Genomic DNA, 288,358 nt, shown 5'->3' with positions numbered 1-288,358 from the left:
CTTTGGAAAAAGACAAAAGAATGAAAGCAGAACAAGAATCTCAGTCCAGCCAAAACCAACTTAACTACCTGAATAATGAGGTTGAGGATCTGAGAACCAGACTGCAGAAGAAGAATCAGCTTCTCACTTTGGAGAAAGAGAAGAGAATCAAAGCTGAAAAAGAATCTGAAAATGCCTGGAAAAGGTTTGTAGATGAAGACCGGGAACGGAAGAAAGAATGCTATCTCAGAAAGCTTTATGAACAGGAGCTGAAGAAATTAAAGAACAATGAGGAACTGGGTCAATCACCTGAGGAAGCAAACTCAGAAGCTCAGAGTGATCTCATACAGGTAGAAGCCAAGATGGGAAACCCTGACGAGCTGGAAAATTTAAAGACACGGTTGGAAAAAGAGATCCGAGCCAACCAAGACCTGAAATCCAAATTGAAGTCTCAGGAGGAGACGATACAAAATCTGGAGTGGAAGGTGGCAGAATTTACTGTCCAGTTCAGGATGGTATCTGGCATCAACAACCCTCAGATCCCTGATCAGGTATCTGAACCAGGCTGTCCCTCAAAGGAAGCAGAGTTCAAACCAGAACTGCTCGCAGAACCATCTGTGGACTCAGAATCTCAAGTCCCAGAACCACAAGCAGATTCAAAACCACAGGCGGTTTCTGAACAAGAGGACCTCCTGTTACAGGAAGTCTCACAGCCTGCACCACAGCCAGACCCAGAATCCAGGTCAAATCAACAAGGTCAGTCATCATCTCAGGTCTCAAGAACAGGAGTGGACTTCCAGCCACAGGAAGACTCTAGACCAGAGGAGGACTCAACATCAGATGTGCACTTCAGAAGGCCAAAATCCTCTTCTCGGTGGAGATGTCTTAAATCGGAAACACCAGAACATCTCCACCAATACAAAGGCCAAAACCAGTTCAATAAAACTGATAAACGTCCTCCAACACTGGTTTCAGGAGAGTCTTCCACACCAAGAAGAATCTCAGGACCAGAGGAGACCAGAGCAGAGACCCTGCCAGAATGGAGGCGCTGTAAAAAACAGATCAGTCCGGCACATCAACGCCAACACAAAAACCTAAAGAAAAAATATTAAATCTGGAGTGAAGTCATCTTCTGTTTCAGCAGAGGATTCCAGATTATATTCACAGTTAATTTTTAATTAACCGTTATTAGTTTATTCAATGCATTTTATTCATTAGTTTCAGTTATTAGTTTTATCCTTTTAATTTAATGAATTATATGCATTATTTTTACTTATTAGTTTTTTCTTTAATTAATATTATGCATTATTTTACTTATTAGTTTTTTCTTTTTTATTTAATGCATTTTATTCATTAGTTTTAGTTTATATTTTTTAATTTAATTTAATTTTCTCCAAATGGAGAAAACAAAAACAAAACAAAAACAAAAAAATCAATAAAATCTAAAGAAAAAATAAATTAGAAATGTATTATGTTTTATTGTTTCTCTATATAATTTTGTATTTTAAAATATATTATTTGGACTTCTTCATGAATAACAGTATCATGACAATTAATGACATAAATGTTCTTATTTTCCATTTTGGTCCCTGTAGCTTTCTAAGGAAACTACAGACTTTTATCAGGTTTTACTCCTTTTCTTAATCGACACGATAAATATCACATAATGAAAATATTGTTGAATATGTTAGGGAGTGTTTAATTCTAATTTAGTTACTTTTAATGTCCAAGGACTTTTAAAAAGGACATTTAATATTAAATAAAAACTACTAATGGAAAAACATTATTCATTGGGCACCACAGAAAAATCACAGAAACTAAAAACTAGATGTTCATTCTCGAGGGTGAATGTTTGCCAACTGCCATAACAACAATAAGGTAACAAAAAGTTGCCATGGTAAAAGTATTTATATAGCGCTCTAATGTACCTGGAATGATACCCAAAGGACTTTACATTATACATCACATTCACTTGTTCACACACACATTCACACACTGATGGTGGAAGCTGCCATGCAAGGCGCTAACCACGACTCATCAGGAGTAATCTGGGGTTTGGTGTCTTGCTCAGAGACACCTCAACATGAGCTTGACAGGCAGAGGGTCAAACCCTCAGGCAACAAGACGACCACTCTTCACAAGAAGCAGCGGAGTGGAATTGTAATAAAGTCCACTGCTGTCCCGACAGCGCGCACAAGCGGGCACGAGTGCAGCCGAGCGAAGCTGAGCGCTCCCGACAGCACCCGAGCGGACACGAGCTCAGCCGAACGAGCAGCGGCGGGAATAAGCGCCGCGGAGAAGACAAAGCCCCTTACTTTCATGCTTTCGCCTTCGCCCTCGAACGACGTTTGTCCCTCCACCTGCTGTTCACCCTCGTCCACAAACTGTTTCCTTGTGTGTGAGTGCGTGCATGAAGAGATAGTAAGTTCTATGTAATTTCCCTGATGTTTTGAATGGTGTTATGCTGCGTGCCTGTTATTTCATGTTATGCTGCGTGCCTGTTATTTCATATAGGTCATGTTAGCTAATATGCCGCCCGTCGTGCCGCGGTGCGTCTTTCTGTTCATGTTTTGAGTTTACCAGCGGGTTGTTCTGGTCTAATGGTGCTAATATGACCATAGCTCTCTGCATAGTGAAGGTTTATGGTTGCATAAGCAGTACAATATCTGATTTATGGTCTGTAACGATGTGCTCCTATGCTGATTGGTGTATGTGTTTTTTGTATATTCCAGACCACTTTGCACACTCTACCTAAAGACCTCAAGCCTAATAGCTGCTACGTCAGCGGGCCTGCCGCATTGTTGTGCTGTATGTAATAACCCTTCATTAAACTGTTCGACCACATCCCGCCTCATGTCCTTAGTGTCCTAACCGACACCCCAGGGCGAGTATCCTCCAATCCATCCTGAACCAAGTTTCCTGTCAACTCCTAATTAACAGGAATATTTAATGTGGCTTGTTGCTCGGACACGGAACCTGCAGCCCGGTCGGTCAGCTGGTGTATTAGACCTGATCAGTGAAGAGAAGGGAGATGATTGCTTAACTACGTGACACAAACATTTCAGAGGGCGGGTGAAGCTCTTACAGCTTGTGTGTGTCCACAGGATGATGCCACAATCTGTTTCAGTCACAGATAGTTTCCTAAATCGTTTTTATTGCCGGAAATATTATTCACCATTCACTCTGATCATTAAATGTGTATCAAGCTAGTAAGTCTATCCTAAATCGTTTTTATAATGTTATCCATCCTTCACTCTGTATCAAGTATGTAAGTAAGGTAATCAAGACAGAAAGACAGGCGACGACATATTTAAAATTAAATGCAACGTTGCCGTTGATCGTGACGTTTGAAGGACGGAGATTTAACTGCGACAGATGTGTATACGGAGAATATCACACACTAGGATTTCTTAAAGTTGTGTATATGGAGGGTATCCAATGCTAGGATCTATCACAGATGTGTATCTTCGGCATATCCTATACTAGGATTTGCCATAGATGTGTATACGGAGGGTATCCTATAATAGGATCTGTTACACACCGATCTTTCCATATGTCCCCAGAAACAGTCAGGATATGCCGCGGATCTCTCTGGATCTTAGGTCTTTTTGTCCAGTTATCTACCATAGGAAATTTGTCATTTTTAAAGAACCACATTTTTATTTCTTTAGGTTTTGAAATAAAGAAAAACAAATCTTTTGCAGAAGGAGGAAAAAAAAACTTTATTATGTGGGATGAAGAAAAATAGTTTAAAAACAAAATTACTGCTACTTTTAGTGTCGTGATGTTGTGGAAAGTCAATGCAATTTTTCCATGAAAAAAACTCACAAAAAAACACAGAAAACTTGTTAAAACCCTGCATTTGTTATTATATATATATTTAAAACAATAGTTAGCTCTTTAGCATGTTTAGGCATGTATTAAGAGCCACAGTGAAAGGTCCAGAGAGACACTTGCTGCTCTGGAGCCGCAGGTTGAACACCCCTATAAAAGAAGAGCAAAGTCTTCACATAGATTCACTAATCTCTCCACTTATTGATGTACTTCATGTACTCTTACAAGATAACTATATGATGCAAACTCATAAAAAGTAGTTTGATGTTTCTCACTTATCTAAAACCTTGATATTTACTTCAGGAAATTGGACAAAGTTTCTTTTTTCTTACACTGAGATGAGGGACGCACCGATACTGATACCAGTATAGTATCAGTCTGATAATATGATACAATGTGCATGTACTTGTACTCATAAAAGTGTTCAAATACTACACAACCCAATACCAATGTGAAAACCAGGACTGCCAACATTAACATGTTAATACAAACAGATTCATTATTAATATTCATCATGTGGTTACGGCGGTGAACAAAAACCACTTTAACCTCCTTATTTGAGAAGATGGTGACAGTTTTCTAGTCTTACATGTGGAGGAAGCAGCAGGATGGCCCGTGTGATCATCACACCAGCCTCTCTGACATCCTGGTCCACACTCCTTACCAGTAAAAACTAATGGGATCTATTAGTACTCATGTCGGTACTCCATATTAGCCAGTACTTAAATGTCTTCCCTAGCGAAGATGGCTGGTTGTTGCAGTGTGTGTTCTGGGACTGGAAGGCCTTGAAAAAAGTTTTAAGTTATAATTGGGTCTAAAAGAGTCTCAGTGAGTTTATTTAATATAATGTGCCTGTAAAATAACCGATTTTAGGATAAAGTAAGTAAAAACCATAAGACACGATTAATAACCTTCCGCGCTCTGTTCCTGTCCGCGTATTCCTCTCTAAACCAGACCAAGAAGGCTTTTTGTTGGAAAAAAGATTCTAAGTTTTGCTTAGATTCATCATTTTTGCTGTGATTCTTCGAGTAATGATTTTTACCTTCAACAAAAAATCACCTGAATGTGATACAGAGCTGATCTGTCCTGTGCTGCGTTTGAGGACCAGTTTTTAACAGTTATTTAAAGTTTCCAGTGATTGGACAACAGAGCCAGCGAAGCTGCATCTCACCTGACGCACCCGACCGCGCTGATGTGTAAATCTGATCAGGTCTGTTTCTGTTTAAGCCTACTTAAGCTACTGTGAATGTTTTTATTTCTTTACTTTGTTTTATTTAAGCCTTCTTTTCTACGCATCTTTTCATTAGAAAAATGAGTTTACTATTTAAAATTTTATCAAACCTTTGAATGAACAACTTAAAAAAGTCTGAACATTATGACACTTTAGATTCACTAATCTCTAGTTCTTGATGCACTTGTAATGGCAAACGTTTCTACTCGCTCTCCTTCAGTCGGTGTACCTATCCTATGAGCCTAATCTTTCCTTGCATCCGATTGGCTGCATGGTGTGTCAGTTAAAATAAAGTCCCCCCGCTGTGGTAGGTCAGCTCTACACCGGTCCCTTCTATCTGTAGACCCCCAACCACCATGAGCTCTGACGACTGGGAGCAGTGTTTCTTCCTTCTCCGTGTCATGACTTGAACATCACACACCATGTTTTCCTCTTCATGTGCTTCCAGACTGTTGGTCACGTATTCACATCTTAATGCAGATGTGGCTCCAAATGAGGGTACAAGAGAAAATAGAGAAAAACTGCTTTTGTATAATTTAATAATAGTGTCACAAATATTTCAGTAAAATATAAAGAGAAGCTTAAAAACTAAAGTTTAAGGTACATATTCTCTGGATTGGAACGCCTTCACTGTTTCTTTCATGTCCACTTTGTTGCAGCATTGATTTATTTCTGAGGACAGCCTCCTTTCCTCCAAGCGGTTCCTTTTCATATCATCAAGTCTTTCTCATTTTGTATTTTAGAAATGGCCATTTGATGGAATCGTTGCAGAGACTCTGAATTTTCAATTTCAATGATCGTTTCTTTTATGTGTTTACAATCCTCTTCAACTTTCAGTCGGCAGGAGTTAAATTTCCAGTAATTTTTGTGTTTTCTACCATTGCTGGCAGAGCCGAGTTTCCTTTCTACAATGCAGAGATCGGTTAGTGGAGCTTTGGAAATGGTCATTTCCGGACCCAGTTCTCTTCTCCCCTCTGTACAGAACTTTACCCTCCTCACTGATGGTCTCATGGTCACCCCCTCCCCTCTGTATGTAACCTTGGTATCATAATGGACTCCACGCTCTCATATCAAAGATACATTTCACTAAAGCCTCGTTTCCACCAACGGGTGCAGCTAGGGACGGTTAGGGTGCGGATATGATCTGTAAACTGTAATCTCGGTGCGTTTCCACAGTTCGCCACAGCCATAGATGCCTCAGCTACATAACATGACGCCTTCCTCAAAGTAGAACCTAAACATGACTCAGAAACAAAGGAGGAGGATGGAGGTCATCCAACAGTTTGTGTTCTTTCATCTTGCTTCGTATCGCGGTTTCAAATGGAGATTTAATCAACAAAAAGAAAATCTGCTGCCGGGTTGGATGTTAAGGTACTTTCAGCTTTCGTGTTTAGAAACACAAAAAATGCGGTGCTTTAAACATCCTTCTTCCACCTTCATAACACCGCCTGCCTACGTCCACTCCACCCCTCAGCCAACACCAACCTTCTCGTACTTATCACCTGCACTAAGCACCGGACCTTGGAGGACCAAGTCTTTGCCGCGGCTGCCATGTCACAAATCTGTAACTGTGTGATGCTATTATGTCAAAATGGAGCAAAATCTTTGAGGAATGTTTCCACCATCTGGTTCAGGGCTCCAGACGGCGACCAAATGGTCGCATTTTTGAGTGAATATTTAATCCACTCGCACAATGGTGACCGATACATTTGCCAGTATTTTTCTTGTAGTAGTTATAGTTGAAATTATTTTGTCGCTAACAAACTTCTGCTCCCCTCTTCAGCCCAGAAGATCACAGTAATAACAAATTAGCTGCTGGTTTGCCGACTCAAACTAACATCCAGGGGCGTCGCCTGGCCTGGGCATTCCCGGCTCTAGCCCTGAACATTTCACATCAAGCCCCGAATGTTTTTTTATCACATAAGGAATAAGTTTACATTCTCTCAGCCACCTTATGACATTAAAGAAGATTGTAGTTTTGTAATTTCCTGGCTTATGTGAATGCAACACAGGTACAATATGACCACTCACAGAGAAATTTTATGGAAGCGGGAATCCTCCGTGTTGGCTAACAACCCAGCGTTTTATCCCTAATCTGAACTCTGGTGTTATTTCGAGCGTCATTATTAGCGGTCAACAATGGACATCAGAGGGTTTTTTTATTTAAAGAAGAGAGACAACTCTTCAGTTGTGGTTGCTGCCGATGGGCTGCAAGACTGTGGGCCAACACACGAAACAGGTAAACCACAAATAATTTAAACCCTGTATGTCTTAAATTAAATGAACATTAGGCAAATCATTCATGACAGTACTTGATACTTTGAAGGTTAAGCTAGCTGTACTAAACCGTTAGCCCTGCCCTTTTCTGTTCTACACATTTGCATTAAATCCAGTGAAGTCTGCGTATTTCGCTGGTGTACCCGCTGCTGAGTGTGTCTGTGTGTGTGTGTGTGTGTGCGCGCGTGCATGCGTTTGTGTTGTAGATAGAAATGGCTCTTCCATTAGTGTTAGATGTTTGGTTTCTAGATGCTGTTTTAGTTTAAATATAGATAGATAAAGAACAGCTTTATTATAAATTTATTTACTATGTTTTTGTTCACCTCCAGGTCACTGGTTAGTCAGTAGTTAAAGAGTTTAGAGTGTTTTACATTTTATGTTGCTCACAATACATTTCTATTTGGAATAAAAACCAGTCTTTCATGGTCTCACCTTTGTGTGGGTGTGTACTTTATGTATTAATGAGGCTGGTGGTTCTTGTATGTGTGTGTTGCTCCAGGACAGGCGTGTTCGAGACTGGGAAGTAAAAATCAGAGTATACCACTAGTTTAAACTCGGCTATACTACTGAAAAAGTAGTAATGGTAAAGATAGAAAATAGCAAGTGAAAGAAGGAAAAAAGGGAAATGATGGAAGGAAAACAAGTGATGAAGCCTGTAGGGAAAGAAGGAAGAGACAGATGAGATGATAGAGAGGTACAGCAAATACTACAGCATGATCTTTATTCTGAAGATTGCAAGTGACTGAAAACAGTTCACGTTCATCCTTTTGTTGCAGAAGATGTGCACTAAAGAGCAAGTTGTGGAGATAAACAGCAGATGTCTAGAAAAGTAAAAGTTTAATACTGATTTTAGAGATCTTGTTTACATTGTCACGTTTAAGATTGAAAATAAATACATATCGAAGCGCATATTGTAGTATTTGGCTTTAAACAAGGTGACACAATGCTCAAGAAAGCTTAAATAAAAAAACGTTTTTACTGTGTTGGTTTACTGAGATTTCTTTATGAGGGTGTGGGCTCAGCCCCTAATGTTCCCAGGTCCAGGAAATGCCCCTGGCTTAGTAGCTTTAACGTAGCTGTCAGCTTAGCAGAAACAATGAACACAGAAATTAACGTCTGCTTACGAACTAAACAGTCTTATTTAACCCACTCTGACAGGCATAGTGACTGAACAACAACAAATAATGCTTTCAACATAAAAACACCATGTGCAACAAACTTACTGTGGCTCAAGCACGCATACACTGTTTCTCTGTTGCCTGCTCTGTGTGGAATGACAATGCACATTAACGAAATGGCTGAAAGATCTCCAAAGGACCCAAAACGTGCTTAGCTGTCCTTGATAATGCCTGTCTTAAATTAATCACAACACTGCCCTCTAGCAGGAATTCAGAACAGCCGCCCCCATAATAGCAGGGCTATTATGCAATCTAATGAATTCCCCAATGCAGAAAATGTCCATCAGTTATCCTTCGCAGGGATGTTTGGGAGTGGCACCAGACGGGCCACTGGGCGATGGTACATCCGACCATTGACGTCAACCTCTGCTGACCTGACACATCCATCAGAACTGGTGATGACTCTGGCAATCTTTCCCACCGGCCACGAAGCCCTAGGGAACTGGGGGTCAACGATCACTGTTCCCTGCTTCAGGTTGTTCGTTGGTTGTTGCCATTTGTGGCGGACTTGAAGGTTCGGTAGATATACACGGATGAACTGCGACCAAAAGTGGTCTGCCATCATTTGGCTATGTTGCTAAGGGCTCTTGGTGATGGTTGATGGGGTATATGACACTTGTGGTAAGGATGCATCCCTCCGCCCCATCAATAACATATTTGGAGTCACGGGGTCCGGGTCAGCTGCATCAGCAGACACATAACCCAATGGCTTTGCATTGAGCATGCCTTCCACCTCCACCAGTAGTGTGAGGAGTACTTCCTCTTGAAGAGCCTCTGTTCCAATGACCACCTGAAGGGCAGACTTTATGGAACGTATTTCCCTCTCCCACAATCCCCCAAAGTGTGGTGCTCCAATAGGGTTGAACTTAAAGGTGATTTGGTGATTAGCCAAAGCTTCCCGTAACTGAGGCTCCATTGCTGAAAGGTCTCCTTAAACTCTCGCTCAGCACCCCGAAAATTTGTTCCTTGGTCAGACAAGATTTCAGATGGGGTCCCCCGACGAGCAATGAATCGCCTTAGAGCCAGCAAGAAAGCATCAGCATCGAGGCTGCTGATTAGGTCAAGATGGCGACATCTGGTTGTCAAACACTTGAAAATGAGCCCCCAGTGTTTCTCATGGCGTCGCCCAACCTTCACTATGTAGGGCCCAAAGCAATCTACTCCTGTGGAGAAAAGGGGGGGTTCATAAAGACGCAGGCGCGCCGGTGGTAGGTCTGCCATAAGAGGCACTGATGGTTTACCTCTCCATCGCTGACAATCAACACATGTCCTCTGGTGCTGCTTGATGCCCACGCAGAACCCAATACTGCCTTCGCAACTCAGCGAACACCCTCTCTGGACCAGGGTGTAACAGCCTTGCATCAAATGCTTTAATGAGAAGGTGAGTCACATGATGTTTGTTGTCAAGGATGATGGGATGAACATGCGCGTCTGTGAGATGACTGAGGTGACGTAAATGCCCTCCGACCCTTAGAAGACCTGTATTTGTGTCCATTTCTGGGGTCAACATCCTAAGTCTGCTGTGAGGTGATAGTGGTTTGCCTGCCTTGAGATCCGTCACTTCTTCTGGGAAACTGTCAGCTTGACAGGTCTGCAGGAGATGTAGCTCAGCATCTCTTAGCTCGTACGTTGGGGCATAATCATCCGAGGCTGTCTTACCATTTAAAGCCTGATGCATGGCTTTCACCAGGGCAGACCAATCAGTAAACTGAGTAACATCCAGTAATTGACTGGAGGGAGTCTGCTGTGTTAAACCACAGAAGGTGGTCTTCTTGAGCTGATCGGTAGCCTGTGGTACTTGGGAGCTTGGTGGATGTGGCCATTGATGTGCTGAGCTGGAAAGGAATGATGGTCCTTGTAACCAGCGGTTGGGAGCTTTGAGTTCAGCTAGGGTCAGACCCCGTGTGATGTCATTCCCTGGGTTGTTAGCAGAATCAACATACCGCCAAGCACTGGGTTCTGTTAAGTCCTGAATCTCAGCGACTTTCGTACCAACGAAGACTTTGAACCGACAAGAGTCAGATGTCAGCCAAGACAGAACTGTAGTTGAGTCTGACCAAAGACTGATGGTCTTGAGGGGCAAGGTGAGCTCTTTCTGCAGGAGCGAAGCTAGTTGGGCACCTGATAATGCTGCGGAAAGCTCAAGTCGTGGCATTGACAGCTGGCGTTTAGGTGCAACTCGTGAGCGAGCCATCCCAAAGGTCACGTGAATGTGGTTTGTACTTTGTGCCAGTACTCTGGGGGGATGTTACGGCCCTGCTTGTCCGAGACAGCTGAGGCCGTTTGTGTGGTGATTGGGGGCGGAAGAGCGCTGCCCTGAGTGGCTAAGGCCAGCGCCTTTGTCCCAGCCCCTGTGTGACTGGCACCCCTCTGGACCAGTCAGGCTGCAGCCTACGGCGAAGCTCAGGCTGAAAAGGCTTCAGCCGAGGCAGGTCTAGAGGGGGAGAAACCAGAATGGCTCCGGCCTCTCTCCCCCTCATGTTGTGCACCGGGTGTGTGTGTGTCACAACCACCTCCTTTTCTACAATGGGTGCCTTAAGTGTTTAGTTGAGTTAAGTTTACTTTGTGTTTGTGTTAGAGCTGGGCTAGGTTAGCGTTTTATTGTGTTGTGACGACGGTCACTTTAGTTTATGGGCCTGTTGCTTTTGTTAGGTTTTAGTTTCCTCACCGAGTTGCGGTTGTGTCTGTGTGTGCACTCGGTGAGTGTTTGGTATAGCTTTTGGTTTGTTTCTTTCTGCAGGTCTGCTAACCCCACCTCATCTTTTGTTTTACAGGTTGTCCATCACTTATCACGGGAGTTGTAAATAAATGTGCTTTTATTTTGAAATACCAGCTGTCCACGCCGTGTTTCTTTGTTATGCCCGTCCCTACCCCTTAAGTCGGGTCGTAACAAGTGGGGGCTCGTCCGGGAGATTTGCTTCTTTTGTCATCATGAAGGATCTCCTGGGGTTTTACGCGGTGTGGAGAATATTAGCCATTTGTTTTTCGTTCTTGTGTGCGTGTTGGGAACTGTTATTTTGAAGGGGCTTCCGGTGGGCAGCTTCCGGTGGAGCGTGGTGCTGATGGGTGAGTTTACTCCATGCTGCTGACGGGCATTCGGAGCTGCTGAGGCCACGACTCCAGTGGGAGCGTGTGTGTGTGTGTGTGTGTAAAGGTAATTGGTGACCTGAACTTTAAGCCGCAGCTGTGTAGGGCGCTCTGGCCTAGGGGCGACCCTTCGTGAGGCGGAGGACGTACCTCTCAATGGTTGAGAGGGTGACGCGGGTTGAGTGCCTGTAGTCCTCCCCTGAGACGCCGCTACTGACTGACACCCTGGTGGGGGTGTGGACGGTGCGGATGTGTGAAGGCTGCGCGTGTTCAGGCGCTCTTTTATTTATGCCTTTTTAGCTGCTCCGTGGTGTATTGTGAGCCTGTCATTTAAAGCATGGCGGGGGTGAACTCGCCGTCGGCCCCCTTTCGGTTGTGGTGGCCGAAAGGGTTCGCTTGTGTGTGGTGTGAGTGATTTGTTTCCCTCACCTTCGGAGGAAGAGGCAAGACTGGGTGTCTTGTCTCCCCTCATATGTAGTGTGGTGGTGTTGTGTTTTGTGTGACAGCTGTGCGGATGGGTAGCCTTTTGTTAGTTGGACTATTCGAGCGGAAGTAGCGGGATGGGTCCTGCCGGATTGTTGTCCCTAGTCAGGGACGGTAGATTAGTCCCAGAAGGTTAGGCGTACCTCCGTGTTCTCAGTGGGGAACGTTTTGGGGCACAGGCTGAGTTAAAAGCAGCACTACCACTTGTGTTCGTTTGTGTGTTTTGTGTTTTCTTTGGTTGTGTCTTGTCTTGTTTGATGCCAAAATCCTTGTGAGAGGATTTTGACACTTTAGGAGGGGTGTGTTACGGCCCTGCTTGTCCGAGACAGCTGAGGCCGTTTGTGTGGTGATTGGGGGCGGAAGAGCGCTGCCCTGAGTGGCTAAGGCCAGCGCCTTTGTCCCCGCCCCGGTGTGACTGGCACCCCTCTGGACCAGTCAGGCTGCAGCCTACGGCGAAGCTCAGGCTGAAAAGGCTGCAGCCGAGGCAGGTCTAGAGGGGGAGAAACCAGAATGGCTCCGGCCTCTCTCCCCCTTTGGTTTGTTTCTTTCTGCAGGTCCGCTAACCCCAGCTCATCTTTTGTTTTACAGGTTGTCCATCACTTATCACGGGAATTGTAAATAAATGTGCTTTTATTTTGAAATACCAGCTGTTCACGCCGTGTTTCTTTGTTACGCCCGTCCCTACCCCTCAAGTCGGGTCGTAACAAGGGAATTTAAAGACTTTTAACTCATTTTGACAAAGTTCTAAGACTTATAACTTACAATGTAAGTCATTCATGATGCAAGAAGAGAACATTTAGAAACATAACACATGGCAAACTAAAGGCTGAGCTGAAACGTACGGTTTTACTAAAACTAAAATATGAAAAGAAAGAGAAAAAAGTCACTGAGATTAAAAAAATACAAAAAAAAATAAAATAAAATAAAATATAAAAAAATGCTAGTTAATTAAATTATACAATTTGGGATTTTTTTCCCCAAATTTAAAAAGTTAGGAAATGTTTCTGTATTTAAGAAAATAGAATTCCCCTTCATATATTGTCATTTTCCATTTATTTCATCAGATATTTCTCTACATGAGTCTTTCCAACATGATCAAACAGGCTTTTCTCTGTTTCTGATTAAAGCAGCGATATGTAACTTTCTGACCTTAAAATATGTTTCTGACTCATTTTGATGACACAGTGACTTTTATTCCTGGAGCCATCGTTGCCCTGCAGTGTCCTGAGACCAAGAAACTGAACGTCACAATGTTTTTTAAATCATTACAGCTGAGTTTTGCTTTACACTACACATCACACGCTTGCAACTAGATATCAACACACCAGTTCTTTTGAACACTGTGACGGGTTTATCAAAGAAATGCAAGAGGACATTATCAGAGGAAACGAGGAAGAGAAAGACAGAGACAGAGCGAGAGATTAGAGTCAACATCAAACTGGCTTTTACTGGCTGGAGAGATCTCAGAGAAGAGAAAGGATGCAACACAGAAGAACTAATTAATCGCAGTTAGGGGCAACCTCACTGAGAAAATCTGCTCAAAGTTCAATAGTTCAGCTTTAAAATCAGAAATAATGTAGAGTGAAGTCCTGCAGGGGGAGCTCCAGGACCACTGCATCGATGATAGAGAAGAATCAAAGGTATTAAGATCACAGCACACACACACCTGCAGCTGTATAATACATCTGTAACACAGCCTGAGAGTGGAACAGAACATGGACGTCTTATAACAAGGCCTGCTCACATCGTCTGACTTTCTGTTCTGGACGTCAGATCATTAAAAGCTTCAGTTTTAGCTAAAATAAAATGATGTTAACCAACCAAACAAACCAATAAAGGATCAATACAGAAACAATGAAAAAAATTAATGAGTTTTTCTTTATCAGGATAATTGTTTATTATCTGGTTGTTGTTGTAGTTTATGATTTTGATTAGTTTTTTTTTTCTTATACATAATCTAAACACATGATCAGGTGTTAGAAATGACAGGAAACTGTTTTATTTATTTTGCTAATCTTGCATATATGAAAAAACTAAAATAGTCAAATTTCTGTCACATGATTATTGTGTCACATAAAAAAAATGATCCTCCAGTTTTTCAGCTGTGTTTACTTCAGTTCATCATCACATGTAACAAATGTGACCTTCTGATTGGTCCACATGATCAGAGAACATCACACCCCGCACTGACACACCTTCCTGCATCTCTTCATCTCTGTGGAACTACACTGATAGATAACTGAGTCTCTAATCAGTTTAAGAACATGACTGCTATCAGACATGGTCTCCTCAGCTTGTTGGTGTTTGTACTCTGGATGAAAGGTAAACATCTGGAACATCAGCAGAATAAATATAACGATTAGAAGAAAAAAAAACAAAAAAAAAACTGCTCTGTTCTGCCTCATCTGCCTGCATTTGGGTCCTCACCTCTGCCTACATATGACATAATACAACTGTAACACAGTCTGGCAGTGAACCAGAACATGGACATCATCATCATCATCATCATCATCATCATCATCATCATACCACACCTGCTCACATCATGGGAGTTTCTGTTGTGAATGTCAGATCATTAAAAGCTTAATGATCTTTTTATTATTTGGCTTTTGGAATAGAGCATGTTTATAATTGTTGCCTTTTGTTCATATAGTCATAAAAAAATCTAGACAATAGGGCAGATATTTGGATTGAAGTGAACAGTTCAGATTTTTGTGGAAAAAATCAGTCACATTTTGTTTGATTCTTGTCTTTATTTTATTTTATTTTTTTTATATATTTCACATAAAAAATGATCCTCTAGTTTTACAGCTGTGTTTACTTCAGTTCATCATCACATGTAACAAATGTGACCTTCTGATTGGTCCACATGATCAGAGAACATCACACCCCACACTGACACACCTTCCTGCATCTCTTCATCTCTGTGGAACTACACTGATAGATAACTGAGTTTTTAATTAGTTTTAGAACATGACTGCTATCAGACATGGTCTCCTCAGCTTGTTGGTGTTTGTACTCTGGATGAAAGGTAAACATCTGGAACATCAGCAGATTGATTTCAGTGATTAGAAGATGAAAACATCTGTGAAACGATAAACTATGAAAATATTAACTGATGGTAACTTTGACTGTTGTCCACACAGGTCTGACTGATGGAAGTGATGTTAACCAGACCCCCATACTGTGGAGGAAGAAGGGTGAAGATGCAACAATACTCTGTAACCACACGAAGGGTGTTGGCTATAACCAGATGTACTGGTACAGACAGCTACCAGGAAAAACTATGGAACTAATTGTTTTCACATCTACAGCAAAAAATAATCAGGACTTTGGTGATTTCAGTGAAGAGAAATTCTCAGCCACCAAGACTGAAGTTGAGAGAGGAACATTCACAGTAAAGAAGCTGGAGCCTGAAGACAGCGGAGTGTATTTCTGTTCTGTGAGTCAACACAGTGATGCAGGTGGTTTAAAGAGCTGCGCAAAAACCCAACAGCTGGTCTTACAGTGAATTAAAGATGTTAATGTCTCTAATTATCTGTAGGTGGAGCTCTGGTTCTGGAAACTTTATCATTAGATTTGTTGAATGTTCTGTGACATCATCAGATATAACAACATGCACATGTCACTTTATCGTAGAGCCCATTGTTTTATTAGCTTCTATATCAAATCATGTCCTCATTTTTTTTTATCATTAGCATTTCTGATTGTGTTTGTAAAGTTTCCACTGCTGTACTGTGTTCTGTAATTGACTGGTGCAAAAAATCTTGTGGAGAAATATTTTTAGTTCCAAAAACGGTATATTTTGGGTTGTGATGAAGTTCATCTGACCTAAAGGGGTGAGTTTGTTCTGATGCACTGTAAATGTGATCTCAGTGGGAGTGACTTTAGTTGTGAAAACAATGTGGACTTTGAGTATTTCTACAGGCTAAAATCTCCAGACTGAAGCTGAAGATCTTCCACTATGAAGAATAATGGAGGAGGTGACATCAGTGTGTGTTTCATGATGCAGATATTTGACATGTTAAACGTAAACATGACTCAGTCTGCAATGTATCTGGTATATCCATGTCACATCAAGTATGTAGTTAATGTAAGTAGAGACTTACTTCTATGTAAATATAAATCAGAGGATGAGAACAAGCAGATGTTTCCTGAAATGATCCCAGTTTCTGTCTCCTCCTCTCTGAGCTGAACTCATAACTAATGTTCTTCCTGTCAGTCACTGCAGAGACGAAGACCAAGATAAAGACATGATCAGAAACCTCAGCAGGATCGCTCTTCTGCTTCTCTGCTTCTCCTGTAGGTTTGAGAACAAACTGAACTCATTAAACTAAATGAAAATTTCTCTTTTCTTAATGTATTTTTGTCTCACATGACAGATGTTTCGCTGAGCAACAAAGTCCATCAGGATCCACCATCATTATTAGGAAGTCCTCAGGGTTCTGCAACAATCAGCTGCAGCCATTCAATCGCTTCTTTCACCACAACATTGTGGTACCAGAAGCTGATGAATGACTCTGCTCTTAAACTGATTGGATACATCGTGTTATCCAGCCCAACCCTTCAGGATGAATTCAACAAACATTTCAGTCTGAGTGGAGACGGTTCAAAGAAATCTGAGCTTCATGTGCAGAAACTCGACACATAAGACAGCAGCATTTATTACTGTGCAGCTAGCAGCCACAGTGACTCAGTTACTGTCTCATCTGTACAAAAACCCTCTGATAATCCAACACTGAAGAAAAACACACCTGCATGTAACAAATCAGCAGAGATCTCAGCTTTAAAACCTCTTCCTGTGTTAACCCACACAGCAGGATGCTGTACACATCCACTGATGAAATGTGATGCCCCGTGATGCTGATCCCTCCTCCTCCTTTACATCCAGGCAGCTCTGTTCAGTTTTCATCATAGTTTTGTTTTCTTCTGCACTGGGATCATGATCCAACTCTTTGTTCTCTCAGCAGTTCTGCCGCTCTGTTTAACAGGTAACATTAAGCAAAACACAAGAGATCCTCCACAGTTCAGTTTAGTCTCAGCTTTCAAACTGTCTCTCTTTTCATTTGCAGAACTCTCTAAAAACAGCGTTTATCAGACTCCCATCGCTGTGATCGAAGATCCTGGAGAAGAGATCCAGATAAACTGCAGCCATTCAAACACCAATTTTAATATGATCCAGTGGTACAAACAGTCTCCTGGGAAAACTGATATGGTTCTGGTTGGTTATGCTCGCTATGACTCTAAAGTCGTTGAAGATCCATTCAAAAGCTCCTTTAATGTGACTGGTCATGGCAGCAGTCTGTCATCTCTGGTTATTCCGAAGCTGAGACAGTCTGTGGACAGCGGTGTGTATTTCTGTGCTTCCAGTGATGGAAAAACCCTCCAGCTAGAACAAAAACCTTCTCTGCTGCAGACAGTAACAGTTATTCACCTGCTGATAACGAGAGAAACAACAAATAAACCACATAAGAGAGACAGATGCATTCTGATTTCATCCTTTAGGGGGCAGTGTTTCTCAACACATCCTTTAATGTCAATCATTCCTTTTAAGCCACATTAGCTGGAAAAGGAGACAATGTGATGCAGAATGAATAAGATGCAAGTTTAAACTGATAAAATGATGGAGGTCTAATTTATAGTTTCATGTTTTTAATTATTTAATAAATATTATTATGAATCATGATTATAAAGCAGCATTTATACAGCATCAACTTTTTTGTGGGTGATATTATGTGCCTGTTTAATTAATGAAGAGTTTGTAGAAGTTATAAATTCTGATTTAAACAAACTTAAACAGCTATTAATGCTGAAAAAACTTGATTAAAGCCATACAATGCAAGATCCTCCACAAATAGCACTACGTAACTTTCTGACCTTAAAAGTTCCTGACTTGTTTGGAGACACAGTGACCTTCATCATGCACGTTCCTGGAGCCATCGCTGCAGAGTAGCATCCTGAGGCCAAGAAACCACACTTCACAAGTTTTGCCTCCGGGAAGTTACAGCTGTGTTTAGCTGTAAGCACGACAGCAACTGGATATCAACATGCTGGCCGTTTTAAACGTGCAACATGGCTGATTCAGCAAAGAAAAGGGGGAGGATGTTATCACAGGGAGAGGGGAAAAGAAAGAGAAAATGGGACAGAGCATGGGATAACAAAAGAGTCAACACAGGACTGACTTTTACTGGCTGGAAAGAACTCAGAGAAGACACAGGATGCAAGATGGATGCCGAATCAGCCGTCTTCCTGGGGTGCCACAGTGTGAGAATTTGTCAAAGTTCCTAGTGTTTCTTTAAGTAAACAATTACTGCTGAAAAATAATGTCATTAGCAGTTTGTTTTTACACATGTGCGTTACTTTTAGGGCTGGTATCACCACTAACTTCCTGATTCAATTCAATTCACAAAAACCTGATTTGATTGGATTTTAATTAAATCTGATTCAATATTGATTCATTTACAGATGTTTATGTAACAACACCATGAATATTAAAGACATTCTCAGATAACTATTCTTTTAAAAACACTGAGCCATTTACATGACCATAAAAACCAGATACCTAAGAGTAATCAGATTACTGTAATAATCCTACATGACGTGTCTACATGCAATTCTAAAATGCGATATTTTAAAGATCATTGTCTACATTTACTGGTCCATTATCAGATTAGATGTCCAATAATCAATTAATAATTTTCTAAAATCCAGTCCTTGTGAGCTACTGTCCTGCAGGTTTTAGATGTGTCCTACTACAACACACCTCTGCACAAGCCAGTTAATGACCCAGTGATTTGAGTCAAGTATGTTGCATCAGGGTAGAATTCAAAACCTGCAGAACAGTAGCTCACGAGGACCGGAGTTGGAGATGCCTGATCTAGACCCTTTACTTAAAAATAAAAAAGTCTCAATTTTGGAGAACCTGGTCCTCAGGTGCTACTGTCCTACAAGTTTTGGGTGCTTCCCTGCTCCAACTCACCTAACCTCATAAACCTGCAGGACTGAGGCCCTCAAGACCAGAATCTGATATCCCTGATTTTGATCATTTTGGTTCTGCATAACTTTGTGCAAACATCCTCTAGTTATTTATGGTCATTGTCAATCTAATGTTAGGTAAAGCCTGTGGTTCTCCTTGCTGGAACAAAGGATTACTGACAGGATTATTCTACCATCTAAACTCAAACTGTACCACTTCAACTTTCTATTTCCTTGCCCCAAATACTAAAACTTGACTAATATTAACCCTGTAAAATGATATTATTGCATTTATGTACATGATTTAACACAAAATAAACCAGGGAAAGAAACGTAAATTATAATCTTTATTTGGTTTGAAAAGAGCTTTTAATCTTATATTTCTTTGATCAGAGGACAGAGTATTCTTCCTGAACCAGTGGTGTGTAGCAGCAGATTGGCTTTAATGTGTAAAAGGAGGAGGAATAAAGTCACAAGCCACCTTAAAAGGTCGTGTATGTTTCTTGTTTCTTCAGAGACAGAAATATGCAGCATACCTGCATGTACTGTTATGGAAACACATTTTCAGTTGCAATCATGTTGAATTCAGCAAGAAAACTCAACATCATACTCATCTTCATCTGTATAACCTTAAATATTGTGCTGATTTCAGGTAATTTTATCATCTTTGTTCATTTAAGAGGTGCATTTACAGTTATTTTGCAGATTGTGAAACCAGAAAGAACAAATATGTCTTAAACTATTATTAACTTCTCTGTCATGTTTTATTTAGGCTCTTCACACCCGGTCTGACTTCATGCAGCTTTATATTGTTTCATCTCGTATGTTGAAATCTCCTCAACAGGATCTTCTCTCAGTGACCACGTCCACCAGACTCCAGCTGATCTGCACTGCAGCCCTGGAGGAACAGCCATCATCAACTGTTCACACACTAGTGATACTTATGATCGAATCCTCTGGTACAAACAATCAACAAGCCAGATGCAGTTCCTGGGATACTGTAATGAAGTTTAAGGATATCCAGAGTCTGGATTGAATGTGCAGATAAATGGGAGTGCAAACAAAAACAAGACGTGTACTTTAATAGTTGAGAAACTGAGTCTGAGCAGCAGTGGAGTTTATTTCTGTGCTGCTAGATACCACAGTGCTTCATATCTCTGCTCCTCAGTACAAAAACCTCCTCATCACTGTTTCCATCTTATTCTAACATCACACAGCTGCTTAAACTTGTATGACTTCCTTTCACAAGGTGGCAGTAAATCTTTATACATCTTCTCTGAGGATTATCTTAAACTCCTCCCACATAATAATGTTATAAGACTAAAGTTTACTCAGTGAGCAGTTTTCATATCATCAGAATATCTTCTGATACACTGAGAATATTTTTTCTACCGTTAACAAAACAGTTAAGTCAGTATGATTCTTCTATCTCTGAGTATTTATTTGAACAGTTTTCTGCTGTCAGGTAATGATATGAACTTTTAAGCTCTGTTATTTCAGCTGTAGGTGGACTCTGGTTTCCTTTAATTTATGCAGTTTCTTTATTTTTTATTTACAGGATCTTCTGTTAGTGACCAAGTCCATCAGACTCCAGCTGATCTGCACTGCAGCCCTGGAGGAACAGCCATCTTCAACTGTTCACACACTATTGATGATTATGATAAAATCCTTTGGTACAAACAATCAAACAGCCAGATGGAATTACTGGGATACATGATTATAATTTATGAAAATTTAGAGGAAGGTGTGAATGTGACGATAGATGGAGAACAAAGACAAGATTTGCACTTTAATAGTAAAAGAACTGAGTCTGAGCAGCAGTGGAGTTTATTTCTGTGCTGCTAGATACCACAGTGCTTCATGTCTCTGCTCCTCAGTACAAAACTTCCTCATCACTGTTCTTCATCTCCAACAGCTCAGTACACCTGTTAGATGTTCTTTGAAAAGATGAATTAGTATATGACAAATCTAATAAAGAGTTTGGTTTCTGCTGTGATCACGCCCACTTACAGAGCACATGTTCATTTTCCTGACAGGAGGCTTTAAGAACAAGCGAGATCAGATCATCTGCTGACACACTGAGAATATGCTGCACAGTCACAGAGAAATTATCACTGAACAAAACAACAAGAACAGCATGAACTTCATACTATTAATATTTGCTTTCAACACTGTGCTGGTTTCAGGTAAAAACATTGTTATTGCAAGTTTTAAGAAACACCTTAAACTACTCTGATAATTTAATGAATAATATTACTGTTTTTCTTCTCTTTAATACAGGATCCTCTCTCAGTGACCTCGTCCACCAGACTCCACAATATATTCATGCAAACCTAGCAGGAAAAGCTAAAATCAAATGTTCTCACAGTATCCAGAGCTACAACGTTATCCTCTGGTATAAACAATCAGAAAACAGACAGCTACAACTCCTGGGATACATGTATTTAACAAACAACAATACTGAAGCTGGAGTGAAAGTGGAGATGGAGGGAAATGCAGATAGAGACCAGATCTGCACTTTAACTGTTAAAGACCTCAGTCTGAACAGCAGTGCAGTGTACTTCTGTGCAGCCAGTTACCACAGTGCAACATTTCATTAATCCTCCGTACAAAAACCTCTTCACTGTTTATTATCTCTGTCACAGCTGACATCCTCCTGCAGCTGTAGCAGCTATTTCTTCCCAAGAATTTTTCATTTATAGGAAGTTCCCTCTGAATTATGCCAAAAGGTATAATAAGAAATGAAGAAAAAATGTTCAGGTTCCTACATTTTTCAGATATTCAGAGAACATTGGAGTGTGAGCAGGTTGGCCTAAGAGCGGCTGGAAAACAGTGAGGCGAGGACCATAGAATCCAATCCAAAAGGTTTTATTCATCAATCACAGGTTTAAACAGGAACTCACTTCTTCTTTTGTTGTGGGGTAGTTCAGTCACCATCAGCAGCCGCGTACTCTCTCTGTCTCTCATTCACCCCACAAACAGCAAATCAACCTCATTTATTCTCTGCTGCTGATTGGGCTGTACCATCCCCCCAACAGGTGCATCCTCAATTACAACATACATTTCTCTATTAAAATTACTTCTACAAAAGCTAAAAGTATTTACACACTATATACTTAATATTGCCATCATAAAGTTAAACCAAAACCCCAATATACAAATAAACTCTATAATCTTCCTGCCACATGGTCTCTCCCAAATCATCAAAAGATATCCAGGCCACCTGCAAGCCATTGGTCACCCTGGAGAGGCCATGCGCCAGGGAAGTAAAAAGCCATTACTCCATTAAATTACCTATGGACTTCAACTGTACACACAATGTTCTGCTTATCCCTGCTAACAGCTGTCTTTGCAGGTATCTGTAAAACAAACCACATATCAGCATTTAATAAAAAGTTCAACCTTTGTGCATGAGTGTAATTCTTTTAAAGTGCCAAACTGTCAATTAACGTGCAAATGTACATGAAAACCAATTAGTGTGCTATACAGTCTATTTACAATGTCCCAGGCAACGTAACGAACCTCAGCTTTGTTACAGAGAGAAATAAAATGATGTATTTAACAAGTAATTTTGCGTTGAATCTAGAGAAACTTGTGCAGGTCCAACATTTAAACCTGCTAACTTTATACAACCTTCTTGCAATTTTCTCTGTTGTCTGGAATAAAAAAGAACCAAATTACAACCCCAAATGTCATGTAAAGAATTTTAATTCTGAGAGAACGTAGAGTTTTTAGAGACTCAGATATTTACAGAATGTTTTAGTTCATGACTTTGTACAAACATCCTCTAAACATTTATGGCTGTCAGTCTAATGTTGGGAGAGCTGCAGGCTAACATTAGCCTTTGGTTCTCCTTACAGAGTAGTAAGAATCACTGTCAGGATTATTCTGCCATCTAAATAAAAACTGTATCACTTCAACTTTGTGTTAAAACCAAATTATAATGTTATTCACCAAAAAGATTGTAGATGACCAAGTTTGCCCCAAATAATACTAAAACTTGATCAATATTAAACCTGTAAAAATATATTATATTGCAACTGTATACATGGTGTGACACAAAATAAACTAGGGAAAGAAATATAAATTTATATATTTATTTAGTTTGCAAAGAGCTTTAAATCTTATATTTCTTTGATCAGAGGGCAGAGTATTCTTCCTGAAGCAGTGGTGTGTAGCAGCAGATTGGCTTTATTGTGTAAAAGGAGGAGGAATAAAGTCACAAGCCACCTTAAAAGGTCGTGTGTGTTTCCTGTTTCTTCAGAGACAGAAATATGCAGCATACCTGCATGTACTGTTATGGAAACACATTTTCATCTTCAATCATGTTAAATTCAGCAAGAAAACTCAACATCATACTCATCTTCATCTGTATAACCTTAAATATTGTGCTGATTTCAGGTAATTTTATCATCTTTGTTCATTTAAAATGTGCATTTACAGTTATTTTGCAGAACAAATTTGTCTTAAACTATTATTAACTTCTCTGTCATGTTTTATTTTATCTCTTCACACCCGGTCTGACTTCATGCAGCTTTATATTGTTTCATCTCGTATGTTGAAATCTCCTCAACAGGATCTTCTCTCAGTGACCACGTCCACCAGACTCCAGCTGATCTGCACTGCACCCCTGGAGGAACAGCCATCATCAACTGTTCACACACTATTGATGATTATGATAAAATCCTTTGGTACAAACAATCAACAAGCAAGATGCAGTTCCTGGGATACTCTGATGCAGTTTATGGATATCCAGAGTCTGGATTGAATGTGAAGATAAATGGGAGTGCAAACAAAAACAAGACGTGTACTTTAATAGTTGAGAAACTCAGTCTGAGCAGCAGTGGAGTTTATTTCTGTGCTGCTAGATACCACAGTGCTTCATATCTCTGCTCCTCAGTACAAAAACCTCCTCATCACTGTTTCCATCTTATTCTAACATCACACAGCTGCTTAAACTTGTATGACTTCCTTTCACAAGGTGGCAGTAAATCTTTATACATCTTCTCTGAGGATTATCTTAAACTCCTCCCACATAATAATGTTATAAGACTAAAGTTTACTCAGTGAGCAGTTTTCATATCATCAGAATATCTTTTGATACACTGAGAATATTTTTCCATCGTTAACAAAACAGTTAAGTCAGTATGATTCTTCTATCTCTGAGCATTTATTTGAACAGTTTTCTGCTGTCAGGTAATGATGTGAACTTTTAAAACCATTTTTATTAACATCTGTTGTGACTATAGCCAGTATTGTACAACTCTGTTATTTCAGCTGTAAGTGGACTCAATTATGCTTTCATTTATCCAATTTCTGTTCTTCATCTCCAACAGCTCAGTACACCTGTTAGATGTTCTTTGAAAAGATGAATTAGTACATGACAAATCTAATAAAGAGTTTGGTTTCTGCTGTGATCACGCCCACTTACAGAGCACATGTTCATTTTCCTGACAGGAGGCTTTAAGAACAAGAGAGATCAGATCATCTGCTGACACACTGAGAATATGCTGCACAGTCACAGAGAAATTATCACTGAACAAAACAACAAGAACAGCATGAACTTCATACTATTAATATTTGCTTTCAACACTGTGCTGGTTTCTGGTAAAAACATTGTTATTACAAGTTTAAAAAAAAACACTTTAAACTACTCTGATAATTTAATGAATAATATTGTTGTTTTTCTTCTCTTTAATACAGGATCCTCTCTCAGTGACCTCATCCACCAGACTCCTCAACATATTCATGCAAACCTAGCAGGAAAAGCTAAAATCACCTGTTCTCACGGTATCCAGAGCTACGAAGTTATCCTCTGGTATAAACAATCAGAAAACAGACAGCTACAACTCCTGGGATACATGTATAAGAAAAACAACAATACTGAAGCTGGAGTGAACGTGGAGATGGAGGGAAATGCAGATAGAGACCAGATCTGCACTCTAACTGTTAAAGACCTCAGTCTAGACAGCAGTGCAGTGTACTTCTGTGCAGCCAGTTACCACAGTGCAACATTTCATTAATCCTCCGTACAAAAACCTCTTCACTGTTTATTATCTCTGTCACAGCTGACATCCTCCTGCAGCTGTAGCAGCTATTTCTTGCATGATTTTTGTCTATTGGAATTTTCTTTGTGAATTCTGACTTATTAAAGGCATATTAAAGAAAAAACTGGAACATATGTGAAGGATACATGCTGTAAATGTTTTTTTGAGGTTTTATACATTATGAGACATTCAAACAGTTTTCTGTTTTCAGGCAATGACATGAACATTTGATACAGTTTTTATTAACACCTTTACACAATACAGGTCTGACTTCAGCCAATATTATAAACTCTGTTTTTTCAGCTGTTAGCAGGTTCTTCTCTCCGTGAACAAGTAGGGCCTTTTTTACAATAAGACTCCAGCTGACATCTACAAGACATCAGGAGGAACAGCCCAGATCTGCTGTTCACACAATATCACTGACTATAACTAAATCCCCTGATACAAGCAGTCAGGACAACAGCTGCTCCTTCTGGGACATGTGTGCTATGAAGATCCTTTTCCAGAGCCTGAACTAGATGTGAACATGGATGGAAATACAAATAAAAAGCAGAACTGCACATTTAAAACCTCCAACAGCAGTGTGGTTTTCACACAGCTCCCCATTTGATGTATCTTCAGTGCAAAAACTTTTCTCCACCTGCATCACTACAGCTCAAAGCCCTTCACACCTGGAAAAAATCTTTCCTTTAAATATATATTTTGACTTTCAGCGATTCAGTAAATAAATACATTTAAATATGCAATGTGTAATACATACAGAAATGAAGACAACTTATAAACACTTTATTCCACAAATATTTCTGTAAAGTTGCAGCAATAGTGGCAATCAGTTGCTGTAGCTGTGCTGATGGGTTGTTACAGTAAACATCCCTCGACAATGACTTGAATGAAGCTTTGCTGGACTGGTTTCTACTGTCATGATGAGTAAGTATTTCTGTGTGAAACTAGTTAACATGCGTCTCAGTTGGAGGGTCACTAATTCAGGATCATTAATTAACTTTACACATATACCTTTGGACTGTTTGAAGAAGCCGAAGTATGCAAACAGAATTCCCACTTGTACATGGAGAACATTACAAACATAAAAAGCCCCAGTTGAGATTTAAACTAGGAACTTTCTTGCTGAGGTGACAGTGTTGAGCACCACATCATTGTGCAGCCACAGATCAACAAGCACAGCTAAATACAGAAGTAAACGTGTGATGGAGGATGATTGGTTGTAATGTTTAGAGGAAGAGGAGGAATGACTCAACCTGCCTTGAAAGGTTTTATTTCTCTGATGGGAGGGATTACACCAATACAGAAAATATTCACAGTATGAGCCGTTCTCATATTAAATTAATTCAGTGAACTCAACATCATGATCATTTTCTTCTACATAACCTTTAATATTTTACTGGTTTCAGGTAAAGAAAAAAGAAAAATAAAAGCTGCAGAGATCAGCTGTTATCAAAGGATTCAAACTTTTATTGCTCTCAATAATTTAATGCATAACTTATTTCTTCTATTTGCAATCATTTAACAGGTGGTGAGCAAGTCCAGCAGACTCCTCGTGAAATATTCTGCAAACTTGGAGACAAACCCAAAATCAGCTGTTTGCACAATGTTCAGTTCTACGATCGAATCTTCTGGTACAGAAAATCAAGACTTTTGCTTTAGGAAATTTCAGGGGATTCAAAAGGTTTTGATAAAGTTGTAATTTGTTAAAATGATGCATGAATAAACAAGCCTGATTTACAAGTGCTCATCAGTGGCAAGATCAAAGTTATAAGTTAAAAAAACAAAACAAAACAAAATAAAATAACTATTGGAAAATAGTCAAGAGATTAAAAAGCAAACAAAATGAATTAAATTCAGATTATTTTATTCTGAGCTTTCTCATATTTCATATTTTTTATTTATTTCAAATGTAAGATTAGGACATTTTAAAATAAATTTAAATAATTTTCCTCTGTTAAAAATTGTTTTTATTTAAATATTTCTCGACATGAAATCTGATTTTCATGTCGTTTTTAACGTCATGATCAAACTTCCTGATTAGAATGAGAGATAATGAGTGAAGTCCTGCAGGGAGGCAAGACCACTGCATCAAAGACAGAGAATCAAAGCAAGTATTAAACTCACACCACACACACCTCTGCAGCTGTATAATACTGTCCTGGTTTGGTTTTGGTTTGTCATGTTTAGTTCTGTTATGATCTTGGTTTATAGTTTGTGTGGTTTTCATGTTTTATGTCCTGTCATGATCAGGCTTTGTTATGTTTTAGTTTTGTCTTGATTTTTGGTTTATAGTTCTGGTTTTATCACGTTTTGTCCTGTTTTCCCTCTTGTGCTGTGGTTTCTGTTTCTGGCTCAGTAGTTGAGCTGGTCTGATTACGCATTCATACTCCCTCTGTGTATATGTACCCCATTGTTACGGCTACTGCCAATTGCTGGCAGCTGCAGCTCGTTGCTGCCATTAATTGCCTGTGTGGAGGCTCGGTTTGGAGTGGCTGGAGCCGGCACACCTCAATCTCCTCCCCTCTGACTGGTTAACCATCGGACCAATCAAGCTGCAGCTTGGAAGAAGCTTGTGCTGAAAAGGCTGCAGCAGAAGCCAGTCAGGGGGGGGGGCCAGAATGGCTCAGGCCGCTTTCCCTCCCATGCTGTGCACTGGGTGTGTGTTGTGGTGTTCAATTGTGATTAGTTTTGTGTTGGGCTAGGTTAGCGTGTTGTGTTGTGACGACAGTCACTTTAGTTTATGGATCTGCTGCTTTTCATTTGGTTTTAGGTGTCACCCCGAGTTGCGGCTATGTTTTGGGTTGCACTCGGTGGATTTAGGGAGATGTTTGGTTTGTTTCTTTCAGCAGGTCCGCTAACCCCAGCACTTGTTTACTTTGTGTATTTTCCGTTACAGGTTTCATTCACTGTTCACAAGTTTTAATAAAATGTGCTTATTTTAAATTAACCATCTGTCCTCAACGTTTTTATTCTTTGTTACACCCTTCCTCATACCCCTGAAAGGTGGGTCGTAACACCCATGGTTTTCAGTTGTTCCTGTCGTATCCTCATGGTTCATCCCTGTAATAGCTGGTTTTCCCTGGTTCCTAAGATTTGGAAATAAACCTGTTAACTGCACCGTTCTGCCTCATCTGCCTGCGTTTGGGTCCTCACCTCTGCCTACATATGACATAATACAACTGTAACACAGTCTGGCAGTGAACCAGAACATGGACATCATCATCATCAATCATCATCATACCACACCTGCTCACATCATCGGAGTTTCTGTTGTGAATGTCAGATCATTAAAAGCTTAATAATCTTTTTATTATTTGGCTCTAGACCTGGAGACTTTATCATCAGATTAGTTGAATATTTACTACTTTCTATGATCATGGTGCCGTTCACATCATTTTACAGATAGTGACAACATGCACACGTCACTTATTAGCTTCTGCATATGTAATAATGTTGTTTGTCTCAGGGCCCATGCAGATAGCAGCAAATTCTAACATGAAACTACAGACTACCTTACCTTACACGTCTCCATGGCAACATGCACAGCCTGCTAAGTCTGTGGCTGACCACGCTACATTAGGATTCACCATCTTGTTTTTGTGTGTGTGTTGCTGGTTCTTACTAAACATCTTTTAACTATCTGCCTCACACAGCTCTTTCTTTTCTTGCTGAATGTGCATTTCTTAGTGGGGCATCTTTGCACTGAGGAATAGAATATTATGACTTATAACAGAAAATGAATGAATGAAATGTAAACACACAAACATTGTGTGGCTCGGCCACTAACGATGTAATTTCATTCATGCACTGACGAGCACATGCCTGCCAAAATCAGAAAAGTAAGAAAAACAGCATATCATAGCTTCTGCCCTCATTTGGCTCTTATGTAAACATGCCTTCATCTTGCAAAACACATGAAACAACATACACTTAATTTGTTTTAACCACTTACTGATTTTCTGACTTGAATTTATTTGGTGATTCTAAAATATAGCCTGATGACAACTGCTCTCTGCAGGTCGTAATCCACCAGTGTGTTAGATCAGGCCCTACAGCTTTCCCATGGCTACGCAGCGGCTCCAGCCCCTTTACCCCCTGCCCCCTCCACACGCCGGTTTTGTCCTTATTTTCATTATTGTTTTTTCTGATTGTCTTTTCGAATACTTTTCATTGCTGTACCGAGTTCTGTGTTTGTGGCCCATGCCAGGTTGTTGGACATATGCAGGTCCAGGTATTTGACTGTGGTCACCAGCTGATAAGCCGTGTGATCTGTTTTTATGCATTCATGCAGTAGAAAAAAAAAGTTATGAAATCTCCAGATCTTTTACTGCTGTGTTTCTGAGATTTGCTGTCTTGCTTTTAACACTTAATTAAAATCTAATGTTATTTAGATGTTAACCCTAATCTGCTTTTCTATTGTCTAACAAATCACTGTGGGGATTTGATTCCAGACTCCATTTATTTATTCAAAGGTTTTGGAGAGTCAGTATATTTATTGTATATTATTGTAGTGACTTATCAGCATTCAGCGCTTTCTCCCAGACTGCAAGATAATGAACGTAATGGTAATGATATGAACTTTTAAAACAGTTTTTATTAACATCTGTTCCCAATACTGTTGTGACATCAGCCAGTATTGTACAACTCTGTTAGTGGACTCTACGTTATGCTTTCATTCATCCAGTTTCTTTATATTTGCTTTACAGGATCTTCTCAAATGTAACTTAAACTAAATTCATTTCAGATGAAAGACAATTAAATTAACACAACAGGACTGATTAAGGGCAGGGACAAAGGGATGGCCCCTCATATTACTTTTGTTGAAATAATCAGTTCATTATTTCCTAAAGTTTGGACCCTTTTAAGTTCTCATTTACACGTCCCACCTTTCTAGACCTGCTCCTGGAGCTGAGAGTCCATAAAATAAATATACAAACATAATCCAGGACACAGACTGATGAAGAGGAACAGAACAAGAACAGGTACACAAGGAGGGCTGAATGATCAGCAGAATTCACTTGAAGTAAACAAACACTGGAGGCAGAACTAACAGAATCAGGTCTAATTTAAACCCTGATCATGTAATCCAGAAGACATGGTAACACTAAACACAAAATCAAGGAGCATAAAACTGAAAACATATTACAAGAAGCTGGAAACCATCACTGATTCATGTTTGATGTGTTGTTGGGAGTTGTTAAAAGTTTTAAATGATTTTAAAATGTTAAAGATTGACAAAAAAAAAAAAAAGGGGTTTTGTTAATGTCGTAGGGGTCTTCAACACTTACTGTATGTGTTTTTTTTTTCCTCTCATAAGGAGGCAGCATGTCTTTACTGAGACAGCAGTGTGTGGCTGCTGCTAACATGATTTCATGTTCAGAGAGGGAGTGTGCAGTTTGACACCACCCACTCTAAAAAGTTTCCTCTTTCACTGACAGATGAGTTTTGCCAAAGAGCAAAAGAGACAGTTAAAGTTATAGGTTCAACACCATGATGCTCTTTTTGTTTATAATCTTTGATTTTTTTCTCCTATCAGGTAAAATCTTTATGAAGGAAATTATGCTATTTTGCTTCATGTGATGGAAAATTTGTTTTATTATCTCTGCGTTTTCTATCTTGGTCATTTGTCTGACCCTCAGTGGTTGTTTTAAGTCTCTCTGATGTACTGATAGCTCATCCAGCTTCACCTGACTTCCTTAAACTGATGTCTTTCCTGCCTCATGTCTCCATTTCTAAGACTTTTCTAAATGATTTTACATATGTGTTTTTAGCAGGTTCTTCTTCAAGAAAACAAGTCGACCAGACTCCACTCCTCATCCTCAAAAACCCTGGAGAATCTGCCACAATCAGCTGTTCACACAGGATCCAGAGCTACGACCGGATCCTCTGGTACAAACAAATAGAAAATGGACAGCTACAGCTCCTGGGATACGTGTATACAGACAAATGGACTCCTGAAGCAGGAGTGAAGGTAAAGGTGGATGGGGATGCACGTGAAGGCCGGACCTGCACATTAACAACTGAAGAACTCGTGTCAAACAGCAGTGCAGTTTATTTCTGTGCTGCTAGTTACCACAGTGCTTCATGTCTATGCTTCTTAATACAAAACCTCCGATGAAAAATTTCTTTCATCTTAGTTTAGCAGCTCACAGCTCCCTGCACCTGTATCACCAAACCCAATGAATGTTGGCCTTGTTTCTAATCCAGAATCAGATATTATATGAGATTTATTATGTGCAGCTACAGAACATTTACTGTTACTGCAGCATCTTATCACACATTCATCCAAACCTCAAGTATTTTTGTTGTTTCTGCCTCTCACTAAACAGGATTCAATGTTGATTTAACTCATCACCTATTTTTATATCTGTTGAATCTTTGTTGTTTTTTAAGACTTAGTTTCTAAACAAACTAAAAATCATATTCCTGTAGGTTCATATAAAAGAATAACCTGAACTCCCACATCACTTCATCACTTTCTAGGAAACTGATCTGTGGAACTTAATAAAGTAATTTCCATCAGTTACCAAATAATGATGCAGCATCTTCAGTCAGCACAGAACTACAGATACCCTGAAAGGACAAAAAGCTTAATTTGCTTTAGGAAATTTCAGGAGTTTCAAAAGGTTTTGATAAAGTTGTAACTTGTTAAAATGATGCATGAATAAACAAGCCTGATTAACTATTTACAACTGTTCATCAGTGGCAAAATCAAAGATATAAGTAAACAAAGTAAAAACATAAACTCAAAGAGACAAAACAAAGCAAACAAAATTAATTGAATTTAGGATTTTTCATTCAAGATTTATCTTTAATATTTTTTTTATTCCAAATGTAAGATTAACATATTTTCAAATAAATTGAAATAATTTCTCTCTGTAAAACACTTCTCATTTTCATGTATTTAAATATTTCTCTCCACTTCAGAAGCATTGCTCAAATCAACCCAGTTACATTGTCTGAAGATTAAAAAAATCTCTCCACTGTTTTCAGGTCCACCAATAACTGTGTTAAATACTGTAACAGTGCAATTAATAAATTCTTAAATCTAGACCCTTTTGTTTAAAATAAGAAAAAATGTCTCAGTTATATGTGCAACACTTTTCCTGGTCTGTGACTTTGTCTGCTCCCCCATTAAACAAAATTTAAGAGACCCGCCTCTGTAGGACATGTGCAGAAATTGGAGTTTTAAGATCCTCATTTAGAGCAGGAATCTCAAAACCTGGTTAGATCATGTTTTGGTTCTGCATAACTTTGTGCAAACATCCTCTAGTTATTTATGGTCATTGTTAATCTAATGTTAGGTAAAGCCTGTGGTTCTCCTTGCTGGAACAAAGGATTACTGACAGGATTATTCTACCATCTAAACTCAAACTGTACCACTTCAACTTTCTATTTCATGCAGTTTGCCCCAAACACTAAAACTTGATCAATTTTAACCGTGCAAAGTTATATATACTGTAATATATTGTAATTTTGAACATGATATGATACAAAATAAACTAGCGAAAGAAATATAAATGTTAATCTTTCTTTAGTTTGCAAAAAACTTTTAATCTTATATTTCTTTGATCAGAGGGCAGAGTATTCTTCCTGAACCAGTGGTGTGTAGCAGCAGATTGGCTTTAATGTGTAAAAGGAGGAGGAATAAAGTCACAAGCCACCTTAAAACATTGTGTGTGTTTCCTGTTTCTTCAGAGACAGAAATATGCAGCATACCTGCATGTACTGTTATGGAAACACATTTTCAGCTGCAATCATGTTGAATTCAGAAAGAAAACTCAACATCATACTCATCTTCATCTGTATAACCTTAAATATTGTGCTGATTTCAGGTAATTTTATCATCTTTGTTCATTTAAAAGGTGCATTTACAGTTATTTTGCAGATTGTGAAACCAGAAAGAACAAATTTGTCTTAAACTATTATTAACTTCTCTGTCATGTTTTATTTAGGCTCTTCACACCCGGTCTGACTTCATGCAGCTTTATATTGTTTCATCTCGTATGTTGAAATCTCCTCAACAGGATCTTCTCTTAGTGACCACGTCCACCAGACTCCAGCTGATCTGCACTGCAGCCCTGGAGGAACAGCCATCATCAACTGTTCACACACTAGTGATACTTATGATCGAATCCTCTGGTACAAACAATCAACAAGCCAGATGCAGTTCCTGGGATACTGTAATGAAGTTTAAGGATATCCAGAGTCTGGATTGAATGTGCAGATAAATGGGAGTGCAAACAAAAACAAGACGTGTACTTTAATAGTTGAGAAACTGAGTCTGAGCAGCAGTGGAGTTTATTTCTGTGCTGCTGGATACCACAGTGCTTCATATCTCTGCTCCTCAGTACAAAAACCTCCTCATCACTGTTTCCATCTTATTCTAACATCACACAGCTGCTTAAACTTGTATGACTTCCTTTCACAAGGTGGCAGTAAATCTTTATACATCTTCTCTGAGGATTATCTTAAACTCCTCCCACATAATAATGTTATAAGACTAAAGTTTACTCAGTGAGCAGTTTTCATATCATCAGAATATCTTCTGATACACTGAGAATATTTTTTCTACCGTTAACAAAACAGTTAAGTCAGTATGATTCTTCTATCTCTGAGTATTTATTTGAACAGTTTTCTGCTGTCAGGTAATGATATGAACTTTTAAGCTCTGTTATTTCAGCTGTAGGTGGACTCTGGTTTCCTTTAATTTATGCAGTTTCTTTATTTTTTATTTACAGGATCTTCTGTTAGTGACCAAGTCCATCAGACTCCAGCTGATCTGCACTGCAGCCCTGGAGGAACAGCCATCTTCAACTGTTCACACACTATTGATGATTATGATAAAATCCTTTGGTACAAACAATCAAACAGCCAGATGGAATTACTGGGATACATGATTATAATTTATGAAAATTTAGAGGAAGGTGTGAATGTGACGATAGATGGAGAACAAAGACAAGATTTGCACTTTAATAGTAAAAGAACTGAGTCTGAGCAGCAGTGGAGTTTATTTCTGTGCTGCTAGATACCACAGTGCTTCATGTCTCTGCTCCTCAGTACAAAACTTCCTCATCACTGTTCTTCATCTCCAACAGCTCAGTACACCTGTTAGATGTTCTTTGAAAAGATGAATTAGTATATGACAAATCTAATAAAGAGTTTGGTTTCTGCTGTGATCACGCCCACTTACAGAGCACATGTTCATTTTCCTGACAGGAGGCTTTAAGAACAAGCGAGATCAGATCATCTGCTGACACACTGAGAATATGCTGCACAGTCACAGAGAAATTATCACTGAACAAAACAACAAGAACAGCATGAACTTCATACTATTAATATTTGCTTTCAACACTGTGCTGGTTTCAGGTAAAAACATTGTTATTGCAAGTTTTAAGAAACACCTTAAACTACTCTGATAATTTAATGAATAATATTACTGTTTTTCTTCTCTTTAATACAGGATCCTCTCTCAGTGACCTCGTCCACCAGACTCCACAATATATTCATGCAAACCTAGCAGGAAAAGCTAAAATCAAATGTTCTCACAGTATCCAGAGCTACAACGTTATCCTCTGGTATAAACAATCAGAAAACAGACAGCTACAACTCCTGGGATACATGTATTTAACAAACAACAATACTGAAGCTGGAGTGAAAGTGGAGATGGAGGGAAATGCAGATAGAGACCAGATCTGCACTTTAACTGTTAAAGACCTCAGTCTGAACAGCAGTGCAGTGTACTTCTGTGCAGCCAGTTACCACAGTGCAACATTTCATTAATCCTCCGTACAAAAACCTCTTCACTGTTTATTATCTCTGTCACAGCTGACATCCTCCTGCAGCTGTAGCAGCTATTTCTTCCCAAGAATTTTTCATTTATAGGAAGTTCCCTCTGAATTATGCCAAAAGGTATAATAAGAAATGAAGAAAAAATGTTCAGGTTCCTACATTTTTCAGATATTCAGAGAACATTGGAGTGTGAGCAGGTTGGCCTAAGAGCGGCTGGAAAACAGTGAGGCGAGGACCATAGAATCCAATCCAAAAGGTTTTATTCATCAATCACAGGTTTAAACAGGAACTCACTTCTTCTTTTGTTGTGGGGTAGTTCAGTCACCATCAGCAGCCGCGTACTCTCTCTGTCTCTCATTCACCCCACAAACAGCAAATCAACCTCATTTATTCTCTGCTGCTGATTGGGCTGTACCATCCCCCCAACAGGTGCATCCTCAATTACAACATACATTTCTCTATTAAAATTACTTCTACAAAAGCTAAAAGTATTTACACACTATATACTTAATATTGCCATCATAAAGTTAAACCAAAACCCCAATATACAAATAAACTCTATAATCTTCCTGCCACATGGTCTCTCCCAAATCATCAAAAGATATCCAGGCCACCTGCAAGCCATTGGTCACCCTGGAGAGGCCATGCGCCAGGGAAGTAAAAAGCCATTACTCCATTAAATTACCTATGGACTTCAACTGTACACACAATGTTCTGCTTATCCCTGCTAACAGCTGTCTTTGCAGGTATCTGTAAAACAAACCACATATCAGCATTTAATAAAAAGTTCAACCTTTGTGCATGAGTGTAATTCTTTTAAAGTGCCAAACTGTCAATTAACGTGCAAATGTACATGAAAACCAATTAGTGTGCTATACAGTCTATTTACAATGTCCCAGGCAACGTAACGAACCTCAGCTTTGTTACAGAGAGAAATAAAATGATGTATTTAACAAGTAATTTTGCGTTGAATCTAGAGAAACTTGTGCAGGTCCAACATTTAAACCTGCTAACTTTATACAACCTTCTTGCAATTTTCTCTGTTGTCTGGAATAAAAAAGAACCAAATTACAACCCCAAATGTCATGTAAAGAATTTTAATTCTGAGAGAACGTAGAGTTTTTAGAGACTCAGATATTTACAGAATGTTTTAGTTCATGACTTTGTACAAACATCCTCTAAACATTTATGGCTGTCAGTCTAATGTTGGGAGAGCTGCAGGCTAACATTAGCCTTTGGTTCTCCTTACAGAGTAGTAAGAATCACTGTCAGGATTATTCTGCCATCTAAATAAAAACTGTATCACTTCAACTTTGTGTTAAAACCAAATTATAATGTTATTCACCAAAAAGATTGTAGATGACCAAGTTTGCCCCAAATAATACTAAAACTTGATCAATATTAAACCTGTAAAAATATATTATATTGCAACTGTATACATGGTGTGACACAAAATAAACTAGGGAAAGAAATATAAATTTATATATTTATTTAGTTTGCAAAGAGCTTTAAATCTTATATTTCTTTGATCAGAGGGCAGAGTATTCTTCCTGAAGCAGTGGTGTGTAGCAGCAGATTGGCTTTATTGTGTAAAAGGAGGAGGAATAAAGTCACAAGCCACCTTAAAAGGTCGTGTGTGTTTCCTGTTTCTTCAGAGACAGAAATATGCAGCATACCTGCATGTACTGTTATGGAAACACATTTTCATCTTCAATCATGTTAAATTCAGCAAGAAAACTCAACATCATACTCATCTTCATCTGTATAACCTTAAATATTGTGCTGATTTCAGGTAATTTTATCATCTTTGTTCATTTAAAATGTGCATTTACAGTTATTTTGCAGAACAAATTTGTCTTAAACTATTATTAACTTCTCTGTCATGTTTTATTTTATCTCTTCACACCCGGTCTGACTTCATGCAGCTTTATATTGTTTCATCTCGTATGTTGAAATCTCCTCAACAGGATCTTCTCTCAGTGACCACGTCCACCAGACTCCAGCTGATCTGCACTGCACCCCTGGAGGAACAGCCATCATCAACTGTTCACACACTATTGATGATTATGATAAAATCCTTTGGTACAAACAATCAACAAGCAAGATGCAGTTCCTGGGATACTCTGATGCAGTTTATGGATATCCAGAGTCTGGATTGAATGTGAAGATAAATGGGAGTGCAAACAAAAACAAGACGTGTACTTTAATAGTTGAGAAACTCAGTCTGAGCAGCAGTGGAGTTTATTTCTGTGCTGCTAGATACCACAGTGCTTCATATCTCTGCTCCTCAGTACAAAAACCTCCTCATCACTGTTTCCATCTTATTCTAACATCACACAGCTGCTTAAACTTGTATGACTTCCTTTCACAAGGTGGCAGTAAATCTTTATACATCTTCTCTGAGGATTATCTTAAACTCCTCCCACATAATAATGTTATAAGACTAAAGTTTACTCAGTGAGCAGTTTTCATATCATCAGAATATCTTCTGATACACTGAGAATATTTTTTCTACCGTTAACAAAACAGTTAAGTCAGTATGATTCTTCTATCTCTGAGTATTTATTTGAACAGTTTTCTGCTGTCAGGTAATGATATGAACTTTTAAGCTCTGTTATTTCAGCTGTAGGTGGACTCTGGTTTCCTTTAATTTATGCAGTTTCTTTATTTTTTATTTACAGGATCTTCTGTTAGTGACCAAGTCCATCAGACTCCAGCTGATCTGCACTGCAGCCCTGGAGGAACAGCCATCTTCAACTGTTCACACACTATTGATGATTATGATAAAATCCTTTGGTACAAACAATCAAACAGCCAGATGGAATTACTGGGATACATGATTATAATTTATGAAAATTTAGAGGAAGGTGTGAATGTGACGATAGATGGAGAACAAAGACAAGATTTGCACTTTAATAGTAAAAGAACTGAGTCTGAGCAGCAGTGGAGTTTATTTCTGTGCTGCTAGATACCACAGTGCTTCATGTCTCTGCTCCTCAGTACAAAACTTCCTCATCACTGTTCTTCATCTCCAACAGCTCAGTACACCTGTTAGATGTTCTTTGAAAAGATGAATTAGTATATGACAAATCTAATAAAGAGTTTGGTTTCTGCTGTGATCACGCCCACTTACAGAGCACATGTTCATTTTCCTGACAGGAGGCTTTAAGAACAAGCGAGATCAGATCATCTGCTGACACACTGAGAATATGCTGCACAGTCACAGAGAAATTATCACTGAACAAAACAACAAGAACAGCATGAACTTCATACTATTAATATTTGCTTTCAACACTGTGCTGGTTTCAGGTAAAAACATTGTTATTGCAAGTTTTAAGAAACACCTTAAACTACTCTGATAATTTAATGAATAATATTACTGTTTTTCTTCTCTTTAATACAGGATCCTCTCTCAGTGACCTCGTCCACCAGACTCCACAATATATTCATGCAAACCTAGCAGGAAAAGCTAAAATCAAATGTTCTCACAGTATCCAGAGCTACAACGTTATCCTCTGGTATAAACAATCAGAAAACAGACAGCTACAACTCCTGGGATACATGTATTTAACAAACAACAATACTGAAGCTGGAGTGAAAGTGGAGATGGAGGGAAATGCAGATAGAGACCAGATCTGCACTTTAACTGTTAAAGACCTCAGTCTGAACAGCAGTGCAGTGTACTTCTGTGCAGCCAGTTACCACAGTGCAACATTTCATTAATCCTCCGTACAAAAACCTCTTCACTGTTTATTATCTCTGTCACAGCTGACATCCTCCTGCAGCTGTAGCAGCTATTTCTTCCCAAGAATTTTTCATTTATAGGAAGTTCCCTCTGAATTATGCCAAAAGGTATAATAAGAAATGAAGAAAAAATGTTCAGGTTCCTACATTTTTCAGATATTCAGAGAACATTGGAGTGTGAGCAGGTTGGCCTAAGAGCGGCTGGAAAACAGTGAGGCGAGGACCATAGAATCCAATCCAAAAGGTTTTATTCATCAATCACAGGTTTAAACAGGAACTCACTTCTTCTTTTGTTGTGGGGTAGTTCAGTCACCATCAGCAGCCGCGTACTCTCTCTGTCTCTCATTCACCCCACAAACAGCAAATCAACCTCATTTATTCTCTGCTGCTGATTGGGCTGTACCATCCCCCCAACAGGTGCATCCTCAATTACAACATACATTTCTCTATTAAAATTACTTCTACAAAAGCTAAAAGTATTTACACACTATATACTTAATATTGCCATCATAAAGTTAAACCAAAACCCCAATATACAAATAAACTCTATAATCTTCCTGCCACATGGTCTCTCCCAAATCATCAAAAGATATCCAGGCCACCTGCAAGCCATTGGTCACCCTGGAGAGGCCATGCGCCAGGGAAGTAAAAAGCCATTACTCCATTAAATTACCTATGGACTTCAACTGTACACACAATGTTCTGCTTATCCCTGCTAACAGCTGTCTTTGCAGGTATCTGTAAAACAAACCACATATCAGCATTTAATAAAAAGTTCAACCTTTGTGCATGAGTGTAATTCTTTTAAAGTGCCAAACTGTCAATTAACGTGCAAATGTACATGAAAACCAATTAGTGTGCTATACAGTCTATTTACAATGTCCCAGGCAACGTAACGAACCTCAGCTTTGTTACAGAGAGAAATAAAATGATGTATTTAACAAGTAATTTTGCGTTGAATCTAGAGAAACTTGTGCAGGTCCAACATTTAAACCTGCTAACTTTATACAACCTTCTTGCAATTTTCTCTGTTGTCTGGAATAAAAAAGAACCAAATTACAACCCCAAATGTCATGTAAAGAATTTTAATTCTGAGAGAACGTAGAGTTTTTAGAGACTCAGATATTTACAGAATGTTTTAGTTCATGACTTTGTACAAACATCCTCTAAACATTTATGGCTGTCAGTCTAATGTTGGGAGAGCTGCAGGCTAACATTAGCCTTTGGTTCTCCTTACAGAGTAGTAAGAATCACTGTCAGGATTATTCTGCCATCTAAATAAAAACTGTATCACTTCAACTTTGTGTTAAAACCAAATTATAATGTTATTCACCAAAAAGATTGTAGATGACCAAGTTTGCCCCAAATAATACTAAAACTTGATCAATATTAAACCTGTAAAAATATATTATATTGCAACTGTATACATGGTGTGACACAAAATAAACTAGGGAAAGAAATATAAATTTATATATTTATTTAGTTTGCAAAGAGCTTTAAATCTTATATTTCTTTGATCAGAGGGCAGAGTATTCTTCCTGAAGCAGTGGTGTGTAGCAGCAGATTGGCTTTATTGTGTAAAAGGAGGAGGAATAAAGTCACAAGCCACCTTAAAAGGTCGTGTGTGTTTCCTGTTTCTTCAGAGACAGAAATATGCAGCATACCTGCATGTACTGTTATGGAAACACATTTTCATCTTCAATCATGTTAAATTCAGCAAGAAAACTCAACATCATACTCATCTTCATCTGTATAACCTTAAATATTGTGCTGATTTCAGGTAATTTTATCATCTTTGTTCATTTAAAATGTGCATTTACAGTTATTTTGCAGAACAAATTTGTCTTAAACTATTATTAACTTCTCTGTCATGTTTTATTTTATCTCTTCACACCCGGTCTGACTTCATGCAGCTTTATATTGTTTCATCTCGTATGTTGAAATCTCCTCAACAGGATCTTCTCTCAGTGACCACGTCCACCAGACTCCAGCTGATCTGCACTGCACCCCTGGAGGAACAGCCATCATCAACTGTTCACACACTATTGATGATTATGATAAAATCCTTTGGTACAAACAATCAACAAGCAAGATGCAGTTCCTGGGATACTCTGATGCAGTTTATGGATATCCAGAGTCTGGATTGAATGTGAAGATAAATGGGAGTGCAAACAAAAACAAGACGTGTACTTTAATAGTTGAGAAACTCAGTCTGAGCAGCAGTGGAGTTTATTTCTGTGCTGCTAGATACCACAGTGCTTCATATCTCTGCTCCTCAGTACAAAAACCTCCTCATCACTGTTTCCATCTTATTCTAACATCACACAGCTGCTTAAACTTGTATGACTTCCTTTCACAAGGTGGCAGTAAATCTTTATACATCTTCTCTGAGGATTATCTTAAACTCCTCCCACATAATAATGTTATAAGACTAAAGTTTACTCAGTGAGCAGTTTTCATATCATCAGAATATCTTTTGATACACTGAGAATATTTTTCCATCGTTAACAAAACAGTTAAGTCAGTATGATTCTTCTATCTCTGAGCATTTATTTGAACAGTTTTCTGCTGTCAGGTAATGATGTGAACTTTTAAAACCATTTTTATTAACATCTGTTGTGACTATAGCCAGTATTGTACAACTCTGTTATTTCAGCTGTAAGTGGACTCAATTATGCTTTCATTTATCCAATTTCTGTTCTTCATCTCCAACAGCTCAGTACACCTGTTAGATGTTCTTTGAAAAGATGAATTAGTACATGACAAATCTAATAAAGAGTTTGGTTTCTGCTGTGATCACGCCCACTTACAGAGCACATGTTCATTTTCCTGACAGGAGGCTTTAAGAACAAGAGAGATCAGATCATCTGCTGACACACTGAGAATATGCTGCACAGTCACAGAGAAATTATCACTGAACAAAACAACAAGAACAGCATGAACTTCATACTATTAATATTTGCTTTCAACACTGTGCTGGTTTCTGGTAAAAACATTGTTATTACAAGTTTAAAAAAAAACACTTTAAACTACTCTGATAATTTAATGAATAATATTGTTGTTTTTCTTCTCTTTAATACAGGATCCTCTCTCAGTGACCTCATCCACCAGACTCCTCAACATATTCATGCAAACCTAGCAGGAAAAGCTAAAATCACCTGTTCTCACGGTATCCAGAGCTACGAAGTTATCCTCTGGTATAAACAATCAGAAAACAGACAGCTACAACTCCTGGGATACATGTATAAGAAAAACAACAATACTGAAGCTGGAGTGAACGTGGAGATGGAGGGAAATGCAGATAGAGACCAGATCTGCACTCTAACTGTTAAAGACCTCAGTCTAGACAGCAGTGCAGTGTACTTCTGTGCAGCCAGTTACCACAGTGCAACATTTCATTAATCCTCCGTACAAAAACCTCTTCACTGTTTATTATCTCTGTCACAGCTGACATCCTCCTGCAGCTGTAGCAGCTATTTCTTGCATGATTTTTGTCTATTGGAATTTTCTTTGTGAATTCTGACTTATTAAAGGCATATTAAAGAAAAAACTGGAACATATGTGAAGGATACATGCTGTAAATGTTTTTTTGAGGTTTTATACATTATGAGACATTCAAACAGTTTTCTGTTTTCAGGCAATGACATGAACATTTGATACAGTTTTTATTAACACCTTTACACAATACAGGTCTGACTTCAGCCAATATTATAAACTCTGTTTTTTCAGCTGTTAGCAGGTTCTTCTCTCCGTGAACAAGTAGGGCCTTTTTTACAATAAGACTCCAGCTGACATCTACAAGACATCAGGAGGAACAGCCCAGATCTGCTGTTCACACAATATCACTGACTATAACTAAATCCCCTGGTACAAGCAGTCAGGACAACAGCTGCTCCTTCTGGGACATGTGTGCTATGAAGATCCTTTTCCAGAGCCTGAACTAGATGTGAACATGGATGGAAATACAAATAAAAAGCAGAACTGCACATTTAAAACCTCCAACAGCAGTGTGGTTTTCACACAGCTCCCCATTTGATGTATCTTCAGTGCAAAAACTTTTCTCCACACACCTGCATCACTACAGCTCAAAGCCCTTCACACCTGGAAAAAATCTTTCCTTTAAATATATATTTTGACTTTCAGCGATTCAGTAAATAAATACATTTAAATATGCAATGTGTAATACATACAGAAATGAAGACAACTTATAAACACTTTATTCCACAAATATTTCTGTAAAGTTGCAGCAATAGTGGCAATCAGTTGCTGTAGCTGTGCTGATGGGTTGTTACAGTAAACATCCCTCGACAATGACTTGAATGAAGCTTTGCTGGACTGGTTTCTACTGTCATGATGAGTAAGTATTTCTGTGTGAAACTAGTTAACATGCGTCTCAGTTGGAGGGTCACTAATTCAGGATCATTAATTAACTTTACACATATACCTTTGGACTGTTTGAAGAAGCCGAAGTATGCAAACAGAATTCCCACTTGTACATGGAGAACATTACAAACATAAAAAGCCCCAGTTGAGATTTAAACTAGGAACTTTCTTGCTGAGGTGACAGTGTTGAGCACCACATCATTGTGCAGCCACAGATCAACAAGCACAGCTAAATACAGAAGTAAACGTGTGATGGAGGATGATTGGTTGTAATGTTTAGAGGAAGAGGAGGAATGACTCAACCTGCCTTGAAAGGTTTTATTTCTCTGATGGGAGGGATTACACCAATACAGAAAATATTCACAGTATGAGCCGTTCTCATATTAAATTAATTCAGTGAACTCAACATCATGATCATTTTCTTCTACATAACCTTTAATATTTTACTGGTTTCAGGTAAAGAAAAAAGAAAAATAAAAGCTGCAGAGATCAGCTGTTATCAAAGGATTCAAACTTTTATTGCTCTCAATAATTTAATGCATAACTTATTTCTTCTATTTGCAATCATTTAACAGGTGGTGAGCAAGTCCAGCAGACTCCTCGTGAAATATTCTGCAAACTTGAAGACAAACCCAAAATCAGCTGTTTGCACAATGTTCAGTTCTACGATCGAATCTTCTGGTACAGAAAATCAAGACTTTTGCTTTAGGAAATTTCAGGGGATTCAAAAGGTTTTGATAAAGTTGTAATTTGTTAAAATGATGCATGAATAAACAAGCCTGATTTACAAGTGCTCATCAGTGGCAAGATCAAAGTTATAAGTTAAAAAAACAAAACAAAACAAAATAAAATAACTATTGGAAAATAGTCAAGAGATTAAAAAGCAAACAAAATGAATTAAATTCAGATTATTTTATTCTGAGCTTTCTCATATTTCATATTTTTTATTTATTTCAAATGTAAGATTAGGACATTTTAAAATAAATTTAAATAATTTTCCTCTGTTAAATTTTGTTTTTATTTAAATATTTCTCGACATGAAATCTGATTTTCATGTCGTTTTTAACGTCATGATCAAACTTCCTGATTAGAATGAGAGATAATGAGTGAAGTCCTGCAGGGAGGCAAGACCACTGCATCAAAGACAGAGAATCAAAGCAAGTATTAAACTCACACCACACACACCTCTGCAGCTGTATAATACTGTCCTGGTTTGGTTTTGGTTTGTCATGTTTAGTTCTGTTATGATCTTGGTTTATAGTTTGTGTGGTTTTCATGTTTTATGTCCTGTCATGATCAGGCTTTGTTATGTTTTAGTTTTGTCTTGATTTTTGGTTTATAGTTCTGGTTTTATCACGTTTTGTCCTGTTTTCCCTCTTGTGCTCTGTGGTTTCTGTTTCTGGCTCAGTAGTTGAGCTGGTCTGATTACGCATTCATACTCCCTCTGTGTATATGTACCCCATTGTTACGGCTACTGCCAATTGCTGGCAGCTGCAGCTCGTTGCTGCCATTAATTGCCTGTGTGGAGGCTCGGTTTGGAGTGGCTGGAGCCGGCACACCTCAATCTCCTCCCCTCTGACTGGTTAACCATCGGACCAATCAAGCTGCAGCTTGGAAGAAGCTTGTGCTGAAAAGGCTGCAGCAGAAGCCAGTCAGGGGGGGGGGGCAGAATGGCTCAGGCCGCTTTCCCTCCCATGCTGTGCACTGGGTGTGTGTTGTGGTGTTCAATTGTGATTAGTTTTGTGTTGGGCTAGGTTAGCGTGTTGTGTTGTGACGACAGTCACTTTAGTTTATGGATCTGCTGCTTTTCATTTGGTTTTAGGTGTCACCCCGAGTTGCGGCTATGTTTTGGGTTGCACTCGGTGGATTTAGGGAGATGTTTGGTTTGTTTCTTTCAGCAGGTCCGCTAACCCCAGCACTTGTTTACTTTGTGTATTTTCCGTTACAGGTTTCATTCACTGTTCACAAGTTTTAATAAAATGTGCTTATTTTAAATTAACCATCTGTCCTCAACGTTTTTATTCTTTGTTACACCCTTCCTCATACCCCTGAAAGGTGGGTCGTAACACCCATGGTTTTCAGTTGTTCCTGTCGTATCCTCATGGTTCATCCCTGTAATAGCTGGTTTTCCCTGGTTCCTAAGATTTGGAAATAAACCTGTTAACTGCACCGTTCTGCCTCATCTGCCTGCGTTTGGGTCCTCACCTCTGCCTACATATGACATAATACAACTGTAACACAGTCTGGCAGTGAACCAGAACATGGACATCATCATCATCAATCATCATCATACCACACCTGCTCACATCATCGGAGTTTCTGTTGTGAATGTCAGATCATTAAAAGCTTAATAATCTTTTTATTATTTGGCTCTAGACCTGGAGACTTTATCATCAGATTAGTTGAATATTTACTACTTTCTATGATCATGGTGCCGTTCACATCATTTTACAGATAGTGACAACATGCACACGTCACTTATTAGCTTCTGCATATGTAATAATGTTGTTTGTCTCAGGGCCCATGCAGATAGCAGCAAATTCTAACATGAAACTACAGACTACCTTACCTTACACGTCTCCATGGCAACATGCACAGCCTGCTAAGTCTGTGGCTGACCACGCTACATTAGGATTCACCATCTTGTTTTTGTGTGTGTGTTGCTGGTTCTTACTAAACATCTTTTAACTATCTGCTTCATGCAGCTCTTTCTTTTCTTGCTGAATGTGTATTTCTTAGTGGGGCATCTTTGCACTGAGGAATAGAATATTATGACTTATAACAGAAAATGAATGAATGAAATGTAAACACACAAACATTGTGTGGCTCGGCCACTAACGATGTAATTTCATTCATGCACTGACGAGCACATGCCTGCCAAAATCAGAAAAGTAAGAAAAACAGCATATCATAACTTCTGCCCTCATTTGGCTCTTATGTAAACATGCCTTCATCTTGCAAAACACATGAAACAACATACACTTAATTTGTTTTAACCACTTACTGATTTTCTGACTTGAATTTATTTGGTGATTCTAAAATATAGCCTGATGACAACTGCTCTCTGCAGGTCGTAATCCACCAGTGTGTTAGATCAGGCCCTACAGCTTTCCCATGGCTACGCAGCGGCTCCAGCCCCTTTACCCCCCGCCCCCTCCACACGCCGGTTTTGTCCTTATTTTCATTATTGTTTTTTCTGATTGTCTTTTCGAATACTTTTCATTGCTGTACCGAGTTCTGTGTTTGTGGCCCATGCCAGGTTGTTGGACATATGCAGGTCCAGGTATTTGACTGTGGTCACCAGCTGATAAGCCGTGTGATCTGTTTTTATGCATTCATGCAGTAGAAAAAAAAAGTTATGAAATCTCCAGATCTTTTACTGCTGTGTTTCTGAGATTTGCTGTCTTGCTTTTAACACTTAATTAAAATCTAATGTTATTTAGATGTTAACCCTAATCTGCTTTTCTATTGTCTAACAAATCACTGTGGGGATTTAATTCCAGACTCCATTTATTTATTCAAAGGTTTTGGAGAGTCAGTATATTTATTGTATATTATTGTAGTGACTTATCAGCATTCAGCGCTTTCTCCCAGACTGCAAGATAATGAACGTAATGGTAATGATATGAACTTTTAAAACAGTTTTTATTAACATCTGTTCCCAATACTGTTGTGACATCAGCCAGTATTGTACAACTCTGTTAGTGGACTCTACGTTATGCTTTCATTCATCCAGTTTCTTTATATTTGCTTTACAGGATCTTCTCAAATGTAACTTAAACTAAATTCATTTCAGATGAAAGACAATTAAATTAACACAACAGGACTGATTAAGGGCAGGGACAAAGGGATGGCCCCTCATATTACTTTTGTTGAAATAATCAGTTCATTATTTCCTAAAGTTTGGACCCTTTTAAGTTCTCATTTACACGTCCCACCTTTCTAGACCTGCTCCTGGAGCTGAGAGTCCATAAAATAAATATACAAACATAATCCAGGACACAGACTGATGAAGAGGAACAGAACAAGAACAGGTACACAAGGAGGGCTGAATGATCAGCAGAATTCACTTGAAGTAAACAAACACTGGAGGCAGAACTAACAGAATCAGGTCTAATTTAAACCCTGATCATGTAATCCAGAAGACATGGTAACACTAAACACAAAATCAAGGAGCATAAAACTGAAAACATATTACAAGAAGCTGGAAACCATCACTGATTCATGTTTGATGTGTTGTTGGGAGTTGTTAAAAGTTTTAAATGATTTTAAAATGTTAAAGATTGACAAAAAAAAAAAAAGGGGTTTTGTTAATGTCGTAGGGGTCTTCAACACTTACTGTATGTGTTTTTTTTTTCCTCTCATAAGGAGGCAGCATGTCTTTACTGAGACAGCAGTGTGTGGCTGCTGCTAACATGATTTCATGTTCAGAGAGGGAGTGTGCAGTTTGACACCACCCACTCTAAAAAGTTTCCTCTTTCACTGACAGATGAGTTTTGCCAAAGAGCAAAAGAGACAGTTAAAGTTATAGGTTCAACACCATGATGCTCTTTTTGTTTATAATCTTTGATTTTTTTCTCCTATCAGGTAAAATCTTTATGAAGGAAATTATGCTATTTTGCTTCATGTGATGGAAAATTTGTTTTATTATCTCTGCGTTTTCTATCTTGGTCATTTGTCTGACCCTCAGTGGTTGTTTTAAGTCTCTCTGATGTACTGATAGCTCATCCAGCTTCACCTGACTTCCTTAAACTGATGTCTTTCCTGCCTCATGTCTCCATTTCTAAGACTTTTCTAAATGATTTTACATATGTGTTTTTAGCAGGTTCTTCTTCAAGAAAACAAGTCGACCAGACTCCACTCCTCATCCTCAAAAACCCTGGAGAATCTGCCACAATCAGCTGTTCACACAGGATCCAGAGCTACGACCGGATCCTCTGGTACAAACAAATAGAAAATGGACAGCTACAGCTCCTGGGATACGTGTATACAGACAAATGGACTCCTGAAGCAGGAGTGAAGGTAAAGGTGGATGGGGATGCACGTGAAGGCCAGACCTGCACATTAACAACTGAAGAACTCGTGTCAAACAGCAGTGCAGTTTATTTCTGTGCTGCTAGTTACCACAGTGCTTCATGTCTATGCTTCTTAATACAAAACCTCCGATGAAAAATTTCTTTCATCTTAGTTTAGCAGCTCACAGCTCCCTGCACCTGTATCACCAAACCCAATGAATGTTGGCCTTGTTTCTAATCCAGAATCAGATATTATATGAGATTTATTATGTGCAGCTACAGAACATTTACTGTTACTGCAGCATCTTATCACACATTCATCCAAACCTCAAGTATTTTTGTTGTTTCTGCCTCTCACTAAACAGGATTCAATGTTGATTTAACTCATCACCTATTTTTATATCTGTTGAATCTTTGTTGTTTTTTAAGACTTAGTTTCTAAACAAACTAAAAATCATATTCCTGTAGGTTCATATAAAAGAATAACCTGAACTCCCACATCACTTCATCACTTTCTAGGAAACTGATCTGTGGAACTTAATAAAGTAATTTCCATCAGTTACCAAATAATGATGCAGCATCTTCAGTCAGCACAGAACTACAGATACCCTGAAAGGACAAAAAGCTTAATTTGCTTTAGGAAATTTCAGGAGTTTCAAAAGGTTTTGATAAAGTTGTAACTTGTTAAAATGATGCATGAATAAACAAGCCTGATTAACTATTTACAACTGTTCATCAGTGGCAAAATCAAAGATATAAGTAAACAAAGTAAAAACATAAACTCAAAGAGACAAAACAAAGCAAACAAAATTAATTGAATTTAGGATTTTTCATTCAAGATTTATCTTTAATATTTTTTTTATTCCAAATGTAAGATTAACATATTTTCAAATAAATTGAAATAATTTCTCTCTGTAAAACACTTCTCATTTTCATGTATTTAAATATTTCTCTCCACTTCAGAAGCATTGCTCAAATCAACCCAGTTACATTGTCTGAAGATTAAAAAAATCTCTCCACTGTTTTCAGGTCCACCAATAACTGTGTTAAATACTGTAACAGTGCAATTAATAAATTCTTAAATCTAGACCCTTTTGTTTAAAATAAGAAAAAATGTCTCAGTTATATGTGCAACACTTTTCCTGGTCTGTGACTTTGTCTGCTCCCCCATTAAACAAAATTTAAGAGACCCGCCTCTGTAGGACATGTGCAGAAATTGGAGTTTTAAGATCCTCATTTAGAGCAGGAATCTCAAAACCTGGTTAGATCATGTTTTGGTTCTGCATAACTTTGTGCAAACATCCTCTAGTCATTTATGGTCATTGTCAATCTAATGTTAGGTAAAGCCTGTGGTTCTCCTTGCTGGAACAAAGGATTACTGACAGGATTATTCTACCATCTAAACTCAAACTGTACCACTTCAACTTTCTATTTCATGCAGTTTGCCCCAAACACTAAAACTTGATCAATTTTAACCGTGCAAAGTTATATATACTGTAATATATTGTAATTTTGAACATGATATGATACAAAATAAACTAGCGAAAGAAATATAAATGTTAATCTTTCTTTAGTTTGCAAAAAACTTTTAATCTTATATTTCTTTGATCAGAGGGCAGAGTATTCTTCCTGAACCAGTGGTGTGTAGCAGCAGATTGGCTTTAATGTGTAAAAGGAGGAGGAATAAAGTCACAAGCCACCTTAAAACATTGTGTGTGTTTCCTGTTTCTTCAGAGACAGAAATATGCAGCATACCTGCATGTACTGTTATGGAAACACATTTTCAGCTGCAATCATGTTGAATTCAGAAAGAAAACTCAACATCATACTCATCTTCATCTGTATAACCTTAAATATTGTGCTGATTTCAGGTAATTTTATCATCTTTGTTCATTTAAAAGGTGCATTTACAGTTATTTTGCAGATTGTGAAACCAGAAAGAACAAATTTGTCTTAAACTATTATTAACTTCTCTGTCATGTTTTATTTAGGCTCTTCACACCCGGTCTGACTTCATGCAGCTTTATATTGTTTCATCTCGTATGTTGAAATCTCCTCAACAGGATCTTCTCTCAGTGACCACGTCCACCAGACTCCAGCTGATCTGCACTGCAGCCCTGGAGGAACAGCCATCATCAACTGTTCACACACTAGTGATACTTATGATCGAATCCTCTGGTACAAACAATCAACAAGACAGATGCAGTTCCTAGGATACTCTGATGAAGTTCAAGGATATCCAGAGTCTGGACTGAATGTGAAGATAAATGGGAGTGCAAATAAAGACAAGACGTGTACTTTAATAGTTGAGAAACTCAGTCTGAGCAGCAGTGGAGTTTATTTCTGTGCTGCTAGATACCACAGTGCTTCATATCTCTGCTCCTCAGTACAAAAACCTCCTCATCACTGTTTCCATCTTATTCTAACATCACACAGCTGCTTAAACTTGTATGACTTTCTTTCACAAGGTGGCAGTAAATCTTTATACATCTTCTCTGAGGATTATCTTAAACTCCTCCCACATAATGATGTTATAAGACTAAAGTTTACTCAGTGAGCAGTTTTCATATCATCAGAATATCTTCTGATACACTGAGAATATTTTTCTATCGTTAACAAAACAGTTAAGTCAGTATGATTCTTCTATGTCTGAGTATTTATTTGAACAGTTTTCTGCTGTCAGGTAATGATATGAACTTTTAAGCTCTGTTATTTCAGCTGTACATGGACTCTGGTTTCCTTTAATTTATGCAGTTTCTTTATTTTTTATTTACAGGATCTTCTCTTAGTGACCAAGTCCATCAGACTCCAGCTGATCTGCACTGCAGCCCTGGAGGAACAGCCTTCATCAACTGTTCACACACTATTGATGGTTATGATAAAATCCTTTGGTACAAACAATCAACAAGCAAGATACAGTTCCTGGGATACTCTGATGCAGTTTATGGATATCCAGAGTCTGGACTGAATGTGCAGATAAATGGGAGTGCAAATAAAGACAAGACGTGTACTTTAATAGTTGAGAAACTCAGTCTGAGCAGCAGTGGAGTTTATTTCTGTGCTGCTAGATACCACAGTGCTTCATATCTCTGCTCCTCAGTACAAAAACTTCCTCATCACTGTTCTTCATCTCCAACAGCTCAGTGCACCTGTTTGACGGCCTTTGAAAAGATGAATTAGTACATGACAAATCTAATAAAGAGTTTGGTTTCTGCTGTGATCACGCCCACTTACAGAGCACATGTTCATTTTCCTGACAGGAGGCTTTAAGAACAAGAGAGATCAAATCAACTTCATTCTACAGAAAGGAAAGAAAGAGTCAAGGAGCAGGGACTGCAAAGCTTTTTAACATCAATCAGTATAATTCTGGACAGATGTTTAATTTTTTGTTTTAAGTGTGTTTCCTCGAAGAGACTTTAGCTTTGTTACCTGTCAGAGATGTTCACAGCTACAATTCGGATTTACTAATAATTTCTAGATGTTTTTTACTTCAATAAATTCTGCTGCAAAAATAAAATGAGTAAATTATTAATAAGTCACATGATGAACTATCACTCAGTTCAATTAAACTAGATTGAAGATCATTTATATTTACTTTAACAATGAATGATCGTGGAAGGTCAATGAAAAGAAAAGAAACGAAAAGAAAAGAAAAGATACATAGACAGGCTTATGTTGGGACACTGAAAACAAACTTTAAATAAAATAAACGATTTTTGGATAACTTGGCTTAGCTGTTTATGTGTGACTTACGTCACACTTTGTATTGTTAGCTAAGATTGTGCTAACACTAATCATTTTACTGGACTTACATATCTGCATATAAGTATACGATCAGCTGTCAAAATACAGAAGAACAAAGGTTTTATTGAGGACACTGTGACAAAAAATAATACTTACTTGGATTTCCTGGAAACTGTCTTATTTTGATTATTTTTTTAATTATTATTTTTTTTCTATCAGGCTCCTGCTTGGCCAGCATGTCTTCAGAGGCAGGGCTAGATCCCTGCTTTTTTGCTCCTGACAGAGTTTCAATCATTGGGTGTGTAGACAGATTATTTTTCTCACTTTTAATAGAAAGGTTGGGCCAAAAAGCTTAAATTTAGCAAAATACCGACATTCATATGGACTTAGATGAACAAGAACAGCTAAATACAGATGTAGACGTCTGGTGGAAGTTGATTGGTTTGAATGTTTGGAGGAAGAAGAGGAAGAGGAGGTAGAACGGGTCAACCCGCCTTAAAAGGTTTAGTTTCTCTGATGAGAGGGTTTACTTCGATACAGAGAATATTCAACTATTTTGATGTTAAATTCATTCATTTAACTCGACATCATGATAATTTTATTCTACTTAAACTTTCTTATTTGGCTGGTTTCAGGTAATAAAGTTTTATTTCTTTTAAAGGTTTTGTTAGTTGTTTTGCAAAAGAGAAAAAAAAGATGTGCTGTAGAGATTTTATTCTTTATGTGGTCTAATCTTTTTTTTGTTCACAAGTTTTTTAGTGGGTTTCTGATTATTTTTCTCTGTGCAATCCTTTCACAGGTGGTGACCAAGTCCAGCAGACTCCTCCTGAAATGTTCTGCAAAACTGAAGAAAAACCCAAAATCAGCTGTTTACATAATATCCAGGACTACACTAGAATCTTCTGGTACAGACAATCAAAGGACAACGAGATGCAGCTCCTGGGATACATGAATGTAGATGATGGACACCCAGAGACTGGAGTGAAGGTTAAAATAGAGGGGAGAGCAACTGAAGGCCAGACCTGCACATTAACATTTAATGAACTTGAACTCAGCAGCAGTGGAGTTTATTTCTGTGCTGCTAGTTACCACAGTGCTTCATGTCTCTGTTTCTTAATACAAAAACCTCCAATGAAAAATTTCTTTCATCTTAGTTTAGCAGCTCACAGCTCCCTGCACCTGTATCACCAAACCCAGCGAATGTTGGCCTTGTTTCTAATCCAGAATCAGATATTATATAAGATTTATTCTGTGCAGCTACAGAACATTTACTGTTACTGCAGCATCTTATCACACATTCATCCAAACCTCAAGTATTTTTGTTGTTTCTGTCTCTCACTAAACAGGATTCAATGTTGATTTAACTCATCACCTATTTTTATATCTGTTGAATCTTTGTTGTTTTTTAAGACTTAGTTTCTAAACAAACTAAAAATCATATTCCTGTAGGTTCATATAAAAGAATAACCTGAACTCTAACATCACTTCATCACTTTCTAGGAAACTGATCTGTGGAACTTTATAAAGTAATTTCCATCAGTTACCAAATAATGATGCAGCATCTTCAGTCAGCACAGAACTACAGATACCCTGAAAGGACAAAAAGCTTAATTTGCTTTAGGAAATTTCAGGAGTTTCAAAAGGTTTTGATAAAGTTGTAACTTGTTAAAATGATGCATGAATAAACAAGCCTGATTAGCTATTTACAACTGTTCATCAGTGGCAAAATCAAAGATATAAGTAAACAAAGTTAAAAACATAAACTCAAAGAAACAAAACAAAGCAAACAAAATTAATTAAATTAAAGATTTTTCATTCAAGATTTGTCTTTAATATTTTTTTTATTCCAAATGTAAGATTAACATATTTTCAAATAAATTGAAATAATTTCTCTCTGTAAAACACTTCTCATTTTCATGTATTTAAATGTTTCTCTCCACTTCAGAAGCATTGCTCAAATCAATCCAGTTACATTGTCTGAAGATTTAAAAAATCTCTCCACTGTTTTCAGGTCCACCAATAACTGTGTTAAATACTATAACAGTGCAATTAATAATTTCTTAAATCTAGACCCTTTTGTTTAAAATAAGAAAAAATGTCTTAGTTATATGTGCAACACTTTTCCTGGTCTGTGACTTTGTCTGCTCCCCCATTAAACAAAATTTAAGAGACCCGTCTCTGTAGGACATGTGCAGAAATTGGAGTTTTAAGATCCTCATTTAGAGCAGGAATCTCAAACCTGGTTAGATCATGCTTTGGTTCTGTATAACTTTGTGCAAACATCCTCTAGTTATTTATGGTCATTGTCAATCTAATGTTAGGTAAAGCCTGTGGTTCTCCTTGCTGGAACAAAGGATTACTGACAGGATTATTCTACCATCTAAACTCAAACTGTACCACTTCAACTTTCTATTTCATGCAGTTTGCCCCAAATACTAAAACTTGAATAAGACTGAACCTGCAAAGTTATATTATATTGTAATTTTGAACATGATATGATACAAAATAAACTAGCGAAATAAATATAAATGTTAATCTTTCTTTAGTTTGCAAAAAACATTTAACCTTATATTTCTTTGATCAGAGGGCAGTGTTTTCTTCCTGAACCAGTGGTGTGTAGCAGCAGATTGGCTTTAATGTGTAAAAAGGAGGAGGAATAAACTCACAAGCCACCTTAAAACATTGTGTGTGTTTCCTGTTTCTTCAGAGACAGAAATATGCAGCATACCTGCATGTACTGTTATGGAAACACATTTTCAGCTGCAATCATGTTGAATTCAGAAAGAAAACTCAACATCATACTCATCTTCATCTGTATAACCTTAAATATTGTGCTGATTTCAGGTAATTTTATCATCTTTGTTCATTTAAAAGGTGTATTTACAGTTATTTTGCAGATTGTGAAACCAGAAAGAACAAATATGTCTTAAACTATTATTAACTTCTCTGTCATGTTTTATTTAGGCTCTTCACACCCGGTCTGACTTCATGCAGCTTTATATTGTTTCATCTCGTATGTTGAAATCTCCTCAACAGGATCTTCTCTCAGTGACCACGTCCACCAGACTCCAGCTGATCTGCACTGCAGCCCTGGAGGAACAGCCATCATCAACTGTTCACACACTAGTTATACTTATGATACAATCCTCTGGTACAAACAATCAACAAGCCAGATGCAGTTCCTGGGATACTGTAATGAAGTTCAAGGATATCCAGAGTCTGGATTGAATGTGAAGATAAATGGGAGTGCAAATAAAGACAAGACGTGTACTTTAATAGTTGAGAAACTCAGTCTGAGCAGCAGTGGAGTTTATTTCTGTGCTGCTAGATACCACAGTGCTTCATATCTCTGCTCCTCAGTACAAAAACCTCCTCATCACTGTTTCCATCTTATTCTAACATCACACAGCTGCTTAAACTTGTATGACTTCCTTTCACAAGGTGGCAGTAAATCTTTATACATCTTCTCTGAGGATTATCTTAAACTCCTCCCACATAATAATGTTATAAGACTAAAGTTTACTCAGTGAGCAGTTTTCATATCATCAGACATAAATAAAATATTTTTCTACCGTTAACAAAACAGTTAAGTCAGTATGATTCTTCTATCTCTGAGCATTTATTTAAACAGTTTTCTGCTGTCAGGTAATGATATGAACTTTTAAAACTGTTTTTATTAACATATCTTCACAATACTGTTGTGACATCAGCCAGTATTGTACAACTCTGTTAGTGGACTCTACGTTATGCTTTCATTCATCCAGTTTTTTTATATTTGCTTTACAGGAGCTTCTCAAATGTAACTTAAACTAAATTAATTTCAGATGAAAACAAACAATTAAAATAACACAACAGGACTGATTAAGGGCAGGGACAAAGGGATGGCCCCTCATATTACTTTTGTTGAAATAATCAGTTCTTTATTTCCCAAAGTTTGGACCCTTTTTAAGTTCTCATTTACACATCCCACCTTTCTAGACCTGCTCCTGGAGCTGAGAGTCCATAAAATAAATATACAAACATAATCCAGGACACAGACTGATGAAGAGGAACAGAACAAGAACAGGTACACAAGGAGGGCTGAATGATCAGCAGAATTCACTTGACGTAAACAAACACTGGAGGCAGAACTAACAGAAACAGGTCTAATTTAAACCCTGATCATGTAATCCAGAAGACATGGTAACACTAAACACAAAATCAAGGAGCATAAAACTGAAAACATATTACAAGAAGCTGGAAACCATCACTGATTCATGTTTGATGTGTTGTTGGGAGTTGTTAAAAGTTTTAAATGATTTTAAAATGTTAAAGATTGGCAAAAAACTGTATGTGTTGTTTTTTTCCTCTCATAAGGAGGCAGCATGTCTTTACTGAGGCAGCAGTGTGTGGCTGCTGCTAACATGATTTCATGCTCAGAGAGGGAGTGTGCAGTTTGACACCACCCACTCTAAAAAGTTTCCTCTTTCACTGACAGATGAGTTTTGCCAAAGAGCAAAAAAGACGGTTAAAGTTATAGGTTCAACACCATGATGCTCTTTTTGTTTATAATCTTTGATTTTTTTCTCCTATCAGGTAAAATCTTTATGAAGGAAATTATGCTATTTTGCTTCATGTGATGGAAAATGTGTTTGATTATCTCTGCGTTTTCTATTTTGGTCATTTGTCTGACCCTCAGTGGTTGTTTTAAGTCTCTCTGATGTACTGATAGCTCATCCAGCTTCACCTGACTTGCTTAAACTGATGTCTTTCCCTCCTCATGTCTTCATTTCTAAGACTTTTCTAAATGATTTTACATATGTGTTTTTAGCAGGTTCTTCTTCAGGCAAACAAGTTGACCAGACTCCACTCCACATCCTCAAAAACCCTGGAGAATCTGCCACAATCAACTGTTCACACAGGATCCAGAGCTACGACCGGATCCTCTGGTACAAACAAATAGAAAATGGACAACTACAGTTCCTGGGATACGTGTATACAGACATGTGGACTCCTGAAGCAGGAGTGAAGGTGAAGGTGGACGGGGATGCACGTGAAGGCCGGACCTGCACATTAACAACTGAAGAACTCATGTCAAACAGCAGTGCAGTTTATTTCTGTGCTGCTAGTTACCACAGTGCTGCATATCTCAGCTCCTCTGTACATAAACCTCACAGGCCCTCCCACCTGACTTCACTCACTCTAATCAACAGTGTTTTTTTCTCTACTAGGGGAGGATCCTTCTGTGAAGCAACACACCATTTAACCTCTTGGCATCACTTCATGTGAAACGGTACCACAATGACGACTAAAGTTTTCATCAAACTCCTACTTTCTTCTCTGTGGATTCAAGGTGGACTAAGAAATACTTTTATTTATGATGAAATTAGCAGAAATGTAGAAGTTTTAGAAATTAACCTCCTGAGCCCATGTAATGAAATATTTTTCTGTCAGCTTGGTACCTCTTCTATGCAGACTCTGCATTTAAACGTTATGCCATAAAAAGATAGTGTTAAGGATATAGAGCAGAAAGTGGTGAAATCTTTTAAAATGTTAATATAATAACTTTTTAAATGTATGTCTAGTTCGCGGCCAGGATGTCACCCAGTTCCCTTCCATCAGCTGGAATCGTCAGTCCACATCTGCAGAGATGAACTGCAGCCACAACAAGGATCATTCTCATTCCCAGATGTACTGGTACCGGCAGCGTCCAGGAGAGACCATGACCCTCATCGTGTACACAGCTTCGGGATTAAGTCCAGAATACGGAGGGAGCTCCCAAACCAAATATTCAGCCATCAAAGACAGCTTTGAAAAGGGGGCTCTTTCTGTCAAAGACCTGCAGCCTGATGACAGCGGTGTGTATTTCTGTGCTGTCAGCAAACACAGTGATGTGAGGACTGGAAACAGCTGAACAAAAACTGGTTGCAGATCAAGTGACTGAATTAATAACAGCATCAGAAGTGTTACATCTCTCCAGTAGGTGGCACTGAGGTTTAAGAAATCCTCAAGCTTTAACATCTTGACAAGCACTGAATGTTGAATGTGATGCAGCTGGTGGAGATTAGATACAAGGACACTAACAGAAAACAGGTAAAAAGTTTCCCAAAAGTTTTGCAACTGTTGCACAGCAGGTAAAAACTTTTTATAACAGTTCGATTAAATGTAACATACTTAGATTTATAGCCAGTTATTTTTCTCTCTACTTAAGGTGTAACTCTGGGTCTTGATGTCCATCAGTCTCCTTCTGTTGTCAAATATTCTGGTGACAAAGTCCAGATTTTCTGCAGCCACAGTGGAAATGACTTCAGGGTGATGCTCTGGTACCAGCGGTCACCTGGAAACACAGATATGAAACTCAGTGAATATTTGCACTACAAAGAACTAAACCCAGAGTAAGCATATAAAAATGATTTTGATATGACTGGAAATTTAAGCGTGAATACAGCAAAGAACATCTCTCTTATAATCAAACAAGATCACAGTGCAGTTTATTACTGTGCAGTGAGAAAAGCACGATGACATAAAACATCTGAACTTTACAAAAACTCAACATTTCATCATTACTGGTTTTCAGACCGGCTCCTGAGCAGTTGTTCTTGTGGTTGGATTTTGCTTTAATGCCTCATATCAGAATTAATGCATGAAACTTTTTCTGTCTGTTCCAGTTAATTTCCTCTGTATTTGTTTGTTTATATAACCAGGTAAACAACAAAAATAAATCAAGTCCTCCTCTTGTAATGAATCATCAGTAATAGCAGACCACTAAGTCTTATGAGATTTAACATATAGAGCAAAGAGATATAAACATATAGACTGTGCAGGATCAGTAACATCAGTTTGTGGTGATTACTGTTATGTTAGTTGTCCATAAACACATAAACCTTTCATTAGATTGCACTATAAATAGACTACCATGAACTTTTCAGAGAGAAAACTCCTCCCTGAAAGCCTCATGTTTCTTCTTCATCACGTTCTTTTCCATTTCAAACCTCAGTCCTCTGAGATGAACTAGAAGTCAGATGATCTCCATGCAGCATCTGCAGAACTTTGCACATTGCTTCATATAACATCTTAAATCTGTTTAGATTTATATTTTCTTTGTTGTTAAAAGACAAAATGATCCACTTTCTAATTTTCTGTTTGCTGCCAGGTAATCATTTGAAGAAATGTCAATTCCTTTGACTGTGGAAATGTTTAACATGAATAACTTAAATCTTTTCTTTATCCCAGGTATTTATCAGGGCCTTGAGGTTCATCAGTCTCCTACTGAACGCATCACTACACGTGATGACACTGTGCAGATTTTCTGCAGCCATAGTAAAACTGATTACAGGGTGATGCTCTGGTACCAGCGGTCACCTGGAGACACAGCTATGAAACTCATCGGACATTTGCACTACAAAGAACCCAAACTAGAGGAAGCATATAAAAATGATTTTGAAGTGAATGGAGATTTGGGTGGAGATACAGCAAAGAACGTCTCTCTTACAATCAAAGCTGCCAAACAAGATCAGACTGCAGTTTATTACTGTGCAGCAAGTGAAGCACAATGACAGAAAACCCCTCTGAACTTTACAAAAACTGTCTTCATCTTTAGACGTCTTGGAAGTGAAATGAAATAAGCTTCTCACTGACACCTGCTGCTGTGGTTGTGTTGTGGTTGATTCTTATTTATAATAAAAATGTGTGAAAGCAGAGCATCTTAATGTAGATTCATATGAATGTCTACACAAGCTGTCATCACCTAAATACTTCATGTCTTCTCTGAGTGTAGAAAAACTCCTGGTGTCCAGGGCTTTGTGTTGTAAACAAATCAGCTCTCAGCCAGACGCTCTTACAGTCATGTGACTTCAACATCATTTCCTCATGTCTCTGCTGAGTGCTTCATATGCTGTGACGTCTTTACTCTTTCCATATTAGAATTTTGTAACAAACAGAGCTAAATCTGCTTTAGACACAGAGCCAAAATGATTATATTTCTCATTTTTCTTCACCTTACAGGTAAGATAAACCTTCCTCTTGTTTGACAAGTTTCTCTTTTCTTCAGTCATTAAACCAAAGCTGAGATTTGTCTGTTTTTGCAGGATTTTCTCTGCAGATTCAGATCTATCAGTCTCCCACTGATGTCCTCAGAAAGACAAATGAAGATGCTGAGCTCTTCTGCACACACGGGCAGGCAGACTACGGAGTGATGCTGTGGTACCAGCAAACACCTGGAAACACAGCTCTGAAACTCATTGGATATGGATATAGACAGTTCTATAGTGACAGCGTGGAAATGCCATTTAGAAAACATTTTAGGTTAGCTGGAGATTTGAATGGAAAAAAGATATATGGTTCACTTTCTTTAATGGGACTAAATGCGTCTGAACATACAGGGACTTACTTCTGTGCAGCCAGAGAAGCACACTACATCAAACAGCCGTACTCTCCGAACAAAAACCTCCTCCTACGGCCTCTTATATCTTGACTCTGAATGTAGGTTAAAGAGTAACCTCCCCTCCTCTCACTCACCACCGCAGATGTGTGGGAGACACCATGTTTGTGGTATTACTTTACTTACCAGCCTTGTTTATCACCAAAGATCTTAACAATCATGTTTTCAGCTGTTTGACACCTTTTCCTGAATGTTGCAACGATTTTTTTTATATTATCAGATATCAGAATCAGCTGTTTGGCATTAACGGGGAAGATTTGGTAAGTTTTTCATGGGCCCAACTCACAAACTTTTCACCACAAAAACTGAAATAAAAACACAACACAACAATATAAGATTTATTATCAAGAAACACTGATTTCCTCATTTTTTGTGTGAGATCAATAAAGTATTCATTTAAGTTAAAATGGTCGACGGCATTTAGACAGAAGATGATTTTAAAAGCAGTTAGAGAGCATGGAGTCATGTATGGGATGGTTTGTTAACTGTTTTATCAAATTATGAGCAGGGATTTATTTAAAGAAGTCAATTATTACAGACTGACAGCATTTGACTGCTATTTATAGAGTGTGGATAAATAATGATTGCTCTCTATTAGTTGTAAAGGAGAAATGTGATTTTCTTCTATGTGTGGAGAGGGATGCTAACCAGGAATCATGTAATCTGATTGTAATTACAGCACAGTGCAGCACGGCAGGTTTAGGGTTAATCTGATTCAGCCGTTAGGTGGAGGCACAGCGCGCTGTAAGCAGCTTTTATCATGAGGATGTGGTGATGAATCAACCCAACATCACACACTTCCACTATAAGTCTGATTCTCAACCGGTTTTTTTCCACATCAGCGTCTGACAATGTCTTCATCTGAGCAAAGCTTTGTGTTTCTCTTCATCTGGTTTCATTGTAAGTTGTCAAATTCTCTGTTTTTAACTACTTATATGACCTGCTTAGCGTTCATGGCAGGAGTGAATATTTACCTGTCTGTCATTTTCAAATCTGTTCTCTCCACAGATCAAGTAAGCAGCATCACATTTCAGCAATCTGCTCCCCAGATAGTGAATGAAAAGACTGAGATCCACATTATGTGCAGTCATGATGATAGTAGTCGTACACTGATGCTCTGGTATCAGCAAAGAAAAGATCTGGCTATGGTCCTCATTGGGTATGTGTATGGAAATGGCAAGCCGAGCTACGAGGGTCAGTCTGAAGAGCAGTTCCAGCTGAGTAGTACAGGCATGACTGCAGGAGAACTGATGGTTCGCAGCACAAATCTGTCACACTCTGCTGTTTATTTCTGCGCTGCCAGCACACAGTGATGTGGTTTTTATCAGTCCCTGACTAAAAACCTGTTTTCAGTATCAAAACAGAGCTGCATCTCAGCAGCAAAGCTGGAACTCCACTGTTGTACGTGTCCCATCTGCTCCATTTCTTCTGGTTTTACTTTAAAACTATTGATTTTACAGCACAATTATTATGAAAATTATTATTATGGTCATTTTCATTGATAGTAGGTAACAAAACTTTTGAGCCGCCCTTTCATTATTTATATTTTTCTTTTAAAGAACCAGAGGGGTATTGCACGAAACCAAGATAAGCGATTAAGCCGGGATATGTTGGTTATCCTGGCTGAATTTAGCCCTAAGTCGGTTGCATGAAAGCAGCTCAAACTGATCCCGGCCAAGTTACTGTGGTGATTTATCCGCTGCAGCTAGCCTGCTCCAGACCAGGCTAACTGCTCAGGCTAAGATTAATCCTAGCGAGTCACCTGCATGTCCAACGTCAATTCTGTGAGGAATTAATGTGTTTTACAGCATGTCCATGGTCTTCCTAAGTATGGCGCGTCATTTTAATCATCCAGTATTAAAATATTACATATACAGTCACTGTACATTTAATCCAAATCTGTTCGTAATCGCAACAGCCTTTTTATATGGATTCGAGTTGTAGTATTATTATTCTATTCTATTCTACAGTCATTTAGCAGACGCTTTTATCCAAAGCGACTTACATTTGAGAGTAAGAACAACACAAGCATGAATTCAAACAAGATGGGACGTCATAATTAAGTGTTAGTCAGACCGCTTTGAGTCCAGTTAGACCCAGGTGCTGTCGTGTAGTGCTAGTGCAGTGCATATAATTTTTTTTTTTTTTTTACTCATTTTATTTAAATACAGGATCACGATTTCATCACACAATATCAACTTGGTCATAAGTGCATGATTTCATCAGGCCAAGTGTTATATTGCTATGCTAATGAAGACTGCTCGTCAAATTGCTGTCAGAGGTTTTATAAATATGTGTTTTATTGCAGTAATTGAGATTACAAAACACAGCGGATGAGGTTACAAAGGTGTATTCAAAGAAATCCGTGACGAGGGCAATGTAGAATATTCAGGTCCAACTCCCCTTCACCTGTTCCCTCTTCATAATGGCTTGCCCTTTTTGGATGAGGATGTGCTGGACGAGGAAGCCCGCATCCTCAGAAGAGCATTCAGACGTGAACGAGTCTTCAGGGACAGGTCAGAGCAATTTAGAGGCAAAGTGGCCTGGCTCAGTGCATGACTCTAGAGTCTTTCGGGCTAGTCCAATTTATGAGAGACTTTCACAAGGTAGCCCACACATTTGTACTGTAAGCACCTTGGACATTGTGTGTGTAACTCTGTTTTCTAAATTATATTTTGTATTATCAGGTGAATTCTCGGGTGTGCTGCTGGGAGATAAAGGATACGCCTGTGAGTCATTCCTCTTGACTCCCCTTGCAGATCCTCAAACCCCACCACAGCAGGCCTACAACCATGCACACACCAAGACAAGGGCTCGAATCGAGATGACCTTCGGCCTTCTGAAATCTTGGTTTCAGTGCCTGCACCACCTGAGGATTTCCCCGGACAGAGCCTGTGATGTTATTGCTGCATGCGTAGTGCTGCATAACATTGCAGGCCTAAGAAAGGAGAGACCCCCCGCCCGAGTGGCTGTTGATGTTGACTGGGAAAATGCTCCCATCTTCCCGGACAACATTAATGGCAGACTTGTCAGGGAGCAATATATTGCAGGTTTCTTCACTTGATTTTTGGATTTAGCCCCTTTATTTAATAAAAGAGCTTTTCCTGTGTGAGCATTTTGTTTAGCACTGGTGGTTCTTTGAAATTCTTTTACATTCATGAAAAGAGGACGGACACCAATGTTTTAGTTCTTTTTTTTTTTATTAAGCAGTCATTTGTCTTGGTTGCTTGGATCCTACGACAGCAAAAGTAACAAGGATTAAAACACTGTATTGCAGATATGGTTACTGTGTGCATTGAAACACTCACTTCTCTTTCTAGTTTCTGGATTTCCAGGTCCAGTTTTCTGAGTGTCCGGCGTTTAATCTCTAGATCCAGCTCTATTTCTTGGAGCTTTCTCTTTTTGAGTCTGATTTTAACATCTGCCAGCTCTATCTGTCTCTCCAGGTGCTTTGCATAAAGTGTTCTGACAGTTTGTGAAGTCTGTAAAGGAAATGTCAGTTAGCACAGCAGGATTTGTGCATAACATAGATGTACTTTAGCCAATACTCACAATGTTACCAGGCCGCTTAGGAGACTGTGCAGCATCCGGGTCCTGTTACACATTTTCTATTAGCACCACATCACTGACTTCATATCCTTCATGGAATAAATAAGCAGGCCAATCCCATAAAACTGACATGCCTCAAACCTTCTGGACTCCGCTGACACAGTCTCCTCATCTGCAGACGTGCATTCTGCAGCTGCAGATGTGCCTTCCCCCTGCCGTATACATGTAGCGAGCGGACTTGGATTAAGATTTCACAGAACATACCAAGCCTGTGATTTGGAGACACTGTACTAACCGGATCATCTTCTGGTGGCTCCAAAAGCGTAATTGTGTTCCCAGACACTGCAAGGTTATCCAAAGTCAGACACTATATTATATTTGATTGTGTTCCATGTGCAGTAGAATTGCAGTACTTTGTGTACCTTGTATGAAGTGGACAGTTTCTGTGGCTGGGACAGAGTCAGTTATTGTCCCTCCCTGGATCCCCTCCATCACTGGCCTCCCTTTATTTAAATGGAGGCCAGTTCCTCTGCTGGAGTCACATCCTGGCTTGGTGGGCCGCCCCCTGTGCCAGTTCTATAGGCCTTGTTTTTAACTGCTACAATCATACAGACATTGAACATGTCAGCAGACACCTCATCTATTCACCTCATTTGTTCACGGTTATCTACTTTGGAGTCACTTACCAGCCTGCAAAATGTTCTTATATTTAATTTTTTCTTGCTGCCAGGTCCTTTTATGGCCAGACAGGTTTGTTCTTTATGAAGGACAGAAAGATAAAATAAAAACGTTACATGAGGAAAATAGATTAAATGACACATTGTGGATAATTGTTTGCACCTAATCATACTCTACATTTCCTGAGTAACATGCACCTGCTTGTCCCTCTTAAAGTATACAACAGTTAGTGGATTTGAAAAGTAACTCCTTTAATTGTAGCCTACTTATGACAGTTCCAGTGGAGCCCTGTTTATTAATTGTACAGTTTTTGACCACTTACGCATTGAGCCGGTCGGCTATTGTCTGCCAGGCTCTCTCGCGTTCTTTAGTTATGGCATTGGTATTGCCTTTTTCCTCATAATATCCTTAACTTCGTCAGAGAACTTCGTCAGGAGCTGTTGTTCAGCGGCCGTGACGTAGGACGCGCGACTTTTATCCATTTCCCCATCGGTGATTCTGTGAGCGATCGCGAGGTCTGCTTCAGTATGTCGTGCACACGCACTTATCCCAACTATCTTCACCTGGCTTAACCTAGCCGCACCTTCTCATCCTGGCTCAGCAAACGTGCAACCAATTAAGCCAGGATAGGCCGCGCAAGCTAGGTCAAGCTGGGCTTGCTTAATTATCCTGAGGGGTATTGCACGAAACCAGAATAAAGAAATCCAGGATGATTAAGCAAGCCCAGCTTGACCTAGCTTGCGCGGCCTATCCTGGCTTAATTGGTTGCACGTTTGCTGAGCCAGGATGAGAAGGTGCGGCTAGGTTAAGCCAGGTGAAGATAGCTGGGATAAGTGCGTGTGCACGGCATACTGAAGCAGACCTCGCGATCGCTCACAGAATCACCGATGGGGAAATGGATAAAAGTCGCGCGTCCTACGTCACGGCCGCTGAACAACAGCTCCTGACGGAGTTCTCTGACGAAGTTAAGGATATTATAAGGAAAAAAGGCAATACCAATGCCATAATCAAAGAACGCGAGAAAGCCTGGCAGACAATAGCCGACCGGCTCAATGCGTAAGTAGCCAAAAACTGTACAATTAATAAACAGGGCTCCACTGGAACTGTCATAATTAGGCTACAATTAAAGGAGTTACTTTTCAAATCCACTAACTGTTGTATACTTTAAGAGTGACAAGCAGGTGCATGTTACTCAGGAAATGTAGAGTATGATTAGGTGCAAACAATTATCCACAATGTGTCATTTAATCTATTTTCCTCATGTTACGTTTTTATCTATTTTATCTTTCTGTCCTTCATAAAGGACAAACCTGTCTGGCCATAAAAGGACCTGGCAGCAAGTAAAAATTAAATATAAGAATATTTTGCAGACTGGTAAGTGACTCCAAAGTAGATAACAGTGAACAAATGAGGTGAATAAATGAGGTGTTTGCTGACATGTTCAATGTCTGTATGATTGTAGCAGTTAAAAAAAAGGCCTATAGAACTGGCACAGGGGGCGGCCCACCAAGCCAGGATGTGACTCCAGCAGAGGAACTGGCACTCCATTTAAATAAAGGGAGGCCAGTGATGGAGGGGATCCAGGGAGGGACAATAACTGACTCTGTCCCAGCCACAGAAACTGTCCGCTTCATACAAGGTACACAAAGTACTGCAATTCTACTGCACATGGAACACAATCAAATATAATATAGTGTCTGACTTTGGATAACATTGCAGTGTCTGGGAACACAATTACGCTTTTGGAGCCACCAGAAGATGATCCGGTTAGTACAGTGTCTCGAAATCACAGGCTTGGTATGTTCTGTGAAATCTTAATCCAAGTTCTCTCGCTACATGTATACGGCAGGGGGAAGGCACATCTGCAGCTGCAGAATGCACGTCTGCAGATGAGGAGACTCTGTCAGTGGAGTCCAGAAGGTTTGAGGCATGTCAGTTTTATGGGATTGGCCTGCTTATTTATTCCATGAAGGATATGAAGTCAGTGATGTGGTACTAATAGAAAATGTGTAACAGGACCCGGATGCTGCACAGTCTCCTAAGCGGCCTGGTAACATTGTGAGTATTGGCTAAAGTAAATCTACATTATGCACAAATCCTGCTGTGCTAATTGACATTTCTTTTACAGACTTCACAAACTGTCAGATCGCTTTATTCAGGGCACCTGGAGAGACAGATAGAGCTGGCAGATGTTAAAATCAGACTCAAAAAGAGAAAGCTCCAAGAAATAGAGCTGGATCTTGAGATTAAACGCCGGACACTCAGAAAACTGGACCTGGAAATCCAGAAACTAGAAAGAGAAGTGAGTGTTTCAATGCACACAGTAACCATATCTGCAATACAGTGTTTTAATCCTTGTTACTTTTGCTGTCGTAGGATCCAAGCAACCAAGACAAATGACTGCTTAATAAAAAAAAAAAAAAAGAACTAGAACATTGGTGTCCGTCCTCTTTTCATGAATGTAAAAGAATTTCAAAGAACCACCAGTGCTAAACAAAATGCTCACACAGGAAAAGATCTTTTATTAAATAAAGGGGCTAAATCCAAAAATTAAGTAAAGAAACTTGCTATATATTGCTCCCTGACAAGTCTGCCATTAATGTTGTCCGGGAAGATGGGAGCATTTTCCCAGTCAACATCAACAGCCACTCGGGCGGGGGGGTCTCTCCTTTCTTAGGCCTGCAATGTTATGCAGCACTACGCATGCAGCAATAACATCACAGGCTCTGTCCGGGGAAATCCTCAGGTGGTGCAGGCACTGAAACCGAGATTTCAGAAGGCCGAAGGTCATCTCGATTTGAGCCCTTGTCTTGGTGTGTGCATGGTTGTAGGCCTGCTGTGGTGGGGTTTGGGGATCTGCAAGGGGAGTCAAGAGGAATGACTCACAGGCGTATCCTTTATCTCCCAGCAGCACACCAGAGAATTCACCTGATAATACAAAATATAATTTAGAAAACAGAGTTACACACACAATGTCCAAGGTGCTTACAGTACAAATGTGTGGGCTACCTTGTGAAAGTCTCTCATAAATTGGACTAGCCCGAAAGACTCTAGAGTCATGCACTGAGCCAGGCCACTTTGCCTCTAAATTGCTCACAAGGTAGTCAGCATCACAGATCATCTGAAATATTTAGTGTAGCCTATTAAGGTCATTAAATGCACAGAACAGATTCATGTAGGTTACAACCACAAATCACTCTTACCTGAACATTGATGCTGTGGAAGGATTTCCTGTTAATGTAATCTCCCTCATGTTCACCTGAGGGGCGTCTGATTTTTATGTGTGTGCAATCCACTGCCCCAATGATGTTAGGGAAAGCTGTAACAAAAAATAGTGAGTATCCAACTGTGACAGATATACTTAGAAACTAATGGGTGCACATTAAAATTGAGGTTACCTGCAATCTTGTAAAACTCCTCCTTGATGTAGAGGGGTCTTCTGTGGCCAGGGAAGGTGATGAATATATTGCTGAATGATTTCAGCGCCAGACAAACGCATCTGATTGTCCGGCAAATGGTTCCTTTATTGAGGTTCTCTGCATCCCCAACAGAATAAAGGAAGCTCCCACTCGCAAGCCACCTCAATGTGACACAGATCATCTGTGGTACAGTGAGGGCATGGCTTCGCGCTGTCTGGTGCTGTATTTTTGGACTCAGCAGCCTACATAAATATCTTAGTCCATCACCCGAAAATCTGTATCTTTCAATTAAATAGTCATCTCCAAAGGCCAGGGGATCTGACCTGTCCCTGAAGACTCTTTCCCGTCTGAATGCTCTTCTGAGGATGCGGGCTTCCTCGTCCAGCACATCCTCCAAAAAAGGGCAAGCCATTATGAAGAGGGAACAGGTGAAGGGGAGTTGGACCTATATATTCTACATTGTCCTCGTCACAGATTAAACTGAAAACACCTTTGAAACCTCATCAGCTGTGTTTTGTAATCTCAATTACTGCAATAAAACACATATTTATAAAACCTCTGACAGCCATTTGACTAGCAGTCTTCATTAGCATAGCAATATAACACTTGGCCTGATGAAATCATGCACTTATGACCAAGTTGATATTGTGTGATGAAATCGTGATCCTGTATTTAAATAAAATGAGTAAAAAAAAAAAAAAAAAAAAAATATATATATATATATAAATATATATATATATATATATATATATATATATATATATATATATATATATATAGCACTACACAACAGCACCTGGGTCTAACTGGACTCAAAGCGGTCTGACTAACACTTAATTATGACGTCCCATCTTGTTTGAATTCATGCTTGTGTTGTTCTTACTCTCAAATGTAAGTCACTTTGGATAAAAGCGTCTGCTAAATGACTGTAGAATAGAATAGAATAATAATACTACAACTCGAATCCATATAAAAAGGCTGTTGCGATTACGAACAGATTTCGATTAAATGTACAGTGACTGTATATGTAATATTTTAATACTGGATGATTAAAATGACGCGCCATACTTAGGAAGACCATGGACATGCTGTAAAACACATTAATTCCTCATAGAATTGACGTTGGACATGCAGGTGACTCGCTAGGATTAATCTTAGCCTGAGCAGTAAGCCTGGTCTGGAGCAGGCTAGCTGCAGCGGATAAATCACCACAGTAACTTGGCCGGGATTAGTTTAAGCTGCTTTCATGCAACCGACTTAGGGCTAAATTCAGCCAGGATAACCAACATATCCCGGCTTAATCGCTTATCTTGGTTTCGTGCAATACCCCTCTGGATTTCTTTATTCTGGTTTCGTGCAATACCCCTCAGATGTGAGCAATAGTTGTATAGGTTTTCAAAAGGTTTTTTTTTTTTTTTTTTTTTAAATCTGCTGCTTTATTTGATCCATTTTCAGCCCAGTTTTTTGACCTGGACCATTTCTGAGGAATTTGTTTATGTCCAGGATAAGTAATGTTTTGTCTTTGTTATGACAAGCATAAAAACATCTAATCCATTAATGTTTACATGGACAAATATTTATTCAGTCTCATTTAAATCAGCGTGGGGCGTGGGTCTGCCGCTGTCCCCATCCTCTCATTCCCCGTTAGGGATGTGGGAGGGTGGGTACTTTCTAGGGTCGGTGACGGCTCACTGGCTGTAGTCCCTGAATGGCCCGGTCGTGGGGGGTGGCCTCTCCTGGCCTGTCTTGCCCTTGGGGGGCCTCCTGGGGAGTGGGGGTGCCTAATGCCACTAGAGGCTCATCATCCAGAGGGAAGTTTGCTTACATCCCCGGACCTCTCTTACTTCCCGCTCTCTCTGTCTCACACACACACACACATAGGGAGTTGGGAGGCTTGGAGCCATACGGGGTGGAGCGGAGTGGGCCATTCAGTGGTCTCCTTGGATGCACCCCATGGCGACTCGCCTCTCAGTTTTAATTGCACCGAGACACCAAAACACAAGAAACACAACACACAAACAACACCTGGGGGCATGGCATGCGGTGCATGTCGGGCGGGGCCACTTAGGTGGCCCGGCTCCTGGCTCATTGCGGTCACTGCCCTTCAATTTTAATTGCACACAACACACACTACATAAACAGTCAGGAGCGGGGAGGGAGAGGGTATTGGGGACCTCTCACACCCCTGTTCCCCCTGTGTGTGGCGGGGGGAGGTGGTTGCCCCGGGGCCGGGTCCCGGGGTGGCTGCGCTAGTGAGCTGCTGGCTCTGGGGGTGTTGGGTCAATGGGGGGTGCTTGGGCCTCGCTGTCCTCTGGTCCGCCTGGGGTGTCCCCCACGGGGCATGGTGTGTGGGTTATGTGTGACGTGACTGTGTGGTGGTGAGTGCTTGTGGGTACGGCACAGGGGAGTGTGGGGTTATATGGGGTGCTGATTGGAGTAGGTGGGGAGTGGGGGGTGGGGAGTGGGGGGAGGGGGTCGATAGCACCCTGGTTCCCGGGGTGTGCGGCTGGAACATCGGGGTGTGTGCTGGCCTACACCGGGTGGCTGTCTGGGGGGGCCTGGTCCTCCTAGGCATGGTGTGGGCCCTCTGCCTTTGGGGGGTGGGGAGGCCGCCTCTGGGCTCCTGGGGCCCTGGGCCCTTCGCTTGGGCTGCCCTGGGTGGCCGGTCCCTGGTGGGTCCGGCGGCTGCTGATCTTGGCCCACTGGGACCTGTGCCCCAGGACCGTGGGGGGTTCTTGCTGGGGCTCTCCTCTGCCGTCCTTTGGGTGGGGCTGGTGTCGTCTTCATGGTGGGGTAGCTTGGGTTGGTGCTCCGGGTCTGCTGCTGAGGGCCCAGGTCTCTGGCCCTGGTCTGCCTCTGACCTCCATAGAGGCGTGGTTGCATTTGCATGATCTCACTCACCATTCTTCATCACTGATCACTCCTTATTCCTCATCCTCTGCATGCTGACACAGTCACTGAGTTGTCCAGTGGGTTTTTATACTAAGCGATAATACTTTTTTAAATTTTTTTTATTTTTCCTGTGAGTTAGTATCTGGTCGCTGTTACATCTTTTTGATTTGGTTATTATTTAAAAACTCTTAATGACTAGCAGCTCTGTTTTTTCTGTGTGTGTGTTTCTGCTTTTGTAAAAGTTGTCGGAAATTTTCTGGTGTGTTCATGTAAGTGTAACAGTTTGTTGTCTGGTAATGGTGTGGATTGAAGGGTCGTTTCCTTCTGTCTGTGATCATTTTGTCTCCTTTCTTCTTTCCCTTTTGCTCTTTTTGCTATTTTTTATCTTTTTCTATCCCCTCCGGTCAGGTCCAGCAAGATTACATAGATTCCGTGATTCAAAGTAAATAAATAAATTAATTAATCAGATTATCAAGAGGAGCCTTACCCATAGGCCTACCCTTGGCAGAGCAAATTTCTTCAGCACGATACAGCAACCAGATTATCATTTTGGTTGTTAAGATGCTGGACAGGACAAGTTAAAAAAAAAAAAAAAAAAAGACTGATTTATCTGTCATTTGCTATACACTCAGGTGGGTCATGTGACTAAACAATCTTTCAAATATTAAAATCTTATTAAATATTTCACATTTGTTTTTGTTGAGGTGAGAAATACTTAAGCTTTATCATTCATTTTCTGCAGGTCTGTCTGTTGTTATTCTCCAGTCTGGGGATCAAACAGCTTCCCCAGGACTCCCAGTAACGCTGGCTTGTAGAGTTGGTCCAGGGTTTAGCATGAGCAGCTACACCATGCTCTGGTACCGACAAAACCACCACGGCGCTCAAATTGAGCTTCTCCTCACAGAATATGAAGAAACTGTGGGCCACTTCAAGTCATTTCTTGATGCATCCCATAACAATTTTTCTCTTCAAATCACTAAACTGTTTGTAAATGACAGCTGCACCTACTACTGCGCTGCCAGTCACAGTGATGCACACAGACAACACACTCATACAAATAGTAAGACACACATGACACACAGGCAGGAAGGAGCTGCGGCTTCTTTGATATTAAAACATCAAAAAGAAGTGTGTTGCAACAGAAATGACTGAAACAATCGAGGTTTCACATTTTATACTTATATAGTTTATCAAAACTAGCATGACTTAACATGTTTGGACTTATTTTTATTATAAGACAACGATCTAGTCTTCGTGTTCTCGTGCACTGATGATAAGCTTGATGAAATGTTGTGTTTTTATATGTTTTAGGAATTTGCATTGATTAATACGAGCTTGCATTAATACCTAAACCAGAGTTGGGGTCACACAGTAATGTATGGAGATGTTAGCTATATCAAATATGATAGCTTATTGTACACCTTAATATTGTGCATTTTTCAGTCCTAAATCTGCATGCAAATTCAATCAAATTAAACCGATTATAAAATCCATTTTGGTACAATTTATGAAAATTGAGCTCTTATGATGCTAATTTATTTTAAAAAATGGCCTAGTTAATTAAACCAATTAATTGTTTTCTTTTGTTCAGTCCCCCATCCTGAGCATGCACATCGCTGAGGATGACAGTGAAGAGGAAGATTTCCTTTTAAACAGGAAGAAAAACCTCCACTAGAATCAGGAAGGATGGTCATTTGCTTCAGCTGTTTGGGGCTGGAGAGGACAGGACATTTAGGTCAACAAGCTTCATATCTCTTTGATATTTATTTATTTACTCTGACTTGCAGTTTTCAAGCTCAACACTTGGTCATCATATTGGTCTTTTTGGAGCAAGGCAAGGCAAGGCAAGGCAGTTTATTTGTATAGCACATTTCATGTACAGGACAATTCAAAGTGCTTTACATAAAACAAAGATATTACAGATATTTAGTAAAAGGCATCAACACATAATCAACACATAATCACAATAAAATAATAAATTACATTAAAATGATTAAAAGCAAAAAGGTAAGAAAGTTACCGTGCAGATTTCATGCATAGGCACATGAGAAAAGAAATGTTTTTAACCTGGATTTAAAAATGTCTACATTTGTGGAAAGTTTAATCTCCACTGGCAGTTTGTTCCATTTGTTTGCAGCATAACAGCTAAATGCTGCTTCTCCATGTTTAGTCTGGACTCTGGCCTGGACTAGTTGACCAGAGTCTTTGGACCTAAGAGCTCTGATAGGTTTATATTCTCTGAACATATCACAGATGTATTCTGGGCCTAAACCATTCTGGGATTTGTAAACAAGCAGAAGGGTTTTAAAATCTATTCTGTGACTGACTGGAAGCCAGTGTAAAGATTTCAAAACTGGTGTGATGTGTTCAGATCTTTTAGTCCTGGTTAAAACTCTAGCAGCAGCGTTCTGGATGAGCTGCAGATGTTTAATGCTCTTTTTAGGAAGTCCTGTTAAAAGACCATTACAGTAATCCAGTCTACTGGAGATGAATGCATGGATGAGTTTCTCCTGGTCTTTCTGGGAGACTAAACTTTTAATTCTGTTGATGTTTCTGAGCTGGTAAAAAGCTGTCTTAGTGACAGCTTTGATGTGGCTGCTGAAAGTCAGATCTGAGTCTATCAACACTCCCAGGTTACGAACTTGGTTGGTGATTTTAAAAGCCCGAGTCTCCAGGTGTTTGCCAATGCTGTCCCTCTTCTCTTTGCTACCAAACAGAATAATCTCAGTTTTGTCTTCATTTAATTGTAGAAAATTCTCCCTCATCCAGGTGTTTATTTGCTCCAGACACTGACACATTAAGTCTATTGGACTGCAGTCATCTGGTGACAGAGACACATAAAGTTGTGTATCATCTGCATAACTTTGATAACTAATGCTATAGTTCTGTAATATTTGACCCAAAGGGAGCATATACAAGTTAAACAGAAGAGGTCCAAGGACTGACCCCTGGGGGACTCCACAAGTCATGGCCACTCGCTCAGATTTATAGCTGCCGATTGTAACAAAATAACTCCGGCCTTCTAAATAGGACCTGAACCAGTTAAGGACCGCTCCAGAAAGTCCAACCCAGTTTTCAAGCCTATGCAACAGGATTCTGTGATCTACAGTATCAAACGCAGCACTGAGATCCAACAGAAACAGGACTGATACTTGACCAGAATCGGTATTCAACCTAATGTCATTTAACACTTTGACCAGAGCTGTTTCAGTGCTGTGATGAGGTCGGAAGCCGGACTGAAATTTATCAAGATTTCCACCTTCATTTAAAAAGTCATGAAGCTGGTGAAATACAACTTTTTCAATAATCTTGGAAATAAAAGAGAGGTTAGAGACAGGTCTATAGTTGTTCTTTATAGAGGAGTCTAGTGTCCTTTTCTTTAGGAGTGGCTTAATAGCAGCTATCTTTAGTGACTTGGGAAAAATGCCTGATGCCAGCGAGCTGTTAACTATCAGTAGGAGATCACTTTCTACTGAGGTAAAAACTGTTTTTAAAAAGTCGGATGGTATCATGTCCAGAGTGCATGTTGTTGATTTCAAAAGCCAAACTGTTTCTTGTAGGACTTTTAAATTCACCATTTTAAATTGCGACATGACAGCAGAATTGTTTCCAGGTTTTAGGCACAGACTAATTTTCTTGTTTGACTGTGTGGAATTAATATTTTGCCTAATTGTTTTAATTTTTTGGCTAAAAAAGTTTGCAAATTGGTTGCATTTCTCAGTGGAAAGGAGCTCAGGGCTTATCTGTTTAGGAGGATTAGTAAGTTTTTCAATCATAGCAAACAGAGTGCGAGAATTGTTGACATTCCTGTTAATCATTTCAGATAAATGCAGCTCTCTGGCCTTGCACAGCTCATTGTTATAGTTACGCAGGCTTTGTTTGTACAGCTCATAGTGAATTTGAAGTTTATTTTTCCGCCATTTCCGCTCAGTTTTTCTGCATTCTCTTTTTAGGCTGGTAACCACAGTGGTGTTTCTCCATGGTGTTTTCTGTTTGCTCAAGTTGCTCTTGATTCTTATCGGTGCAACAGCATCCATTACATTCAAGATTTTCAGATTGAAATGATCCAGGAGTCCATCAACGGACTCAGCACTGGTTGTTGGTAACATAGCTATGGCCTCCACAAACTTAGCACTTGTTCTTTCATTAATGTACCTCTTTCTAACGGAGAAGCAGGTTGGTTGAACATTCTGAGTGATCAGTAAATCAAACAAAATACAAAAATGGTCAGACAAGGCCAAGTCAGTGACCGCAACAGAAGAAATATCAACACCCTTTGAAATAACCAGGTCCAGAATGTGACCTTGAATGTGGGTCGGTTGTTTAACATGTTGCCACAAACCAAACATGTCCAATATGGAACAAAATTCCTTGACATTACCATCCGTCATGTTATCTATGTGAATGTTAAAATCCCCAGTTAAGATGAAATGGTTAAAATCAGTAGAGATAACCGACAATAATTCAGAAAATTCATCAATAAAATTTACACAGTGTCCTGGACGTCTGTAGATGATTAGAAATAGGATTTTAGGAATGCCCCTTAAAATAAAACTAAGATATTCAAAAGAAGTAAAATCACCAAATGAAATTTCTTTACACTGGAATGAATCTTTAAATAAGGCAGCTTCTCCTCCCCCTTTCCTCCCGTTTCGACATTTATTCATAAAACTAAAATGAGGGGGTGCTGTTTCATTAAGAACTGTAGCACTTGTGTCTTCTGTTAACCACGTTTCTGTCAGAAAAAGAAAATCTAAACTGTGAGAAATGATGAAGTCATTAACTAACAGTGACTTGTTGGACAGAGATCTAACATTTAGTACAGCTAGCTTTATGAAGTTTACACTGGTCTCTGTTGTATTCTGAGTTATACAAGGTACAGTTAACAGATTAGATCGATTCACCCCACAAACTGACCGTGTTCGATTCCTTATTTTACTAACTAACACAGGAATCCTACTGGGTCCAGGCTTGATCTCAGAACAGCTGTCAGTAGTAGCAAAACTACAGCAAGGACCCTGAACACATCATGGCATGTTATCTTTGTTGTGAATTCTGCTGCTCTGTGAACCACCTACACTTCCTCCCGTGCCCTGGTCTGCCAGGACAGATGATCTAAGAGGAGGATGAGGAGGGGGAGCCCTGTATTTCTTGGTAGATGGTGGTCGCTGGGGTTCAGACCTGGATAGAGACATCCTTTTAAGACCTTGGGTGATGTGGAGAAGAGGGTCTGGTGAGGGGGGAGAGCTGGGAGTTGATCACTTCTCTGCTGTGTCCTTCGCTCTTATCTGTACACTCATGTTTGGGTTTGCCGTCCCAACAGCATGACGCAAGTGTGCACCAAGTAATCTGCATCCAGTTAGATTTGGATGCACACCATCAGGTCTGAATCGCTCCTTACAGTTCCAAAAGATATTGAAGTTATCAATGAACTTTATCCCATGGGTGATACATGCGTTTGATAACCATGTGTTCAGGCCAAGAAGTCTACTGAAAAGTTCAATTCCTTTACCCACTGTAGGAATGGGTCCTGAAATGTAAACATGGTGTGCTCCCAATTGACACAGTCTCTCCAACAGCAGAGAAAAGTCTTTTTTCAGGATCTCAGAGCCAATTTTCCTCCTCAGAATATCAAAAGACCCTGTGTGGACAATAATCTTCATACCATCTGGATGTGAAGACAGAATGGTCGGCAACATCTCTGTCAGTTCCCTGACTGATGTATCAAAAAGTGTTAGATTTTCCGTCTTTGCCATCCTCACATGCTGTTATGGAGTCCCCAATCAGAATTGTGTCTATTTGTTTTTGTGTGGAAGCGCCGATAGCTTCTCTAGTCCTCCTGTTTGTGGAAGTTCATACTTTTAAAATGGTATATATAGATGGCTTTCTATGCAAGTGAATCACAGAGATGCATGCACAAGTCAGAGGCAGAAAGCAGTTCTCATCTCAGTTTGTTTGGGAGAACCAAGCTCAAATACAGAGATGACAAGGCAGCTAACTGTGACAAAAATATGGCTGGAAATTCCTCAGTATTGCAAGAGGATCACAACCTTTTGCTGAAAACTGAAGGAGAGTCTGGACTGGGGCACCACAAGTCCTAAACAATTACTTTGTTTCAAACACAAGATTTTTATTTCAAGTTATGAGATGTTATCTCTTAAAGCTACAGGGTGCATAATTATATCTTTAAAGGAATTTGTGAGTAGACAGTTCTTTCTTTGTACAACTACTGGGCTTCTTAGTTGTGTACATACACCATGCACTTACTTGGTACATTTACTTGGAAATGTGACAGCTGCTTAGTTTGTGACAGTTGTTGGAAATGTGTCGAAAACATCAATAAATGATCAAATATTCTGAGATATTATGAGAACTGACTCTGTGTTTGAGGAAATGGCTTGACGTGCTTTGACTTGCACAGTGTGTTTACTGCAGAAGTCATTCTTGGTAAAAACATGGTTACTGTAGTTGCTTGTGTGAGTTCACATCACCACTCAACATGAAGTGAGAGGTTGGTGGGAAGAGGTTAGCAGGGAGATTGTTGTGTTCAGGTCAGCTGCTGTTGGCCACTCATTCATTTGGCCATGTCCAGGTGATCGGCAACTAACAGCTAGTGCCTGCTAACACTTGGGGAATGGCTACCTGGACAGGTCTAAGTGAGTGTGAAGTAGATGATAGTGAGGAGTTGGCCTGAATACCACATCCTGCTGTCCCTTTCTTGCTTGTTCAGCCCTGTGAAGGTGGATTTTGGTCAGCGACTGCTCACTCAGCAGGACCTGGTCCTGCTAACTGTTAGTATCTGCTGGTTTAGCCAGGGAAGCAACTTAGATGGCATCTTTTCATGGCTTTTACTAGCAAATTATTTAATTCACTCCTCATAACACAAATAACACAGTCACACCTCCTCCTTTAAAATGTCCATTTTCCATGCTCCGCTTGGGGAAAACCTTCTGGAGAATTTGATCATAAAGGAAATCTGAAAACTGTAATGTGATCGTGGATGGCTGATAAAAAAAAGTCTTAAGAGGAAGATTGCGAGACTGACTCAGTTTTATGTTTAAAAAAAAAAACTCTTTGGATGATATTTAACTTCTTGAAGTAAGTAAAATGTTAGTTATATAGCACAAAAATTACAAATTGTTTTACAAAAAAATACAAGAAAATGTAAAAAAAAACACTGAAAATATAGAAAACTGTAGATCAGACAGAAATCATAACAAAAGATTTGCCACAGGCCCATATAGTCATTTTGATTGAGCCAAATAGATGTCATAATGCATTTTTAAACATTTCTACATGATGTGTTTCTGCCGTGCTTAAAAATATTGCAAAATGGAACAAAAGGAAGTAAATAAAAGATGCTTCTTTGGTTTTGATTGAATGGAAGGAATGTAATGTCAGTTTTGCCTTTAAATGTGTTAAATTCACCATAAACTGTCTTCTTAACTCTTCTCAGTACTGCAGTCCCACTTGTGCAGTAGCAGCTTGTTGGCCTCCAGGAGACCGAAGCTGAACAGAAAAACTCTGAGCTGTGTCAGATATTATGTCAGACATTTAAACCTGCAGCAGGAGAAGATCAGCCCGTGTTGTGACTGTAAATGTTGGTCATTCAGATTTTTTTTCTCAGCTCCTCTGTACATAAACCTCAAAGGCCCTCCCACCTGACTTTACTCACTCTAATCAACAGTGTTTTTTTCTCTATTAGGGGAGGATCCTTCTGTGAAGCAACACACCATTTAACCTCTTGGCATCACTTCATGTGAAACGGTATCACAATGACGACTAAAGTTTTCACCAAACTTCTACTTTCTTCTCTGTGGATTCAAGGTGGACTAAGAAATACTTTGATTTATGATTAAATTAGCAGAAATGCAAACGTTTTAGAAATTAACCTCCTGAGCCCATGTAATGAACTATTTTTCTGTCAGCTTGGTACCTCTTCTATGCAGACTCTGCATTTAAACGTTATGCCATAAAAAGATAGTGTTAAGGATATAGAGCAGAAAGTGGTGAAATCTTTTAAAATGTTAATATAATAACTTTTTAAATGTCTGTCTAGTTCGCTGCCAGGATGTCACCCAGTTCCCTTCCATCAGCTGGAATCGTCAGTCCACATCTGCAGAGATGAACTGCAGCCACAACAAGGATGCTTCTCATTCCCAGATGTACTGGTACCGGCAGCGTCCAGGAGAGACCATGACCCTCATCGTGTACACAGCTTCGGGATTAAGTCCAGAATACGGAGGGAGCTCCCAAACCAAATATTCAGCCATCAAAGACAGCTTTGAAAAGGGGGCTCTTTCTGTCAAAGACCTGCAGCCTGATGACAGCGGTGTGTATTTCTGTGCTGTCAGCAAACACAGTGATGTGAGGACTGGAAACAGCTGAACAAAAACTGGTTGCAGATCAAGTGACTGAATTAATAACAGCATCAGGAGTGTTACATCTCTCCAGTAGGTGGCACTGAGGTTTAAGAAATCCTCAAGCTTTAACATCTTGACAAGCACTGAATGTTGAATGTGATGCAGCTGGTGGAGATTAGATACAAGGACACTAACAGAAAACAGGTAAAAAGTTTCCCAGTGGTCTGTGTTTATATCGGATCAATGATTTATTGGTTACAAATAACATTTAATCTGGTTTCTGCAATAATGTTTGACTTTTCTTGTTTGTCAATTTTGTTTTAAATCGAGTCTTAGAAGTTTTTGTTTATCACTGCTTTTTTTTTTTTCTTTTTTCATATATTTTTTGCATGTGTTCATTGTTTATGCTGTTGATGATTGTTATCTATTAAAGTAGTAATGATGATGACGATAATGGTGATGATGCATTTCCCAACGACATCTGCTTGTATCATATGTACCTCAAAGTATTTATTCTGTCTGTTTCTCTCTATTAAAGGTTATGTTCCTATTTTATTTCTTTTATTCTTTTCAGTTGGTTTAAATTCTCCTTTTAGTATTTATTTTGCACCTCATTCTAATGCTTTTAATGTTTTAAGAGCACTTTGAATTGTCTTGTACATATTTTTTTTTTGCATTTTCCAGAACTGTATCTTTGTTACTGTCATTAAAAAGTATTTTTCAGTCATTTTGTTTTAATTTAATTTAATTTAATATACAGCTATACTGATTTCAGTCATCTGTTTTAATGCAGGTGTGCTGCTGTTCCTTAACAAAAGTGCATTTAGGGATGTGAATTACAGCTGTCTCTGTGGTTACTTGATAAAAACATTATATACAGATATATTTTGTATTTCAGGATTCAGGTAAAAAAATATCAAGATATGAAATTTGGTTCGTCCTTTTACTTTAGATCATTCTACAAAAAGACACAATTAATAAACCGTTTTTTTACATTTATGATTCAAGTTGATTTAAAAGTAACTTCATATGAACATTTCCAAGTCTCTGATCTGGGGGGTGTGAACAGAAAATGTGTCTTACAGTCCAAAAAATTGAATTAAACATTAGAAATTAATAAACACCTCTGAGCCTGCTGAACTCTCTGAGGTTTTATCTTTCTCAGCTATTGTTGTGTGATTGTGCTTCTTCATCACTGATGTTTCCTCCTCAGTCATCAAATGAATCCTATAAACAGTCTACAAGTGTCGTCTCAGTGATTGTGTTAATGTGAGGAAGAAAAATGATCTCTCTCCTCATCTTCTGTTGCACAGCAGGCAAAAACTTTTTTATAACAGTTCAATTAAATGTAACATACTTAGATTTTTAGCCAGTTACAGTGTAAGTTTTTCTCTCTACTTAAGGTGTAACTCTGGGTCTTGATGTCCATCAGTCTCCTTCTGTTGTCAAATATTCAAGTGTAATAAATTTAATTGTGAATACAGCAAAGAACGTCTCTCTTATAATCAAAGAAGATCACAGTGCAGTTTATTACTGTGCAGCGAGAAAAGCACTTCGACATAAAACCTCTGAACTTTACAAAAACTTAATATTCATCATTACTGGTTTTCAGACCGGCTCCTGAGCAGTTGTTCTTGTGGCTGGATTTTGCTTTGATGCCTCATATCAGAATTAATGCATGAAACTTTTTCTGTCTGTTCCAGTTCATTTCCTCTGTATTTAAGTCCTCCTCTTGTAATGAATCATCAGTAATAGCAGACCACTAAGCCTTATGAGATTTAACATATAGAGCAAAGAGATATAAACATATAAACTGTGCAGGATCAGTAACATCAGTTTGTGGTGATTACTGTTATGTTAGTTGTCCATAAACACATAAACCTTTCATTAGATTGCACTATAAATAGACTACCATGAACTTTTCAGAGAGAAAACTCCTCCCTGAAAGCCTCATGTTTCTTCGTCATCACTTCCTTTTCCATTTCAAACCTCAGTCCTCTGAGATGAACTAGAAGTCAGATGATCTCCATGCAGCATCTGCAGAACTTTGCACATTGCTTCATATAACATCTTAAATCTGTTTAGATTTATATTTTCTTTGTTGTTAAAAGACAAAATGATCCACTTTCTAATTTTCTGTTTGCTGCCAGGTAATCATTTGAAGAAATGTCAATTCCTTTGACTGTGGAAATGTTAAACATGAATAACTTAAATCTTTTCTTTATCCCAGGTATTTATCAGGGCCTTGAGGTTCATCAGTCTCCTACTGAACGCATCACTACACGTGATGACACTGTGCAGATTTTCTGCAGCCATAGTAAAACTGACTACAGGGTTATGCTCTGGTACCAGCGGTCACCTGGAGACACAGCTATGAAACTCATCGGACATTTATACTTCAAAGAACCCAAACTAGAGGAAGCATATAAAAATGATTTTGAAGTGAATGGAGATTTAAGCGGGAATACAGCAAAGAACGTCTCTCTTACAATCAAAGCTGCCAAACAAGATCAGAGTGCAGTTTATTACTGTGCAGCAAGTAAAGCACAATGACAGAAAACACCTCTGAACTTTACAAAAACTGTCTTCATCTTTAGACGTCTTGGAAGTGAAATGAAATAAGCTTCTCACTGACACCTGCTGCTGTGGTTGTGTTGTGGTTGATTCTTATTTATAATAAAAATGTGTGAAAGCACAGCATCTTAATGTAGATTCATATGAATGTCTACACAAGCTGTCATCACCTAAATACTTCATGTCTTCTCTGAGTATAGAAAAACTCCTGGTGTCCAGGTCTTTTTGTTGTAAACAAATCAGCTCTCAGCCAGACGCTCTTACAGTCATGTGACTTCAACATCATTTCCTCATGTCTCTGCTGAGTGCTTCATATGCTGTGACGTCTTTACTCTTTCCATATTAGAATTTTGTAACAAACAGAGCTAAATCTGCTTTAGACACAGAGCCAAAATGATTATATTTCTCATTTTTCTTCACCTTACAGGTAAGATAAACCTTCCTCTTGTTTGACAAGTTTCTCTTTTCTTCAGTCATTAAACCAAAGCTGATATTTGTCTGTTTTTGCAGGATTTTCTCTGCAGATTCAGATTTATCAGTCTCCTACTGATGTCCTCAGAAAGACAAATGAAGATGCTGAGCTTTTCTGCACACACGGGCAGGCAGACTACAGAGTGATGCTGTGGTACCAGCAAACACCTGGAAACACAGCTCTGAAACTCATTGGATATGGATATGGACAGTTCTATAGTGACAGCGTGGAAATGCCATTTAGAAAACATTTTAGGTTAGCTGGAGATTTGAATGGAAAAAAGATAAATGGTTCACTTTCTTTAATGGGACTAAATGCGTCTGAACATACAGGGACTTACTTCTGTGCAGCCAGAGAAGCACACTACATCAAACAGCCGTACTCTCCGAACAAAAACCTCCTCCTACGGCCTCTTATATCTTGACTCTGAATGTAGGTTAAAGAGTAACCTCCCCTCCTCTCACTCACCACCACAGACGTGTGGGAGACACCATGTTTGTGGTTTTACTTTACTTACCAGCCTTGTTTATCACCAAAGATCTTAACAATCATGTTTTCAGCTGTTTGACACCTTTTCCTGAATGTTGGCATGATTTTTCTTCCTCATTTTCATGTATAGAGTGAAGACAATGAGGCGCAGACTAATTAAAGTAAACTTTGCTAAAGCAAGCAAGCATCTCTCAGCATGATCTCATGCGCTAGATCTCGTCGCATCACTTCCTGTTCCTCATTTTGCTTCACAAGGCAGAGATTCTGTTTGCTGGTTAGTTTTCAACATGAAGCCTTCTTGTCTCATCATCGTCATCATCGCTGTGTTTTGGATTAAAGGTATCATTCATCATCAATTTTTTCTATTTAATTTTCAAATTTACCAGCAAAAAGTTTCAAAGATAGAAGAACAGTGGTGGACTGTTTACTTTTTTTTTTTTTTTTTCCCCCAGACTCTGTCAAATTAAAATAGTTTCTTTTTCTGTTTACAGGAGTCTTCCTCAGTGAAGATAAAAAAGTGTTTCAGTCTCCATCTGAGCTGCTGGTGGAACCAAACACTGAGGTCAACCTGACCTGCACACATAAAATCCCGAGTTATGACACCATTCTCTGGTACCAGCGTTCACCAGGAGACACTTCCCTCAAGCTGATTGGCTACATGTCCTATAAAAATCCCAACATGGAATCAGCGTTTAAAGACAACTTTAACGTGGGTGGAGATGGAGAGAATACGGCTTATCTTCACATCCTGAACCCCAGACACCCTGAAGACACTGGAGAATATTTTGGTGCAGCTAGTATGCACAGTGATAAATAGACCGACTCTCCCGTACAAAAACCTTCAGAATCATCCAGATATCAGGAAACCACAGAGACCATGTGGCACAGTGTCAAAGCTGTGAGAATCAGGCTGTGTTATAACTGAAAAACATTTACAGAATTAAAAAAAATAAATAAACATGATACACAAAAGATGAAGATTATGGTTAATGTATTTTTTCACACCTCAGACTTCTGGAGAAATACTGATCAGAACTGAACTGATCAGTCAGTTTGTGAGATGGTGCAGAAACAATTTCCTCATCTTAATACACAAAAACAACAAAGGAAATTTTTGACTTCAGGAGAAAACTAAACATTAAAAAAACTTTTTTTTTTTGTCTTTGGATAATCATGATAAGAATGTTTTTTTAAGAATAAAAACTTTTTTTTTTAAACAAATGGTTAAGATAACAGATACTTGTACTTCAAACAATAGTTAAATGATGAAAACTGAAATGAGAAAGTAACAGAACAACAAACACTTTTGGCATTGCACACCCAAACCAAGTGGTAGACATGACTCAGGCAGGTTTCTTTCCATATATTTTTAATTAGTTCATTAAAGTCACTGAGCAAACACAGTTGGAACAACATATGAAGGAATAAGGAAGCTGAGATCCTTCAGTCTCTGCACCAAGATGTTATCTTCTTTAAATCTCTTGTGCAATCAGCTTTACAGCATCTGCTGAGGCAGCAGCGTTAGATCAGGAAGATGGAGAAACATTGATGTAGGAAGTCAGGCAGTGAATTTGTGTTGGTTACTCTGGTACGAACATCACATGCAAGCTGATCCCACAAGAGTTGAGTGGTGTTAAAGTCAGGTTGTCCATCCTCTCCACTCCCAAGTTCTGAAGGTAGTCTCTGACAAACCCTGCTCTGTGGGGGCGGGTGTTGTCATCTTGGAGGACAAAGTTTCGTTCCAGACGAATATGGGATTGCCACTTGTTACAAAATCCCATCTCCACATCTCCCTGCATTGAGATTGCCTCCAATAACAACAAGCCTTGTTTTTTCTGCCCCACACCATCATACTGCCTCCACCAACAGCTGCTACCTTATTAGTGCAGCAATGAGCAGCACTCTCCACATTTTCTCAACACTTGGACCATAAATAGAACTGAAATAGGCAGAATCTATATAATGGCTAAACCAGCAGATAATAACAGTTAGTTAGCGCTTTACATATACATCACATTCACCCATTCACACACACATTCACACACTGATGGTGGAAGCTGCCATACAAGGCGCTTGACCACAACCCATCAGGATTATGAACATAACTGTATGATAGAGGCCAAACTGGTCGAATAAAAGGAAGAAACAGAATCAGCAGTCCAGGGTTTCTTAATGAAGCAAGGTTTATTAATCCGGTGGTATCCACAAGCATTCTCTGGTTCCTTACTTCCCTCTCGAGAGCTTCCCCAACAAACCGATTATATACCCCTGTAAAAACACACCTGCTCTGATTTAGGCTAAACCATTTTCTTAAATCACCCACACCTGTAGCTCTGAAGTACTGGGTTGGCCACTCCCAAACTCCTAGCCTGTAATATGGGTTCAAACACAGACAATGTTAAACAGGAGTATACCAGATGACAGAAGAAATAAAGTCCAAATAATAGGGACAAGTGGTGAACTTCAGGCTCACCCACTTTGTCACGTTCATCCCCATGTCCACGGTCCAGTGAACATGGACACCAGTGCAAACAGGCCTGATGGTGAAGGACCGTCATGGCAGTCAATATCAGAATCAGCTGTTTGGCATTAATAGGGAAGATCTGGTAAGTTTTTCATGGGCCCAACTCACAAACTCACAAAATGTTCACCACAAAAACTGAAATAAAAACACAACACAACGATATAAGAGTTATTATCAAGAAACACTGATTTCCTCATTTTTTGTGTGAGATCAATAAAGTATTCATTTAAGTTGAAATGGTTTAGACAGAAGATGATTTTAAAAGCAGTTAGAGAGCATGGAGTCATGCATGGGATGGTTTGTTTTATCTGTTTTTATCAAATTATGAGCAGGGATTTGTTTTAAGAAGTCAATTATTACAGACTGACAGCATTTGACTGCTATTTATAGAGTGTGGATAAATAATGATTGCTCTCTATTAGTTGTAAAGGAGAAATGTGATTTTCTTCTATGTGTGGAGAGGGGTGCTAACCAGGAATCATGCAATCTGATTGTAATTACAGCACAGTGCAGCACGGCAGGTTTAGGGTTAATCTGATTCAGCCGTTAGGTGGAGGCACAGCGCGCTGTAAGCAGCTTTTATCATGAGGATGTGGTGATGAATCAACCCAACATCACACACTTCCACTATAAGTCTGATTCTCAACCGGTTTTTTTCCACATCAGCGTCTGACAATGTCTTCATCTGAGCAAAGCTTTGTGTTTCTCTTCATCTGGTTTCATTGTAAGTTGTCAAATTCTGTGTTTTTAACTACTTATATGACCTGCTCAGCTTTCATGGCAGGAGTGAATATTTACCTGTCTGTCATTTTAAAATCTGTTCTCTCCACAGATCAAGTAAGCAGCATCACATTTCAGCAATCTGCTCCCCAGATAGTGAATGAAAAGACTGAGGTCCACATTGTGTGCAGTCATGATGATAGTGGTCGCCCACTGATGCTCTGGTATCAGCAAAGAAAAGATCTGGCTATGGTCCTCATTGGGTATGTGTATGGAAATGGCAACCCAAGCTACGAGGGTCAGTCTGAAGAGCAGTTCCAGCTGAGTAGTACAGGCATGACTGCAGGAGAACTGATGGTTCGCAGCACAAATCTGTCACACTCTGCTGTTTATTTCTGCGCTGCCAGCACACAGTGATGTGGTTTTTATCAGTCCCTGACTAAAAACCTGTTTTCCCCTTTTCAGTATCAAAACAGAGCTGCATCTCAGCAGCAAAGCTGGAACTCCACTGTGTTATATGTGTCATATCCGCTCCATTTCTTCTGGTTTTACTTTAAAACTATTGATTTTACAGCACAATTATCATGAAAATTATTATTATGGTCTTTTTTATTCACAGTAGGTAACAAAACTTTTGAGCCACCTTTTAATTATTTATATTTTTCTTTTAAAGAACCAGATGTGAGCAATAGTTGTATAGGTTTTCAAAAGTTGTTTTTTTTTTTTTTGTTGTTGTTTTGTTTTTTTGTTGTTTTTTTTTTGTTGTTTTTTTTTTATCTGCTGCTTTATTTGATTCATTTTCAGCCCAGTTTTTTGACCTGGACCATTTCTGAGGAATTTGTTTATGTCCAGGAAAAGTAAAGTTTTGTCTTTGTTATGACAAGCATAAAAACATCTAATCCATTAATGTTTACATGGACAAATATTTGTTCAATCTAATTTATTCAGCTCTGCTCAGCTCTGTTATGGGCCACAGTCTCCAGCCTGTAGAGGTGGTGGCCAACCGGAAGATGATGGCAAAGCTGTCATCAGTCATGAACAATGCCTCCCACCCCCAACATAAGACTGTGAGAGCCATGGAAAGCAGCATCAGCAGCAGGATTTTTCACCCACAGTGCACGTTCACTCTGCTGTCAGATTATCCATCCCCAAAGATAACCCCGCTTGACACATATAATTAGATGAAAGATGATTTTGCACCAACAAAGTGATGTAATGAGCTATTAGCCTACAACTTGGTGCATAAAAACATCTGAAGAAACTGGACAAGCTGGACCAGTGGAAAACCTTCAAAAAATACCTACAACAGATTAACAGACTCTGAATGTGAGGTTGTCAAGTAAAAGGACAAAAGTAGTTTAGTTTACAGAGTTGTAGGTGCTACTTCCTGTCGGATCATGTGACGTTGTGACCTCATGATTTCCTTCTATTAAACAGAGTGACGCTAGCATCGGCTGCATCGCTCAACTGAACACATCATCACTAACATGCTCGTCAGACTGATTTATCTGTCATTTGTTATACACTCAGGTGGGTCATGTGACTAAACAATCTTTCAAATATTAAAATCTTATTAAATATTTGTGTTGATTCACATTTGTTTTTGTTGAGGTGAGAAATACTTAAGCTTTATCATTCATTTTCTGCAGGTCTCTCTGTTGTTATTCTCCAGTCTGAGGATCAAACAGCTTCCCCAGGACTCCCAGTAACGCTGGCTTGTAGAGTTGGTCCAGGGTTTAGCATGAGCAGCTACACCATGCTCTGGTACCGACAAAACCACCACGGCGCTCAAATTGAGCTTCTCCTCACAGAATATGAAGAAACTGTGGGCCACTTCAAGTCATTTCTTGATGCATCTCATAACAATTTTTCTCTTCAAATCACTAAACTGTTTGTAAATGACAGCTGCACCTACTACTGCGCTGCCAGTCACAGTGATGCACACAGACAACACACTCATACAAATAGTAAGACACACATGACACACAGGAAGGAAGGAGCTGTGGCTTCTTTGATATTAAAACATCAAAAAGAAGTGTGTTGCAACAGAAATGACTGAAACAACCGAGGTTTCACATTTTATACTTATATAGTTTATCAAAACTAGCATGTCTTAACATGTTTGGACTTATTTTTATTATCAGACAATGTTCTAGTCTTCGTCTTCTCGTGCACTGATGATAAGCTTGATGAAATGTTGTGTTTTTATATGTTTTAGGAATTTGGATCGATTAATATGAGCTTACATTATTACTTAAACCAGAGTTGGGGTCACACAGTAATGTATGGAGATGTTAGCTATATCAAATATATATTTGTACACCTTAATATTGTGCATTTTTCAGTCCTAAATCTGCATGCAAGTGTAAAAACTAAACACACTACAACTGCAAGACAAAGTCAGCAGGTTCAGCTTCATTTGTATTGTGTTAATTTATAGCAAAATCATCTCAAAGTACTTTAAATATACAGTCAGTTATAGTCAATCCAATTCAATTCACTGTAATCCAATTATAATTCAATCAAATTAAACCGATTATAAAATCCATTTTGGTACAATTTATGAAAATTGAGCTCTTATGGTGCTAATTTATTTTTAAAATGGCCTAGTTAATTAAACCAATTAATTGTTTCAATTGTTTTCTTTTGTTCAGTCCCCCATCCTGAGCATGCACATCGCTGAGGATGACAGTGAAGAGGAAGATTTCCTTTTAAACAGGAAGGAAAAACCTCCAGTAGAATCAGGAATGATGGTCATCTGCTTCAGCTGTTTGGGGCTGGAGAGGACAGGACATTTAGGTCAACAAGCTTCATATCTCTTTGATATTTATTTATTTACTCTGAATTGCAGTTTTCAAGCTCAACACTTGGTCATCATGTTGGTCTTTTTGGAGCAAGTGAAGTTCATACTTTTTAAATGGTATATATAGATGGCTTTCTATGCAAGTGAATCACAGAGATGCATGCACAAGTCAGAGGCAGAAAGCAGTTCTCATCTCAGTTTGTTTGGGAGAACCAAGCTCAAATACAGAGATGACAAGGCAGCTAAGTGTGACAAAAATATGGCTGGAAATTCCTCAGTATTACAAGAGGATCACAACCTTTTGCTAAAAACTGAAGGAGAGTCTGGACTGGGGCACCACAAGTCCTAAACACTTACTTTGTGTTTCAAACACAAGATTTTTATTTCAAGTTATGAGATGTTATCTCTTAAAGCTACAGGGTGCATAATTATATCTTTAAAGGAATTTGTGAGTAGACAGTTCTTTCTTTGTACAACTACTGGGCTTCTTAGTTGTGTACGTACACCATGCACTTACTTGGTACATTTACTTGGAAATGTGACAGCTGCTTAGTTTGTGACAGTTGTTGGAAGTGTGTTGAAAAAATCAATAAATGATCAAATATTCTGAGATATTATGAGAACTGACTCTGTGTTTGAGGAAAAGGCTTGACGTGCTTTGACTTGCACAGTGTGTTTACAGCAGAAGTCATTCTTGGTAAAAACACGGTTACTGTAGTTGCTTGTGTGAGTTCACATCACCACTCAACATGAAGTGAGAGGTTGGTGGGAAGACGTTAGCAGGGAGATTGTTGTGTTCAGGTCAGCTGCTGTTGGCCACTCATTCATTTGGCCATGTCCAGGTGATCGGCAACTAACAGCTAGTGCCTGCTAACACTTGGGAATGGCTACCTGGACAGGTCTAAGTGAGTGTGAAGTAGATAATAGCGAGGAGTTGTCCTGAATACCACATCCTGCTGTCCCTTTCTTGCTTGTTCAGCCCTGTGAACGTGGATTTTGGTCAGCGACTGCTCACTCAGCAGGACCTGGTCCTGTTAACTGTTAGTATCTGCTGGTTTAGCCAGGGAAGCAGCTTAGATGGCATCTTTTCATGGCTTTTACTAGCAAATTATTTAATTCACTCCTGATAACACAAATAACACAGTCACACCTCCTCCTTTAAAATGTCCATTTTCCATGCTCTGCTTGGGGAAAACCTTCTGGAGAATTTGATCATAAAGGAAATCTGAAAACTGTGATGTGGTCGTGGATGGCTGATAAAAAAAAGTCTTAAGAGGAAGATTGCGAGACTGACTCAGTTTTTTGTTTAAAAAAAAACCTCTTTGGATGATATTTAACTTCTTGAAGTAAGTAAAATGTTAGTTATATAGCACAAAAATTACAAATTGTTTTACAAAAAAATACAAGAAAATGTAAAAAATACACTGAAAATATAGAAAACTGTAGATCAGACAGAAATCATAACAAAAGATTTGCCACAGGCTCATATAGTCATTTTGATTGAGCCAAATAGATGTCATAATGCATTTTTAAACATTTCTACATGATGTGTTTCTGCCGTGCTTAAAAAAAATTGCAAAATGGAACAAAAGGAAGTAAATAAAAGAAGCTTCTTTGGTTTTGATTGAATGCAGTTTAATCGTCTTTGGTATGACTTTTCATCTCCATTTATATGAAAACTGCTTTTTCATCTGTGAGTTTGTTTGAAAGTCTTTTTTATTTTACTTTTCAGATTTCTCTGTTGGTGTTAAAATCACCCAGCCACCATTTGTATCCACTGGTGAAGGAAACCAGGGTGTAACCGTGCAATGTGAGCAAGATAATGACCAACATCTTTACATGTTCTGGTACAGACAAAGAGGCAGTGGGAAAATGGAGTTAGTGGTATATTCTGCTGGAAAGGGTGTGTGGAGAATTGAGGCTCCTTTCAACAAATCCAGGTACACAATGTCCCGTCCAGCCGTGCTGAGTTCCTCTCTGCAGATACAACCTGCTGAAGCTGGAGACTCAGCTGTGTATTACTGTGCCTCCAGCAAAGCACAGTGCTTCAGGAGGCTTCAGCAGCTAAACAACAACCTTTAGAGAAAACAAGCAAGAGTGGATGAGTAACAGGGACGATAAAGTTTCATGTGTTTGACCGTGAGAAGCCTCATGAAAGATTAACAATTATCAATGTGACATGTAATGGTGACACAATTCTTGTTAAAAACAAATACTTAAAATGTATAAGTACATGTCATAGAGGTAAAGGAGATGCCTCTCATGTTTCTGAAGCACCACAGAGCTGATCTGTTCAGATAAGAGAGCAGGTGTCTGCAGGATGAAGACTATTTGTCACTTTCAGTATTATTGTCCTGATCAGATGTCTGTAATCCATCTCGCTGTACTTCACTTTCTATTTTTCGATCTTGCACTAATTCTCTGTTTAGCTTAATAAAATGTAATTCAAGTTTAAGAGACTATCACAGACTGACCTCTGCTGGTTTTATGTAACATTACATTCAAAGTGACAACAAATATGTTGTTTCTACAGACTGTAACTAGTCATTTATGAAATAAACACTTTATTAAAATCCTGCAACGCAGCACTTCAATGACCAGGTTAATTTAGGAAAAGGTTTTTTTTTTTTGTTTTGTTTTTTTTTTTTTTTAGAAAAATAAATAGTTTATTGCATGTATATATTTATACAACCATACATACAAAGTGTATTGTGGGGACAAGATCCAAGACAGGATCCAGGCAGGAGGAGGGTGGATGGAGGCGGTAGATGTTTATTAGTTCAAACAACAAAAAATCACCTCTACAGAAGGTTACCAGAAAAACACAAAGCAAAATGAAAATTTGACAGACTGGACTGGAGATAAAAAGGGAAAAAGGGACTGTGAAATGAGAACAAAAGGGTATTTAAACACTGAAGTGGGAGAACTAACTTAATGAGGAGCACGTGGAGCAATCAGCAAAGGAAGACCAGGTGTGCACTGAACAGGAAGCAAGGAGAAAAGAACATGCAAGGGCGTGACAACAAAATAAGCTAAAAAACCTAAACACAAGACTCAAAGACAACAAAAAATTAAGGAAAAGAAATAAAATTGTAGCAAAACCCCATAAACCATGACAACATTAGAGTAGAGGATATATTAATCTTCTGTTTGCATACAGGTTACAGGTTAGTACATGCTAAATGGTTTAGCTAAGCAGCTCATATAAAAAATAAAAAATGCACATAAAATAAAACAGGGCAATCCCTGATTATAAAGTTATTCAAATAAAACATTTTTTTCCAAAAATAAACCTTTGCAACTGCGAAATGATATAAAGATCATGATTAACCTGCATTAAGTATAAGATCTGTAGAACTTTTAAGTTTATATGCGATTTAATAAACTAGTATTAACTTTTGTGGTTGGATTGAATAAAGCATATTATTTTACACACTTTGTGTCTTCTCTTTATATTTCATCATACTTGTACTAATGGTCCAACATATTTCAGACATTAAAAGCTATAACTATACAATAATTTACAGTTATACTTAATATATATATTCTGCTCTGTGTTTCTGTAAATTGCATCTCCTCTGTTGAACTGAGTTTCTCTTTTTTTCTTTTATTGTAAAAGAAATCAGATGTTATTGGCTTGTAATAAACATGAGGATGTTACGTCAACAGTGTCTTTGTCTTGTCAATAATACAGAAAATTTCCATTAAAGTTTATAATATTGGAATCACAACCAGTATTTTTTCAGTGAAAGTGAGTGTATTATTATATTATATACTTTATTATATTATTATTATTATTATTATTATTATTATTATTATATACTTGATTTAACCCTTTACGAAGTTTTTCAATCAACTTGAACACGTACTTTATTCCAGTTATGATGTTGCAGGAGACATCTGCAGCATTTATGTTCTGTTTTTATTGTCACAGTTGCTGCAAATTTCACAAAGAAAAAATGGAAAAACTGTCATTCGTTGTAAGTGATTGGATGAAGAGCTGTGACCAGCAGAGATGTCACTTCCTCTGAGCAGCTCCAAACAAACAAACAAAAAGCAGCTTCCTTCCTCCTTCCCTCTGTTCTCTCTTCTTTTCTTAGTTGTCACAGAAATAGCAGCAGTCAGGTTGGAGTTCAGCCGTCAGTCAGCTCGACCTGCACAGCTGCCTCCACACAAACACACACAGATGGAGGCTGAGATACGGGGAAGCGGGGTGGGGGAAGGAGAGAGGGGAGCACCACAGAGACACAAGGTTTTTGTATGATGCCTTTTCACCGTGGGGACAGGGGGCCACGGTGATACAATCCTATAGAGCCGCCGTACAAAAACCTCCTCCCATTAATTTCCATTGTGTAGACGGCTACATGCAACTTTGGAGACGTAGCAGAGCAGAAAAACCAGAAATCTGAAGGTGTGTAGGATGGTGGGACATTTCATTTTTTATCTGTCACTTTATATGCAGATATTTTACAGAAAACAACTTTTAACAAAGCTTTCAGGTGGAGTGTGGAGCACTTGGATGTTTCCTTTACTCATTACGACAAAGACTAAACAAATATGAGGAGAAAGAAGTCCAGCCTGCATGTTTAAACCTCCTTCATCCTCTGGGTTATTAAAGAGTGTCTGAACAGGACGATTATGGACAGTTTGGAGACTTTTTGTTAGAGGAGACGTTCAATGTGACACTGGAAGTGAAGCTCACTTTGGAAAAGGAACAAAACTCACTGTTTTGGGTAAGTTGGAACTCTCACATGTTCAGCTCACTGTTATAAAGTTAAACTAGTGGAAATGTTGGAATGAAAGTGAAGAAAAAACCTGCTGTGTTAAAAATCTGTAATATTGAGCTGAACTCAGAGCACTGTGACCTACACTGATCCTGCTTACTTTGGCAAAGGAACCAAACTGACAGTTTTAGGTAAATATTTTACTTTAATACTGTGTTTTGATGGATTACACTTTGGTTAGAGATGGTACATGGACAGAAGGATGAGGGAGGACTTTTCATGGATAAATCTGGTAGAAAAGAGTTTCATGCTCAGTATTGCTGCACTGTGACAATGCTAACGAAGCTTACTTTGGAAAAGGAACAAAACTGACTGTTTTAGGTGAGTAAAGGATGACTCAAATCCATCAAATGCAACATGATCTTTAACAGTGGAGGTGCATAAAGAGTCACAATATTAGCTGGTATTTATACTTAAAGTCCAGCTCAGGACTTTTTGATATTAAGTTGAAGCTCTGTGTCAATAGAGAAGCTTATTTCGGCCAGGGAACAAAACTGACTGTTTTAGGTAGGTAAAACTTTCTACTTATGAGTCTAAATCCAAAAGAAGTAAATGAGCTTTCCGTTGTTTGGGGAAAGATTTGTGTTTTCTGAATTAAATCTAAACTGAAGTGCAGCATATACTAGTTTAAAGTTTGAGTATAAACATGTACAAAGCAGCATCTTGAGCTGTTTTGAACACTGAAACGAGTACTGTGACTCTGGATATGAAGCCCACTTTGGTGCAGGAACAAAATTAACAGTTTTAGGTAAGAAACCACTCAGTTTATCTAAAGAATTTCTCAAATTTCTATGACCTACTCTCTGTTGTTGGGCTGTTGATAGTCTGGTCTTGGTACTTTTTGTTCTGAACACTGAGCACTGTGCCAACTATGAAGCTTATTTCGGAGAGGGAACTAAGCTGACTGTTCTCGGTAAGTGAAACATCAAAAAATGTGTGAATTTATTCCACCTCTAAAAGTAGTCAAAGCAGGAATGTTGCTGCTTAAAATATTTATTATCACATTAAACTTCTCAAATACAAAAAGAAGTGGATCAAATATCAGATTTGTATTTGAACACCAGTAAGATTTGAGACGATAAAGAAAAGAAATTAAAGTATTGCTCATGAGCACTGTGACCGGTGGTGCAGCTGAAGCTTACTTCGGTGGAGGAACAAAGTTAACAGTTTTAGGTAAGAAACTAAATTAGATTCTTTAAATCGTAGAATCTAAATCTTGAACTCAGTCAGAATTAAACTTCTTTACAGCCAATACGAGTAAAAAAGGACTAACAGGCTGCTTATTAACAGGATTTTAATCTGTACTTATTGAAAATAAAATCTGTAGTTGTTAGCTTGAAAAGAAAATCATGTATAAATAAAGTTGAAGTAAAAGCAGCATCTAGGGCTGTTTTAAACATTGATCGTCAACACTGTGACTCTGGTACTGCAGAGGCTTATTTTGGTGGAGGAACCAAACTCACTGTTTTACGTAAGAAAAGTTTAAATTCATTCAGATACATAGAAAGTTTGAGATTCTAAAGTAGATGAAATCAGAGTATTTACATGTGTGAGAAAGTTGGAGATAAAGAGGCAGCAGGAAGAGTTTTTGTTCCAGTTCAGAGTCTCTGTGCTCCTACAACGAGGCTTACTTCGGAGCTGGAACTAAACTCACTGTTTTAGGTAAGAAAACCTCCAACAAATAAACTGTTCTGAGCTTCATTCTCTGCTTTTTTATGATCTATTAAGATTATAACTCAGAGACGTTGTTGTATTTGAGGGAAACTTAATAAAAATCTTTGTTAGTGTGATGTTCTTCAGTAGAAATCATGCAGCTCCAGGCCCAGATTATTCCACTCACAGTCAGTTCTTATCAGCTCTGTGAAACACTGTGTATTCACAGTCAGAAGCTTACTTTGGAGCTGGAACTAAACTCACCGTTTTAGGTAAGACTGGGAAGATTTTCAGTATGTACTAATTAACTAAGGCATCAACAGAAATAATGGGGAAAATGTAGATAAACATGAAAGGAGGCTCTTAAAATGACCTTAATATGAATCTCAGCTGAACCTATTTGGTAAAAATGTGTTTAAAATGTCATTTTCATGCAAGAGGTTGTTTAATGTATCTGTAAAAGAGCATAAAAGCAGTCGGCAGCTTTCAGCTCTGAAAACATGAGCAGATTTTTATGCAGCCGTTTATCAGTGTGAACAACTTCAACCCTGCTTACTTTGGCAGAGGCACCAAACTCACAGTGTTGGGTAAGAAATGATCCAATCTTATGTTTTCTATGAGTATCATGTAACCTCAGTCTGCAAAGTTATTGCTGAGGAAAAGGATTTTCCTAGTGGCTTATTTAGTCATTGTTGTGTAGATTTGTTGTGAGAAATGTGGGAGAAAATGAAGAATCGGTGTAGACGTAGAAATCTCTCTGTTCAGAGAACAAATGCAACATTTGGTTTGTGCACCAGATTGTGTAAAATCTGCTCTGTAACTGTGTTTGTAGATTCGTTATCTCAGTTTTAAACTGTAATGGTGCAAATTTTGCAAGTACTTAATTTGCAAAAGCATTTTATATATGTTGTTATATTCATGAATTGTGGCCGAAAACTTGAGGAACTTGCATTTAAAAAGAAAAAAAGTTGGTTCGTATCGTCTCTGTAAAACACTATGAGTTGGCAGTCAGAAGCTTACTTTGGAGCTGGAACTAAACACATTGTTTTAGATTAGAATGTAAAGATAATTCCATATAAAAGCAACCAATACATATATAATATACAGTGGAATGTATTTACATAGTATTTCTTTTATTAGCAATCGATTTATTGTTATTTGTTCATCTTATCTTCATCTGAAATTAGAAATCATTCAGAAATTCTACTAGAAAATGTAATGATTTGAGTAAATAAACACATCTTGTAGTGTTATTTCATTTCAACAAGTAAGTTTAAGTAAAATATAGGAGAAATGTCTGCGTGCAGTGTTTAGTGTCAGAACTTCCGATGTTTTTAATGCAGCCGTTTATCAGTGTGAACGACTTCAACCCTGCTTACTTTGGCAGAGGCACCAAACTCACAGTGTTGGGTAAGAAATCAAGAAAATGATGTATTTGTTTTGTTTATAAATTCAGTTTGAAATTTAGCATGTAGTTGAAAGGTTTGTTGTGTTATTGTCTGGTTAAGTTCTTTTCAGTCAGACTCATGATCTGTTCCTGTAAATCCGCTCCATGGAAAACATACTAATGAAAATGTGGAATTTCTGTCTATGACTAAATAAAATCTGAGGTCAAAATTCAGCAATTAGTTGAATTCAGACATTTAAAAAAGAAGAATATTTGTGAAAGTCAGCAGTAAAAGTTGAGCTTAAAAAGCCCTTTGAGTTGAGTTGGATGGGATGGTTGTGTTTGTAGATCTTTGGTAGTTTTTGTAACTGCCAGTTAGCAGTGTGCTCTGGCTCTTATCCTGCTTATTTCGGAGAAGGAACCAAACTAACAGTTCTTGGTAAGATTTCTGCAATAACTTCTTAAAAACAGCAGTAATGGCTCTATAATCTGTCACCATGTGTTTGGTGTTGATGCTGAATGTGCGTTAAGATGCTACAGTACAGTTGTATACTCAGTGGCTGCTTGTTGTTTGTCAATAAGTTTATATGTTCAACTCTTTTTTTTGTCCCTGCAGACTCAAAGATTGAAGTCAAAGGACCGACCAAAGTGAAAGTTTTAAAACCTTCAACAAAACAGTGCAACTATAAAAATGACCAAGAGAACAAGGAGGAGAAGGAGAAGAAAAAGAAGACGCTGGTGTGTGTGGCGTCGGGCTTCTACCCAGATCATGTCACTGTGTCCTGGCACATGCCCGGGATAAACATTACTACGGGTGTGGCGACTGACAACACTCCCCTGTGGGATGTAGACTCCAAGTCATACAAGATCACCAGCAGGCTGATGATTGATGCTAAAACATGGTTCAAGCCTGATAATGTGTTCACCTGCACCGTCCGCTTCTACAATGGAACTCATTACAACTTATACCATGATTCAGTTTCTGGTGTTGAAGGTTTGTCACTTAAACCTGAACTAAATCTTTATACACTCAGAAAATATCTCACATTGTCTCATCTTTTTTTTCTCCTTGTTTTTCTTCTTTTTCCACCATTCCACTCAGGTGAAGGCCTGACAGGAGGTAAATATGTTGTTTTGTGGGTCTTTACACTTGAAATATGAATGAAAAGTTGATCAAACAAGTCCAAGTCTGAACTGCTTCGATCATCAGTTTCCATAAAGTGAATGTTTCCTTTCTGAACTCCCTGCAGAGAAATATGTGAGGATCACACAGAACGCCAAACTCTCCTACGGTGTTTTTATCATCAAGAGCTGCATCTATGGAGCCTTTGTTGCCTTTTTGGTGTGGAAGCTCCAGGTTTGTTCAAAACAGCCTTGAATAACTGTCCTGCTTGTGCATGAAAGAGCTCATGATCCTGAGGTTTGTCCTTTCCATCTGTTGCAGGGTTCCCATGGCAACAAGTGAGAGCTAAGCTGAAACCGTAACTCTTCTTTTCTGTACATAATAAGTAAAGCGGCTGTATTTCTGTAAAGCTGCAGTGCTGTATTTGTGTTCGTGTGAAAGACATTTTAATTCTTTGACTATTTTCTCTCTTAATAATGCTTGTTTGTTCAATTTTCTTTTCAATAAAAAGATGATGTTGGAAATCATGTTTATTTTTTATCATTATGAAAATTTCTCTCAGGGCGTCAGCTGAAAAACAATCATGAAAGAGCAGAGCCACAAATCAATCAATAAATGTGACTAAGAAAGGACTAAACTTATACATGACATAAATGCCATTTGTCTTCATCTCTTCCACTGAACATCACTTGTTCCACAGATATTTTTAGCTGCTCATCCACCAGCCTGATTTCTGAGAAGTCACAGCTTCAGAGTTTTTAAAATCTAGATTCTCTTTATGATTAAAAGAAATTCGACTCTCAGTTTAAAGACTGTCGCTGGGAATGTAAGAGTGTGAGTCTACCACATAGCAACAGGAAGTCAGTGTTCTCGTTGGTGGAAAGAAGAAGGTCAGAGCTGTTGATGGTGAAACCTGCAGAGGAGTTGAGAGCATCAGCAGAGGCCAGGATGTGGTCACAGAGCAGCCTGCAGCTCCTTCTCTGTGCTGAGAAACGACGGAGGTGAAACTTTCCACTTCACCGCAACCTCCGGCTCTCTGGGTGCACCTGCATGTGCGCACAAACACCCCCACCAACACACACTCTGCACATCTCTGAGCAAACAGCTGGTAAAGCTTCTATTTCTGTGTCAACTGAAGCTAAAAAACGAACATGTGTCTGATTATGTCGGAAACAGCAGCTGTTTACTGTCATCTGGAGCAGAAATATTTTTATGTAAAAGATGAGAGACGTAGTCACTCAAGTAAATTGCGCTTTTTTTTAAAAACAGTCTAAAAGTCTTTAATTGCATTATAGTTTCATGACTACTTTATATAACACTGCTCCTTGTGTACAGTAATTATACCAAATCTTTGCAGGCAAGCACTCAAATGTTCTGTTCTCACTGACAGAATATCATAAACCTTTATTTTATAAAAACAAACGTGATGGAAAAGGGAGCCTAAATATGCTTTACCAGGTCTAAACAAGTATGAAACTGAAATGTTTGAATTACAATTAAAAGGAGAAATTAAAAATAATAATAATTATTATGATACATTTTATTTGTAAATCACTTAGATTGACGAACAGTCTCAAACAAAATCAAATAAAATATAATATAAACAAATAAAATCCCATCAACACACAGGCAATAAAACTGTTTAAGAACTGAAATGAGATGAGAACATTTGAAAAATTATACTGATCCAATTCTGTCAGAGAATAAAGAAAAAACGAGGAGAGCAAATACTTGCTGATTGCATGAGTGATTGCAGGAGAGTTAATTGGAAACAAAGAGCAGATGGTGAGATGATGAGCTGTGGAACAAAATGGGGTAACTGGCTATAACTAACAGCAAACGACAGGGATGAAAGAAGGAAAATTCACAGAAATGACTTTGGATTAAAAAGTAAGAGAGACAATAAACTAACTGAAATGTGAAGAGAAGAGAGAATTTTCTGAACCTCAGTTTCTGACAGGATAAATATAACCAGGCTGTTTACTACAAGCCCTGTCCCTCTGTTGCCTAACTTCTCTTGTACAAAACAAATTCCATTTGTTTCCTTCACAAACATGTTTATGCTCATTCAAGTCTGATAAACAGGAAGGAGCATCTGAGGCAGCAAAGAAACCATCAGATAAATATGGCTCCTCTTGCACAGCATGATCCTCACATTCATTTCATCACATGAAAAATAAATAAAGAAATGTGGTCACACAAAGCTTTGTGACAAAGATACTAAAGTGTGATGATGTTGGTCCAGCAGACAAATCATCAAATCATGGCTGTTTTACAACACTCGTTTAAAAAAAAGGAACATGCCTGCATTTTCTTGGGTGTGACATTTGTATTTGTATTGTTTGAAAATATCGCACATGGTCAAAAATTGTTAGATTACCACATCTTTAAGATTTATTTTGCACATTGTTCTTATTTTTATTATGTGAAACTGCGTTAGATTCTAGTTAGATGTTTGAAAGCACTTACTTAAATATGATTAGATATTAGAAATTATGCCTCCATGTTCCAAAACTCTAGTTTTAATCTAAAACAGAACATTTGACCAAAATTTTCCTCTGAAAAATCTGAAGTTACTACAGATAATGATCTAAATGAAATAAAATATCCAGTAAGCAGCAGTTGTCTGGACCAAAATGTCCTGTTGATGTCAGAAGTCAGAGGAGAATGGAGATGAAAGAAAGACAACAGGAACTCTAACAACCGCTGGTTAGCCAGATAAGGACACGAACCCGAGGCTACAAAAGTTTGCCCAAAATTGGACTAGAGAATTGGAAAAAAGTTGCCTGGTCTAATAAGTCTCCAGCTATAGCTGGAAAGTCGGTGGATCGGTTCCAGGCTTCCCCTCACTGTGTGTCGAAGTGACTTTAGAGACAACATTGAACCATGTTCTGAAGAGAAAAAGGGTGTTCAACCTATAGTAGGGCGTACCTAATAAAGTGGCCAGGGAGTATGTAAATAGATTTTTTTTTTTTTTTTTTTTTGTCATATTTAGTATTACTTCCACATGTTTTGTTATGCAATTATGAGCACAACTTCCTAAATTTATTTCTGATTTTCTATACGGATAATCAAATATTCGATGCATTTAAGTAAAAGGCCAATTTTCTGTATTTAACCACTAATTCCCATCTAAAAGTTATGCAATGCAAAGTTTAGCAATTATGCTAAAAAAAACAAAAACAAAACAATATAAGGACAACCTATTAAATCTGACATTGTGGCATTATCTTTTTCATTTTCCATTGATATTTAAGTACATTAATTTATTTTTTTATATATACTGTATATTCAAATCAAACCAGCAGACTTGAGTGAAATAATGACCTTTCCCACAGGAGACACCTTGACTTGTTATTGTGAGAGAAGCACAGATGTTACTAATAACATTAATGTTGGCTTCATTAAATTGAGGAGTCCCAATATGCTCTGACAGCGTGACAATGAGCCAACTTTCACGCCATGACCCCAAAAGGAAACTCAGTCCATGTCAACTTCATGCTTAAAAGCTTCCATTTTCCCCAATAAAACCCTCATCATAACAATTATCTATGGCATGCTATGGAAAGACAAAGATGCTGGAGGATGTCATGTGTGAAGGCCGTATATAGCTTCTGGGTGTTTTTTTAGCCTTATGATGCTGTGTTAATTATTTCACACGAGTCCTCATCTGAAATCTTTGAGGGAAGATTAAAACTTTATGTAAGAGTTAATGAAGTTATTATTTCACTGTAATTTTCAAAGGGAGGAGTTTTTATTCATGTCTGTGACTTGAAGTCTTCAGGAAAAAATTTATTTATCACTCTGGAGGAAATAGATGGGACCTGTGATTTATTGTCAAATTTCATGTGACAACTAATATTTGTATCCATATTCAAATGTGTATGTGTATGAAACTGTAGTGGAGTACTTTCTGGCTTGTGATGCCATTGTGTGGTTTATTTTGTGGAAGCAGGTGTTGTGGAGAAATAGTCTGTGGTGACATTTTGCTGTTTATTGTCCTTGATAACATTCTGTAGTTTTGTGAAGCCATCGTCTGACATCTTCTCCTCTCTTCTCAGTGCCGTACTGTTGTTACCTTGGTGTCTTCATGGTTGTTTCTGTGATATGATGACTTCATCATATGAAGATCTTCTCCTCTGGATTATGGTATTTTGTAGTAAATTACTTTAGGCATATGATGTGACAAAAATACTTTCAGGTAACAGAAGAGCTCCGGAAATCAGCTTTATGTTTAAAAATGGTTTATTACAAAAAGTGACATCTTAAACAGATAAGCATCTCTGTGAGGTCTCTGAAGCCAATCGTAAAAAAAAAAAAACAAACCCAGACCAGATGTGGGCTGTGGTCTTATATACTCTTTAGACAAAGACATTCCTGAGTCATGAATATAGGATGCTCGTGTGTGAGTCCAGTGTCTAGGACAGAGAACCTTATATGGTAAGAACCTGAGTGTGTCTTATGGAACGTATGCCTAATATCTCTAAGTGCAGAGTACAGTCCTTTAAGACAGACCCTTATCAGCAAACAATCAACTGTAAGTGTGTCTTACACAATGTTTAGATGCCCCTAGAAGTATATAAGCCTGTCCATTAATGGATTGTAAAGCAAAGAGCAGTCTGCTTGCAGCTGCAATGAAGTATAGTTCTAATTTATGTCATTTTAAGTCATTTTAATTATCAAATGTTGAGAATAAGATACTTCAAAACCATGCTTACATTCCTGATATTTATTAATAATGTGTTTAAAGTGAATGAAACTTTTGTTGAGACATAGTGGAGACATGTCTCCACTAAAACCCAGTATGAATGATTTTCAGTCTCTTACTTCCTGTTTGTGTTTAACTAAATTTCCAAAGGAAAAAGTGATAAAAGAAAGTAAATAACAAAAAAGCAAAAAAAAAGTTAAATTAATTTTCTATTAATATCACTATAGTGAATGTGTTTATACATGATAATTGTAATCTGATACTGTGTCAGCTCTGGTGGAAAAGGACGGTAATGTAACAAAACATAAAAAACAAAAAAAATAAATGGAAAATGACAAATAAAAAATTGGCCCACCCACATGTATCACAGCTATATCTGCGACACCACGTGGATCAATATTAGCACCACATGTACAGCACACTAAGCACTGACAGAATCATCCAGAATTCATGTCAATGAAGGATGAGAAAACAGCAACAACTAAAGGGAGAATGATGAGCTTCATCCTCCATCTGAGGTGCAGGTGTCTTAATTTCATGCAACTTCTCCATCGTTTGGCCGCTTCTGAACTGAGACAGTAATGTAATGACCCGAGTCCCTACCTCACTTAATCTGAATCCTGTTAAGACCTTTTTGGTCCATTTCAAATGTGAGATTCATGAGGAGGGAAAGTTGATGCACGTCCAGAGGCTTAGTTGCTGGATCAGAGAGAAACAAAACATCTGAAAGGCCATAAATCTGATCTGAATGACACTTTCACAGAAAAAGCATAAATAAAAAACAAGATTGTCTAATTATTCTATGTATTAATAGCTCCCAAACATCACATTTCCCTGTGAAAAGATTAATTTCTCCGTTGTTAATTTAGGTTTAAGGCTCAGTAACGTTAGATGTAATCCCAACCAGATAAAACATACAAAGCATCATTTGCTCAGTATAGAAAACCATTCTCATCTGGTTTTTTTTTTTTTTTTTAACTTATAGGGACTAAATCTGTCATTTTGTCATTTGAAAACATCCTCCCCAGCTCTGACCTGTCAGAAAAAGATATATATATAAGTCAAAGTTAACCCTAAATCTATGCACACCTGAAGAATGTCGCACAACCAGACTAATCCACTGTTGATGTATAATTTTGCACCAAAGAAAACAGGAAAATGTCATATTTGTAGGTTGCACGTGCTTGAATTGTGTTTTTAAAAAATCTTTATAAATCTAATAGCATAGTAAACCAAATGCAAAAGAAAATACAATGAGAAACCTTGGCTTAAATAAGTGTAAGATTACTGTGGTAATACTAACAAAACCATGAGAAACCTGATTTGAGTGTCCCCTGGTGGTGCAAACTGGAACATCAACTCAAGTTGACCCACATTTTAGCAAAATATTACTTTTATTATCAAATAATTACATAAAAATAAACAATTTGAAGTGTTCTGTTAAGATGCAGTACCAACAGAAAGTGACACTGAATTAAAAAACACAAACAATGGTCAAAACAAGTTTCATCGTTTTCACGATTCTCTCAAAAACAGAGAACACATAGGTCCAGTGAGTAAATAACTTATTTTCATCATCTTTTCACATTCAGTAGAGCTCAGTGTATAATGCAGCAGACTCCCTGAACAAAAGAACTGACAGATTATCTACATCTATGATAATCAGTCCCTTTTTTAAAAAGAAAATAACATTACTGAATGATGTTGCTCTACGACCAGGTCAGTGTTTTGATTTCTTTTGGCAAATGCAGTAAGTCAGAGTTGGAAGTTCAGGGATTTAGAGTGAAGTCCTCTGAAAAAGCTCCACAGTGGTGCACCCTGCGAGGCCTCAGCCGAGCCACCCGAACCTGTTGTTCTCTGAATGTGTGGCACAGCTGGCGCAGCAGAAGCTGGAATAATACTGGTTGGAGCAAAGCCGGGCGTAAACTATGAGCTTGCAGTTGGCAAGCTCAGGCTGGTCCACACATTCTGGCAGAAGATCACCACCTGCAGTGGCAGAGACAGGAGATTGTCTTTATAGATCATGCAGCCAGTATAATTAACATTTATTATACATGAAAGCTAAGCACAACCTAAATGATGCCCAAAGCCATAATCACTTTATTTATTCCCACTCTGACTGCAGATAATCAATACACTGTGTTGAGTGGGATTTCTCACCTGGTTGTGTGTCTTTAATGACCCTCACTTCAGCCGTGGCGCTCACAGAATAGATGCCCGTGTAGGCGTTACAGGTGTAGGTTCCCTCATCAGAGGTCTTCACATTATTTAGGATTAGGCTGCCATCAGAGGACACAAGGATGTTGCGCCCATCTGGTCGCACTGGTACGCCATTTCTATTGTTAGAAAAAGATGAGAAACATTTGGTAATTCTCTTCGACTTTTTGACTTATTTTATTCTGTTGACAGGGCACAAGGTTATCCTAAAGTAACATTTATGGTGATAATTAAAAGAAAATGACTGAAAGGTTCTGTTTAGGAAAAGTTATTGTCATTAAATATCATGTTCCATCAATCATAACAGGAAAAAAAAGAATATTTATTTATCTAAGATATAGCATGAGATAAAAACCCCCTGATGTTTATATTTTATCTCTGGCCACACAAACATTAATTTTACCTGGACCAGCCTATATTGACATTGTCTCCTGACACCACACAGGGCAGCTGAGCTGTACTGCCTTCAAACACCTGGACGTTGTTGGGAGCTGTAGTGATCTTCAGGTCCACTGACAATGATCCAGAAAAACAAAAAGATCCACAAAAAAATTTTATTTTTTGTTTTAAATTAATTTCTTACACATGATATTTAGTTACACCACTAATGGTTTATCACTTATGTGCCTTAAAGATGTAGGCAGAAATAATATTTGCTGCCCTCTGCTGGTGACTATATGGAATAACAACTATATAGAAAAAGTAGAGAGGATGTGGACTTCATCTGATGTCTTAAGTGAGATGTTAAAGTATGAACTGAATTCACCTTGGACTCTGAGTTGCAGCTGTCTCTGCTCCACCTGTTGCTGATTAGAAGCTGTACATGTGTAGACACCAGAGTCTTCAGACCTCAGAGGGCCAATGATCAGGGTGCCATCTGAGTGATGAATAACCCTGAAAAAAAAACAGACCTCTGATAACACCTGAACTTTTATTGCAAGCATGATCTTTTTATGGAGTTTGATGTTAAATTGAGAACTAACCGCAAACAATGTCAAGTAAGTGCATTTAAATCTGTATTTTATTTATTTTTTTTTTCTGTATGTAACATCACCTCTTCATTACATAACCTCACACTGCATGAAAAGGAAGATCCATCCATCCATTTTCTGCCGCTTATCCAGAGTTGGGTTGCGAGGGCAGCTGCCTAAGAAGGGAAACCCAGACTTCCCTATCCCCGGCCGAATTCACCAGCTCATTCGGAGGGATCCCGAGGCGCTCCCAGGCCAGCCGAGAGATGTAGTCCTTCCAGCGCGTCCTAGGTTTTCCTTGGGGCCTCTTTCCGGTGGGACGTGCCCGGAACACCTCACCATGGAGGCGTCCAGGAGGCATCCTAACCAGATGCCTGAGCCACCTCATCTGGCTCCTCTCGATGTGGAGGAGCAGCAGCTCTACTCTGAGCCCCTCCCGGTTCACTGAGCTTCTCACCCTATCTCTAAGGGAGAGCCCGGCCACCCTGAGGAGAAAACTCATTTCGGCTGCTTGTACTCGCGATCTTGTTCTTTCGGTCACTACCCACAGCTCATGACCATAGGTGAGGGTAGGAACGTAGATTGACCGCTAAATCGAGAGCTTTGCCTTTTGGCTCAGCTCCTTCTTCACCATGACAGACCGATGCAGAGTCCACATCACTGCAGACGCCGCACCGATCCGCCTGTCGATCTCCCGCTCCATCCTTCCCTCACTCGTGAACAAGACCTTGAGATACGTGAACTCCTCCACTTGGGGCAGGACCCTATTGCAGACCCGGAGAGAGCACTCCACCCTTTTCCGGCTGAGGACCATGGTCTCGGACTTGGAGGTGTTGATTCTCATCCCAGCCGCTTCACACTCGGCTGTGAATCGCTCCAGTGAGAGCTGTAGATCACTGCCTGATAAAAACCAACAGAACCAAATCATCTGCAAAAAGCAGAGACCCAATCCTTAGCCCATCACACAGTTCTGTTCTGTAAGCTGACCAGAATCTGTAACAAAGGACAGCCTTGGCGGAGTCCAACCTGCACTGGAAACGATTCTGATGCGAAACAAGCTCTGACACCGGTCGTACAGGGACCGGACAGCTTGTACAAGTAAGTCCGGCACTCCATACTCCCAGAGTAACCCCGACAGGAGTCCCCGGGGGACACGGTCGAATGCCTTCTCCAAGTCCACAAAGCACATGTAGATTGGTTGGGCAAACTCCCATGCCCCCTCAAAGACCCTGAAGAGGGTGTAGAGCTGATCCACTGTTCCACGACCTGGATGAAAACCACACTTCTCCTCCTCAATCCGAGGTTCGACTATCCGACAGATCCTCCTCTCCAGCACCCCTGAATAGACCTTACCGGGGAAACTGAGGAGTGTAATCCCCCTGTGGTTGGAGCACACCCTCCGGCCCCCCTTTTTGAAAAGGGGGACCACCACCCCTGTCTGCCAGTCCAGGGGAACTGTTCCTGATGTCCACACGATGCTGCAGAGGTGTGTCAGCCAAGACAGCCCTACAGCATCCAGAGCCTTAAGGAACTCTGGGCGGACCTCATCCATCCGCGGGGCCTCGCCACCGAGGAGCTTTATTAACCACCTCAGTGACCTCAGCCCCAGAGATAGGAGAGCCAGCACCAGCTACCCCAGACTCTGCTTCCTCATCGGAAGATGTGTTGGTGGGATTGAGAAGGTCTTCGAAGTATTCCTTCCACCGCCTCACAACGTCCCGAGTCGAGGTCAGCAGCCCCGCATTCCCACTGTATACAGTATTGACGGAGCACTGCTGTCTCCTCCTGAGCCATCGGATGGTGGACCAGAATCTCCTCAAAGTCATCCGGAAGACATTCTCCATGGCCTCTCCAAACTCCTCCCATGCCTGAGTTTTTGCCTTAGCGACCACCGAAGCTGCAATCCGCTTAGCCCGCTGATACCCACCAGCTGCCTCTGGAGTCCCACAGGCCAAAAAGGCCTGATAGGACTCCTTTTTCAGCTTGACAGCATCCCTTACTGCCGGTGTCCACCAATGAGTTTGTGGGTTACCACCGGGACAAGCACTGACGACCTTACGGCCACAGCTGTGGCTGGCAGCCTCGACAATAGAGGCATGGAACACAGCCCATTCAGACTCAACACATTTTGGGTCTGCCAGGCCTGACCGGCATCCCCCCCCCACCATCTGAGCCAACTCACCACCAGGTGGTGATCAGCTGACAGCTCCGCCCCTCTCTTCACCCAAGTGTCCAGAACATGCGGCTGCAAGTCCGACGACACGACTACAAAGTCGATCATCGAATTGCGGCCTAGAGTGGACACTCTTATGTCTGAACAAGGTTTTCGTTATGGACAATCCATGACGAGCACAGAAGTCCAACAACAAAACACCACTCGGATTTAGATTAGGGTCTCGCTGTCATTGCCCACGTGAGCATTGAAGTCCCTAGAGCTAGCTTTTGCAGCCGAGGATCAGACCTGCTTGGGTCCCCCCCTCTGGCAGCTGCCCAGCTCACACTGCACCAGACCCCTATGGTCCCCTCCTGCAGGTGTTGAGCCCACAGGAGGGGAGGCCCATGTCACCCTTTCGGGCTGAACCCGACCGAGCCCCATGGGCAAAGGCCCAGCCACCAGACGCTCGCCTCCGTGTCCCACCTCCAGGCCTGGCTCCAGAGGGGGGCCCCAGTGACCCACGTCCGGGCAAGGGAAACCTTGGTCCTTGCTTTCTCATCATCATAGGGGTGATTTAAGCCGCACTTCGTCTGGTCCCTCCCCTAGACACCTGTTTGCCATGGGTGACCCTACCAGGGGCATGAGCCCCCGACAACATAGCCGCTCAGGGAGGAGAAAAAACGAAGATGTCCCTTCCATTTTTTCTCTAACCTTTGAAAATCCCTTTAAATAATTACCTGGAATCACTGACGGTCCGTCCATCTTTGGTCCATTGGATACTGACAGACTGCAGAGCTGAGGGAGGGACGATGATGCAGGGAAGTCTCACAGTTTGTCCTGATCGCATTTCCACTAGAGATGAGCTTGACCGCTCAATGCTGAACCTAAGAGACATGACAAAACCCTATAAGACAATGTTTGTGATTCTTTCTATGAGGTACACAGATTTTGTGTATGATTGTACCTTGGTAAGGGTCCGTCTTTGGGGAGTAAGGTAGGAACAAACTGTGAAGATCCCTCTATAAACACATACAAAACATCCAGACTGAATGCACACAACTGGACTATTACAGAGTGCTTACATAATGCCACAGCAGCCGGTCATGCCTAAAAACTAGGTAACTTTTAAAGATCAGCATGGTCTGATATGACCTAAGACAGCGGAGCTTCATGCTTTTTTTTTTTTTTTTTTTTTTTTTTTTTGTGTGTTTAGAACTAAATGGGGTTAAAGTTGATCAAAACAGGATTTCGACTGAATCTAGGCCCAACTAGTCTTATCTATCTTACTTGAAACCAGAATTTGCTGAACTTTAGCTCTTTACTTAAAGTGGGATGAATAATGAGATAAAGAACAACTGGATATTCTTGTAAAAAAACAAAACAAAAACAAAAACAAACAAAAAAAAACAAGTAGAAAACTGTAGTCGATGGAGGAGCTAGCCAGTATAGAGATTGTATGCACAGAAGGGCCAAGTTAATTATTTACAGCACTAAGTGTATGTGCCCGTACTACACACTCATTTTGTGAATCTGGAGGTTAAAGGTTCATGCATACTGATTAGCTAAATAAATTTTAAATCGTGATTTACATCCGTTACAGTAATTTTCACCATATTCCCTCTGGATGGAGGTTTTTAATCCTAAAGTGCATAAGGAAGTTCTACAAAAACACCTTTGTTCCCGCTGCTATCATGAGCTGGATTTTGTTTTATATGTATTTATTTTGGCTTAAGGAAAAAGATTCATTATTTCACATTTTTATTGATATTATTGTTTTTTCTTATCTTTCACATGTTGATCTTTTTACAAAATTTTATTGTAATTATTTCTTTTCTTTTTGGGTGTTTTTAACTGTATGTTGTGTGACAATGAGATAGACTGGTGACTTAGGTGTACCCTGCCTCCTGCAGGTAACTGCCTTTTTAGTTTTAGTTTTTGAATTTCAACAGAGCTGATGCAAAATAAAGGAGTCTGAACCAGTCAGAAAACACTGAGCTTTTCCATGGGGGAAGGATGTTTCACACATAAATCTGCTGAAGCCAACAGACGTTTCTTTATTCTTATTGTAAAGCAATTCTACAGATTTTATTGTATTGTAAATTTAATGTGCGCTATAAATTTAAATGTAAATTACCTGAAACAGACAAGTAAATATAGCGGTGATCTCGCTCCCGCTCTCGAGTTGCCACACACAAGTACCAGCCTGAGTCTGACTTAATGAGAGGACCAACTAACAGGGAACCATTGGGCTGCTGGTGATGCCTGAGAAAATAAATAAGGTACAAAAACATTTTGCAAAATAATTACCAAAGAAAGCAAAATTACATGCAAATGAGTTTTTATTACCTGTGAGTAGACAAAGGGATGCCATCTCTTCTCCACTCGACGATGATGGTGGATGATGGAGGAGGACTGACTCTGCAGGGCAGCACAACTGTCTGGCTAACCAAGGCCTCCACCGTGTCAGGGTCGTTCTTATCGATGGTTACGCCTCCCAGGGTCAGGCTGAGGAAACATGGTGGGATAAAACGAAAAAAGACAGAAAGGAAAGGAGGAAGAGAAGGAGGAGCAAGCATGGAAGAGAGAGATTTGAAGGAATGAGGAGAATGAAAGTCACTTTATGCTCTACTGTTGGACACCAAAGCAAGCATAAAGATAGCCTTCAACCTGGCTTTAAGAGTTTGTAAAATAAAATGAAGTTACGAAAGAGAGGGCAAAAGAAAATCCAGACAAAAGACTCATGCAACATGAAGGAAGACAAAACAAACACACAAATCCTCACCAACAAAACAAACTCAGACATTACAAATCAACAAATGTTAAGAACAACAGTGATGCTGACATACGAGAAGACAAAGGGCAACTCTATTCACCATAAAAAACTCCCAACACGTGACTAATACAGACTACCCTGACAGTTAGTGATGACACACACGACTGTATCACAGCAGAAGCTTTATTAGTTTGATTTGATGACATATGGATGGAAACACAAAGCCCAAAGGTGAGTTAGCAAGCACAAAAAAAGCACCGACATTAACTCGAGCCAAAACAGAAAGAGTCCAAAACGCATGTAACAGTGGTGCTGTACATTTAGCTTCACTGTGAGGTTGTTTCCTGACTTTTTTCTAGAGGTTAAAGCAAAGAACGAGGTGCGGCTACATAAGCAGGCGTGAGAGTGAGCGTCTGTGGGGCTAAAAGCAGCTGGGGCTAAAAGCAGTGTGGATTACACTAGCATCACATGAAAGAGTCTACACAAAGAATAAGTCACATGAACTGAAGCTGTTATAGAAAATTGTATTCCTGACCACAGCCAGATTTACTTGTGGGTTCAGTGAAGTTAAAAATGTGAACATTACACCCAGGGTGTTGAATTACTCTTTAAAAATGTTTGTCTTAAAGCTAAAATAAATGTTATATTTGTGCTTCATTTTGCTTCTGTTTCATGTCAACATGTAGTACTTAAAGAAGTGTACAGGTTTGGAATATTTGTACATGTTGCACAGTACTTCTTAGGCGAGTGTTTAAGGCACATGGTTTGTCTTTCAATCTCCTTCAGTTCACTCTTTGGCTCTATGAGGCCCAGTGAATTTGGGCTCCTTCAGCAGGGATCAGAAGGGCTGTAAACGGCATTATGAAGCCAGTGGTTGTTTGCGGTTGAAGTGGAGACTTTTCACCGCACTCGCTGTGTCTTCAGCGTCTTACCTCGCAGCCGGCCCGGTGTGCTGAGCGGCAGCTGATGAAGGAAGGCGTGCCCGCAGATACACTCTAGCTCTGTGGGCATTTGTGGCTGCGCTTGTGGCCTGTCTGGCTGTGTCGCTGTGCGAGCCCCCCTGAACTGTGAAAATCCTTCCCATGTTGCGCGACCCTCCGGAGGCAGATCCTCCTCCAGACGTTGACCTCAATGTCGACTCTCCTGTGGGAGCGACCTGCAGTGGGCGTTGCTGGCTGGGAGCAGGCACCTGACATGCCCTCTGGCAGTCTGCTCGGGTCATGAAGTTGTTGTTGTTGCCGTGGCAACCCCCGTACCAGAAGTGCGCACACTTGGAGGTGATGACATCGAAGTGGTACCGGGCTACCCAGCTGCCGCAGGAGCCTGCAGCGCGAGGCAGGGAGCAGATTGATCGCTCAACTGCAGCAGAAAAAAAGGAAAACATTGCAGATTAACACTTATTTTATCAGCACTTTACACCTACTGTGGAAGAGCTATTTATTTTCAAATAAAATTTAAAAACACAATATCTGTGGTAGAAGCCAAATATCATCTCTACTTCTTGTCAACATTTTGCACTGTATCACTATGGGAGCATAAGGGTTAAATAAGAACTTGCATCCAACCAGAGGCCAATTTTTGATGCACCCTCAGAAGCTACTTTATTAGGTCCACCTGTTCAATTGCTTGTAAACACAAATAGTTAATCAGCCAATCACATGGCAGCTACTCATTACATTTTGGCATATCAACATGGTCAAGATTACTCACTGTTCAAACTGAGCATTAAAATGAGGAAGAAAGGGGATTTAAGTGACTTTGAATGTGACATTGTTGTTGGTGTCAGATGGGCTGGTATTTTTACACACACCCGAGGTTTGCAGAGAAAATAGAAAATATCCCGGAAAGGCAGTTGTCTGGAATAAAATGCCTTGATGTCAGAGGTCAGAGAAGAATGGGCAGACTGGTTTGAGATGATAGAAAGACAACAGAAACTATTGGTGGTATAATGGTGTGGGGTATATTATAATCATCTGAAAATAATGTGTGATACTGTAGTTAGAGTTTAGATTCTTACTGTAGTTGGGTGGGTTGGGGCAGCCCTCTCCATTAGGTCCACCTGCAGGTGTGGTCCGGTCGAAGCAGCAGCCGTACTTTGTGAGCCGGCACTGCACAGCATTCTCAGTCGGAAGAGAAAACTGAGGAGACTAAACGTAACACATTTATATCATAGTAAGTTTTTTGTGTATATGAACTTAAGTGAAAGATTTTAAAGCCCCCATGTATAGAAATGTATAGACATGTCCATTAGTTGCTTTTTATGCATTATAAAGACATATAAGCAAAATAAGTCTTAATAAAGCTGTCTGCTGTAAGCCTGCGGTCTCAGAAGAGTGAAGTCAGACAGTCCTACTTGCTGAAGATGGCAAAGCTAATGTGCTTTGTTTCTGTAATGGCATGAAATCAGATTCTTTTAGCCTCTAGGCCTCATCCAAAGATGTTAACTTCAGCAGAAATGAATTTAGTTTATTTGGAGATGTTGCAGCAACATATTGTTGATTTCTCCAAACCTGCTCCAGTCAGTGAGACCAGGGCTGCTCTTTTTTGCATCTTTCTTAACCATTGTTTATCATTAAAATAAAGACTTTTGGAACCAGCAGAAGCAGTACTATACAGCAGACCTGCAGAATGTGCAGGTGGGGTAATATTATTTATTCATTCCAACAGCTGAATGAGTAAGAAGATGTATTTTTATGTAAGAGTCATTTTTGTTACCATTTAAAGACCATTAGAGATTTTTTTTGTGATTAAATACATCCAAAATACACTTTTTAGGAACACAGATGGTTTTTAATAGACTAATAATAGTTAAAGAGATGGTTTAAAGTTAAAGGTGTATTATGGATTCCTTATATATTTTCCTTAAAAATTATGCATTGTGTGTTGCATCCTGCTTACATGTGGAAAAACTGTAAGGATTTGATGTATATTTGCTTACAGTAGGTTCAGGGACCACAGACTCCACACAGCCCTCTCTGTTGGGGCCCAGAGCAGCCGTCACACCGTCATGGCAGCAGCCATAACTGACATGAAACAAAAGGAAAAGCAAGTACAAACAATTTAACAGTCTGTGCTAAAAAAAAAAAAAAAAAAAAAAACTTGGGCCAAAAAAAACAAAACATGTCCAAGTTTGACATTTTTCAGACAACCCCAACCACAACGTGGTTAGTGGGAATTATTCTGGTCATGCATAGTGTGTGGTTACCATGCTCCAAGTCATTAACATGACACCCAGAGGACTCTAAAACCAGTTGCATGTGTATTGTAACCTCAGCCATGGTGCAATGGCATGCTGGAGGTGGATACCTTGTCTGAATGCAGGAAGGGGGGGCAGGAGTGGGTGCTGGAGACTGCGGGCAGCCTAGACCCTGATGGCCCCTGGCTGAAGTGCGTCCATCTGGGCAGCAGCCGTAATAAGACTGGCTGCAGTGGAGAGCCGGGGCAGAGCTGTGAGGGTCGTGGACTGTGTTGGTCTGGGTGGGATCTCTTGTGTCTGGCCTGCGAGCTGTTGCAACCAAGCAAAGGGAGAATTTAAAACATTTTAGTTTTAAACTGATAATATAAAAAAAAGCAGACATTGCAAAGATATTCAAACTATTTTAAGGACAAAGTAGTGATAATTAAGGAAAAACTAAGATCAAAATCAATCTTTGGGGGATATAAACACAAAAGATGTCAAACTTGACATTCCAGAGCACTGGGACAGCACATGGTGCTAGAAATGCCAGAAACACCACAGCCAGCACCAGCACAGTTCAATGCATCTGAAATATTTTAATCGGGCCAACAATGCCCACAGAACCCTGAAAACATGTCAATCAGGGCTGGATAATTAGTGCTGGGACAGGGAGAGTGGGGTAGGGGGTGCGTGGGGGGACTGATGGGGACAAAGTGATAGGAGTTATATCAGCAGAGAGGAGGGGATGCAGAGGAAGAGAAGGGCATGAATGCATTCATCTAAACCATGATGGGGAGGAATCACTGAGCAGAAACATTTACTTGTATTTTTAAATGTTATTAAGATGTTAACGTGTCATCTTCAGACTATCAGATTTTGTTTCATTCATTTTTACTTTCTGGATCAATTAATAGAAGCTAATAGCGTTTATATATAACTTTACTATGAATACCGTAAACGCATCCTTGGTTTCTGTGGAAACTGTATCAGAGGAATCTAACCTGTTGCATGGTCTGGCATGTATGGCTGGAAGCTAGTCTGAGTTCTGTTAAGTCCTCGTGGGTCCTGAGTGCTGGGGACAACTGCAACAAACAAACAACGAGAGGAAAAGAAAACCAGATTTGTGGTTGTATGACTTCTTTAGTCCTCCTTCATTTTTAGTGACCCTATAATTGTTCTCTTCATTTTACTCTATACAGAGGAATAGAAAAATCAAAGTGTTTATACCAAAAGGATTTTCAAAGCAAAACCTGCATAGAGCAAGGATTTTATTTATTTATTTATTTTGCATTATAAATTGTATTGAATGTTTTGTATAAACAAGTAAATTAAAAATAATTTGGTTTAAAATGTGCTAATTTGCATAGATTTCCAGAACATGTAGCAGAACACTGGTTAAACCCATATTTCTAATTTCTAAGAAACTGAGGAAACAACCTTCAGATCATTATGATATATGTACATTTTTAACTGGAAACCACCAATTTGAACTAACATATAAAAATTCCCCACCTATACATAACATGACAGTTATTACTGTGAAGCACTTTAATTGGCCATAGGCCTTTAAATATGCTTTATAAATAAAGCTGACATTGATATATACGGTTGTAAACCTACCCCGATACTTTTTAATTACAACTTTTCTTATATCACTAGAGAAAATAGTGGGATGACAATTTTTTGAGGGGGTTTGGTATTTGGGGGGAATTATAATACCCCCCACCCTTTTCAGTGGATCTGTGTGATTCTGGCCTCCTGATAAGGCCACAGTGACATCCACAAACCGTTCCTTTTCATAAGAAACAATATTCACAATTAAATGAGTTTGTTTGAGTTGCAGGAAAACTGCTGTGGAGGGATGTGATATTACAAAAACTGTAATAAACGGTGGTTTTCCATGTTTCTACCCTGTGCAGCACAATATGTTGTATTATTGTTGTGCTAAAGCTGTGGGTTTTAAATGGCTTTATATAGAGGTGCACAAGCTGGCAAAGAAAGTGTCTGGTCCAGATGAAAACTTCAAAAGCTAAATTTTAGTTCCAGCCAACCCTGCCAAGATGTACAATTCGAACATTTTCTTCCCTTTAAAGGTAAAGCACAAGATTTGTTTACTCATAATGTGTCATGAAGCCATGAAAGCACGTAGCAGCTTATTATGTGCACTTCTGCACAACAGCATAAAGAATAAAAAGCCAACAACCGGAGGAAAATTTCACATTTCAGATTTTATTATGCATGTGCTCACCCTGTGGACTGTAACAGGACTGTGTGTTGCAGCGTTCCATCCTGGAGGGTCTGGGGTGGGCGTTACATTGGCGCACAGGGTACAGGTTCCTATCCTGGTCTGAGCAGATCACCTGGCGCTCTCGTGAACCAGAGTTACAGCTCCTGGAGCACTGCAAAGAGAGTACAATTCACAGATGCAGCTCAAAAATACTGTTGCATTGTGCCACCATAACTGCACCAATGTGCCCCAGTCTGCTCGCATGTGTGCATCCCACTCACCAGTCCCCACTCTCCCACATGCCAGCGGATCTGTTTGGCGCACGCAGGCATCTGGCACGGCTGGACGGAGGCCGGACGTAGCAAAGTGCTGCACGATGATTCGTTCAGCATCATACCACCTGATCCAACACATGTCACTTCTCTGGTCTGTTCACCAGAACCACAGGTTACCGAGCACTGCAAACACACAGATTAACACATGTTTTAATTATCAGTGTTGTAGTCCAGGGTAGAATTTCTGCAGTAATTTACTGCAAAACATGTTTTTAGTCTTTCTGCTCTGTGATCACCTGAGTCCTCACAGATTACTCACCCCGCTCCATCCAGACACACGGTACTCTGCACATTTGTGCATGTTGCAGGTCTGTAGAGAAAGAGGAGCCTCAACATAGGCAGCACAAATGGCATCTTCCACCACACGGGGACCAGAGGCATCATGAGAGATGCACTGCACGCTGCGCACCTGAGAGCCTCCACCACAGGTAACAGAGCAGGCGTTCCACTCCCCAGTTTTCCAGCTGAGAGACGCACCAAGACAGGGAAAGAAAAAGGAAACAGTCAGTCTCTTCACAACATCAGCTGTTGTTACTGAAAAACTACATAGAGGTTAGTTAATAAAACACTATCAATGGAAGGGGTTTCATTACAAAAAAAAGAAAAAAATCTGTCCCTGATGTCTAGTTTTCTGTGGACTTTCCTGCCATTTAAATTTGAATGACCAACAACTGATACGGGATTAGATTGCAGCTGGAAGTATTTGACAAAACATACTCAGTTAATGATAAATTAAATAGATAAAAGCATTTAACCTTTTAAAACATGAGGACCCTCTTTTATTTTGTTCTGCTTGACTTTATCATAGCTGGCCTTTACAGAGATCATGTTCACATATGATCCAACTATGATCTGATAAGCTGCAGCTGCATCATTTCAAGGGGATACTTATTTTCATTAAGAAAGTGGTTGTTTTTTTAGGCAAGTCTGAAACTTTTATCATTTATTCTATGTGCCATCTATATTTATACAACTTACTACATCTCTCAAGTGTTTCTTTTAGTATAGCCTAAAAATAACTATGTGGTTGCAGAGATATCCTCATTTAATTATGGGTATGCAATTATACACTTGGCTGAAAAGGTTAAAGTGATTTTTTTATTCATAAAAATGCTTATTTTTATTTCCTAGAATTCAGATTTTCAACCCCAAATGTTTTGTTTTGTTTGAGCAACAGCAAGAAAACCTGATGATAATCATTTTATATTAACACAAAAAGAAAAACCAGAACTTAAATTAGGTCCATAAAACATGGACATTTTTAATCAATAAATTACCTTAATTTGCAAACTGATACTAAAAAAAATAATTTTTAATTCCTTCAGTGTTTAAATCTCAGATTCTTTTACCAGCTGTTTCAGTAACAAATAAATTCTTTAAAGATGATTTTGAAATGAGGCCCTTCAAATGCAATGCACACTTAGAAAGTGCAGTGTTTTTTTTTTCTTTTTCTTTTTGTTTTTTCTTTTTTTTTATCATTTTTTCCCATGCAAATCAAAAGCAACTAAACTACATCAACAGGTGGATGAAAAAGGTTTTCTAGTTCTAGAGACTACAGTCAGAATTGCAGCCTTTAGTAGATTCCAAGTAAAAATCAGGAAGTGTTTTTCAACTTCATGGAGAGCTTGACAAGACATTTCTAACTAGAAGCACTATTACTACTAGCAAGCTCTGATTTCATCTGCCAAATCTCTGCATCTCAAATCTCTGAGTCTGATTCTGGACTTCTGTGCAGTATTTGTTGAAATGTTGGGATAATGATGTTGTGTTTAGCAACACCAGAGCTTCATAAACATCTCAGGTTTCTGAGCAGCAGCAGCATAAAAGAAAAGGAGCAGGAAATGCCAGAGTCGCTAACTGAAGCTACAGCTTTTTACTACAGTGTTACTGCTGCGGTGTCCCGTTCAAACAATCGGAATCCCCAGCACGACAACCTTTAACCTACAAACAACTCACAACATAATGTTAATAGACAGGGACAGAAAGTTTTACAGTTTCTGAAGCAATCAGGCAGCAGCCCAGCTCAGGGATCAGGTACAGATGCCATAAACTGTGGGCTTAAAGAGGCAGGAGACTTAAAGTTACAACTGTGTTTTCCTGAAGCGAGTTATTAAACAAATCCAGTAGAAATGAAGACCATTAAATGGTTAAAAGAAGATCTCTGAGCTGGACAGTTACCCCACACCTTCATTCTCATCCAACATGGGGGAACAGGCTGTTACTCTAAACACAAACACACCTAACAGGGGAGAGATTGTGACTTCAATCCATATTTGTTACAATTCTGAATCCTTTTTGGACATTTTAGCTCCTGTATTGTTAAATTTTCTAGATGTCCCTATGAAATTAAGATTGGAAATCATCTAAGATGATTACTAAAAGAGTGAAGTCCTTGGAATAGACTGAGTTCAATCTCCCCCTGTGTTTGCAGTCAACTAAACTTTACTACGACCACAGACCCAGGGTTACCTGAACACATGAGCTGTGGGTTTCTCTGAGGATCTCCACAACTGTGGCGGATACAGGTGCGCCATCCTTTTAGACATTCATAACACACCAATCATGGTCAGAAAAGCTGCTGTAAGGGTTGTTTTGTATGATCTATGCATTTAGAATGGAACAATTTACCCTGGATTATGCTAAATAGGTGTAATGATTCCAAAAAGTAGTCAATTTGCACATGATATGTATAAAGTGTGAGCATTATTTACCTGCGGATTTGTGGGCATGGATGGGGGTTGCATGTACGGTTGGATGATGGCCTTGGCAGAGAAGCACAAAGATAGTCAGGATAGGCTTCGTTATCAATGGTGCAGAAGACCAACCGGGACTGGTAGCCTGGTGAAGAGACAAAGAGCTGAGTTGTCACTTTTAGTCTCCTGCTTCTGATGCAGGATGCTGAAAAAATTATACACATGGGTTTGCAGCCTGACCTGATCCACATTCTTTGCTGCAAGCAGACCATGATCCATAGCTCCAGTAGTAGCCCTCCCTGGAGCGTCCGTTTGGAAGGTAATATTCATACTCCACTCCCTGGTTAGGCTCTTGACTGATCAGCTGAGAGGATGGAAACAATGGCTCAGTCAGCCATGAGAAGCCTGCTGGTTTTGATGCATTTATAGCACCATCTTATAGCCAACATTGTCTGTTTTGCCATTAAATTGAAGTTAAATTTAATTTCCACAACCATAGTAACCATATATTTGGGAATTGCGCAGATGTTCCGGGTATGTAGAGGTTTGCTATTTGAACACAAATGACCTGATCCAGGTGTGAGCTTACCTCCACAACAAGAGGTTCAGTGGTGGGACCGCGGCCAATGATGGTTTCAGGGGTGCCATCACCCTCTGCACCTCGCTGGTAATACAGCATGGTGCCACCAATTGGTGTCGCCCTGGAAAACTCAATTACCCAGTGGCCATTGAGGTAGTACTCCCCTCGTAGATTCTTGATAGCTGACCATGGATAGACGTTTCAACACAGAATTGTGTACAACAGTGAATGTGAACAACTAATTCTGGTTTCCTACTTATTTGTATCCCACAGTCAAACCCAAACTCACCAAGATAGTTGCGTGTAGGCACTGTCTCTCTGATGCTGACGGTTGTAGCTCCAACAGGGATGATGAACATCTGGTTGTAGCCTGAGAGGAAAGCAAAGTATAAACAGAAGTGAAAGAATTTGGCACAGATTCAGAAGAAGAAGTTGCTTTTATTTACACAATAGGCATAGAGACTGAATGACAATAGGTTCATGCACCCCTGTGACCCTATACAGGATAGAGGGAGCATGAAAAATGAATGAATGAAGCTTGTTAGGAAGCTGTGGTCAAAGCTCACCAACCGCCATGCTATGATGCAGCTGGAGCGGATCGAGCTAACAGAATCAGACTGCAAGTACTGGGGTTTTAACTCCCTAATCAAGCAATTCAGTAATTCAGAGAATAAGGTACTCTGGTACAAGAATGTCATAATAAATAAATAAATAAATAAATAAATAAATAAATAAATAAAAAAAATGTATTTGTATTTCATGTATTTGATAAATTGCTTATTTCCTATTTTTTTATTTATTAACATACATATATTTAGTAAATTATTCATTAAATTTACATATTCAAATGTATTTCTGCATTTATTTGTTTCTGTATTTCTTTACTGCATGGTAATAAGGTGGGTATTTCTGTTTAGTCAAGTTCTTAAAAACTGGTTACCTTAAAAGAAAAGAAGATGAATTACAGAGCAATGGTGGCTCTGAAGTTATTTCTGTTTACTCGGTAATAATAATACTGTCTGTTTAGAAGTGAACTATTGAGTCTACATTATTTTGAGAGTGGTGAGATGATGAAATTTCTTGGTTAGGAAAGAGAAAATGTAGAGTTACAATGCCATTGTGTTGCCTGCTATGTTATAGATGTTATTTTTGTACTTTGAGCAAGTGTCTTTGATGTTTGTGTTGTTGTGTACTTGTTAGGTATTTTAATGAATGGATGTATTGACTTGATGATTTTGTAGAGACCCCAGGAAGAGTGGCTGATGTGAACTAACAGTAGCTAATGGGGATCTAATAAATAAACAATTAAAACAAAAAAAAATTATGACATGATCAGTATGTAACCTGCATTTCACCTAGTAGCTGCTGGTATAGGCTCCAGCACCTGGGTATAGAAAATGGATGGATGGATGGATGGATGGATGGATGGATGGATGGAATGAATACTGTTTATTCTTCAGCCTTCCTGGTACAGGCACTTGCAGGTTGGTGTGGTCCTGTGGTGTGATGCTGGTAACATATGATCTGTGTCCAGTATCAGCATCTTACCAGTTGGCAGGTCGCGTACTGTGAAGCTGTTCTTGACCAGATAGCAGGACTGGCCGTTTCCCCCACACTGCAGGCAGGGATCCTCTTGCTGAGGAGACTCCAGCATATTGTCACAGCCCAGGCGCTGACAGGGTGAATGAAGGAAAATATTTCATAAATATATCTTTCTGGCTAATCTGCCATCAAATATTGATTTAGTCTTATACAGCAGGTTGGTGGAATGATTTTTGTTTTAAACTTGCATGAAGAACCTCACATAGTTGATATAACTTTAAAAGAATGCATATGTTTAAATTATTAAGAGCTTCAAAGTTCAAACTGATGGAAAACCTGATTTTAAAATGTCTGCAGGAATACATATGCAAAACATTTGTGTATGAACAAATCAAATCTGTGAAAGCTCTCATCCCAACAGACAGAAGGGAATAAAGAAGGGAATATTTAAAATGGGTGAGGGCAGCAATGAGGGGCTGACAAACCCCATAAGACATGAGGTCCTAAAACTCTAAAAGGAAAAAAAATCTTTGGGACTATTGCTGTGTCCTACAATGATTAGATGAAAATAAAAAGAATCTAAAGAAACTAGAGTGGCAGACCATAAGACCCAGATCTGCAGAAATTACAGCAGGTCTTTGTTGTGCTCAATTAATATTTAGTTTGTTTTGTTTTGTTTTGTTTTTTTTCTCCCTTAAATCCCAAGAAGGATGCCAAGTACAAACATCTAACTTGACTTTCATACGAGAAATTGTTGAGATGCACCACCTGTCAGGGAGCTTTGCTCATCATTTTGATTGGCTGTTAAAAGAAAAATGGTACATCTATTAAAGTGAAGATTGGGAAAAATTTATTTAAGGCAAACTAATAGAAATAATTAAAACATTGCATGCTTATAATAATATCTACAACTTAGACTAGGTTTAGGAAATTATTTTTAAAAAGAAACTGTGGATGTTGTTGATGTGATAAGGTGCTTTATACTCAGTGTAATCTGTGTACGTTTTTATACATATGGTTCAAAACGCTATTTGCATAAACACTCTTCTAACTTCAACTCATCTGTTGGTGCTAGAGTTCTCAAGACACAGACTTGAAGATGTAGAGGAAACGGTGAAAACACCATGGGTGCTTCTGGTTAAACATGAGAAGATCAGCCTCCAGCAGGGGATGGAAGAAAGATGTGAAGACAGAGGTGAAACACACATGGTCTTTCATGAGGAAAAGCTTGGAAGGCTGCAGCTATAATTAAATGAGAAAAGACTGACGACAGAAGAAGTGTTTGACATTGCTGCAAAGTGAAAGTAATCTTTGATCCTGCTGCTTCGCTCCTGTGGCTGAGTCCTCTCTGATTAAAGCAGTGATGCTGTGAGCCATGAGTTCAGCATAGACATGAACCTGAGAGATTATCCTGCTGTGGCTTTAATTAACAAAAAAACATAATGGATGTGAATAGTAACTATGTCACTCAGCACCTCATATTGACTATTTAGCCACTTGGGATGCCTATTGCAGTTGTAATGCTGCATATGCATAGTCATAAAAAGCAGCTACATGAAACTATGTGACATTAACAGAGACTCACCTGACAGTCTGTGCATGTTAGAACCAAAGAAGTATAAATCTTTTTTTAAAGAGATGAATTTGAACTTACAGCACTCCTGTGTATGGAGAGTTTAGCACTTACTGTGCAAGGCTAAAATGCCCCTCTGGCTTGAGCCATTAATCACAGGGTTATAATGAGTCATAAACCTCTTCTCGTCATGCGATGCAGAGATTCCTCATTTTATCCCCCAAAATGGTGCGCTCATCAGACAAAAATGTATTGACATGCTGTAGCTTAAAAACATCAGAATGTATAGGAGTAGGTGTATTTCCACTTATTATGAAGCAGATTTGATTTATCAGCTGTTTTCTTCATCTTTCAGGTTTTTCTGTGCATATGTGTTTGTTCTTCCCCTCATAAAAGTACCTTGCAGACTCCTTCCACACAAATATCCCTCCGTCCTGGGTGGCAGGGAGTACCATCGACCACAGCGCTGCGGTGACGGTAGTAAAAGTTTTCACCTCTTGGCATGCAGTTCAGCTCGCATGGGTTCTCAGCTGTCAGAGAGATTAGTTTTACTTTACAACTTGTTATAACTGGAAAAAATTCCACCAAAAGTTCATTTTATCATTGATGATTTATAGTAAAAGATCAGGTTATATGTAAAAGTGGATTGGGCCCACACAGTTTGTGTTAACTATTTAAATATCATGTGAGGTAAAAAATAAACTGTAAGCCCAAAACACCCATTCCTGTCCACTTCTAACCTCCATAATATGGGAGCCACTTATAACGTTTCCCTTGGAAGTCAGTCCCATCAAACTGGGAACACTGCTCTTCCCGGAAATCCCTGGACCCTTCTGGACAGTCCTTGAGATAAAGCAAAGAAGTCTAAGGTTAACAAAGTAGAAATAGCTGATTTAATAACATGTCATTTGTTTCAGATGTGTTTGTCCACCTGGATGTTGCAGGAGCGGTAAGACTTGGCTGGTCCCACACAGTTGTGTCCGCCATCTGTCCTGTGTGTATAACGAGATCAACACAAATCAATCAAAACTCACCCACAATCACCTTCTATTACAACCACAAAGTTAGATTTTAGTAACCTTCTACTACATGAAATGAAACCATATGAAAGACCTCATTTACTCTGTTTTTACACTGATTTTCTCCCTTTCATCTGATTTTCATCGAAATCTGGTTAATGAGGGAGCTCTGTCATTTATCAACACGCATGTACTCAAACAAATTAATTTATTTTAATTGGCTATGTTCCTCATGGCTTTAAGTTAACTCTCTTGATTTTTAATGTTTTATTCAATTACAAACCCATCTTACCTTTTTTCATTAAAATTCAATAAAGACCTTCTAATTTATTTGCTGAAAAATTGCTTGTATAAAGAGTCTGAATTTATAGGTCATGATAATACTGAAACTGCATTTAATAAAATGACATAGCCTCTTTATGGCCTCCGTAAACAGTCCTATTAGATCTTATTGGTGCTGTTGACACCACTTACTACATCTTATTACAAAGATATGAACACATCATCAGGCTCAAGGGTGCTCTTTAGATTGCCTTAAGAAATGTTTGTGTGATGGATTCCAGTTTAACCTTGTTGATCATGTGTCCTCTACACATACCAGAGATTTTAATGGTGTCCCACAGGGTTCTGGACATGGACAAATGCTGTTTTCCCTGCATGTCACCAGGAAACATGATATACATTTTCATTTCATTGCTATGACGACACCCAGCTGTACTTATCAATGAAACCCAGAATGACTATAAATGTATAGTTACTCTTAATGGCATTTCCTTAGCTTCTATTTCTACTGTGAGGAATCCTGGAGTACTTCTTGACCAGGATTTGTCTCTCAGATTAAACAGGCTTCTAGAGCTTCCTTCTTTTATCTGCATAACTTCACATAAATCAGGAGCATCTTGACCCAAAATAATGCTGAAAACCAGGCCAAACTTTAGTCACATGTAGGCTGGACTATTGCGATGTCATCCAGACTGGGTGTGTCTGGGGCTGGTCCAGCTGAGCCCTAAGTTCTGACAAGTAAAATCAAATAACTTTCCAGTTTGGGCCTTTTTAAATTTCCTTCCTTTAAAGTTTGGAATGGCATTTAAAATCTTCAACAGCCTTTTTGCTGTACTGACTCTGTGTATACACTAATTGTGTGCACACACATGAATAAAAATGAACAAGAAAATCAGCAAAAATATGGGACTGAATTACAACATCAGCTGTGTTTTTACAAGCTGACCAACTATGTGCTTTCTAACTTATCTGCAACTGTAAAGTCACAACTTGTATTCTTATTACAAGTCTACTTTTTCATCTTTGCTAACTCCAGTTTCGGTAAGACTTTCTCTTCCCTACCGTGGAGCAAAAACAGTTAATAAGTAGGTGCAGTGAACTTATGCAAATACAGCTCAGTCTGCCTGTGAGTGCAGAAATAACAAGTTTTAACTCTAATATTAAGCTGCATTCCTCTTTAATCTGAACTTATAAACACCCCTCTGCACAGCAGAAGCCACCACATCAAAACTGAACATGAATTTTGCACAAACATCCCAGCATAAGTCAGTAAACTGTGAGAGGGCAGGTCGTTTTGCCACCCTCCATTCCAACCATGCCGATACCCCATGATTAAGTCACCTCCAAACGTACCTGTCTTCAAGCCTAATAGCAAGACATGCTTCTGTCAGCACGCTTGAGCTGAAACTACATGGTGTTGAAACAGCAAAGCATGACAGCCTTTCACTTAAGAATGCAAAATCAAACATTGCAGATCAGGTGGGACTTTTGCTTCAGAAATACAGAGAGCAAATTCAGCTATTTATGCCAGCTTACTGACTGCACAAAATAATAATTTAACTTAATTTAATTTAATAATAATTTCATGCTTAAATGACTATGTTGTGAAATGGGAGTTCCTGTAAAGTACACAATGATTCAGCATGTCAAATTGTGGTGTGCTGTGACTCAGTAAAACCAGGTAGGAAAGATGAGACTTATATTATTCAACTGGGGAGCAGCAAGCAGAGCCGTTTCATGTTATTCATCACTGGGCTGACTACGTGCTACACACTCACAAACAGTGTCTCTGACTCACTGGCTAACTGCATGGACACGTTGAAAACCAGCAGCAAAAAAAACTTGAACTACTTAGATGATGCTACACTCTGTCAACCATTCATGACTATGAAAGATGAAGCTGATGACGAGCTGATGACTTTTATTCATTTTTATTTCAAGATTTAGATCAGGTTATAATGACAAATCAGGGCTGCTGTAATCACTGAAAGAAGATAAAGATGTGTGGAAGTCCTGTACTGGTGCAGTTTTAAGGTTCTTGAATCGTACTCCAGTATTTCTATCAGATCTCCTGTACTTTTATGAGTACTTTTACTTTTATGACATTATTTGCCTGGCATCAGATTCACATACTTAAAAACTAATATTAAGTTTTCAAAACCATCCATCTCTCCATCAACCCATCCAACCATTCCCTATACTTTACTTTTTTAACCTCTCTGATTTGGGACCCTTCACTTAACATCAGAGCCAAATGTCTGAGATTTACCATTATTTCCAGCACAGGAATATTCTTCCTGTGAAACTTGTCAGATGGTTTTTATATAACCCCGTGAGCCTGAGGCTGTTTCTTTACAATGTTAACTCATAAAGAGTCAGATTCTGTCAGTAACACCTTCACAAGCGTAAAACTGAACCTGACAAACTTATTGATCACATAACCTCAGAAGTGTTTTGGCATACAAGAATGAGATCTAACAAATACTCTTTTCGTAAAGGGTCAAGGACTTTCACACTTCTCCTGTACCTTGCAGTTTTGTTTGCACGGCATTAAAGGGGGAAACCTGAAACACCTCTGAGCTGTTAGCACTGTACTGGGTCAGTATGAACGGGCAAAAGCGAGCCATTGTACAACAATGTCCTGTAATCTGCGTGTGAAATGGCTAATGAGTCAATGCTAATGATATCATTGACCTCTTTTCAAAATGATCAACTCCAGTGATATATCAGAGGATTAAGTGGCAGTGTAAAGTTTTACATGTTAAAAATTGACATATTAAGCTTTTATTTTTATGCTTTCTTTCTCATGAACTCAGACTTATCCTGTAATAATCTGCAGAAGCCGCTAACTAACGATGCTAGCCACTGGGTCAAAGTACTGAACTGAAAAACACAAGTTGTTAAAGTTATCTGTAAAAGTTCATGAAGAAGATTTCTGTGAAATTTGAGGATTTTGAAAGCAGGATTTTTCTTGTTATGGAGCATATTTCCAGTAAATCTAGCACTGATTTTGCCTAAAAGATCTGAGCACTTCTCTAAGCTGATGAAAAACTCACCACTTCACATTATATAAAAACAGATCACTGTATGTGTTACATGAGGCAACATGCCAGCTGGATTCCAGCAATTACAGCTGTAAACACATTTATAGTGATAGCTGCCAATAAAAACTATGCATGACTTAAAACTCACTGTGTTTATTCAAATACAAGAGAAGCAACCTAGGCAACATAAAAGTGGACATATATATTTTTTTTAAAAAAGAAGCCAAATACAGACACAGTAGAGGCAAATGAGAAACGTTTCCTGATTCAAACATAATATTTAAACCCTTTTTTGTCTGAAAAAAAAATGATAGATAGGGTTCATTACCAATTCAATGCCTTTCAGCAGCCAACACCCAACCACGGGAAATCTTTTTATGTTTAAAGGCCCCTTCCAGCAGTGTGTTTTGGATGTTAGACAAGTCCACATCCTCATGACTTCAAGGCATTATTTTACAAGATACAGGCTATGTACCTGAACCTCACAATTAGCCTAAAACACACAGAAAAAAAGGTTGACTGTGTGTATTCAAAACCTCAAAATGAGCCATGAATTTAAACTAAACTAAAAAAGAAAAACTTTATTAATCCCAGAATGGAAATTATGAACATGTATATTTACAAAGTCATACATATGTGATTCTGAGAGAGACTGGCTGTTGTTTCTTTTCCATTAAAGCAGTTTAAATGCTGGTTTGGTGCCAGTGCTTCAACTTAGAACCAGTACTTTTCTGTTTCAACCACAACAACACTGACTCCAAATCTGATACAGACTGTGCTGGTCCAGCCAAAAATAAATTGTATAAATTAGCAGCTGAGAGCAGGATTATGCAGAGCAGGAAAACTTTGTGGGTGAGTGTCTGTCTAGAGCACAGAAAAGTAACACATAATGCAAAGACTACACTGTGGATATCACTTACAACAAATCAAAAATAGTGGGTGGGGCTGCTTGATGATCACATAATAGCAATGAGCGAGTGGAAAGCAGCCAATAGGCTGGTAGAAAGGAACATCAGCAACAACTATTAGCAGCACACATTCATGTAACTGGCTGAGATGTTGCAGAATATTTGCTGCTACATTCTCACATCATCTCATCTGCTTATGTGCTGAAGATTTTACTTGCATGGTTGGGTGAAAAATCTCCACAAGAAGTTCAGAGCAAATGTTGTGAATATTTGCATAAATAGCATTTGCATCTACTTTTATAAACCTCACCAAATTGTATTAATAGAACCTACTTGAAAGAGTGTGTTTCGATTTAATTTGTTTCATTCTTCATAAATATCAATCTACTTCTGGGAATCGTAAACAACAGTTGAGATTCAAACAGTTAATTAAAAGAAATACCATAAAAATCTATAATGGATGTCTGTCTGTGGAAAACAAAACCAGTTTTTCAAATGTTCCAAAGCTGAATAAGCTCTGAAATTGACCTACCAGGACCTGATTGAAACCGGTTATGCTAGTTCTTGTGCAGTACACATGAGTTTATATGTATATTTGTTTGATTGTATAAAAATGGAAATATACAGTATATAATCAAGAAACATACCTGTGTGTGATGCAGCGTCTAGTTCTCATGGTCACACCACTTCCACAGCTCCGACTGCATTCACCATAAGGACCCCATGAATCCCAGTAATCCACACTGGGCCCCTGGATGCAATAAAAATGAATGTTTTAATGACTCTACATTGATATATATATATATATATATATATATATATATATATATATATGTTTCATGTAGTGATTTTTACAACTAAATCTAACTCCTCCATTTCCAAGGCCAAAAATAAACATTGAAACTGACCTTTTAAGCTAACAGTGCTAAGAACAACTAAATGGATTTATTTACATTTGCTTCACAGTGTCAGAAGCTTTTAATCTGTCCGCTGCACTGAGTCAACCCACATGTAGCCACAACTTGGCAAACTCCATCTCCTGAGTAAAACCACACTTTGTAAGGAAAAGTTCCAGGACAGCAACTGAGGTAAAATAGGCTGTGATCCAAATATGATGCACATTGTTATGAAAGCTGCACAACATTAGGAAAACATACAATAACTGACATTATAATTGAATATTGCAATGACGATATGACCAGTGCATGCTGATTAGTTAAAGAACAACCATCAAAACGGAACTTCCTCTAAGGGGAATGCAACCCTCTGCTTGGCCTATTTCCAGCAGAAATCTCTGAGATACTGTAATTGTCTTTGAAATACAAATATAACATGTGCTGATACTATAATAACAGTACATTTTCAAGAAATTTAATGCCTAACAGAAAGTTTGGGATATAAGAAACTTTATATCTAAATATTTAGTTTTCTGTCAAGTCAGTTTTTGACTGTTCAGCATGAGCTAAATTAATATAGACAAAAGAAAAGGAAACATAGATACAGATCAAACCTTTATTTTGTTTGGTTTGGAACTTTGGATTTTTCGGATTTTTATTTATTATTTTTTTTTGTTTGTTTCTTCTTTGTTATCTAATTCTACAGTGGATCCACTGAGAGTTTACCGTGAAGGCTGGAGCCAGGAGCAGCTGAAGGATTATCAGAGGCAGGAGCATCTTCATTGATCCCTGGAAGAGAGAAAAAAAAAAGAAATGATGTTAAGAAAAACTGAGGCAAAAAAAAAGAAAGAAACAGGCCAAAACATGAAAAGAAAGCAAAAGGACAGAAAGGGGCTGCAAGAAGTTCCTGGGCAAAACTGACTCAGCTGAGTCTGTGCACAGTGGTTCTGCTGCCCTGCAGCATTTCCTAAAACCTTTCCAAGTACATAAATCCATTTGTGCAGCAGGGCTAATCATCATTCTGGGCAATAAACAGCTTATTCTGTGGTCTGTTTTGCAGCTTAATTTAGCATGTGATGAAGAGGATGTACTTCAGTGTTTGACACAAAGTGATTTTGATGTACCGTCTTAAATTTGGAAATGTTTTGTATTTCATTTTGTATTCAGGTAAAACAGTCGGTTGGCTGGTTTTCTTACTGTCCGCTTTGATAGTAAACTATTTGCAGTCTTTAGGTTGGCAAACACATCAAGAAAAACATTCATTTGTCACCTCTGGCTTTAGAAATGGCCACTTTTATAGGAACACAAAAATCATGTAAGTAATAACAACGTAGATCTCCGACACTTTAAGCACCAGACTTCTCATTCTCTTCTTAACTCATCGCTTGATTGTTTAACTGAGCTAAAACTGTTTCCTTTGTTGGATGTGGAGAGAGTGTTTGTTTGTTTGAGGCTAAATGGAGAGTTTCCTGCCTCCTCTGAGACAGAGAAGGGGGTCGCCTGCCAAACCAGCTCTGACCTGTCAGGCGTGACCTGCCCTGGCAGATGAGAGGAAAGTTATCCTGCTGTGAACATGGGGAAAATGTCAGAGGGATGGTGAAGATACAGAGTTATCCTGTCTCACATACAAACACGCTAAAGGGCCAGTATTGAGCAACTTAATGGTGTAATCAGCCCTGGGTGGTGGTAATCTGAGACTGTTATGTCTGGATGCGCAGAGATGATCCACTTCTTACTCACTCTGATGAGCTTTTAAATGGCAGATTCAACCAAGAGCTGCAGTCAATATTTCATCAAATTAAAACAGATGTGTTGACTCATTTTCTATAATCACTTTGCTAATGTCACACATAAAATGTGAAATTGCAGTTTGACGTTATGTCTGTAAATCTTTATTCTTTCTGTCTTTTACAAACCAAAATTGTATTGTATGTACAACCATATAGAGAACACTGACTTAATTATTACAAGCTTATCAAATAAAATCTTGTTGATGCTTATTCAAAAGAGACTGATGAGTAATTGAAAGAGTCCACGTGTGTGTGATTCAGATCAGAGAGCCCTCAAGCCATTACATGCTTTTAATCAAACCAAATTAACCTTTATCCTGTTTGTCAGTCAGCAGGACAAGCAGTGTCTTGTATTGTGAAAGTAAAACACATCTGAGTCTGGAAATATTAATAAATATCAATAAAAATGAAACTTTAAACCATTTGTGACATTTCTATGATAGTTTTATTAAAAATTGGATAGATTCTTTTATTTTCTAGCCTTTAACAAGCAAGTCGTGGAAGTTTGATAAATCCTGTGACTACAAATTCATCACTGAACATGTAGATTTCCATTTGCCTAAAACTACCAGTTTACTTGATTCCTGTAAAAGAAAACTTTTATGAACCAAACTTTCATTCTGCTACTCATCTTCTTTAAGCCAAAAAGACTTGAGTCATTATAATCACTCACCCTGTTCAGAGGTTTTTAATGCGCTTCCTTGGCGTCTCCAAATCTTGGTTGCGCAGCTGCTTTTTCTGCGGACAGAGTTCAGACTTGATGCGTCTAAAAGAGAAGCGCAACGTGCTCGGATATATGAGGACTGCTGTCTGTCTGGAAACCTTTGTCCGACTCCGTCTCTCTCTCCCCTCTCTGTTTGTGTGTCTGTCCGCCCAACAGGAAACCGACAAGAAGAGGAGAAAGTCCTGTTGGTTGCACCTCCTGCGGAGCGTCATCACCGCCGTCCTTTTAACCAGCAGCCCCAATTACTGCCCTTCCCGACTGAGAAGGGGATCTTTCACGCCCACTGTGTAATTTTAGACAGTAAATATAACCGCTAGTGTGCTTTTTTTACATTTTATTTTAAGCTCCACATATCCATACAGTGGAGAAGGGTTTTGAGGGGAAAAAAAAGGAAAAAATGAACTTCAGTACTCATCATGCCTTCCCAACTGTACTTATAGAACATGTAATACCAGGCAATCATAACTGGAAGCACTGGGTCTAATGGGATGGCTGAGTAACATTTTTAGCTGTGAATTTGTCCCAAATGTTACATTTCTTTTGTACAAGAACTGTACACTTACTGGCCACTTTATAAGGTACACCTGTTCAATTGGTTGTTAACACAAATATCTAATCAGCTAATCACATGGCAGCAACTCAATGTGTTCGTCAAGTAGACATGATCAAGATGACTTTGTGAAGTTTGAAGTGAGCATCAGAGCTTTGTGATCAAACATAAAATAAAATAAAATAAAATAAAAATATCCAAGCATGGCTCTCAACTGCTGTAGTTATTCAGTAATATATGGTGAATATTCATTCAGTCACTTAATTCACATGTGGTCGTTGTACAAAAGTACGAGTACATTTTTTTTAGAGATACTGCTTTACGCTAATATTGGACCTTCTATATTTGATGCCTGATTTTCTGTTAATTTGGTATAAAATCTAAAATCAGACACTTCATATGGCTCAGAATTGTATGATCTTTTGGTGATTTCTGACTGGTGCCTCCAGGTTTCCTGTAAGTGTTGAAGGCACAACTTCTGCCTTTTTTTTTTGTTTGTTTGTTTTTTTTTGTGCCCACCACAGGAACTAAAGGCAATAACAGATCTTAAAATTAGATTTGTAAGGAATTTTTTAGCTTCAACCTCAGACAATGCTTTCAGAACAAACTGTTCCAGTGGCTTGCAGAGAGAAGCAAGAACTGGGGAGCTCCTTGAAGGACAACACACGTCTGTAGGCTCCATCACTGGTTGCATATAAGTTATAAGTTATGTTGTAATTCCTAAAGGCTCAGAACCCTGAAACTTAATGTTGGTCAATTTGTCTTTGTGATTTTATTATTATTATTATTATTGTTGATGTTGTTGTTGTTGTTGTTGTTGTTGTTGTTGTTTAAGGACTTTTTAAATTATGTTCACAAGTTTTCATGCATGATGTTGCTTGGACCACCTGTACAGTTAAGTCACAGACAGTTCCCCTCATCCTGGGGGAGTACCAACCATAAATACAAACACACTTGCCTGCATTTGGGCTGGGGAGACAACACAAAAAAGGTGGATACTGTCTATAACAGTCATAGGAGCTACATGTATAAAACAGCCCACCATTTCAGAAGCTCTCTGCATATGTAGCTTCTTTCTAACTAGCGTCTTCATTTGTAACTTAACTGTGAATCTACTGGTCCAGACAGCATTGCCATAGCCATAAAACAAAACAAAGAGAAGTTAGACCGGTTTTGTTGACCAGGCAAGAAAAGGCCCACTGAGCACAACAGGACTGTTGTGGCAGTTGCGCTGAAGAAACCCTAAACAATGATATCTGATGAAGTGAAGAGAACACAGAGAAAAGTAGATGAGGAAGAAACAGGACATGAGTAAACATCAGACTGGCTTTTTGTTGTTGTTTTGGTTGTGAGAGGTCAGAGAAAAAACAGGATGCAAAACAGATGCAGAATCTTGTTGTTTTAACTGGTTGGTAATAAACGAATTAAAACTACTGTTCTGTGTTGTTAGTTGCTTCAGTTCTGCCATCGCAGCTGTATTGAAATGTGGCTTTATAGTAACCACAAGATTAAATATTGAAAGCTAAACTTAACTCCTACACCATTGTTTACACATGGCAAAACATTTTATACTAATGCTGTACTGTAACATGCTACTCTGTACAAAAGCTAGCAGGAAACACAGAAATTTGAAAGCTGCATTAATTGTGTAACTGTATGTAATGTATTATGACATAAATTATAACGTTTTTATCATTTTTGCCTCCTAGGTGAAGCATGTTTTAGCTATCTAAGGACCACTTTCAAGCTAGCATGCCTGTTCACTGCTAGCTTGCAGTAAATTTTACTGTGATATACACATTGCCATTAGGGTGCACATGTGTACACACACTACATATTGGCCTTGTTCTTGTTAGATTGTATAACATTATCCCACCTTGGCTTCTGATTATTACTTTCTCTTTCTTTGTTCTTTTTTTCCCCCAGCCTCATCATCTAAAAAACAAAGTCATGTGGCAGTCCATGTGCAGGGCTCAACTGGAATTTTTTTCATGACATTTTCCACAAAGGCTAATGAATTTCCTCCCATGTCACAGCAAAACAGAAAAACAACAATATCAAAACCAACAAGCACCTACACTACAAGCTATTATAATGGTTGTTAGGCAATGCATCCACTAGAGAGCAGTGCAGAGTTCAGACTTCGCTTCAGAGGACCAAAGTCAGATTTAATAGCAGTATACAATAGCAAGTATGGCAACAGTGTAGAAGCTAATTAAAATGTATGTTATCAGATGGAAACCAGAAAGCGACATTAAAAAGAGACAGCCCAGTAGATGGAGCTGTCCATTATTGCAGCTTTTTCTCGCTGGTCACATGTGTGATATATGCAACACTACCGCCACAATTTTCAGAGGTATTGCTCCATTTGCTGTGTTTGGGTGTACAGTCACAAGTTCTGAAAACTGCTGAAATACACACAAAATTAACTCAGAAGACGGACATAAGGCTCCATCCATATGCTTTTGTGTTAAATGTTGAGCATGAATAAGCCTTAACTCCTATGGGTTTGGTCTCATGACCACAAGAGGTCACATAATCCAAAAAGGTAAAATCTAAATAAAAGAAATCAGATGACACAGTTCAAAGTATCAACCCTCTGCTTTTTCTTTCTTTATCAAAATAAATACAGTACAAAAAAGGGAAAAACGTAGGATGTTTTTGCTTTTTATAATGAACAAATGACCTGAGGGGTCATTTTTGAGAGGAAAACAGTCACACATTAGGAACTTCAAAATAATTTAGTCTCATCCAGTGTTATGTTATTAAATGATTATACCATTCTCATAGGTGGTGAAAAAGATTAAAACAAATAAATAAGAAAAAAGACGAAAATGTACTGTTTGTCTCTAAGGGAAATGGGCACGTTTTGGATCACATGTACCATTTCATAGTTCTTGTATCTATTAGAAGAAGTTTCCACTGCAGGAACCCAAACCAGTTGCAGCTAAAAGAACTGCTTTAATAGGGTCTTATTTAGTTTAACTCCTTTAGTATATGAGATAAAAACTGGTCTACCCCTTCTAGCTGGTTGTTACATGATAATCACTGCAAGCTTTCTATCTGTGGTGCGAATACAGCTAGAGAAAAAAAAGCCCACAAACATATGTAGTATTTCAGGCATCTACTCAGTATAACCCTCAAAAAGTCCTTAAATTCTTTGGAGGTCTGAGCCTGGTGGCTGTAACATAATATAGCTTAGAAGCAGCTCTTGTAATTAGTAACATACCAATCTGATAATATAAACATACATAGTGTTTACTCTAAGTTTTAAAAAGAGAAAGAAAGAAAAGAGCAACTTAAAATAGCACTTGGTTTATCTTAATTTATGTTCCAAGTCTCATCTGAAATGAAACTGCAGCACAATGGTTGGAAAAATTAAATGACTTAACAGTCATATCACCCTAAACATGTTAAAACTACATGTAAACAACAAAGAAAAAGTGATCATTTGTGGTGTTAAAGAGGAAACCACACAAGCAAAGCTATGTTTAAACATCTGCTCGTATGTTTCCTAAAAATAATTTCTTCCTCATATTTCACCTCTCTTTCAGTGGTGAGGTTTTTAAAACATCCGAACTGACCACCGAAAACAAACACCTCAGTCACCTAAAATTATGTTGTTATGTGATCATGTAAAAAAATCATCTTGGTTGGTATGTGTATTTGTCTTAAGTCAGATTTCGACAGTTTACATCACTTTCTCTGCTTGGAATTCCATTATGTAGGGTGTGTGAAACAGTGGAGAGCCACTGTGGTCTCATTGAGACTTTCTTCACACGTTACTAGACAAAAGACAAACAGTGTTAACACCAAATATGCCACCAAGTCACATTCGATCAACAAGGTTGTTTGTCTGCTCACAGTGTGAGATCGTGTTATGTAGGTTACATTTAGCCAGACTGACTGAAACACTGGTCTGAGTATCAAATTCTAAAAACACTTTAAACAGCCCTTTTCAGGTCACCGAACGTTACTGAAAGCTCGGGAAGTCAAAGTGAGCCACAGATGAGGCGTTCAACTCAGTCTGATGTTTGTCATTACAACACCTCTATTCAATGAAGTATTACAAGGACACTGAATTACCCTCCTGAAGTCCGGCTTACAGAAAAAATAATTAATCTGTTTTTAGCCACTTAAAAGTGTAACCTTTGCATTTAAAGCACTCGATTGTGTCTATCAGTTTTTTATTTTTCTTGAAATTTTTCTCTTATTTATGTTAAGCACATTGAATTGCATTTGTGTACAAAAATAAATAAACTTGCTTTACTTTGTTTTGGCTTAATACTACTTAATACTACTAATGTTTTCTCCACATTGCACAATCAGCCTAGTCTCAATAGAAAATATGTACATTTGCTCACATGTTTCAGATGTAATGTTTCAACAAAGTAGTAAATATTGTGGGATGGTACAGTTTTTCATTATCTGTTGTTTTCTACGAGGAAGCATTTAGGTATGCTTGATGTCAGATTGTCACCAGGAAGTTATTAGTTACAGTTTTTAAATCTCAGACAAGGCTTTTTTGTGTAGTGTTTCCATCTTTAAAGTACTCCAGCTTCCTCCCACAGTCCACAAGCATGCATGTTGCTTGTCTCTGTGATGAACTGGTGACCTACCCAGGGTGTAGTCCACCTTTTACCCAATAGTAACTAAAAAATCTTCCAATCCCAAGGTGACCCTGAAATAGATAGAGCAGACATAGAAATGCATAGGTGGACTGCATATCTGGCAACAGTGAGTATGCTCCTCATCTCGTCATAAAGCTAGATGCTACATTAGCTACTTCTAGTGTCACACACAAGCAGTCAATCTGCTTTATGGGTAATGTAGGACTTTCAAAAGAGAGAAAAAAATACAGTTTAGTAAGCTAACATGATGCTAATGATGTTGTCAATTTGAAATGCTGTGTATGCTTTTAAAGAGCCCATATTAAGTGTATCAACAGGTTCATGGTTACACTGATGGTCTAATAAAATAGTTTACACCACTAAGTGTTAAAAAAAAAAAAAATCTGTTTTTTGTTCTATATGATCACACCAGCACTTGCCACCCTCTGCCTAACACTCCTGATTACTTCCTGTGTCTTTAAGGCCGCATCCCAAAAGCCCAGCTCTGGTTGGTCAGCTGATGGGTCATTGCAGCTGCTTTGTTTGACTCATATCAAGCTACTAGCCAGGCATTATGTAAATAGTTTTCATGGTGATGTAATTAAGAAACTGGAAAATCCTGGACTAAAAACAAAGTGTTTCAGGACGCTCAAGAGAACAGCTCCATCTGGTGTGAACTTTGGGTTTTTAGCTTTCTATGACGTTTACATTAACAAAGAGCTATATAACCAATGAAGGAATTAATAAAACAAAGAAAGAATATGTGACCTCTTTAATAGGTTTTTATGGGGTTTGCAGATACCACTGAGTTGGACATTATGCAAAAATCATTCAGCTTGAACAGTTATGTTTTACAGACCTACAGGATGTATGCAGAACAACAGCAGTAATGTATCATAGTAAATAAAGAATATACATTAAACCGAATTTGCTTGGCTTTTTGTGCTTTTGCTTTCCTCTTGTGAAAGGAGGCACCTTTAAGAATAAAATACCACAACACTGGAAGGGATATAGGAAGGAGGTAGGAAGGGAAGGGATAGGAAGGGATAATTAGGCATTTTTAGCACTCAACATTGCGAAGACCAAAAATAGATGACCACCCACTTAAAGATGAAAATGAAGGCTCGAATTCAATAAAATACAGGGTTCTGCACCTCATCTTTCAGGAATGTTGTCTTAATTACAGAAGCCTAATGAGCACAATGCCTTATGCATAATCATCTCCCACTTTTCAAACAGAATCCACATTTTCCACATCCACATTTCCAGAGACCTTCTGTTTGATTCCTACTTATTAAGTCTAGCCATGGCTTTAAAATGAGCCCTAAGCCACAGGATTTAAGTTACATTCAAATTACTAAGCTTTACATCCATTCTTCAACTCAGTTGGGGAAAAAAAACTATATGTTAAAGAAAACAGCTGTGCCAAGGTTAGCCCACCACCCACCCAGTCCTAAAAAAATCTTCTGCAGCATGTAGTTTTTCTATCCACTTTGTGGATTCTTGTTTTTTCTTAATGAAATTCTGCTTTCAGCACGCCCAGATCTCATCCACGGACAGTCTTGTTTTGATTGTGCTTGTTGGCCCTCAGAGCTGCCTGCTGAGCTTCTGCGCCTGCCGCTCCTTTGCGTTGAAGGCATACTTTGTGTCTTGTAGCTGTTCTATAATCTCCTTGGCCTCCTTCATCTCCACACTGAGCTGGTTGTACTTCTCCACCAGCTCCTGGTTTTCTCGTCGGAGTTCCACCACCAACTGGCTCAGCTCCTCGCTCTGCTTTCCGCATTGCAGTTTCAACTGCTCCATCTCAGAGAGCGTCTCCTCCATACGCTTCACCAGGTTCTCCAGCTTTTCCTTCGACATCTTGAGTTTTTTTGCCTTAAGCAGCTTTTTTTTAAAAATTTTTTATTATTATTATTAATCCTTTTTGTGAAAGTTTTATTTGATTCTCAGTGCTAGTTGCCGGTCTGGAATGTTATGGGAAGCCTTATCGACACTTTGCTGAGCAGATGTCCCTCCCTGAGCAGTAATCTCCTTAGCAGACTTATCTCTGGAAACCTCAAACGCACACAGGTGTTACACAAGGCACCAGCCTCTTCTGTCTATAAATCCACTCCATGCAGAGGATGAAGTTGATTGACAGATCACCTTGGTTCACTCTGTAGCCACCAAACAAGCTTAAAGGCCTACAAAGACATGTGACAACTACCCGAAAGTCCCTTTCCACTCAGTGTTTTGACCAGCGTTACTCCTTTCGTGTATTAAGCTTCCACTATAGGTTCAGAGCTCAGAGTTTGGCCTTGTTCACATGTCCATGTGTGGAAAATAGAAGGCCTCCGCAGCTTAGCTGAAATGTGAACTAAAGACATTACCTGTTGTAACTGTCCACCTAATGTGGAAGCCTGTCCTGCTCCTGTTGTCAGTTTACACAGGAATTATGTCAAAGCTTAAAGTCTACATGTGTAGCAGAGTTTGAATAGTTTGAGATTCAATTAGCCATGATTAACATAATTAATCAGAATTTAATTGCCCATTCACAAATTATTACTCAAAGCCTTACAAAAACAAGAAGAGGAACAAAAAGAAGATTCTACAAATGTATCACCCCTTTGGAAAAAGATAACCTGATATAAGAAGGAATCTCTTCTGTGAAAAAACCTGAACACTTTTAAGTGCATCTTATTCTCAACAGGTGTCTGGAACTGATGCAAGGCGAGCATTATGGAATTAACTCTGTAGCTATTCAATAGCTGGCCAGCAGGACTCTCATAGCAGAATGAGGCCTCGCTAAGGGCTTGTTAGGCAAGTCACAGCATGAGGCTAAAAATTCTGGGTAAACTGCCATACTGTGCCACTGTCTCGGCCAGTGAGGCCAAACAGTCCCCATGGTGACAGCTAATGCGACCAGCACTCCAGGCGACAGGCCAACAGGGTTTGTCAGCCAGTTGGCATCGTGGGACGGCGAGCGCGGGATGCCAGTGTACCGGTATGCCAAGGAATTTCCACAATGTTCCCACCGTCTGCTTTGCACCAGTTCCTGAGAGGGCTGGTTCACTAGGAACCAGTTCAGATGAAGCAGGAGGGACAACAGCATTTGGTAACTGCGTGAAAATATGATACGCTGAGGTGTTGATCTGTGTCGGATCTTGACCCTTGATCTTTGTGTTTGCATCATCACCCCCTAAATACTTCCACCTTTTCAATCTTTTGCATGTCTTCTAACCTTCTGTTTCATAGTTAAAACCTTTTTGTCAGGCAGTTTCCCATATCCCCTGAAAACTGCAATAATCACACCACTGCCTATAAAAAGACCAATTTGAACACCTTAATAATAAACACAACTACTGGCCCAACTCAAACTTCCCATTTTTAAGTAAAACAATTAAAAACGCTGTTCTTCAACAGCTTTAAAAGTTCTTGACATTTAACAGTAATTTTGATGTTTTCCAGTCAGAATTTGGACCTCACCACAACACTGAATCTGCCCTCCTCAAGGGCTTGAATGATATGAACCTATACACAGATAGTGGAAGAAGTTTGCTGCTGGTTCTGTTAGATCTCAGTGCATCTTTTCACACAGTTGACCATAAAATGCTATCAGACTGACTGGAAGATTGGGTGGGAATGTCCAGTTTGGCTCTGAATTGTTTTAAATCCTACTTGAAAGACAAGGACTACTTTGTAACCACTGTTCTATTAACCAGGAGTCCCCCAAGGCCCAGTTTTAGGCCCCCTATTGTTCAGCATCTACATGCTCCTATTAGTTCGGATCATGGAAATAACTATTACGCAGGAAACAAGTTTGCTTTTTTAATCCATTTTCTTGATTATGTACACTGATGATTTTCTTTTTATCATCTGTATTACATGTTGCTGTAAATACTCATTTCTGTTTCTTCTGATTATGTGAAGCACATTGGGTCAGCCTTTGTATTAAATGTGCTATATAAACACATTTTTCTCTTTGGTGCTGTTGGACGTGTGCTTTGCATTCAGCTAGTTTTCCGAGTCTACAGTCTGTTTCAGTCTAACCCAGTTCAGCAGTTTTCTGATGTCATTTATTTTACACATTGAATGTACAGTGGTGTGAAAAAGTGTTTGCCCTTCTGATTTCTTATTTTCTTGCATGTGTGTCACACTTTAATGTTTCAGATCAAACAAATATTAGTCAAAGGCAACACAAGTAAACACAAAATGTGAAAAAAATCAAAACCTAGATGGCCCTGTGTGAAAAAGTGATTGCGCCCCTAATAACTGGCTGGGCCACCCAACTGCAATCTAGTGTTTGCAATAACTTGCACTGAGTCTTTTACAGCGATGTGAAGGAATTTTGCCCCACTCATCTTTGCAGAATTGTTGTAATTCGGCCACACTTTTGAGCATGAACAGCCTTTTATTAAAGGTTATGCTGCAGCATATCAATAGGATTCCTTTTCTTTATTTTGTTTTTCTTCAGCCATTCAGATGTGGATCTGCTGGTGTGTTTTGGATTATTGTCCTGCTGCAGAACCCAAGTTCATTTCAGCTTGAGGTCACGAACAGATGCAATTTACAGATGCCATCCTCCTTCAGGATTGTTGGTAGACAGCAAATTCATGGTTCCATTTATCACAGCAAGTCATCCAGGTCCTGAAGCAGCAAAACGGCCTCAGACCGTCACACTATCACCATACTTTACTCTTGGTATGATGTTCTTTTTCTGAAATGCCATGTTACTTTTATGCCAGATGTAATGGGCCACACACCTTCCAAAATGTTCAATTTTTTGTCTTGTCAGTCCACAAAGTATTTTCCCGAATGTCGGGGAAATCACATTTCCCACACATGGCCGTGTAGGTTTGGACTTTCTTTTTCTTCCTTAATAATAAAAACCTTCATTTAAAATCTGCCTTATGTGTTTGTGTTGTCTTTGACTAACATTTAAATTTGTTTAATGATCTGAAACATTTAAATGTGACAAACATGCAAGAAAATAAGAAATCAGCAAGGGGGCAAACACTTTTTCACACCACTGTATATAATAAGTACCTCATTTCTTTCTTTTTTTTTTACTGAACATAGTTTTCTTATTCTCTGATGTTCTAAACTCCATAAGAGCTGCAATTTGGTTTTCACTGCAGAGTATCTAAAAAATACTGTGGGTTATCTGTAAAAATTTAGCTATCTTGTATTATATTCTCCTAAGTCAAACCTTGATTATTTCAGGCCAGAAACTCTTTAGAGGTCTTGTGTGGTTTTTACACAATACTCAAAAATCTTTGAGTTCCCTGAATGAGTTTCTTCCACCATAACCTGAAAGTGAGACCCATGTTGCCCTCGATAAATAGTAGCAGGTACACTCTTGTCAAGGTTGTTGGAAATTCCTACAACGCTTAGTAAAATAGTTGATTATAGCATATTTGCTCTTACACAACTCTGGTGTTTTTGCTGCAGTGAAATAGAAACTAAAATCAATCAGCTACTGCATGACTCTGCATGTCACACTGCAGAAACAAGCCATTAAAATCATGTTTTCTGTTTCATTTTTATTAAAAAAAAAAACAACAAAAAAAAAAAGAACAGGATCTGAATCAGAACAACCTAGCATAACACACATATGCATTTGAAGGACAGGAAAATGAAAAAAAAAAAAAAGCCAGTCACCCAACACCTTCCCTATAAACAAAAGAGGAAAGGAAAAGAAGCAGAACACATTTTACTATATTGTTCTTTCTGGGATTCGTCTCTCTGCAAGCATGAAACTTGAGTGCAACAACAAAAGAGCGATCAGTGCAGCTGGTCCATTGTCTCATTCAGCTTTTCAGCTTATCCACAGAGTTTGCCTCTTTTTTTTGTTTTCAATTTACACTTAAGCTTTTTGTTTTAGTTTTAATATGATTAAAAACAGGCAGTTCAGCTAATAACGCCCGCTCGGTTCAGATTACAGAATCAAAAATGTTGACAAATTAAGCATCAAATTAAACGAGATCTACTCCCTCGTTTAGCAGAACTGAATAATCGACATCTGCAAAGCAATTTCACACAATCTTTTCAAACGTTCAGATTTTTTTTTTTTTTATCATCTAGCTGAAACCAAATACTTCAACCCAAAAAGCTTCATCAGCACATTTTGAAAAAGCAAAAACAAAGCAAACAAAACAAAACATGAAATTAACTGTGTATAGCTGAAAATACTTCAGTGTTTGATGTGGCATAGTTCCAAACAGCACCAGGCGAGCATCATGAGGGCAGCTGTAGCCTAAAGGTTTGGGGTTTGTGACCAGATGATCACAGGTTACAATCCCTGGACAGGTTGTGGAAACAAAGAAATTATTTATTAATAATTATAAAGTTGGGAAGAGAATGAAAAATGAAAAGCTCATCTCTGTCACACACTATGACAGCTGAGCTAAGCTTCAGCTTCCCGCAAACCCAACAGGAAGAAGCGGAAATAGACATCAAATGAATGAATTTCTGTCACACAGTAACAACAACAACAACATTGAAATGCCCTTGAGCAAGGCACTGAACCTCCAACTGCTCCAGCAGAAATGCTCGGTGGCTAACGTGGCTAACGATTTTTTTGAGTGTGAATGTGTCGCTGTGCGTCCCTTCCTCCCTCTTCATGCTGTGAGTTCAAATGTGACACTGAGGGCAGAAAACATGGTGAAATTTCATGATGAAACCCATAATTCAATTCTACAGATAAAATTATTTCACTTTCCACATTATGGAAAAAGCAGCAGGCGTCTTTGTGGGTGTAAATCAGTCCAGCTTCAGCTCTTTGAGTTTAGAGTCTGAAGTGTAAAAAGAAAAAAAAGACCATTTTAACTATTCTTAACAGCAGTGAGGAAAGCACGCTCTGGTGACTGACATCTCATACACAAACTATACATTTCTATCACCAGTGATCGTCCCGTAGTTTGATGAAGGCTTTGTAATGTCGGGTTTAGTTTGTGATGGTTCTCACAAGCAGTAAAAAAATGGACTTGTGATAAGAACGATGATGGATTTAAGTCTCTGAAGAGAAATTTCATGAAATAGTCTCCCTTCTCTCAATAGCTACAACCTTGGTGTCCCTGAGGAAGGCACCTGCAGTAAAGCCCCAGCTGTAGAAGACTGTGGTTGTACTGGGCAGCTCCCACATATGAATGTATGAAAATGAAACAGGGAGACTGGCTCTTGTAAAGCGGCCCTGCATAAATACGGATAAAATAATCCCACCAAGTCTGGATTGTGCCTGAGACTGCTGGTCGACAAACAAATTGAAGCTGAGGTCCCACGTTGGGTGAGAAGAAATGTCACTTCTTGCTTTAAAAGTGAAATAAAATATTTAAGAACAGCTGCTGTGGGGGAATACCCTCTCTTGGCGCCAGAAAAGAAAGGCAGAGCAAAAACAAGTTGAGTCCCGGCATCATGGGTTCTTAAGAGGAGGGTGTGTGTGTGTGAAAGGGTTGGATGAGGGGCCGCTGCATCATTCTTTGTTCCCCCTGGCTGTGAAGGGAGCGCTCTCGTATTGAAGGCCGGAGAGCTATGTGGGTGAGGTGTTATTGGGGCTGCATCCTGCTAAATGTAGAACTGGTGTAGCGCCAGCTGGTCCATGAAGGGCCGTACCAAGTTGTCTGTGGCGAAATAAAAGACCAGGCCGAAAAAAATGGAGATGGGCAGAGCAGGCAGAGCTTTCTTGAAGATGGCGAGGAGGAGCAGGGTGAGACACAAGCCCTGCGGGGAGCGAGACAAACAGGACCAAACACAGAGGAAATAGCACATTAAGTGATTATGTTCCAAACAAACTCATCTCTAAAGAAAAATACAAAAAGAGAGAACATATCGTTAACCAGTCAGTCAAGTGGTTTACATAAAGTGAGGTTAGCTATTGTGCCGAGAGACAGAGATGAGGGCTGTGGTGACTTGGGTTTGACATGAAAATAAGCAGCTGGTCACTCACAATGAGGATGGCAACGAAGCAGGCGAGCGTGGTGTTCCAGTCACCGCTGGCTGCAGCCGAGGCCTTTCCCACCAGCATGCTGTAGAAGATGAAGTCTCCAAGCCCCAGCTTGACGCCCCCTGAGAACACAGGAGGTCACCACATTCAGGGTGTAGTCGATTCAAACGGAGTTTCAGCTCTGCCCCACACCCTCCAGCCTCCGTAGCAACCCTCTGTCAGCTGTAATTACCGTTAAAACAAGATCTACGACCCCGTGTTTACTGAAGATTGAAGCAAAACGAGCAGGCACCCTAAATGATGTGGACATAAAACCTAGCAATTGCCATGAATAATTGCTTCCTAATCTGACTAAAAAAGGGAGCGTTCAAACACACGCACGCACACACACACACACCAATTTCACAGAAAAAGGGACACTTACAAACATTCCTAAAATATGTTCAGGGAGCAGAGAACTGGAAGATGATGATTACACACTGGGAGGAGATTTCACGAGTCTGAATTACAGAGCTCAGCTTTATATTAGGGTGGGGAACAAAACCTAAATGACTCATTAAATAGTATTACCCCCAAATCTGAAGCTTACATTTTACCTCCCTCAGTACTTAATACAGTACGTGATACAATACAGATTTGAATTCATTCAGTTCACTCACTCTCCTCATCATCTTCTTCAACAGGGGGACGGGCAGATGGCATCTGCTGGATCTCCCGTCTGCTCTCCTCGGTGGACTGAAGTGGTCCCAGCTGATGCTGCTGCTGGTTGACCCAGGAGGAGGTGAAGCCTCCATCGTCCTGTGACAGACTCGAGGGTGCCGGAGACGCCACTGCTACTAATGAACAATGTCAGCCAGATTAAAGAACGGTCACACACTCTGCAGATTAGCCATTCCAAACTCTGTCTTTGAGCCTTCACTCACCTTCTGTAGGGTCTTGCTGAGGCGAACCTGCTTCTGTTGAGTTTGTCTTTGGCCTGTCGGTGTCTGCCATGTTGACAAGCCACACCATTGTAGCTGGGGCAAGAGTGGGTCAGTGAGAATACAGGAGGTGGTGAGGTTTCTTATAAAAGTCAAAACATACACAAATATAAGGGCACCTACTTCCTCTAAATAATCTTAGAGTTTTGTCGGTGTAAATCAATGATTCTTTCTAGCTTTAAAATTTACTAACCGGACACTTTATTAGGTCCCATTTTTGGACTCTTTTTTTCCTTCAAAACTGTCTTAATTCTTGGTGTCAAAGACTCAACAAGGTGTTGGAAACATTCCTGATATTTTGCTCCATATTAACATGACAGCATCACACAGTTGCTGCAGGTTTGTCGGCTGCATCCATGATGAAAATCTCTCATTCCACCACATCCCAAAGCTGCTCTGTTAGATTGGATCTGGTGCCTGTGGAGGCCATTGGAGTCCAGTGAACTCATTGTCATGTTCTAGAAAGCAGGTGGAGATGATCTGAGCTTTGTGACATGGTGCATTATCCTGCTGGATGTAGCATCAGAAGATGCTGCACTGTGGTCATAAAGGGATGGACATGGTCAGCAGCAATACTCAGGTAGGCTGTGCTGGTTAAACCAGACCACAGAGGTATTAAGGGGCCCAATGTATGCCAAGAAAAACAATCCCCAACACCACTACAGCCTGAACCATCCAAGACAGGATGGATCCATGCTTTCATATTGTTTCCACCAAATTCTGACCATCTAAATGTGGAGCTGAAATGGAGACTCATCAGACCAGGCAATGTTTTTCCATCTTCTATTGTCCAGTTTTGTAGAGTCTATGTGAAATGTAGCCTCAGTTTCCTGAGGTGTGGTCTTCTGCTGCCGTGGCCCATCTGCTTCAAGGTTGGATGTGTGGTGTGTTCAAAGATGCTATTCTGCATAGCTTGGTTAGAACCAGTGATTATTTGACATCCTTTTGCCTTTCCCTCATCTCCAACAACACATTTTGGTCCAGACAACTGCTGCTTACTTGGTATTTTCTCTTTTTCAGACCATGCTCTGTAAACCCTAGAGATGGTTGTGTGTGAAAATCTCAGTAGATCAGCAGTTTCTGAAATACTCAGACCAACAACCATGCCACATTTAAAGTCCCTTAAATCCCTTTTCTTACTCAATCTGAAGCTCAGTTTGAACTTGTCTTGAACTTGTCTTGAACTTGTCTACATGCATTGAGTTGCTGCCATGTGATTGGCGTATATTTGTGTTAACAAGAAGTTGAACAGGGGGACCTAATAAAAGGGCCATTGAGTATATAACTGTTCAGTAGTAACATCTGCAACACATAAATATTTGAAGTATCTTTAAGGCTCTAAAGGATTTTTAGTAATTGTCTTATTTGAATAATAATAATGGATCAAAGCTTCAGACCAGGATGTAAAACAGCTGAAGAAAAAACTGAGTTTGCTGAAGAGTCTGAAAAGTCTGGAGGTGTAAGTGATAAATAACGTGATGACGGGGTTCAGGAGATGGCTGAGCTGCAATTATACCTTTACAGCAAAAACAGCATTTGATGTATGTAAGCACTTTTAACTTTAGTGTCTTTTCTTTAGAACTTGTATTCACAGTTCTTTTATTTTCATCTCCATATTTTATGGAAATTAAATGTTAATATTGATGTAATAAAAGAGTCCTGGTGTCAGTGAGCATCTTACAGGAGTAGATAAGAGCTGGAAAAATGGGTTCATTTCTCTCCTGGGCCGTCTCAACAAGAATCCTCAGAGGTCCTTTAGGACAGAGCACCGCCAACAGATCTGAGAGGAAAGAAGACAGAAGTCAGAGAAATGCTGTAAGCCACCAAACAAACACTCAGAGATGACGTGTGATAACATCCAGCAAGCCAACATTTTCTGGCTCCTGCAGAACTGAATGCTGTTATTCTTTCAAGGGCTTGATTAAGGGTTTACTTCCTCTTGTAAAGAAATGGATGCACCAAAATAAACTTTAGTTTGGGATCTATTCTTGCTCAACTCAAGGGTAACTGCTACACTAACTGAAAATTTTACTTGGTGAGACATATCCTTCCTCTCAGCTTGATATATGTCAACACTTGTTGCAGTGATTCAGCTGTAAAAAAAAAAAAAAAAAGGATACCACAGCAGCTAAAAGCTGGAGTTTTCCTCTTTAAAGTGTAACAATGGATTATTAAAAGCTCTCTATCTGATATGAATCTTAAAGATGTTTTTATACTTTTTGAAAAATGTTTCTGGCTACAAGAAGAACGCAGCACATTGTATCTAAACTGTGTGTTGCTGTCCTTTCATCAGCTGCAAGTGCTAAAAGGAACCAGATGACTGAACAGTGGTGCACTAAACCGTCTTCAAAGGTTGGCGAAAAGACTCGAGCTTTCATGTTTAAAAACGCTCAAAGGTCAAAAAGTAGATGAGAAGATTTACCGTAGACAGATATAACGGCTAATATGAGCCAGGCGGTCCACTCTGGCAGATACTTGATGAAAACCAGGGCCATGAGGGCGCTGATCATGATGAGGTAGGCCTGCTGGAGCCGCAGAGGTCCTTTCCAGTGAATACACATCATGCCCACCACTCCGAAATTCCAAATTATTATCGCCAAGGTGAAGTAGTCCATGGCCACATTGTAGGTCTTGAAAACCTCTCTGTTAGAAAGAGCAGAGCCATGTCAATAATATTCACAATGATGTAGAAAAAGGAGGCAGTTGACAGTTCCAGAAAAGCATTTCTGTGTTGGGGTTTGTGGCTTACTTGAGGTAGATGTAAGAGAAGAAGAAGAGCAAAAGGAGGGAGGAGAGGAAGAGCCAGCCTTGTATCACCTGAAAAGTCAAAAAGCAGAGTTAGAGATGTCGAGTGGTTGAAAAGCAAATACTTATTTTAAAATGCAAAACATTTTTAAAGTTTTAAAGATGGCAGCCTGCAGTCTGGATCCCATGAGTGCATCAGGATGCACATCCTGGTGGTGTAGTGGTGAACGGGGATAGTGGCACACTATAGAATACATTTCATTCATCTCTCTTTTCATACAGTTTGTAAGGCAAATGACCACCTGTAGTGTCCAAACACATCCAGCATCCTTTTAGGATTTTAGGAGTGTGTGCATCTGATGAAATAACCTTCCAGGTGAGTCTGAAGGTCTAATGGAGTGATTCTGCTTGCAGTTAAGGGAACAGATTTGCTGTGTGTTCAGTCTACTGCTCTGGTGGTTTTCGTAAGACCAGCAATAGAATTCAATCCTATCTTGACTGCGGCTTGTTCTTAAATGTATGAAGTGAATGATAAAAAGTTATTTTAAAAATCTGACAAAAGAAAATAATACTGTAACTTGGGCGGTGTGCAGCTCAATTGGTTGAGCAGCCACCCCATGTACAGAGTCGACAGCTCCTTAACACAACTGGCCCAGGTTCGGGTTCCAGCCTGGGGCCCTTTTCTTGCTGAGCTGTTGTCAAATAAATACCACTAGAGCAAAAACTGTAAAAAATATATTACTGTAACTGCATCATTGTGTTTTAATGAACTGAACACCAGAAAACAACACAAACACTGATGCTGTTCAAACATGTCAGCCCTCAAATGTTTGTAAGTTCTCCTGAGTGTTGTTTGGATTTGTTTAAATCCAAGATACAAAGATTTTTTATACATTTTTGAGTCTTACAAGTCTTTGTTAGAGAACATAACCAATACAAGGGAGGACAGAAGGACTGAAGTAATACAGCAAAAGAGAATGAGGGAATTAACAATGCATCCCCTGTTTTGCAGTCCTGTAGAAGCAGAAGTTTTTTATTTATATTTACCATTTTTGTCTAATTGTGTTTAACAAAAGTCTTTTTCTTTTGTAGATTTCATTTAATGTAGCTACACTTTTCATTTATATTTCCATATAGAATAAAACACAACCATGTGCAATGAAATTCAGGTGCTTAGCCAGTACAGTGCGCAAGAGACAAGAATAAACAATATAAAAAAGATTAACTGTAGAATGAATTGAGGAGGTTTTTAGAGCAGGAGTCATTGTTATTTCCAGTTCCAGAGAAAAAAGTTGTTTGTGAATCTGGTGGTGCGTTATTTGAATGATCTGTATCGTCTCCCTGATGGCAGCAGATTGAATAGGCAACCTGCAGGATGTGAGCGGTCAGTAGTGGTTTTGATCCTCTTAAGGCAATGGGGCTTGGAAATTTCCTCCAGTGAGGGCATAAGGAATCAAAGGATCTTTTGGGCTGCTGACATTACTCTCTGCAGAATTTTCTTGTCGTCTGCTGAGCAGCCAACATACCGCAGACACAAGTCGGAGGTGAGGATGCTCTCCGCTGGGCAGTGATAAAAGGCGAGCAGCAGCCTTTTCTCCAGGTTGTTCTTTCATCTTTCATCTGTATTCTGAGCCTTCTTCACTATCTTGTTTGTGTTTGTTCCCCATGAGAGGTCAGCGGAGATGTGGATGCCCAGGAATTTGAATGCTGAGACCACCTTCATTGATTTTCAAACGGGGAAGGCCTGTTATTCTTCTGTACATATTTAGTATTTGCACAGCTGTGCTTCGATAAGCAGGAGGGGACCATTTGTATGGATATATATTTATAGTTAATCATCAATAAGCCTAAAATAGCCTGGGATGTAAGTTTTAGTCCATTTCACCCCCTCACTATAATTTAATCAAACTTCTTTGGTTAACCTATGCTGCAATGCGACCCACTGAGTTTCAACAAAACTCATGTTCATGTACAGCATCTTGTATGTTTTAATGTGACTAATATTATACAGTAACAGCAATGAGCTTTGGTTTTGCTCAATAATTTTGTTTCTGACAGAGTTTAAGGTCCAGAGAAGATTATTCTATAAACCATTTCTTTTTACACCCTCTGTATTTACAGAGACTTAATTAAAAAAAGAAGCAGTCATTAAGATTATTTAAAAACTCTCTTCTGTAGCTCGGCATGCTACTCCCCCGAAACGTAATTGCACGTTGCTTCAATGCAGACCGGAAAACTTTTGATCTGATTGGCCGGGATGTTTTGTTTACATGTTTCCCTGAATCCAAACTTTATACATAATGGGTTGTAATTATAACTGGATGGCTCATAAAGCAAAAACAAACTGTATTCTGCCAACATAATCATGTGTCATTATCACCTTTTCATTGCTCTGGCAGGCTATGTATAGATTCAGTTGGCTCAATGGACTGAGATGCCACCCCCTCAAAATACTTCCTTTTTTAGATAATAAGAAGTAAAGCTTACAATGATGTTAGTCGCTTGCATAGGCAGGGGGACCGGTTCTGGACTGATTCAATGTATGAAAAGGAAGACAAAGAAAAATCAAGCTTAATGTACCTTGTAGCAACGATACTTGTATAGGAGCACCAGCACCAAAGTCATGACGATGATCACAGTGATCATGATGGTGGCATTCAGGATGGAGTTGACGGCTCTCTGTGCTACTGTGTCTGTGTCTTCGGGGAATGGAGTGTAGATCCTGGAGGTGAGATTACAAAGATGTTACACATTAATAAACATCACAACACTCAAGACGAGAAAATGTAATAAATGAAGTAAAGAAAGAAATCATACATCATGGTCAAACATCTTAAACATCTGGTTTATTTTAAGCCAGTTGCTACTTCAGGAGTGTTTAATTCCTCTGGATAACAGAAATAAACATGAACTTGTTTGTTTATGTTTTCTGAGTCATAATAAAATGACAGGACTGTCTTCAAACTCAAACTACGCAGGCATGAAGCATTTATAGGGTAAATTAACTCCACCTAGTGGCAATGCAGCTGCATTGCATGTCATCGCAACACCATCAAATAATCAAAATAAATAAATAATAATTTAATAAAGGCTTTTCCCAAGCTCTTTCCATAACCTCGCTGGAAGACATAATGAGCTTAAGGACAGATGGTAGCAGGAATCTGTAAGGACTTAGAAAACGATGACAGCAATGCAACGAGAATCAGGCCGTACTTTTACTGAAGTGGGTCTGCAGTTGTGAATCTACAAAATGTGCATCAAGTAATTTACCCAAAATGTTTTAATCGTGCTGCTTTAATAAGATATAAAATATTGCTTCATTATTAAGATTGGTAATTCAAAACAGGACAAAAAAGCCATGAATGAACGATGTCATGAGCAGTTAATTTATGCTGCTCATCCTCGTCTTTATATTAATTACATGAATGCAAATAATCAAGAAACACCTAAACTCTAAAAAAAAAGTCTGTAAAAACAGGGCCAAATGTACCGTAAAATTTGAAGGAATTTTCTGTTCTAACTTGTTTTAGTAGTTTTACCTGTATTACAGATGCAAATGAGCTTGTTAGCTAAAATTCGCCATGCTTACATCTATTGTTTATAGGTGGTCATTAATATGTAAATAAACTAATAAGTGAAATTAAAAGGAGAAGTTTTTAATTCATGCATTGCATCTTGGGAACAACAAGAACTCTTTTCAAAACTAAAACATATATGGAGTCTTGTGTTCTGGAATCCAGTGAAATTAGTTTTACTATTCTCCAAATTTTACATTTAAGTTTGCCATAGCTTTAGTATCATAATGACATACACCTTTCTCCACATTAACAGATCCACAGTAGACAATGTCCCTGCAAACGCGCAAGGGAAAAAAAATATTCAGCATTAATTTAACCTCTTGTGATTGTTACCCTGTGAATTTGAGTTATGTGCTTTACTTTTTATGTCATGTTAACATCTAGACCAGGAGTGTCAAACTCCGGTCCTCGAGGGCCGGTATCCTGCAGGTTTTCATTGTTTCCCTGATCTAACACACCTGAATAAAATCAAATGGATCCAACCTCTTCTTGTAAACTTCTTCACAATAACACATTAATTTCAGTCACATGTGTTAGATCAGAGAAACAATAAAAACCTGCAGGGTACCGGCCCTCGAGGACCGGAGCTGGGCACCCCTGATTTAGAGAATTCCAACAGCTCTCATCTTGGCTACCATCTAGATCTTTCCAGGTCATTTTATGCCGTTTGAAAACTTCCAAGCTAAAAAAAAAAAAAGTTAATTGTCCAGCATCACTCACAATCTCTGCCCATCATTCTGGGTGTAGAAGCTGACAGACTTTATGGTTGCCACAACAACCACCATGCAGAGTGTCACCGGAACAAAGAGCATGATGACATGTTTAGCCCCATATTTCAGGGTCATCTCCTCATCCTCATCTTCCTCAGTTTCCACCACTTGTGGGGGACGAGCGGTTGGGGGCTGCCCATTCTGCTCTGGGCCGCTACTGTTGCCACCTCCTCCTCCACCATCACCTTCTCCAGCCCCAGACCCTCCTCTGGACCGCACTCTGTTCACCGCAGCCTCCTGTTGTTGCTGGGTGGGTTCTGGGGCTGAATTAGTCTGCTGTTGGTCCTGGTGTTAAAGGAAAACAATCACATCATTTTCTGTACTCACTTCATATGTATGAATTTGTAAAGAAAAATCGTCTGTTTACAGAAGAAAAAAAAGAGTATTTCTAAGTGTACATTACATGACAACATAAGTGCAAAATTATAGCGGAGCACAGCAAACACGGAAAAAAACAGTTCAGTTATAAACATGATTTAAGACAGAAACATTTAGCCATGAACTACAGAAAGAAGAAAAAAAGCCTGTTGGGGCATGTTGATAGGTGATACAGTGCACAAATTAGCTGCAAGAGTGAAGGCAACTTTGTTAACTTGGTTCAGTCTTCGTCTCTTCTTTTTCTCCTTAAATTTTTCCTACACAAATATCCTTTGACCATCCTCATAATCTTGTGTGAGAATCTAATCTTTCTGTGCAGCCAAGCCATTACAGCAGTCTGAATATGCCATATAAACAGTCCAAATCCAGCTCACAGTTATCTGTCTGCACAGAATCCAGATCAATGCATGTGAACGTGACTATTCTGCTGTTTCCAAAAACACATTACAAAAAACTTCTAAAACTTGAGTGTCTTCTAAAACCTCTGAAGAAACTAAGAAGTTTAAATAAACACTAATTGGAAGACAAAATAAAAAAAAAATAAAAAAAAAACAAACAACAAAAAAAAAACACTAACAGAAATAAGATTATAGCTACATTAACTGATGTGAGGACATCGTATGTTTTTTGGAGTTTTAAATGGCTCGCTAGCATAGTTACGCAAGGATAGCAGCACAGTGCTTGTTTCAATTCGCCTGGAGGATCTGTCCAATCAGGGCCGAGTAAAAGGCAAAAATTAAGGAGTCTGTCTAAACTAAAGCTGTCAAACTAGAAGGCAAGAGGAGGCTTGCAGTACCCAAGTACAATCTAAGCAGTTACAGAGAAATCGTGGAAAGAGGAATCTCCAGAAATATATATAAATGAACAATGAGAGCTGTCTTAAACAGGCTGCTGTGCACAATGATCTCACTTTGTGGTATGCTCTATTGTGTTTCCACCCTGGGAATAAGGCCACTGTTGGTCCCAAGGGCACATGAGATAAAGGCTACTTCACTGTTTTAGTGTTAAATTAACTAGTGTTTCAATCACACTGCAGCAATGTATTAAAGTATGTATTAACTGTAATTTCATCTGAGCACAAGTACTTTGTTTAGAAGGTAAATATAAATGTTCTGCAGATCCTCAACACTACGTTTAGCTGTCTTACAAGGTGTAGGGTTGTTACAAAAAATCAGGCAGTAAAGAGGAACTTTGACTCTTTCTATCAGTTGTGACGGAAGCAGCTTCATTTACAGTAACAACAAAATAGAGAGCATAAACACTATTTATGTTCCTAATCTTACTATCCTAGTGACCTTTAAAGTTTAATGCTCTTGCTGCAGTCAAATTAATCTGTTGAGTCAGTAAATTTGTGTCATTCCTTATTAAACCACAATCATTGTGTCAGGAAAATTTACGGTAGCAAAGGCCAAAAAACTTTTCCATGTTTCATGACGTCACAAACTGACTAAGAAACAGTACACTCTTTCATCACTACCTTGTCAAGGAAACTCTTGGTTGCATGCAGTGAAATCTATTAGGTAATCATTGCCCAATGCATACACACAGACTGGCAAAAACAGCTTCAGAGCACCTGTAACACATTCATTCATACTCACCATATTGCTTTCAATATCCTCTACATTGTTCGCCATGGTTGGCTCGGTTGACACTTGTCCTCACATGCAAACCAAACTCTTTTACCCTAACAAATAACAAAAGGCATAATTAGGCATGTGTTTCCAGAAATAAATTAAGTAAGACCATAACTTAAACAGCAATGAATCACATTTAGGCTTTGAACTAAAAAAAAAGATTCCATGTATTCTGTAGATTATAAATCCAGGCAAGATAAATATTTGGTCTCAAACTGACTAATCAGATAGATTTATTACTGGGTGTAACCCCCATACATAGACATCGTTCAGGCTTCAGCATCCTGAGTGAACTATTCTTAAGCTTCATTAAAGGTACAATCAGGATCATACAGAAAAAAAGATTTTTAATTAACTAATATGCCACAGTTATCACTAATCCAAATAACTAATGGAAATGTAACGTTCACGGTACTAATGAAACACCCGGAAAACATAATACCGTAATATTGGCTAAACAGCTACAGGTTAGCAGCTCAGCTGCATACCGATAATACGGGGAGATTATATATAAAATAAGGGGTGATAAGGCTAATTATGTAATTGGATACTATACCTTTATAGATATTTCAAAGTTGCAGAATGGCTACAATGGCTAGTCAACGTTAGCCTATACTGTTAATACGGCACAGCAAGTAGCGGCCGTTCTGGGCGGCAAACAGTGGATAACTTGCAAAGCTTAAATTAAATGTAGTTCTTTTTAAAATGGCCGAATATTAACCACTCTTACCTACTATGAACAGTAGATATTTTCTTTAATTTTGTTTTGTCGAGCAGGTTTACACCCCGGTTACCCCTTCTTCTTTGTTGTTCCTGTCTTCTCACAGAACATCCGGTCGCAGCTGTATATTACTTCCTGCTCTCCCAGGTTAAGGGAGCGTTCAAGAGCAAGACTGTTTTATTTAGAGCGTTTATTAATTTGATTTGTTGATGCTTCACTAGAAATGTGGAATTAGCCTTCAATTTGTATAATTATTTGGATCTTATTTAAGTTATTCAAACCAGCAATTAGCCCCCGTACTATGTTAAAATATATCGCATTCCATAATAATTAAGTTTTAGGTTCTTGTAAGTTGTTCTTCCGGTGTCAAAGGTCATCTCGCTCAGAGGTCGCCAGAATCCCAGGAATTCGATCCAAAGCGATATAAAAAGCCACCAAAACCATGGTTTGTACATTTTGGTACAATTACTTTATAAAAGATACTTGTTATACTTTTGTTTTGTAGTATTCTTATTCAGAAGGGAGTTTGGTAAAGATAGTATGTCTTTGCTAACGGGAGTTAGCATGTACGTGGGGCACACATTTAGCCGTTGTAACGAGTCACACTGACAAAACACATCTTGACTGTAAAACGGATTATGAACGAGGTTATTTCAGCCGTTATTGATTTATTTATCTTTTATCCATGTAAATGGTCGTTTTAAGTGTTGTCTAAAACACAGTTATGTGTCTGTTTACTTTGTACATTGAAAGAGGTTGCTTCTTAAAAAATTGAAATAAATAAAAGTACCGTTAAATCAAATAAGTTTATACCAAAATATTACCAAGCAAGTGATAATTTAGTACTGTCTCTAGAATATACACTCAAACATTTGGAATAAATATTTTTTTTACCTTATTTCTGTAAATGTAACTTATTTTCGCCTTTTTCGTAAGGCATGTAAATGATTGTTTTAATCAAACTTTAACTATACACATCTGATTTCACAGTCTCACACTATCCTGTTGGTGCAGCCCACAAAGAGGCCAGAAGGACGGACATATGCTGATTATGAATCAGTCAACGAGTGTATGGAGGGTAAGCGGGTGGTAGTTTTGTGCATTGCCTTTTTTAAATACTACTTGTAGGTTTACATCATATAAAAAAACCTGACATGGTAGTATTTTATCTTGCAGCTAGATTGCACAGGTATTGCCATTATATTTTACCTTTTTGGGAAGTTTTCAGTGAATTCTTTTACGTTTATTTTTTAACTAAGCAAATGAAGGATTGACATTACAATCTGAGCAGCAATGTTTCTTTTACTCATGTACACATCTCAGATCAGGGCTGCAGATACATTTATAGCAGCAGTATCATTCAGGATGGGTTTATGTAGCTGTAAAAGATAAATGGATAAAAACAAAAGTTTTAAATTAGCTGAAGCAGCAGGGGCATTCACTTGCATTGAACACTCTACATGTTTGCAAATATCTCATACAGGGTCAGGGATCAAAACATGTTGATTTATACTTTAATAAATGTATTCATTACATTAAATAGGTCATTTAACAGCAAGGAGTTTCATATATTGTATTTTCTCTTCTGCACAGGAGTGTGTAAGATGTATGAGGAGCATCTAAAGAGAATGAACCCCAACAGTCCATCCATAACGTATGACATCAGCCAGCTTTTTGACTTCATCGATGACCTGGCTGACCTCAGCTGTTTGGTGTAAGTTTGAAAAATAAAATAAATGTCAAACTAATTGTAATATACTGTATAACTTGCAGGGGTCTTACTGTATAAACTTATTTAGGCTGCATGAGTCAGCCTGAACTGGTTGTTTTATAACACAACCTTTTTCGTCTTCTATTCACTGGTTTATTCTGTAAAAGCTCAGGAAAGGAACGGTGAAGTATAAACCAGTTTGGTCTGGGTGTGTTTGTTTACATGTATTTTAAATTTTCAGTTTTAGTGAGACCAACAACTATTTTATTTTCTAAAGTAATGCAAATGTATTGATTGTTTTTACTTGAATAGCTTAAACCAATCCTTTAACTGTCCTTACGGATGACAGAAAATCCAGAAAACATAACAAAAACCTAGTTTTAGCTCCTCTTCAGGCCTGTTATTAATATGAATAATTGTGATTTAATATGATTTAAATATGATTTAATGATTAATATGGTGAGCTAACTGCAGTTTTTTGTTGTGAAATATTGGGGATTAACTTTTTAAGTGATTTGAACCGTGGTAAGCTAGCTTTATCGCACAAAATGTGCATTTCACTTCGATGTTCAGTGAGTGAAATACAGTTGTGCTTTCCTTTGTTTTGTTGCCATTGCCACCATCTGCTCCAATCACTCGCTTCCACTAAAGGTGAAAAGTCCAGAAAGAGTCCTGTAAAAATTAGTTCCATGTCTTACAGTGAAACTAGTCAACTCTTAAAAAGACCAATGGACTCTTTCAGATCCAGATACTAAAGTGTTTAACGCTATGGGCACAAATGTGACCTGCGTACATCAGACTGTACATTTTGACTCAACTCTTATGTTTTTCAGAGAAGATTTGTCCTCAATGTGGGCACGATCACCTATTTGTCACTGCACAGAGACAAGACACACAGCTGTGGGGTTTTCTAGCATTAAATTGATTTAGGAAGAGCTTCAGTTAAAATCAGCTAATACGTGTAGATATAGAGTAGTCACTGAAGTGAATAAATTTATGACTGGTTTTAGTTAACAAGGGTTTGATTACGTTTTGGGAGTCAGCAGGACAAATGGAGGCTAAAGAGCTCAGCTTTGGTAATTGAACAGAAAAGATTGGTGTGTAAATCCATATTCATGTATCGATTAGTCACAGACACACAAATGAGATCTCGGGTTTATGTTTTAAATTATATGCTGGACTTAACTTATATAGCAAATATATTTGGATACAAATAACCTGTCGGTTTACAGTTTGGAGGTTTTTGCTGGTTTCATGTGGGAGGTTCAGTTGTCGCTCTGTTGAAGTGGCCTTGAGCAAAACACAGTTTCTATCGGCTGCCACCGTACTTCTTTTCTTCCAGTAACTAAACAACTTCTGACCTCAAAAAGAGGCTTTTCCTCTTCTTGAGCACTATAGGGAAAGAAAACCATTTGCACACTTGCTGTTTGTTACCAGTGCAGCTGGACCAAAACAAAACCTAACAGAATTTCTTTTGCTGGCTCAGATATCGTGCCGACACCCAGACGTACCAGCCGTACAACAAGGACTGGATCAAAGAGAAGATCTACGTGCTGCTTCGCCGTCAGGCCCAGCAGGCAGGGAAGTGAAGCCTCAGGGAAGATGGAGGATGGTGATGAGGAGGAGGAGGAAGAGGGGCTGTGTGGGAGGGGGCAGGTTTGAAAGTTGTGTGCAACTTTTTCAAAATGTTTTTGTTGTTTTTTTGCATCAGGATTTGGATTTTGTATTTTAATGTTTGATTTATAAATAAAGATTTTCAAGATTTAATACAATTTTTAAATCTCTTCATTGTTTTTTTTCTCTATTTCTTTTAGTTTTTTGCTGGGTTTTTTTTGGGGGGGGTTTTTTATATACATGTCTAATAAAGTATTTTCTCTGTGATGTTTTGTTCGGTTGATCCATCTGCTAATCGTTTTCCTGTTGCTGTTTCATCGTGCTACTTTCAGTTTTAATAGATGGCAGTGAAATACGAACGACGAGATGTTCCCACAGAACGAGTTTGTCTTGAATCAAAGTCCAAAACACAAATATTCACAACACCGTGTTACAAAGAAAAACCTGTTTTTATTTTTATTTCCTCCTATTTTCCATTTTCTTATTATTTATCATTCCTTTCATTGTTTTGTTCAGATGGGTTGTTTTGTGTGTTTAAATATTTTTAAAAATGGAAATTTTCTTTTTCATTGTTACTGGATTTTTTTTTCTTATTTACTCATTTTGTTCTGTTTTTATTTTTATTCTCAATTTCTGCCTTGTTTCTATCACATCTTCCCATTTAACTGTCTAGAAAGTTCTTAATTGTAAAATGCAACATTGGCTTCAATAAAATATATTGAGAGGATATAACATAATATTAATCAAGTTATTAACACTCAGATAAGTATAAATGATGTTTGTGTTGTTTCAAGTGGGGGGGGGGGGGGGTCAGTGCACAGTGTTGTTGCCCTCTATTTAAAGACTAAGGAGGTAATTAATTGTATCCAGTATTTTAGTTTGATAGCTTAATAATGGTTTAAATTACCAGCAGTTTTGATTTTTTTTTTTTTGATCAGGCATTAAAATGACATTTAAAATTATAAGGATTTCTGTGGGTGGTAATGAAGGTATTTAGTTTTTCTTATTGTTTATCACAGTTTGAATTAATCAAACTAAGTTATTTATGTAGAATAAAATACATTTTCATGACAATTTCTACCCCAAAGCTCCTTGTGTGGGGAAAAGATTTCTCAGCAGGGAAACATTTTTTGGTCACCTGATATCAGCAGTTATCCACGTTTCACCACAGTTTTAGTAAATAAACAAAATGTTATAAACATACAGCTTACCTGTGATGTTGTTGATTGATGATGAAAATGAATGGTTTTTACTTAATGTTGGCAGTGTCATGTGACTGCTCTCCATCACTGCTTGGTAACTGTCATCACAATTCATGTTAAGTCATATTATCAGTTGATTCCATAAAACTGGATTTGTGGTCATCTGGTTATTCAGGGAGCTGCTGCACCTTAACAGGTGGTCTGGTTTTAACCAAGGCCACACACACCAAGTTCCTGCTCAAAAGCAGAGACAATTTGAGTAAATCTGCTACTTGAAGTAAAGTGAACTTGAACTCATCATTTGTTGAAAATGAAAAAAGAAAAAAAAAAAAAAAGGCAAAGTAAGGCAGTTTATTTGTATAGCACATTTTATGTACAGGACAATTCAAAGTGCTTTACATAAAACAAAAGCTTACAGATATTAAGAAATAGTAAAAGGCAGCAACACATAGCAAGAATCACAATAAAATCATAAATTACATTAAAATTATTAAAAGCAAGATAAACTTAAAAAGTTACTATGCAGATTTCATGCATAGGTGCATGAGAAAAGAAATGTTTTTAACCTGGATTTAAAGTGTCTACATTTGGTAAAAGTTTAATCTCCACTGGCAAAAAAAAAAGGATTATGTGTTTTGTGTGATTTTGATAACTGACATGGAATCGATCACATCAAGTTTCTTGCACGACCTCATGTATATACAGCATTCTAATATTTATTTAGTTAATTTCAGCTAAAATAAAGTCAAATCATCCAAGTTTAATCTGCTCAGTCACTCAGGATTAAAAAAAAAATGTCCATAATTTAGAGAAGTATGATTCTTTTTGTTTTTGTTTGTTTTTTAAGTCAACTTGTTAGATTTTATTGTGAACGGGATGACAAATTTTCTTAAATGCAGTTGGAAATTTCTCTTATTTATTTATTTATTTACTTATTTATTTATTTATGTTTTAGAGTGTCTGACAGTTTGAGAATCTATTTTCAATTTTATGAAGCTGGAGATGGGGAAACTTTTTAAAAACGAAACAAAATTTAAACTAGAAACGTAACCGGGATGAATGAGCTCCAGCTGACCCGCGGGGACGCTAGAAGCGCTCGGCGGCTGATGGGGCGCAGAAGGCGGTCAGACTCCTCCTGCAGTCTCGGCGCTGAAGCTGGATCATCGTCTCCTCTCAAGTATTTTTTCCCCCCCCTACCTTTGTGTTGTGATCGCAGTTTGTTTCTCACACCCACTCCGATGTCCCCCTCCCCTCCACACCCCTCCTCTTCCCCACCTCCATCCCACCATACCCTACCCTACTCTACCCCCTCCACCACCCCCTTTCCTCCTTTTAGCATCTGAAAAGACCACTGAGTGAGAATCGATGGCGCAGAGGCCCGCTTGACAGGACAATAAACCACAAAGAAGGGGTGAGTTTTTTTTTTTTTCTTCCCCCTCGGTTGATTTTTTTTTAATTGCGGAAATACTCTAATAGCACAACGACATGGGGTATCGCTCAAGACTGACTGCGTGGAAATGATATTTAACACAAAGCATCTTTTGTTAACGCGATATGATTTACAGCTGCTGGTCCCATTCAGGGGGGAAAAATAAAAAAAATAAACCCCGAAAAATACCATAAGGAGCAACGAGCGGCTCTGCATCCCATATCGTTTGGGATGTGATTGTAAAATTAACACACATTCACCTTACGTAACCTATGGATGCATCACAGGATCCCGGTCCTGCTATCGCCAGAGAATAGCACGGACTCGCCGCTGCAGGTTTAGATGAGGGTGCCTGGATTTCATTGGGCGATGCGGTACCTTGAGGGTGTTAATGCGGTTGTCTTGTTGTAAACAAAATATGTCAGCGTAGTCGGCGAGAGGGAGGTTTGCCTTGTTTTTTTTTTGAGAGCTCTCACTGGGAAGACTGAATGTTAGACCTATGCTGAGCTTTTCCACATTGCTTGTGTTTTTGCAGCCATGAGGAGAGGACAAGTCACAGCCAAGGCGCAGGGGGAGTCGTCTATTTACAGCTGAGGCGCTCTGATCTGCCTCTCATGTCTGCCTGGAGCCACAACAATAGCTTCCATTTTCCTCATCAGCCTCCGGCAGAATCGATAGTCAAAAATATGATGCTATTGCTGGTATAGATTTTAGTCCAGTCTCCCCAGATGTCTATAACAACATCTCCCCAGCACTGCCCACAGATGAGGAGAGACTGATGAATTATATATTGATCTTATGTCTCAACCCTGAGATGAGAATGTGTTTTGGCTTATGGTAACCTCAAGTGACCTGACAGCATGTTCTGATGTGTTTGTGCCCCCCTGTTCACCCCTTCTCTCGCATCAAGCCTCTCCACCGGCTTCCCACACCGCGAGGTGCAGCGATGCCCCAGCTGAGAGAGATCTGGTGTCCGTCCTGCCGCCACGGCCTGGCATCCACACGCCTCCAGACACTGAAACCCATCCATGAATTCCCATGAGGCCACCACCAGAACCCAGCTTGACCACTCTGTATGGGGCCTCTCACATATGAAGTATGTTCAAATTTTTATTTAATCCGGGCGGGATGATAGCTGTTCATCATGTGCACCCGGAAATTATGCAACAATTCTTCTCGTGTTTTATTGGAAACATCTGTTTCAAACCTGTGTTTAGAATTAATCTGAAACAAATCCCTTCTTTCAACATTCCTTAAGCTCTTTAGGGGCATCAAAACCCCAAACCCTGGGATGACAACCTGACTGTCATTCAACAGTCAAATAACTAGTGAGCCAATCATATGGCAGGAACTCAATACATCAGTCATGTAGACATGGTGAAGATGACTTGCTGAAGTTCAAACTGAGGATCAGAATGAGGAGGAAAGGGGATTTAAATGACTTTGAACGTGGCATGGTTGTTGGTCTGAGTATATTTCAGGAAATGCTGATCTACTGTGATTTTCACACACAACCAACTCTAGGGTTTACAGAGAATGGTCTGAATGGTCTGAAAAAGAGAAAATATCCCGTGTCTTGTTGAAACTGGTGAAACTGGTTGGAATGATAGAAAGGCATCAGGAACTCTAATAACCACTGGCTAGTCATCTAAGAACAGGAAAGTGAGGCTGCAAATCACATAGATTCGTCAAAAATTAGACTAGAAAATTGGAAAAATGTTGTCTGATGAGTCTCAGCTTCACATTCAGATGGTAGGGTCAAAATTAGGTAGCAAACAACATGAAAGCACTGATCCATCCTGCCTTGTATGACTGGCTCAGGCTACTGGTGTAATGGTGTAGGGGTTACTTTTTTGGCATGGTTTAACCACCACGGCCTACCTGAGTATTGTTGCTGACCATGTCCATCCCTTTATGACCACAGTATAGCATCTTCTGATGCTACTTCCAGCAGGATAATGCATCACGTCACAAAGCTCAGGTCACCTCCACCTGCTTTCTTGAACATAAAATGAGTTCACTGGACTCCAACGACCCCCACAGTCACCAGATCTCAGTCCAGTAGAGCAGCTTTGGGATGTGGTGGAACGGGAGATTCTCATCATGGAACCCAGTACTAGCAAGATGGACCTGATAAAGTAGCTAGTTAATGTATAAATCTATAAATCTACTATAACACAAGTTATTTAATAAAAAACAAAATTCAACCATTTTAATCTGTTTCTAAACAAGATAATTAAATCAACAACACAAACATATCTAAAACTATTTATTTTTCAGCTCAGATTTTTTTTTCATGATAAAATTTTAATTATATTGAATCATTTTATGCTTTACAAAGTTCCTTAAATTATAATTATTAAAATGCATACATGTTTTTCTTTCTATAGAACATATATATTGTAGATTAGATTAGTAAGAACAACAATGCTAAAGGTCTGTGAATCATCCAGGCCATAGTTTATCTGAGTGGTAAGTGAAGGCAGCAGGACTTTTTTATTTTAAGTGTCTTGAAGGTGTTTCATTCTTGATCTGGAATTCGACTGATGCCTGGAGATGAAGAGATGTCCCAGACCATGAACGCCTGAGGAACTGCTTTAAGCAACGAGTTGACACATTATCTTATTTTCTGATGCATTTTACCACAAAGATACAGAAAAATAAATGAATGAGAGCAGCCTTACTAGGAATTAGGCTGTATTAATATTCACTTATGGTTTACTATTTTTTTAATAGAAACCAGGTCAGTTTAAATCTAACTGAGAGGGTAGCTGCAGGAGTCATTCAGCTTGAGTTCATTGGTCCAAATTGGGAGTTTCATTTTCATATGATTTCTATCTGACTAATATCTTTACATGTATTTTAAAAGTCTGATAGATTAATCGTTTTTCTGGTGACTTGTAAACATGCTCACTGTGTAAATGAAGCCACACTGTTCTAAGGCCATGCAGAATGAGTTCTGGTATTGTCCTGCTGCAATAACCACAGACTTCCATCTCACTGGTAGCATGTGGCTGTGGTAACGACACACATGTGAAAATCACCCCCGTCACGAACATGGATTCCTCCACAGATGCCGGCCTTTTGCACTGTTATTGAATCTGAGTACAGCCTGGACGTCGTTCTCATTTTTGACATATTGAACCAAACATCTGCTTTTCCCAAATGCAGCTGAAATGTCGACTCATCTGACCACCTTCCCAGCTGGTTGATGATTCTCTGATGAAGTTTGGCACAAAATCATGAGCCATGACCAGTCCTTGCTGCTCGAATCAAATTAATCTTGAATAATTTTTATTTCTTAAAGACAATGCAGCCTAAGTCACTTTCCTTGTACCTGTGTCTGAACAAAGGTTCTAACAACTTTCCAGTCTTTCTGTAAATTGGATTGTCATGTTGGAAGACCCAGCCACGACCCATCTTCAGTGCTCTAACTGAGGGAAGGAGGTTGTTCCCCAAAATCTCGCAATACATGGCCCCTGTCATCCCCTCCTTAATACAGTGCAGTCGCCCTGTCCCATGTGCAGAAAACACCCCCAAAGCATGATGCTACCACCCCCATGCTTCACAGTAGTTATGGTGTTCTTGGGATGGTACTCATCATTCTTCTTCCTCCAAACATGGTGAGTGGAATTAAGACCAAAAAGCTCTATTTTGGTCTCATCTGACCACATGACTTTCTCCCATGACTCCTCTGGATCATCCAAATGGTCATTGGCCAACTTAAGACGGGCCTTGACATGTGCTGGTTTAAGCAGGGGAACCTTCCGTGCCATGCATGATTTTAAACAATGACGTCTTAGTGTTTTACCAACAGTAACCTTGGAAACGGTGGTCCCAGCTCTTTTCAGTCATTGAGCAGCTCCTTCTGTGTAGTTCTGGGCTGATTCCTCACCTTTCTTAGGATCATGGAGACCCCTCGAGGTGAGATCTTGCATGGAGCCCCAGTCCGAGGGAGATTAGCAGTCATGTTTAGCTTCTTCCATTTTCTAATGATTGCTCCAACAGTGGATCCTTTTTCACCAAGCTGCTTGGCAATTGCCCCGTAGCCCTTTCCAGAGGTCTACAATTTTGTCTCTGGTGTCTTTGGACAGCTCTTTGGTCTTGGCCATGTTAGTAGTTGGCGTCTTACTGATTGTATGGGGTGGACAGGTGTCTTTATGCAGCCATCGACCTCAAACAGGTGCTTCTAATTTAGGATAATAAGTGGAGTGGAGGTGGACTTTTTAAAGGCGGACTAACAGGCCTTTGAGGGTCAAAATACTAGCTGACAGACAGGTGTTTAAATACTTATTTGCAGCTGTATTATACAAATAAATTGTTAAAAAAAATCATACATTGTGATTTCAGGAATTTTTTTTAGATTATGTCTCTCACAGTGGACATGCACCTACAATGAAAATTTCAGACCCCTCCATGATTTCTAAGTGGGAGTACTTGCAAAATAGCAGGGTATTCAAATACTTGTTTTCCTCACTGTATATTACGGCACCCAGGAAGCAGTAGGGAGTTAAGGACCATGCTCAGGTGCCCAGGCTGGTTAACCTTCAGTGATATAGGTCAGTTGGATACAGTAAATATAGTGTAACACAATCAGGTGACTTGGATGCAAAAATCTTTTATCTTATTTCAAAAAACTACTTTATCCACTAGGATGAGTAAACGTTTTTTAAGACTATAACTAACATCATGATGTGTTGAAATGAACAGTTTGATCCTCTTCCTCTTAGCTGACATGGAGGATGAAGATGGGACTTGTCTACTTGATGTTTTGTGGTGAGTGTCCTATGAAGCAAACATGATCCTGTTGATCCTTGACGTTTTACATACATACAATTGAAATGTTGTTGACCACAGTTTCTAAAGTCCTGTTGCTGCACCAAATATTCACAACCATTTTTTTTAATTTTTTGTCTTTACAGTGACCCCCAAGCCCTGAACGACTTCCTTCATGGGACCAATGAGGTAAAGAGACTCTTAGAGAGAGACTTTAAAAATCAATAGTGCAAGAGGTACAATTCAGATAGAATTATTTCTTGGCAGAAAGTCTTGAGAAATGTGTGTAAGAGGGCTGACTGTATGTACAAGTTTTGATATAAAACTGTGCATTTCTCACCACAATCAAGCAAGTCCAACCTAAAATTGACTGATTTTTATCCCACCAGCTGCAGAATGAAGACCTGCTCATTAGCTCCTCCTCAGGGGAGCCCTCCCTGTTCACAGATGCCCCGGTGAGTGTCTGGATCCTCAGCCAGCAGCATCACAACAGCCAGCATTTCCCCCCAGGAGAAGGATGTTTTTCTCTCCTTTTGTGCCTAAAACAGCTTCCTGTTAACTCGCACTAATCATACAATTCTCCCCTGTTTTCCCCTCGGCCCCTTTTCTCTGTTGCCTGTGCCTCTCTTTCTATCTCCTGCTGTTTCTTCTTCCAGAGTCCCGTCTCTCTGCTGGGAGATGGCGGGGATTCCCCAGACACTCCTCCACCTGGGTGTGTGGACCTGTCCTTCCTGGAGGAGGCTCTCCTGTCGTCTCCAGAGCCTGGAGAGGATCCACAAGCTGTGCAGGGTGGGCCACCTGTGGAGGCTGGATGCGAAGCAAAGAAAGGAGAAGTGGAGGAAGCGGAAGAGGCGGAGGTGGCATGTGATATCCTCCAGCAGAGCCTGCAGGAGGCTGAAATTACTGAGCAAACCATGGCTCTGGAAGCAGGTCTGGCACAACCAGGGGACAATCTGTCCCTGTACTCGTCCACCCCGCTCCTCTCTGCACCTACTGTGCCGTTCATACCCAAGTCTGTGACCTTGCCCTTCACCTCGGCATTACCCAGAGACACCCAAGCAGCAGTGGAGCCTCCTCAGCCCTCTTTAATGGCTGTCGGGCCAGGTTGCCCTTCTCTAAAACCTGCTGCCCCTCCTCAGCTGATGGGCCTCCTGCCTGGAAATGTGTTTCCTGCTCCATCTCCTGACTCTTCCTTCTCCCTGAGTCCTGCTCAGGGCTCTAGCATGATCATCCACAAGGCTGTGCCCAGTGTCACCAGTCGCCCCTTTATTGGCCCGACACTGAGGACTGCAGCAGCACCAGCACCAGGCATCGTCCTGCAGCGTGCTCCTCTCCCCATCCAACCCAAGCTGCCCATCAACATTCAGCCCCGACTGGTTCAAATTAGCCCCAAGCCTTCAGGACAGAAACCCACTCCTGGTCTTACATTTGTCCCTGCGACTGCCTCGCCAAATATTTTACTGTCCCAAGCTCCGGTCCAAAAGACTGTAGCCCCACAGCCGCAGCCAACGCAGCAGCTAGCAAAACCAGTCAGCCTGCAACTGGTCAACCAGGGCGGCTCCTTTGTTCTCCAGCCTCAGGGACTCTTCCAAGGCCAAAACCAGTTCCTTCTTCCGGGCCAGTCTCCTGTTACAATCTCCCAGCCTGCCAGAGCAGCTCAACCTCTGCTGACCCCCAGTCACCAAGGCCCATCCGTTCACAGCATGACTCCCTCCACTGGGCAGCTTGTAGACGGCTCTCAGATCCTAACTGTTCCCCAAAGACAGCTGAATTTCAGCCCAGTCTTTACCACCCCTACAGGGCAGCTAGCTCTCCGCCAGGCCACTGTGCTTTCAGGACCTTTACAGCTGCAGTCAGCCCCTGCTGCTGTCTTCCAGATGCCGGCACAGCTGACTGGAGCTTACACTCCAGGAGGGCAGGGGCATCGAGCTACACTTGTCCACAGTCCTGCCCTGGGAAACCACATTACCTTGATCAACAGTTCAGGGGTGCTTCCTCCAGATCTCACTTCCATCTCCATCGTTAACGGCCCCTCAGTTGTTCAAGGATTGCCTTTCGCTGCCCAGGCCCCGACTCCTCAGACAGGAGTGACAGAAGGACAGCTGAGCCTCCAGCAAGCCTCTGTGGTTCTGCTGCCTGAGAGAGCTGTTCAAGAAGAGAGGCCTGCCTCAGAGGAGACTTTCCAGCAGCTGCAGCAGGTGAGCTGTCACTGCAGTGTCATCATGCATAAAGTGTTTTATCATGATATATATATAAAAAGAGTATCCTTTCATAAATAAAATATACTTCAGACCATAACAGCAGGCGTTACTGGACACGGATCTCGACTGGGGCACAGACTATTACTCACATCACACTTTTATCATAAAGACCTGCAATGTTACGAAACAGACGTCATCTTCCATCTAATCCCCTTTGTTGAGTATACTATTACTGATGAAACATCACTTGATAAAGATTAAAGAAATAGGCTTTATAAAAAAAAATAGTAATGAATTAACCTTGTTTTTTGTTACAAAAGAAATACTCTGCCAAAGCAAAATCAAACAAAATAAAGTCGAACCTTAAAATTATTGCACATTTGACTTTATCTTCTATCAAAAAAAACAATAACAAAAATAATGTATAATTAGATATATGCAGCATATATATTCACACACACCTTGAAATTTAAATGTAGTTTACAGATTTAAACCAAAAATAGAAGAAATTTTTGATACATTAAATATACATTTATGTATCTGTAAATTATTTGTGCATGACATCATTCCAAACTCTATTTTTTATCTTTAATATAATCAATTACTTTAAATAACTGAAGTCTAAACATGACTAAAACTAGCATCTTAACATTTTTTGTTTGTTAACGGTGTTGCCAAATGATTCTCTGATTCTGATTGACAGAAATTGGTCATCCATGAGACAATGTTTTATTTGTTTGCATGGTAAAGAGTTTTTTTTTAAAAACCACATGTTCCTGCATATATTCTAAATTAGATATACGCAAACAACATATGACACTACACTGTCATTATCATGAAGTGATGCATTACTTTAGACTTTGGAATCTAAATGCTTGTAGACTTTAATATTAAAGCAGTCTTGTAAAATTGCTTGTCTGAGAGATTAGACTTGATATTCACTGTGACGTTGGACACGAGAATATTTCAAAATTCTGCTTTATCGCAGTTTTATTTGACTTTGATGTGTGCCCCCCCCCCGCAGCCCTTCAGACATGTTGTCCAGCATGTCTCCGTGCAGCCCACCTCTGCAGGGCTGCAGTCATCCCCTCCTCCTGTAGTTACGGTCTTGCAGGCCCCTGCTGAACCTCCTCTCACCCCCGATCCGGCTGTGGAGATGCCAAAACTCTTGATGCCCCCAGCAGACCTCAACCAAACTGTGGAAGAGGTGACCCACTCGATGAGTCAGAACCAGGCCTTTATGCAACATCTACAACAGGTCAGATCTTCAGCTGTCGCCTGCATAATTTAATGCTTCTTTGTATGATTTAGCGAGGGAAACCAATGGAGTAAAAGTGTAACCATGTGGCTATGAGTGCTGACCATTTTAGAAGAATACATTGAAAAATAACATTCATGTCATAGAAAGGTGACTTTTTTTTTTAAGTGACCTACAGACAGATTTAAAACGTTGTTTTTAAATTAAATGAGCTAAAAATAATTCAATAATTGGAATCCAGTGAAAGTGATTAATTGATCAGCAAAGGAAATGAAAGACCAGGAAGCATGAAAGTTTTATAAAAGCCTTTTTTTATTTACTTCTGACACTCAGCAGCTACATCTGTCCAGTCATAGTCACAGAGTATCAGCTTGAATGCCATTTTTCTAAGTCAAGAACACAAAGAAAAACAAGGGAACATTACCCATAGGGAAAGAATTAACATAAAAATGGCAATAGTAAAAAGAAGGTGTACAGGCTGTGCAGAATTATTAGGCAAGTTGTATTTTTGAGGATTAATTTTATTATAGAACAACAACTATGTTCGCAATGAACACAAAAGACTCATAAATATTAAAGCTGAATATTTTTGGAAGTTGGAGTGGGGCTTTTTTAGTTTTAGTATCTTAGGAGGATATCTGTGTGTGCAGGTGACTATTACTGTGCATAATTATTAGGCAACTTAACAAAACCAAATATATACCCATTTCACTTATTTATTTTCACCAGGGAAACCAATATAACTCAAAATTTACAAATATACATTTCTGGCATTCAAAAACAAAACAAAAACAAATCAGTGACCAATATAACCACGTTTCTTTGTGAGGACACTCAAAAGCCTGCCATCCATAGATTCTGTCAGTGTCTTGATCTGTTCACGATCAACATTGCGTGCAGCAGCAACCACAGCCTCCCAGACACTGTTCAGAGAGGTGTACTGTTTTCCCTCCCTGTAGATCTCACATTTGATGAGGGACCACAGGTTCTCTATGGGGTTATTTTTTCTTCTTTTAGACCTTTTCTGGCCAGCCACGCAGTGGAGTACTTGGATGCTTGTGATGGAGCATTGTCCTGCATGAAAATCATGTTTTTCTTGAATGATGTTGACTTCTTCCTGTACCACTGCTTGAAGAAGGTGTCTTCCAGAAACTGGCAGTAGGACTGGGAGTTGAGCTTGACTCCATCCTCAACCCGAAAAGGTCCCACAAGCTCATCTTTGATGATACCAGCCCATACCAGTATCCCACCTCCACCTTGCTGGCGTCTGAGTCGGAGTGGAGCTCTCTGCCTGTACTGATCCAGCCATGGGCCCATCCATCTGGCCCATCAAGACTCACTCTCATTTCACCAGTCCATAAAACCTTAGAAAAATCAGTCTTATGATACTTCTTGGCCCAGTCTTGACGTTTTATCTTGTGTGTCTTGTTCAGTGGTGGTCGTTTTTCAGCCTTCCTTACCTTGGCCATGTCCCTGAGTATTGCACACCTTGTGCTTCTTGGCACTCCAGTGATGTTGCAGCTCTGAAATATGGCAAAATTGGTGGCCAATGGCATCTTGGCAGCTTCACGCTTGATTTTCCTCAGTTCATGGGCAGTTATTTTGCTCCTTGTTTTTTCAACACTCTTCTTGTGACCCTGTTGACTATTTTGAATGAAACGCTTGATTGTTCGATGATCACGCCTCAAAAGCTTGGCAGTTTTAAGAGTGCTGCATCCCTCTGCAAGACATCTCACTATTTTTGACTTTTCAGAGTCCGTCAAATCTCTCTTCTGACCCATTTTGCCAAAGGAATGGAAGTTGCCTAATAATTATGCACTGATACAGGGTGTTGATGTCATTAGCCCACACCCCTTCTCATTATAGAGGTGCACATCACCTGATATGCTTAATTGGTAGTAGGCTTTCAAGCTGTACCGGTTGGAGTAGAACAACATGCATAAAGAGGATGATGTGGTCAAAATACTCATTTGCCTAATAATTCTGCACACACTGTATTAAGGTAGTATTAACAGAAGAGAGAAGCAATGTCTTTGTGTGTGTGCGTGTGTGTGCATGCATGTATGAGTGCATATAAAAAAAGAGAGAGAAAAATGTGTGTATGTATGCATGCATGTACTGTATGTATGTATGCATACAAGTTTGATCTGGGATGATTAACAAAAGCTTGATCAGTTATCATTTGTTGCTGTTTAAAATTGAAAGTGGTGATAAAGGTGGAAGTTGTGACTTTGAGGGTATTTTGTAAATTTCAGTTGTTTGTTTGCTGCAAAACTAAAGAATTTGCAGCCAAAAATAGTAGAGGGGTTGGGAATGAAAAACTTGACATTTTTACTATATATTCACTTGAAGACAAGATGTCAGGTATGGTGGTGTCAGGCCGACTTTCCAGAGGCAGATTACTTTTAAATATTTTTAGTATTTCAATACGTATTCCCCTCCAGTAACTTTTAATAACATGACAATGATTTGCATTTGTATTTCCACAGTTTTAGGTTGGGGAATTACTTTTATGGTGAGATATTTGTTTAGATGCAATAAAATATATTATCATACTCTGTGTTTCCAGTGATATTCCCATATTTTTATTAACAATTCTTATATCTATTCTTCCCTTTTTTTCCATTTTCTTTTTATACATTGAGTCAAATGTGTTTTCATAGAGGCCCAAGATAATGCCTCTATCATTGAATGATATGCCCTTTTAAAGAGGTCTAACAGCTTGATTCTGCCACACATTTTGTCTTTTCACTGGCTACATATCTCATTTGTAAGTAACAATAAAAATCCTCTGCATTTAGTGAGTATTTTTCTATAATCCTTTGAAAACTAAGTAGTGTGTCTTCCTTTATTATCTTACATAAAGCTTCTTTATATGTCCAATCTTTGAATCCTGTGTCTGGTTTATTCAGAGTAAAATATGTCATTTACACACCACTTAAGAATAGTTTTATCTGGGTTTTAAAAAGAATATTGAAAGGGATTCAACAGTTTTAAAACAGTCATCAGTTTACTTACTTTTTTTTAATAACACACAGCAGCTTTTTAACTGCAAATGTTCTTTCTGTTTTTTCTTTTCTTCAACCACAGCAAGCACTTAGTTCTCCCCTCCCGCCTGAATTGTTGGTTGGAGCGCTGCCGGTGGTGCCAATGGAGCCACTCGCCTCCCCGGTGTCCGACGACAGAGAGATCCGTCCTCAGACCCGTGCTGTTTCTGGTCAGGACTCTCACATGATGTCAGACCAGTGTGGTGAAGTTTCTCCACTTCGTTCAGACCCAGAGGACACGCCTCTCATCTGCTCCCCGGCTCACATTCAGGACACGGACAGACCGGCTTCAGCAACTTTCTCCCCTCTGACTGGGTCTCAGATTGCTCTGCTAGGACCTGAGAGTTCAGGCCCTCAGACTTCAGCTCCCCACGCCCAAGTCCAGTACCAAGTCCCTCATCAGCTCCAGGCTTCACCAGCCGTATTTGCCCAGAGCCAGGTGCAAATTAAAACATCTGTTTCCCAGCCTGCACCCCAGGTCCAGGTTTCGGTTTCTGTTTCACAACCTCAGTCCTCACGTCACAGCTCAGTCCACGGCAGCTCGTCCCCTCTACGTGTCAGCGTCTCGGTGCCTCAGCAGCAGCCTGCTCCCACAGCTGCAGCTGCTATTCTCTCCAAAGGAGGAGACAACGCCGCTGTCCAACAGCACCCTCACACCAGTAAGTTCAAATAAAAATGAGACTTTCTGTTGTCATTCTTACCGATATCAGGGTTTCCTCCCTTATTATCACTCATCTACAGCATTACCACCGCCATATCGGTCATTTTGTCATTGTGTCTTATATCAGAGCCCACAGCTGCCTTGGCCGTGGAGAGTAAAGCCTTTGCTCTCGATGTCCAACCACCCTCCCCTGCAGCCCAGGGGGCCCAGGTTCATGAGTCTCCAGCTCATGTGGAGGGTGCACCCATCCAGATGAACCAGCAGACCAGCACCAAGGTGTGATAGCAGCTCATTTAACAAATACAGTAAAATAAAGCAGAATTAGCTGTAATGACGTTGTGACATCAGGTTTACACTGGCAGGAACTAGACTAGCTTCAGACTTTTATAAGAGATGACAAACACTGAAGTAAGCTCTTAATAAACACCTACCTCTTACCTTAAATGTTTTTGTCTGCTAGCTGGCAGGTCCTCCAGAGCTGCAGAGAAAGGAGACGCTCACACCAGCAATGCGCCTGCACAGGTAGGACCAGCATCCTGTCCTGTTAACTCGCTGCAAGACACCATCACACAAAGAACTCACATTTTATGAGTTTGGCACTAATGAACTTTAGCAGATTTTCACAGTGAAGCGTTCCCTAACGACAGCTAATTTGGCATCCGTCTTGCATCCTACCTCTTCTTTGAGCTCTCTCCAGACAGTCTGTCTTATCTCTTGCTTTGTCTGTTTTCTCTTCCTCAAATAATCTCCTCTTGGGTTTCTTTCATGAATCAGTGCGCATTCAAAACTGCCACTGTGTGGATATCCAGTGGCTAGCGTGTGATCCAGTTCATAAAGCAAAACTCCGCTGCGACATGATGCTCTGGGCTGAAGTAAAAGTTGTGACGTATGTTGTCTCAGCCTCAGAATGCTGAGGAGCAACAACTCCAGGATTGTACATAATATTTGTCACTGTGCCAACAAAATGAGCGAGAAACACATATATTTAAGGTCATACATTTATTTCTAAAATCAGTATATTAAAATCTGATGTGGATTTTTATATAACGATAAAGTTTGAGGTAAAATTTGAGCTAAAAGTATCTCATTTTGCATCAATGATAAAATACTTACCTTAACTAGAATTAGTTATCTTTTACATTCTCTTTTATTAAGAGCATTTAAAAGGGATTCCAACATATTAGAAATGTCTTTTAAAATTAAAATACTTTTATTACAGGACTCTTTTTGGGGGGCTAATAAGTGTAGTTTAGATAGTCATTAGATTCATTAACTAACTGATCAGCATCTGGTTGGTTTTGCACAACTGCACAGTTTCAAGAGGAGAAAATCTTTTTCTTTTGGTGCTCGCTGCATTTTCCTTAAATGGAAGCTAACACAGAAAACCTGAAAATTCCAGTCTAGAAGTTCCTGCTGGTTTCTGTGTAACATGATGAGTGTTATCTGTGGTGCATCTGATGCACTTCACATTAAAAAGTGGAGAAAACAGATGCAGAAGCTAGCTGCTAATTAGCCCTCCAGTTGCTGGCGTCTTATGACACATGACTTGTGAGCGTGTGTTAATGCAGTTTTTGCTGTGTTCTTCAGATTCCAGCAGCGGCTTTGTTTGGACCATGGAACAGTACAGAACTCGTTCACGGGTCCAGCATTCACCACGCTGAAGGATGCCGTGGGACGCCTGCTGCCGTACCACACATGTGCAGGTCACCTGCCCACTCAAAATGACTTCATGTTAGGTTTGTAAGCTTTTCTCCATGAATAATAAATGTTAGATAAGGATCCTGGTTGTTTTGTTGCATTTCAGAGGATTTGATTTGAGTTTTCTGTTAATTATAGTGCCTACAATTTCTCAGCTGGACTAAGACCAGCCCACAGGTCTGGAGTGTGAAGCTCTCTAAGCCCCTTCGTTATCACTTTTGCCTTCTGACACAGTGCGCCATCATGCTGGAAAATACACAGATTGTCACCAAGTTGTTCCTAGATCAATGGAAGAAGTTGCTCTTGGAGAAGTTTTTGTTTTTGGGCAAAACTGAGTGAGACCCACTCCGTTGGATGAGGAGCTATCCTACACATGTACAGTTGGTGTGACAGAGGATTCCTGGCAGCATCCCACATAGACAGAAGAGGGTCTCTTCTGAGGATGTATTTTTGTGATATTGTCAAGTTCTTGTACTTTCTTCAGGAATTTACTTCATCCTTGAGGCTCTTCTTGGATAGGAGTGGCTTCTTTGCTGCCCTTCTTGTGCAAAAACACTCATACCCACAAACTAGCTCTTTTTTGGCTTAATCACATGCAGTCTTCTTAGGTAGGAGTTTCATCAGCATGGGACGTCTTTTCATGGCAATATTTGCCCACTTGTTCTTCCAAAGACTCTCCAAATCTGTCAGATAATGAGGGCATCTCTTGTGCACATCCCTCTTCAGGTCATCCCCTAGATTTTCTGGGGAATTTAGGACTGGAACTTTAAAGAAGCCTCTCTTTTGTTGATGTGGCTGTATGCTTGGGGGTCATTGTTCATCCCTGGTCTCTAAACAGACACCAGTTTCACAAATGTTTTTTGAAGACTTGATGTATTGTTTGGCAAATTGTAGCCGGGCTTGGATGTTTTTTATTGTCATCTTTCGACCCTACCCCACAGTCCAAACTAATGGAGAATACAGGAGATTGCTGTCTTAATTCGGAACTTGCCAGAACTTACAGCTCCTTCGTTGCTGGAGGTCACTTGGCAGCCTCGCTGATCAAATTTTTTGTCTTGTGATTTTATCAGTTTTAGGGGGAACTTTCAGTTCTTTGCAGTATCACTGTTGTTCTATAGTTTCTATTTATTCTTTGTTTTGTTTCTCCTGACAGATTTTCTTGATTTTCTGTTGAATTGTGCAGATTATAGGTCACATTAAAGGCAGGAAAAGTAATTTATTGATGCCTTGTTTTTTTAACAACACTAAAACTTGGCATTTTCACAGAAGTGTGCACACATTTATATCCACTATAGGAGTGGATATAAATGTGAAAAGTGCTGCACAGAAGTTAGCGAAAGACAAAATCTGAGTCACTGACCAAACCTCTGACCAGGACTCTAGTTTATCTCACTGTGTGATGTCCTTTTTTTACAGTGGACCAGGAGTTTGACACTGTGTCCGGTTTCCTGCTGAAACGCACCAAGGACATGGTCAACAAATACAGGCAGCTATTGGTCAGAGAGACCCAGGTGAGACACCCTGCTCATCTTCAACATTGTCACCTAAAGAATCTAAATAATATCTTGCTCCATTTCATTTAAACCTCTGTGTTTGATGGATATCAACTGGTTCCCACAGCAGGAGAGTCCGTCAGCAGAGATGGTGATGCTGGAACGACTCTTCCTCCAGGCCGAGCGCTACGCCTTAGCGGAGGACAGGCGGAGAGTTCGTAGAGACCCGGGTCAGTGTCCCAGCAGGAGTAATCATCATCATTACATTGGAGGCTCTGTGTGTGCGTCTGCCAAGCGAGATGTTATTTTAAACCACTGAGAGGAAATGTAGGCTGATGGGAGGGAAAGTGACATAGTGATAGTTTTTACTCTAAACTCATTTAGCGGTACCTCAGAGTGCAGCACTTAACATCCATTTTCGCGCCAGAGCAGCTCCCAAGTGTGAACGTGTAATTAAGCTGTGTAAATGTGGAGCAGGGGAAGGACTGTCTGATGACAAAAAAAAATTACTTGTGAGAGGTTAAGAGCAAATTAAAGCAGGGTTGTTATGTTAATTAAAAAGTTGGAAAGGAGGATGGAGACTCCTGAAAGCTGTTATATGTCAGGATCGGCTGCTGCTGGACTCTGACACTTCAAAAGAGGAATAATAATCCAAAAATAGATGATCCAAGTAATAACAATAATAATAAAAGGACAATCTTGCATTTATTAACTTTTTTAATTCAGCTAGAGTTTTATTTACACAGGTAATCACACTGAGGTAGAGACTCATTCTCAAGAGACGTCTGGTTCTAACAAGGATAAATAAATCTTCATATTTTTAATAATCCCAAAATAAAACAATAATCCCAGTAGTGAAATTAAGATTTGAATTTAACTCATCTCTAGATGTACCAGAGAGCAGTGGGCTGCCATATATGTGGATTCTTTTATACAAAACTATTATTATTATTATTACCACATGTCATCTGGGGCATCAGATTATATTTTCCCAAAGCGCTGGCATCACTCCTGAATTAAACATTGATCTAAATTGTTTAATCCTAAACGTGAACTATTTTACATCCCAACTACTGCAATGCTGTTCTAGCAGATTCTTGCTGACACAGATGACTAAAATGCTTCACTGCATTTTGTGTTCAGGCACTAGAATTACTTTAAGTAGCTTATGAGTAAATGAAGAACTGTTGCATATGAACATGAAGTTCTGATGGGAGTAAATCTACTCATATATTTTGCATAGTGAATGAAAATCAGCTGAGAAGGTAGTTTATCAGCTGTGAAAAGGTGTTTTGTGTTTACTGTCTCTGTAATCTGCTTTGTATCACTGACAATCCTCAGCAGCTCAGTAGCATGACTTTCAAACTCTATTTTCCTCATAAACTTTGAAAAGATAGATGGATATAGAAACGATAGATACGATGATCCTATATAAAACAGTTGTTGATGAAAAAACACCATTGTCTTTGCTTTGCCTTAATTTTTACATGAGATGACAACTTTAATTGTCACAAACAGGCAATTATTTCCTAAAATCGAGGTCTTTCTTTTGACTCAGTTACATGTAACACCCTTTTCCCAGTCTGCACCTTTCCTCAGGGACAAATTTGTGAGGCACGCAGAGAAATGTGATAATATAATATATATAAAGAAATTAAAATGGTGAAAATGGCATCATCAAATATGCCATGTCTGGTATGATAATGATCTGACAGGCAATCTGCAGTGGTGAGCTTAAAAAAATCTATTAGCAAATAGGGTAAATAACTACAAAAATAACAATAAATCCTCAATTTAGGAAGAAATTGGAGGGATATGGAGACCAAAATAGGATAGAATAGAATAGAAATACTTTATTAATCCCTTCAGAGAGCCCTCAGGGAAATTTGGGTACCAGTAGCAACACAACACCAACAGTAAAGCAGGACAAGCACAAGACACAATATATACAGGTACAAAGCAAAATAGAGGCAAATAGAATGCAATAAATATAACAATAATAATAACAATAAAGTATAAAATAAATACATTAAAACAGACTCAAATAGGATTAAAATATAAATACAATAAAACAAACTAAAATAGGATTAAAAAATCAAATAAATACAATAACAGACTAAAATAAAATTAAAAATATAATAAATACATTCAAACAGACTAAAATAGGATAAAAATCAAATAAATACAATAGAACAGACTAAAACAAGATTAAAAATATAATAAATCAATTAAAACAGAATAAAATAGGATAAGAAAACAGATCAAACATGGAAGATAAATTGTATTAAAAAATTTTACTAAGCATAAAATGCAACTAAAAAATAGAATAAAATACAAGTTAAAATACTTTAAAAAGTAAAATTAAGATGTCAGGTGGGTTTTTTGTTTGGTTTTAAAAGCATGAAACTTTTCTGCCTCCTTCAGGAAGGTTGTTCCACAAACAAGGACCTTAGGAAGAGAACGGAACTAAAGTAAACATTATAACAGGAACGTCATTTCTTTTGTGTGACAATCCCAAACTCAAATGTAGAACATGTTCTATTTTTCAGCTTTATTGTGTTTATATTTTCCAGAAACTTTTATGACAGCCTTGGCTCCATCAGCGTCTTCCCCTCATGGTTCCCACTCTTCTGGCCCCTCCCACTTGTGCTCCTCTGGTAGCCCCTCTTCCCCACCAGCCTGGACCCAGCTGTCTGAGCGGCCTCCGGGACTTAAGACGTACCGCTCCAGCTCCCGCGGTGCTCTCAGACTCACCATCAAACAGGAGTCCGGTTCTCGTAAGGTGATCCACAACTCTGCCTGTGACTTGGGAATCAAGAGGGACCACATGGGGCAGCTGACCAATGGCAGCGGAGCTGTCAATGAACGCCCCCCTCAGGCATCCAACGGAGCCCCCCAGCATCTTCAGCACGATGAGATGTCCAACGGAGCTCTGCCCGGTAACACTGCTGAGAAGCTCCCACAGACAGCACCCACTTCAAAATTACCCCCACATCCTCTTTGTGCTCCAGAGCCACAGGACGTTTCCTTTGAGTTGCCTCCGAGAGATGTCAGCGCCCCCAAACTGAAATGTTACAGGATGGATGCGTCGCCCGAGCAGCGCTTCAGCCCACCTCCACCACCTCTCCAAGAGGACAACATGCTCAGTGAACATCTACAGAGTGCCATCGACAGCATATTGGAGCTCCAGCGTCTGCAGGGCCCCTCTGCAGCCTCAAACAGGGCCACGTCGGGCCCCTCACTAGACCAGGCTGTCGCCAGCATCCTGGAGGGACATTTGTGAGGTAATCTCTAAACATCTATGATAGGATAAAGAGATAAATGAGACTTCTAATCTGTTCCCAGAAGGGTTTCAGATTTTTCTTGAACTGATTGTTTGAAGATTAAAAGAGAAGGAAAAAAAAATTAAGAGGCACTATTAAGAAATGCATACCAGACATAACAGCACTATCTATAGTCTGATAGATGTTAGAAATTCATTTTTGATGTACGTTTGTGGAAAAAAAAATCTATTTGAATAGGAGCTATATTGTTTCAGTGGTAGTTAAGTCATTCAGAGGTTTACGACACTGGTGTAACCTTCATCAGCATATAGTATATAGCATATAAGTAATAGTGAGGATAACGAACACGTGGATTAGACTGAAATTATTCAATAGTTTTTTTTATAAGATTCCTTTGAAAATTGTGAAGGTTTTTCTTTTTTTTAATTATTTTTTTCTTGCATAGTGCCAAGCTTCCAGGGTATTTATTTTAATAATCCGTGCCAATTGTGTTTTACATTGAGAGATGGTGAATGTGAGAGTGTGTGTGTTTTCATGTGGATTAGGGCGTGTTGTGTGTGGAAACATTAAATCCTGCGAGGGGCCCGTACACAAAAGCCCCACGTAGTCCATCATGTCGGCTTAATGAATGAAACTCCAAAGAATTTGTGACTTGGTACATCCTGAATACACCAGCAAACGTCCACGTTGTGTCTCTTCCCACAAGCTGGAGCCCGTCCTTGTTAAAGTAAAAGAACCTGAGGCGGGGCCACAAAAACACATCTGTTTATTTTTAAAGGTTTGGACCCTTGCTGGAGTCTCAACTGTGAAATATTTCTAGTTTTCTGCCTGTTTTGAGAGACAAGAGTAGTGTCCCATACTGTATGTATTATCATGCAAGCAATAATAAGTTAGGAGTGTTGGAGCAGTGGTGGTGCAGTGAGGAAGAGGAGGTCACTGGATGAAAATGAAGATTAATTTTCAGGATTGAGAGATGCTTAATTTGTCATCAGAGCCTAAATTGATTAGAAATTATTTCTGAAGTGTTTCAAGGGCTTGAGAGTGACAAATTTGCATCAATGACCATGAAAAATGTCCAGTTTTAGAAAGAAAATAAGACAGAAACCGTACATAGCATGAGCCTCTCCACATTGTCATACAGCCTTTGACCAAAAACTGGAGGAATCATCTGCTACCATTTCGCATCGTCTTCATTTGTTGGTTTCCAGCTTGCTGTAATAAGCCGAAGATTTATTTTCACCGAACCATTGTGAAGCAATATATTATTATTATTTTATCATTATTTTTTGTAACATCTTATGTTAATGTGACAATCTTATGGGTTTGTAAGAAAATGTGTGAATTCTGTATGTGTGAAAATATCTGAGTTGTATCGGTTCTTCAACTCTTCCTCATGAAACGTGTGCAAAATATTACTCAATTGTTGGGTTTTATCTTGGAGGTTGAATTGTAAAAGCTGCAAAATATCTTTAATGTTTGTCTTGTAAATTGAAAATATGCTTCAAAATTTAGCCCATATGGAGTCCCTTTTGTGCCTTTATCATGCAATCTAAATTAGTAGAGCAAAAAACTAGTCTTTACTAATTTAGTTTTTATGTACCTCTTGAGATTTGACACTGTAGCTATTTCTACATAATTTTGCAGGATGTCTGTTGGGCATTTGAGAACACATCTACATGTTATAGCAATTTGCTGCCACTTGGTGGCAGTATCAGAAATAAGAACAAACTCAGATGTGTGATGCTTTTGGATAAGCTAGTGCTGTTAGCGTTAGCTTTGCTCTGCTGAGAAAAAGAAGTCAAAGTAGACAAAATCTGATTTTCTATGGAGTGAAACTAAGGGTTAAATTTGACGATTGTTCAAAGCAGATATTATTTTAACTTGTTCTCTGCCATTTTTTTCTCAACAAGTGGTTGCTGTTTGTCCCAGTCAGCCCCACGTAGCATGAGCTAACTTTCATCCAATCAGTGTTTGATCATTTTTTAGTTAAGTCTATGAAGTGACTGTCCACAGTTTTAGCTTCTTGGAGAGTTGCATGCTTCTTCATCTGCATTGAGAGAAAAAAGCAAACAAAAACAAACAAACAAAAAAAAACTTTGAGGGAACTGCAAACGATTATGTCCATGTAACTATAAAGTGGCCTCCAGAAGGGATTTTCATCCCAAGTATTTACTTGTAGTGTCTCTGTTTATTTTGTCATGACATCTACTGTTTGATTGCATTATACAGGCACAAAACAGACTCCATATCATTAGGAGTTAAAGGGATATTTCAGCGTTGTTTTTTCTGTTTTGCTGGTTTGTGTTAAGATCATAGGATTTTCAGTGACTTGCCTGCAATGCACTACAGTCTGTTTGGAGAATCAAGAAGGCTCTCTGACAATGAATATTTAAGTAGTTTGAAAAGTCACCATATAATGAATATATTCAAAATTTTATACCACTTCTGCATCAAACAAGTGACTGTATCTTCTCAGCAGAAAAACATCTATATTGCTGAACATCAGGACATTCACGGCGGTATCCTGCTGCAGTCGTGGTTTAAAATTCCACTGATCAAGCACAGATACCATATAAGTTAAAAAAAAAAGACTAAATCATTCCAAAACCGATGCAGAAATTTAGCCAACAAGTGTCACACACCCCCTGACTCTCAGCTGATTATGGAGAATATTTTGAGCAGCTACAATGCATGTGATGACAACATGGACGACTGATGCAGAATGACGAGTTAAATTCATCACGTTCCCTTAAACAGCAAAAACATTTTCAGAGGTTTGATTTACATGGAGAACATTTGCTCTTCTGCAGGAGAAGCTGTTAGCTTAGCCCACCAATCAACGTTTTTTAGATTTTCTAACTTGAGTGTTCTGATTGCAGTTTAGCACATACGAATGTCTCACAACTTTAAGAAACAAAAAAAAAGAAAGAAAAAAAAAAAACCTGAAATATCTTTTTAAGGCTTGACTTGTAAATTGGAATTGTTTAGTAAATGCCTTATTGTCAATACCATGTTCCTTGTGAAGGAAATGAAAAGATTATTTTGTTTATCATTATCTTGCTTTCAAAAAAAAAAAAAAAAAAAAAAAAAAAAACCCTAACATCTGGTGTTTAAAAAAACAAAAGAATCCAGAGATTTGGGGCTAAATCGAACAAACATTCATTTCTTGAATTTGCATCTTAACTTTTTTTCTTTTAATGTATGTAAAAATTGTCTTTTGTCAAAATGAACAAAATGAGTTTTAATATGCAGTAATTTAGTGTTGAAACTCTCTGTACAAGTGCTTGTGGACACACACAGAAAATCCACAGACAAAATTAGATGAGGACATTTTGCCTTTTTGCTAACTGTGAAGCTACAGCTAGCATCCTCTTAGCATGAGTCCTACAAACTTGGGTGGGAAACTGGCTTTCTACTTTGCTTGTAGACTAAGCTAACCAGGGGCTGACTGAAGCTTCATGTTCATTCCTAAAATTTCTTGCTTTAAAAACGAAAATTGTCAAAAGGAAGTTTTAGTGTGTGGATCTTCAGGTGTGTTTCCACCTGCAGAGGTTTCAGCATAATGCAGTAAAGATGTCAGCGTCTTTTCACAACACTGGATTGCACTCTTTGTTGCCACTGAACTTCTTAAAGGGGACTCCCGCCAAAATGTTAAAGTATTTCCCAAAGGTTTCCCTTATTAATAATTAAATGACTCTCAGCATGAGATAAAGTCAGCTCTGATGGAGTCCCCCTCTATGAAGCAGCCTCATGTGCCATGATCGTTGCAGTGTCAAACACTGACCATTAGAAATAAGCGCAGTTTTGTCAGCATCTTAGGACAAACAGATTCTGCATGTTGAGCCATTTTATTTATTTGTAAACATGCTTTATTTATTTTTTTGCCTGAATGAACTGTGAAACCAGGGGAGCTCATAACTTTACACTAATTTAACGTCAGATACAAAACATTCGACTGACAGATTGTTCTGATGCCAAAATCAAGAGGCCTTAATTCAGCAAACCTAGATTGTAAGAAGAAAAAAAAAATGTCCAAGTAAAGACTCCTTCGACCTGAAACGAGTCACGAGTGATTCATATATGAAATGTTAAGAAAAACCACTTTTGTACTCATTTTTACAGACTATTTATTAAACTGTGATTTTGTAAGAAATAAAAAATGAATGTGGTCATGTCTTTTTTTTAACATTATGTTGATGTTTACTCACAAACAGGGGTACACCGATACCAATGTTGGGTATTGGACTGATATGTGCGTGTACTCATACTCTGTATTCATAAGTGTTCTGATACTACAGATCCCGATACCAATGTAAACAATTGTTACACTGATGCAAAGAGATTAATCTGTGGAATGAATAAGCTATTAATTTAACTCATTAAAAACAATGTTATTGATTAAAAACCAGAATTTGGCCTCGTCTCGGTGAGAGAAGCTGATTTTAGGTATACAGGTGCTTTTTTACAGCAGTGAACCGAATCCACCAAAAACCACTTTATCGTCCTTTATTGGATGACCCATTAGATTCATCACACCATTTACCACTGTACTTGAGCTGGAAAAAATAACTCATTTCTGACAATGATCCACATAAAAAAAAAAAAAAAAAAAGTCCTTTCACATTTACTAAAACTGGTGCAGGAGTCATACAGTCACCAGCCAGTCTAAAACTTTGTTAAAGAGAAGAGGTGTGTGTGTGTGTGTCTTTATATCTGGGTTTTGGCCTTGCAGGAATAATGGGATCAATAAAAAGACAGATGGGTCTCTGGGAAGCACAAATTTAGTCAGAAGGAAAAAAATTAAGTTGTTGCATCTGGCCTTCTGATCCACACTCCTTACCAGTGAACTATGATGGAATTATTAGTACTCACATCAGTACTCGCTATTGGCAAGTACTTAAGTACATGTATTTGGTAAATGTGGTACTGGGGCATCGCTATTCACAAATAATGGAGACAGAAGATTAATACAAACATTTTTAGTTTTATTAACAATTTGGGGTTTAAATTCAAGACAAAGCAGGATATTTAATAAGATTCAAAGATTCATTTTGTAAATAAATTCCTAATTATCACTTTAGTACTCTGCCTTGCAAAGGGAGTTTAGTTCTTAGAACCTGTTAAGAGTTGGCAACTTTTCTTTGTGGTGCTGTTTGAGTTGTGAAAAATGACGTCATGGAAAAACTGCTGTAAAGTGAAGAGTTGTCACATCTCAACGTCGTGCCGGGTCTCCTCTCAGGTCTAGGGGATTAAGAGGCACATGAGGACATGCGCCATGGAGATGCCCCACCCATCAGGAGATCCAGCAGGAGGATGTAAACAACTATAAACGAACCAAACCTCTTAGGCAGACCACATTCAGACCCAAAAACACCTCGACAAGAAACTCATCTTTTAAAAAGTGTGAATGGAGCAAAAATTAAGTTTGATCTCAAGATTTTTCTGGGAATTTCAGCCTTAATCTATTGACTTAAAACAGACAATAGACTAGGAAAAAAACACTAGGCAGAGCACAATATTATTTCAAGTCATCAAAGTAACCATCACAAGTTATCAATGGGTCTGATGAAGGTGATAAACTGCAAACCTGCAGGGGGAAGAGGTGGTAGTTGATTATATGTAGGGGATTTAAGAGCAGGTAGCAGCTTTTTGTAAAAAAAAGATTTTCAATATCTTGCTTGTTTCATAAATAGTTTTGTTTTTTTTTCATGTTTAAAAAACAAGTGTCCCTACACAGTCACATCTACCATGGCGGATCAGATTCAGTGCTGGATTTCATCTCCACAGTTAGAGATCTTTAAGTTCATCTCACATAACTGGGATGAAGCGTCCATCGCAGAGTGAGACCTTGACAGCACTCACATGCTGCCAGCAATGATTAGTGCATTCATCTTCCAATGGAAAAGGGTGATTAGTGTTGGATATTTCTCAAAGTGGTGGAGAAGTTCCATATCCAAATCATGGATGCGGAGCAGCTATACATCCTTTAAGTGTACAGTCAGTCAGTTGAGACTGATGGGCAGGTCCTCTCCGTATTTGCGGAGAAACTTGCTGTGATTGTGGTCAACGGACCAGAGAGGAGGGAGGTGGCGAGGCTGCATGGTGGTGAGGAAGTGCTGCCTCCAGCGACGCTCCAGGTCCATCAGGCCCCGCAGACCCTGTTCAGCATGAGCTTGCACCACTTTCAGACCGTGAGGCACGTACGTCTCGTTCAATATCCTTTAGAGGAAAGAAGCAGGTGAGGACGAACCATTTGATGCACTTTAAACAAAAAAAAAAAAAAAAAAAAAAAACCTCTAAAGATTAAAAATCCAACATGGGATTAAAGTTAAACTAATTAAATAGCTAGACTGCTAATATTCCCCAACGTTACAGTAAAGAAATGTTAAAGATTGAATCCCAATCAAGTTGGGACACCATTTAAACTGTAAATAAAACAGAATGCATTGATTTACAAATATAATAAACTAATATTTTATTTACAATAAAAAGCACTGAAAAACTAAGAAGCTAAAAGTGTTATTTGTGTTATGAAGAAATATTAGCTCACCTTGAATTTGATCTCAATGCATAAAAAAAAAAAAAAAGAAAAAAGAAAAAGCTGGTACAGGCTAGTTTGAGATAAGTAACACAGTTGGGTATAAAAAGAGCACCTTAGAGAGGCAGAGTCTCAGAAGTAATGACAAAAAGATTGTAGAACAAATTCAGAATGATTCGCCTAAATATTCAATCATCTACAATTAATATTACAGAGATTCAAAGTGGTCTGGAAACATCTCTGTGCGAGAGATTTTGATCAAGAATCAGCAATAGATTATCTTTTGGTCCAAATTCCTGGACCATTATCAAATGCTGGTAAACAAACTAGAATAAAGTTTGAATTAAAAACATAAAAAGAAACTGGACATGGTTTAGCTTAATTTACCCAGGAAATATCTAGACTTTGGCACCTTTTATTTTAGCCTTTTAGCAAAACAAATTTAAGCTCCATCAAAATTAATAGTATGAAAAGAAAAAGCAGATGAATCTGGGGAGTGTTTACATCCAGCTTTGATAAAGGTTTAGAAATGAATCATCTTTCAGTAATTTACATGTAATTACAACTGCTGGGAAAAAGTTGGTTTATGGACAGGTGTGGGCCAGTTCTTTTGTATTTTAATTAAAACAGATTGAATTTTTGGAGCCGATTTTAAGTGTGATATTAGCATTTGGAAATCCAGACTTCAGGTTAAGGAGCTCTTAGACCATCTTCAAACCAGCTGCTTGTTGTGTGGAAAACATTTTTCTTTCTGGCTTCTGTGCAACAGCATGCACATGACTCAGAGTTTTAACATGTTGCCAGTTCTTCCATTAATGAGTGAAGCAGCAAAAACAAAATTTGAAGGCCACCATATCGACCTCATAAATAAAGCAAAAACTTCTTGCTGTTTGCAGGCAGTTTAAACTGCAGACATGCTGCAGCTGCAGTCCCCCAAACATGAATTACAACAGCCTGAAATCATACAGGCCCGGTTGTTATCTGTAACGTAATCCGATCGGGTTTCGGTTATCGGATAGGATCAAATCTTGAAAATGTGTTGTGCTAAAGGGAAATCCAGATTCCGAAATCGGCTTGGAACACGTAATCTAATCCTCGTTATCTGGATAAAACCCTCAGTTTGGGTTGTTCAAAACTTTGATCCAAAAAAACAGGCTTATCCTGATTCCTACAGAGGATAGGATTACAAGGCGGATTTCGGGAAGAACATGTGGTACAACATGTCCGGTACTTCACCACGGGGCTCCGGTGCATCATTAACATTGTCACTGAGAGGACAATTTGCTTTTTCTAAGTTAAGACGTTCCAGAAATATCATGTAGTTGTTCACGGTTTTATATTTGTTGTGGCTCCAATGAGAAATTACACATAATAGTGGATATTCATTATTTCCTGTGTGTCGTCACAAAGGGAAAAGTACTAAATGTGACCCCACACCGTCTCTTCCACCTGTTGCTCTTCACATTACCGGATTAATTTACATGCTGGAAATCCAGATTTGGTGATCCTGAAAAACAGGATTCTGGATCAGGATGATCCAATCCAATGTCGCTTTAAACAACCGGGATAAAAGTAAGCTGGAATACGTGATTCACCGTCCTGAAAATGGGATTCCCAAATCCAGATATCTTTTATCCAGACGAAATTTTTTGAACTGGCCCACAGTGTTTAAACCTAAAGCTCAGATCTGGAACTTGTTTGGTTAAAACAGGAAAATTTAAAAAAGTATATATATCTATAAATTTTTCCAGACTTTTTATCAATTTATACAACAAAAAATTTTTTTTTAATCAGCTTAAGTCTCATATTGTTGCTCCTAATTTCAAGTAATTTAGCTTTTAAAAGTATACTTAAAAAAAAAAAAGATTATTAAAACATCTCTTGGATGTGATAATAAATGCAGGGTATTTGGTGGGATTAAATGGTGAGTCAAAACTCACCTGGTCTCCAGACTGGCCACCTGCTGCAGCACCTCAAGCGTCAGCTTCTCATCCTTTACGTTCAGGAAGTTCTTGATCAGCACCTGCAGCTCCTCTCGACGCTGCTCTGGCAGTCCCTCCCCGGCACCGAGCAGAGCTCGAGCTGCCGAACGCACTCGCCGACGGTCTGAGTCCTCCAGCGGCCGAACTCCCTCTTCGCAGCCCTGAGGGGCGGCAAATTCTTCAGCCAGCTGCTGCTTCAGGAAGCTGTCGTGCACGTTGGAAGCAGCGTGGCAGCTTGTGCAGAGCAGCAGGATGTCATGCGAGTTGTGGTCCTTCATCTCCGTAGGGAAGTGCCGTCTGTACTCGTGTGGAACAATGTTTTTCCTGTTAAACCAGGAGGAGTCCAAGTTAGTGACTCGAGATGTCAACATCTTCAGTCACAGAGCTAAATGTAATAAAAAAAAAACGAGTGGGGCTTTTAAACCTGATGTAGGAATCAGCTTTGCCACAGACGACACAGAGATTCTCTTTGGCTGTCAGATAGTAGTCCTGCTGCGAGTCGGGACGTCCTGATGGCTCAAACAGCAGCCGCACAACAAAAGGATCTTCACTCTGAAGCACTGCAACATAAAACGACATACAACAAAAATGTAGCAAGATTAAACCCGCAGGACTACAGATAAAATATCCAAATTTACTACAAATAAAAAGAGTTAATATCAAGCAACTTCACACCTGATTACAGGACGTTACATTTAGTAAAAACCAAACAATGCATAATGGCACAAACTCGTCATACCAGCTGTCAAGCACGGTGGTGGAGGGATGATGATTTGGACTTGCTACAATCAAATCAAAGCCAAGAGTTCAATCAGAGACCATCTAACCAGTGGCTAAACTTGGTAATCAAAAATTTTATATTTTGCCTTTATACACCAAGTAAAAACATCTGTCTCCTTTACCTACTCTCTTACCACACTGGGCTCAATTTCACAGAAATCATTAAATCCATTTTTTTTTTTTTTTTTTTACAGCGCTCTGAAAAGTGAAAGACCAGACAAGCATCCCTTGGCCATATCCATCTGCTTTATATTGTTAAGGTACTCCTTGTGGGATTAAGAAGTAGTGATTGTCTAACTATTCAGGTTAATATTAGGTGCTATTTGAATGGCTACTTGACCACAACCCTTTGATTTTATGAAACAGTTTACCTCCAATTCCTTTATCTAGGTACCACTTGGCTTTCTTTTTGTCACAGGTACACAGAGGCTGACCATCAGGTGCATAGAGAAAACAGTTATCGTACAGAGGAGACTTCCTGTAACAAGCAGAGAACAGAGAAGCATATAAACTGCAGATTCTGTTTAAACTGTTTCCTCTCCGTCCTCAGTAAGGTTCAGTCTCTACTCACCTGGCAGAATAGCCAACACCCAGGGGCTTCCTCTTGTTATTTTTTCGAGGGTCTGGGACTTGCTGATCTCCAGACTCTGGGCTTTCATTAACTGCTGGTTTCCGTGTCCGCCGCCTTCTCTCTCCTTCGCCTGCCTTGTCATCTCCGTCTCCTCGGCCCCTGAAAGGAACATCCACCAGACCCTGACAGCGGGAGGCCAGCTCAGAGAAAGAGCCCCCACTGGGAAAGGAGGGTCCGGCTTCAGATTGGAGGCTGAGGAGGTGGAGAAAGAGCGCGATGGAAACCTGAGCATCTCTGGCAGCGTAGGTTATCTGGAGAGGGAAGATTCAGAGGCCTGTAATAGCTTATTTCCCCATTTCGCTTTCAAAGTTAAATGCAATAGAAATCTTTTCTAGAATAAATCAATTTCATTCTTTACCTGCTCTAACGTCAACTGATCTGCTTCCCAGTCACTGCAGCGCAACTCCAAAGATTTATCTAAAGATATGTTCAACAGATCTGAAGCCAAAGACTTCAGACTGAGGCCATTGTTCACAGAAGATTGCCTAAAAGTGGGGAAATACTCATAAATATGGCACACAATTTAAATAAATGAATAAAATTAAGTTATTTCAATAACTAGCAACAGCCAAGCTCTACCTCTGTCTTAAGGCAAGGTAACGCAGGTCGACCGTACACATCAGCGACAGGCCATAGTCGCGTGTCAGACGCTTCCCGTCTTCATAACAACCAACGCCAACCTTCAAAATGTTTGGGTCTCTGAGAACTTCCATCAAGCTGAGTGGGAATGGCTGCTGCCCATGGCGAAACACCAGCAGCCTCACCAGCACACACAGACCTGAGTACGTGGCCAACTGCAGCAGGGAAACTGCGCAGGCTCGACCCTTTGCCGATACCTGCGACAAAAAGCGGCTGGCTCAGACATGACGGAAACATCTTAAACTGGAAGAGGATGTTTAAAGGAAAATTCCACCCAGATTGTTTTTACATTGTTAAAATATCAAGATAACAAATTAATATAGACATGCTTGGTGCTGTGATTCCAGCATTGCTCTTTTTTAAGCCAAACCCATTCAATTTAGGTGGATTTTTTTCTCTCTTTTTAAATATACAAACATGCAAAAGGTATTTCTTACGCCATCGGTCTTTACCCATTCACAGTCAAACCCCAGCACAGGGAAGACTGATAGGTCCTTTTGCATCAGAGGCCACAACTGCTGCCACTCCTGCTCACAGCTGATCATCACTGGTTTCACCCCCAGCAGCTGATCAGATGACAGGGTTTGGACAGGAGGGGGCATTTTTGTGGTCTGACACTCCACTGTCTTAAATTCTTTCTCTGCGTTATGTGGAGGCTGGATGTACTGAAACTCCACTGCTGGGAATTCCTTCTCCACAGGACATGGATCTTCCACAGAATCAGCCACCTTCTGGACGGAAGGCAACTTCTTCCTTTTGGTTCGATACACCCGCCATATGAGGAGCCCTCCTAGGGTTGCCCCTAGTACTGTTGTTATGATGGTGGTTAAAGGCCCTCGGTGAGACATGCTGACTTACAGTGATTTTAAAAACAGACTGAACAATTCAAACCTGGAGAAGAAAAGAAAATAGTTTATATGTGGACAGATCAAAAATTAAGCAAACTGCCAATTAATGTATCTTACCTTCTTTGTGTCAGTGAGCCCCCATGCAAACCCTGCTGTTTCTGTCACCTTGATGGGCTCCGGACATCTCTTAAGAGAAAGTGACATTGTTTTGTTTAAAAAAAAAAAACCTTTAATGTTACTGCTTTCATATCATCTAATTGATGACAGGTTAGCAAGTAGTTCTTGATTTGAAGTTATAACATCTACAGGTTACCATGGAAAAATACTGAAAATTTTTAGCCAAGGACTGTAACCAATTTTGGTGCCTCAAAGCTGGAACAAGATGAAATATAGTAGGTACATATAGTAGGTATATGGTACGTCATAATTTTCCTCCAAGTTTACCTTCTTTAGGAATGGTTTCTTGACAGCCATCCTTTGATAATAGAGAATTTGTAATGAGGCTTTAGTGAACAGATGATCAACTGAAGCTCCAAGTGCATCTCTCAGTTCCTGTGTCAGGTTTTTACTACATTTTCTTTCAGCTACTGTTCATCAGTTTCCTGTTTTTAAGGACACACAGCGCACCATGCTCAGCTATGTCAGGTTTTCAGTGTATCACATTTTTTGTAGCTGGAACATAAAGAAATGTAAGCAAATGATGCGACTTTGTGGCAAGATGTCCAGAGATACTGTTAAAATGTTTAGCAAATTGTTAGTTATATGCAACATGGCTTTCATTTATACTTTAAGTTCGGTACTTTTACTGTGCTTCAATGACTCGAAAAGTCTTATTTAAATCAATATTCATTTCAAAATGGTACCAGGACTGGACTGAAATTGAGTGAAAAAATAAAAAAGTAAAACTTGGGAAGAGCTTAAGGAAGCTCGAAGAACCATCTGGCTGCTTGGAAACAAAATAATAGATCAGAGGTGGCTCAAGACTTGTGCACAATACCATTTACGTCGCTATATAAACGAAGACAGGTGTTTAGTTATCCTCCTACGATGTGAAGTCAAACCGCAAATCTATCGCCGATGTTACATGTTTAATAGTCAACGAGACAAATTCCCCATAATGACCTCTGTTTTAAGTTAGCATCCAGCTGTCACTGAAAACAGCTAGCAAGCAGCTTTGTTCGAAGCTGAAGCATACTTATGCCAGACTCTACTCTTAATTAGTATTTTACTTAAAATACATATTTGTCTCACATGCAGAAGGTACAAAGGTTGCTTTTCAAAGCTTCTCTGGTCAATTTTGTCGTTCAGCTGCTAGCTCCAACAGTTAGCCGGCTGCCTAGCTAACACCTTAACTCGCGCGCTAATAGCACGTTTCTGATCACTGCGGCGACACTACTGCTTAACAACAAGGCACGTGAGAACACTGCCTGGTACACAACCTTACCTTCACGTTTCTGCTCTACAAAACGCCACTTTCACACACATGTACACTTGTTTGCAGTACTGATCCATATCTTCCGGGCTGCCTTTATAACCACTCTGTTGCAGAGGGGAGGACGTTTTCAGCCAGCGCCACCTGGTGGACAGACGGACTAACACCACAGACCACGGAGAGAGAACATAATCCACTTAAAGATTACTTTCTTTCTTTAATCTCACATGCAAGTGAAAAGTTTGAATATAGGTTAACTATTTTAAAGTTTGGTTATCTATTCATGCTGTAACTCATGGGTTTTGACTAAAATAAATAAATAAAATCCAGCATCTTCAAGTTTTTAATCACAAACAGTTCAGCTTGAAACAATCAGCAAGCAATTATTTTTCATTCTAGAAATCTTAAAAGAAAAGGTCAGTTAACCATTTAAAGAACAATAGTCATTTTCTCAGACTTAACAGGCTTTTTATATTTTATTAAATCAAGAACACACTCAGTTTTGTCCTCTACCACCATAAATTTATTCAATCTTTGAGCTTCAGTATTTCTCCAATGATCTGGAATAAAGAAATGAAACAATTACAAAATGGAAAAAAAGATCAGAGAACAAATCTTCACAGGTTCGGTTAAAAAAAAACAAAAAAAAAACACACACACACACAAAAACAAACATGACAGAGAGAAATAAAGTGAGAGAAGAAATCGGTTTTTTTTTTATCTCCCTGCGGTTTTCTGCTGGCAGTTCAGACCACAGCAGTCTAACGGAGGTCAGGCCAGATCAGCATGCAGCTTCTCAGCTACTGAAGCACCACAACTGACTAACCCATGTTGATCAAGATCACCTGTGAGGTCAAACAACCTATTTTAGTGCTTGTGCAAAGTTTAAAAAAAAAAATTAAAAATGAACTACTAAAAAAAGTAACCCAAGTAGCAGTGAAACAGGATTGTTGCATCCTACTGTGTTAAATAATGATAATAATTACAAAAAATAGATTGTTACCACACACACAAAAAAAAGAAACAAGTAAAATGTTAAGTACTGATTTGTACTAAACTATTCAAATTTAAGTACAGGTAAGAGAGAGGCAACCATTTAGGCACCGCCACCAATGCTAGGTCCACATTGATTGTTGCTGCAAAGATACCTTATTTATTGTGAGATGCTTCACATCCAATCACAGGATGCAACAGATGGCAATAAAGAGGGTTTTTGATTTTTTTTTTAAATGGGGGGAAAAAAGTTAAGCAGCTGTCCCTTCACAAAAATCTCTTTACATCACATTAAAATTAGCACTGCTATGAGCTGTGTGTACAGTATAGATTCTTTATAGATATATATCTATGTATAATATATACGATCATATCTTGTATCCATGAACATAAACGTTTCATTGTAGCTAGCCTCTGCCTTTGGCAAGATTACTTACAACTCTTCTGTTAGATTCCAAAGCTATTTAAAATATACTTAATGCATAAAAATAAAGATTTTGGCATTGTCTCCCTCTATTTTTATGATTGGGAAGTTATCAATGAGAACTTCTCGTAAGGAAGTGGAGTTCTCTCAGTGCTGCGATTCCTCTGCCAGGTGAGGGAGGCTTCGTCTTGCCTACAGGGTTCGCAGGGAGCTGGGCAGGGAAGGTCGAGCAAAGGGGGGCTGGCTGGGCGTGGCTCGGCACAGATACTCCACAGGGTAATGACAACCTTGCGCTTAGAAGCACAAACAAACAATACAGACAATGCTAATGAGATGTCTGGGGAGTTGCACCCTTAACAGCAACCTGTTTTGGGTTTTGTCTTGTTTTTTTATTCTTTGATCGCTGTGCAGAGTTCTGCTCCCTGCTGAGTCAACATCTCCCAGCACTTCTCTCCCCTTGCTGAATGTGTCCATTAAAACACGGGGAGAAGGCAGGAGGGCTCTCCCAACTGTTTGCTCCAGTCTTTTTTGTCCAGAACTTGCTGGTTACAGTCTTCAGAGCTGGATCTCAAAGGTTTTCTGCAGCTCGGTGGAGAAGGGGTTTGTGGGGGAGGGTGTGGTGCGTTGATGCGAGCGGCTCTCCAGTGCTGCCCACTGGGCTTCAAAAGCATCTTCCTGCGGAGGAGGCGGCAGGGGCTGGGTAGATGGGGAGGATGGAGCAATTTGAGATGAAGCAGCCCAATTGTCGGCGCCATTAAAAGTAACACTGCCGTTGGAGGGCTGGAGGGGGGCAGGGATTACCGTGGCAGGCTGAGGAGGTTTGATGAAGGGGCTGATGTTACTGATGACCTGAGCATCATGCTGGGGTATCGTGGAGGCAGGGATGGGGAACTGCTGGGGCTGTGCAGCGGAGCCGAACACATTAGCCACCATCTGCGAGGGAGTGATGCCGAACACGGGCACGCTAGGCTGAGGAAACGGAAGGCCATTGGACACCGGGTAGGAGGCAGGAGCCTGGCCGTGGAAAGCAGGCTGGCGGGGGGGCAACATGGGCACAGCTGGGGGTAGAGAAGGCATGAAGGCCACCTGTGGAACGGGGGGAACGGGAGCCACGGGCATCGGCACTGGGCAGGTGAACGGCTGGGGGGGAGGGGTGGTTCCTGTGATGATCGGGTTGGGCTGCGGGGCTCGGACAGATTTGGTGACTTCATCTAACCATCGGTCTGCTTCTGATGGCGTGCGTTTGTGAGAAGACATAGTTGGAGAAGCAGTGGGAGGGAGGACTATCACAGGTGTTGTTGACGACCAGTCACTTCCTGTCAGGAGAAAGCAGAAACAGATCAAGACTCTTATTATCAACTCACTTAATTTAGTAAAACATGTTCATCATATTGCGTAGATATGATGAGATGTAAACAAAAATACTTCCTCTGTTGTGGATTTGATCTCAGAGTGCACATTTCAGCCTCTTCAAGGAGATTCTTACCTGGCTGCGCAGATGCTGGAGCCCCTACTGGGTTTTGAGCCCAGGGATTAGTTTCTCGAGCAGGGAGAGCAGAGGGCATGACTGGGGGGTTAGCAGGAGCAGCAGCAACAGAGAAGGCAGGCATTGTGCCATTCACTACAAGCACATAAGAGATAAAAGCAAGTATATCGAGCAAGTGGAACAAAAGATGCAAACAGATCTTCAGTTAGACATGCGCAATGTTGCCATGCAGGGAATGAGCAGTCTAAAAAATGTTAACCACATCTATAAAACCGGGGTTATAAACTCAGAAAGAGGCACACATTCTCCAGCTCTAAATTCAGCCTGATTGTGGGTAATGTAGACTGTAACTCTGAAATACTGTTAATTATACCCAGGTCTTCAGTAATTTACCTGTTATTTTGTTATTTAAAACTACATCTTCTCTGGGATTTACAGCATATATTTTGTTGTTTGATGTCAATGCCAACTCAAAAAACCCCCAAACAACAAAAACAGAGGTTGTTATTTGGGCTCCCTCAGGCTGAAACGTGAAAAGTTCAGCTAGCAGGAGACCAGTACATCAGGAAGATTAGAAAACTTAATTTTCTTATTTGTTAATGAATTTTCTGAGAGGCCCTGCCATTACTAAAAAAGGCTTTTTAAATTTTGGCAGAAAAGTCGTCCAAATTGGGAACAGTTCTTTAAGTGACTCTAAAGGGTGTTAGTGAAGTTAATTGTTTATGGAGCTGATGTTTACCCATGAAATTGTGTCAACTACTGAAAAAAGGACATATTGACTCATTTAATGCTACATAATAAGCCCTCTCCAACCAGCACTGGGGAACTAAAGCAGTTTACTAAACACAACTGTAACCTTTGATCTATTTTACAAGAGAAAACAGCATGCAGGCTGCACAACAAGTTGTATAAGATGAGTTTTTACCTGGGGCCACAGGAGACTGTGGAGACGAAGCTGGTTTGGGCATCGGAGCTGAGGAGAAAGGGTCCTCGGGGGGACCACTGAAAGCTGTGGTGATCTGAGTACACAGCGAACTGATGCTTTCACCTTCTCCTTCTACCTCAGGGACTGCAAGAGGAAAATTAAAACAGGCAAAGGAATTCAGGTTAATCTAAGAGCTTCATTCTCTACAGTGATGATACAGATTTCTGTGAATGTGTTTAAGTTCAGTTCAGAATTAAATTCTTATCTTTAAGGTAAATTATTTAAGACAAAGGAAAATTTTAGTAGTATGGCCTTTTAAGAAAAAAATCATTGCCATTATTGAGGATGTAAACATGGAAGTTTTACAACCCTGAATGTTTAGTGAACATGGCTGCTCATGTTTAATAGTCATGAAATCATTTGTACCTCTGGAGAATAAACAAAACTTGTCCATGAGACAGTAATAAAAGACTTCCTAAGACCCATCTCTATTTTCCTGCTGAGTATGGACAAGCTGGCCTTGTTTACGTATCCTTTCTCCAAGAAAGTTAATCCCTGGAGTTAAAACGTCACCTGTGTTTTTCATGGGAAAGTCAGATTTGCGCTGCATGGTGGACGGCAGCTCGTTCATACGCAGCGACAGCTGTCGTTTGAAAGGAGACGTCTTCTGACTGAGCGCTGGGAAGCCTCTGAAGGAGCCCTGCCTGGCGAGAGCCTCGGCCGGCGCGTGTCGACGGGGTATTGCCTGAGGTCCCAGCATGGGGATGGAGAGAGGCGGGGAGGACGAGGGGGATGGGGAGCCTCCTGTCTCGTGAGCCGAGTTTGTGATGCTGTTGGCCGAGTTCCCAGCAACCTTCACGTCTGTGTCCACTGTTGGAAGAAGGGTGACAATGAGTCAACAGCGCTCCATGGAAAATAAAAACAGCCAAGGAATTTCACAAGAAGCCAAGTGACAGGTCCAGAAATTCAAAGTTCCACACTTCGAATACAAACCCTTTTTAACATCCTGTAGCTGCCTCATGATTTCCTCCCGCTCTGCTGCCTCTGTTGCCGTAGTAACCCGAAACGAGCCCTCACGAGTGAAAGTGGTTCTGTTAGCATCAAAGGTTGCTGTGACCCCACACTCCTTCTCTCGTTTCTGTTTTCGCTCCAGACAAGCAGCGAATGCACAACCCACAGCATGACTGAGACGCTCGCCCTGAAAAGGACGATGCAAAATATAAATCCCATCTAAGAAATGAATATTGTGACCATGTCAATACACTGATGCAAAGTTAAAAAAAATAATAAAATACAGTCAAAACAGCCTTGCTAATTTTAAAATCTGTCCTGAGATTTTTATCTGCAGTGAGCTGTTTTTTTACCAGAGTTAATGAATAAATAAATACAGCAGTGGTTAAATGATATCTTACGGAGTCTTTAATTGCCATAAAACAATGGCAGATCCAACGTCGTGTAGTCCCATCTCTGCAGATGTAAGAGAACGCCCTCTCGAAGTTCCTGTCTGGAGCGCAAAATGACACCTTCTCTATCGTCTGGTCCAGAATCAGGTCCTGCAACAAATGTTTCCCTCATTATCATCACATAAGACAGTGTGGTCAGAGTTTAATGAACTGAAGTCAAGTCATTTCAAACCCAAAGATTTTGGTAAAAACTATCTGGCATAAAGATCTCAAATAAAACTGAACTACTGGCTTCGGATACACAAGTCTTACCGCTGACCATGACCATTACACTGAGAGTGACACTGAAAAGTAATGTGTCATTCAGGGAGAAAAGCTGGATGTTAAGAATGATTTATTTGCTTCTAATAGGACTTGGGTCTCTTTTTATACTGCTCAAAAATCCTGTTAAAATCTCGTTTTTGAGTGCAATGGAGAAGTGTTCAACTGGCAATCATCCAACGTCAAACAACTCTGCAACAGTCGTAGGCAACAATCAGTGAAAGGAAACACAGCATCTGGGTGAACACACTAATTTTCCATGAGGATGCTGCATGGCTGCACGGCTCTTTTTTCATTATAGAAACATATGGTCACCAGTTACAACGTCTCACATGGAGGCTCTGAAACAAACAGCAGCAACTCACAGGCAAACAAATGAGACAAAGAATACACTCAAGTCCAACACAGCCTGTGGAATACAGTGTAATGTCATCCTTTCATGTTGCCATAGTTACAGATTAGTCAACTGAGATGTAATGGTAGTTATTGGACTGGCTCTGACAACACTTACGGTAAACATCCGACTTTTGGCAATGGAAAGGAATTTATTTGGCCATTTTAACATGTATATGTGTGTTTTAAAATCCCATTTAAACATGCTGCTTTTTTGGTAAAAAAAAAAAGAAAAAAAGGACAAATTAGCTTTTAACACTATAAGATTTTCTCACCAATAAAAGCAATAGCTCTAAGAATAAAAAAAAGCATTACAAATCTGATTTTTCTTCAATTTTCTTCAATATTTTTTTTGTCTTTTGAAAAAAAAAATCACACATCTCCTAATAGTTTAATATTTAAGTTTTAAATATTAATCTACCTTATTAAAAAAAAAAAATATTTCTCATTCATAATGGAAACCTGAATAGACTTAAAAATATAAAAAATTGCATGTTTAAGTGATTAATTAATAGAAAATTTGTACAGAAAAGTGAAGTCATCTCATGTCTTATCTCAGTTCAGATTAAACTCACCTCACAGTTCAACTTTCTGAAAGTCCAATGTGATTACCCCTCTAGCTTTTTGCTTGAAAAGTCAACAATCAATATCAAGAAGACTCATTACAAACCATAAATAACTGCAATATTAAACAAGCTTTAGCTGTCATATACACACAGCAGGTGTGAGGATGTTCGTCACAGATGATGCAGTACCACAGATGTCCAATAGATGTCAACGCGGCCCCTTCATGTGATATTTGCCCGACTCAGATCTACCCTGCAGGTGGATTGTGTACAAACTCGACTCAGATCTACCCTGCAGGTGGATTGTGTACAAACTCGCTGGAGGTCATTCCACCTGAGTTTTAGTGGCTGGAGCGCAGCATCTACCACCTTGTAAACAGCTGGAACAATGTGCTTCCACATAGGCTCTTCTTTTTAATTTCAACATTTGCCGTAGAGGACTGAAGGAATTCATTACCTTTGTTTTGTCATCGACTACACGAAGACCATCTGCCGACACCCACAACACTGCTCGCACTGGCTTTTTTCCAGCCTGCAAACACACACACACACAAGACAGCACAAGATAGGAATGAGTTAGCGAGGAAATCTTTCTAGTCTTTCTATATCCCACAAGGTTACTCTGCCTTTGTACCACTCCTTGGCCCCTAATCATTAAAAACTCAACACACACACTCACACACACACACAAAGCACAGCCTGTAAATAAGAAAGAAAGCAGCTGGTAAGAAACCAAAGAGAGGAAATAAGTCAGGGTGTTTTCTCAGAGCTGTGTCACACAGCAGGAGCTAAATTTTGATGAGAGAGAAGACAGGTAGTAACAGATTTGGTGCACTGATGCAGTAGGCAGTGATGACCCCATTGGTTAGAACAAGGAAAAAGGGAAACTTCATTCACACAAACTGCTCATTGCTCCATTCTTGGTTCATGGAAGAAGGGCTAAAGGGAGAGAAGCCACACCTGTTAACACAAACAAAAAGTGCCCCACCCCTATCTAAACCACCCCACCTGTTCACACACACATGCATCGCTGTGTCTATCTCTCTCCAGTCCCCCTGTCTGTCTGAGTGTGTTTCTTCCAGCCATCAGATGTGATCACAGAGTGAGGTATAAGAGGAGAAGCAGTAAAAACAACGCTGATAATAAAGAGAAAAACACTCAGACACACAAAGCAATAACTTACTTTAGCAAAGAATCCTTTGAAGAATTTCCTGTCCTGGAAGTGGATATGGTAAAAAGGGAGGGTGGGTGAGAGGGGGGTGGAGGAGATGGGGGAGGAACAAGGCATGAAAATGTTACCTAAGATGTCTAAATATTTACTGGAGCCCACAGGATGGGTTTGGATTTAAGGTGAAGCTGGGTTATGAGTGAGTGAGTGATGTGGTGACTCTGTTAACTCTGCATGATTTCATGACAGAAGTGATGGGGGACACTCTGAGGATGGTCGCTGTTAGTACTACCACAAAAGAAAGCTGATAAACTGTCCCCAGAAGATCCCACTGACAGCAGCTTTGGTTATTATTTGATTTGGATAAGCATAGACAACACAATAAAACCCCAAGGCTGAGACACCATACCAAGCAGCCTGAACACGGGAGATAAAGATGTTAGACATTCAGGTGTGTGTCTAAAGAGGGGATAACACCAAATCCTGTTTTATTCTTCCTCCTCTACCGAGACGAGGTCCTTCCATGGCTGTTCAGCAGACAGAAACAGATTCCCACAGACAGAAAACAATCTCTGGGTCAGGCCTGTGACTGTCAAAAGGGGTCAAATTTAGGTTGCTGCAACCACAGAAGACAAAGAAGAAAATAAAACCCACAACAACCTGGCGCAGTTCTAATGACCCCCCCTTTCCCCAGCTCCTTGTGAGCTCCTCTCTTTCACATAAGCTGTGAAAAGGAGTGCCATTCTGCTCCTGTTACACAGCCAGGCTGGAGACGGCACTCTGAGCACCATGTTAATGCATGATTTAACGTGTTAACCAGCACTGGAGATTCATTTGGAATGAGCTAAGCGCTTGTTAGTTAGTGTGTGTGTTTGTGGGAACCAGACAGACATGCAGATGGAAAATGGTCTGCACAGCTAGTGTTAGTAAGCTATGGTTAGAGTGGGAAACAACTCAATAGATAACTAGAATGGGAGTGTGGAAGGGTGGGGTTTGAAGGCATAGCTCTGCAATAAAAACCTGCTTAAAAAGACAAAAAAAAGTATAAAACCAACAAAAATGGTATAACAACAACAAAGTATCCAATGTGCAAACTGATGAGACTACAGGAGGGAGAAAGCTTTCTCAGTAGAAAGGATAGCTGAGTTTTAACAGATCAGAGTGAGGCCAGACAAAAATGAAACAGCAAACTATATCCAGCGGGATACCAGACGTAGACCCTCCACCACGGCTGCAGCATTTTGGTGCCCCTTAATATAACGGTAGGGGAAACACTGGATTTTATTCCCAACTGCAACATCACGCCAAATTTTTGGTGAGCAGTTGTTAATCCGACAGTAAATTCTACATATCCATGTGGCCGTTTAGCTGCATGTCGATATGTGTAAGAGACAGGGCTGCGTTGTTGCTGAAAGTGAATGAATAATAACCAGGAAATGATCACATTTTCATAAACAGGCCAAACAGGCCAAAATAAACTTTGGGCCTTTGTCCAACAGTTTCAGTCTGTGACTGGGTGACAACTTTACTACTTTTCCCTGAGTGGAACTGTGTAATAGAGGAGAAAAAGCTTTGTCATTAAACAGTTGCAAGCACAACAAAACTGAGGGGGCTCCACCTAGTTACCGTGCACATTGGTGTAAGAAAAATACAAAAATATAAAAGAACAATGAGGTGTAACAGTTTTTTTTTTTTTCCGTATTTGTTATGACAAACAACGAAGAAGAAAACTTGCGCATCTACTGGTTAATGTGGAACAGCTTCTGTTTCCACCACATCAGAGTAAAACATGGAGCTGCTGCAGATCCTAGCGGTTTTGAGTTGACAATATTTCTATCAGGACTGTTACTTTAACCAATTTCTCCCAGCCTGAGCCACCAATTTCCTCCACACATACACATTTTGCTTGTGTTTACCCACAATGCCCTGCTTTGAACCAACATTGCCCTTTACATTGTAGCCCACTTCTTGCATTTGGTTAACTAGAAGAGAGCTACGTTTGCAGGCGGACCAGAGTTCACTTTTTGGTTCCACAACTGAGTTTGTTTGCAAATTTCTACAAACGAACCGGACTTTCCGAGCAAATGATGCCACCCAGAGAAGCCGAAGTACTTCCAGATACTAGCTTTCCATGAGGGGGGGGGGTGTAGGATTTCACATTCAGCTTTCAAGTCAGTTATGTGCACACTACAAACTGTCCGGGTGTCACACCTCCGCAATTTCAGGTTTTGCAATTTCTGTACCCTAACACTGTTCATGTTTTTGAGTGTTATTAATTAACAGTAAAAACATTTGTAAATCGATTCTGAATCATCTACATTTGCATCACAAAGCATCTGAAAAACGACGACCCGTTAAGGGTTTAATCTGATAAATTTACAATCATCATCATTTTTAATAATTCTGCCATGAGAACAACTGTTCCAACGGCAGGACATGCCCAGACAACACACACGTCTTGTGCAACATCTGTTACAACTCTGTGCAACTTTTTAACATCTTTTTAACATTTTTCCCCGCAAGCTTGAGAGAAACCTCTGATGTAAAACAATGTTCTTTAATCAAAATTTTACAACAGATTTTACCCTTAAGGGTGATTTTTTAAAAAAAAAAATGCTGTCTAAAATTACCAGGTATTTCAGATATTTCTCCATCTGAGGTCATTTTTCAAACCAAGTTTTCAGTAAATCGCCCCTGAAATTCTTCCAGCCTGCCATCATCTCAAAGTTGGATGGCTCACCAGGTCACTATGAGCTCCTGAGTAACAGCAGAAAACACTCCCATTACTAAAACTTAGAGCACTCCTCCATCCCAGGGCCACCTGCCAACAAACAGCAGGAAGTGACATCATGATGATATCACAAAAGGGCAGTTTGGAGGTTGATTGTGCCGCAGTGCAGCCTCCTCCTACTTTAACGCCTCCTTCCTCCCCTCAGAGTCACGGGTCACAGAGCTGTGAGAAAACTCTCATTACCGTCCCAAAGACTGCTGGTAATACAGTGGAGTTGGCTCAAAGTTGAAACTGTCACAAACGCACTGACAGCCGGACCTCCAACATGCTCAACACATTTCCTTCATTATACTGTTGAAGAGAACACAATCTGTGGTTCTTCACCTCTTCTGCCTGATCCAGGACCTGAAGTGTTGATGACATGGCTGCTGTTCTCCTGACATAAGCGGAATTTAAGGAAATGTCATCAGCTCACACCAAAAATAAAGTACATACAGGTGTAAAACCATGTGGCCTGACTAATTTAGTTCCTGATAACAGCTTCCAGCAAAGTAATATTAACTCATAAGTTTTCTATTGGTGGGGACTGCATTTGTTGCCTGGCAACAGTCAGCTTATTAAAGACTCAGTGAAGATCTATTGAGATCTATCAGAGCCATTATGATTGTGTAATAGTTTTAAATGATTACCCCGGTCTTGTCTGAAAATCTTTGCTTTGACAATGACTGACATCAGGGAACTGTTGCTTGTGAACAGTTTACAGAGAACATCATGGCTACAGATTTATAACTCAAATCATCAACAAGTCAACAAGTCAGTTTTTTTATTATTATATTTTCTGTTAAACTCAGATGGCTCAAAATCTTCAGAACATATCAGGCCATAAATTGTCGAACCCTATTATCATCTGAGAATGACCTGTGTATAAAACTTACTGTAATAGAAAGAGAACTGATGGGGGGCAACGGGCAGAGTGACACAGTACACCGTGACTCATTTGCTGCTCCACCGCACCAAGTTTCAGTCTTCTCTGTTACCTGAATATTAATATTATTCTATTCTGACTTTTCAGTTTCCAAGCGTGATCTCATTCTAAATTTGTAAAAAATATGTAATATAAACTATATATATACATATGCAAATAAATACATATAAATAAAAAAAAATTAAATATATAATATCAAATATTTATAGTTTAAAAAAATTCTAAAATGGTTTTAGACATTTTAATATATTTATATATAAATATACATTATATTATATACATGAATATAATAATCTAAAATAAAATAAAAAATATATGTATGTGTGGCTGAAGCAAAATATTGTTGAAACTGAACTTATTCTTTACAATAAATTTTGGTTGTTTAGGATAGTTCAATAAATGTAAACGTCTTGATAATATACTTGTACTTCTTTGCACTAAAACACAGGGAAAAGTTTAGAATTTTTTATTATTTATAGGTTATTATGCTAATATTTTACTGGTCCTGTGGCGAGGGGGCAAAGGTGCATTCACTCTGCAGGTAAAAGTAACTCAAATCAGACTTTTTTGCTTATATGTGACCCATAGCTGATCTTTTAATTACAGTGTGAACACCACAGATCTGATCCAGGCCACTTTTATATATGATACTAAATTTAGAAACATATTCAAAGTTTTTTAAAGCCAGCTGAGCCTGAACGGTCATGTCGCATTTCATTTGACTTTTACGTCAGTGAAGTGAGACAAACGTCATAATTCTGCACCGGTGGAGGCGGGATGCAGAAAGATTGAATGTAAACAATGGAAAAATATTATACCATAATTTTTTAGGCTCTAATTGCACTAAAACATTAAAACTGATACACACAGTAGCTTGAGAAGCATCCATATTTACCTCCATAAACACAGCAAGCTGCGTATGGCATCATACCTTCCTCTACACATTCAGGGATGCAGACTGTTCTGTTAGTTGTGGATTAATTTATAATGTGAACAACGCCAAAACAAAATAAAAACAAAAAACCTGAATCAAGCATTAAGACCTGCATTATGAATGTAGCCAAAGATACATAAAGGGCCACACGAAAGAACACACCTGGAAGGGGTGGGAGGGTAGGAGAGGGTTTACGGTGTGCATGTTTTTTTCACTCAAAGGAAACATTTTTCGTACATTTCCTGTAAAACAAGTGATGGATAAACTAGTATTTCCAGGCTAATAGCACTGCAATGAACAGTCACCTTTTCTCCTTGTTAACATAGACATATTTTTAGAAATGAGGGCCTTGAAATGATGCCACTATGATTCACATTTTTAAACGGGGCAACTGTTTTTTGAGTTTCATCCCGTTGTTCATCCTGGTTTTATTTTTACACATCATTGTGATCAAGGCTTTTTCATGTGCAGGAGGTTGTTCCTGCCCAAATCAATGACTACTAATGATTGCTATTCATTCTTTATAACAATTTTTTTTTATTAAAAAATAAAAGTATTTAATTCCTCTTGCAAATTTATAAATTGGGTTTTGTGGCAGAGAAAGAATAAAGAGGATTCAGAAAAGGGAACGTCATTAAGCTGACGAGGGTCAGATAGCTGCCTGCAGGAGGCAGAGTCACACACCTCTTCCTTTGAGTTGTCTCTATTTGCCCCTCCCCTGTTAAAATGACTTACTCAATAAGACCTGCACAGCTTCCGGCTTTGTGTACACCATGTGAGCTCATCAAGAGCAAGTGTGTGCATGTTACTGTGTGTTTTATTGGGTTTATCCTTTGTGTGTGCAAACAGTATGTCTGCTGTGCCTTGGGGTTAGCTCCTTCTTCTTTGGTGGCTTTTAGTGTGTGGAAGACTTGCTATTGTGTATGTTTGGTGGTAACAGTCTATAAGTGAGTAAGAGGATATGAGTGGTGCATGAAAACACAGGGTTGCATGAGCATGTGCATGTTGTATGGCATTCTCTTTCCTGTGTGTGTTGTATTGAGTAACCTTTGTTGTATTGAATAAAATGTGTTTTGAGTGTTTGTGTGTTATGGAGCTTATGGAACCATCTGAGAAGGAGAGTTGTGTGTTTCTGCCTTTTGTCCTCCTGTCAACGCGATTGTAGAAGTGAGAAGAGAGGCACCTTAATATTAATGCGACACCGTTTGAAAGTGTGTGTCGTGTCTACATTCTTTTATCTGTGTTTTATTTTATTGGCACAAAGATATGAGTGCTTCACTGTTTGTGAAATATGCTCCTCAGAATAATCATGCTCACAATGGTTCTTGCAGCTCAAGTAGTCTTCAACAGTTAATTAAGTAGAATATATAACATGATTAAAGCCTCTTTACACAACTACAAGAAGAATAAAGTAGGTACTGATAACGAGAGCGACAGGGTGTGAATTTTCAATTAGTCTGAGTTATCTCAAACTGAAACTGAAACCTGCAGCAAACACAACGAGCACGATTTTTATTACCTCTATTGGCACCAGAATCTATCTTTAAGCCTGTCCTGAGATGCAGGTATGACATGTTAATCCTCCTGGATAGGTTCTGATCACACAAATACACTGGCCCCTGCAGCAGGCCGACTCAGGTTTGGCCCAGACTTCAGAGAATCGGCCTCTTCTATTCAGAGGAGTTTATGACCTGGGTGGGGCCCAAGGCAAACAACTGACAACATGGAAAAAAAATTGCTCCTCGGCTTCCCTCGTCCCCTCCTTCTGCTCATCAAACTGGAATTTGCTCCTTTTTTGCGCAACTGTGCCGGTTTCTGCAGCAGCAGGAAGTGCACGCCGACCTCTATGCTCCGGCTAAGGGGAGGGGGGGCACTGTGAGCTGATCCCACAAACCTCCTGGTTTACTTGAGTGCCAGTTCGGGTGGAGACCCTCACTGACAAATAGACAATCAGACACACTCAAGCCTCTAATAAGAGAAAAAACTAAGCTGAGATAAACAACGAAAAAACACACACACAAAAAAGAGACAAAAACAGAGGGGGAAATGATAAGATATAGCACAGAGAGTGGGAGTGGAACTGGAACTTCTGCTATATAGCACCCTCATTCCTGGAAATACAGAGGGGTTGTCTAGTGAAACTTACCGTCTTCAGCCGCTTCACTGCATCTTCACAGATGTGCATGCCTCTGGACTCCTCCACCTCCACATGCCCAAGGTACTGCAGAGCACAGACAGAGAAAAGAGACAGAAAGAAAGTCAGTATTGCCTGTGACAAGTCGCCCAACTTGTTATCTCCTCCAAAGTTTAACAACTCCCACAATATGCCGCTTTGGAATAAAAACTGGTGCGTAAATAAGTCCATGTGTCTTATATCTACTGGCAAACTTGTGCTGAGAACTTATACACCTAATTAACAACCATTTGAAAGGTCAATAGGTCCCTAGTTGATTTCTAATTTTATCATTGAAATATCTCCAACCTGTCCTGAGAAAAGTAAATAAATAACTGGGTAGGTGTGACAGGAAATGTGTGATTCAGTAAGAGGACAAATACATGCAAACAGCTCTCCTGTGCATGTTTTTTAACCAGGAAAGTCCCATTGGATCTCTTTTCCAAGAGAGTAGAAGCCAAGAAAGCAGCAGTACAATTACAATGTCCCTATGGGATTAATAAAGTATTTTCATTTTATTTAATTCACCACCCAGAAATGAAAGAAAATTACAGTTAAAACATAATAAGAACAGACAAGTTGTGTTATCCCGGATCATATAGTCTCAGAATAAACACTACATTTGTGACTGGATTGTAAACTGCCTGGATGGGATATAAATGCCTGGAAAACTTCTGTGGATCACCTAAAGGGTCAGCTATCCATCATAATGTACCCCACTACTGTTCCTGAGAAATTGTTGAAAATGTAAGAGATGATGCTCTGGGGTTTAAAGGATTAAAATAGATCACACCAAAGGTTTCCCACAGTAGGTCATAGCAGGAGCAGGCTGCTTGAAATAAAGCAAATGAAGCTTCAAATGAGATGCATGAGAAGTTGTTTTGTTTACAGCATATCAAGTTTAGAAGACAAGGCTATTTCTTGTCCATAATAATGACGTTTTTGCATTTTCGTCAACACACATATAGTGCAGCTAAATATAGAAACAAAGACTGCCTCCAGCCCGAATCGACGTCTCAGGCCTTTTCCTCCCTTCCTCCTCCTGGACCCAAAGCAGCATCACACCCGGTTATGTGTCACTCCAGTCACAACCCTGACCTCCCTTGAAGCCATTGTGCATGCTGGGCCGGAGAGGAAGTCCTTACCCTTTCCTTACAGATATGCACACACCGAATGCCGCTGACCCACGCCTGTCACCCCACCCTCTGGCCCTGCTATTTTAAGAGAGTGACGTAACAGCTGTGAGTCACACTGTCAGCTGTATGAGAATACACATGTGTGCATGCTTCTGCGTCTATCTAAAAGAATGCACGCAGGAACATAGGATGCTGAGGACAATACAGATGCGAGGAGGCAGCTGTGGGTAGTGAGGACGGTGGAAGCAGCAGCGCCGCTAACAGGGGATCAACCAGGAGATGAGGGAGAGGCGAGATGAGCAAATGTAGGCGAGGCTCTAAGTGTCACAATAGAGGCTTCACTGTAATAGTTAGTATTTACCCCCTCTAAGATGAGCTTCACTTGAAACAGTCCTACAAATGGTTATGAAGAGAAGCAGCTTGTATACAAAATGTTTGAATGCAGGTTCTGCAAATGTAGATTTCTTATGGGTTAAAAGCTAATTCAGATTACAGATAAAAACACGAAGTATGACAGATTAATTTAGTGACCCTTATATTTTGTATATATTTGTAGAAGCTTACAACAAGTGAATTGGAACAAGGAGAGAGAATTAAAAAAAGAAGGAAGAAAAAACAAAAAACAAAGCCAGACTGGTGAAGACAGGTCATGGACTGCTTGAATATTCAAGATTACTTCAACCTTTAGGGAATTCTTAAACTTTAACATTTGCTTTTCTGAGAGAGGAGCTTGACACTTGGCTCATGCCTGCGAGGTAAATATGAAGCTACAGCTTGCATCACAGTTTAACAGCAAGACCAAAAACAAAAACAAGCCTTCCTCTGTCTATATATTAATCATGAAATCTCTACAGCTCAAACATCGTAGAGACAGCACAAGATAGGATTGAGTGAGTCACATTGGCCACAATTCAACGGAAATTTTGTGGGGGTAAATCCTCTAAATGTAATCCAGAGGGATGATATGAATTAATTTGATATATTGGCGATAGAAAGCCTATAGAAGAAGCAAGGTGGTAAAAAATTATGCATGTGCCTGCCAAAAGTCCTTATAATGTATTTATTTTTATAGCATGAATTTGGGCTGGGCGATATGAACCAAATCTTATATCTCGATATTTTTTACCTGAATCACGATATACGATATCTCTCTCTCTCTCTCTCTCTCTATATATATATATATAGATATTTATATCTATATATATATATATACACTACCGTTCAAAAGTTTGGGGTCACTTTGCCATAGGATTCAATAGGGAAGTGACCCCAAACTTTTGAACGGTAGTGTGTGTATATATATATATATATATATATATATATATGTATTGTTAAGTAACCAAAAAGACAGTACACTTTTATTAAGGATCAGCACATGTGTACTAAAACAGCTGACTGAAATTACAGTACCTTTATAATCAATTAAATGCTCCTAAAACAAAATAAATTAAAAATTGTTTTCAATGACCATAACAAAAATACAGCTATGCAAAATGCAAACGAAAAGATGCTTTTAACTCAAAACAATATGACGATATAAACGATATTCCTTCCTTCTATATTGCGTCTGATAAAGTCTCGATGTATTTGAAAATCTCGATATATTGCCCAGCCCTAGCATGAATAAATGTTTATCAGCAAAAAACAAGCTCACAAAAAAACAAAATAAAGAACAAAGTAAATACATTCATTTTAATGCAGATATGTGCTCCAAGTTAATACCAATAACATAGAAATACATTTCCTCATCCGTTTGTTTCAGGTAAGCAATATACACAATTTAATCTCATCTTTTAATCTTCATCTGCAGCCTCCTGCTGACTTGTAAAGTTGATCTTTCCATAGAAAAATTCCACCTTTTCATGCCTTTGACAAACATTTAGAATCACGAATTACTGGAAAATGTTTGCTTGAGAACACACAAATACACACATATTTGGTAAACATGACCTACCAAGGCAAAAACTTAAGACATTGTGGTCAACATGCTTATTCATCGCTTATAAAAGCCATTAAAAAAGTAGTAAAAGCTCAGCCCACAACATTACAGGCTAACTGCACCAGTAAATTTTTACAACAATACTTTGGAGCGGCCTTCCCTTAAGCAGATCCTCCCAAAACCATTTATGTGTTACTCTAACGCAGCAGTTAGTGATAATTTCACCGCTACAGCTCCAGCCTACACAAAACTGGTCTCCACTGAGACACCTGGAGAGGGAGACAGGGAGCAGGAGGGGGAGGAGAGACACAGAGAAAGCAGGTAGCATGGTAGGTTGCACTGCCACAATAAAACTAGAACAGAGAAAAAGAAACACTTGGTCTATCAGGTTGCACAAGTATTATGAAGAAAGCAAAGCAGTTGTATTTTTTTCTCAGTGCCTCATTGTTCACCGACTACTTTTATGACTTAAAAATTGTGATTCTTAAAGAAAGATAAAACCTAACTACAAAAACAAATACTGAAGAAAATAAAGAATTAAATTTAGCAGGGGTTTATTGATCTCTCATATAAGTTCATCTGATGCACATGTAGATATATGGGGTTAACTTTGAATTATTTGATGTAACAATGTGATTCAAAGAAGTTTGATACATCTCAAAATTTAACAGATATTTATTTTTCCATTTTCATATATTAAAATAATCAATTTCTATAATTGTAGCATTAGTTAGCACCTCCAACAGCTATATGTAATTTCTTTGTTTGAAAAAAAACTAACAGCTGTCAGTGAATTACTTTCTAACTGTTCTAACTTTTACCACAGTTCTAGTGTCATTTTCAAACACAACGTAAGTTTCGGAATCTTGGCACTAAATTGCACAATAGAGGCTGCAACTGTCTTTCAGCGAAGTTCACATTAAATTGTGGTTGGAAAAAGCCTTTAATATGAGTGTTTATCTTGCGTGTTGATTTTCCCGCTAGTGCATGTTGTGCATTCAGAGATTCAGCATGACTTAACCAGGTGAATGTTTGGATCTACAGATCTACTGCTGTACTTTACTTCATTCTCTACAGCAGTGGTTTCCAAACTTTGTGAGCCATGGCCCCCAAGATATGCTGGTGTTTGCAATGCCAAAGGCCCCAAATGCTGGTCTACAGAGCAGAAATTTTACATAAACTTTGTAGGATCTATAGAAAACCCTCAGTCAGCACACTTAAATGTAGAATCAGGTCATCAATCCATCCAGGGCTCTTCTTATGTATGTGATTGCATCTTTAATATTAAAGTTGGGTTCTGATTTGCATTGGTTATTTTAAATTGTTTAAATTACTGAGTTACTGCCTTATTTGAATCTTTAAAAAAGAGGAAAGACAGTTTTTCAATAAATGAATATAAATCTAGCTCTGAATGCAATGTGGGAGGCTGTGTGGGTGAGGCCATGAATACATTTGAAAGCTTAGAGCAGATCTGTAAATCTATAATCTATGGATAAAATCATTAGATTTGATCTTAAAACCCAGAAAACACACCTGTTCCCCATCAAACCTCAGAGTGAGAAAACCAAAACACAATTCTGTCTTTGCAAAACTTTTAAACAATGACCATAAAGTAGTCTTACAGTAATCCCTGTCCACTGCCTTCCCATCAGTTTCCTTAGCCACAACTGTTATTCATCATGAAGAGAATCATCTCGTTTAAAACACACAAGTCTTCAGTTCCCTCTTTTGATGAGCAAAGTGAGGCTTTGGACCCATGTGATGAGAGGAAGCGTACTGTTGCACTTTTGTTTGCAAAAGTGGAAGGTTTTATTGCCACAATAAGGTGAGTTCCCCTGCATGTCTCTCTTCTGTTGTCTGTTTTAATCAACTGCTACTTGCAATTGTTCAGGTTTTTCTTTTAAGTAGTTCTGATACTCTTTGAAGTCAGGAATCAATTGTGCACACATATCTGACAGGTTTGGGAGGCTAAAGCAGACAACACTGCAACCTAGATAAAAGCTGTGCTCACACTCTGAAAGCTTATGATTAATCACAGTGGTGTCCTTGGGGATGCAGACACCCTGCAGAAGTTTCTTAGAGGTATTAAGTGTGCCACAGCATATTCAGCACTGCATTCAGTTTGTGCAGAAGTGAAATGTGTGTTTAAAATTTGTGTTTGTGTACGATGAGAGTCACCTTGACTGCAAAGCTGCACTTGCCGTTGCGAACCGCCTCCTCGTCTGTCTGCCACTGGTGCGGCCGACTTGACTCCGGCACGTAGATGTCTTTCTTCCGGCGGAAGCTCTGCCGTAGCTTGTTCATCGCTGAGCTCCCTATGAGAGGCGAGACGTGCCGTTAATCCCAGTGTAAAACCAAAAAAGGTGCAGCACTGGCTTACAGTTGGAGTAATACTGAGGGAAAAAGAGACGCTAACGTGATGCTGACGCTGCATCATCATTCAAAAAACACAAGTTTTGCTTTTAATTTTATTGGTTTTTTTAAATGTATTTGAAGTATTTTTGCAAGTTTTAAGTCATTTTAGTGGTATAAATAAATAAATAAAATAAAACTGCATCCTGCCCAAATAAAAGGAGAGACACTGCTCTTATTAACTGAGAATGAACTGCAGCTGAATGAAAGAAAACAAACAAACAAAAAAAACACGTTTTCATTTAAATTCTGGTGACAAGTCAAATACACTGAAATCTGGAACATAGATTTGTATGTTAGTTTCAACATACTTCTATTTGCTGCAGCTGCAGCTTGCGTCTGTTTTGTTAATGCTGTAATCATTCAGAAGTTGATTAAATCTATGAAAAGTGGAAACACTGCTAAAAATACATCAAGTAATGCAGGAAAGAGAAGAATTCAGATTAACAGTGAGCCTAAAAACAAACCTGGAGATCAGTTCAATTTGAATCTAAGTGAGAACTAAGAAGTGCAAGTACTAGCAAAAGTGTCAGAAACGCCTAACGTATTTTATATACCCACATCCTGATTCTACTTTGAAACAGTTGAAAAGTTTCCTGTATAAAGAAGAAGTACTAAACACTAATATTATATTCTATATTTCAGTTTTACCATAAAAAAAGTTGCAAATTTCTAGCATCTGCCACCAAGATGATTATCCAACCAATCATATTTATTTCTCTATCGACTCCTTAATGATGTTACTGCATTCTGAGATTTAAGCCAATCAGAGCAAAATATTTTTATGACTGATGGCTCAAAGGATGGAACAATAAAAATATAGATTTGTAGTTGTTTTTAAAAATACTTTCTTGGTGTTGTATCATGGCTTATGTTGAATTAGCCAGCGCTTCACTGAGAAAATCTGCCAAAGTCCTGCAGTGCTTCTTGAAGATCAGGTTTAACAAGTATAATTATCTAAAATCTAAGAGAACAATTAATAAAGTTACCAGTACTGCATCAGGCAGTGCATGCATGTCTTTTTGGCTCTGAGAGGGGATTACCATCCAAAGAAAAGCAAAGGCCCAATTAAAAGTTGCTGATCCAAACTAGAACTGAGAGGTGCATTCATCATCAAAAGCCCGGCTCACGACTCCCAAGGCAGCTCCTGACTGGGGACCAGAAGTCATTCAGTCATGCAATTCTGACTTTTAACACGTGATCAGAGCCATACTCCTCCACTAACAAGTTCTACCCACCGACTTCCGAGCTGATGAGGATCTGTCGGGATTAAAAAGTCTTTAATCCAGGAGAGCTGACTGTCCACAAACACACCACAAGAGCAAACAGCAACATAGGAGCATGCACATGCTCATACCGATCACACACGTATGCCCCGACTTAACCACGCTCCCACACGCACACACAGACAACCTAAGCCGTCCGTTTGCATAATGAAACCCGTCCTGTGAGCCGGTAATGGCTGGCAGCAGAAAGTGTGCTTGAGGTGAGGCTCTGTTATCTGTCCATGCCAGGCTTCAGCTCTGCAGGCAGCAAACAATAAAGCTTTCAGCCCTGACCAGGCCAACAAAGCACACATAAACACATCAAACTTCATGCTGTCACTAGACGTGGGGGGGACCCGGATTGGACTTTAGGGTCTAAAACTGTCTCATGAGTGTGCGTCTTTCACATGAGGCAGCATTTTGTTTAACCTATCAACATCTTCAGATAATACATAACAGTTATGTTAACGGTTTCCTAGAAAGTATTTATAGTTTATTAACCAAATACAGCTTAATTTACCTTGCAAGGGCTGGTTTTGAGTTAAAACTTGAAACTTATACATAAGTGACATATATAGTCTTTAAATCAGGCAGAATTAAATGGCTACCAAAGCATAAAGCAGGTGCTTAAAAGCCCAGAAGAACCTGCTGTGACAACCAAATGCTTCCACAGGTATCATGAAACCCTCAGTTAACCCCCACTGTGTATGTTTGCATCGCCTCTGTACACACAAGTTGCAGCCTGCATACGAAGGAAGTGTTTGAAAACAAAAAGATCAGTGAGGGAAAAAAAATATTGCTTCATCCCTCAGTCATTTATTTAGGTCATTTCATGTTTGGGCTCACTGCAGTGCCAGTGACAAGCTGCATGCTTCCAGGCTGTAGAGTGGAGAAGAAGAGAGCGATGAAAACGGATCACTCTCTATCATCTGCTGTAACAAAGTAAAAACATTTATAAAACTATGAACACATTTTGAATAAATCCAGTAAATGACCCATACATTTTATGCAAATAACCAGCAGAAGAGGAAGGGGAGGGGTAGATGTAGTGAAGCAAAGACTGATAATCACCTACAGTCATGTGAAAAAAGAAATTACAAAGTCTTTTAACAAAAACATTTTGGATATCAGGACTTTATATAAATCATAAATCAAGTTCACCCTTACAGTTTCACAAAGAAGTGAGATTTTAAGCAGCAGCAGCCTGCACCTGCAGATCAAATGGACTCGATTAACTGGTCATCAGCAAGTGTGAGCATCTCTATATAAGCAGAGGTTTTGGCAGTTCACTGGTTTGGATCATTTAGTTGTGTGTGGTAATACAATGTCAAGATGGAAAGATGTCAAGATTGATCTTAGGGAAGGAATTTCCATCATTCTACAGGGAGAAGGATTATTCACAGGTAGAAAACATTTCAGAGTGTTGGCAACCTTCTCATAAATGGATGTCCCAGCAAGTTCACCCCAAGGTCAGACATTGCAATTCTTGGAAAAAAACCACAAGGTAAATTTAATGTCAAATGTTAAAGTTCATGACAGAATAACTAGAAAGTGACTGAAAAAGTGTGGCTTGTTTGTAACAGTTGCCAAAAGAAAGCCTTAATGCTCTAACAAGAACCAGATAACTCAGCTTCAGTTTGCAAAGTTACATCTGGAAAAAAAGAGAGATTTCTGAAAAAAATGGACACTTTTCAACTGAATGCACTTAATATAGAAAGAAAGGGAAAAAAGAAAAGATTGCTGACCAACAATCCTAAACAGACCGGTTTCTGTTGGATGGTTTGAAGCAAATCAACTAAGCTGTGTAATTTTGCCAGAGGGTGGCATGAGTTACACTTCTAATAATGGTTATAAAATGGTGTGAACAAGTAGTTGCTAACTTTAAAGAGAAATTTTAAAAATAAATTAATAAATAAGGGGGAGAACCATTACAGGAAAATACAGAAAGAGCTCTTCAATGTGAAAGTTTAATCTCTAATAAAATGTGGGATTTTATATCTTCGTCTCACTACTTTCGTGCTCAGATCCAAAACAGCTGGTGATTCGGGCAATTTTGCCAGGTGCAAGATTAGTCGACTTGTCACAATTACGTCGTCTATCAAAATAGTTGGCGACTAATTTATTAATCAACGTCAATGTTTAATTTTTGAAGCTTTGTTTTTCCTCTCAAATGTCCTGCTGTACCTTCTGCTGCCTTGTCTGCCTTTCTGTCCTTGCTGCACATACGCAGCAGTGGTATCTGGGTCAGCTGTGATGTCACTGGAAAAGTTTTGCCCAAACAATTTATCACAGCGAACTGGCAATGGAGCTTCAGAGTTTGGGGGGTATTTTATAAAAATTTAAGAGAAGCATCTGCACTGCAAAATATGCAGGGTAGAACTTGCCTTCCATGGCAGTACAACGGCAATGCACGAGCATCTTAAAAGGAAGCACGTTATGGCTGATTCAGTTTCAAAGAGTGACAGTCGTCTCGGTAAGCTAACTGGCTAGCTAACAGTAACACCAACAGTGAGCTACTTGTATTGATAGCTGTAACAGTAATGATGCTGATTTCATTAACTTTCGCACACACGTCGTCTTTGCTCTAACAATATAGCAGCGATGTCATGTTTGAAAAGGAAATGTAATATGGCCAGTGTTTTGTATTATAACGCTACATTACAGTGTTAAAAAAATGCGTTCCTCTTCAATAGACAATTTTGTTACCAAGCCCACTATATAAGAACAGTTGCATGCTGGTGCGATTAGTCATAATTTACATATAATCCAATTAGTTACTAATCACCAAAATAATTGGTGACTAGTCAGTTATCAAAATAATCATTTGTGGCAGCCCTACATGCAATTCACAAAATTGTTTTCATCCACCCATTATGCACACCAAATTGTCTTGGGAAAAGGCAAACCACCTCTCACCTGCATGTATGTATGTATGCAGGCCAAATGTGTGCAATTATAAACACCCTGAAAGACCCTTGTGCAGGTTGCTGTGTCCAAGACAAACAACAAATAGAGTGGGAATTTAAGTAAAACTTTGACTGTTTATTCATGTGTGTGGATAAGAAATATATATATATATATATATATATATATATATATATATATATATATGTGTGTGTGTGTGTGTGTGTGTGTGTGTGTGTGTGTGTGTGTGTGTTATTCGGCCAGACACAGGTAACTGAGAAGTGACAACACAACATCTGCAACCATTTCCAGGTCTGTGATATCAGGAGCCTTAACAAACTATAGTGTATTTCAAGACAGCAAATTAGAATCTCACATTACAACTTTATTACTTGCTGCCCTTAATCCCAACTTAAAGCTTCCATTATTTGTGCTTTTGCATTTTTTTAACCCCTTTAAAAATGAGCAATGACTAAAAAAACATTCACATTTGGCAGTAATCTGAGCCAGCAATTTCTAATACACAGCAGGGTGCAAGTTACATGAGGGAGCATGAGTACAAGCCCATTATAACTACCACATTTCCTGTGCCCTATACTATAAAATACATTTTACCAATCTTCCTATAGTGCCTGATATTGACTAATCCCACACAGATGATCTGCCTTTACTTGTCACCCTTGCTTTATTATAAAAGAGATGACAAATTCTATGTTCACTGGCAGACTCAGGATTAATAATATAGGGTGAATTAAATGTTTCTAGACCATTTAATAAACCATTATCCTCAAAATATCTGGTCAGTAAATATACAGTAGGGCTGGGCAGGATATTGAATGGGGAAAAAATGAACGTCTTTCCCCAAAGAAACCAGAGTACAGTAAATAAACTGAAGCTGGAACGAGATTAGTGAGTCAACAATTCTGTTATCAGGCAGGACTCGTGCTGTTTATATTTTTTTCTTTTAATGAAAACAAATCATAACTGAGAAGGGCTTAATAAAGAATTCAGTTCTATTAAAATACAGTTTATAAAAGCACAGTGTAAATGGAAAGAGCTGACAGTGACTAACAGCGTCCAGAATGTGGAAAGTAAAGTTACTTTACTCGAGTCCTGCACTTCACTGCTTTTACATACACACACCCGAGTCCTTAAGTTACTTGTTTCTTTAATAATTTGAATGAGATAATGCAATAAACATCAAACGACTACATTTTATAAAAGATCAAATCAGTTGTCTTCAAACTTTTCAGCCTGGATCATCTTATTAAAAAAAAAAAAAAAATCTGTTTACTTTTCACATGTATATATTTTGTTCTGCTTTTTTTCTTGATAAACATTTTAATAAATGAACAAACGATCCAATGTTTTACCGAAAATAAATTATCTGAGAGAAAGTTGGGTGGCTGTAGCTCAGGAGGAAAAGAAGTTGTCCGCCAACCAGAAAGTTGGTGAACTGATTCCAGGCTTCCACTGACTACAAGCTGAAGTGTCCTTGGGCAAGACACTGAACCCCACGTTGCCTCTCGAGGTCTCTATTGGGGGTATGAATGTGTGTGATAGGAAAAAGCACTTACATAACAATAGACGTGCTGTATGAGTGTGTGAATGGATGAAAGTGACAGTGTGTTAAAGAGCTTCGAGTGGTCAGCATGCGCTGTATAATTACAGTCTATTCACCATTTACCAAAGTTGCAGATCAACTTGCTTTTATTGTTTTTTTTTGTTTGTTTTTTTCCCCTGTCTTGAATTATTTATCTGGGGGTGTCCTGAAATGTCTGGTACCAGAACCCTAGATAAATCCTTCATGCCAGGGTTGTCCAATTCCAGTCGCCAGGGACCACTGCCTTGTTTTAAATATTTCCCTACTTCACCTCATTTCGCTCTGATGAATGGGTTGTTAACAGGCTTGTGCAAACCTTAAGGACAAACTATTCAGGAGATCTGTTTAATTTGAATCAGTGTGTTAGAGCAGGAAAACATCTAAAACCTGAAGGGCAATGCCCCCGAGGGCCGAAACTAAACAACCCTAATTTAGACTCTGAGGAGTGTGGGATGGGGTCTTTGTGGATTGGGCTAGCTTCCAACAGATCCAACAGATCCATCAGACTGATGTCTGGAGAGTTTGGGAGCTGGCTGAAAAACTCAGACTTTTTGCTGTCCTGCAGTAGGAGTGTGTTGTTGCAATATGAAGGGTGTGACATGCCTGTATAGACAGGTGGCAAATGTCAAAGTAACCATGTGAACCTCAAGATGTAGCTTTTCCCAACTAAGAACAGCATTAAATCAAGATGAAAAGCATTACTTTACATGTCAGTGGTTTTAATTTTGTGGCTGACTTGTGCATCTGCATGTGGAAGGAAATTAGTACTACTACTTTAAATCTTTGTCACTTAAGTACTTTTACTTAATCAAGACTTTTAAATCACTTTTAATTCTACCTGAGTTTTTTACATCACTATAATGGGACTCGTACTTAAATAGAGGATTACTGCTTTTAAAATGGTTGAACTGTTTTTATACCAAATATTATCTATGGACTTAATTTGCTCAAAGTGATCTGTGTCAACAGCAACAACCAAAAAGCTAGTAGCTTTATACAGACATAAAACTTGGTTATAAGTGGCTAGGGAATATACTGTATTACATTAATGAGTAACCCTCACTGGAGAAGTGAAGTAAGTTGGTGTGTACATTTGTAAACGGTGATGGTAGGAGGGTGAGCGGTAATGAGGATTGAGGCCAGGCAGATCGAGCCAGAGGGAGTGGTGCAGAGATTAAGTAGTAAGGAGGGAAGCGTCTGGCTGTGTTTGGTGCAGAGAACTGCTGTGCAGCTGCAGGTGTGGGTCATGTGAGGTACATTTAGTTCCTTGATTGGCCATGAGCCAGAATTCAAACTGAAGCATAAAGCTGAAGTAGCAGGATAGGAAGATGGAAGGACAAAGTGAAACAAGTGCCAGGAAGAGGATAATAAACCTAATTAGAAAGACATGAATTACCACAACCTTTTTTAGGTTTCTATTTATTTCAGATGCATTAGAAATGGGAATATTTTAGAAATTCATATCAGCCCATCCTCATAAACTCAAGGAGGAAAGAAAATCAACAGAAGGGTTTAGTATAAGTTAGAAAGTTCATTGTCTCCATAGATCCGGCTACTTTTTAAATCTCAGAGTGCATTCATTTCTACAATCTAACCCATCTATAAGTGATGATAATTACTAAAGTACATCAAGGGCAACTTGACAATAGCAGCAATCAGGTCAACAGGATGCAAGAGACGGATATGATCCATTCAGAAGATCAAATAGCCTGATAACAGACTGGAGTCAGCACAGTAATTATTTCTCCGTGCTGCAACATAATATCACTGGCCTGAGTTCATTAGGGGAAATAATTCCAAGAAGCAGAGTTGTGACCAATCCCCTAATCAATGTCTCATTAATAAGATTTCAATGCTATCTTTTATAACCGATATACATACTGTCCCAATGCACAGCAGGTGCTATCCATCAAACCATTCACACATTTGAGATTCTTTTCCAGCCAAAATATCAAAATCTGGCTTTACTGTGGTGTTGTGTGCATTACATCGATTAAACCAAATCTTCGCAATCACAGATGGATGTTTGTTCCACAAACAAAAAATAATCAGCACTTCTTAATCTATGAGAAATAACCGTCTTCAAAGATTTATTCCCACTCTGAATGACTAACATATCTCTATCTGCTCAACAAATGTTTTGCCCGTTGACATTTAGGCAAAGCCTTAGCCTAAATGAGGCCATGTCTTTTTATAGGGTGTTTTCAATCCACCAGCAAGAGCAGACAGTGTGTGATCACCCAAGGATAAAAGAAAACATTTTCTTCTACACAACCATCTAATGTCAAAAAGCCACTTTTTGGAGCTTCAAAAACAAAAGAACGGAGGTTAGAAAGGCATGGGCTGGGAGCAAAAAACTTTAAAGAGGTAAAGGCTTTGTGTAGGAGGGCAAAACCTGAACCCTGCTGGAGCTGTCATAGCTCCTACAGTCTGGAACTGTGAGGACCTCTGGCTCCTCTCCTACCAGCACTAATGAGGACAATTATACAAGAACTCACTCTGTATTCATATACACTGAAACTATCTCACACTTAATGGCAAAAAATATGAAGCCCTCTCAGAGCTCTCGTGTGCAATATCTTCAATCTGATTTCTGGAAAATTGCAGACATATTCTTCAATATGAGAAACAATGAGAAAACTAAAGTAGAAAAATAAAGAAAAATGGCGAGAATAAGCAAAATTCTCCCCCTCCGTGGGTGCTGCACTGGAAGGAGGGTGGGAGTGCGGCTGTAGATGTAACAGTATTTGAATAATCTCTCCAGGAATGGAAAACTGATTAATCCTTGCAGAAGGATCCTAGGGATGAGTACAGCAAGACTGAGGCAGGCAGGGAGGGAGAGGTTAGGAGAGGGAGTGAGCGTGAGACCAAGAAAAAGAGAAAGCAAGAGAATGGGCAGTTCAAGAAAAAAAAAAAAGGCCCCACTGTCTTCTTTTTTTCAGACTTGCTCCACCTCTCTTCTGGCCGATGCTCTTTATCCTGTTTTATACCGCTCTGCTCAAGGAATTTCATGTTATGTGCGCTTAGAGTCCATTTATAGTGTGGAGAGCAATAATAAGATAGTATATCCTCTCTTAATAAGGCCAGCGATTTGTGATGCAAATCCTGCCAGCAAAGCATAACTACCAAACCCCGTTATCAGGGAGCTGGTCAGCTTGAGGGTGATCGCGCCTCGGTTTTACTCTCCAGTGGCTATATAAAGAGAATTTAAAAAAAAGCTGTTAGCATGATAATCCAATTTTCTGGTTCTGGTCTACGTCTTGGCATGCTTATATTTAAGAAGTAAGGGGAAAAAAATCTGGATGAAAGTGTAAAATGCCAAGCTAGACACACAATGGGAAATCCTAACCTTCAGAATAAACTGAAAGACTAAAACCATGAGCAAAGGACAGGGCATGAGGTTTCAGGTTTTCTGGTTTTAAGTTTATGGTGACAGTTAAGCTCTAAAACAACTAGATAAATTAGATTAAGATTCAATAAACTTTCCAACAGATGTGTGATGTAATAGCTCAGGGCTGCAATTGATTTTACTACAGCCCAATATTGACATCCCTGGTTCAAGTACAAGAGGAGCAGCATGCAGTGGGCACCCAGCTGCTCCCTTGATTAATGCTAACCCCTAAATATGATATTCTGGGTCACATGCAACCATACAGAATTAATTAATTACAGTGTTAAACATTTCCACTCAGGGAAGGCTTGACCTAAATAATGCAGGGTTACATTTAGGGGTCGCATGCAGAATATGCAAAATAACAAATGCTGCTGCGAATGATGTTTAAATGTGTGATAACATGTAGCTGCACATCTGAAGCACAACATGTCTGTTTCTGTCCTGCCACAATGGACGGTCTAATTCATTGTGTGTTTGTACGGCTCTAACATGAAGTGGGAAAAATAATCTTGAGAGAAATTTAATTATTCAGATAGCTTTATCTAAGACATTTTATGCATATTTATACAACACAAAACTCACACTTTGATTTTAAAATGCACTAGAATCTAGTCATGTGAAAAAAGTAGATCCTTTAAACTCTAAGGTTTTACATCTCAAGATATTGAAAAAAGCATCTGATTCTTAATCTAATGGGTGTCGAAGTTAATTACATAGTACAACCTTAGATAAACAGCAACTCATTAGATTGCATTATTAATAATTCGAGTAAACCTTAGTCGAAATGAAATAGCAGTGTGTAAACTTTCACTGTATCATTCAGTAATTTTTAGAAACCATCTTTAGAATAAAATGGATAATAAATTGGAATTTTATCTTATTAATCCCAAAAGGGAAATTCATTTTGCAACATGAAATTAATCTTTTATCATTCATTACTCATTATAATAAAGTTATTATCATTTAGCAGCAATAAAATGAAAGTAATTGTTTTTTCTAAAATGTTATCAGTCTCTCTCATCCTTGTGGCAGATGTTTCGCCCGTTCATCTTAACAGCATTGACTCAGTTCATTGAGATTTGAAGGCAGTCATGTAAAGTCTCACCACAGCATCTGAATCATATTGAAGACGGGGCTCTAACACCTTGATTAGTTTCTTTCTCACATATTCTGTTGTAGATTTTCTGATGTGTTTGTGATTGTTGTTCTATCACATGATCTATTTTCAGTCAAGCCATAGTAATCAGAAGATGGACATTTGACTCTAGAATACTTTGGTATATAGAAGAGTTTATGGCCATCTCAGTGACTGCAATGTGTCCAGGTCTTGTGCCTGCAAAACATGTCTAATCATCACCCTTCCACCACTATATGCTTGTCTACTTTCCACCAAGCGCGTCCTGCACATTGTGACAAAACACTTCTAATTTAATCTTGTCTATAGAAAAGACATTGCTCAAGAAATCTTTTGGTTTGGTCAGATGCAATTTTACAAACTTCAGTGTGCTGTCATGTTCTTTTCAGAGAGGAGAGGCTTGCTTAACCTTTTTCTAAGCCTCTTTGAGGAGGTCATTGTGCTGTCTCAATTGGGTTGTATTTGCTGATATTTCCACTCTTGGGAAGAATGGTAACTGTGTTGAATGGCTTCAAATTGTGAATTATCCTGGCCATTGTAGAATGACGGACTCTAAATTGTTTGGGATGGACCATAAAACTCGAGCCAGGCTGATAAGCAGCAACAGTTTCTTCTTTGTGTTTACACACACCTGAAAGTTGCAGACCAGCAAACTAACAAAACGTCTACTTTCATAGGAAGTGCTCACACCTGCTGATGACCAATTAATTAAGTTCATATGATCAGCAGCACCTAACTGCTGCTTACCCTCTTGATTCCACTGCTTCTGCATTATTTAAAGAAATAAGGACTTGGTATAACCTGGGATGTGTTGATTTTCCATCCGAGGTCATGTTTTTGTTTCTTTTTACCAAATTTTAAGACTAGAAAAAATGTCAGATTCTTCTCTTTCCTATATGTCCCGATATGTACAACCTTATTACTAGAAAATTATTTAATTTCTCTGAATGTGAATGTGTGTGTGCATCCATGATAAAGTATCTTACTTTATATATGTTTTTAAAAAAAGGTCCACAGTACTGATTGTGCATAACTGCATTGAGTTGTTTGTTAAATACAATGACATTGGGTTCAATGCAATATTCTCTGATGTAATTTTCAAATCTGGTTAAATATATGTGGCTCAGTAGTGGAGATAAATCTGAGGACACACCTGCCATCATTATAACACAATTACTGCAACTGATTTGAAACAGGTCAAAACAGAATAACCAGAAGGACAGAAAGCTCTATAATGAAACTGCAAAAGTAAACATGTAAGAGCTGGTGGAAAACACACCAACAATGAACAAGTTCAACTCATTACCAGCTGGCTCAGCACACTGCGCGCTGCTTTGATCATTAGTACACTGTCTACGATTAGTGCTCTAATAATAATTCTGAATCACGTTGTCAGGTACAACTTACGACTGAAAAGAGATCCTCATATTCCTCCTAATTAAAGTACAAAATATTACCTACAGTTCAACAAACCGTATACAATAAAATACAGCAAAATCACTGGCTAGACACTCTGGAGACCCCAGAGTGAGATTGACTGGGACATGATAGAAATGGGTGGAACGCCACAGAGGAAGGAAATGGTGAGAACACGGGTGCTGGCTCCTGTTTGCACTGCTCACAAGCTCCGTGTCTACTAGTGAATCATTTCAGAGTCAATCTGTTCCCTGCCCCTAGCGAGGCACAGTGACCCCTGTTTCCTGAGTGCACATGCCTGACAGGGCTTAGAGTGGAGACAGAAAAAAAAATACGACCTCAACCGTTGCACAGCTGATATTGTACTGCTCTCTACAACAACCTATGCCTGTGTGGTCATGCTTGTGTTTGAGAGGAGCGGTCAGGCATGGTATTAATGGGGTCCAGACTCCAAAACAACAGCGAGTTGACCAGCCAGCCAACCATTCAACACTGAGCTCCACACATCACTTTAGGCAACAGCTGAGGCCACGTTTAAACATCCAGGGCACTGCCCTGGCACTGGTGAGTGGCAAATCACTCTCACTGTATCATCTCCCCTCAGGCGTGCCCCAGTGATGATTCAGAGACTGAATCAATATTTAGGGGTCTGACCCTTTATCTAAGAGGCCACACAGGCCATCACAGAGTCATCTTCACCAAGATTTATTTCCCTTGTTTTTTCTCCAAACTACATTTTATGATTGTTTTTCTACAAAACCTGCCAGAGGAGATGGCATGCCTAATGGAGTGATGTTTCAATTAAGTGAATTGTGCTGTAAAAAATTGTAGTCATGCCTTGCAGAGAGGTTGCCGACTGAAAGCACTGACCTGCTAGGAAGGGTTTGATGTACTGGTCTGAGTAGCAAACTCCATCAATCCTGGTCTCTCTTTATAGTGAGCTGCTGCTGAGAATACAGTAAGTACTCAGTCATGTGCCAGCTATGGAAAGAAATCTTTCTAAAGAGGTAGCAAGTTTTTGCACAAGATAAAGTACTGACTATACAACAGCCAGTGGTTTCTTCCCCTACAGCTGAAAACAATTACTATTGTTCCTTTTTATTCAGAGGGTGAAAAAAGTGTAAAAATGTGGGATAGAAGCTCAAAGCTAAAATTAACACACTGACCTCAGGTTTAGTAAACTCTTCTGGGAAACATTAAAATTTCTCAGCCAAAAAAAAAAACAAAAAACTCAGACATCATTTTATATATCTATATAGCCTCAGCAGCACTGCAGAGAACACACAAGCAGAAGAGAGGCCACACTGAACGCAATGCTTATAAAACAGAAACTCACAAGGTAGACAAATGACTGCAGCTTCTCAAGGCCCCAAAGCCAAAATGGCTCCATTATGCTCCTGTGTTCTTGAGGGCAATAAACTGCCATTAGAGGAGTTTCAGCAAGGTAGAGAAATTGGGCCGAATTGCACACACAGGGTATTCTTTCTGCACACAACACTGACCTGAGGAAACACTGCCAGCGTTACACATTCACCTTGGCTCAGCAAAGTTCTGTTAATACATGATCTATTAATCCTGCCTGTGGTTGGCTCACAACAAAAACGTGAGCAGTCTCAGGAGAAGAATGCTGATCTAAGATTGCAGTCTTTATCCCCAGGCTGTGACTATACTGATGTATGAAAAACTAATTCTGCACAACCCCACTGTCTTCAAAAATAGACAGCATACCACTTCTGGATCAGTAAACTTGGTGCAAAGTTATCTCAGAGGGTCTATATAGATTAGAGAGTGAGCGGAGACAAGTCTCAATGCTTTGGTTAGGGTCACATGTAACATTTACTTGTGTCAGACCACAGGATACACTGAGCTAAACTGGTCAAGTCAAGTTTAACCACAAACTGAATTAGCTGCTTTGTAATCTAAAGCTCTTGGCCTGTGTCACATCAAATACCAGTTAGCCTGCAAACCAGAGACATCAAAACAGATGGACATACTTGTTGTCAAGCAGTGTCTATAAGGGCTTAGTTTAATGAAAAAAATAAAATGGATGCATGTCAACATGAGACAATGCTGTTAAAAAAAGATGAAGTTTACATCATGTACCCAAAATACAGAGCCCTTAATCCTCACTACAGCTGACCCAGGTTCACTTCTGACCAGGGGTCTTTTAAACCCAAAGCAGTTCCAGAGATGGTTCAGAGCCAGTCCTTATTATGAATCAGTTTTTTTTTTTTTTTTCAATTTTGACCACTAAAGCGCTGATTCCAGCTCTAAACTGGTGTTAAAACAGCACTGAATTTTTGCTGGATCACAGCAAAGAATTGCTTTCTCTAAAGGAGAAATGAGGACGGATACATTCACACGTTCATCAGCCAATCAGGGTCGGCGTAATGAGATTAATGCTTCTGAGGGCTGCAGAGAGGCTTGCATCCCATAGTGAGACATCGGGCAGAATATTGTGAAAGAGAACTCACATTTTTTTCCTGAATCGTGCAGCCCTATTAGAAAAGATTAAATTGAACACCCCTAGCTGAAAGAGCATTCACACCCAGATAGATTGGGGGACTCGGTTGGGTGGGGAATGCTGAGAAATTTTGCATCCTTTTTTGGTTTGGTTTGCTTTGACATGTAGCACTTAAGCAGATACAACTGCCTAGAAAACCTCACGCAGCTACAGCTGCTCGCTAGGGGCAATATTCCCTGAAACATCTATTGGCCAAGAAAAAAAAAGCAGGAGGAAGAAAAAATCTGGCCAGGACTGAAAATGGCACATTCACAGCAATTAAACAAGGGGGCAACGATAAATTTCTGCAGACTTTGGGTTTCTGTGTTTACTTTAGTGTTCAAACCTGATTAGTTTTTCAAAAGAATCTTTTTAGTATGGCCACTGTCCTGTTAATATAACACATGTAGCTAAAAATATGTATTTTAAAACACTCCCTGCACAGCTGCTGATTCAGAAGAGATCAATAAAATACCAAGAATGGTGTTATATCAGTAGAAAATAAGGTCTTTCAGAAAGTCCGGTAAAAACAGCATTGTGGGGGGAAGCAGTTTATACAAGTTGTGGTTTGGGTTTCAACAACTTCTAAGATCTCACATTACACATTAAGATCATCCACCACAACAACTGCACTGTCATTTCTCATTTACCCATAAGTGACAGTCTAGAGATGGTTTTTTAATTACTTTATGTGCCGTTACCATTATCACTGACACGTAGGCTGCTATCAACCAACAGCATCTCATTGTAAAATCATTCTATTCAACCACTAATTCAAAGTGCATTTTATTTTCAAGGGCACAGTCAAAAACAAAACACAAAATAGAGAAAAAAGTGAACAGTGTAACCAGTTGTTAGATTACTTGAAGGCATTTCATCTTTTACCATGTTGTAGCTACTAAAACATTTACATTTACTTCTCCTCTACAGCAGTTTACTTGCAGGTGAAATGGAAGCAAATCATCTCTCTGTTTAATGAAGGTGACACAGAGGAGATTTCTGCCCTGCAGCTTCCAAATGGCCTTACCTCTCATAAGAGGCCTTTATGATGACTTGCAGTAAAATAAACGGCCTAAAAGCTGCAGGCAGATGTTCAGGGAATATCAACAGTTATTGATTAAATGTGGTTACTGTTATGTGATCAGACAAGTCACATTAGGCATCAAAGAAACAACTACAAAGAGAAATGATTCAGTCATCAGAGGAGATTAATGAGCACCCCAAATGAGCTCTGCAGCAATCCAGAAGGACTTTAGCTGCATGGGGATGATTCTTTTTTTAAATCTTATGTGTGTTGATAATGCAAAAAGAAAAAGGTCAATTTTTAAGAAAAAGATGCTTTCATAAGGGCGCTACCCAGGTAATTACTGAAAAAAGTAAAAAAATCCAATCATTAATGATCAAGATTAATAAACACAATTTAACTTTGATTTATGTGTTTTGTAAAATCATTTGAGCAGGTTGTCACAGCATATATGAGGCCATGAACGCCTTCCGGTGTGGAATGGTGTCAAAATGTGTTCATTCTGTTCACAGGGTGACGAAGGCCTGTCACTCCTCGCAGCTTTCCCAATCATTATCTAGAGATGGCTGCAAGGGAAATACACTCTTACAGGGTTTCTGAACTGCACAGCAAGTTTCCAACTTTGACACACGTTCTGACACTGCGATAGATCAGATAAACACTGGAGCGCACGCATGACACTTAGATGAACCCAAACACACACACGGGAACACAGAAGACAACACACATAAGCAACACAAGTGAGAGCTGTAAAAATGGTGGCATTGTACTAATGATTAAAATAGGATTGAAAATAACTGGATACGTGAAAAAAGTAAATAATCAATGTTGCACAGAAATACTGAGTCAACTACAGTTTTTTTATCTGGTAAATAACAACCCAGCCTGTGTGTCAGTGTGCATGTGTGTGAGTCAGTGGCAGTATTTGTCTAGCAGCATGAGTGATGAGAGGATGGAGTGGAACAGGAACTTCCTGCTGAGCGAACAGACACGAAATCACTACACTGCTCGTCGGACTGGGCTGAGACACAGAAACACACAAATATATTCCTGTTTGCCCCGCCTGCCCTCCAGGTTGGCTGAATTGAGCTTAAAACAGTGCAAGCAAAAACACATTTCTACAAGACTTTGGTTTGAATCTACACTACTCATAAAAAGTTAGCAATATTCAACTTTAGGGTGGCATTACAGAAAATTTAAAGGTTCGTGCTAAATTGACATGTCATGAATGAAGGACATTAAAGTAAAATTTAAGACAATTATTGAAACAAAATCAAACAACAGTGGTGATATACCACAAAATAAAAATATTTAAACATAGAAAAAGTTGTACATGTACATTCAAAAGTTTAGATCAAAACTAATAAAGTTCACCTTTAAAGGATATAGAGTATTTTTAGGAACATTCTGATATCCTGCAAAAAGCCAAACAGCCCCAACTTTTTGTGAGTAGTGTTTTAACTACCTTTGATTATTATTCAATAAGGAAAGATACTGCATCAAACAGTAGAAGGATTCCACACACTGACAAGCAGGTTGTATTGATTTCAGGAAGCCAATGAAACTCAAATGTAAAGGTGGTTGTAGCATTCAATGCAGCTGCTGACCTGTACACCAAATTCAGTCATTCTTAGCACGTACCTGAGCTCTACTCTTTTTGTTCTGGCTGGGCTATTTGTCAAGATGTGGATGACTGCTGAATGCTAAATTATGCAACAGATTAAACCAAATTGCCAGCCTATTTACCCTGCAGATTTATGATGCAGCTCAGAACTAGACTTCAGGAAATTGACACTGATGGGCTCTACTTTAAACCTGCAGCTAGTCTCTGTTTACTTTAGACTATATTGTGTTTCTTAGCAGTCTGACTTACTGACAGGGGTCATGTTAACTGTGTAGTTAAGTCAGTGACATAAGACAGTGTATATGGAACAAGACTATGAACTCTGGTAATGTCAAGAAGAATGAAATCACATTATGACAAGGTTCAGTCAAAAACATGCCGTTCTGACTGCACAGCAGCTAATGATTATGTAAGCAATATTCTCTAAATGGAAAGCAGTTTATTCCATGCTTCTATTTTAATTCAGTGGCAGCCATGATTAAGCAGTCTAAGCTTTTTTCCTTCCAAAAAAAAGTTGGACAACTGTACAGAAAATACTCCACAGTAGAAGGCTTTAATAGGAAAGGAAGAAATTATTTCACCATGTCTTTTCACAAAGCCAAGTTTCAGGACAATAAAACTCTTTCTACAGCTGAAGATGGAAGTAACAAATGCACAAAAGAAGTTATCTTATTTAATTCTTTGGACATGTTATTGAACAAGAAGTTTTTAAAACATTTTTGATGGGTTAATATGAGGATTGCACAGTATAAGTTTTCATTCCATCAGAAGATGAAATCAGGTAATATTACTGCCAGTAAAGTAGAGACAATGATAATCATTGAAAGCAGAGAGTTATGAAGAATTTAAAACCCACATGTTGGAGGTGTAGCTGCTGCTGAAAGAAGCTTTGCCAAATCACATGGCTGCTGGGCTTTAACCTAACTTGAGCTTTCAATTATTTTTTCCATGAACTGATTTGAGAAACTTGTGTTGAACCCAAATTTCAACCTTCATAAACTCAATTTATCTATTTTTCAAAAGACCAAAGACAGTACAGCCCAGCCTTGTCACTTCCTATGAGTAAAGCAGACATAATTAAGCTGACAGACGTCAAGCTTTTCTCCCCTTTGTCCAAAGACGGGGCATTAGCGACCAAGCACGCAGCAAGACAGACGAACAGGCAAGTAGGCAAGGACAGCAGAGCATCAGAGAATGGAAAATTACCAGGGCTTCACAATCAGCTGGGCACCTTTGATCAGCCAGAGCCCAGGCACCAATTATTGTGGGATAATCAGCAGCCCTCAGAGGCCTGACAAGCAGCAGGGACTGTGGGCACAACGGGTCAGTGACCAGCAGGCAAAGGCCTGGTCAACAAGGCTCACAGAGCCAAAAGCCGATGGTGGCCCTTGCTGAAATGCAGCATGAAGGCGGCCAAACAGACAAGCAGCACAGCGAGGCCATTGTTCCCCTCCTGTCGACTCAGCACAGTGGCACTCACACAAGCCAGACATCCCTCTCCATGGGCCGCTTACTGGTGGAGGTATAGAGCAATGGTGTGCCGTAAACCTGCTACAGTTTTCCCCACACACTTTCCATCTCACTGCAATGACACATACAACAAATGTGCACACACATGCTGCTCAGACACCTGTCCCGGCAACACTGTGATAAATAAAACACTGCAGTACTCGACGAATCTGCACAGTGATGCAACACGGAGGAAACACGTTCTGCACCTTCATGATAACTGATAACCCTTTCTTGTTGAGAAAAAAAGGACTACCTAGCTATCTGACAGGAATGTGGACTGAAGCAAAGTAGCAGCAGTGATTCATAAACAACAACGCCTCTCTACTTGAGGCAGAACATGATATTCAGCTCATTAATAATTGACTCTCTTTTGCGCTAGGGAGCGTTCATTATCGATTAGGCAGAGCTTCAGTGTTGGCTGCTGTACAGGTTCTCCCTCCACTGTCAACAATGCTGTAGCCTGAAACAGTTCATCTGGCCACTGCAACAATAACTCCAGCAATGCTGAAATAAGAAAATGACTCAATTCAAACCAACAAACTCCAGAGTCTCATCACTGAATCTTTTGCCTACTCATAATTTAGTTATCTAACAGAAATACAGCAGCCAAGGGACTATGGATCAAGCTCACTGCAGTTATACAACAAGCAGTGCTGGAAAATAGATCCATATGCACCAGAAGGAGCTTCCCTGCAAACCACAAGTTAAAGGAGGACTATTCTTAACATCTATATGCCAATTTAAAACATGCATGTTAAGGGTTAGCTGTGAGTATTTTGCTACAAGCTTTAGCAATAACACCACACAGCTCTTCTAGTTACAGCAGAGTCCCGTGTCTTCTTCACCACTGCTGGGTAAAGTGAAGGGAGCTAAGCCTAAAGCTAGGTACTGCTAGCTGCTGGGTAAAGTGAAGGTTGCTAAGCTAGGTGCAGGAGGAATCACCTCTCCTCTGCCTCCTGATGTCAGTGTGGAGGCAGAAAGTTTAGCAGCTGTTTCTGTCGGAGTTTTCACAGATAGTGGAGTCTACAGACCAGAGCAGCACGGTTACTAAACCCTCAGAAATGTTACTTCAGTAGCAAAAGACGAGGAAAATAACTGTTCTTGTTGTTGCTGAACATTCCTGTGGGTGCAGTGTTTAGCTCACGTAGCATAGCAGTCGCCCCATAAGTGCAGCCAGACCCGATTCAATCATGACGTCTCCCTGACTCACTTTCTCATCTAGCTGCTGAACAATAAGGGACACCAGAGCTTTTAAAAACATAGTGTAAAAAAACACCTGTTTATGGAACAGACACACAATATACAAATAACATCTCATACACATTTTACAATTTCCATTTGGAGATAAAGTATTTTTTTAAATTTCAGAGTTGATGACGTCATGATGATCACGACTAATTGACTATGAAAGGCCTGATCAGTTGACTTCAAAAATCGCCTAAAATACCCACCCCTATAATAAATATTACTGTCGCTGTTCACGTTTTTATTTCATCAGCATTTTATTCTGATTCTGATTTACATCTTGAGTAACATTTGCCTTGTTGCAACATACACAAACCACAATCTTATCTGAACGACTTTGTCTCACTTGTTTGTCTATGTACAATATTTCTTTTTACTTATTTTTCTGTACAATGTGTTTGCATGAATATTCAAAGTGACTAATCAACACAGTAAACTATTAGATAAATGACATCAGAATTAAAATAGCATCATTTAATATATCTATGACGTGCAATAAACAGAGACAATGAAGCCATGGTGAAAAAATGAATTAATTCAAATTCAGAGAATATTTGGAGGTTTTCAATCCAAACCATCTCTGCATTTGAAAACCTGATTAAAATGTACTAATATAAATACAAATGACACAAATGAGCACAAATCAATTTAACCATCCACTCTGTGCAATTATATTTTGCATTTTTGTAATCGTATAAAGGCGGGAAAACATACCAACTTTGTAATTTATACCCACTTTTAGTCCAAACAAGATAAGAAATGAATAAATCGGAAAATATAATTAATATTCATATAACTTAACAGTATCAGTGTTTCTGTACATATGATTCATTTTTACTACTCAACCCCACTAATTTCCCTCCATATTTTTCAACAACGTCAACTGCAGATTCACTCACAAATACTCCTTCTTGTTGCTAACTTAGCAACTTTTCCATCATTAATAAAATCCATCTTATTCTAACAAAAAAAAGGAAAATTCTTTAAGAATTTAGTTAATAAAAAATTAAATAAAAATAAAATAAAAAACAGTATATGGAAGAAGCTAACAGGTTAACTAGAGAAACTGTTTGACAATTGGGTGTATAATTATCAAATAAAAAAGAGTAAACATCTGTAGAAAATATAAAGAAATATATTACACAATTCTACTGTGACAATAAAAATGTTATATGACAATAAAAATTCTGTGATAACTTTTTGCATATTGCAATTTTTTTTCTTTTTTTTTTGACAAGTGAAACCAACATTAAACATTTTGGTGTCATATTTCTTTTATCACAACATCAAGCTACCACTATGGTGGTTAGTAGGAGATCATTTCCATGGCAACACTGATACATTTCCTGGGTGGCGATATTAGGAGAGACAGAGGAGAGTTATATGATAAAACCGGTCAGTCAGAGCTATAGTAGAAGTGTCCTGCTGACAAACGTTATGTGTAAGGGAATGGTATTATTATCAGGGGTTGACACAGACAGACATGCCACTTAGTTTTAGGGCAAGTAGTTATTACACTAACCACACACAAGTTTACACAACCAAACACGGTAACCAAGTAAAAAAAGCGATGAACACAAAATCCTGACTTTGTGTCACAGCGTGTGTTAAGTCATTAAAAATACTGCTGTTGAGTAAGCCGTGTACGTATGTGCATCTTGAGGTGATTAACAATTTAACAGGCAATAACATTAAAATTCAAAAAAAGATCACACAACCTAAGTTGCACAGTCAAATTTGGAAGTTGGCAAAACTTCTTGTTTACACGCCAAGCTCCTTAAATCCAAATCTGAACCCCACTGCCAAGTGGATGGAAATACAATAAAACAACAGAGATAAAGAGATGAAAAATCTAATGTTTTTATTTTTATTTTAACCCTTCATTTAGTTTCCCTGTCTACTGTTGACTTCTTAGTTATTAATTTATTTTGTTGTATAAATAAATGTGTATGTGTGTTATGTGATAAACACCTTTAAAAGTGGTCCAAAGTTCCCTCCCTGATACACCACCAGTCACTCCATCCTGGGTCACTCATAATTAAAAGTAGAGATCAGAGGGCTGAATAAAGAAGGAGCTGTTCAAGCCCAAAAGGCTCAGGTATCACATTATATAGAGGTCCGGAGAGACAAAAGGAGTCCCTGAGCCCCATACCACAACCAGGCACGAACCTGAAATGCAACTCCTTGCATACAGTGACACATCCCCAATCCGCCCACCCCTGATCCATCCCCCCAGTCCTGATCCACAGCCAGGGGAAGATGAGGAGATAAATGCCCCTTGGACCTAATTAAAAAACATCAAGTTATTCGCCCAAATGGGACCATCAAATAACTGCATTTGAAGCAGTAAAACATTCAACCAGCCAATAGAAACATGTCTTATTCATTATGTGGAGAAACTATCAAAAGTCTGGTCAAAATAAACTATTCTCTAAAGGAACAACTGCTGCGTCATTGTGTACGTAAATACAGAGACAGGGTGTAAACTCACTCTGAAAGTGATCTGCAATTACAGCTGGTCAGTACCGCTGCAAGTATTGTTGCAAACAGCATCTTAACCTTGACCTCATGAACTGAAGTGCATTCTTGTTTTTAACTTAGAGATCAGCATCTGCAAAAGCTGTGCCCACTTTTGAAGAAATAAATCTAATTTTGCAATAAAGTAGAATCTACTAACTTTAAAGAAATTCAGCATGCTAGTTTTTCTGCGAACTTGCTGACAAACGACCCGGGGCAGAGTAGTAACCTTGCCAAGTTTTCTCATTTATGAAAAGTGGGTTTGTGAATACTACCTAAATGCTAATTTGCTTTGTTTTTCTCTTTAACTGTATTAATCTACAGTTAGTTTGCGAATAAGTAACTAGTATGCGTGAAAAGGTCATGGCGATCAATAACTCTCCTACAACAGAAGAAAACACTGTTTACCATCGAACAAGTTCAAATCAACTGCTGCTCCCTACAACCTATTTTAGGAAACTTGTAGTGAAATGGGGTCAGCTGCACATTTGAGATCTTGGCCCTAAAACCTACCCTCTGGTTGAATCCTCTCAGTGTCTCTGCTGGATCTAGTCCATTCAGCTAAGAATGTGGAGCTGCATGTAGATCTAACATGTGCTGACATTATACCCTCTTTGTAATGATGCAAAGGTATCAAATGCCACATGGACCTTTGAGGGGGCCATCTGAATAATTTTTCCCGCTTCTGTTCAGTGAATAGTATTATTATAATAAGTCTCCAATCCTCAGCTATAGCAGAATAGTTTAGTGCATTTTTTCCCACTAGGTCACACTGTTTGCAAGTAAAATGTTGCGAGTGACAGTATTTCCTAAGGTCACAATTCACTTGTAATACAAAATTACCCTCCTAACTCAGAGAGTAGCACATTTTCAGATATTTCAGTTAAACCAGATATAGCCACACAAGTCAAACTCAACTAAATTCGGCATAAAAACTTCCTGAGTAACAGACAGGTTAGCAAACAAAGGCTGGTCAGACAAATCCTCCTGATCCAAAACAGGTTACAGAAGACAAACAGAACAGAAACAAAGAGGTGTTATCTTTTATTCTTGTACTTATTCAGTTAACACTGGACTGAAAGTTAAGATGACACTGACAACCACTCTGATTTCACCACAAGCGCTCCACTATCTCCCAGATATCAGGGTTCAAAAGTGAAGTCTTCTGATTGCATCGTCATCGCACAGCGAGTTTATCTACCTGTGTTGCATCACTGTTCAGTATTCACATGTACAGCTCACTTGTTAGGAAAAAAAAGGCCTCTCCTCACTTACTGCAGGAGAGGGAAGTGCTCAAAGTAATGCTAGTTTCTCCCACAGAGTGAAGCACAAAGCTGCAGCCAAACACTTGCTTTCTTCTTTCTCTCTCTCTAAACAGCTGACATACTTCCATACAGTGGGTTTGGTGGCAGCGAGCCAATCCTGCCTGCCTCCCTCATTCTCTGAGATGAGCTAAGCCATGACTTACTTTTAAAATGCAGAAACAAAAAACTCATAAGGTACAATGCATACATATTTGAAGTGCTTAGAAAGCATTGAAACGATAGGTAATGATTCATAAATCTGATTAACTGCTATCTTCAGTCATTGTTAACTGATTGTTTCACAAAGAAAGTATGACAGCTGTAAAGTCTGAATCTGGTTAGTGTGGCTCATGTGTAATATTTTTTGATTACTTGGAATTATTCATTATGTTAATAATTTTTGTTTAATTTAACATAAGAGTAATATTCTGAGAACAGAACAGATCAACTGAACAGATCTCATATTCAATTAATCAGCAAATTTGAGTTTTCTCTATTATTATCAAATAATTTTAGGTATCTCATCAGTCATTAGATGAGGCACTTAATCACTAACCATTACCATGAGTAGCATTATCACCAGATAAATGTTACCAGTCCCTCCATAGACCATGTAGGATGTGCCAATGTTTTACAAGCCAAAACAGATTACTCATTTTGTGTTATCCATGTCCCAAAAGCCATTGCCATCTCATGGGGTGGCAACGAAAGAATCCAAACAGAGGAACCATCTAGTAAACAGGTTGCTTCAGCCATATGGGTGTGCTCCCTGTGGTCAATCTACCTTGTGGTTATCTTTATAAAGTCTGCAGGCAGAAGGTAATCTGACCACTGATGTTTATCTGATCAGGGATGACAGCCCAAAATAGAAATATCTTGCTCTTGTTCTGAGTAAACCATCATAAAACCTGACGTTCTGACAGAGATCTGACATTACAAGATTAATTTAAGGCGCATTATTACACATCACGAAAAAAAATGCAGCGAGTTAGGACGATGAGTCACAGCTCAGCCAGCAGGAGATCAAGCTGTCTGGTGACTAGGTGCTTTGACGGGCTGTCGGTTTAGCCATATGTTTCGATCCGAAGGAACTAGATTGTGACACCTTTCTCATAAACTTGCAAAGTCACTAAACTTGTTCAACTGGACACAGCCCTCCCTGCATGACAATCAACGTTTGTAGCGATTATATTACACAATTGATACGTATGACAGTGTGGGACAACACGCCGTGACAATTCATTTGTTAGATTACTGTTGATTTTTAGCTGGAGTTGGGTTCCTTATTTTGCTGAGTAACCTCCATCTCTTAAAAGTTATCCAGGTAACTTGAGAATGGTTAGCTACTTATCTGATGGTGGCTATAACTAGCTGAATAACCTCGTAGCTCTTTCAGCTGGGTAGAGGTAGACCTTTTCCGACAAGGATGAGAAACGGTACACAGCCTCGCAGTTTATATTTGCTTATTCTGTCATTTAGTCGATTTAACAGGCGAGATAAATTTTATGTATTTGGAGCTAACATAGTGGCGTGTGCCGCATTCGCAAACACTAGCTAGTGCCGCTTAGCTTGACATGCTAACAAGGTTTAACTGGGCATGCAGGGCAGAATGACACCACGCATTTTTTATTTTTTTTTTTAACTTACCTGTGACCACCTCCACGACCCAGAAGATTCCCCGTTAAAGCCGTCACGTAGGAATCACGAGCCGTGCCGTGCCAAAATAATTCAAATTCCACAAAAAAGCGTCGGAGAGACCCTCGCAGTCCAATCGCTTCAGCCACTGCTGCTGAATGGCTGCTACTCAGAGACTCAACCAAACCTCCTCCTTAGCAACGGACCGCCTCCGCGCGACCTCATTGGCCGACTCAGCAGAGGTGATCGATAGTTGATAGTTCAACCTGGATCAAACTGGATGGTTAGACGTAACTAAGTAAATTGACCAAACTGCTCTTTAAAAGCACTCAATCGACCTATTAATACGTTACGTAGGCAATACGCAGGTGAACTTTTCTCTCTACTTGAAATGTATTTTTTTTCACGCTTATCAGCATTGATCAAAACTAGTTGTTGACTCTTTTTCAGATCAAGGGATTCAATCCAATATTTAGCATTTTAATTCCTTTGGTAAATTAATCACAGTTTCAGTTCTGTACAGAAAAGAAAACAATGAGTGAAATCAGCTTAGAATACAAAAGAAAACACATTTTGATGTCATTAAATAAAAGGCTCCTTCTGTACCGGTCCTCCTTGTAGAGGAGATGAAGACTGAAGACCCTCCACTGTTTAATCAGTATGTTTGCAGAAGATGTACAGTGTTAAAACAGTATACCAACAGCTTCTGTGTCTGCATTTTATGTGGTCAATACCTAGATATTTGTACTCCTCCATCATTTCCACCTCTTCTCCCAAGATGAAAGAAGTGGGTTGGCCACTCCTAGTAATATCCACAGTCATCTACTTTGTATTGTATTTAGCAAATGAATATAATGCAAAGGGATTTTATGCAGCCTTTGTATTTAGAGCCCTACAATAAGAATTGCACCTAAATACATATGTGGTACAGTAATGGAAAAACAAAATGAAAAGAGCTGTTTAGATCAAGTACTACAACAGAAATAATTAAGAAAAATATGAAAGTTTTATCTGGGTTATTAGTACAAAGAAATAACATTAAAATGCTTTTGTATTTGATTGAAGAAATGCTTTTAAAGACTTTATATTAACTCTAATCCATTAAGTTTAACTTGACCTTTGTATTTAGGGTTGCTTGGCAGAGAACAATTCAAAGCTATAAAAAAGTCAAAGAACTGTATTTTCTGTTAAAGTTGTTGAAGCTATTATATAATGTTGCCTCATGCAAATCCAAGAATAAATGCTGAATGACATGACTTGTGTCTAGCACCTTTATTATATGACCACTGATATGCAAATATAACCGTAGGTTAGTTAGTTAGCATTTAGTGTTTTGTTTTGTTTTGTTTTTTTAATCAGTATAATTGCAATGCTATTCTTTTTCTAACATGAACCATTTTAAAAGTAATCTTGTTCTTAATATACAGCCAACTTATTTTCCTTTCTCACACTCACTGTATCCAGCTTTTCCCATGTTTGCATCCACCCCTCCACCCCAATGATGACACACTGGCCTCTTTAAAGGCCAGAAGTTTATCAGCATTCCTCGCATAGTTTTAAAGCCTACAAAGCTGCAGTGTAGCATATTTTGGAGCCTAAGAGGTTACAGATCCAACATAACACAGACATGCACACACACACACACACACAAGCTCTGGTAAAAGTTGTTGAGCCTGTTAATTTTGATGACTGTTATGTGGATTTATTTATCTTCACCAGTGGTGCATTGTGATTCTCCCGCTTACTGCTTACATTATTTCCGTCTGTTTGCCAGTTTAGAAAATAATATTTAAACCTATATTCTTTATAATATATTAATTTATGTATTTTTTTAACAGCAAGTATCAATAAACTAACCTCTCAGTGCCAGAGTGGGGAGGAACAAGGTGCTGGAAAGGCTTTTTACATCGCTTTTATCTGTTAGGATATTCTGCCCCCTTGTGGTCATTGTGAGTAAGTTCTACCAAAGCCGCTGCATAGCCGCACAGGTGTTCTCTCACTCGTCAGCATAAGTAGTCGTTTTTAAGGAACAGTGCCGAAGTGAACACACCTCCAGTTATCTAGCTAATATTCAGGAGTGTAGCCACAACATTTAAACATTTAAAGATCGGATATATTACATTTACAATAATAACTGATTTACAATGATCAGGTGTCCTGCATAAAAACGGAGAATCGTTACACAACCGTCACACAACAGCCTTTTTTATAGTAGAAATAGAGAGAAAGAAGAAGGAAACAACAGAGGCTTAAAGGAACCAAAATGAGCGAGGTGTATAAAGGATTTTCAGCAATATAAATGACAATTAAAATAGTTAAATAAAATTCAGTAACTTAAACCAATTTCTTCGTTAAAAACAAGAAGGTGAAAGCATGTTTTAAACTTACAAAGAAGAAAACATAAAAAAGAGGGTGAAGAAAGAAGCAGACACAACGAAGTTTTGAAGTTCAAACTGAATAGAAACTGTAGATCTTCTGAGATTTTCAGGCACAACAAGACCAGTGGTTCCCAAACTTTTTATGCAGGGCCCCCCTTTCATACACAGCATTAATTTCAAAGCCCCCAGATACCACATGCACCCCGACGCTTACAAAGAAATGTAGAAGGAAATGTGCTACCAAATAGTCTTTGGTTTATGGGCTGCTACTTAAAAGTTAAGTAGTTTAAGTACAGTTAAGTATTTAATTTCTAAAGAAATCAACTGAATTTTCTCCGTGTTCTGGATGAGAAGTCTCCATGTACCTTTGTAATTTGTTTGCCTTCATACTATCAGGTGCTGATATTTTGAGACATAAAACACTTTGTGGTCTCTCTCCACTGCCCACCATAGGCCCTTACCATTATTATCAGGGGGTCCCACCCATCAGTTTGGGAACCACTTTTATAGACAATGATCCAAAAAAACAACAACAACAACAAAAAAAAAACCCTCCCATTCCTGAAACAGATGGGCCACAGCAACAGAAGAACGCACAGGGTGCCGCTCCTGTCAGCTAAGAACAGGAAACCAATCAGTTTGTTAGATTACAAAGATGTCTTAAAGTCATAAAGACCTGAATGACTGAATTTTCTCCTTCTAAATTCAGACGAGACTGAGGTTGTTTTCTTTGGACCTAAAAAACTCAGGACAAAATTGTCTAACTATTTAATGAATCTGGGTGGCAGTAATTTGACTTTCAGTTCTACAAAGTTATTTATTTTCAGTTATTTTTAACTAGGATTTGTCCATTGGCTTGCATATAAAACACTGGTAAATGGTAAATGGACTTGTACTTATATAGTGCTTTTCTAGTCAGTTTGACCACTCAAAGCGCTTTACACATTCACACACACACACACACACACACCCCGACAGGCACATTGGGAGGCAACGTGGGGTTAAGTGTCTTGCTCAAGGACACTTCGACATGTAAACAGTGAAAGCCTGGAATCGATCCACTTACCTTCCTGTTGGAAGACGACTGCAATTCCTTTTTATTGCGCTGTCCCAAAAATTTCTCCAGCTGATCCAAACTGCTGCAGCAAGGGTTTTGATGAGAACTAGCAGGAGAGATCATATTACTCCAGTTTTTAGCGTCTGTTCATTGGCTCCTTGTTAAATCTAGGACACAATTTAAAATTCTTCTACTCACATATAAAGCTCTCCATGACCAGGCTCCACTGTATATTCAAGATCCCATACGTTCTTTCCCTTTTCATTTCTCTGCTCCGTATCTTCTGTGTTTAAACATATAATCGTACTGGCATCATTAATGTATTTCTCCTCTTCTCTCTCAGCAGGTCTTCCTGGCTAAAAGTTGTGATGCTTGTTGGTCTCTAACTGAATCCAAGTCAAGATTTAACACAATCTGTTGTTTTTCATTAAGGCTATTGATTATTATGATTTGACTTATATGAATACAGACTGGATGACAATGAACTGGTTTGAACTGATTGTATGTAAAGTACCATGACATGACATTGTTGTGAATTGATGCTATACAAATAAAGCTGAATTGAAATGAATTGAATTAAATGGAAACTGAGACTAAAATTAACACAGAATCACCAAAACTGGATAATAGAAGATGGAAAATACATATTTTCCACTATAAATTGCAGGGTTTTGCCGTGATGAAATGAAACATGTTTATATTCTTAATACGTTTCTTTCCCTGCCATAAAGAAGGTTTGAACTTGTCACCATAACTTTTAAAGTGGCATTATGATTAGCAGCACTGATTACTGTGGAACTGAATGTCAAGGTCATAAATCATTTTAACAATTACCTTTATTCACTGAGGTAGTTCAGTGATTTCTCTCCTTCATGAACCTGTTTTATATCTTTTAAGGCTTCATTGACATTCATTAAGAGCAACTGTCCCAGATTTAGGCTGAATCTAATTCCACAAGACTTCACATTTTCAGGATTTTGGTATAGTCTTCCTAACATATAGTATAATGGCATAGCCTCAGACTTCTATTCTAGCTACCCGTGTCGCATTAGAGTTTAAGATGTGACTGAATAATTTCTAACAAGAGCAGCCTTGATGTCAGCAGGTCTAAAATACCTTGATGAGACTGCAATTTTTGTTCCTGAACAACACCCTCAATTCTCTTGATCTACTAATTCAACTTAATACTGATTGCCAGTGTTTCTAGAAGAATTATTACCAGATTACTCAGAGAACAACCTTGACTGATTGCTCTTGGCAGAATAAAAGGCTGATAAAACCCCATTAGTTATCTCTGCTGCTTTGTCATCTAAACTCACAAAGAAAAGCATGGACCAAACCCAAAATGTGATGGAGTGAAAAAGAAAAAGCTCCATTAAATCTTATCAATAGACTTTTTTGGCATCTAAAGAGATGGTAACTATTTCCTGGCTGTGTGTGTACTTGCTGAAAGAACAATGAGAATAACATTAAGGAAAGCTGGTCTAAGAAATGACTCAGAGGAGGATTTTTAGTAAGTATAGTGTAAGTGACCACTTAATGAGATACGTACAACCCTGATTCCAAAAAAAAGTTGGGGAACTATGTAAAGCACAAAACAAACAAACAAAAAAAAAAAATGATTTGCAAATTTCAAAAAACATATTTTTTTCTCAATATAACATAGACAACATGTCAGGTGATAAAGATATTTTACCATTTCATGGACATTTTAGCTAATTTTGAATTTGATAACAGCAACATATCTACAAAAACTGAAAAAAATGTGTATTAATGCCCCTTTTTTTATTTTTTTCCTGTCTCTTTGGTGTATTTCTCATATCAGAATTAACATTTACACAGTAGTTAATGCATTTCTCAAAAAATTAGTAAAAACAGCAGAATCAAGTGAATAACCTGCAAAAGCATGTCTGCCTAAAATCCGATGGTTAATTCCTCAAAAGCAGGTCAATGAAGCTTTCAGAGCCATCAAAATGAAAAGTTCTGTCACCACTGAGTTTGAACAAGGTCCTCAATGGCTTAGTCATGTTTTCATTAGCACAGTAAAAAAAAGAAAAAAGAAAAGTCAGATCTCGGATAGCCTACACTACCTGAAAATGGCCAAGGTAACACTACACGCTAAAGGTACAGCTTTTTGAAAACTACAGTAAAGTTACATGTTACTGTTAGTAAGGTAACTGAATACATAACAGAATACATTTGTTTCACATTTTCACTCCTCGCTCTTTGCCATCTAACAATAATTTGTTCACAGTATTATGCAAAAAAAAAACAAAAACAAACAAAAAACAAACAAACATACACTTCAGTCACTTCTATACAACAAACTTAAAGTAGGTAGAGTTGTGCACAGTTGTAAACAATATACTAATGTAATAGTACATACATATTACTGTGGACATATGGCCCATCACTGGTTAAATTATTGCTTCACGCACCTCCTAATCAGTGAAAGCTGAGGGTACACTGAGAGCAGGTGTTCAGCTTAGAAGACATTTCTGGAAAATATTATAAGAAATGATTAAAATCTGCTTTGATAATTAGTTCAACTCTTTTGTAAATGGTCCGTATTTACATAGTGCTTTACTGTACCTGGAACGATACCCAAAGCGCTTTACATTACACATCACATTCCCATTCACACACACATTCACACACTGATGGCAGAAGTTGCAGAAGCCATCCACCCATCAGGAGCAATTAGGGGTTCGGTGTCTTGCCCAAGGACATCTCGACATGAACTCGACTTGGCCGAGGATTGAACCGGCAACCCTCAGGTTAAGAGACGACCGCTCTACCTTGCTCGCAGTAACACATGTTAATGTCATATAGTGGCAGAGAAATGTATGTAAGCTAATGCTACATGTCCAAAAGCATTTGCAGTTTGATCAGTGCAATGAGAAATGCTACTCTGATCTGCACAGATGACTAATTGTTGTGGAGTTTGAACTAATAGCTCTAAGAATGTTGGTGAGAAATGCACCAAAGCAACTGAAAAAAATAAACAAGCAAACAAAAAAAAAAAAGAAAAACCCTGTCGGTATGCATCTGGGAAGTGAGGAGACCAGTTTTGATGGAGTTCTAAGAGAGGAATGTTGTCCCATTCTGGTCTGATGCAGGATTCTAGCTGCTCATAAGTCCTGGACCTTCGTTGCAGAATTTTTGCTTTCATGATGCTCCAAATGTTTTCTGTAGGTAGGAAGGTATGGGTAGGTCTTTATTCTCTGTCAGCAGACTCAAGGGTTCACAATTAATACATTTAAACAAACAGAACATTAAAAATGTAAATAAATAAATAAAAACAGTTAAAAGTATAAAAACACAATAAAGACTATTTTAGTGGCCTGATTGGTTATGAGGGTGAGTTTTGTTTTATGTTTGATGGTGAGGTGGCTGAACCGGGAGGAAATGGTGAAAGGTCTGGACTGCAGGCAGGCCAGTTCAGCAGTCGGACTCTTCTATTGAGAAGCCATGCTGTCGTGATGGATGCAGGATGCAAGGCCTTCCCCGAAAGAGACGTTGTCTGGGTGGGAGCAGATGTTGTTCTAAAACCTCCATGTACTTCTCACCATTGATGAAGCTTCACAGCTGTGGAAGCTGCCCACGCCATAAGCACTAATGCAGCCCCATACCATCAGAAATAGGGCTTTTCACCTGTCGACTGATAACAAGCTTGATGCTCCCTCTTCTCTTTGGTTTCCAAGACACAGCATCCATGGTTTAAAAAGAGAATTTCAAATTTTGATCCATCTGACCACAAAACAGTTTTCTACTTTGACTCGGACCAAAAATGAGCTTTGGTCCAGAGAAGATAGTTATTCTTCTTTGCATGATAGAGCTTTAACCTGCTTTTATGGATTTCAGGGTGAACTGTGTTCACAGACAGGGATTTCTGGAAGTCTGTTTTTAATTCAGTGCCATTTGAGGACCTGAAGATCACAAGCATCCAGTTTCATTTTCCGCTATGTCCCCTACATACAGAGATTCCTCTTGATTTTCAGAATTTTATTATGAATAATATTATACACTATAGATGGTGGGATCTTCAAAGCTCCTTTATTCCCAATCATTTCACTGACTAAGCTAATTACCCTTTAAATATGTATGTGTGTGTTTATATATATATATAAACACACACATACATATTTAAATTATTATTATTATTATTATTATTATTATTATCATTATTCATGCTTTATACAATCTCACCACATTTTCGGAACCTGGGTTGTACTATTTGCTTTTCACGGTATCTGCAGATATTGGCCGTGCAGTTTTGAGTTTAACCTGCAGGCATCTCTAAATGAATGTCAGGGACTAATAAAAATCATTTGGACTCTATCTGTGACTCTAAATCTTATTCATGTCAATGCTGAATACTCCAGAACTTCATATGTAAAATTTAAAAATGAGTGGTGCAGTCTGCACGTTTTATTTATTAATTGATTTATTCATATTTTTAAATTGTCTCAAGGCTAATTGGGGATTTGTAGTCATGGACTGGTTGTGTGTCTATCTGTGTTAGCTTTGTGATGGACAGGAGAACCTTTGCAGGAAATTCAAACTCAGGTCTTTGGATACATTAACCCTGTCCTGACCTCCAGTTTAGGATGAAGCAAATAAAGAACATTGATGGATACTTAAACTTTTTGCACACACTATATATCTAAATGATATATGAATTTGACATATGGAACAAAGTTAATTGAGGTTTTTAGTGATTTGTGGGATTATTGTCCTGTTACACAATCCAGTTTAAGCATGTCTTACAATGGACTCACATTCGACTCTAGATGACTTTGGTACAAAGTGGAGCTCATATCAACTCAATGATTGCAAGGTGTCCAGGTCCTGTGTACACAAAACAAGCCCAAATCATCAGACTTCCCCCACCGTGCTTGACAGCTGGTGTGAAGTGTTCAGACATGCTGTGTTTGGCTCGAAATAAGTGCTGCCGTGGTCCACTTTAATCTCATCTGTTTAAACGGCATCATTCAGAAGTCTTATCTTCATTAGACCTGTTTTAGTTTCTTTGTGCTATCTTTCTGTTCATTTTAGAGTTGATTCTAAGATTTTATTGTCTTTAAATGGGTTGCCCCGCCACACACTCCCTCTAGATCGCTGAGATCTGCTGACCACTATGTCCTTGTTGTCCCGATGTCCAGGCTGAAACTGAAGAGCTTGTTCTGTTGTCGGCCCCTGACTGTGAAACAGCCTCCCTCTTCAAATTAAGACCTCACCTACATTTTAAAATCTTGTTTAAAGACTAATTTTTACTCTAACTTTTAAATCAGACTGGGTTTTGGCATTTTTTGCTGAATATTATTCATGTTTGTCTTTTTATTTACTTTTATTTCTTTTATCTCTGTTTTTTTAGCCTCCCTTTTATTTGCATTTGATTTCTCCTCATTGTACGGCACTATAGTCAACCTATGTTATTAAATGTGCTTATAAATAAAGTTGGCTTGTTTTTTTTAGATGTAACTTTGCAAATCTAAGCTGAGTTGTTGTCATGTTCTTTTTAGAGAGACTTTCTCTTGCCACCCTAAACAATCCATACTTGTTCAGTCCTTTCCTAATTGTATTGTCATGTGCTTTAACGTTTAGCATGCTAACCGAGGCTTGTAGAGTCTGAGATGTAGATTTAGTGGTTTTATTGCACTTTGTTTGAGCAGTCTGGTGAATGGTGCAAGTCGTAAGGGTGAATTTGGTTTTAATATCATTATAGATGGAAGTTATATAATTAAATTCTGGTTCATTGATTGATCAAAATCATATGCAAGAGCAAACATTTTATTTCACTAATGAATAACACTATTTTCTTTTCTTTTTTTTCTTTTTTTTGTTAACACATTTTATTTTTCAAACAACATATAGATTACTTTTCACAAAAAAACAAGTCATAACCTGTTTCAAATATTTACATAAATCTTAGTAGAGACAGAAAAAGAAAACATTCTTTGGGTCAGACCATGCAAAAGAATAAATAATGTTCCTGTCAGTGCTTTTGCATGGTGCTTTCAAGACTGCTGTTTAGCAATAAAAAGCTCAGATTTTTGTTGGTTATATATATATTTAAAGCTGCCCTGGTCCTCACAGTCCTGCCTCAGCGTAAAACTAGGCAATCAGACAAGCAGTGACTTTGACAAAGAGCAGGTCATGTGCAGCTTAACACATTTGCTACAGTACAGCTTGCACTTGTCTTTTTCAATAGAATCCTTGCTAATCCAAACAGAAGCAAAGTTTTAAACCAGAATAGAAACAGAAATGAAAAAGTGAAATGTGCAGCTGTTTCAGTGAAAAGCTTCGAATACGTGGAACTGAAGCATCCTCGAAAGGATGAAGCACTGTACACAGAAGACCTCGAGTGGTTTGCGCAACAAGGCCTTTAAAATGTTTTCAGTGATGCTCTTGTCACCAAGACACGATGAGCAGCAGCCAGAGGTTGATATTACAAAAGTACAGTTTTCACTCCTTTCACCCCTCAGCAAGGCGACAGACAGTGTGCAGATGTGATCCCTCAGAGTCCTTCTGCAGGTAGGGTCCAGAATCTGCTCCTCCCTACCCCCTCTTCCCACCAAACGGGCCTCAGGTGATAATTTGCGGCTCCCAGGACTGACTTGCCATCTGAGGACGACACTGCGTGATGACTGGAGGTCCCGTTGGAGTCTGGCTGTCCAGGCAGAGGCCGCTGACCATGTGCTGCAGGGCCGGGCCTTTTGGCTTCCATTTCTGCAAGGAGAAATACACAAAAGGTGGAAAAAAAGACGTGAGTTCATCTCTTCCAGTTATGCAGACATCGTGGCACACTCTGCTTTGTATTTCATGATGTGCATGAGCACAGGAGGTTCATGTTAGTAGTGAGTAACACGTTGCCTTGAACTTGGATTAGAATAATCCCACGAATGACTGACTTTCGGTACTCAGAGGAAAAATCCCAGTGCAGCCAGCTGCAGAGCTCAGCAGCCGTCCATCCAATGAAATAGGAAACGATTTTTCCTTTCAAGATGACATTTTACATGAAACAGTTGTAGTTATGTTTACACCTCCTAATTGTTATGTATCTATGATTAATTAAAATGTGAAGGAGGTGCTTGGTTAGAAAGGTGGGAATTATAGAGCTGTTGCTCAGTCTACCCACCTAAATATGTTTTATTAATCTCGTACTATGAGAATTTGTCACAAACAGAAAGTAAATGTTTATTTTTATTATTTTACTTAGTTTAACTAAATTGAATCTCTTCTGGCTTCAATAGTCTAAATAAATTGAATACATAACAAATCTGCATGTCTATTTATGAGCTCATATGTTATTATTATTGCTTCAGAAAATATTGAAGTATTACATCTCAGATATATTTAATTTAGTGGGAAATATTGACCTTTGAACTAAATTTATTAATTTGATGAAAAATGATGTTAGTCAAACCATATTTAACACAAATGAATAAAATTGTGCTTTAATTCCAAATTTATTTTATTAATAATGATCCACATTCACAGGGATCATTATGTGTCATTTCAGTGGGTCCATATGAGGGACGAACCAGTGTTGTACCTGCACATTACAGACAAATTAGCAAAGAAGCACTGTTATTAGCACCATGCTGCAAAACACACAATTTCTTCCTAGTTGGAATTGGAGTGTTTTGTTTAATATCAGCAGGCATACCGTATCCACCTATAAAATCCTATCTGTTGCTATACCGTGGATCAGTGTTCTTGATCTTGTTATATTAGTAGTGAAGCCTTTCTCTGCTCTGTTCATTTTAATGTTCATGTTTATTTTATTTATTTTTTATTATTTACAGTAAAAACGCATATTCATGATCAGCATTGTGACTTATAAACTCTACATAAGACTATAAAATAAAGACATCGCCGGAAGGATTTTGATTTATTTGCTATAATAAATTTGCAAATAAACCAGGGTCAGCTTGGAATTCAGTTACTCCCAGTGAGGTGCATCTTCTTTCTGTTTTTTTTTTATTTATTCCTTTACTCATTTTTTGGCCAAACAAAAAAATAAATAAATAACATACAATGGTTGTAAATTAAAGTAATGGGAGAATACTCCTTATAAGATGTTGATCCCATCCTAGCAATAAATGAAAAAACTTTGCCTGGTCTGAAGAGTCTCCATTTTAGCTCCACAGTCAGATGGTCAAAATAAGGTAGAGAAAACATGGATCCATCCTGCCTTATATCAACATGTCAGGCTGCTGCTGGTGTAATGGTGTGGGGGGTATTTTCTCTGCACACTTTAGGCCCCTTAGTACCATTATGGCCTGGTTTAACCACCACGGCCTACCTGAGTATTGCTGCTGACCATGTCCATCCCTTTATGATCACAGTGTAGCATCTTCTGATGCTACTTCCAGCAGGATAATGCACCATGTCACAAAGCTCAGATCATCTCCACCTGCTTTCTTGAACATGACAATGAGTTCACTGGACTCCAACAGCCTCCACAGTCACCAGATCTCAATCCAGTAGAGCAGCTTTGGGATGAGGTGGAATGGGAGATTCTCATCATGGATGCAGCAACTGTGTGATGCTGTCATGTCAATATGGAGCAAAATCTCTAATATTTCCAACACCTTGTTGAATCTATGACACCAAGAATTAGGACAGTTCTGAAGGCAGAAGAAGATCCAAATGAAGTGGCCAGTGAGTGTATATTTAACCTGGTAAAAATTTACCAATTTACAAAATTCTTTTTTTAACTTTTGCAACTCTTTTGTGAGCTCAGAAGATAGCATGAAGCTCCACAACAAGGTGTTTCTATTTTTCATTCTTCTGCCACCAGCATAAATTGTGAATTATGTGACTTTAGAGTGTAATAGTTGCAATGCCCCGTTTTCACCAATGGGCCCAGTTTTGTAAAGTCAGGGTCGAAATGCATTATTTTTTTTTTGCATTTCCACAGGCAAAAACTGGAAAGTGTACCAAAACATCCGACCTGAAATGTCCCATTTTTTTGGGGACCCTTCCGTCGCGGTACCAATCTTACCTATCTGCCCCAAAAGAGTGCAACTTGACACACTGCAGTCCGTTAGTTGGTCAAAAGAGTATCTTGCAGAGTGTGTGCATTTTCTCACCCACACACAGTCTGACTGTAGGCTGGAGCTCAAAGGTGTTTTCATAAACCTAACACTCCTTTCTGAAGTCATCCAGTGACATCACTGTGCATAAAGTCCTTGAACAAGTTGGACAGAAAACCGTAAGTGAGACTGTAAGTGAACCAAGTGAGCTCCGTCATCAGCAGGCCTACAGACCACCAGGTTCACTGTAAGTGGCTCCTTTTTTAGCTTATTATTTAAGTGGATAGAGCTGAACTTAAGACTTGAGTCTTAAGTATGGATTCCTGGAGGTAGGCATTAGGTAAATGAGGGGTTAATCTCAAAATCCTAGAAACAATTCCTTTTGGCATTGGTGTCTGGGAATGTCAACATGTGCCGCTGCAGAGGTGTGACCTGTCAGGGCCTTTAAGTGTACCAAGGAAATCAAACAAAACAGTGCAAATATGATCACTTTGGAGTCATTATTGCACACAGTGCAACATGCACTGCAGGCTTTAGAGGTTTTGCATGCAGACTGCTGCATTTGTTAAAAATATTCAGAATTAGTGATTTGTCTGAAAATAATTTCTGTCTATTAAATTTAAACGATTTCTTTTTTTTTTTACTTAGACAAGTAATAGATGCAATATCTCTCCTAAAACCCAAACTAATGAAATTCTTTAAGGTCTGGATCAAAATCCAGTCTATAAAAACTCAATATGTTGATAAACTAATAAAACTAAAACAGAAAATGTTTCTGAAGGTTGTTTCAAACTTATGAAGACAGATTAAGAAAAGCTTCAGTGACGTTATGGAAGAAAAGACCATTATCAGTTAGAGAAAAAAAACCACAAAGTTAAGAAAAGTATTTCTTTTTTTCCTTTTTAGGGAATTAGAACCAAACAAAGAGGCCAAATGTCTCCCACAGCAAAAAGTGCTTGATTATTGATGGGCATGCTCCCAAAGAGCTCTGAAAGGTTAGAGATGGGCCAGCTGAGAGATGAGAAGGCAGCCTGGCAGAAGTCCTGCACACTCACACACATGGTTCGAGTTAATGACTCCCTGTGAGATGTCATCATCAGCCAACTTGTGTCCACATGGGACGTTTTGCATACAAGATTCATAAAAGAGAGAACAAGGAAGGAACAGGGGAGGGTTCTGCAGTCATGGGAGTGACTGCATCTATAAAATCAGCCTGCTGGGATCTGCATCAGTGAAACGGGGCTGCTCAGATCTCGGCCTTCTGGCGTTGCCAGCAGGCGGGATGCTGAGCGTCTGTAATGGAACCGCCTCTTATCTCTGAATCCTTCATGTCTGATTTCACTGTGACTGGCACATCAAGGATGCTCTCAGTCTGATGCCGTGATGAAATATTTGTTTGGAAAAACTGAGACTGATTGTTAGCTGTGATGTAAACTTTTCAGATGAAAGAATATTCGGACTCTCTTCCTTTTTTGTACCTTCAATTTAGAAAAAGATAACTTACATAATGGAATCAGTAAAATAACCTTGTTATGTCTGTTTTTTGTATTGAAAATAAAAAATCTAATAAAACATTAATACAGCAAAGTAACATTTTTACTGCGAATGTTTGATGAGGTAGGGAAATGTTCCTGTGGTTCAACCAACATAAATTTTAGTATCTTCTGTTTTTAAATGTGTAATGTCACTAAAAAGCAGTTTGAAAGGTTGATGCTACTTTTTTCCTCTCACCTGTTTAGGCTCTTTTATATTGCAGGGCTCCATCTTGACCTTTGACCCTGCTGTGAAGGCAGATATGGCCAGACAGAGGTCCTGCTGCCGGATCAGCGGCTCTATTAGCTCCCATTTCTACAAAATGCAACAAAAGAGAAATAAAAATAAACTTGAGCGTGATTCCTTCTGTCACTTAAAAGACAAGTTTATAAGAAGACAGACTGGACTCATTCAGTTTGTAATATTTAGTAGAACTTTTACCTTTTAGCTTAATAATGTAGAAACTACATACAATACCAATGCTTTCACACATTTTTTTGTTATGTTATATTCTGTTTTTAAATGGTTGTCTTACTTGTATTACACCAGTTTTTTTTTTTTTTTTAAGTTTCTGATCGCCACACCTGCTCCTTCAGTATTTATACTCCAGGCTTTCCTTTGTTCAGAAACAGATACATGTCATTATTTGCATGTTCTAACTCTGCTATGTTCCTTGCTGGGGTTTTGTTGTTAAGTTCCTTAAGTTTTACAGCCATGGCTGTGTCTTTTGTTTTGCCATGTCAATCAAGCCCATGGCACTGTCATGTGAAGCTAAAGGATGAAACATGTTGATAACAGCAGCCTATTTCATATAAATATAGTTTATATATATATATATATATATATATATATATATATATATATAGAGAGAGAGAGAGAGAGAGAGAGAAATCATCGGTGTTGTGCAGATGCTGGAGACACAGCTGATGATTTAGGGGCCATGAATGTGGTAAGAGACATTACGAACATGTTCTGAGATACAAATCAGAGCAGGACCCTTCTCTAACAAAGTAGTTGACTGGTGTTAGAAAGGATTTACACTGCAGCAATGCAGGGGCGGGCCTACAAAAGTATTGATTAGAGGGCCAGGCAGAGGCACTGGCCAGAAAAAGGTTGGGAAAAATGAGATATTTTTTAAGGTTTAGATTTTATGCAATATTGAATTTGTTATTACAACTAAAGTGATTATCTATTGTAAAAAAAATGAAGAAAAACCCAGGTGAAAGTAAGCTGACATTAAATATGTGCAAGCATTGGCTTTTTCTGTTGATACAATACAGTAAAAATGGACTTATTTCAGGCATAGTTGCAAATGGTGATAAATCAGGATTAATCATGATTAATTAATATGTAAACTGTGATTAATTTGATCAGTGTTGTTAAATTAATAAAACTTACTTAATTTTGCATCTGTGTAACAAACACCATTATTACTGAAAAGCAATATGAAATAAAGGCAAACAAAATCTAACTGAAATATAGATATTTGACTCGTCTATAATCTGTCAACATTTACTTGTGGCAACACTGACTCTGAGAATTGAAGAATTTTAATATTAGAAATGTCATGTTTTATTAAATGTTCTTCAAAATTAAGGTTTAAAATTGGGAAATATTCTTAAAAGGTCATGATGTAGCAACAGACCTGAAAACAGCTTAAGAAATACGAATAGCGATGCAGATTTAGTAAGAATGTACAACTACAAGGAAAAAATGACGGCATGTAGAAGAAAACTTAATATTTTTTCCATTTTTAAATGACTGTAACCAAAAACTTGCCCCTGGTGGGTGAGACCTGACCTGAGACTGTGGCCTGTTGGCTCCGACGCCCCTGCACTCTGCCAGGACGAGGCCGTCGGTCCCACGGGCCTCCAGACACAAGCCGCCTTGTTTCAGCACACTGGACACCGCTTCCTGCTCAGGTACCCTGAGGGAAACAGGGACAGAGGGGAGCGGGCCCAATAAAAAAGATCTTATTGCAACAATGAAGAGCAGATGGACTGAACCGACTGGTCGACCTATTAAGTAACTGAAGTAATGATGCTCTTTCAAATGTAAACATTTGCAATGGTCATTGTAGAGCAGACACAGCTGGAGAGATGAAGGGGTAGATAGAAATACAGGCTTGTGGAAAGCACTCTATAAATTTGTTTAGATTTAGATTATTGGTTCTGAATTCGGGGGTCAAGGCACCCCTGAGGCTTGCAGATTATTTTAATGCAAAGCAAAAACAAAAATTGTAATTTTAGGATTTTATATAAACTATTTTACAGGAGAATTTTGAGAGGAAGTTTAATATTTTAAAAAACACATCCCTCTCTGCTAAGCTTCAGCTCTGTTCCAAAGCCACTCCCATCACATGTTGTATTGTCATGCATATGCATGAAAATATAACAAATTTTTATTTTTATTCAAGACACCAGGTTCCAATTTAAGTTAATCTTTTTCTATATTATCTATATTTAAGTCTTCTATGTACGATGAATGCATGAGTTTCTGTGTGGTGAATGTTTGCTGCGTTGCTAAAGCATCGCACCTCAGCTCTGGATAGACGTTTTCCATGTACCAGCGGAAAGGTTTGCAGTTCAGTTTCCGCCGTAGTGTTAGACGGTCTGCAATGCTGCAGGAGAGAACAGACGGAATAAGAGAAAATAAAGGAAAAAAAATGGAAAGGAGGAGAGACAGGAATGTGACAACACAAGGCAAGTTGTGGATCGCTGTCAGCAGCTTCTTTTTCTTACGAAATAGCTCAACATACACACCAATCTACTTAAACTGGGATGTTTTCAAGGTCATTTTGCTAAAACTGCGCAGAGATTTGTTCCCATAATCTAAAACTCAGCAGAGAAAACATACAGAATGGTCAGGTATGAAACTATAATTTATATTTTTAGTTATTTTATATCAAAGTAAAGCAATTAATGTAATGAATTTATTTTCTTTTTGTGTCAACCTTTTATGAACATTGCTCTAATAATTCTCCACAAAGCTTGACTGACAAAAAAATGACTAACCTAAACCATTACAAATCCTATATTTAGACAGTTGTCTTCATGGTGCATAACACACATTGAGAGGATGACTTTAGACAAACCTGCCAAAGGCCTTGCCCTGAGCCGACGGCCGTGCAGAGTAGTAGTATTGCTTATATTCGTCCATCCACACCTCGGCAGCCCGCCGGGTGTTCCTGCGTGAACACAGACACAGTAATAACACAGTACTGCTGGCATTTCTGCAGTCAAATATAATGACAGCGTCATGCACTGGAGCCTATAAGGAACTTGGAGACCTGAGGTTTGTGTGTATTTTTACCAACTGAGGAGAGGAAAAATCCAACTTTACGAGCAGAATAAGGTTATAAAAACAAAAACAGTACTTTAAGACAACCCTAAAATAGACAGGTGAATATTTAGATTGAAAGGTAAAAAGCTTTTTGGCCCCATTTAATTGTTTTACACCAGCTAAATAGCCCAATTTCAAGGTGGTAACAAAGAGATCTTTAAGCTATCTGTGTTATCATTCCCACTTGGGGCTGAAAACAACATTTAAAAGTAAGGCGTAAGCAGTTTAAGTATTGCTCTGACAAGAGTTACTCATGACTCATCACCACTTTGGTTAAACAAATTAACGTCACACTTCAACTCTGCTGAAACGTGTGACATTTGAGATTTTCTGTCTGAGTGCAGGATTAACCTGCTTGTTTGCTGGTAGACTGAGTTGTGGGGTAATAATGAGCAGATATAGAAGGCAGATCACCCCACTCACTTAATGTAGGTAAGCGCGTTACCCTCTGGGAAGTCGTACGGGTGCCGTTTCCTGAACACGTGACCAACACGGCTGCAGGGGAGAATCTCCAGGCTTCCTCCACACATCCACACTCGAAAAGAAAGCTCTGCAGGGGGACAGATGGAGAAGGTGAGGCTAAGACTGCAAACGTTTCTGGTTGTCATCTTTATGAATTACGTCATCTGATGGATATCATCCTGACAGGATTCAAGAGAGACAGAAAGTAAAACATGAAATAGTCTCTTTTTCATTAGAGATACATGTGTATTTTTTAACTGAGCACACATGGAAACAGTCATTTTGACAGAAATATGCTTCCCCTCTGAATAAATACATTACAGAGTACATGGTGTAGCTGGATTTCCAATTAAGAACACAAAAGTGGTGAAGCTCAGTCGTGTATATTATCTATAACTGATGTTCTTTTAATAATGATAATAATTATGAATTGCGAACACAATTCCCAGTTTTTCAACTTTTCTGCTTCTATCTAATATTGGGTCATTTTCTAGATGCAGCAAATTTGGTTCAAAGATTACATATTTTTATAAACAGCAAGATCAGTTGCCTTAATTGAAGTTAGCGTGACTAAGCTACATTATTAATAATAGTTTAATGCTAAACCTTCCCATTAGTTGGAGATACAGTAGTTAAACCCATGTTTTATATAGTATTTAAAACAGGCTTCCCTTTGATTGAAGTAGAGTTATGCAGCTTTTCCCTGGCCAATCAGTGGCCTGCAGTCTGTGGATGTCACATTTTTGGCTTTACTCAGCTTGCTTGGACCCCCAGCTGTGTAGGTGCTAAAAAAGTGTCTCATTGGCCTGCAAAGACCCTAACGGAAAACCCTACAAACAGAGTCAAGCTGGGTAGATTTGATTTAAGTAAGTTCTAGTGGGAAGCAACATTAGCGATTGGCCTCACCAAAATTTTCCCCTCCCCAGATGTCCATGTGGGTGTCATACTGGCCCAGGTGGTTAAACCAGCTCTTGTCCATGACGAAGATCCCACCAGCAATGACCGGAGTCCTGCAGAGCGAGAAAGGATTATTAAAAGAGATTTCACCAAAGCAGACGATAATAAAAATATAACAATAATTGCATTGCTACAGCTCCAAAGAAAATTACCTACTTATCTATCTGATTTGTACTAATTTGATTAAAAATTAATATTTACAATGTTTCATACAAATACGTATTGTATGTTTGTCAGGGTTTAAATCAGTAGAAAAGTACAGTGCATGCCCAAAGAGGACAAGTCCTGACAAACTGTGGAGACTTACCTAATGGACTGTGTGGGGTCGGTTCTTGCCATTTTCTGCTCGATGGGAATTTGCTCCCATTTAAAGTGAAGACTCCAATCAAAGCCTGACATAAAAGAGAGCAAGGATGAAGCACAAAGTCAGCACTGCATACCAGATTACTTTGTCTAGACACAAGTCTGAATGCAGCAAAGAGATGAGAATCTAGATGATTTAGGCTGAAATAAGTTGCCTACTTGTATAAATAATTAATAGATGGTCTGTCTGGGAATGCAGATAACCCAACCTTCATCTACTGCTGGTCAATGAAAACAATGTATCTGAATAAACACTGTATGTATTTGCATTGGATCCTGACCTCCTCTCAGATCAGCAGAAGCAGCCAAGTAAGCAAAGTTATCCAGGCTGATGACGTCAATGATGGGGCTGACAACTCTTGTATGATCCTGCAGAAGAGAACAGACAAAAAAAATATAACAGAGAATTCTTAAGCTGTGAAAACAATCAAGTTTAAATGACTTAGATTTGTACTGCGGACATTTACGATCTCACATGCTGCTGTTCCAGAACATTTCTAGAACAGTTTATGATTGTATCCGACTACTTTTGTCCGGTTTCCCTAGGACACATTGCACACCAGGCTGAAATAATGGCAGGTTTTCAGCAGGTAGATCTTTGTGAATCACATTGTTAGTGCAAAAACACTATTTTATGTTTGTCTGTGTTAAGCTGTGTTTACTTTGTGTTTTTTATTTTATTTGTTTTTTGTGTAGATCCAACTTAAGAAATGAAACAAACAATCTATCTTTGTGACAAACGGCATGGATATTATTAAAAATGTGGTCCATTGCTAAATTGTCTGTTTATATAGCCATACACTCATCATCCACTTTATTTGGCATACCTTGCTAGTACCAGACTGAACCTCCTTTTGCTTTCAAAACTGTGTTAATTCATGGTGGTACTGTATATATTCAGCAAGGTGTTGGACATATTCCTCAGAGAGTTTAGCATCCCCCACACCATCACACCACCACCACCAGCCTGAAAGGCAGAATGAACCCATGCTTTCATGTGGAAGCTGAAATTGGAGACTCATCAGACCAAATGTTCAATCAATCAGTCTTCTGTTTTTCAGTTTTATCCATCCATGTCTACATGACAAAATACATTGAGGTGCTGCAACGTGATTGGCTGATTAGCTATTTGCATTGATAAGCAGTTAAATAGGTCTACCAAATAAAGTGACCAGTGAGTGTATAAAGATACTTTTCACAGTACTGTTTATTTAAATAATGGACTCCCAGACAGAAAGACATTACTGTGTTTTGGATTAATGCAATAGAAAGGAAAATGTTTATTTTTTTTTAACTGTGTTGTTTAACATAATTTAATTATCTAGCATTTTTCATGACTTTATTTGACATTTAGATCTAAACAAGTCAATAATTAAACTACCAAAAGCAAAACAAATGTCATGTAAAAGGTAATTTGCACAATGTGGACAATTTCCTTTTTAAGTGTATTGTAATGTGAAGGTTTCGAATAAATATGTGTATTTCTTTATTTTTAACAGTACAAGATATTGTGATTAATTACTGAACCGCCCAAATAGTTCTAAAGATCATGAAATGAGTGTGAAAGAATTTTCTATCAGCTCTTTGGGGAGATATTTTTGTAAACTGTTAAATTAACTCCTGCTGCAAATGTAACATGAACCCAACAGTAAACGTAACAAAAGACTCACTGCTGGTTTAAAGTTTGTGTGTTGATGTGAGTGTTGCCTGCATCTCTTTGTATGTGTCTGTCCCAACACCGCTGTTTGCCCACAAGGCATCCATATGACTGTTGGTTCAATCGAACAGTATAAAATCGGTACGGTTCAAATGACTGATGTCTAATAGAGCCGTCCCTCTCTTGGCACAGAGGCCAAAGTCATTGTGAATGTTGTGTTCACTGCACCAAAGAGTGTGGGGGGAAAATGAGTATTACATGTCGCTCTATCAGAGAGCAATTTGGAAACTGATGCTTTTAACGGCATTGAGCAACAGACATTTATTGGGCTTTTAATGAGCCTCTGTGATTTTGTGACGCATGAGTAGGCTGCTCTTCCAAAATGGATGTCACTGAAGATGTCTCAGTATATTTAGCCTCTTTCCCTCTTCTATTTATTTTAAGTTTAATAAATTGTCAGGGTGCAGCGATTTTGCTTCTTACATCTGGGTAGCTTTAATGTCTCTGATAAATAAGGCATAATAGGATGTTGAAGAATAGGGCTAAAGATTTTAGTGCAGCATTTTCCTTTCCTTTCCTTTATCCTGTTATGTCACATTAGTCTCTGGGTAAGAGAACAAGAAAGGACTCACTGTCTTGCTGGGGGTAAAGGTCAAGCTAAAGAAAATCACACTTCCGAGGAATGTCTCTTAACTGAAATTCATAGTTTTAGGATGTAGCAGAATGAACTAAATCACAAGAGGAAAAAAGGAAACTACACCATTATTTTTCCACAGACTTTCCTTTAATCTTCACTTTTGTTTATAAAAATGTCTGGATAATTTTTTTCCTGCATGCCTTTGATATAGCTCAGATAAAAGCAAGAAGTATCGTTAAAGACTTGCAAACCAAAAAGACTGCATTAGTTGGGGTTTGTGATAAAAAAAAAAAAAAATGAAAAGGTGATGTCTTCATATAACCAGTGAGAAAAAAGGACTATATAATTTCTTTAAGCACATAACAATTAGTCATTTTGATTTAAAGTAAAATCTCTTTATAAGCCCAATAATCTAGTCTGAGACATGGAGGCTGTAAAAGCTATAACACACCTTCCACTGCATTTAAGAATGAGGGAAGAGCCCATTCTTGGTATTTAATTAAATTAAATCTATTTCAGCCACCTCTCTGAATTAATAAACGAAACGTGTCATTATGTTGAAACAGAGAACATCCTTCATCTGCTCCCAAAGGCCTTTATGAACCCAGGGCAGAGGTCTCAGGGAGACAAATGAATCCAGGAGGCCCAAACTGTGAAGCTAGTGAATTATGACTGAGCCTGGCACTCTCATGAACACACAACTAAAGGAGTGTTAGCTCAATGAGTCACAGCCGCCCAAAGCCAAAAGATGAGTCTACCGACATGCAGACACAATGTGCACACACTCAACATCTAAAGTCTGCGATTAAAACAGTGACAGGGTTGTGGGGAAGAAACAAGCTTGAACGTTTGCTCCTTAGTTTGAGTTGTTGTGTGTTATAGTAACTTATTCTGCCTTTAACAGGATTATTTGAACCATTTCTGCATATTCTTTTGATAAGAATGAAACACAAGGCTTGTTACTACCTTCATATCTCTGTGGGATATAAGTTTCTGAAACCATCTTGATGGTTAGCTTATCTTGATATAGCAACTTTCAGCAAACAGAAAATATTTGCTTTTATTTTTCATAGCTAATTAATCAATACATCATAAAACTGATACACTGGGTTGTTGTTAGCATCTTATTCTGCTTTTTATAAATTATTTGAACATTTTCTGCTTGTTCTTTTGCCAACAATCTATGTGGCTATAATTAAGACTAGCCTTTTCCTGTTTCTTTATACTATGCTAAGTTTAATTAGTTAGTTACTGTCATTAACGTGTTAGCAGCGGTAACTAACTTGTGTAATTAATTGTGTCAATAATTTTGATGCAATTGACGTGCGGCGTGACAAGCCATGACAGGGGTTATACTTCAGATAAAGTTCTGATGGGGGGCCAGGCAGGACACTGACCAGGAAAATTGGGGCACAAATGAGACCTTTATTTACGTCTAAATTTTAAGAAATATTGAATTGATTATTACAACTAAAGTGATTTTATCAACAGTTGTTTACTTTGAGTAATGCTGCTGTAGGACTTTTATCACTGCTCTTCATTAGTGTTGTTTAACTTTAGTCGTCACATCTGGTGGTTTTATTTTATTATATTATCACCATGGAGATGGTTGGTGAGATGATGATATATGAGTTCTTAAATATGATCCAGAACATGGTAGAAATGATTTAGAACAATATATAGAAGTACATTACATGCTGCATTTACTGACCATTGGACATCCGATGTTTATCCAAGGGAAGATCAGTTAACACTAAATATGTGTAGCATTGGCCCTTGTGAAAGAAATTTTGCTGCATTTGGTAATCACTCATATATACTCATATAATAATCACATGTATATTCCGTTTTCTTTATTCATTTATTATTGTTAATCCATTCACTATTACGACTTTATATTGTGTGTTCTCATATTACAGAACACTGAAGTTACAGTTTTCATTGTGTATGTGTGTGTGAGGTCAGAGGTCAATAGTTGTTTGGGATATCAGCTTGTTGAGGTATGAGGGCTTTGTCTGAAAACTTGAAGAAAATGGCGCCACTCAGTCTTCTATTCCTCATTTTTTATTTTGCTGTTTGACCTTCAGCTGGAGACCAGCTGAATAAAACTGTTTTTCTCTGATGAATCATCAGAGTCTCTCCCAACTTTGGTCGGGACGACCACTCTCATTACTTGCAAGTAATCTTTTATTCAATACTTCTCCTGTAAATGAACCTTATATACTTTTACTCATTCCAGACTCTTGGTAATTTTTCAACAACACCCTTTCTGCTCATACAATGCAATAAAAACAGGCAAATTTCAGGTGAATGGTGATTGATCATGATTAATTTGAAAGCTGTGATTAATCTGATTAAAATTTTCAATCATTTGACAGCCCTAATATATATATATTCATATATATATATATATATATATATATATATATATATATATATATATATATATATATATATATATAGCACAGAGGATCAATGCAAGGATGAGATGCAGCTCTGTCACAGTATCTGGCTTTAGTTGGAGATGTGATTACTGAGAGAAATATGAAATGAAGCAGCTATTGCTGATTGCAGACGGTGAGAATGTTTGCCTGTGATCCGGGCAAGATGGAAAATTTGAGGAGCAGCTGTGCTGGTTAGAGCCCAGCTTTGTAAGTTAGTGATGTCAGGGGAGGATCGGGAAAAGCAAGCACACAGTCTATTACTCATAAATGAGTGATGAAGGTCTCGTTCTACAGCTGTGTCTCTCCCAGTCAAAATGCCAGACCTTCATGTCTTAGCAGGTGAACACGATCAACTCTGCAGTAGCTGAACTCTATTTAGCGCAGGACTGAAACAGAAACAGTGACGGCTCACTGCCAAAATGGCTTGAATGCTCACATGGAAATGCCAGTGAAATTAAAAAGGGGGGAAAAAAATCTTTCATGACGAAGTCTGTATGGTTTTGTTTTTCATCCTGCACACATTATGCTGAACTGCAAAGGCTGTGAAAGTAGTGTCCCTGCTGACCCGCATAACTTCATTTGTACGATGCGGTAAATTGGGAGAATATGTCGACTGCATTGACAAAGGCTATTTTTGATCTCAGAACGGCCCAGCATGCTGCCTGAAGCATGAATAAACACTTTCATTTAGCAAAATACAACACAACAACAACACCAAGCAGCAAACAGAAACTGTGAAACACTGCTGGTCTGTTTTCGCTCACGGCTGAGCTGCAAATTGAGATTTCAGACTCTTTATAATTGTCGCTTTTTCTCAACTTTTAAGTTGCACAACAGTCAGTTTTGCATATAAAAAAGTAGAATTTTGAGCAAAAAGTTGTTGTGAGTTCAACAGTATACAAACATACATTATATAGTAAAAAAAGGGGTGATTTCAGCTCAGAGTATAAAACAGATTTGTTGGGAAACTTGTTTCAGCAGTGGCAAAGCAGAGTGTGGCATCTGGTATAGTATGACTTCATTTCTAAAGGAATAAATTGAGTGTTTATTAAACAAAATGTCTTGCAAGAATATTAAATTACAGCCAATAAAATCCACCATGGAAAGCAGCTAAATTCCCTCAAGAGCTGCAACACAGGAAAAAGAACTCCAACTCAAAACATATGACACACTGTATGAGCTTAGTGTATTAAATGTCTAATTGGAGAGCATGAATGTTGCTGGACGGTTTACCTCCTTCACTCGCTGGATCATTGGCTGCAGCCAGTCAGTGTTGACCTCACAGTGGCTGTCCAAGAAGGTCAGGATGGAGGCAGAAGCCGTGTTGGCTCCTCGCACACGTGATCGGATCAAACCTGAGAAAAACACACACTGAAATGTAACTGGATGGTGCTTTACTGCATGCAGGGATGTTAACATTTTTAACAACAACTGATTTAATATGTTCAGTTATCTCATCACTAAGTCTGCTCCTTGACTGCTTAATGAGACTCTGTAAAAGTTTGGTTCATCTTTTTTCATCACTGTACCTTCCTCTTCCCCAGTCTTAAATAAACCTCCTTCATCTGCTGACAACAGATTAGCTGCAGAAATGTGCAGCTAATCTTGTAAAAGGTCTAAAGTGATCCTGAAAAAATCAATTCAAGATGCTTTCATCATTTTTATAGCGCATTATGATCATATATGTAACAGCGGTAAAGATCTACTTTTACGTTTAGGTCTTTATTAGCAGTTTTTCACTCCAGGCTGCAAAATTGAATAAGAGAAAAATGACAAAATCACTTAAAGATTTGTCTCACAAGTCTTTTTTAGACGTAGGATCCCTAAGATTAAACTGGCTTTTGCATTAATAAATTTATATGGAAACACTTTATAATTTACATACACATCAGCAACATTTACATGTACAAACTCCAGGAAATGGAGGGAATCTGGTTTCTAATTGAGTGAAAACATTATGTTTTGAAAGAATGCAACTTTAACATAGTGAAAAAATTTGTATTTTGTAGACACAGAACAGATCTGCATCCATGCTATTGCGTGGCTTGTCTTTAAAAAGGCCATTAAATTTCTGATAAAATCAGGAATAAGAAGGAGCTCTTTGATATCTGACAAAAAGATATAATAATAGTTTTATATGTGATGCATATTCCAACGTTTTTTGTTGTTTTTTTTAATGAAATATCTCCAGAAAATTAATTAAATGAATCACCTTCACTAAAAACAATTAATACACGTTAAATGTAACTTGTCCTGCTTCAGCATGAATGCTGTCAAACAGCAAACTTGCTGATTTTTTTGGGAGACTGGCGTGGTGTTGGCGGTGTAGCTCATCAGACTTTTTATTAAGAGACATGTTGGACTTCAGTGATTGGCTAATTGTTTTGCACCTTTGACACTTAGGTTCCAGTCCCATATTTGTCTTGTGTTTGCTCTTAACTGAGATCTTACTTAGATTTAGGTTTAAAAACTACTTGGTTAGAGTTAAGAAAAAAAAAAAAATTCATGGTTTGGGGTTAAGTAATTCTGAAAGAGACTGTGAAGCTAAATTCAGGATATTTTGAGATCTTCTAAATGATTATATTCATTTATCCAACTTCAAGCAAATATAAGACTAAACATGAGGAGCCGGATGAAAAAAAATTATATTGATTAAGCAATACAACTGAATAAATGCATATGTATATTTATCTACAATAAATCTTTATTAATCGCTATACTTTGTTTAATGTGCAACAGATGAACAGATAACCTACATAAAACACAGTCATGCAGGATGACAGGTGATGAGGGAGGGTTACAGGGTCTACAGGCTGGTTTCTTAACCAGTCTTTGAAATCCTAAAGTGACATATGAGACACATCTTTCTGTGTTTCTTCTCAAAATGCTCGCTAAATGTTGCCTCTCTTTTTAAAACCTGATTAGCAAAGTCTCCCACAGTCACTGCACATGACTGACACATGGCTGAGATTATTTATGGCCTAAATAGTCCCAAAGAATATGTGTTCACACAGTCTGAAGAATGCTTGAGAAACAAACATTGACAACACTGTTTTATTTCTTTTCCTTTTAAAAACAGGTTTGTGTAAAGGAATACGGTGTAAGTATGGCTTTTGAGTGCATAGTTTAGACAAGAAACCATGCCTTTTGCCCCTGGAGTTCAAGACTGGATGTTGCCCTGCATGACAATTAAGTTTATAGTTTTCCACCCAGCCCCGCTGACAGCTGCAGGTGCACAAGTGCAAACTTGTTTCAGGTATGGATTACATGCAAAGGTGAAGAAGATGATTGCAAAGTGAAGGTTTTCCAGGTGGCTGTTCTCTGAGGGAGCTGAAAGAAAATGTTTTTTATAGAACCTGAAGGCAAAACAAAATGAACTTTTAAACATCTGATCATACTAATAATGACTTATAAGGGCTAAAGAACACTCTGATGTGAAAAATCTATTCAAACTGCAATCAACAGGTTTTCAGAGAATACATTTCATGTTTTTATATGAGCATCATTGAACTGCAATACCAGGTATCTCATGTGGTTTATTTGAGGAAATCCAAAAACCAAGTCAGTTTTTTAAAGGAATCACAGCCTTCACAGATTTAACGAATGAAAAAGATTCACAAGTTCGTCGAAACTTCCTTTTTTTCTCCCAGTAACCACTTTAAACTATTTGTTAAATGTGTTCATTTGGAGATGAAGGTGAAATATTTATTTAAAAAAGAAATCATGCTTTAAAAAACAACAGCAGTGTCTTTCTTCATAAAGCTTCATCAATTATCACAGTGATGAACACAGGGATCCTTGGAAGACGTTAATTGTTGCATGTGCACACGATTCAGGTGATTATATCACAAGATTGATTGCACAAAGATCAGTAAGAAATAACTTCTGAAATTACAAATGAAGGGCAAAGAAAACTCAACAAAACAGCCATTAACTTTATCAGCAGTATATCAGATTTAGGGAGATACGAGTTTCTAATGATGCAGATTCATTTCTCTCCTGCTTAAACAACATGTGTGCAGCACAAGGAACATAAAAACTGAATTTCTCAGCTCAGCATTGCTCATTACAGTTTGTAGTTTTGTTTACATGAGCACAAAAAAGACTAATTACCAGCTGTACAAAACTATGTGTGCTCTCTTGGCTGAAAAGATAAATCTTCATTTTACCAGAGATGAGCTTGAATCAGATACTTCCACTTATCGTGCTTGTCATAGTTTATCCAACGAGTCAGTATATTTTCCTGCAGTTAACAGGCTACTGGATTGAATCTGGACAACTTGCATTGTTTCAGCATGCAAGCAGAAGAAGGGAATCCATTTATTGAGCAGATGTACAAATATGCCTGACTCTGATGTAATATGAGGCAATGTGCTTCCTTTCAGTTTGTTAAAATTGGGCTTTTGACATTTACTATTTCATTGATTTTTTTTCTTTTTTCTTTACAGAAATGGGTGCATGCTATACCTTGTGTAAACCTTCTATTATTACTGACTTCTTCCTTCTATTCAGTCTGCCAGCGTTCTTGTTACTTAAGTTCAAAGCCTGCGACAAAAACAATGGAGTTTGCACTGTTCACATTTAAAGCCTGCTTTTAGTTGCATTAAAGCAATTACAATTTTTTTACTGTCATGCAGACTTAATGGGTGCTACCTGAGAGTTGGACAAACATCAGTTTCAGTTAGTTCAGGTACCAGTTTCCCCATAAAGCTGCACCCTATCTTCTCTTTACGTGCAGAGGTGATAACTACAGTATATTGTGCTTCTTTTATCTCTGTTTTGATCTCCTCCAACTCTACAAGATCTGAACTCTCCATAAATTCCCAAAAGAGCACTTTGCTCTCAAACTGCAGCTTTACTTGTTCTCAGAGTTTCTAAATGAAGAATGGGTGGCAGAGTCTTTGGTTATCAGGCCTCTCTGATGGAATCAGCTCCTGTTGGGTTCAGAGAGCAGACACCCTCTCTACCTTTAAGCTTCAAACTTTCCTTTTTGATAAAGCTTATAATTAGGCGTGGCTCGGGTAACCCTTAAACATCCCTTTAGCTGTAGTTCTCTCTTTTGTCATTATTCTTCATGTATAAATATGGAACATTGTAGTTATCATTAATTATGTAGTTATTCTCTTTTTATTTCTCAGTATGTATCCCTGGCTTAGAGTTATGGTTCTTTTTCCTGTCCTCTCCGCCCCCAGCTGGTGGAGACAGGTGGCCACCCAACCTGAATCTGGTTCTGCTGCAGTTTTTCCTTTCCACTGTTGCCCGTCGCCTTGTGCGAGCTCAGGATGGAGGATGAATCTGAATCAAAGACAGGATTCCATGCAATCCACTGGCTTCCTTAACTAGACAATTCCATTTTATGTTTTTAAAGACTATCTTCTTTATTTTGTCTTTAAAATGTTTTATGTGATCTTACTGTTCAGCACTTTGGTCAGTCCCTACTGTTTTTTAAAGTGCTTTATAAATAAAGTTGGCTCGGCTTGGCTTATAAATTGACTTTATTTTACCCACATTTACTATGAATTGGACTATTATGGATCATAATGTGTTGCTGCTTTAGCTAAATCAGCTGGGAATAGATGGCTGCTTCATAAACAAAATTAAAGCGAACAAGCACAAAAAAGTTGCTTTCAAATGATGATCTGAAGCCGAGGAGACGTAATGGAAAAACACTGATCGTTGAGTTTGTTAAATTAGCTTAAAAGAGGTTATTTGACAGCTAAAGTTGGCAAAATGTTATAAAATACTCATAACAGCAAATCCACCTCCTTGTTTGCTATAAATGTTGGTACTTTTAACGCTCCAGTGTTTGATGACCTCTGGCTGCAGTTTGACACATTAAATGAGCGAAAAGTCAATGATGCCTGAAAGCGTGAAACCATTAAGAGCTAAAATCAATTCAACCAGGAGCAGAAACTGTTGTTTTTAATGTTTTTTGATGCAATCTCTTGCTTAAAGAGGATACAGCTGCCTCTCTAACACATATTCATCTAAGCAAATTTAGATCATATTTGATGTTAAAGATAAACTTCGTCTTTGCAGCTTATAGTTGGATAAATGGCCTGAATCCAACAAGCTTATGTTCTGTCAGCATGTGCTTCATAAAGCCAAACTAAGTCTTTAGTCTGCTGCCAGAGCAGCAGCACAAACAGCGAGCTGAGAAAGAGGGATTATCGCTGGTTCTCTTAGTTTTCAGTTTGGTTGACCTTTGCTGCTTTGCTGTATGTGGATTAAATGTGATTCAGAGTTTAAGTCAATTTAATTCAGAAACGTGTGTGATTCCTTAAACAAGCCTGACTTTTTCCTGCAGTGTGTGGAAGGTTCTCATAAAGACGCGGCACTGAAAGCTGCTGTGACAGATTGTGTGAAATTGGCTTATGCATCTAAATAATTATCAAATAAAATCTGGTGTGTACATTGAAAATGGAAAACAAACAAACAAGCAACACCTGTTCCTAATGTACATGTTTATCTGATATATTTCATTAATGGTGTATATTTTGGAATTTTGTTCTCAAAGAATTGGCTCTTACAGTCCAAAGTGTATGTTTTTTAAGAACAGGGATCCATGAGGAGTCAAATGCTTCTGTGTATTTTTCTAACCTTAACCATTCGAATGAGAGCAAAAAGCATGACCATAACCATCATCATCACAATCCATATAGACAAAGACATGGCTCTGCTACTGTGGACATTTAATGTGTTGTTTTTTTTGTTTTTTTTTTTAGGATTTTGTTTTTCTAGTGAAACACACCATTTTCATGGCAATGGCTTTGGCTTTTTTTGGGCAATCTACTGCAGTAATTCATCTCTCAAACAGTGAAAAACATAGTTAAGATCCACATACATGGAAAGAAAAATATCTTCACCTAAAAATGTATCAAACAGTTCTCTTTTGTCTTCCTCAAGAAAGTGAAAGTTGTTTAAAATCATCCCCAGACTGTGTTTTATTCCCTCCACTTAGTGTAAAACTTTTGTCTTCACATTGTTCAGTTTGTTATGTTAGGATAGTTGACCTGTGGATCATTGTTACTTAACAAAAATCCTACAAAGAAAGAGATTTTTTTTTTGTTAGTGTTATGAAATGAGGCTTTGCTGTTTGGTGGAAACCTCAAATCAACACATTTCATTTCCTTTCTTTTTCTCCAGTTTAAATGTAACTGTTGTCGTCTTTGGGCGTTATTTTATAAAAATGTAACCGAGTATTAACAAGAGCGCTCGTCTGAGCGTCATAAATTAACTTAATCCTCCTAATATTGCAAAACCTCAAAGCCCCACCCTGCATCAACCTCCAGACCCCCCCGCCCCTCTCCATGTCTCCACTCACCCTCTCTCCTGCCGTTCCTCAGACAGCGCACTTTGGGGATCTGAGAGAGCAGCTGGCAGTCCTCAGCTGGAGGAGAAGAGCAGAGGAGATGGCATGTTATGGTGGAAGAAGACAGACAGAGGAAAACATGTCTCTTCATCACCTCATCTCAGTCTACGTGATTCACAAGAACCCACAAACAAACCACACTGCCACGTCAACATGGATTTAGCTCACTTAAACACATAAACACAGACAAAACACAGACATATTCACACACCCTCAGAAAACATACAAGTCTGTAGCCTGATGAAAGTCTTCTACAAGAGCCACCCCTGCTTCATCTCAACTCTAAATTCAATAATCAGAGAACACAAAGTTCTCTAACAAAAGAGTTCAATTTCTCTGGATGATTCAGTTCATTATCCTTTTTCTATAAACAAACTGGGCCACCCTCCCTCTTTCCCTACACAAGCAATATCTGGTGGTGACTTTTGGTTCTGCAAAGGACAGCATTACAAACAACATGCAAACACGGCTTCATGCTTACACCCTTGAGAGGATTAACATTAGCAGCAGAGAGTGAGTGAGTGTGATCTTGCTGAGGGATTGTGGGTAGATCAAGCAGCCCCCCCACCCCAGCAGCGATCAGCTTCATGATAGCAGGAAGGAGCATGACAACTTGTAATCCTCTTTGATTAAATTTTAAACCTGTTTGTTTGCATTTAGTTTTTCAAATCACAAGAGAGGTGGGAGTGTGTTTTAAGGGGGACAGCTGGCAGATGTGTGTGCATGTGAATGTAGGAGTGTGTAGGAGAGGTTCGTAACCACTCAGAAAAGAAGAGCAGAAAGTCATGGGTCACACCAACTGAGCAGATGTTGTACACTTTTAGCCAGAATGTGTTGTATATTCTCATAAGGGATTGAATCTGGACTTAATTCAAGATCTTATAATTTAAGGCTTTGTTGATATCTGAAGTCCCGGAATTCTATGCAGTGGAAATTTTTAAAACATGTCATTAAAAATGTGAATTTATCAACCTAAAAATGAAAATAAGTGATGCAAAAACTGGAATTTAGTGGATGTAATTTAGGTCACAACTCAAATCATTTTCAGTGTTGCAAAGCCCAATAAAGCTAAATTCATTATTTTCTACTTTGCTAAAAAGTGGGCTATTAAATGTTAGACAATGCTATTCTTGTCCTCATGAAATTTAAGCCACATGTTCTTGGTCTTGACTTGCGGTTAAGATCACTGTCCTTGATTGAGGACAGCGTCCATATGATTAAGGCAAGCCTTAACAGGATTACAGTCAACCAGGACAATCCCTCATGCTGGTGCTGCTAACAGGCAACTTCCGCCATCTCCTTCACCCGTCTGCCTTCCAGGTCACAGCGATTGGACGGTAAGCTCACACTCTCGCTGCATGAGCACATTGCCTGTCTAAACTCCAGCTATACTGTGGACACAACAGACCTTATCTTAGTACAATTGGTCACTAAAATCTTAAAGTGACTATTAGACAGCAAATATTACACTGCTTTAATTACCCCATTTCTAGAAAAAATGTAAAGGTTTGAAACTTCAACAAAGGGAGACTGAACAATGTCGCTGCATGTTCCACTTGTCCAACAGGTTTAGTAAAGTTTAGCAGATGGACAAGCAAACTTAAAACTCTGAGCTGAAAATTGCATTATTTATTTACAGTTCTGTCGTGGTCTGGATTTTTGTTTAGGTTTGGTCCTTGTATTTTGGATTTCTATGTTCTTGCTTACCATATTTCTGGCTTACGTTTTACAGCTGGTTTTAGTTGCTGATTGCAACCACTTTTGTGTAAATTAAACATCCTACGATGTTTCCATTTATCAGTGCCAGAGCATCCTCATTGTTTGCTTTTGTGTGTAGTTTTCTTTATGCCAATTCATTTAAATACTCTTCTCTTAATATTTTGCTTTGGAAAGATCTTTTTGTAAATCTGAGCTGCAACAAGCACAAAGCATGAGTGGATCAGGGGAAATGTCTAACTTGCAAAACTATGTTAAGTATGGGACCAAATACTACAATAACAAAGATCCATAAACATAACCATGTTAGCACATCTAAACAAAATAAACGAGTTTAAAGGAACAAAGCTTTGTACAGTATATAAAAAAGAAGAGTGTACATCTTTTTGTTTAAAAACTGCAGCAGCTCTAAATGGACTTTTTTTTAATTGCATCTCTGAGATGTTTTTATTAAATGTGCAGCAGCACAGCAAGGCCAAACAGAAGAGGTAGAGGAAACAAAATAGCCAGTACTGCTGGCTCACAGTCAGATGGGTCAAAACTAAAAGCCAGAAACTGGAACTAAAGACTGTTTGAAACTGTTTCACATGCTATTCAATACTGGGAATTGAAATCCAAACGAGGGAGGAAACTAAAAGCTTTGCTCAAAGATCTTTTGTCAGAGTCAAACCAATTCAGGCCCTGTTAGTCGTGCCAGTTGGTCGTGGGTGCAGGTAGACTGGCAGCAGAGGGAGAATAAATGAGGCATTAGTGGGCTAAAAGAGCTCCTGCTGCTATATCCACTGAGACACCACTGTTTAGAAGTCTGGCCAGCTCTGGCACCTCTGAGTGTGTTTTCACATGGGTCTGAGTACACAGGGAATTTAGGTCACCGTGCTGTTCCCACCAACACAAGATGCATGTGGTGGAAATTACAGGAATCACTGTGGACAGTATGAGGCATGAGATCCTGTAATTCATCTGCCTAATGCAGACAAAGGGGAATAATTACTAAGACGCGGCTGTCCTCTAAATCCGGTACTGGTTAATTATATAAAAACATAATTTGTTCTTAATAATGCCACTCAGCTGATTAAATTAAAATTAGATAAAGAACACTAACCATGGTCTTTGTCTAATTTCAATTCCACCAGCTCAATAAAAAGAAAGAAAATCTCATTTTTCTATTTTTTTATTGGCCTAAACATTTTCCTGACACCTCATCATACAGCTGGAAGCAGATGGTAGTGTGAAGCTTTTCAGTTAGAAAGCCAGGATTATGCAGCCATGTTTCCAGCATATGTTGCCCCAATACCTCTGTAAAGCACAGCGTAACAACCCAAATGGTCCCTCTACTTTTTAAGCCTTCACGACCAAGTTTTCAGGATATAACAACACTATTAATTAATCACACCACAGGACACATTTCCAGTGTTTCTCTTGGACCCAGAGAAAGTGGTGATGTTGAAAAGTTTTACAAAATTTTCTCTGTTTTTAATGCAGGACACGATATCTTCACTGACTGCTTGCCACAGTGCAGCTGGTTTACAAATGTGTGAGGACTACAGTGGAAAAAGACATGCCAGGGGAATCAAAAAATGAATGTGTCTTATAAATGCTTAATGCATCCATGTCTGACTGATGTTTTAAATTTGGTTCTGGTTCATTGATCACTGAATAGATGAAGATAGTTACATCAAATGCACCTTGTACCAGCAAGTTCAAAGGTCCATCATTAACCTTTTAATGTTCACACAAAAGTAAAAGCAAGAGAAAACGTTTCCTTCTGGACAATAAAAATAAGAATTTATATTTTTTATCAAATGGTTGTGATAACAGTTAATAGTAACAATAGTGAAAAGGTCAGTCTTTGAAACAGTAATGGGATAACAAAAACATGTACTTTTGGTATTGCATGCCCATACTAAGGCGTAGAGGTAGCTCAGGCTGGCTTATTTCCACACATTCTAATTATGATTCAATATAGTCACTGACAAACTTGCTGACAAACACTTAAGAGGTTCTAATGTAAAGACTGAGTACATCTGCTGTAAATAAAGTGAAAAAAGAAAATACAAGAATTGGATGTCCTTAAATTCCCAGAGAAATAAAAAGAAATCCATATTCAACAGCATTAACTTTCATAAATGGATTAAAGTTATTTTGAGCAGCAACAGAAAAGCAAAAAGAACCAACTCACGGTCGGAACTGAAGTCATCGATCAGGATTATTTCTTGAATGAGAGACTGAGGACTTCGCATCAGGACACTAAAAAAGGAAAACAGAGAGGGATGAAATCAGAGCAGAAACAGGAGTCTGCTCCCATCTGAGTGGGTCATTTATGTTCAACTTTATTACCTTTTAATGGTGCGAAGGAGGGTAGAGCGAGCTTCATTGTGGAAAGTGATGATGATGCTTGTGGAGGGAAGGTCTGCATCATAATTCAGTGTTGCACACCTATAGAGCGAAGAAAAAGAGGATTATTTGCTCTTCTTCCTGTTTTCAAGTCACATTTATGTGTGAAATTGGTCACATACACGCAGAACGCACAAGTTGAATAGAATTTCAGGCAGCGGGGGCCCATGGAGTCGACTCAGCATTGTTGCTGTAGTGACATGGAAATGTCTAGTTGCTCGGCAACAATCGCATAGATTTCTGACGCTCCACTTTCCATCACTATCTGTTGCTGGGAACTTCTAGCTGAGGTCAGGTGGCATTAAGCTGAAACATACTCCACTGAATTGTAAACCCATTCAATACGTGTTTGCAAGAACAGAAATATCAATTACAGGGAAAATGTATCTGCAGAAGGGTCATCACTGCAATAATGTTAACATTTGCATGAGCTCAATCTGCATCATTTGTTATATGGTGCTTCAAAAAATAAAAACATTAAATTATTGAAGAGGATGGTTTATGAGTATCAATATGGTATTAAATTAATATTTTCTATCAGCACCTCAGGATACTACTGCAAATACACATTTTTAATTCATGTGCATCACCTTATAGAAACCTTATAGAAATGAGAATTGAGCTCATTCTTATTTATAGGACAGTTTCAGTTTGTAGATGTTTTTCTTTTCGGGTTTCGTCGCATGTGTTGCATATTTCAGGTTATTCTACATCAAATCAATCGAATAAAGATCTATCAATGATGATAGATGCTCCTAGACTGGATTGAGAATTGATGATCATGAATATTAACAGATTTTAGATTTTCCTACCACTCCTGTTTATTCTGTTCAGCTAGCATGGTAAAAGGTTTGGGAATAACTGGTTTGTATACCAATTCATCGGTAGGTTAACAGATGCTGGATCGCGGAAGTGAACTCTGAACTTAGCACTGCCCATTAGTGGAGGGATAGATTTAACAACCATGGCAACGCAAAAGACGCATGGAAGTGTGAAGATGGTGACGTATGACAATGTTTGAAACTGACGTCGCTATTTATGTACGTAAGGAAGCATAAATGGGCCTTTACATGACAGAGCACCTTAAATGAGAACCCTACTGGCTTTGGAAGGACAAGTAAAACACACACAGAAAGGCCTAAGTTTTGGTTTAAAACATGAACCTTGACCTAACCATCTAGAAAACCACCACACAGATACCAAATCCATTTGTAGCTCAAATGAGATCATTCCCTGATCCTCTAGTGGAGATCAACAGCACCTGAATGGAGGCGTTAACTCTGATCACCTGTAGTGTCGAGTGTCTCGGATGGCTCGCTCGCTGCCCAGCCGGTCGCTCTCTTGCAGGTTGAAGGCATGCTCTCTGTATGGGTCATCCCCTATTTTCAGCTGCTTGGCCGCGAGGTACGCCTTCTCATCGAAGCTGCCCAGCAGCTGCCCCAGCTGCTCAGCTCGAGGGGGCTGAGTCACCTGCAGAGCACCACAGGAAATATGTCAGAGTAAAAATAATTCATATAAATGATGATTACTGTTGAATTTAATTTATATGCACCAGAAAAATCCTGTCAGACACTATTAAAAAAAGGAAGAAGTTCTCAGCACACAAATTGTTTTCAGAGTAAGCAGTCCACTTCCTCGGTGTGATCACTTTGTAATTCTAATCTTCTTTTCTTGTAGGTGACTTTGTTTAACTGTCCAGGTATTAGAGACAGAAAATATCCCTTTGGAAAGCTCTTGGCACAATGATTTTTAATCCAGTATGAAGAAACCCATCAGCTAAAAATATATATGTTTATGTCTTGTTCAGGTCACCGTGTCAGTGCTAACAAGGCGATATGGGTTGGGCCTCATCTAATCAGAGCACACAGTCAATAAATCCTCAGTAATTAATGGATTTTTCCCGCAAGGAGCTTTAACTCTCTGTGGCAGCCAGGGTGAGTGGGAGGTGAAAACAGCTGATGAATACATAAAGGCAGAGGAAAGTAACCCTCATCAAAGAGGTGCAATGAAATAATGGACAGAAAGACATATCAGAGGTTTTGTTCCGGCTGCATTATTACGGGTCGCTGCAGTCAGAAGATTTAGAAAAAGCTCCTGAAGAGGCTGAGGTGAGACTGACCTCATTTTCAGTCTCCCTGGAGAAGCAGCGTGACCCCAAAAGACTGAAAAAAAGAAAGAAGAAGAAGAAGAAAAAAAAAGAATAAGCTCAAGGGAAGGGAATAGTTGATGTAGGTAGCCAATATCATGACTTTGGGGACTTTAAATGGCCAAAAAAAAAAAAAAAAAAAGAGTGTATTCAATCTGAAGCCAGTCCAGCTCACAGCAAAGCATTATTGTCTCTGACTACACTGTAGGCTTATTTAAAAAAGAACACAAGCTAATAGATAAAAACAAATGTTTCAGTAGGAAACACTAGTGTAACAACAAATATTCCTTATGGGATATTCTTATGGTGGCTTTGGTCAGTTTTTTACAAAAGGGTAGACACTATACATGTTATCTGTGAAATATGTGATGTTCAGTTTTTGCCTAATATTTACATACAGTATATGTGTGTGTTTGGTACCCAATTCTGTCTGTATGAACCATGTCCTCTGGTATTTACTGTCAGGTAATGTATTATTTATCAGATGGATGAAAAACACTTCACTGTAAAAATATGAAAGGCTAATCTTAATCATTTACACATCCAGTTTTATGGAACAGAATTACGGTGCTAAAATCCCTGATAAACAACAGAAATGTCTGAGTGCATGTACCAGATGCTCTGTCATTCCGTAATTGTTATGTATTATCATGCCTAAATATTTAAATGCTACAAAAAGCAGTATTGAGAAGATAAAAAAAGATCAAAATAGCACCAGGCACGTCAACAGTCCCCTGAATTAAATATGAGCCTCATCTAGAAGATGAGCACATGTCAGCTCTTCAGTAGAGATAAATCACCCAACAAATCACATACAAGCTGGAGATGCAGCTCAGATGTGGCTCTGAGTCTGTGATGACAGATGATGGAGACCACAGAGGATACACAGCACATCATCTTATTTAGTGTGGATGCGGTGGGTTTATTCCTAATCGTCACTTCATTTCTCTCCATCATTTCTCCACTTCAAAAATACTTTTGTCATTTAAAATGGGCTCCCTCACTATTATTTGTTACACTGAAGTAGCTTTTTATCAGGATATTCATTACAAACAATTTTTGTGTCACAGTAAATATTTTCTTTCTATTAAAGACTTAAAGTCTGCCTGAATATGTGAGACAAGAGTGGCTGCAAACATTTTATTTGGCTGTGCTTATGGCAGCTAAATTTATTAATTTCATGTCTGTGCCATCTTATTCTTTTTTCTTTAAATATCTATTTTTGTTGTCTTTAATCATTTACTGTATAATATTGTTTATATTTGTGTTTGCTGTGAGTTGAGAAACACTGAGTTTTCTGTGGGAGATGTGCTTTATAAATAAAATTGCCACGCCTTAAAACAGTGCACATCAAATTTGCCTTTAATACTTAAATTTGATTTATCAGGTTTCCAGAAACTCCAGATTCAACCATCTTTTTTATGGATCCTACAGGAAGACAAAGCTGGAACAATTTCGATTGACAAGTTTTCTACGTGTATCTCAACGGACTGGCCAGGATGTGACATTTAACCTTTGAGCACTCTGCCTATTTTTAGGCCTCTCCTAAAAAATTGCACAACCATAATGAAATGAGGCCTGTTTGAATCATTTTGGAGTCAGTAAATGGAGATTTGTAAACATGTGTAATCACGAGTATATGTGTTACTGGTATAAAATAAATGAGAATGGCACATAGCACAAATGAAAAAAGTTTCAGGCTTGCTTAAAAGAAATATATAAGAAAAAAAATACTTTTGTGATTAATATATATATATATTTCCTTGGAATGATGCAGCTGCAGCTCTAAACCTCAAAAATCATCGTTGTACAATATGTGAAAATTATCTATGCAAAGATAAAAACTGATAAAAATGAAGCAGAACAAATTTAGACAGGATTTAGTACAGACAGTTAAGACAAGGTCTCAAAAATGGCCATTTTGGTATAATTTGCCCATCTTTTTTCAAGATCCCCCAATTTGGGGACCTCGGGTTTTAGAAGTTTGAATAAACCACACAAGATTAAACAGATTTAGTGAGTTTTTAAGTTACTCTTTCAATAAGTACATGGAAAGCATTCATCTTTTTAACTTTAACGGGGACGCTACAGTTTGCAGTGCTTGAAGCTATCTTTTCATGGGCTTGAAAACGTGGTGTGTTAGGGGAGGGAACGTTTTCAATTTGTGCTCTTTAAGCTACAATGTACATTACAGAGAACATGAACACATTTAACCCAACCCTCTCGTGAAGCAGTAATATGGTCACATCAGAGTGAGTCAGAAGAAAGTCCCTCACAGTCTAAAGTCTGAGCGCAGAAACCAGCAGCCTGACCCGAGTCCAAGCACTGAGAGCTGCTCAGTAGCACATCATAAATTAAAGGTGAGAAACTTCTGCAGTCTGACCACACATACGAAGCACACGGGTGACATGACATCAAGTGGCAGGATTAGACTAAGTGCTCAGATGCTTGCAATATATCCACAGCTAATTATGAGACCATAACAGCAGATGTGCAGATCAGAGAGGGTGGTGATGACTGAATGCTGAAAATTGAATTAGATGGAGAACACTGTTCACATATAATGTGATGTGTTACTGCTGGAAACTTAAAGCAGGGAGAAGTGGAGCCAACGCAAACAGATTTAACAGATGATGTCATTACTGAAGCCAGTGTTGCTAATGAACATAATGGAAAGAAAGACAAAGGGAAAGAGGGGGATGAGGAGGAAACTGGAGAAAAATGGGGAAAAGAAAAAGGAGGAAATGAAGGTGCAAGGAAGAGACTGGAGAATGGAGCAGCCATCCTCTCTGTATCAGCTTTCTTTAGTGTAAAATGTGGGACCTTGTTGTTTAGAGCTGGTAGTCGGCGAGCCTCAGTTCAGATTACCAGAGCAAACTGCAGCGAGGAAATCTCAGTTTGGTGATAAAGGTGAACAACCCTGCTTAAAAACTCAGCGATTACAAAAGAAAAGAGTTTCTCTTGCAGTTCAAAGAACGATCTGATTAGAAGTCCTGTTTGTGTTTCATAGCATCAGCCTGTAAACCGTGCCAGAGGGATAAAGAGCCTTATCTCCGAAAGATTTATTCAAAGTAGTTCCATATTTGTTTGAATTCATCCTCAGATCATCACCACACTCTTGGCTTGCTGTCGCAGACCAGTTTCCTCTCTTCCTGCACATGACAGGAATGCTAAAGCAGGTCTGCATGGGTCCAACAAAAGGCCCCAATGTTTGGCACTCACCTCTGACTTATTAAATCCTGTGAAAAACATTTGTGATTAAGTGATTTAGCCAAAGATAAGGCAGTTTTATTTCTAAATGGTGTTTTGAAAATGTGTAATATTATCTTAACAACCTTCTAAACACAACTGGGTTTGTCAGCTGATGAGACAGTTGCACTTTAAAAACATTATTAGGAAACATTAAGTTTTGTTTTTCTTTCCAGCAAACATGGGGTATGTTTTAAGGAGACATGCTCTGTTTTTTGTTACTGCTCTAAAAGCACACTTGTATCTTTTTACACTTAATGCAACAAGAACGTCTGTTGCCAACTAGACCAGATACTCTAATCTGAGCTGGCATGGCCCCAGCTACAGTTCAAGCCAGGCTACTTCTCAGACCCGAGTTTGGCTGAGCTGCAAACTGGAGGTTATTGAACCATGGCACCCACAGTGACAGTGTTTACCAGGGGTTATTTTCACCCCTCCGCCTTGGAGCAGTCAACAGGAGTAATACCTAAACCTGACCTGACTGAAATGGGCCTGTAAAGACAGACTATACTCTTTTAGGTGTCTGCATTTGGAACATATGACCTGAAAGTCGTTGTTTTCCATCTGACGTACAGTCCAGCAAAAGAATCTGCGCGATATGGTTACAAGGCGTTTGCGCATGACGCACAGGACTTATGGAAAGCCTCTTAGGGCTCTCTAAGGTTCTCTCCGGTTCGGGTGTTGACTAAAGCAAAGAAAACAAGGAAAACACAAAGAAATGAGGATAAGCAGGCTGTACGTTTTGCTGTGGTGCCTGTGGAAGAAAGACATGCCTGCCCGAGAGGAGACGCCGTTCAGCCGATGTCCTTGTATAATTGCTATGACACCCAGCTGAGCACCACCATCCCCATCATCCCAAGTTTCACACACATGCACATCAACATGCAGCACACACTTTCCTGCAGCTCGTCGCCTTCAACGAATTCACCGCTCTCCTTCTCTCCCCCCTTTTTTTCTTTCTTTTTTTTTAATCCCCTACGGCCACGATCACTCACAATCAGGGGGATGGTCCTGTCATCCCGATGGATCTCCAGCCGACCGGGGATCACCTTCTGCCCGTGGCCCCTGCCACGAACCTGCGTCGCTGACGACGACGGCGTCGATTGGGGCTTGTTGTCCTGCCACAGGTAATAAAACGTCCCCAGGATCCACGCAACGGTCAGAATCGCGATGGCGTTGGCCCGTATCCTACGCATGGTGAGCCCATATGGAGGGCAGCGGAGGCGAGCACGGCTGGTTCAGGTCTGTCCGCGGCAGAAGGTGCAGCCTCCCCCGCCGGTGATGGGTTGAACCGCAGAGCAGCAGACAGACAGCTTCTATCTCTCCGCGAACAGACTCCTCTGCCGGTTTCTCTCTCTCTCTCTCTCTCTCTCTCTCTCGCTCTCTCCCTCTCTCTCTCTCTCTCTCTCTCTCTCTCTCTCTCTCTCTCTCTCTCTCTGTTGGGATTTGCGCACTGAGCCACGGTCCTAGCGCCGAGTCATGTCATCATCCCCCCACCACCTCCACCTCCACACAACACTAAATTCAGCGCGCGCAGTCATACATAATCATCAATCCTCTATTTACAATGAGAAGGTATCACCCTGTATACAGCAGTCAAGTCAGATGTTTCTGTGCAAACACACAGAAGGAGGAGAGATGTAAGAGATTTGTCAAACATCCAGTGTCCAGTGCATTTGTTAACCAACCTGTTCACTAACGTGTAGACTTTACTCTTTGTGCATGCTAATGAAATATGTGGTGGTTCTGCTTAACCTATTTCCCTTTAAAAGCCCAACATCCCCTTTGTTTGAATCCTCAGCAGATATTAGAGGTCAAACTGATGTCTAAAATAAGCGGAGGAGAGAAAGAACATTTCCTAGCTTCGATTAAACCTTTTATTCATTTTTTATTTCTTTATTTCTTTATTTATTACTAAACTTTATATCCAATTAAATGCATGTGGCAAAAAAATACCCCCTCTCCCCCTTTTTTTTAAATTATGTGAAGCACGTGATTCCACCTTAGCCTAGGCTACTACAAAAATTACAATGAAGTAATAATAACATTCCTCCAGTAAAGACTAACACGATTAATTTTACAAAAGACATATGCCCACCCTTCTAAGCTAATGTGATACTGAACTGCATTTTTTAATGCAAAACATTGTGTTGTAATATTATCCTTTTACTGTTCTGCTAATGAATATTTCTGTCATAACAATTCGTACTTAAATAGGATAAAATATCAGTTTTATGGAAATCTAAAATAAAACAGGACTTGAATTAAATCTTTGGTCATAAGTTAAGTAAATTTATTAGAATCAGTTTATCAATGAGCCTATAATCTCACAAAATTACCCATCAAACTCTCTTGGTGCCTTATTTTCTGTTTACTATATGACAGAAGAAAAGCACTAATTTTACACTGAAAAAAAAAACAAAACCTGATACTAACACATTTTAAGTAGTTTTGCTCCTTTAGGCTCCTTAAAAATTACTGGAGTATCTGCTCACCATTTTATAAAATCAATCATAATATTAATGCATCACTTAAAAAACATGAAACCAAAGGAGATGCAAAGTTGAGATTCTCCTCAAGAAGAGACAAAGCTGATTTAACTTCTTGAGAAAACTGAGGTCCTTTAATGTTTCCTGCAAGATGTTGCGCATCTGTTGGGGCAGCACTTAAAACTAAGGTAGCAGCAAACTAAACAAACAAACAAAGATGGCTGACTCCGTGTTGAAGGCTAATCTGGAGTCCCTGGAAATAATTGTGCAAAGCACAATACAGTACAAGCTTCTGAACACATTGGACAACACTGTACAACCTCTGCATGATTTAGTAATTGAACACTGCAATGTGTTTAGCCAGAGGCTTCTTATCTCTGCTACAACGCCCCAACACAATGACTTCATGCTCACACAGCAATGCAAAAATTGTAGTAATTAAACTGGGAGGTGTGTGATTATCCGACTACCTATCTCGGGTTTAATCTGCCTGATAGTTGTGGACAGTTGGGATAGGCTCACTCAACCCATGGCTTCCCTGAACCAGATTAGATAGGATGATTGAATCAATGAGAAGGATAAACTGACATGTACCAAGCTGATCTCCTAATATGTAAAACAGTCCTTAAAACATAGTTTTATGACCATGACATAATTTTTGTTCTTCTTTTTAATACTAGTGAAGATTAAAATAACTCTATATGTTAAATTATTAGGCAAAAAAAGTCCAGATTTGGAGGCCAGAGAGAAATTTTAGAAAAAATAAAACTTAAACTGTATCAGGAATAGGTGAATGGGAAAAAGATAGTGCTCATTTTAAAGGAACAATCTAAATTTCCTCTATATTAACCCAGCATCCAAACTCTAAAAAAATCTGCACATTTGTTGCAGCAAATGCATGTTTAAATAGTCTCATTATTCTGCTTATGCATTTTAAAGAATGCATTTAAATGAACAGCCCCCAGCTTGTTCAGAGAAAAGGAAGCACTGCAACAGAATTGATTATGGTTAAAAAAGACTTTGCAGCCGCATCAATATTCCGCTCCTCCAGTTAATTCTGGATTTGCAAAGATGACCTCTGTGACTTGTTCAGTGTGCAGATAAATCAGAGGTGTAATAAAACGGAAAGAAGTCAGAATACATTAGAGGAAGAGTAGCCTCTTTAAAAATCCTTGCATGCCTTTAAATGAATATGCACACCAGCAAAGACATCAGAGCAGCACAATATCCCCCAAGAGGCACAACAGAGCCGAGGAAGGTGAACATTTCTCAACTTATTCCCTCTCTGCTACTCGAAACATGGAAACAGCTCACAGGATGAGCTCATCCAACTCCACCTAACAGCAAAATATTGTTTCCTCGCAGCTGAGACCACCACCACGGCATCAGGAGTCAGGAATGCCAAGTTTTCCTCATCAGAAACAGAAGGATAAAGAAACATGATCCACAGGCAGCAGGAGAAAGGCCACATGGAGTAAAATGAGATCAGAAATCCATCTGCAGCTGTGCCTTGTTCGTTCATTATACTACAGTATGATGCATTTAATTTATTTTAATCTAAAACAATCAAAATAGCCCCGTATGTTTCTTTTTCTCTCTGATTTCCTACATTTAACCATAGAAAATTGCAATATGCCTCCTTTTATGAATTTTAGTTGCTTATTAGATGGTAATATAAATAATTTCATGTCATATATACCAGTGATATGCTTTAACAAGTTTTGGGGAATATTTTTTTCAAGTATGTGTATGTGAGTGCGAAATATCAGACATGGTTTGTGTTTAATGATGAGAACATTCATGCAAATGCAGCTGTGCCCCCTCCAAAGATCAGAAGTAGACAAAGAGGGCCACCAAGTCCTGAACAACAACCTGCCACCACGGAGCACAATCCACTGCAGGGACAACCATGCACCCACCCAGAAGACAACAGCCCCAGCTAGAGCTTCTTAGCTCAAACATCACTTTATTTTCTAGAAAGTAGCTACACTGTAAAAACCCAAACTTCAAATTTGTCATCTTAATGGTCCTTCCAAAGTTGGGTTAGCAAATAGTAAGAAAAAAAAGCTGAACTAACTCCAAATGTCATTAGAAAATACTGTGCAATGAAATGAAATTCTTTAGTTGAGACAACTTTGGATAATGATTTTTGCCTCCATAAATTCCACTAAGGACAGTCAGGGTAAAATAGTTGTTCAAGTTTTGGAAATGAGTACATTAGCTAAAGGGTTCAAGCCAGGCCTTACTGTGTGGAGTTTGTGTATGCGTGGCTTCTCTCCAGGTACTTCAGTCTCCTCGTACAGCCTGAAAGGTTGTTCACTTAAAATTCTCCCTATAGGGAATGTGTGTGAGTGGTTGTTTGTCTTTGTGTTGGATCGACTGTTGAACTGTCCAAGGTGTACCTGACTCCAGCCTTTGTAAGGAAATAAAGCAGAGAATCATCAGGAGCACCTATAGGAAGACGAACTGAGAAAACCATGACACAAAAACACCATCAACAACTATATGAAAACATCCCTGTGACTATTGGTGATTAAACATGCCGGACAACACAGTAACTATGTAAGCTTAAATCTCTATCCCAATTTTCTAAACTTTGATTTACCCATTTAATTTATGTTCACGCAACCTAGCTGAGTTAACCCTTTAGGCACTAGAGTTTTTAAAATTTTTAAGGCATATAAATGAGGAAAAATATTGAATATGAACCAGAGTGTATGATGGCAGTAAAATTACTCAAAAAGGCCCAGTTGACTCATCAAACTGTCTGATTCATCTGTGATGCACTTTCTTTATTTTTTTAAATACACGCAGCCATCATCATGGATATGCTACAACAAATTTTTCAGTAGCTACTACTTTTTCAACCCTGCTGCCATTTCCTACATGTGTTGTTTGGGTATGTTATTAATATGAACAGACCCACTGTGATGAAACATCACTTTCAATGTTGCTATATGTGGAGGCAAATATTCTCCTCCAGAAAACGTTTCGATATGTGTTTTCTCTTCAATCCAATCTGCATCATCGACTATGAGCATTGGTGTATTTCAAATGCGATTTCCTCATAAATTAGAGCCCCTCCCCTCCCCTCACCGGTTACATTGAAGATTCACATGTCTGCCATCTAGTGGTGGAAAGTGGTATCACGGTTTAAGCTTTCATTCTCGCCTGGTGCTTGTCACCATTTTGCAACTTTGGCACTTGAAGGGTTAACTTAAAAAAAGTTTGCAGCCGGTTAAACTTTTTTTTTTTTTTTTTTTTAATTCGCTCAACAATTTTGTAGAGTGTACAACCTGACAACCCAAAACTGTGATTTGCTGAGGCGAAGGTTAATAAAGATGCACATCATAAAAATACAGAGGTTACATGATTCATCAACAAAATTAAAATGGCACAAGTTGAATCTTTTGGCCTGACCTACCATATCCATTAAAATGAAAATCCTTGGAACAGAGAAAGAACAATTTCAGCAGTCTCAAGAGCATCAAAAGCTGAAAAGCCCAAACACCCTTTGACTTTATGACAGCCAACAAACTGCCTTCTGTTGCTCAGAAGCCTCTTTGTTGTTAATTTAATCACAAAAATATAAATACACTTTGTGAAACTGAAAAAGCTTAGCAAGCTGGCAGCAGAGGTCCTTACACTGGGTCTGCTGTCTCCCTGTAACTTAGAAGTTAATCTTGCTGTACATGAAAGCCATCCATTCCCCTCTCCTTCCATCTCATCATGCAGACACCCCTCAGCCACTGAGATCAGCCCCACATCCAGCACTTGTATACAGAAAGGAAAGGGCAAAGGGGTTAGAACCACATCTGGCTCAAGGCTGGAAGATATTTGTGTTCATTCATATGGACAAAGCTGCGCCTCTCAAAGCTTTGCTGTCACTGTTATCTTAGCAAAAGACAGTGACGCCCCAAAGCAGGGGGAAAAGTCCCAGCACATTCAGACCTTGAAAGGATAAAAGCATGCAGCAGGAGCTGTGAGGTGTCGGTAGTGGCAGCTTCTTTTGTTAACATGGCACAATCTGACGTATGATTGTGGGTTTGTTTTGTTTTTTTTTTCTCACACTCTGTGGACCTGGCAACACAGCCATTTTATGTCACAGTAATGTCAAGATTAGTGGGTGCAGAGAGGAAACCATGGCTGCATGTAGAGTTTCCAGTAGAGTCAATCTGCTCATGTCGACAATCTGTTTTCCCATGGAAAGACAAAGCTGTACATTCCCATGTCAGCTGTGAACATAGGGTGACTTTGCAAAGTAAAAAAATGCTAGATGGAGAAAAACAACTAAGTCAAATTTTTTAAAAATACATTTACATACATGTGTAAGATTAAAAGTTTCTAGCAACTAAAGATATGTGGAATGTCATCATTTAAAAGAGATTCTGGTCTTGAAAATAGCCTTTACCTAATCCTTTCTTTTAATACAAAAAGAGACAAAAAATAGACCCCTTATTATATAAAAGAACACCTAAAACATTTAATTATTATTACATGTATTCCTTTGCAGAAATACATAATGGCAGCATTTAACTATGTTGTAATGATTGTTGAACAAAAAGCTCGTCCATCACTTTGTACACTTTACTAGTACTGGGTTGGATCCCCAGTTTCCTTCAGAACTCTCTTAATTCTTGCCATCAAAGATTCAACAAAGATTTGGAAATATTCCTCAAAGGTTTTGCTCCATATGGGCATGATGGACTCACACAGTCGCTGCAGGTTTGTCGGCTGCACATCCATGATGAGAATCTCCTGTTCCACCACATCCCAAAGCTGCTTGGATTGAGATCTGGTGACTGTGGAGGCCATTGGAGTCCAGTGGACTCATTGTATGTTCAAGAATGCAGTTAGAGATGATCTGAGCTTTGTGACATGGTACATTATCCTGCTGGAAGTAGCATCAGAAGATGTTACACTGTGGTCATAAAGGGATGGACATGGTCAGCAGCAATACTCAGGTAGGCTGTGGTTGTTAAACCATGTTCAGTCAGTATTAAAGTACTTTAAGTGTGCAGAGAAAATCTCCCCTACACCATTACACCACCAGCAGCCTAAATCATTGATACAAGGCAGGATGGCTCCATGCGTTCATGCTTTTTCCATTTAACTCTGACCCTAGCATCAGAGACTTATCAGACCAGACAACGTTTTTCTGGACATGTTGTGTGTTCAGAGATGGTATTCTGCATAGCTTGGTTGGAACCAATGCTTATCTGAGTTTCTGTTGCCTTTCCATCATCTCATTTTCTGAAAAACAGGCATTTTGGTTCAAACAACTGCTGCTCACTGGATATTTTCTCTTTTTAGGACGATTCCCTGTAAACCCAAGAGATGGTTGTCTGTAAAAATTTGTTTGAACTTCAGTAAGCCACCTTGACCATGTCTTCATGCCAAAATTCACTGAGTTTCTGTCATGTGATTGGCTGATTAGCTATTTGTGTTAACAATCAACTGTACCTAATAAAGTGGCCTTCCCGTTTTCCCTTAAGATGTGATTAAAAATATTTTTTCTTAAAGGTTGGTACTAAAGGGCCCACTCTAGTCAAAGAAAATATCCTCCATACCGCTGCACCACAGGCAGCCTGAACCGTTGATGCAAGGCAGGATGGATCCATGCTTTCATATCGTTTCCACTAAATTCTCTGACCCTACCACTTGAATATGGAGCTGAAAAGGAGATTCAGATTGGAAAACATTTTTCAGTCTTCTTCTACCTGAATCAAATAGCCTTAGTTTCCTGTTCTTAGCTGACACCCGGTATGGTCTTCTGCTGCTGTAGAGGCTTCACTCTGACATGGTATTCTCCAAGGTAGCTCACGCTAATCTGTTTCTTTCTGTTAGTGCTGGAGGCAGTGAGGCTAAATTTCTATCTTCAACTTGTCTGTTAACAAACAGATCTCCATGAAAACAAATAAAAATAAGAGCTACGACATCCTGTGGACACAAATGACAGCAGTGATTGTCATATCCAACAACAAATAGCTCACAAACGTGAACCCTTGGTTGGTCCTTTGACACAAAATAGAAACAAAGTGCAGAAATAATGACAAAAGTAAGGATTTATGCACATTAAAGTTCAAACATGCTCAGACTTTATGCAGTTTTCTGAAGTGTGTGGGTGTGTGTGAACTCTGCTCAGTACTTGAGCAAAAAATCTTAACAAGATGAAGGGTTTCTGTCCTCATCGGGACCTCTGACCTTTTTGTCTTTGAGTGGGTCGTTGTTATGGTAACCAGAAGATCCTGTGGCTGTGTTTGTGTCATGTGGGGACTTTAAACTATTAATACACTGTGCTTCTGTGTGTGTGTGCTTATTGAAGACACTTCCACAGACCATCACCAGCCTTTTTGCTCTAGTAGAATCTCTGCTGGCGTTTCAGACCACTATGTCAAAACGATGAATCCAGTAAGCAAAGGTCCTGAGAAATCCCTGACAACAACAAAGATGAGCAGAGCTCTCAGTACTGGATGCATGTTTGCACACACAATACATGCATGCAAACACTCGTAAGCCTCCATGGAATTCAACAGTGATGATATGATAAATTTGGCCAATTCTCTTGGCTGTAACCCATGATCATCGAGTTCCAAGACGTACATGTTCAGTCTTGTGTGTGCATGCTGTGCAAACACAGAGTGTCAGGAATTCATCTGAGCGTCTGTCCTGATGAGGAAACCCAGGTTTCCCATGATGCTTCACTCCAGACCATATGGGCTGTTAACAACAAGCGCTTTCACAGAGTCAGCTCAGGATAACCTAAACCTTCTTACATCAGGCACATCAAATTACACCCAAAATTGATCTTTTGAATAAAAGGCACTCCTTGTGGGCCTTAAACATACAAGTCACAAGTTCTTATTATCAAACAACTAATTTTTATCCATTAAAATCCTTTAAACCATGCAATATGTGTACTTTTAAAGGTCTAAAGGTTTAAACTACACCTGAATGTGGATGTCGAGGGCAACAAAGCATATCATATAATAATGTATTGATTCATACTATATCAGTGTACATCTAATAATTAAACATTCATAGCTCGGGGCGTTGTAATAACAATTTGTGTCTTTTAGATTACTTACCATCAATACCCTCTCCTTCCTGTTCGATTTCCACACATGCCCTGCTCCTGTGAAGTATTCTAGATGTTACTCATGGAAGCTGTCAGGGAAAATGCAAATGTATAAAGCCTGTTTGCATGTCTGGCTCAGCCCAAGTCTCACTGTGACAAGTAAGTCTCCAAACGAATGATTGTATTTTGAGGACTAGGAATAGTGTTCCTCCAGAAAAAGGGGACAGACACTGACACTGTTCAAAGAAGCAAAAGTTTAATGAACTTGTGGTATAAATTAAATTAAATTAAATTAAATTAAATTAAATTAAATTAAATTAAATTAAATTAAATTAAAAATTCTTTAGGTTTAAATTAATTAGAATTTATATTTTATATAATCGTTTCATTTTTTATATATTCATTATTATTAGAATTTAATTTAATTTAAGTCACGTCATTAAGTCATTATTTTTAGTCACGTTAACCACAGGATTCACCCAGTACGATCACTAAAGCTTACTTAAAAAAAGATGTTACTTCCATTTAGAAACAAGATTTTCCTTTTTTTTATCATATCTATCTATCTATCTATCTATCTATCTATCTATCTATCTATCTATCTATCTATCTATCTATCTATC

At 39.0% G+C, this 288,358-nt stretch overlaps 8 protein-coding genes, 1 long non-coding RNA gene and 2 gene segments (V, D, J or C); 5 read left to right on the top strand and 6 right to left on the bottom strand.

Moving 5' to 3' along the window:
* The first annotated feature begins 56,249 nt into the window (after positions 1-56,249).
* LOC121631152 lies at positions 56,250-58,450 on the top strand. The gene is made up of 3 exons (XR_006008676.1): positions 56,250-56,347; positions 56,583-57,104; positions 57,337-58,450. It is a non-coding gene; the product is annotated as an uncharacterized LOC121631152 (long non-coding RNA).
* Positions 58,451-66,957: 8,507 nt separating this feature from the next.
* LOC121631125 (putative nuclease HARBI1) lies at positions 66,958-68,249 on the bottom strand. The gene is made up of 4 exons (XM_041971841.1): positions 67,817-68,249; positions 67,622-67,737; positions 67,428-67,539; positions 66,958-67,346 (listed from the first exon to the last, which is right to left on the bottom strand). Exons 1-4 carry the CDS (start codon positions 68,247-68,249, stop codon positions 67,057-67,059), a joined length of 951 nt encoding a protein of 316 aa, XP_041827775.1. The 3' UTR covers positions 66,958-67,056.
* A 10,190-nt stretch (positions 68,250-78,439) lies between these two features.
* Positions 78,440-79,117, top strand: LOC121631652. The segment is given in 2 exon segments: positions 78,440-78,556; positions 78,789-79,117. Coding segments are annotated over 2 exon segments (381 nt in total).
* A 15,311-nt stretch (positions 79,118-94,428) lies between these two features.
* LOC121631134 lies at positions 94,429-98,145 on the top strand. The segment is given in 5 exon segments: positions 94,429-94,631; positions 97,115-97,492; positions 97,601-97,618; positions 97,749-97,855; positions 97,943-98,145. Coding segments are annotated over 5 exon segments (591 nt in total).
* Positions 98,146-103,710: 5,565 nt separating this feature from the next.
* On the bottom strand, positions 103,711-133,745 carry paplna (papilin a, proteoglycan-like sulfated glycoprotein). 4 transcript variants are annotated; one of them, XM_041971792.1, is made up of 28 exons: positions 133,682-133,745; positions 129,449-129,511; positions 128,474-128,577; positions 123,505-123,565; positions 123,314-123,416; positions 122,973-123,103; positions 121,007-121,130; positions 119,748-119,828; positions 119,468-119,640; positions 119,119-119,242; positions 118,897-119,023; positions 118,655-118,720; positions 116,445-116,649; positions 116,132-116,308; positions 115,872-116,022; positions 114,625-114,705; positions 113,752-113,950; positions 113,384-113,468; positions 112,463-112,592; positions 111,378-111,804; positions 110,019-110,177; positions 109,807-109,934; positions 108,637-108,691; positions 108,410-108,556; positions 105,313-105,440; positions 104,950-105,058; positions 104,490-104,665; positions 103,711-104,315 (listed from the first exon to the last, which is right to left on the bottom strand). In XM_041971792.1, the coding sequence occupies exons 2-28, from the start codon at positions 129,503-129,505 to the stop codon at positions 104,158-104,160; spliced, it is 3,666 nt and encodes a 1,221-aa protein (XP_041827726.1). In that variant the 5' UTR covers positions 129,506-129,511; positions 133,682-133,745; the 3' UTR covers positions 103,711-104,157. The 4 variants fall into 4 exon arrangements, with proteins under 4 accessions (XP_041827726.1, XP_041827725.1, XP_041827728.1 ...); XM_041971791.1 differs by lacking the exon at positions 133,682-133,745 and adding an exon at positions 131,186-131,374; XM_041971794.1 differs by lacking the exons at positions 114,625-114,705; positions 133,682-133,745 and adding an exon at positions 131,186-131,374.
* An 8,153-nt stretch (positions 133,746-141,898) lies between these two features.
* Positions 141,899-155,232, bottom strand: psen1 (presenilin 1). 3 transcript variants are annotated; one of them, XM_041971828.1, is made up of 11 exons: positions 155,133-155,232; positions 154,367-154,452; positions 152,341-152,675; positions 150,623-150,764; positions 148,047-148,114; positions 147,720-147,940; positions 146,979-147,077; positions 145,241-145,333; positions 144,977-145,153; positions 144,321-144,439; positions 141,899-144,094 (listed from the first exon to the last, which is right to left on the bottom strand). In XM_041971828.1, exons 2-11 carry the CDS (start codon positions 154,400-154,402, stop codon positions 143,939-143,941), a joined length of 1,446 nt encoding a protein of 481 aa, XP_041827762.1. In that variant the 5' UTR covers positions 154,403-154,452; positions 155,133-155,232; the 3' UTR covers positions 141,899-143,938. The 3 variants fall into 3 exon arrangements, with proteins under 3 accessions (XP_041827762.1, XP_041827764.1, XP_041827763.1); XM_041971830.1 differs by having other exon boundaries at positions 144,977-145,150; XM_041971829.1 differs by having other exon boundaries at positions 155,137-155,232.
* A 97-nt stretch (positions 155,233-155,329) lies between these two features.
* On the top strand, positions 155,330-158,607 carry LOC121631146 (enhancer of rudimentary homolog). The gene is made up of 4 exons (XM_041971857.1): positions 155,330-155,568; positions 156,114-156,201; positions 156,717-156,837; positions 158,321-158,607. The coding sequence occupies exons 1-4, from the start codon at positions 155,566-155,568 to the stop codon at positions 158,421-158,423; spliced, it is 315 nt and encodes a 104-aa protein (XP_041827791.1). The 5' UTR covers positions 155,330-155,565; the 3' UTR covers positions 158,424-158,607.
* A 2,372-nt stretch (positions 158,608-160,979) lies between these two features.
* Positions 160,980-181,572, top strand: si:ch211-168d23.3 (BRD4-interacting chromatin-remodeling complex-associated protein). Of its 3 annotated transcripts, XM_041971776.1 has the most exons (14): positions 160,980-161,061; positions 161,990-162,175; positions 165,810-165,855; positions 166,002-166,044; positions 166,245-166,310; positions 166,512-168,053; positions 169,081-169,314; positions 172,405-173,020; positions 173,150-173,298; positions 173,483-173,544; positions 174,610-174,758; positions 176,137-176,231; positions 176,341-176,443; positions 178,787-181,572. In XM_041971776.1, exons 3-14 carry the CDS (start codon positions 165,815-165,817, stop codon positions 179,494-179,496), a joined length of 3,810 nt encoding a protein of 1,269 aa, XP_041827710.1. In that variant the 5' UTR covers positions 160,980-161,061; positions 161,990-162,175; positions 165,810-165,814; the 3' UTR covers positions 179,497-181,572. The 3 variants fall into 3 exon arrangements, with proteins under 3 accessions (XP_041827710.1, XP_041827711.1, XP_041827709.1); XM_041971777.1 differs by lacking the exon at positions 160,980-161,061 and having other exon boundaries at positions 161,531-162,175; XM_041971775.1 differs by lacking the exons at positions 160,980-161,061; positions 161,990-162,175 and adding an exon at positions 165,574-165,638.
* A 2,896-nt stretch (positions 181,573-184,468) lies between these two features.
* On the bottom strand, positions 184,469-196,755 carry exd2 (exonuclease 3'-5' domain containing 2). Of its 3 annotated transcripts, none has more exons than XM_041971819.1 (10): positions 192,360-192,496; positions 191,033-191,101; positions 190,505-190,958; positions 190,008-190,264; positions 189,787-189,913; positions 189,369-189,679; positions 189,169-189,275; positions 188,442-188,577; positions 187,976-188,341; positions 184,469-185,716 (listed from the first exon to the last, which is right to left on the bottom strand). In XM_041971819.1, the coding sequence occupies exons 3-10, from the start codon at positions 190,913-190,915 to the stop codon at positions 185,500-185,502; spliced, it is 1,932 nt and encodes a 643-aa protein (XP_041827753.1). In that variant the 5' UTR covers positions 190,916-190,958; positions 191,033-191,101; positions 192,360-192,496; the 3' UTR covers positions 184,469-185,499. The 3 variants fall into 3 exon arrangements, with proteins under 3 accessions (XP_041827753.1, XP_041827754.1, XP_041827755.1); XM_041971820.1 differs by having other exon boundaries at positions 190,520-190,958; XM_041971821.1 differs by lacking the exons at positions 191,033-191,101; positions 192,360-192,496 and adding an exon at positions 196,744-196,755 and having other exon boundaries at positions 190,505-190,689.
* Positions 190,196-237,577, bottom strand: numb (NUMB endocytic adaptor protein). Of its 5 annotated transcripts, XR_006008670.1 has the most exons (12): positions 237,430-237,577; positions 212,103-212,239; positions 206,823-206,897; positions 200,042-200,074; positions 199,316-199,390; positions 197,588-197,728; positions 197,169-197,373; positions 196,749-197,045; positions 196,176-196,319; positions 195,251-195,385; positions 193,000-195,080; positions 190,196-190,206 (listed from the first exon to the last, which is right to left on the bottom strand). XR_006008670.1 is itself a non-coding variant. In XM_041971813.1 (11 exons), exons 2-11 carry the CDS (start codon positions 212,226-212,228, stop codon positions 194,320-194,322), a joined length of 1,992 nt encoding a protein of 663 aa, XP_041827747.1. In that variant the 5' UTR covers positions 212,229-212,239; positions 237,430-237,577; the 3' UTR covers positions 192,853-194,319. The 5 variants fall into 5 exon arrangements, 4 of the variants coding, with proteins under 4 accessions (XP_041827747.1, XP_041827749.1, XP_041827748.1 ...); XM_041971813.1 differs by lacking the exon at positions 190,196-190,206 and having other exon boundaries at positions 192,853-195,080; XM_041971815.1 differs by lacking the exons at positions 190,196-190,206; positions 195,251-195,385 and having other exon boundaries at positions 192,853-195,080.
* A 9,169-nt stretch (positions 237,578-246,746) lies between these two features.
* On the bottom strand, positions 246,747-279,511 carry galnt16 (UDP-N-acetyl-alpha-D-galactosamine:polypeptide N-acetylgalactosaminyltransferase 16). The gene is made up of 15 exons (XM_041971824.1): positions 279,164-279,511; positions 274,062-274,243; positions 272,717-272,815; positions 272,559-272,626; positions 268,616-268,681; positions 262,525-262,646; positions 256,835-256,922; positions 256,498-256,582; positions 256,140-256,243; positions 255,195-255,321; positions 254,524-254,616; positions 253,966-254,049; positions 253,230-253,356; positions 251,628-251,744; positions 246,747-247,584 (listed from the first exon to the last, which is right to left on the bottom strand). The coding sequence occupies exons 1-15, from the start codon at positions 279,362-279,364 to the stop codon at positions 247,441-247,443; spliced, it is 1,707 nt and encodes a 568-aa protein (XP_041827758.1). The 5' UTR covers positions 279,365-279,511; the 3' UTR covers positions 246,747-247,440.
* Between the last annotated feature and the right edge of the window lie 8,847 nt (positions 279,512-288,358).

The sequence above is a fragment of the Melanotaenia boesemani genome, chromosome 20 (genome assembly GCF_017639745.1).
Source record: "Melanotaenia boesemani isolate fMelBoe1 chromosome 20, fMelBoe1.pri, whole genome shotgun sequence".
NCBI classification, from domain to species: Eukaryota; Metazoa; Chordata; class Actinopteri; order Atheriniformes; family Melanotaeniidae; genus Melanotaenia; species Melanotaenia boesemani.
Note: the sequence above shows the minus strand (reverse complement) of the source record. Positions and strands in the feature narration are given on the sequence as shown.

What these genes read in the sequence shown, in the direction of transcription:
- LOC121631125 (XM_041971841.1), bottom strand. Translation starts at nt 68,249, where the DNA reads ATGGCTTGCCCTTTTTTGGAGGATGTGCTGGACGAGGAAGCCCGCATC. An exon ending in TCCACAGCATCAATGTTCAG is followed by an intron (nt 67,540 to 67,621) that starts GTAAGAGTGATT and finishes TAAATATTTCAG; the next exon opens with ATGATCTGTGATGCTGACTA. An exon ending in TTATGAGAGACTTTCACAAG is followed by an intron (nt 67,347 to 67,427) that starts GTAGCCCACACA and finishes TTGTATTATCAG; the next exon opens with GTGAATTCTCTGGTGTGCTG.
- paplna (XM_041971792.1), bottom strand. Translation starts at nt 129,505, where the DNA reads ATGAAGATGCTCCTGCCTCTGATAATCCTTCAGCTGCTCCTGGCTCCA. An exon ending in CCTTCCTGCATTCAGACAAG is followed by an intron (nt 113,469 to 113,751) that starts GTATCCACCTCC and finishes GTTTCATGTCAG; the next exon opens with TTATGGCTGCTGCCATGACG. An exon ending in CACACCGGGCCGGCTGCGAG is followed by an intron (nt 110,178 to 111,377) that starts GTAAGACGCTGA and finishes ATGTTTCCTCAG; the next exon opens with CCTGACCCTGGGAGGCGTAA.
- psen1 (XM_041971828.1), bottom strand. Translation starts at nt 154,402, where the DNA reads ATGGCGAACAATGTAGAGGATATTGAAAGCAATATG. An exon ending in TGAAGAAGATGATGAGGAGA is followed by an intron (nt 144,440 to 144,976) that starts GTGAGTGAACTG and finishes CTGTGTTCTCAG; the next exon opens with GGGGCGTCAAGCTGGGGCTT. An exon ending in GCTTCGTTGCCATCCTCATT is followed by an intron (nt 144,095 to 144,320) that starts GTGAGTGACCAG and finishes CGCTCCCCGCAG; the next exon opens with GGCTTGTGTCTCACCCTGCT.
- LOC121631146 (XM_041971857.1), top strand. An exon ending in AGTCAACGAGTGTATGGAGG is followed by an intron (nt 156,202 to 156,716) that starts GTAAGCGGGTGG and finishes TCTTCTGCACAG; the next exon opens with GAGTGTGTAAGATGTATGAG. An exon ending in GCTGACCTCAGCTGTTTGGT is followed by an intron (nt 156,838 to 158,320) that starts GTAAGTTTGAAA and finishes TTGCTGGCTCAG; the next exon opens with ATATCGTGCCGACACCCAGA.
- si:ch211-168d23.3 (XM_041971775.1), top strand. Translation starts at nt 165,599, where the DNA reads ATGCTCAGGTGCCCAGGCTGGTTAACCTTCAGTGATATAG. An exon ending in GTTAACCTTCAGTGATATAG is followed by an intron (nt 165,639 to 165,809) that starts GTCAGTTGGATA and finishes TCTTCCTCTTAG; the next exon opens with CTGACATGGAGGATGAAGAT. An exon ending in TTATGCAACATCTACAACAG is followed by an intron (nt 169,315 to 172,404) that starts GTCAGATCTTCA and finishes CTTCAACCACAG; the next exon opens with CAAGCACTTAGTTCTCCCCT.
- exd2 (XM_041971819.1), bottom strand. Translation starts at nt 190,915, where the DNA reads ATGTCTCACCGAGGGCCTTTAACCACCATCATAACAACAGTACTAGGG. An exon ending in AATGGGTAAAGACCGATGGC is followed by an intron (nt 190,265 to 190,504) that starts GTAAGAAATACC and finishes TTTTTGTCGCAG; the next exon opens with GTATCGGCAAAGGGTCGAGC. An exon ending in ATCAGTTGACGTTAGAGCAG is followed by an intron (nt 189,680 to 189,786) that starts GTAAAGAATGAA and finishes TTCCCTCTCCAG; the next exon opens with ATAACCTACGCTGCCAGAGA.
- numb (XM_041971813.1), bottom strand. Translation starts at nt 212,228, where the DNA reads ATGAACAAGCTACGGCAGAGCTTCCGCCGGAAGAAAGACATCTACGTG. An exon ending in AGTGCAGCTTTGCAGTCAAG is followed by an intron (nt 206,898 to 212,102) that starts GTGACTCTCATC and finishes TGTGCTCTGCAG; the next exon opens with TACCTTGGGCATGTGGAGGT. An exon ending in GCTACAGGATGTTAAAAAGG is followed by an intron (nt 197,046 to 197,168) that starts GTTTGTATTCGA and finishes TTCTTCCAACAG; the next exon opens with TGGACACAGACGTGAAGGTT.
- galnt16 (XM_041971824.1), bottom strand. Translation starts at nt 279,364, where the DNA reads ATGCGTAGGATACGGGCCAACGCCATCGCGATTCTGACCGTTGCGTGG. An exon ending in AACGCGCTTACCTACATTAA is followed by an intron (nt 254,617 to 255,194) that starts GTGAGTGGGGTG and finishes GTGTTCACGCAG; the next exon opens with GAACACCCGGCGGGCTGCCG. An exon ending in CAGGGCAAGGCCTTTGGCAG is followed by an intron (nt 254,050 to 254,523) that starts GTTTGTCTAAAG and finishes TCTCTCCTGCAG; the next exon opens with CATTGCAGACCGTCTAACAC.